This window comes from Nycticebus coucang, chromosome 21 (assembly GCF_027406575.1).
Source record: "Nycticebus coucang isolate mNycCou1 chromosome 21, mNycCou1.pri, whole genome shotgun sequence".
Lineage (NCBI taxonomy): Eukaryota > Metazoa > Chordata > Mammalia > Primates > Lorisidae > Nycticebus > Nycticebus coucang.
In genome coordinates this window covers 33329351-33599613 of record NC_069800.1, presented here as the reverse complement: position 1 = coordinate 33599613, position 270263 = coordinate 33329351, and the positions used below count along the sequence as shown (strand labels likewise).

The window sequence follows — 270263 nt, the reverse complement described above, 5'->3', positions numbered from 1 at the left end:
CTCGGCTTGCCCAGCGCTGTGTGACAGCCACCCCCAGGGAGCAGTCGCGCTGCCCCGGCGGGCACACCTCCAGCGCCCCGGACTCCCCAAGCAGATGATGTGGGATTTGTTTCTAATGCCCCAGTTCACTCCCAAAAGGATTTGAGCTGGACAGGGGACAAGCAGGCCCCTTGGACTTGGCGGGCTGGCAGACGTGACAGCAATGTGAAGGAGGCCAAGTTTCTTTGTCCATCTCTCACCTCCTCCCCCTTCTCCATCCCAGACCTCCGGAGCTCCCGTGCACTGGAGGCCCTTGAGCTGTCTGGCAGTTTCCTATCTGTTCCCTTCCTCTTATCAGAGTTCTCCCCCTCCCTCCCTTCCCAACCCCCCACCCTGCAGACTCGGTCCCCAGCCAAAAGGGGAAGAGAGCCTAAGGGTTAACTGGTGGCCAGCCCCTGAGGTACAGCCAGACCAGCTCATCCAGCCTGGGAGGCAAACATTCTTTACTAAGTTCATCGTTTGAATCGTGCAATGTATCTCCCTTAGAAACAATGTTATAAATGGTGATCTGCTTCCCAGGCCAGCCACAAGGCTGTTTAACCCAAAATGCAGCTGTAGGGTGGTGCTGAAAATTGCCTCAGCTACCCTAGAACGAAGAGGCCACTGATCAGCTGTTAAGTTAAGCTTTTCTCCTTTGCAGGTAAGGGGAATACTTTTGTTTTGCAGTTTTTGGCGGGGGTTGGGTTTGAACCCGCCACCTCTGGCATATGAGGCCGGCGCCCTAATCCTTTGCGCCACTGGCACCTCCCAGGGAATACATTTTGAGGACAGAGGGGTTTCTAGATAACCTCAGTGTCAGAACCGCAAGAAATGCTCAGTAAGAGGCAAATCCAGAGCCCGAAGAGCTGCCAGTAACCCAGGAAGTCTTTGCTGAGAAGCTCTTTCTCCTCCTTTGTTATACACTGGACTTTCCTGCACTCTAGGCACCTGACAAAGGGTGGACATGACTTCCACACTGGGTTTGGAGCTCTACTGTCCCAGAAAGCAGCCAGATGCTGCTAGAATCCTTAGTCTCTAGCTCTGTCTCCTAGATGAGCAGTTCATTGGCTCATATTGGGTCAGGTGACCATCCTAGACCAATCATCTGGGGCCAGGCGTGGGCTCAGGTTGTGCAACCTGACTGCCAGAAACCCTGACTCTAGGCCTGATTTCAAATCAAATCTGTTTCTGACTACTTATATTCTTCATCTAGTGAACTGATTGATTGATCTATTAGTTAAAAGTAACCAGAAAACATTTTTCCATTTATCAGTTTCCTCATACTGAAGCTACAAAAAAGAAATAGCCCCTCATCCTTAATCCTTCAAGGCAGAATAGAAGCAACACATCTGTAACAGGGACAAGATTTTGCATATATAAAACTAAGGCACCAAAGTTTCCTTATAAGCTTCTGTGGCGGGACCAGGAAGCTCAGGGTCTAGCAAGCAACAGGTGAGCATTGTCTAGAATTGTCTAAAATTCCTCAGTTGAAAGACAACTGAAGCCACAGTGCTATTTTATTTTATTTTATTTTACTATGTTTAAGACAGAGTCTCATTTTGTCCACCTTGGTAGAGTGCTCTACTGTCATAGCTCACAGCAACCTCAAACTCTTGGGGTCAAGTGATCCTCTTGCCTCAGCCTCCCAAGTAGTTGAGACTATAGGCGCCCGACACAACCAATCCCTGGCTTTCTCTTTTTTTTTTTTAGCAAGACAGCGTCTTACTCTTACTCCAACTGGTCTTGAACTCCTCAGCTCAAGCAATCCACCTGCCTCAGCCTCCCAGAGTACTAGGATTACAGGTGTGAGCCACCACACCCAGCCCACAGTGCAATTTTAAACTTTCTAGTACCTACATTAAAAATGGTAAAAAGAAACAGGCAAGATTAATTTTAATAATGTTTTATTAACTATATCTAAAATTCTCTCATTTCAGTATGTAACCAATATAAGGATTATTCATAAGATATGTTACATTTTACTTTCATCCTAAAGCTGAAATTTGGTGTGTTTTATGCTTCAGCTCATCTCAATTTAGTCATTAAATTTTCATCAAAAATACTTAATCCTGGGCGGTGCCTGTGGCTCAAAGGGGTAGGGCGCCGGCCCCATATGCCAGAGGTGGTGGGTTCAAACCCAGCCCTGGCCAAAAAAAAATACTTAATCCTTGCGGTGCCTGTAGCTCAGTGTGTAGGGTGTCGGCCACATACACCTAAGCTGGACAGTTTGAACCCTGCCTGGGCCAGGTAAAACAAGAATGACTACTGCAACAACAACAAAAAATAGCCGGGTGTTGTGGCAGGCACCTGTAATCCCAGCTACTTGGGAGGCTGAGACAAAAGAATCACTTAAGTCCAAGAATTTGAGGTTGCTGTGAGCTGTGACGCCATGGCACTCTACCTAGGGTGACAGCTTGAGACTCTGTCTCAAAAAAAAAAAAAAAATTCTTGATCTACATTTAGGTTTTATAAAACTTGAAAAGTTGACTGGGTCTGGTGGCTCACACCTGTAACCTTAGCACTCTAGGAGGCCAAGCCAGAAAATCAATTGAGCTCAAGAGTTCAAGACCAACCTGAGCAAGAGCAAGAACTCATCTCTATTAAAAATAGAAAACCTAGGCTCAGCACTTGTAGCTCAGGAAGCTAAGGCACCAACCACATACACCAGAGCTGGTGGGTTCGAATCCAGCCTGGGCCTACCAAACAACAATGACAACTACAACCAAAAATAGCTAGGCATTGTGGCAGGCACCTGTAGTCCCAGCTACTTGGGAGGCTGAGGCAAGAGAATCCCTTAAACCCAGGAGTTGGAGGTTGCTGTGAGCTGTGATGCAACGGCATTCTACCCAGGGTGACAGCTTGAGGCTCTGTATAAAAAAAAAAATTGAAAAACTAGTCAGGTGCCATGGCAAGTGCCTGTAGTCCCAGCTACTTGGAAAGCTGAGGCAAGAAGATTGCTCAAGCCCAAGCGTTTGAGGTTGCTGTGAGCTGCAATGATGCCAGGGCATTCTACCCAGGGCAACTCTGCCTCAAAAAATAAAAGAACAAACAAAAAACTTGAAAAGTTTAAAAAGTGGATTTATATACTCAAGTTATTCCAAACATCCTTAAAAACTTACTGATAACTGAATTAAGAATCAAGGTGTAAATTTTAATTTTGATTAATTATGAGTACATAAACTTTACATTTAGTTCCTCAGGGCTACTAGTCACATTGCAAGTACTCAGCAGCCACTTGTGATTACTGGCTACCAGATTGCGATGGCTCAAGTTTAGAGCACAGGGGAGCCACTGGGTCTGAAAGTTGACTTCCTTTTTTTCTTTAGCAAAACAGTGGTGGGAAAACAAGCATGGCCAAAGAAAGCAATTTTCTACATTTCTTTATCTCCTCTTGTAATATCTCAAGAGGCAGGCCTTGATATTAGGTTAAGAGTTCTACTTTGTGCCTGGGAAGGAGGCCAGGCAGAGCAGGGAGGCCCCAAGCCCACTCCTCAGTTCTCAAAGGATTCGGGGAAGTGGGTGGGGGGAGGAGATGAGGAGTCTGGGATGCTGCCTCTTGGCTACTTGTGACCTTTGACCAGAGAGTGGAGATTTGTTGATGGGACACTGACACACTGGCTGCCTGCTCCCTTCTCCTCTATTTTGGACACTAACCTAGCCAAGGGGATAGATAGCTTCATTGAAGTCACCTTAGTGGGTCACCATGGCTACACAGAGGGAGAACCCAAGTGGCAAAGGGATGATGCTAAAGTCCTCACCTGCTCCCAAGGAGTGGAACTTTCAAGGGAAGCGTCACTGCGTGAGCCGCAGGCCTTCCACAGGGACTGCTTGGGTTTGCGTTCCCTCAGAAGCGGAACCTGAGAGAAGGACTTTGGGCACAGGTTGTTTACTGAGGATCCAGGAAGCAGGAATGAGAGAGGCAGCAAGGGGGAGAGGGAGCAGGGAAGGAGGAGGAACTAATATACATTACTGGGCAGGTGACGGCCCTGGACAACCGGGACTCAATTCCTCTGGGCACCCTGCTAGGAGCTGTGTAAAATATGCCCCAAAATTGTCTTATCTAAAGTGGGGGCTGGGGCATTTACCTGCTGACTCTCATCCCCCGCTAGTTGAGGGTTATTCCTGGGAAATCTTGCCTCCTCGCACTTCCTGGTGTGTGTGAACTTGTTGGTCTGAAGGAAACATCTGAGGCAGAAAAACAGCAGCCACTGCCATCATCCCCCCTTGAGATGGGATGGCTGTGCTGGGCCAAGGAGCCTGAGATGGTGCAACACAGAACACACAAATCATCTTCTCTAAGCCCCATCATAGAAACAGGTCAGGGACTGGCAGGGGACAGGTGAGGCGATGGAGATCCAGAGGGAGTGCTGGTGAAGGCCAAGCTAAGGTCAGGGATGCAAAAGGATCCTGGAACATCCAGACCTTGAGTTACACAAGCTGCAGGCATCCGCAAAACTCAGGGATGGGACCACTGCCCCTCAGCATTCTGCCTTCTAGGGAAGATCCAGAGCAAGCCCTCTGCAGGGGTCTCTCTGCGACTCTGAGCACCAGTCTTACATGCCTCTGCAAGAGAAGACACAGCCTCTCCCAAAGACGTATCTCAGAAAGATGCTAGGAAGGAGGGAAGGAAGAACTCTGAGCTTTTACATAAAGAGACTGTTTGTTTATAGAGATAGGGTCTCACTCTGCTGCCCAGGCTGGAGCACAGTAGTCTGATCATAGCACACTGCAGCCTTAAATAAACCCCTGCCTTCAAGTGATCGTCCCACCTCAGCCTCCCTAGTAGATGAGACTATAAGAACACACCACCACACAGGTGGTGGTGTTTTTAAATTTTTATAGAGATGAGGTCTCTCTGTTTTGCAGGGTGATCTCAAACTCTTAGCCTCAAGTGAGTCTCCTGTCCTGGCCTCCCAAGGCGCTGGGATTACAGGCATGAGCCACCATGCCCAGCAGACATGGGCTATTTAAATTATCACATCAAACTCCACTTACCAGACTGTCATTAGGGTTTTTTTTTTTTTTTTCTGCTGCTGTTCAGAAAGAGAGAAATTTCAGAGGAAAATCCAATGAGATATAGAGACACAAGCAAGCCTAACTGATCTCTGCCCCTGGGATGCCACCACTCCTGGACATGTCTGGCACGCTAGTGTAGATGTTGGGTGGATGCTCCACCCACTGATGGAATTCTGTGTGCTTGAGAGGTGAAAAAAGACCCTCTTAGGAGATAATTTTCATTCTAAGGAAAGAAGAAAGGAAGTTTGGCTTAGTACAAAGCTTTAGTTGACAGAAAGGTGATAAGACTGTCACTCCATTCTACCTCCACTCTGGTCCACTGACATATGGGAGGGGGTTCCTGGGAAGACAGAAAGGGCTATGTGTTACAATTCAGCTTACAATTACAATTCGAAGGGCCTACTTTGGGGAACCTCCTGCTGAGTCATTTTTAGGGAACCAATACTCCCCTGCTCAGTTTTCTATTTCAAGGGCTTGGTGTGTAGACTGATTATTCAAAATGGTCAGAGTCACATCCCTCCAGCACACAGGCCCATTGCAATGTGACTGCAGTTCCTCCACTACAGAAGTGGAGACTTCTTCTCCACCTTGAACCTGGGTTGAAATCATGACAATGTTTATTGAATAGAATGTGACAGAAGTGATGCTTTGCCTTTTTGGAGCCAGGACCTCTGGGAGCCTTGCTTTATTCCCCTCTCTCTATTGGAGCAAGGCCTCATCATGTGAACAAGCCTGAGCTAGCTCACTGGTGTGTAAGTAACAACCTGGCCCAGAGTCAAATCATCCCAGCTGTCCCAGCCAAAACCCCAGGCAGGTGAGAAAGCCCAGCAAAGATCAGTAAACGTCCACACCCAACCCAGACCTGACCACCAATGCATGTGGGAGTCCAGCGGAATCCAGACCAAATAGCCAGCCAATAACAGTACAAGCTAAATTGATGGTTCTCATTTTAAACCACTAAGGTTTGGGTTGGTTTGTTTCATAGCAATAGCTAACAGTTAAAGAACATAACAGGATACTGCAGTCACGGCTGACATGACCAGGGGTGCCCTGGATGTGTTGATGAGCTTGTGGGAGGTACCTTTGGGAACTCTTCCTCTACTGCCTGCCCTATCCCCCACTCTCCTCCACCGAAGCAGCACAGAGGTGTTTTCAAATGGCTCCAGTCTGATTGAGCCGGTGAAATGTAGATTTATGGCTGTTAATGCGACCCCATTTGTTCTCACAAGTGGGAGAACCCTAGGGAAATTTGAGTAACAAAGATTTTGTCACTGAACTCTACAAGTTTATCTTTACCGGGCAAGGGCTACTTTAATTAAAAGAGTCCATGTAATCAACCACTAAGAAGTTTCCATAGCTTCTAAAATATTTATATGAGACAGTGTCTGGATTCATCCTTACAGACAGGAGGGTGGATTAAAACCCTCACACAGCTGGTATCTAAGTAAGCTCAGGTGCATAAGTCTGGGGACAGGAGACCTATCTTACTAGATTTTCCTTCCTCCAGTCAAAATGCAGATAAGGGGCTGACAAGAGGGAAAAAAGTAAGCAAAGGATGCAAAGCATGTGACCTAGAATTATTCATTCCCACCAAATATGTCTCTTTTCACAAAAAGAATATGGTAGAGAGCCTCAAGGTCTAAACTCTCTCTCAGCAGCCTTCCTGCTGAACAAAGTACCTATAAACAGTTTGGTAACTGACCTGTTTCAAATTAGATGGAGGATTTCATATACTTTTCCTAGGAATCCATTCAAGTTTTATTAACCCCAGGGTTACATTCCACCCAAGTTTTCCTTCCATGTTTGGAAGGAAATACCAATTACTTAGTGTGAAAATGTTACCCTGTCATAATACAAATTGAAAGCACATTCAACATATTATCAGTAGATATTTCGTGGATACCTGTGGTGTGCAAGGCGCCATTCTAGGCATGGTATATTAGCCAAAAGCACCTTGTTCAACAATATATTTAGTGGGCTTAGAAATTGGGACTTAGAGAAATCAAATCATCACACCATTTTGTTGCAAGAAAAATAAGCCACTTGAGCCAGCTTCAGTAAAGAGAGATTAATTTTAAAGAATTAAAATTATGAGCTATGACTGACCTCCAGAATCTTCTCTCCTCCCCCACACCCTTCAACATATTATCAGTAGATATTTCGTGGATACCTGTGGTGTGCAAGGCGCCATTCTAGGCATGGTATATTAGCCAAAAGCATCTTGTTCAACAATATATTTAGTGGGCTTAGAAATTGGGACTTAGAGAAATCAAATCATCACACCATTTTGTTGCAAGAAAAATAAGCCACTTGAGCCAGCTTCAGTGAAGAGAGATTAATTTTAAAGAATTAAAATTATGAGCTATGACTGACCTCCAGAATCTTCTCTCCTCCCCCACACCCTTCCTGCTTGTTATATTACCTTTCTCTTATCTGCTCTAGTTTCTGCCCAGATGCCAGGCTTGTTCCATACACTTAAGAGATGCTACACCAACTAACCACTCATTCAGTCTCTGGGTACCATCAGCTGTGGCCAGCAAGAGACTAGGGGCCAGGACACGTGATGGGTTAGCATTCTCAGAAGACCAAGGGGTGGGCAGGAGGGAAAGGATTGGGGGTCTTTATCTGAGTGCTCATATGGCCTGTTCATCTCCTACCTGTTGGACCCAGGTTCATGGCCAGGCTTGAGGGACCCTCTCTACTTCCTCTGCCCCCTGAGTATCTTTGACAGATTCTGTACAATGAGTTCCCTGAAAGGACCATGTTTCTGTGTATTTGTCCTGGTACTTTCCTTCCCCTGGGATGCCCTTCCCTCCCCTCTCTGCTGCGCTGTTTCTTCCATGGCGGTGCCAAGGGTAATAATAAGGGAAGGCTTTACCCATTGATGTAACTTCCATCAATGCCCCTGCCCTTCAGCTTCTTGATTTAAATGTAAAATCCGACTAAAAGATCCATTCAAATGTAGCATCCTGTGCATCCCCTGAGCTCCCTGGTCCAGCAAGAACGCTACTAAAAGTTTTTGTCACATGCTAGAGCTGCTGTTCATGCCCACTCATCCTCTGAAGCTTAACTCAAGTGTCATTTCTGCTGGGGAGCCGTCCCTGCCAGCCTGCCCTACCCATCCCTCCACTTTCTCAGTGTTCTCACAGCACTGTTTTTAAAGGTATCTGCACTGTTTTTAAAGGTATCTTCCTCAGGTCAACAGGCCCAAGGGCCAGGAAGGGTCTTATTTACCAGTTCATCTCCTTCTCCATCTGCCATTCTGTAACTGTTCAACATACTGACAAATGGCTTCCCTGGTGGTCTAGTGGTCAGGATTCAGTGCTATCATACTGAAAAATGAAAGAAATGGAAGAAGTGAATCAGTTATGTGTTGAGTACACACAATGTAGCATATGTGAGTACTCGTGGGATTGTAACATGTTATACAACAGTGTATAATTGGTATTCAAATCCCACCACATTGCAAGCATCAACTCATTTAATCTTCATACAACCCTAGGAGGTAGTAGAATTAGAATTCTCACCTTCACTGATGATGAAACTAAAGCACAGAATGGTTAGCTAACTTGCCTAAGATCACAGCCAGAAGGTGCCAGAGCGGGGATGTGAACCCAGGTAGTCTCTCTCAAGTCCCTCTCTCAACCCCTGTGTTTCTTGAGTAGCCAGGTCTGGTTGGGGAATGATGCCTGCTGCCCCTCACTCAAACTGCCAGCTTCAAATATCACATGAAACTAGATGGGGAGCCTAATGCTGGAGCCTAACGCTGGAGTCCTAGGGAAAAGGGAGACGGAGTCAGGGTTGTTACTTCTTTGCAGTTTCCACAGGCCAGGCTTGGAAACAGCAGAGCATCACCTCAGAACACCTGGGGTGAGAGTGGAGTGTTCACCCACCCTGGGCAAGGCTGAGGTCAACTGAAGTTGGCCTTGGTTTCCTGCCCTCACTCTTTTGTCTTCCCTTCCTATCCCACACCCCCATTTTTTCTTTGATTATGATGTGGAAGCCTCTTGCATTCACTGATTCAACAAACACTTAATGAATATCTACCGTGCCAGGGTTGTTCTAGGCATTCTGGAGATAAAGCCCGGTCAAGTTATTATAGTCTAATGAAATAAGTCAACATATATTCCTATGATAAGATATATGTTTAAGTATTAACAAATGTCTCTCTCTCTCTCCCTCAATACTTAAGAATTTATCTTACTACAGTAATATGTGTTGACACATACACACATAAACACACGCGCACATTCTGGCTTCAGGAGAGAAGCATTTCAGAACCCAGTATTATACCAGGGACTGTCAGGGAGATGGTTACTGAATAAAAAACAAATTGCATAAAGGTAAGATGCTAAAACAAAGTTACAGAATGGAGGTAAGTCTAGGAGAGGTTAGTGGCTCTGCAGTCTATGTTTGGCAAAGGGAAGGCCAAATTATCACCACCCCCAACACACACACACACAACTTTGCCATTCAGAGCTCTCCAATGAGCCAGAAAAAAGGCTTCTTAGTCATTTTTTTTTTTTGGAGACAGAGTCTCACTCTGTTGCCCAGGCTAGAGTGTTCTGGCATCATCCTAGATTACAGAAACCTCAAACTCCTGGGTCCAAGCGATCTTTCTGCCTCAGCCTCTCCAGTAGCCGGGAATACAGGCACCTGCCACAATGCCTGGTTAATTTTCTATTTTTAGTAAAGATAGGGTTTCACTCTTGCTCAGGCTGGTGTCAAACTCCTGAGCTAAAGCAATTCTCCCGCCTCGGCCTTCCAGAGTGCTAGGATTACAGATGTGAGCCGCTATGCTTGGCCTAAGACTTCATCTTAGATAAATAAAAATAGAGACCAAAGATTCCTCATTAATTCAATAACTTAATGAAAAAAAAACCTATCAACAATAACTCAAAGAAAAGTTACAAGTACACAAGAAAAAATGTAACACAAGGGAAAAAGAGGAAATGTAATCTGACAGCACTCAGGGAAAAATAATGAAAGAGAAAAAGAAAACCATCACAAAGTGAAAGACCCACAGAAAGAACAAAACCCTCGAAAATTCAGCTTGGATTCAGGTAGAGAGACTTTGGAAAAATGAACACAATTACTCTCATATGGAGAGTAACAGTGAATTCTGAAAGACAAGAGAAAAAATAATAGATGTGCAAGAAATACAAAGGAGGGCGGCGCCTGTGGCTCAAGGAGTAGGGCGCCGGTCCCATATGCCGGAGGTGGCGGGTTCAAACCTAGCCCAGGCCAAAAACCAAAAAAAAAAAAAAAAAAAAGAAATACAAAGGAAATCTAACGTATGTATAATTGGTGTTCAAATATACTGCATAAATTTAAAAAAGTTTCCTAAACCAAAAAATTTGAATGTATAGATTGGAAGTCTACACCATATTCTAAGAAAATGGATATAAGGGACTTTGCCCTCCTTTTTAGTTTTACATGAGGTATGAGGATGGGGATTTTTGCCCTTTTTATGTTTACCGCTATGTCCTCCACGCTTAGATAATGCCCCCAGTATCTATTCATTGAATGAACTGCTGAATGAACAAACCAACCAGCACCAACAAATCATATCAATGCTACCATATTTCAAAGATAAAGATTCCTTGATTACCCAGCAGAAAGTTCAAATCATCAACATTCAAAGCTAAAATCAATGAAACAATCTTGTACCTCACATGTAATCACGATGTCCTCAGAGAAAGAAAACATGACCCAGGAACTTCGTATCAACACAAACTGTGGTCCAAATACAAAATATGCACATATTGTCAAAACTCCAAAACTCAGCCATCTTGAAGAAAATACTAAAAGACCAAGTTTGGTAAACAGATGAGTTGGGAAACAGAAGCTTACGCACAGAATGCATTTACATTTAGTATGAAAGTTAAAACGGCTGTTGGAATTACGGTTACAAAACAAAACACAATGTTATAGACCACAGGAATGTAGAAAATGTAAAAGCCAATGGGGGTAAGAATTCATTAAGTATCCCAATTTCCTCATTTTTTAATAGCAAGAGAATAAAGATGTATTTGAAGTAGATAGCCCAGCTATTAGAGACATAAAAAATTTGAAGCTGTACAAGTATCCACCAGGGAGAGGCTTTTGGCCAGGGGTGGCATCTACATCTTTGGTGGTCTTGGAGCTTGAGCAATGTTGATGTCATTTAGTGTGTGGGATCAAAGATAATATGCAAACTACAAAGTGCTTGACTGTCTTGGACAAAAAGATTTGTCTCATACAAACACTCCCCGTGTCCTTATAGAGACAGAGAGCTAGAAGTAGTAACAGCCATAACCAAGCCAAACTGAGTGAAGGAGAGAAGATTAGAGTTGGGAAAAAGTGGAAGCCAATGGGTTTTGCCATCATTCGTGGTGGAGATTCAACTGATTATGTCCTAAGAAATAAAGGATTAAATAAATTTCATAAAAACATGAATGCTGGGCGGCGCCTGTGGCTCAAAGGGGTAGAGCGCCAGTCCCATATGCCGAAGGTGGTGGGTTCAAACTCAGCCCCGGCCAAAAAAAAAAAAAAAACATGAATGCTCTCTTGTACTATTTGACTTACTTTTTTTTCCATGTGCATACATTAACTAGTCAAAAACAATTTTAAAAAGCCGGGCTCAGGTGGCTCATGTCTGTAATCCTAGCACTCTGGGAAGCCAAGGCAGGTGGAATGCCTGAGCTCAGAAGTTTGAGACCTGCTTCAGCAAGAGCAAGACCTGGTCTCTACTAAAACAGAGAAACTAGCTGGGCATTATGGCAGGCACCTGAAGTCTCAGCTACTTGAGAGGCTGAGGCAAGAGGATCACATGAACCCAAAAGACTGAGGTTGCTCAGTGAGCTATATAATGACACAGCACTCTACCTAGGGTGACAGTGAGACTCTGTATCATAAAATGAAAAAAAAGAAAAACAATTAAAAAGCAAAGAAGAGGGCGGCGCCTGTGGCTCAAGGAGTAGGGCGCTGGTCCCATATGCCGGAGGTGGCAGGTTCAAACCCAGTCACGGCCAAAAACCACAAAAAAAAAAGCAAAGAAGAGGCCGGTGCCTGTGGCTCAGTGAGTAGGGCGCCGGCCCCATATACCAAGAGTGGCGGGTTCAAACCCGGCCCCGGCCAAACTGCAACCAAAACATAGCCGGGCATTGTGGTGGGCGCCTGTAGTCCCAGCTACTCGGGAGGCTGAGGCAGGAGAATCGCTTAAGCCCAGGAGTTGGAGGTTGCTGTGAGCTGTGTGAGGCCACAGCACTCTACCGAGGGCCATAGAGTGAGACTCTGTCTCTACAAAAAAAAAAAAAAAGCAAAGAAGAGGGCAGTGCCTGTGGCTCAGTGAGTAGGGTACTGGCCCCATATACTGAGGGTGGTGGGTTCAAACCTGGCCCCGGCCAAACTGCAACAACAACAACAACAAAAAAAAAAAAAAAAATAGCCAGGTGTTGTGGTGGACTCCCGTAATCCCAGCACTTGGGAGGCTGATGCAAAAGAATCGCCTAAGCCCAAGAGCTGGAGGTTGCTGTGAGCTGTGATACTATAGTACTCTACTGAGGGCGACAAAATGAGGCTCTGTCTCTTAAAAAAAAAAAAGAAGGCAAAGAAGAGGGGAAAGGGGAAGACAGATAGAGGAGAACTGGGGTAGAAGCAGGTCACTGAGATACTGGATAGGGTCCTGAGAAGGTGCCCAGTATGCTGCCTTCACTCCAGAGTTGCATCCAGAAAGGATGGGTGTGGACAATAAGACTTTCAGGTTTGCAGATATTGTGGGATCTGAAAATAGAGAACTGTGCATCAGTCAGCTGCAGTAACATGGTCCCCATGGTGGGCAACTCTGGCAGCAGAGGGACCTAGGCAGACCCAGAAAGCTTCAAGAGCTGCAGGGGACTATGGGACAGAAGGCCTGGTCTCCCATTCCCCAGAGAAGGGCTTGGAAGTCAGATGGGGAAAAGCTGGGGGACCCAGGAGTATCTGAGTATCTGAGTATCTCACAGTTGGAACACGAGGACCCATGAGAAGACACCAATCTAGGCCATGCCAGGGACCACATAGAAGCACACATCTTGCAAGGAGCCCAGAGGAACCACCATGACACCTCCTAGGAACCAGCTGCTCCTTCCACCTCCCTAACTGCTGAGATGTCTCATAAGTCCCCCCCCCCCGCATAAGCCCCACCCCACTGTCCCAAACACAGATGAAACTCTACAGAGAAATGGGGGCAGGACAAGCAGAAAGGAAATTTCAGAATTAACTGAATTTTAACCTAAAATGATCAAGTTTATTGAGAATTGACCAGCATGTTTTTTGCTACGATCCAAAAGGGATTTCAATGCAGAGATTAAATTGTTTGTTTTTTTAAGTTGGATGTGTAGTACATCAGAGCATTTGGCCTGAAAATTCAAGTGAGAACATAAGATATATGTTTTAGGTCTTCGTGGCTCAGAATGTGGTCTTATGGACAGCAGCCTCACCATCACCTGCGAGTTGCTTATAAATTCTGAACCAGGCCTAGGGCCATACCAAATTGTAGTGAGATGGCCAGGTCTCTGCACACCTCTAGGAAGACAGGACTAGAAAACCTCACACAGGAAGTGACATCTGGGTCAAGTCTTAAGGGGGAGTTGTGAAAGGACATCCAGACAAAGGCAGCAGCAAGTTGAGGCCATGAAAACCTTAGCTCAGCCAGAGAACAGCATGTGGTCCAGTGTAGCTGGAACAGAAGGTGGGAAGTTAGGGATGTTTTATGTTCAATCTATGCAGCCAAGAAACAAAATTGAAGATGAGTGAAGTTCCCTGTTTCCTGTGGTGCTTCAGGGATAGAGCTCCCCTTGCCCTGTGTGTATACGTGGTCCAACTGCAGGGCCGGATGGGGAGCCAGTACCACCTCTACTGAACATGCAGAACCGACCGAGAGGAGCCAGCTGGGAAGTTTCTTGGAGGACAGACACACTTCCCGGGCCAAGAACCCTCAGCAAGAAGCCAAGGAGGGGAGGGCGGGACAGCACAGCCTGTGGGACTGGCCCAATGACCTTGTCCAGCTCATCATGAGACGCCTGAAACACAGACCTTCTGCCCAGAACTGGCCAACTCTCTGCCATTGCAAAGCCAACTTTCAGGACTTTGCCACTTTGAGACCTTGCCTGTCCCTCCACCCTGGCCCAGGCACAGGCCACCCTCTTCTGCACGCAGAGATGAACAAGAGAGCGGCATGTTCTCTCCCACGCTTTACCTAATCACTCTGCTATGGAGCAGCCCCACGCCTTCCTGCTGGGCCCTGATTGAGAACAGGCCCAAGCTATCCAGGCTTTCCAACAACATTAACCTCTTCTTCCCCAACCCAGGCAACCAGGGAAGGGATGAGAAGGAGGGTCTTGAAGCAGATACACAATTCTACAGAGAATGTAATCACCAAGGCCCAGTCCACTGGCTCTTGCTCTGAGGAATGATGAAACAGCACCCAGACAGGCACAAGGGCTTGAAGACATGGGCACAGGATGAGGTAGGAGAGGCCAGGTCATGTGTGGCGTGTGTGGCAGCCCATGATGAAGAGTTTGGCATTTTATTCATATGGCAATTTGATGCCCTTGAATAATGGATTTATTATTATTATTATTATTTGAAACAGAGTCTCACTATGTCACCCTGGGTAGAGGGCGGAGGCATCATTGTAGCTCACAGCAACCTCATACTCCTGGGCTCAAGTGATAACATTCCTTCTGCTTCAGCCTTCCAAGTAACTGGAACTACAGGTACCTGGCTACTTTCATATATATGTATATATATACACACACACACACACACACACACACATATATACATATATATATGTACACACACACACATATATATATATATTTTTTTTTTTTTTTCTTAGTAGAGATGGGGTCTTGCTCTTCCTCAGGCTGGTCTTGAACTCCTGAGCTCAAGCAACCCACCTGTCTCAGCCTCCCAGAATGCTAGGATTACAGGAGTGAGTTACCAAGCCCAGCCCCAATAATAGATTTATTAGAGGCGTTAGACTTTACATCCTCATGAGAGAAGATGGCGAGGTAACACCTGTATGAAGACCACTGGGATATCAGAAAAAAGTCATCAGGGAAGTGATGAAGAAAACTAAGGACGGCTGTCACCTCCAGGAGTGGTGGTAAACCTAGGTTAGCTGTGGCAGCCTGTGATGAAACACTGAAAACAAATAGGAAAGGGAAAGATAAATGGGAACCCGTGAAGTCACACCAGTACCCAGTGAGGACAAACTGGACATGTGTCTGTCCTTCACATAATTGGAGGTGACCTGCAGAGGATGGTGGTGCACAGGCTCAGAGCTATACATGTAGGGACCCAGTGCAAGGAGGAGGACCTGCCGGTATGACTGGCCTCATCCAGCAGATAGGGGACAGGGACAGGTGCAGCTTCAGTGGCACCTGGACTGTGCCCCCATCTTCCAAATGTAACAGCTGCTGCTGCTGCTGCTTTATGCCTCTTTCTAAATCTTGCACAAGTCCCTCTCATGGCCAGCCCTGCCCTGGACTCACACAGAGAAGGGTCTTTGGGGAGCTATGACTCCAGCTTAGGTTGTTGACCCAGTACAAGATATCACGGAGTCCAAAACAGAGACAATGTGTAGCATAAATTGAGAGCTTTAATTATGGTTTTGTTTAATATTACAAAAGCACTTGTATAAATTGCATTGCTTTTGAATGCTGTTTTGAGAAATTATATTTTCAGGAGTGATGGCATAAGATTTCTGTGCTCTCAATTTTTTGGCTTTTTTTTTTTTGAGACAGAGTGTCACTATGTCACCCTCAGTAGGATGCCATGGCATTACAGCTCACAGCAACCTCAAACTCTTGGGCTTAAGCCATTCTCTTGCCTCAGTCTCCCAAGTAGCTGGGACTACAGGTGCCACAACACTCTACTTTTTTGTTGTTGTTGTTGCAGTTGTCATTGTTCTTTAGCTGGCCCAGGCTGGACTCAAACCCGCCAGCCTTGGTGTATGTGGCTGGCGCCATAACCACTGTGCTATGGATGCCAAGCCAGCATTTATCTTCTATTTTTCGTTTTGAGAGCTATACAATTAAACCCTTTAATGTCTGCATCACTAAAAGTGCTTGATCTTAAAAAAATTTTTTTTCTTTAAAAGAAATTGCAATGGGATGCCATTGACAGTCTTTAAACTAGGAGAAGATGTGATTTTATTTACAATTAAAAATATCACCCTGGCTAGTTTAAACTATGAACTAGCAAGGTGCAATATTAAAACATGTAAACTGGGTAAGAGGTTATTATGGAAGTTAGGAAATAAAATTGTTGTCACAGGATCACAGAGGTGTATCAGTCAGCTAATGCCACAGTACTGCTGCATAGCAAACATCCCCCAAAACCCCAGGGCTTAAAACATTGATGATTTATGGGGGCAGATAGGATAGCTCTGCTTCCTGCTACAGGACTATAGCTCTGCCCTGAATCTCTCATCTTCCAGAGACCAGACAGCTAGCCAGCGCATGTTCTCTCGTGGTGCAAGGGAGCAAACCCCACCTCACAAGCACTTTCCAAGTCTTTGTAACATCTCATTGGCTGAGATAAGTCCTGTGGCCAAAGCCAAAATTAAGGTATGTGGATGTATACCCCACCTCTAGTGGGAAAAACTACAAAGTCATATGGCAAAGGGTGTGAATTTAGGGTGGGTGAAAAATTGAGAAGTGTGATGCAGTCTACTACCAGAGATAACCATGGGTGTGCAGAGATGACAATAGATTCAGGTGGTCTCAAAGGCAGAAACCACAGGGGGTGGTGATAGCTTGGATATACAAGGTAACAGAGAAGGAGGGACCACCAGTGACAGCCGGGCTTCCGGGGAGGGTTATGAGGCTGAAGGAGAAGCGTCTTTGGTGGCGACAGAAGGCAATGGTTCTGCTTTGAGAAGCATTCCATGGTGATTTTGGTAAGCAATTGGTTCTAGGTTCTGCAATTTGGACATAGGTCTGGGTAAAGGTTTAAAATAGTCTGTCATTGGCTTATCAAAGCCCACCTGAGTGTTTTGTGACGTATTTGCTTGTGGCAATAACTCATGAAACCACAGGACATCTGTGGTCCTTTCCCCAACCCCACACCCAGACATAGACCCCAGAAGATACCAGTTCCCATGTCCCTCAGTCTAATGGGTACCATTAGAAGATGATTCTCACTCAGGTTCAGAGACTGAAAGGAAGAGATAAATTGCATTTGGCTGAAGAGAGAGCTTTTGCTGTCTGTTTTGTTTTGAGAAAATTATTTGCAGGAGCTTTGGAGTAATGTGCAGTCTTCCTATCACCAGCCCTAGGAAGAGGCACCTGTGAAATCTGGTGATAACTATGGGTGAATGCTATAGTTTGTTTCCTCGAATGTAGACACCAAGACACAGACTCAGGTGTAAGTTTGTTTTTTTTTTTTCAGGTGCAAGTTTTTAAGCTTCAGTGTGGTAGGGCTAAGTGACAGCTCCAATTCAGGGGGTGTATGCAGCAGGTTACCTCTGGGGGTCATGGGGCCTCAGTCCCTGCAAGAACTCCGGGAGAGCATGGAACATGTCTCTCCCATCTGCCCAAGGGACAAGGGAGCTGGACACTGATCTTTCAGTCAGTGGTTGAGGAATGTGCCTGTGGATGTTATCCCTTGGTGCTTCCTATTTGTTCAAAAGGTTTTGAGTGAGCAGCTTTAGTCAGGCAAGTGGCCAGAGGAGGCAGGGGACACTGGTAGAATGGCCCACTACAGGGAAGGCTATTGTCCTGTCCATCACAGAGAGGCCATGAAAACGCTGTCCCCTCCCTGCAACATGGCCAGACCTACAGTTGTTGGGAGGAGGGACAATAGTGACAACTTCCAGGGTCTTTGGGAGCCACAGACACTACTTGGGATGGCAGAATGGATGTGCTCATCTCAGCAGATCATTCCAAGAATGCATGTGGATAGTTTGCTAAGGACTGAGGGGCAGAAGGGATATGACTTCAGTTTTGAGGACAAGCCCCACTCAGGGATGCAGTTTCTTTGCTCATTGCAGATGGGAGAGGCAGCTTCAGAAGTCCCCACATGAAAGAAAAGGCCACATGGATATTAGCCATCATGCATAAGAGCATCCAGGAGTCTAAACTCAGAGACAGGGCTGGGGAACCCTGGGGCTCCACATAGTGTGAAGCTGGTGAGTAGCCTGAAGTGATGGGGAAGAATCTGGGTGCGGGGAACTGTGCCAAACAGATCCTGAGTGGGACTGAAAATCCCCTACTGCTCTAGCCACCTGCACTGGGGAGGACCAAAGGGAAATTCCAATGGGTTCTCAGTGTTAAGAAAATAACAGTCGGGCGGCACCTGTGACTCAGTGAGTAGGGTGCCGACCCCATATACCAAGGGTGGTGGGTTCAAACCCGATCCCTGCCAAACTGCAACAAAAAATAGCTGGGCGTTGTGGCAGGTGCCTGTGGTCCCAGCTACTGGGGAGGCTGAGGCAAGAGAATCGCTTAAGCCCGGGAGCTGGAGGTTGTTGTGAGCTGTGATGGCACAGCACTCTACCAAGGGCAATAAAGTGAGACTCTGTCTCTACAAAAAAAAAAAAAAAAGAAAAGAAAATAACAGTCAATCATAAAACAAACACACTCATTATTTTATTTCATATAGCTACTATGCGTTAGGGATTTGGGAGAAGTGCAGGTGACTGCCTGTGGCTGAGGGTTGTCATCAGAATGTCAGCTGAGGCTGTGGTCAGTCATCTGAAGGCTTGACTGGGGCTGACCAAATCCACTTCTAAGATAGGTTGGGCACGTGGCTGTTGTCAAAAGGCCTCAGTTCTGTCCTGCATGGACAGTCTCACCCTGTCACCCTTGGTAGAGTGCCGTAGCATCACAGCTCATGGCAACCTACAACTCTTGGGCTTAGTCGATTCTCTTGCCTCAGCTTCCCCAGTAGCTGAGACTACAGGCGCCACCACAATGCCTGGCTATTTTTTGTTGCAGTTTGGCTGGGGCCAGGTTCGAATCCGCCACCCTCAGAATATGGGCCAGCACCCTATTCACAGCCATAGGCACTGCCCCCTACATGGAACTTTTAACAGGTGTGCTTGTCTTCCTTCATGACATGATTTAAAAGAACAAGGAGAAAGTTGTAATATCTTTTATGATCTAGCCTTGAAAGACACTCATTGCCATGGCTATTGGAGTCTATGCCTTAGAAGCGGTCACCACATCTACCCACACTCAAGGGGAGGAAAAATTAACTCCACCTTTTGAAGGGAAGTGTGTCAAAGAATTTGTGAACATATTTTGGAATCACCACACCCTGAGGCAAGAGTCTGGGTGCATATGGCTTATTTGGGGGATAATCCCAGGAAGCACCAGTGAAGGAATGGGGAAGTGATGAAGGGAGGGAGGCCAGTAAACAGTAGGGTAGGAGCAGGTTACCCCTGTGGGCAGCTGGAGTTCATTCCTGTGTCCTCTGAGGGCATGTCCATCTGAGCATGTCTTGGATCATCCATTGGAAGGTAGAGGGAGGACATTTCCCCTTGACTCCTGTCTTGCATTGGTTGAGGTTAAGTTCCTGCATCCCCCCCCTTCCCCCAGGGTACACCTGCCTTCAGTTGAGCAAACTTCCATGGTTTGAAAACATAATAACAGCCACAGGTACAGATGCTTGATGCTGGAAGCTGTCATTAGGCTGGAAACTGCCTTCCTCTTGCAGCTGCAGGTAAACACAGCCAAGAGAGGGGGGTAGAGAATAGAGTGTGGACATCGCCAGCTGTGGCCTAGGAGGCAGCCCACTGGCTTGCCCCTTGCTTGAGGCTCCATTTCCATTTCTCACTTCTAGCTGGGTCACACCTTATGTCCGACAAGACTGCTTGCTGCTCCCTGCACCGGAACTGCTATTTGACACTTCCTAGACTTTGCTCAAGCAGCTGTCAGACCCCAACATGAGCAAAAAATTAAAAAGATACCTGGAAAAAGTTTAGAACAGCACCAAAAAATGTTTTTGACACTAACATATTGGGTTTTATCATGAATATTTACATGCATGCGGTAATAATAAATATAATGAACCTCCATATGCCATCTTCTCTACTTAGCATTTTTTCCCATTTTTATTGTGCTAAAATACACATAAATTTACCATCTTAACCACTGTTAAGTTTATAATCCAATAATATTCACAAGTATTAAATACTTTCATAATGTTGTGCAACCATCACTACCACCCATCTCTAAAACACTTTTCATCTTGCAAAACAAATCCTATTCCCATTAAAGAATAGCCCTCTTGAACATTCCTTGGGTAGCTATTTAAAAAAATAGCTTTCCATTCCCCTCTGTTCCCAGCCCTTGGCAACTACCATTCTACTTTCTGTCTCTATGTTCATGACTACTCTACCTAACTCAGATAAGTGAAATCATTTAGCATTTGTCTTTTTGTGACTGGCTTATTTCACTTAACATAATGTCCTTGAGATCCATACATGTTGTTCTATATGTCAGAATTTCCTTTCTTTTTTTTTTTTCTTTTAGACACTGTCTCACCCCATCCCCCTGGGTAGAGTGCTGTGACATCATAGCTCACAGCAACCTCAAACTCTTGGGCTCAAGAATTACAGGTGGAAGCCACTGAGCCTGGCCCAAAGAACACATGTATTTTTAAGGAAGTGTGTGGGGTGATAGGGCATGGTGTCTGAAACTGGCTTTAAAATACCTAGTAGAACAAAGCTACAGTAATCAAAACACTGTGGTATTGGCATAAAGGCAATATAGACAAATAGACCAGTGGAATAGAATGGAGAGACCAGTTTTTCTATTTTTGTCTCAGTTTTTCTTTAGTAGAGGCAGTCACACTCTGAAACTCCTGAGTTTAAGCAATCTGCCCACCTCAGGCTCCCAGAGTGCAAGCTAGGATTACAGGCATGAGCCACTGCACCTGGCCCAGAATTTCCTTTCTTTCTAAGGCTGAGTAATTAATATTTTATTGTGTATATATATATAGAAAGAGACCACAATTTGCTTCCCATTCATCTGTCAATGAACACTTGGGCTGCTTTCATGTTTTAGCTTGTGAATCATGTTGTTAAAACCTGAGTATACAAATGTCTTTGGTATTCTACTTTAGTTCCTTCAGGTATGTACCCAGAAGAGTTTTATAGTTGTAGGTCTTAGTCTTTTGGCCCATATAGAGTTAATGTTTGTATATGGTGTTAGGTAAGGGTCCAACTTCATTCCAATGTTCTTAGCACCATAAAGGATCATATACTAGTCCTATTTTGTAAAACAAACAAAGAAAAAAAACACCACCACATTGTTTAGCACAATGATGTACCACTTTACATGCTAACCAACAGAATACGAGGGTTCCAATTTCTCCACATATTCACCAATGTTTGGTATTTTCTGTTTTTCCTAATAGTAGTCATCCTCATGGATGTGAAGTGATAGCTCATTATAGTTTTAATTTGTAATTCTCTAACGTTAATTGACCATCTTTTCATGTACTTACTGGCCAACTGCATATCTGCATATCTCCTTTACCCATTTTTGAATTGGATTGTTAGAGTTTTTGTTGTTGTGGAGTTTTAGGAATTCTCTGTATATTCTAGATATTAATTCCTTATTAGATATATGACTTGCAAACATTTTCTGCCATTTTGTGGGTTACCTTTTTACTCTGTTGATAATATTTTAGTGCACAAATTTTTAGTTTTTTATATAGCCTGATTTATATACTTTTTCTTTTGTTATCTTGAAGTTTTGTCGTATGTTTTCTTCTTTTTCTTTTTCTCACCACTATACTATGTTTTACTCTTAAGAGTTTTATAGTTGTAGGTCTTAGTCTTTGGCCCATATTGAGTTAATGTTTGTATATGGTATTAGGTAAGAGTCCAACTACATTCCTTTGTGTATGGATATCCAATTTTCTTTTTTTTTATTTTTTATTTTTTATATTTTTATTGTTGGGGATTCATTGAGGGTACAATAAGCCAGGTTACACTGATTGCATTTGTTAGGTAAAGTCCCTCTTGCAATCATGTCTTGCCCCCAGAAGGTGTGGCACACACCAAGGCCCCACCCCTCTCCCTCCTTCCCTCTCTCTGCTTTTCCTTCCCTGCCCCCATAACCTTAATTGTCATTAATTGTCCTCATATCAAAATTGAGTACATAGGATTCATGCTTCTCCATTTTTGTGATGCTTTAGTACGAATAATGTCTTCCACTTCCATCCAGGTTAACACGAAGGATGTAAAGTCTCCATTTTTTTTAATAGCTGAATAGTATTCCATGGTATACATATACCACAGCTTGTTAATTCATTCCTGGGTTGGTGGACATTTAGGCTGTTTCCACATTTTGGTGATTGTAAATTGAGCTGCAATAAACAGTCTAGTACAAGTGTCCTTATGATAAAAGGATTTCTTTCCTTCTGGGTAGATGCCCAGTAATGGGATTGCAGGATCAAATGGGAGGTCTAGCTTGAGTGCTTTGAGGTTTCTCCATACTTCCTCCCAGAAAGGTTGTACTAGTTTGCAGTCCCACCAGCAGTGTAAAAGTGTTCCCTTCTCTCCACATCCACGCCAGCACCTGCAGTTTTGAGATTTTGTGATGTGGGCCATTCTCACTGGGGTTAGATGGTATCTCAGGGTGGTTTTGATTTGCATTTCTGTAATATATAGAGATGATGAACAATTTTTCATATGTTTGTTAGCCATTCGTCTGTCTTCTTTAGAGAAAGTTCTATTCATGTCTCTTGCCCATTGATAAATGGGATTGTTGGCTTTTTTCACGTGGATTAATTTGAGTTCTCTATAGATCCTAGTTATCGAGCTTTTGTCTGATTCAAAATATGTAAATATCCTTTCCCATTGTGTAGGTTGTCTATTTGCTTTGGTTGTTGTCTCCTTAGCTGTACAGAAGCTTTTCAGTTTAATGAAGTCCCATTTGTTTATTTTTGTTGTTGTTGCAATTGCCATGGCAGTCTTCTTCATGAAGTCTTTCCCCAGGCCAATATCTTCCAGTGTTTTTCCTATGCTTTCTTTGAGGATTTTTATTGTTTCATGCCTTAAATTTAAGTCCTTTATCCATCTCGAATCAATTTTTGTGAGTGGGGAAAGGTGTGAGCCCAGTTTCAGTCTTTTACATGTAGATATCCAGTTCTCCCAACATCATTTATTGAATAGGGAGTCTTTCCCCCAAGGTATGTTCTTGTTTAGTTTATCGAAGATTAGGTGGTTGTAAGATGTTAATTTCATTTCTTGGTTTTCTATTCGATTCCAAGTGTCTATATCTCTATTTTTGTGCCAGTACTATGCTGTCTTGACCACTATGGCTTTGCAGTATAGACTAAAATCTGGTATGCTGATGCCCCCAGCTTTATTTTTATTACTAAGAACTGCCTTAGCTATATAGGGTTTTTCTCGGGTTCCATACAAATGCAGAATCATTTTTTCCAAATCTTGAAAGTACGATGTTGGTACTTTGATAGGAATGGCATTGAATAGGTAGATTGCTTTGGGAAGTATAGACATTTTAACAATGTTGATTCTTCCCATCCATGAGCATGGTGTGTTCTTCCATTTGTTAATATCCTCTGCTATTTCCTTTCTGAGGATTTCATAATTTTCTTTATAGAGGTCCTTCACCTCCTTCGTTAGGTATATTCATAGGTATTTCATTTTCTTTGAAACTATGGTGAAGGGAGTTGTGTCCTTAATTAGCTTCTCATCTTCACTGTTATTGGCGTATACAAAGGCTACTGACCTTGTGGACATTGATTTTATATTCTGAAACATTACTGTATTTTTTGATGACTTCTAGGAGTCTTGTGGTTGAGTCTTTGGGATTCTCTAAGTATAGGATCATGTCGTCAGCAAAGAGGGAGAGTGTGACCTCCTCTTCTCCCATTTGGATTCCCTTTATTTCCTTGTCTTGCCTAATTGTATTGGCTAGAACTTCCAGCACTATGCTGAATAGTAAAGGTGACAGAGGGCAACCTTGTCTCATTCCAGTTCTAAGAGGAAAAGCTTTCAGTTTTACTCCATTCAGTAAAATATTAGCTGTGGGTTTGTCATAGATAACTTCAGTCAGTTTTAGAAATGTGCCACCTATGCCTATACTCTTCAGTGTTCTAATCAGAAAAGGATGCTGGATTTTATCAAATGCTGCATCTATTGAGAGGATCTATTTTCTGCATCTATTGAGAGGATCATGTGATCTTTATTTTTGCCTCTGTTAATACGGTGGATAACATTTGTGGACTTGCGTATGTTAAACCAGCCTTGCATCCCTGGGATGAAACCTACTTGATCATGATGTATGACTTTTTTGATGATAAGCTATAATCTTTGGCTAGGAATTTTTTTGAGAATTTTTGCATCTATATTCATGAGTGAGATTGGTCTGAAATTCTCCTTTTTTGTTGGGTCTTTTCCTGGTTTTGGTATCAGGGTGATGTTTGCTTCATAGAATTTGTTGGGGAAGATTCCTTCTCCCTCGATTTTTTGGAATAATTTCTGCAGTACGGAAATAAGCTCTTCCTTGAAGGTTTGATAGAATTCTGGTGTGAAGCCATCTGGACCAGGGCATTTTTTGGTTGGAAGCTTTTTTATTGTTTCTTTAATCTCAGTGCTTGAAATTGGTCTGTTCAGGAGCTCTATTTCTTCCTGGCTAAGTCTAGGGAGAGGGTGTGATTCCAAATATTAATACATTTCCTTCACATTGTCAAAATTCGGGGCATAGAGTTTCTGGTAATATTCAGAGATGATCTCTTATATCTCTGTGGGATCAGTTGTTATTTTCCCTTTATCATTTATGATTGAGGTTACTAGAGATTTTATTTTTCTATTTCTCGTTAGTCTGGCCAATGGTTTATCTATTTTATTTATTTATTTCAAAAAACCAACTCCCGTTTCATTAATTTTTTGAATGATTCTTTTGTTTTCAATTTCATTGATCTTTAATTTGATTTTGGAGATTTCTTTTTTTCTATTGACATTAGGCTTAGATTGTTATTCTTTTTCCAAGTCCATAAGATGGCTTGTGAGTTTGTTAATGCGCTCTCTTTCTGTTTTTCGAATGTAGGCATCTAAAGCGATAAATTTTCCTCTCAAAACTGCTTTTGCAGTATCCCACAGGTTTCAGTAGCTTGTGTCTTCATTGTTGTTATGCTCAAGGAAGTTGATTTCCTGTTTTAGTTTTTCCTGCACCCATCTGTTATTCAACAGAAGGTTGTTAATTTCCATGCCTTGCTGTGGGATCGAATGTTTTTGTTAGAGTTGAGTTCCACCTTTAGTGCCTTATGGGCTGAGAAGATACAAGGTAAAATTTCAGTTCTTTTCATTCTGTTGATAATTATTTTGTGTCCCAGGATATGATCAATTTTGGAGAATGTTCCATGGGGTTATAAGAAGAATGTATATTCTTTATCTTTGGGATGGAGTGTTCTATATGCATCTATCAAGCACAGTTGTTTTAGGGTCTCATTTAAATCTCTTATATCTTTGTTTAATTTCTGTTTAGAGGATCTGTCCAGCTAGCTAAGAGGAGTATTAAAGTCCCCTGTTATTATGGTATTATCGGATATCATATTGCTCAGACTGAGTAAGGTCTGTTTCAAAAATCTGGGAGCATTTAAATTGGGTGCATAAATATTTAGAATTGAAATGTCTTCTTGTTGTATTTTTCCCTTGACCAATATAAAGTGACCATCTTTGTCTTTTTTGACTTTAGTTGCTTTAAATCCACATGTATCTGAAAATAAGATTGCAACTCCTCTTTTCTTCTGAATTCCATTTGCCTGAAAAATTGTCTTCCAACCCTTGACTCAGAGCTTTAATTTGTCTTTTGAAGCCAGGTGTGTTTCTTGCAGACAGCAAATGGATGGCTTGCATTTTTTAATCCAGTCAGCCAATCTATGTCTCTTCAGTGGGGAATTCAAGCCATTAACATTTATTGAGATAATTGATAAGTGTGGTAGTGTTCTATTCATCTTATTTTGTGAGAGTCCATTGCTTAGTTTTATCTTTTGCATCAGTGTGGAGGTTAGGTTCTGTCCTTTAATTTCTGAGTTCTTACTTTGCAGCTGATCTATTGTGGTGGTCAGCGTGTAGAACAGGTTGAAGTATTTCCTGTAGAGCTGGTCTTGGTTGTGGCAAATTTCCTCAATGTTTGTATACCCATAAATGATTTGATTTCTCCGTCAATTTTGAAGCTTAGCTTAGCAGGGTACAGAATTCTGGGCTGGAAATTGTTTTGTTTAAGTAGATTAAAGGTGACCATTGTCTTCTTGCTTGGAAAGTTTCCTTAGAGAAGTCTGCGGTCACTCTGATGGATTTGCCCCTGTAGGTCAACTGGTGCTTACTCCTGGCAGCTTGCAGAATCTTTTCTTTTGTCTTGACTTTGGACAGGTTCATCACAATGTGTCTTGGAGAAGCTCGGTTAGAGTTGAGGCGACCTGCGGTCCGATATCCCTCTGGAAGCAGTGTGTCAGAATCTTTGGTGATATTTGGGAAATTTTCTTTTATAATAAATATTCTCTAGTATGGCTTCCATTCCTCTGGGGCATTCTTCTTCCCCTTCTGGGATTCCTATAACTCGTATGTTGGAACACTCATAATGTCCCATAATTCTGACAGTGAATATTCTGCTTTCTCTCTCTTCTTCTCTACCTGTTTTACTATCTGAGTTATCTCAAGGACTTTGTCTTCTACCTCTGAAATTCTTTCTTCTGCATGGTCTAACCTGTTGCTGATACTTTCCATTGCATCTTTAAGTTCCCTAATTGACTGCTTCAGTTCCTTCAGCTCTGCTTTATCCTTTCTATATTCTTTATATTGTTCATCTCTTATTTGATTCTTTTTTTGAATTTCCTTTTGGTTATTTTCCACTTTATTAGCAGTTTCCTTCATTGTTTTCATCATTTCCTTCATTGTTTTCATCATGTGTATTCTATATTCCCTTTCTGTCATTCCTAACATTTCTTTATTGGTGGAATCCTCTGTAGTAGCTACCTCATGGTCCCTTGGAGGGGTTGTTCTGGACTGGTTCTTCATGTTTCCTGGAGTTTTCTGCTGATTCTTCCTCATGGTGATTTCTTTTATCTGTTTCCTTGCCCTAATTTTCCTTTCACTTCCTCTTGCTCTTTAAGTTCCCATGCCTGTGGACTAAGGTTTTGATGAGTCCTTTTGGTACAGGACCAGAAGGATAAGAAGGTTGAAGAGCAAGAAGGGATGAAAGAAAGAAGGAAGGAACAAAAGGAAAATAGAGATAGGAAAGGGGATGGGTAAAAGGAATATTGACAAAAAGAAGAGAGGCACAGAAAGAGGGAGACAGAGCAATATAGGTGTACAGTAGCATACTTTGACACAACCTTAAAAAAACCCCAATCTCTGGGGGTGCCCGGTTGGGTGGTTCCCTTGAGGTCAGCAGCTCTTTGCTAACCTGATCATACACAGTATCCTACCCCACCAAGTAGAGAGGAAAGACAAAAATGCTATAAATCAAACCAAAACAAGCAAACAGAAAACTTTACAGGATAAAATTGGGTAAAAACCAAATAATAGGGGTAGAAACACTAGCAAAAATGAAGTTCTAGTTATTGGAAAAGGCAGCAATGGGAAATTGTATTTAAACTAGAAAAATTGAGAAAGAAAAAAATCTGTATGGAAAGGGTTGAAATTAAAAAACAAAACAACAACAATATCAAAATAAACAAAAAACAAACAAACAAAAAGAAAAAAACAACCAAAAACAAAGCAGTATATATATCTTGTTGAATATTGTCTGGGCAACAGGTGGTCTTCTGGGGTATGAGATGTTAATCACAATGCTGATTCTACTGGAGGCCTCTGCTGATTTCTCAAACCCCACAGGGTAGACACCCTAAATATCTCTTCTGCCCTCTTAAAAGGCACTTTAAACTTCTAAACTTGCTAAGTAGAATCTTTCCCAGGAAAGTGCTTGTTGCTGGAATCACTGCTGAAGTGGCTATCCACTTACCCAGTGTGCCAAAACCGGTCTCACTCTGCCCCTGAGGGTTAGGGCTGTAAGGCAGCTCAGTCCCCACCTTTAGGCTGCTCAGTCACTAGGTTACTAGCTCCCGCCAGATCCTTGCTCTGCAAGCCTGAGGGCGGACCTTCCTGGGGCACTTCTCTCCCAACGGCTCCTTGCGGCCCACAGCCAACCATTATTAGCTCCGTGTGGCTCAGCGGCTCAGTTTGGTGCCCAAGACAATGCCCAAAGTTCTCTGCACTCCTGCTCAAGCTCTCCCCAAGGCAGTTCAACTGAGTGCCAAGTCCAAAAACACCAAAACAGTTCACAGGTAAGGCCTTTCCGGTTTGTAGTCTCACTGCTACTGTACTTACAGCTGTTGGCAGGATTAGGCCAATTGAATACACGCAACCACTTGCCAGTTTTCCACTGTTTTTGCCCTTCTCTTGGGGTCCAGAAGTCTCTCGCTGACTCCCTGTATCTTCAAAGGGATGATTATAGGCAGATCCCACCAGCCACAGATGCCTGGAGTCTTATCTCCCCAGACTCACGGTGCCTAGATGCAAGGAAGCTGTTACTCGGCTGCCATCTTGCTCTCTCTCCTGGATATCCAATTTTCTTAGCTTTTTGTTGTCAACATTTGTTGACAATACTGTCTTATTACCTTTTGAATGATCTCAACCTCCTTGTCAAAAATCACTGGTCTCTCCATTCTATTCCACTGGTCTATTTGTCTATATTGCCTTTATGCCAACACAGTATTTTGATTACTGTAGCTTTGTTCTACTAGGTATTTTAAAGCCAGTTTCAGACACCATGCCCTATCACCCCACACACTTCCTTAAAAATACATGTGTTCTTTGGGCCAGGTACAGTGGCTTCCACCTGTAATTCTAGCACTCTAGGAGGCCATGGTGGGTGGATTGCTTGAGTTCAGGAGTTCCAGACCAGCCTGAGCAAGAGTGAAAAAAAATAGCCAGACATTGTGGCAGGTGTGTGTAGTCCTAGCTACTGGGGAGGCTGAGGCAAGAGGATCACTAGAGCCCAAGAGGTTGAGGTTGCTGTGAGCTATAACACCATGGCACTCTACCAAGAGCAACAAAGTGAGACTCTGTTTCAAAAAAAAAAAATACATGTGTTCTCATCTAACCACAATTTGACACATCCATTAACTATGCATTTTTAGACTTTGTAAAAATATTTTAAAGCCAAATCTCTTTCTAAAAATGGTCATTTTATCATTTAAAAATGACTTTTAAATGGAATTTTTAAATTAAAATATATAGTAGAGAGATTAAAGGAAAGGATGGACAACATTAAGACTTGAAAGAAATAACCAGGCCCTTACATAAGAAAAATTATGGGGTTGATGGCTCGGCACCTGTAGCTCAAGTGGCTAAGGCGCCAGCCACATACACCTGAGCTGGCAGGGTTGAATCCAGGCCTGGCCTGCCAAACAACAATGACGGCTACAACCAAAAAATAGCCGGGTGTTGTGGTGGGCACCTGTAGTCCCAGCTACTTGGGAGGTGGAGACAGGAGAATTGCTTGAGCCCAGGAGTTGGAGGTTGCTGTGAGCTGTGATGCCATAGCACTCTATCCAGGGTGACAGCTTGAGGCTCCGTCTCAAAAAAAAAAAAAAATGGGATTGATATCAGCCTTTCAATCTGCAATTCAGTAAGCCAACAACAAGCAGTGTAATAATACAAAAAGGAAGCAACCTAAGAATCTTCTACCAAAATAGGATATTACTGACATGTCAAAGTAAAAGAAAGACAGGTGTGGATACGAGAGGCATCAGGATGGACTGTACCTTAGGAAGTCTCTTAACTTGCTCCCCAAAAAAGAAGGCTTGGGGTGGTGCCTGTGGCTCGAAGGGGTAGCGCGCCGACCCCATATGCTGGAGGTGGCGGGTTCAAACCAAGCCCCGGCCAGGGACTGCAAAAAAAAAAAAGAAAGAAAAATAAAAGCTTTCTAAATGTCTCATCTGGGAACATGAAGAAATGAAAGTATTGTGTTTGTTTCAACTTATTCACAGGAGGAGACAAAAGTAGTGAGGATGAATGATTGGTATCTTCTTTCATAACAGAATTATATTTATCTTATCATGAATTCTGGAAATGTTCAATGATGTTCCCTAGCTGACTGGGCTGAGAGGGGGAGAAAGAAGGAAATAATACAATTTCATAAAATTAATATGAATTTTTTCCCTGAAAACTTTATTGTTGGGGATTCATTGAGGGTACAAGATGTGTCACACACGGAGACCCCACCCCCCCTTCCCTCTCACTTCTCTTCCCTTCCCCCACCCTTTCCCTCCTTCTTTCTCTCTCTCCACTCTCCGCTTTCCCCCAAATTAATATGATTTTTTAAAGAAAAGGTAAGTAGATACAACAAAGTAAGTAATAAGTAAAAGAATATGTATAGAATCAAGAATATCAAGGCCTGGTGAGATGGCTCATGCCTGTACTAGCACTCTGGTGGGGGGCAAGGTGGGAGGATTGCCTGAAGTCAGGAGTTTGAGGTCAGCCTATACTAAAAATATAAAATCTGGCTGGGCATTGTGGTGGGTGTCTGTAGTCCTAGGTACTTGGGAAGCTGAGGCAAGAGGATTGTTTGAGTCCAGAGTTTGAGGCTGCTGTGAGCTATGACATCATAGCACTCTCCCCTGGGTGACAGAGTAAGACTCTGTCTTGGACAAAAGAAAGAAAGAAAGGAAGAAAGGAAAGAAGGAAGGAGGGAAAGAGGGAGGGGAAGAGGGAGGAGAAGAGGGAGGAAGGAAGGAGGAAAACAATGATCAGTTTTCAGAAATTAGAAAAAGAGCAAAAGAAACTAAGAGGAAGAAATTAATAAAGAAAAGTTGATTAAGAAGAAGGAAGACACAGAAGATCAAAAAATGTATATAGATGTATCAAATCATATTTACTCCACTGTATATAACTACATTTAAAAACTTAGAGAAAAGCCCAGGAGTTGGAGGTTGCTGTGAGCTGTGATGCCATAGCACTCTACCGAGGGTGATAAAGTGAGACTCTGTCTCTAAAAAAAAAAAAGAGAGAGAGAGAGAGAGAAAAGGGATAATTTTCTAGCAAAACTGACTCCCGAAGTAAAAATTTGAATACAGTACAATTTTCAAAAAGTGATTAAAAGCTGGGCGCAGTGACTCAAGCCTGTAATCCTAGCACTCTGGGAGGATGAGGCGAGTGGATTGCCTGACCTCAAGGGTTCAAGACCAGCCTGAGCAAGAGCAAGATCCCATCTCTAAAAATAAAGCCAGGCGTTGTGGCGGGCACCTGTAGTCCCAGCTACTTGGGAGGCTGAGGCAAGAGGATCATTTGAGCCCAAGAGTTTGAGATTGCTGTGAGTGATGATGCCAGGGCGTTCTACTGGAGGTGAGACAAAGTGAGACGTCATCTCAAAAAAAAAAAGCAACAAAGTGATGAAAGATCTACCACTGAAAAAAAAGATTGCTTGTTAGATTGCTTGACAGCCAAGTTCTATTTGCCTTCAAAGAAGGACTCAATGTTGTTAAAAATTATTTTAGAGCATGGATAAGTGATTTAAAGCTTCCTAATTTATTTTATAAAGCCACAGTAACTTGAATATTCAAATTTGATATGGCAGCATAAAAATTAAAAATCTATGAACAATTTGTATAAATATGGCTGTAAAAATGCTTAATGACTGTTAGAAAATATAACCTGCACAGATATGGAGAGTATAATAATACTCTGACCATGTGTGCTGTATTCCAGGAACACAAATTTGGTTCACAATCAGGAACTCTAGCAATGTAATTCATTATAACAAATTAAAGAACAAAATCATATAATAAAATCAATATCATTAGGTGTTAAGTCAGATATAAAAGAAATCGTTGTGATAGGGACAGAGAGGTTGACAGAGTAGTGGAAAAATCAATCAAAAATATAAATTCCAGAAGTACTAATCATTTAAATGTAACAAATTAAATAATTAAAATCAAGAGTGAAATCTTGTGCTACTCATATGACCTCGAGGATAGAGAGAGGTCTTAACCAAAACAGGAAACCCACTCATTCTGCAGATACAGATAGACACAATTGACTATATAAACATTTATAAAAGCTCTTTATGAATTATGGATAATCAAGTCTTTACCTGTATTGCAAATATTTTTTCACAAATTTATTTGTCTATTGACTTTGTTTTTGGTATTTCTTGCCAAAAAATAGCAAAAGACAAATAAATTAGCAAAAAAAATGCAATACAGATTAAGAGTTCAATATCCTTTAAAAAAATAACTCTCACAAGATAAAAGATAACCTCAAAGAAAAACCTGCAAAGAATATGAATAGAAAATCCATGGAAGGGGCTTGGTGCCCATAGCGCAGTGGTTATGGTGCCACCCACATACACTGAGGGGGGTGGGTTTGAACCTGGCCCAGGCCAGCTAAACAACGACGACAGTTTCACAAAAAAATAGCCAGGCATTGTGGGGGGCACCTGTAGTCTCAGCTACTTGTGAGACTGAGGCAAGAGAATCGCTTAAGCCTAAGAGTTTGAGGTTTCTGTGAGCTGTGACGCCATGGCACTTTCCAAAGGGCGACATAGTGAGACTTGGTCTCAAAAAATAAAAAAGAAAAGAAAATCCATAGAAGGGCCAATGTAATGACTGAGAAATGTAAGAGTTGCTTGAACATATTAGTGGTCAAGCAAACTCAATTTACAGTGAGATACTATGTTATACTTACCAGACTGAATAAAAATTAAAAGATAATAGCACTGTTGGCAGAGAGGCAAGGTGAAGGAAGGAGGAAGGTACTTACATACTTTCTGATGGAAATGTGAATGTTATAGTTTTTTGGAAAGCAATCTGACACCATCCCTTATAATTTAAAACTCCCATACCCTTTAGTCCAGCAGTCCCACTCCTGGGAATGTATTTTGTACAACAATATTTACATGTGATGGCTAAAAACTGGGAAGACAGATATCCTCAACTCAGAATAAACTATGGTGAATCCACACCAATGAAGATTATGAAATCATCAGGAAAAAAAATGAATCAGAGAGAAGCCAGCTAATCGGTAGGGATTTCCACTAGGTATTGCTGAGCAAACAATGAAAGATACAGAAAATCGAATATAAGATGATCCATTTTCTTTCTAGTAGAGCAAGTAATGACAAAACATAAAGGAATCTGTAAGCGTGCGGTGTAATACGTGTGTATGTGTATGGAGAACAGCTAGCCAGGTGTTCACAGGGGTACATGATCATGGAGGAAAGTACGGCTGACACCGAGCACGTTGCTCACATGGGTTACTGGAGGGGCCCAAGGAGGCGGGGATGGAAGAAAGGCTGCACTAAAAGAAAACCCATGTGCGTAGGAACTTCTTTATATTAAGTTGTATCTTGATGCATAAAATATTAGAAAAAGATAGGCTTGAATCTTCATCTTGGTAGGAATGTCCACATTGTATTACCGTCAGGTGAAAAAAGCAAGTCACATAGTATGCTACTATTCCGTGTCAGTAAAAATAAACAGGCCAGACTAACCCTTGTACATCCATGTGCATTTAGACCTGTATAAGGTGTTGAATGAGAACTTCAGGAAAGGATACACTGGTGGGTAACAGTGGTTACTGCATGGGATGGGGTTGATTGTTTTCACTTTTCACACCTCTACATTGATTGCATTGTTTCAGTTGTCACAAAAAGCACATATTCCTTTGATAGTTTTATAGTGAAAAAAATCTGAAAATAACGGTTTCTTTCCCGCTCCTTTGTTCCTTCCTGAATATCAAGCTCTGAATGTGGCCCAGCACCCCACTCCCCACATACCACCCCCCTGCTGATAGACATCTGAGTCTGCTTTGTGGAGGGAGTTCAGGTTACAAACATCCCGGATGCTGGTCAAATTCAGGGACTACATGTGGGAGTCTACGTGGCTCTCTGAAAATTCTGGGCATATTGGCAAGGATATGGCTGGTCCAGAAAACACAGATGAAGTAGGATGGAACTCACCCTTTCTCAAATTGACATACCCAAGTCTCAGGTCTGGCCTGGCCAGTTCTTCCAGTTAAAGCACAAACACCGTGATGATTGTGGCTCTGTAATAATATTTGTGTGTGTGGCTACAAGACCTAGAAAGGAAATGAGCAGGAATGGAAACTTACTTGTCAAGAGTCTATTCCTTAACCCTTGTAATCTTTTCTATACTTCTAGATAAGCATTATTTCCATTTTATAGAGAAGAAAACAAAAGAACCAGAGTTTAAGTTACATGCTCAAGGCAACACAGCTGGTCAGTCTTTAGGTTGAGCTCCATAAATTGCTGTCTAATTTTAGATTATTTTTTATCTACAAAATGGCCAAGAGTTAGTACATAATTTTGGCTGCTATGCCAGAGACCTGAGTAATAATGGCTTAAATGAGTATATTTCTCTCATGGCAAAGTTTGAGGCTACATTCTGTCATCAGAAGATGCTGTCAGGAGTTCAGGATCCTTCTTTTGTATTTTCCTGCCCTCCCAAGTGTTATCCTCGTCTGAATGGACCAAAATGGTTGGCCACCACCTCTACTTTTCAGTAGTGGAGGAAAAAGCAAACATGAAGGTAACTATCTACCTTTTAAGAACATGACATAGAATTTGAAACTGCAGCCTTGATGACGCCTCACTGGCAGAGCATGGGCACAGTTAGCAACAAGCCAGACTGGGGGTATGGTCTTGTACCTTTCTGAAATTCCACAACTATGGAAGAATGGGAAAATAGATGCTGGGGGACACTTGACAGTCTCTGCCATAGCCAGGAAGAGGACTTCCTGAGATCTCAGCATGGATCTGTCTAGTTGCAAAGCTCCATATCTGATCATTGAACCACAATCAAAATGGTTATGGTCCACTTGAGGTGAAATTGTTTTACTTTTTTAAAAGTCTTCTGTAAAGCAAGAATCTCATTCTTAGGGAACATTCCAAAGGTCATTCCTCCTGTTTCAAATGCATTCCCATAATTTTCCTGAGGTCACAGTCGGTCACCTCTTACTTCCCAAGAGGTAAAAACAGTAAAAGATAAAGTATGTATAAAAATCTATTAAATGGCTAGGTGCTGTGGCTCATGCCTATAATCTTAGCTTTGTGGGAAGCAGAGGTGGGTGGATCCCTTGAGCTCAGGAATTTGAAACCAGCCTGAGAAAGGGTGAGACCCCCATCTCTACTAAAAATAGAAAAACGAGCCAGGTGCTGTGGCAGGAGTCTATGGTCCCAGCTCCTTAGAAGGCTGAGATAAGAGAATGGCTTGAGCCCAAGAGTTTGAGGTTGCTGTGAGCTATGAAGCCATGGCACTCTACCCAGGGTGACAGAGTGAGATTTGGTCTCAAAAGAAAAAAAATTAAAAAATATATGTATATGAACACACACACACACTGCCCACTGGCATCTTTGAGTCTCCAAAGACCGTTGCTTCATAAGCGATAAGAATTGAGGTTTTGAGGCTCAGGGCTTCTCCACGGGGTGGGAAGGCTGATGCTATAAAGGAAGAAGAGACTATAAAGGAATGTGTCTGGGGACACTGACCCAGTTAAGGACTGCCTGGGTGTATCAGGAGGAGGAAAGGATCATGAGACTGGTCACTAGGCTCCTGGGCACAGCTTTGGGGCAGATGCCTAAATCATACCATGTGACAGTCATTCCTCCAGTTTGAGCCTATGGTTCTAAGCCTCATTGTTTTCTTTCCCTAAGAATGGAGTATTCTGGAAGACTATCCACCAAGCCATATCATTTATTAGGTAAAACCTTCTGAGGCAGGTCAAAAGGCAGTAAGTACATAGGAGGTAGTTTTAGCACTTTTATATTTTTACTAAGATATATTTGGCTACAACTGTTATTTCCATGCCAAGCGCAATTTCAGGAAGTACAAGGTTTTATATTAGTTTTAAGAGAAGTACAGAGGCTTTCTTATTTCTTACCTTGTCATATAGGCTGAGTATTACTTATCTGAAATGCTTGGAAACAGAAATGTTTTGAATTTCATTTTTGTTGTTTTTTCTTATTTTGAAATATTTGCATTATACTTACCAGATGAGTACTTCTCATCTGAAAATCCAAAATGCCCCAACAAGCATTTTCTTCCAGCATCACATTGGTGCTTAAAATGTTTTGGACATTTTGGAGCACTTCGGATTTTCAGATTAAGAAGACTCCAGCTGTTATTAGAAAATATGTGCACAGGCCTGCGTGGCTTAATGACGGGGAGACATTCTGAAAAATTCATCGTTAAGCAATTTCATAGAAGGTACTTAGACAGATCTAGATGGTACAGCCTGCTACGCACCTGGGCTAGGTGGTCTAGTCTTTGCTGCCAGGCTATAAACCTGTACAGCAGCAGTTCTCAACCTTCCGAATGCTACGGCCCTTTAATACAGCTCCTGTGGGTCACGACCCCCAAGTTGAGAACTGCTGCTGTACAGCATGTTACTGTGAATACTGCAGACAACTGTAACACAATGGCAATAGTATATATTGTAAATATAATGTAAAAATACCTAAACATGGAAAAGGTACAGTAAAAATATCCAAAAAACCTTTGGAACCACCGTCATATACGCAGTCTATAGTTGACTGAAATGTCATTATGTGGCACATGACTGCATTTATAACACAATTTATACTTGCTATTGGCTTTACAATAGCCAACTGGCTTTACCCTCAGAAAGGAAAAACTCAATCTTTGAAAAAAAAATCTTACACGTGTAATTTATATTTAAAATAGTTATGAAATACAGAAAAAGATAGAAAAAAAAAAAGAAGAAGAAGAAGAAAAATAACCTGTAACCCTACCTCCCAGAGATAGTAACAAAAGATTTCGAGGTACATCCTCATTACTTTTTTTTTTTTTTTGGCCAGGGCTGGGCTTGAACCCCTACTCCTTTGAGCCACAGGCGCCATCCTTCATTACTTTCTTTTAAGCACATATTCACATAAATGCAAAGGTAGCTGTAATAAAACTGAAATATGAGAAGAATATCTAGTGCAAGTTATTGCTGAATAAACCAGAATCTGTTAAGTGGATGCAGATGGAATCAAATGGAAGCAAGGACAGGACAACTCAAAAGTTGTAAAGGATTTTATTTTCAAGCTCATGAGATGAGTTTTGGGGATAAAATGATCAAACAAATTCAGCACAAATCCTGTTGCAGCCAGCTGCCACTTGTTCCCAATACCCTATGAACCTCTGCAGTGGGGGGTGGGGTGGGGGTGCATCATAAGGTGGTCGGTTTTACCTATTGAAATAAAGAATTCTCATGTTCCCACCCCCAGGTTTGACCACTGCACATCACTAGAACTGCAGCCTCTCTGCATCCAGGGGCCCTGATCCTAGGGTATCTCTGTCCCCAGCAAGAGAGAGCCACTGCCCTGAATTTGGGATTATTCCTTTCTTTGCATTTCTTCGCAAGTTTGCCACATATCTGCACCTCTAAACAGTTTACTACTTAGTTTTGTGTGTTTTTGAACATTATGTAAATGAATAATAAACGAGGTAAGATAAGTTCTCAAACTCATCCAAGACAAAGTGCTATGCATCTCATTGCTTAATTTTACTTAATTGTGTGTGGTTAAGGAACATGTTCTCTAAAACACGTTGGTCACTTTTATTTTTTGACAAGAGTATCACTCTGTCGCCCAGGCTACATCAAACAAACAGCAACCTCAAACACCTGGGCTCAAGTGATCCCACCTAACTCAGCCTCCCAAGAAGCTGGGATTAGTGGCACCTGCCACAACACCTGGCTAATTTTTAGGACTGGGGTCTTGCTTTTGCTCAGGCTGGTCTCAAACTTTTGAGCTCAGGCGATCCATCTGCCTCGGCCTCCCAGAGTGCTAGGATTATGGGAGTGAGCCACTATGCCAGCCAGTTTAGAGCTCTTTTCCTTCAGTCCTTAAAATAATGGAGAAACCAACGTCCCTGGATCCTGGCTCGTGAACTTCTGGTTCTGCTTGCTCTCTCTGGAAGCTTTCAGAATGCTCTTTGTCAATATTACTCTTAAATTTTACTACCCAGCAGTAAAACGCTCCTGAGCTTGAAAATAAAATGAGCAAACTACATTAAAGAGATGTATCAACATGAAAGAATCTCACAACACTGAGTAAAAAACATGAGGTCAGACAATTAAGTTCACGAACTCGTGCTAAAAAAAGTGCTAAATACCTCACTGCTGAACATCACTACAGTCACTTTTGAAGTACTCCCCCTAGGAAGCTATGTGCCAGCGCCAGTGCCTACTCTACCCTTCAAAGCAATTTTGGCCCTGAAGATCTGACAATGAAGTTTGCAAACTCATCCCAGAAAAAGAGCGACATTTCTCATGGCTGGTATCAATCACTATGGTCGCCAGATGGCCAAGAGGAGTATTTCAAAGGTGACGGTAGTGATATTCAGCAAGGAGGTGTGTAGCACTTTGTCTTGGATGAGTTTGAGAACTTGTCTTACCTTGTTTGGTAATGAATGTAAATTATTCATTTACATAATGTTCAAAAACACACAAAACTAAGCAGTAAACTGTTTAGAGGTGCAGATATGTGGCAAACTTGTGAAGAAATGCAAAGAAAGGAATAATCCCAAATTCAGGGCAGTGGCTCTCTCTTGCTGGGGCCAGAGATGCCCTGAGGAGCAGGACCTCTTGGTGCAGAGGAGGCTGCAGTACTGGAGATGTGCTGTGGTCCAAGCCCGGAGTGGGAACATGGGGCTCTGTTATTACAATGGGTAAGACCAACCACCTTGCAAATGGCTCCCCCAGCAGCAGTTCATAGGACACTGGCAACTCATGGCAACTGGTTGCACATCCTTTAGGAGTGGCTATGATGGGTGCACAAGCCTCAAGTGGCCAGCAAACCATGAATAAAGAGACAAGAATGGGGTAGTTCTGAGCTTGCTTTAAATGGGAAAACACATCTAAGCACCTCTGGACCCACTTTATCCGCCATCTGTGAGCCAGGCCCTGGACTAACTACAGCCCTGTCATGCTCAGGAGCTGCTCTCAGCCTTTTTTTTTTTTTTTTTTTTTTTTATTGTTGGGGATTCATTGAGGATACAATAAGCCAGGTTACACTGATTGCATTTGTTAGGTAAAGTCTCTCTTGCCATCGTGTCTTGCCTCCAAAAGGTGTGGTACACACCAAGGCCCAATCCCCCTCCCTCCTTCCCTCTCTCTGCTCTTCCTTTCCCCACCCCTCCCTCCTTCTCTCTCTGCTCTCCCCTTCCCCCACCCCATCGTGACCTTAAATGCCATTAATTGTCCTCATATCAAAATTGAGTACATAGGATTCATGCTTCTCCATTCTTGTGATGCTTTACTAAGAACGTCTTCCACTTCCATCAGGTTAATACGAAGAACGTAGTCTCCATTTCTTTTAATGGCTGAATAGTATTCCATGGTATACATATACCACAGCTTGTTAATCCATTCCTGGGTTGGTGGGCATTTAGGCTGTTTCCACATTTTGTCTCAGCCCTTTTCTGTCACCTGCAATTCAGCATTTCCTGGCCCACTGTGACTCAGCCTGACAGTGGCCATGACTGCTCTAGGTCCCAGAGATCCCACCACGTGAACATGCAGCCCTTCTGGTCACCTCCCAACAGGTCTTCAGTCTCCAGATGTGGTGCTGTAATAACAGACTCAAAATTTGACACCCAGATGGGCACAGTGGCTCATGCCTGTAATCCTAGCACTCTGAGAGGCTGAAGTCCTTGAGGTCTGCCTGAGCTCCCAGGTTTGAGACCAGCCTGAGCCAGTGCCAGACCCTGTCTCTAAAAAAAATGGCTGGGTGTTGTGCCGGGCGCCTGTAGTCCCAGCTATTTGGGAGGCTGAGGCAAAAGAATTGCTTGAGCCCAAGAGTTTGAGGTTGCTGTGAACTCTGACGCCACAGTACTCTACTAAAGGTGATAAAGTGAGACTTTGTCTCAAAAAAAAAAAAAAAAAGAAAATTTCACACCCAAAGGCCAACATGGGTGTATTCTCTTAACTTACTGACATGTCTGAGATTTCATTTTAACCTTCCACATCCTCCCAGGAATCCTGCCCACGCCGCAGTGCTCTGGGAGGGAGGACAGATTGTACTATTGCTCCAGCTTTCACTGCTTGGTCTTCCAGGTACCTGATGACAATGCCCGTGAACTTACTGAGTTTCTGACAAGGTGATGACTTATAATTAATCAGTCAGCCTCTAAAATCCAAAGGTCTTGCATTCTCGAATTCAACCAACCCAGGATCAAAAATATTAAAAAATATATAAATTTTTAAAAATGGGGTTCTTTCTTCTCCATTCTTGTGATGCTTCACTAAGAATGCGTTCCACCTCCATCCAGGTTATTGTTATGCACAGACAAGTCTAGAAATTATTTAGTACACGGGAGGATATGTGTAAATTATAATCCACACATTACACCAGTTTATGCCAGGGACTTGAGCACCCTCAGATGTTTGTATCTGAGGGGGTCTTAGAACCAATACCCTGCCGATACTGATAGACAATGGCACAGTTTTCTTACAGATCAGCCCAAGAAGAAGGCATGTGGATAGCAAAACTGTGTCCAGGAGAGCTTTTTATTTGTACGGAACAGTTTTAAAAATACAGAATAAAATAGCTTTATCTCTACTATTATTCACAACATCTGGTCCAAATATTACATATTTTTAAAATACTTAAACATTTAATGAAGCCATGTTAGAAAAACAATATGAAAATTCTTTTTATAAACTCCATAAAAGAATTACACATCTCAAAAAACAATCCCACCCCAAATATCCTTGGTATGTAAAATAAAAATAAACAAACAAAATCCCAGAAAGGTATATAGCCAAAGTCAGTCAGTCACAAAAACTCAAGGAAAATATAGGCATCCCCACTATTTTAAGAACAGTCAGAAATGTATTAACGTGTCAAACAAAGGTTGTTACTAATGAACAAAAAAGATGTTGATTTAACTGTCAGTTAAGATGGCAAGGCTGGTTAAGGGTGTCCTAAGTGCCTAGAAACACACACAGCAATGCTACGGACGCTGGATGACAGGGTGATGGTGAAGCACAGTCAACAACCACCTGAAAGGACGGGAATGCTCATGAGGCTGCTGAAAAGGGACCTGCTTTATGGGTCTGTGGGCGGAAGCTGAACAGTGGCAACAACCGGGGGCCTTCCTGCACTACTCGGGTCTGACTGGAGGAGGGGCAGAGGGTAGGAGAAGTCCTATTCTCTGTCCCCAAAACATGAGGAGCAGAGTACAACAGGCAGCACAGGACTCCCTGGCCTTTTCTCTAAAGCTAAGGGCTGGCTCCTTGGAGAAGTGAGCTCTGAGAATGGTTAGGCACTGGGGCCACCACTAACAGGGTGCACAGCTGGCGTCCATAGACAGGGAGTCAAGAAGGCCTTCCTGCCCGCCATGCCACGCTAGTACCTGCACTGAGTGTACACCCCGAGCACAGGTGCCTGTAGAAGGCTGCCTCTTCTCCAGCCAGACCAGCTCTGGAATGAGGCTTCCACTCCAGCTCCTCCTTCTCCTTCTGTCTGGCCTGGCCACTCTTACGGCATTGATATCACTAAAGATCGACAGCTTGACATCTAAGTTGCTAAGTTACCAATAGTTCAGCAGGGACATGAGTGAAAGAAATAACAACTTAGCTCATGGTCATAAAATACGTATATGGGTAAATAAAGTATACACACATACTAGAGATTCATCAATGGAGAAATTCTATCATCACATGACATTGTCATGAAAATTATATCATTCCCTCCCTGGAAAACTGTGACTATTATCCTGGGTAGAAATGTTATTTTACTATATGGAAATACTGCAATATTCATGCATAAACCAAGTTGTCATCATGAAAGTCAGTATTCTACAGTATAAAGCAAAACTTGTGTGTGAATTTGTTACCATGAAAATGGGAAACTACCAGGACCCATGATGCTGCCCTCTGGATGGCATGGTTCAGCCCCCCCAAGAAACTAAAAGTTAACATCTGAAATCTCCTTAAGAAATATTCTGAAAGTAAAACGTATCAGTGAACCTACATTAAATTTCCTAATGAGAATGAAGATTGCTTACACAGACTGCAGCCTTCCCATTACTCTGTGAACCAGTCCCCCATCTGCACTTGAAGAGGGCATCATCTCCTGTCCTTATGTAGGTGTTTTCTTTCAGGGACCAGGCAGGTGACATACGAAGGTGGGTAAGTAGTCACTATGGAAACTGGAGTCTAAATGGCCTGTGAGGACATTCACATCCAAAATATTTTAGAACAATCTACCGGCAAAACAAAGCACGATGGTCCTAAGCCTCAGCATTGCAGGCCAACAGTGTGAATGGGAAGTGTTACAAAACTTGTGGCCGCTGAGTCCCTAAAAACCTCCCTTTGGACGTTCAACCCAAGAAGCAGATATAGTCTTTCTCTCTCAATTACGGACTTTCACTCTATAGCATACGTGCCTCCAAGAGGGCGCCTTCCTAAAGTGGTGTGTGTGTGAGTTGTAGGGGACTGCAACCACTCCAGGCTGTGCACCAAGTACCAGATCCAAGGGAGGCATGCAAGCAGGCTGTCCTCTTTTCTCCATATGTCTGATCCCCCTAACCCCCCACCTCCTTAGACAGAGTATCAAAAGATGGCCCCAGTGGAATGAGAAGGGTGGAAACCCTCTTTGAACAGGAGCTACAGAAGCGGAGGATATGAGCGCTTGCAGAAGACATCCCCCAGAAGAGCAGGGTGGAAGCCTCCCAATAAAACCTGGCCCAAGGAGAGGCTTCAGAAGGGTGTGAGTTTCTGGACATCTAAAGTATACACCTTGAGCATTATTCAGAGGAGGGAAGATGCCCAGTTAGATGCTCCTGAATTATTAATGGTGCCCATGCTTTTATTTGTCTATTTGGTCCTTCTGCTCACCTAGAAAGCTGGATTACTGCAAACCTCTGGAACGTTTAGCAGTTTCCCCCAACTTTTTCAGAGCAAAGAAACTGGCGATGTTCGGTAAAATACAAATAGGAGGAACTGAGAGCAACTCAGGGTAAGAGGGCGTCAGCCTCGGGGGCTTACTACCTTAAGAGGTATGGAAATAGTGAACCAGTGTGCTTCTAAACTATGCATTAGAATACACATTTTAAAAAATATACAAAATTAAATGTAATTTAGAATCTAAGTTCTTTACTTCATCTGCAGTAAGGTTTTGGCAAAACAATGTAGTGGCTCTGAGGTGATCTTCCAGAATAAATCCTGAAGCCCTGAACTTCCAGGAGGCCAGGGGGCTACAGAGACAGAATAGTCAGGGCAAGTCAGCCTTGCATTGCGGAAAGCCGCACCAGCCTGGGGCTGAGGGGGACAGGAAATGCACTGTGTGGACACCAGGCCACTGAGAACCACACCCTGCTGCAGGCGACAGGAGTCAGGAGAGCCTGCCGCCCACCAAAGCATGGGCAGCTCAATGACCCAAGATGTACAACCTCATGAAGCAGGGTCACTACTTCGTATCTCTGGCTTTTTTCCTTGGACTGAAAAACTTCAAACCAAACTTTTGCTTCAAGCAGAAATCACTTTTTATATTTAGTGTTAATTAGAATTCTCTTAACAGAGGGAACCCGTTGGCTGCTTTTCTCACTACCTTCTGCAACAACTTCCAAGAAAGGCAGTATTTGGCTGAGGGATCTAACCCTACCCTCTGCAAGATCAAGATCTAAAGGGCATGCAGCATGGCAACTGACAGAAAGTCTCCTTAGGCCCTGGCTGCCAGAAATGGCCTGCTACATCAGAGCTGGAGGACTGAATACACCGGATAATTGAACCACCATTCCATGGGGTGGCCCTGTCTGGTACCTGCCCTGTTTCCATTCTTTACAAAACAAATTCACATATAACTTGACCCATGGTTTCTGGGCTCTGGTCCAGTAGTCAGTTTTGATAAATAGATTAGGCATTACAGTATTTACACTTTCATGGTATCAAGCAATACAAAACACAACCACAACAATGGTTACTGGCCTTCAAAAGCCATTACAACAAGTTTCCTTGACGGTGTCCACAGCTTTACAAATGCTGGTTCTTTTCTTAATTAGGGGAATGGGGGAGACAAGTAAAGAGGGTCATATGGGAAAACACTGATTGCAAAAATCTGCTATAGTCAAGAACATTAAATAGGAATAAAACCTTGTAATTACAGACACACGTGACAATAGCATCCCACATGACAGCCGAGCCAAGACTCCGGTGAGCTTGTCTGATTGGTGCCCTGGGGTGGCACTCTGCAGCAGGCACGCCAGCCAGCAGTGATCATGCCAGATACGGTGTCTCAGTCACGCATGAAGAGAGGCCAGCCGGGTCCAGGGCGGCAGGGGAAGGAGCGGCTGAGAATCAGACACTGGCTTCAGTGTCTTTTCCGTCTACTCCAATCACCCAAACAGAGTTTCATTCAGTAATATCTGTATGGGCCTGACCCCTGCCTAGACCTGGGCACAGAGCAGTTATGCCACTGTCTCTAATTGGGGCAACAGCCTCCTGCCACAGGAGTTATCACATTGGGGCAGTCAGTCATGACACTGCGAGGACACTGGTGCCTCTTGGTCAAAGGAGATCTCTGTAGGCTCAGGCTGAGGCCAAACAAAGGGGAAGTGGGTCCAGGGGCTCTGGAAACAGAAAGCACCGGACCCCACGGGCAGCCTACAGGAAAGCCAGCAGTGGGTGGTGGAAGGGGGGGAAAAGCAAGGAATCGCTGAGGATTGCAACCCACAGGAGGGCCTGGAATTTCAAGTTCAGTGACCACGGCCAGCAATGGACACTCTCGAAGGGCAAGGGGTCAAGGGCTTAAATAAGGAGACAGGTGAGACACTGTATTAGACACAATCACCACCCACAACGGAAAAGCTATTTGCAATCTGTCTTAGCTCTGGGGTGCAGAATGTAAATGTAAATATATAAACATGTATTTCACTTCTTGTTACCCAGCAAGAACTACAGGTGCACACCTCCCTGCTGCCGGGCACGGGCGAGGCTATACCGTGGCCTGGGAGTCCTCATCTGAACCCCGACCGCCATCGCTCTTCCTGAGGCCTTTCCAAGTGTAGCCCACGAAGGTGGGGCTGATGGGCAAGTAGCTGAAGCATCTGTATTTTTTAATAAAGTCCATGCCAAATGGCAAGTTATAGGATTCCATGCCGTCGAGTGACTTGTTCCCTTTGCCCACGCCCTTCTTCCACTTCCTAATTCCTCTTTCCTCTGGGGTACCTGTCACACAAACCCCAAAACAAAAGAACGCTTAGTTTAATAGTTCTGCTAAGAATGTAACTCTTGTTCCATATATATCTAGTCTCCTAAATGGATATCCCATCCTTCCAGCTCACCAACCCCTCCCCCAAATCTGTTCTCAAATTCTGTATAAGAAATACCTCTGTAAAATACATATTTGAGCCTACAAAATAGGGCTTAGAGCAGTGGTTCTCAACCTTCCTAATGTCGCGACCCTTTAATACAGTTCCTGTGGGTCGTGCCCCACAGGTTGAGAACCGCTGGCTAGAGCCTTTATCATAACATACAATGCCTCCACCAACCAGTTCTTGCACACTGACTCATCATCTAGACAGACCTAAGTTTCATGTTGTTTTACTCCATTTTGTTGTGGGAGGATGGGGGGGATTTGAACAGGGCATGTACCTGTGCTCCTGTGAGCATGAAACTTCCACTGGTGTAACACTCCTGGCCACTGTGAACCCTGACAGATTAGTCAGGGAGAAAGAACTAGGCACCCAGGGCTTAGCAACTCCCGGATTCTATGGTGCAATATTTAGGAAGGTTATGACTTTTTTAAATATCTAAGCTATACACTCCCATCAGCAATTCAGTAATAATGGAGACTTTGATTTTCATCTAAATTCTGAGCCCCTCTCTCAATTAGTTCTACCTTAGGAGAGAAGAGGGTACTTGTCATTTGCCTCCTTAAATCTAACACTTTCCACCTGTTTGATTCCTTTTGCCTGATTTCCCCAGCAACCTCGTGGCTGAGGCTTTTTGGAGGTATGTTGTTTTGAGAGGAAAATCTCAATGAATCTTTCAAGCCCAAGGATAAGAATGACACTTCCTTGAAGGCAGAGGCAGGTAAATCTACCAGTATGTCCAAGCAGCATTTCACAGTGGTCCATAGCATCTGCCTCCAGGAAACTACAAGGGCTCCAAGGTAGGGCCCAAATCTCACCCTGGTCTGTAACTTAGAGGATGACACAGCACATACTGCAGTACGCAGGGATCATGGGTGTTGCAGAGTCAATGCCTCTGCACGTTTCTGGTCAGTGATCCTGGTCACACTGATCCCAGCTTATGCCCGCTGTCACCCACTGCCTTTTGGTCTTAGCTTGCTGGGAACTTGCCTGAGGAAGGACTCATTTACAGGACAAGCTCCCCAAGTAGAAGTAGGCTGTTCCCAACTGGCTCAGGAATGGTAAGCTGTTGATGAAAGTGACACCTGACGATCCCGGGCACAGGCAGTGTAGGGAGGCAGGCAGAAGCCCAGGGTGGCCCCAACCTGCTGCCATCAAATCACATGCAGAGAGCTCATCTGCTGGTGGTCTGAATGGTCATTCATCAAAAGAACTGGCAAAAAACCTGATTCATACCCAGAAGCGGGGTGGGGTGTTATTTCAACTATTTTAGAAGATAGTGTTAACCAGCGATGGCTTTGAATTGATTCACTCTTCCTGTTTCCACTTCCATTTGGCAAAAAAGTAACTCACATATGTAACAAAGCATGTTTAATATACACCACATACCTGGGATGGTATTATCCAAAATAAAAGCCACGCAGCCTCCCACAAACATAGCAGTCGTGAGAAGGACGTTCAATACTTGATCGATTCCCGATATCCCTAAAGATAGAACATATACACAAGGGTCACTGCTGCAGTCAGCACAGGCCTGGCCTCAACTCAGGAAGGAGCACACCACCAGTCAGTGCAGCGTGAAAGTGGGGGTTTCTCAGTTGTGCATCTGTAGATGAATATTTGCCAGTAATGTCTTAAACTGCTACTATGAATACTTTCACCAGTAATCCAAGGGACCTCCATAAGGAAAAGTGCTAACAGTGGAGCATAGATGATGAATCTAATAGAGTGATAATCATCTGTCATGAACTAGGAAGCCTGGAGGCACAGTCTATAGATAAAAAAACTCAAAATAGGGTGGCGCCTGTGGCTCAGAGAGTAGAGCACTGGCCTCATATACCGAGGGTGGCAGGTTCAAACCCGGCCCCGGCCAAACTGCAACAAACAAACAAAAAAATAGCCGGGCATTGTGGCAGGCGCCTGTAGTCCCAGCTACTTGGGAGGCTGAGGCAAGAGAATTGCCTAAGCCCAGGAGTTGGAGGTTGCCGTGAGCAGTGTGACACCCTGGCACTCTACTGACGGCAATAAAGTGAGACTCTGTTTCTATCCCTCCCCCCCAAAAAAAATCCTCAAAATAAAAAATGATTGTCTTAAGGCTGAAAAAAATAAAGTGAATAAGACAACAAAAATACTTGTACAGGCAATCAAACAAAGGTTTTCAGTATCCTGGGTTACCAATTACTGCTTAGCTGCTTTCAATCAGGAGCAACTGAATTTATAAAGATGTACTCCCATGAATGGGACATGCCTATTAAAATGTAAAAAGCAGTAAGAATCTCTAACCCTAATCCTAATGAGTATAATCTCATTTCACACTTTGTAAACTTAAAATATAATGATCCTCAACAGAAAATAACAAGTATTGGTGAGGATACAGACATAGAACCCTCGTTCATAATGATGGGCTAGTAAAATGGTATAGCCACCATGGAAAGCAGCTAGGCAGTTCCTCACAAAGTTAAACACAGAATTACCATGAGACACAGCAATACATATAAACTTATGTATATACCCAGGAGAAGTGAAAACAGGTACTCAAACAAATACAGTCTGTGCTATTTGTGAATTTGCCAACTAAAATACTCTTAGCACTTTCAGTCATTCACGAGCACGCACAAGGAAGAGAAAAATCTGAGTCAAACAGCAAAGCTCTGTCCGTCCGTTTTGGCTCTCACACTGCAAACAAGTGGCCTTTCGGCTGTCTGCTTAGTACCACGTGTGTCACATTTTGTGCTCTGTTGGTAATTTCACTTTTTTTGTTTTGGGGGTGGGGGATTTTGAGACAGAGTCTTATTATGTTGCCCTCGGTAGAGTACTGTGGCGTCACAGCTCAGACTCTTGGCTTCAACTCTCAGAGTTCCAACTCTTGGGCTTAAGTGATTCTCTTGCCTCAGCCTCCCAAGTAGCTGGGACTACAGGTGCCCGCCACAACGCCCAGCTATTTTCTTGTTGCAGTTGTTTAGTTGGCCCAGGCTGAGTTCAAACCTGCCACCCTCGGTGTATGTGGCTCACGCCGTAACCACTGTGCTATGGGCGCTGAGCTGGTAATTTCACTGTTAAAATGGCACCATGTGGATTTGGTGCCTGTAGCACAGTGGTTACGACACCAGCCACATACACCAAGGCAGGTGGGTTTGAACCCAGTTCAGGCCAGCTAAACAACAATGACAACTGCAACCAAAAATAGCCGGGCATTGTGTTGGGCACCTGTAGTCCCAGCTACTTGGGAGGCTGAGACAAGAGAATCGCTTAAGCCCAAAGAGTTTGAGGTTGCTGTAAACTGTGACACCACGCCAAGGCACTCTACTGACGGTGACAAAAAAAAGAAAAGGCACCATGTGTAGTGCTCAAATGCTGCCTAGTATTCCTAAGAGCCAGAAGGCTTTGGTGTGTATTAGCTAAGGCAGAGAAGACTCTTCCAGACACGAGCTATAGTACTATTGGTCACAATTCCTCCAGGGAACAATGGTTTGGTATTTGCTAATTCTGCTTGCAGCAATTTACAGAGCATTAACTATCATGGACAAGCGGACTGCATGTGTAAACCAATATTCGCAACAGCCAAAAGATGGAAACAACCCAAATGTCCATCAATGGATGCATGAATAGACAAATTACAGGGTATATTTGTGTACACACTGTAGTATCTAGTCATAAAAAAAAATCATGAAATACTTATACATTCTACATGTAGCAGTCTTGAAAACCTGCAAAGTGAAAACATGCAGACACAAAATCCCACATTCTGTATGAGTCCATAAAACAGAAGGCAGAGGGATGGCGATCAGGGGCTGGGGCAGGCTGACGAGGGTGAACTTCTGCTTACTGAATATGGAGTTTGATTCGAGGTGATGAAATGTTTTGGAAGCTGGACAGAAGTGATGGTTACACACTGTAAATGTACTAAATGCCACTTAACTATTCCCTTTAAAGTAGTTAATTTTATGTTTTATGATTCTCAATTCTGCATTTGCTAAAATATTATCCATTGCAGTAGCTATTAACTAAGATGCTTTCTCCTCTGTTCATTCTTCATGACATTGGAGATTAAAATAAAAAGTAGAAGTTTAAAAGGTTAATCTTAAATTTAAAGTAGCTAAACTCCCAGTAGAAAACCATACGATTCAAAACATACAAAGCTGAGTTTCAAGAAATTATATAACTTAAGATAGCCATTATTTTGAAAAATCAAAAGGTTTTACAGAGGCATCCTCCCAAAGAGATTTTAGCATCTACACCAGTGGGAAGGACGCCAGCCTCGGGGCTTCCAAGTAACTGCTGCAAAGTGACACTCAAAGAGCCAAATGGACACATGTCCACCGACTGTCCACCAAAATAATATCTGAAGTTCCAAAGTCCATTCCAACTGGCGAAAATCTATATAGATCCAGCTCCCTGCCCCAGGATTCGAGGCCTATCTTTCTTACCTGTAACGAGCGGGTTCTGTCTGAGGTAACTTGGAAGGACAAGCCCAAAGAAGATTGAAAATCCAAGCACAAAGAGGTTCCGGGAAGAATTTAAATCAATGAACTGCAGGTTAGAGAGGCCAACAGCTGTGATCATTCCTGTAGAGAAAAACACAGCAGACCACGAGTTCCAGTGAGTCCACCAGCAGAGTGGATGGCAGACTGCCCACAGCAGGCTCCCAAATGTCCTCCCTCTGTCCAGCAGAAACCAGCTGGACAACAGTGCAGTGGCAGGAAGGGGGAAGCTGAAGGGTCAGATGTGATAACACTGGCCTCTGATCCTCAGGGACCCTCTGCCTAAGCACTATTTGAGCTTAGAAAAGGGCATGAGCATCACATGAAGTTTTCATTACACTGAGTTGAAAACTAAGGACATTAGTTTCCTCTCTGAACATTTACATTAAATTGGGAAACCAACCCAAATAACTAGAAAATGTATCTGATTATTACAAATGAATGCCATAGAGATCAAATCCAGAGTCCCTTTGCAAAAAGGGTCAGTTTTAAATGACCCATTCAGAGGCAAAGGTACTTGAGTTAAATCGATTAGAAATGCTAATTAAAGAGACTAAATTTAGTCTGATTGTTCTTATTGTTGGTTCTACCTTTTAACATAATTCATTCAACTCAGGGAGATACAAGTTTTTATTTTTTGAAGACATAAGTTAGGTATCCCAAAGGATTTGTTCTGTAAAATTTGGATTCTGTCAAAAGCCCCACTCAAGGGTCCTGAGGGCCACGGCCGGGTGATGCCCCTGCACTCAGGCCCTGGGGTCACATGTGGCTTTCTGGATCATGGAGCGTGACCTTTGGACTGAATCCAAATTTTATAGAACAAATCCTTTTAATAAAGGGGTTTTGTTCTATGAAGTTTGGATTTGGTCGAGGGGCCACACTTGGGAATCTAGAGGGCCACGTGGCCTTAAGGCCACAGGTTCCTCATACCTGACATACCCTTTTGTATTGTAAAACAAAAATATATTGTTACCTCGTTACTGAAGGTAGTCAGCAAAAACCTCATGATCCCTATTAATAATTAGCAAATGTAAAGAAAGAAACCAGAGAGGGGGATTTTACCAAAAAGCGTGCAGAAGAGGGCTCCAAGAACAGGATCCGGAAGAGACGCAAAAAGGGCACTGAACTTGCCGATCATGCCCAAGGCAAGCATGAGGGCTGCTCCGCATTGGATCACACGGCGGCTGCCAACCTGTGGGTGCACCAGAAGCAAGACAGACTCACCTGCTGCCCTCCAGAGGCCTGGATCCCACCCAGGCCTCCCCAAGCCCAGCACAAGTGTGACAGAGTCCTCAGACAAAACCAAGATTAGTCTATAAACTTTCAGTTAACAGGGACTGATCTCAGGACATACCACTCTAAGTTACTCTAGAAAAACGCAGAGCAGACAGCTGCCACCTTCCCTTGCCACCTTCAACTCTTCCCAGCTGACTCCTCTTGCCTGACTGTGGGTAGCCCCCAGGATCATCCTTGGCTTTTCCAGGCCCGATGATGCCCTGGGTCTCCATTGCCCTCATGTGATCACCAGCTGGGATGACCCTGTGTGTCTCGGTGCAATAGCCACACTTTGCCCCTGCCCCTCCCCAGGGTTCCCTGTACCACCCTTCAACAAGTCAGACCTCCCTGAAGCCTGTCAGCTGCAACTCCAATTCCCCACGCCCTAAATCAGACCAAACCCCAGACACCTAGGCACCTTCTCCGTTCCCAGCATCTCGCCCATGAGAAGAGCCACAACAGAGGACAAGGCTGAGGGCTGAGCCCTGCTGCTCTCTCGCATCCCTGCTGCACTCCTGCCTGTGTGATTGGACAAGGGACCTAGGCTCTTGGGCTCTTAGGATCCTCATCTCTGTCACAGGCAGGCTACATGGTTTGCTTTGAGGATTAAATGAGACGTGTGTAAAACAGTCTGAATGGTAGCTGGCAGGCACTGAGCCATCCCACCTGGGCCGGCTGCCTCTGACCCTTCCTGTACCCACTTGTCCTGTACATTGCTATGGAGTGACCTAACACGTGGGTTTGGGTGAGGTCAGTGCCCTGCTTACATCCTCTGGTGCTCATGCAATAAGACCCACTTCTCAGGCTCTTCCCAGCAAAGCCTCACCTGCTGGCCTCCCTCCTGTGTCCCAGCCCCAGCTGTACCGGAGCTCATAGCCAGGCCTACTTCCCTTCCCAAGAGCCCCTTCCTGGCCAGTTCCCAGACACATCCTTTGAACATGACCCAAATGCTACCTGCTACCTCCTCTGAAAGCCTTCGCCCTCCACTTCTGGCCTCTACAGCACCCTGCGTGGCTTTCCCCACATGCTCTCATCCTGTTCAACCTGAGCTCTGCCTTCCATCTAGCCAGCAGGAGGTGGCACCAGAACCTGACTCAAGAGCCCTGTACTGTTGTTGGCCCTGGTCTGTGCTGCCTCTTCTAGCAAAACATCTGAAGACGTAAACTGGGGCAAGGAGGCTCCAGAAGCCTTTGGGGCAGTGTCCACAGGGCTTTATGCAGGACTTGGGCCGGTGAGGAGAAGATGACTGCCTAAATTAAAATGAAGTGAAACTGTAAATGCAGTTCCCTGCTCTCTAGGCGACATGACTGGTGGAGCCAAGTGGGATGGCACAAAGCTCTCAGAAGACCCCAGGGTCAGCGGGTCACACTTCAGAGCCTGGCTCTTTTACTGTGCGCATGAAAGACAGCCACCAGCTGGGCTGAGTCACTGAGTCTGGCCCCGCCCCACACCACAGAAGGGAGGGGGTGGGCAGTGGCAAGGGTCACACAAACTGATGGATCAAGCAGAGGTGACTTATCCTTGGTAACTACCACAAGACAAGCAAGGCTTTCGTTTACAAATGGTGTGACAGTCAACCAGCATTTCCAGGACCTACTAAGCAAACAGCACTTGCCAGCCTGGGACAGCTGAATACAAAGATAAGTCACAGCTTGTGATCAAGTAACTGCAAGTTGTGCTGCCCCTCTGTGGGGGCACCGTGGGGAGGGCTGCTGGAGATGGGTCAGTGGACTAAGGAAGGGTCCCCTGAAGGAGGAGCATCCGGGTAGAGGGAGCAGCCTCTGCAAAGATTCCTAAGAATCATATTAAGTGTGCAGTGAGAGGGGCCAGGGTGCTCTAAACAATAAATCTGAGGTGAAAACCATGCCTGGAAGAGCTGATCTGCCTCTCATGCTGCCAAAAATACAAGCACCAGCTAAGCCGTCATTTCATTCAACAAATATGAACACAGTACCTTGTATGTGCTTTTCTTCTAAACACCAGAGATACAGCCCTAAAATCTCTGCTCTCCTGGTACTTACCCAGAGGACCTGTGTGTCTCCCTGAACTCAACCCATCCCCTGGCATCTCCACTGCACCTCCCTTCTGACCTTCCTGGACAGTGACCCTGCCTCTGGTCTCTGACTTTCCAAAGTCTACAACAGTGTGGAATGCAGCAAAGAGAAATGACATCACCAAAACCAGGGCCATAGTATTTACTCTGTGTCTAGACTAAACCAACAGGCCTAAAGAGCTACAATGAACACACATGTCTCTCACTGTTGCCTCCATGTGACAGGACTGCTACAACACCCTGTAGGGTAGCTTTATAAAATAAGAGTACAAGGCTGGGCATGGTGGCTGAGTCCTGTAATCCTAGCACGCTTGGGAGGCTGAGGTGGGAGGATCCCTCAAGCTTAGGAGTTTGAGGCCAGCCTAAATAAGAGTGAGACCGTGTCTCTACTAAAAATAGAAAAATCAGCTGGGCACGGCAGCACCTGCCTATAGTCCCAGCTCCTTGGAAGCTGAGGCAAGAGGATCACTTAAGCTGCGAAGTTGCTGTGAGATAGGCTGAGGCCATGGCCTTCTAGCAAGGGTGACAGACTTTGTCTTTGGAAAAAAAAAAAAAACCCCAAACAAAAAAACAAACGAATAACAACAACAACAACAAAAAAAACAAAATAAAAAGCAAGGGTACAGACACTCAGAGGGGCCATAACTTGCCCGTCATCACAATGCAGCGAAGAGCCTTAGCAGTAACCCCTACCCCGTGTCATGCTGTTCCTCTCTGTAGGACAGACATTGGAACAAATTCAGCAGTTAAGTCCCACAAGCAGAATCCAACTCCACAGAAGTTCAGAACCAACCATGGGGTAGGTGACCACAACTTGTGAAAAAGTAGCAAATATGAGAGCTGCTGGGAAATGGGGGGACAGACTCTTGGTAACAGATGACTCATCCACTTTCTACATGCCCTGAAAATCTGGTGCAGTGGCCCAGACCAGTGCTGCCCACAGAACTTTCCAAGATATTGGAAATGTTCTTTATCTGTGAGTCCACTGGCAGCAGTCAGCCATATGTGACCACCGAGCCTTTGAAATGTGGCTAGGGTCACTGAGGAATGGAATTCTTAATTTTAATGAATTTAAACTGAAAGAGCCACATGTGACGATTATACTGGATAGTACAGACCTGTAATCATAGGATTTCAGAGCTAGTTCTGTTCAGAAAAGTGACTTCTCCTGAGTTTTTCACCTGGACAAGGGGCTGGATGCAACCTAGAACTCCTGCCTCCTTTCCCTGAGGCAGGGTTCTGCCCACACCAGCAGCAGGGCTCAGGCCACAGAGGAAACTCTGCTGTAAGTCCACTTTTCCACCCCAGGGCCACTGTGTAAACTGACAGGTCTCAGAGACTTTTCTTGTGGAATCAAGTCTGGTGATTCAGAGAGATGCACAACTGACTCCAGGGCAGACACCGGCTGAGGTAAAAATGACAAGAAAAAACTCTACCCATGTTTAGTACAGAAGTGATGACTTTCCAAATAATTTCTATCCCAAGTTGGTAGAATCCATGGACGCAGGATCCATGGCTAAAGACCTCAGGGACACAAAGGTCTAACGCAAAGTTATCTTCTTTGGGATTAGCTATTATATATGCCCACAGGCTCCGGGCAGCAAACTGCCTAAAGAGTAGACTATTTAGTCTATGCCCATACCACTCTGAACACGCCCGATCTCGGAAGACTGGACTATTTTAAGTCCTATTCTGTGCCCAAGAGACCTGACCCTAATCTCTGTGTGTGGCACCTGCTTCTCACCATGGCTGAGTGTGGCTGGAGGAGGGGCTCATAGGGCAGCCTTCCTTTGCATGCCCTATAGCAGGGGCAACAGACAGATGGGGCTATCTGCACACCTGAAGCTGGGCACTGCATGACCCTGCCCACTTAGAGAAAACCAATGAACACACCAGGCATATGCCTGTGGGAATGTGCTGTTCCCCTCTCACCTGGATTTGCAATCAGGCTTATCAATCTGATTTTATTTTATCTGGTTATAAAACTCACGTGGGGGATGGAGGGGTCATCAAAAAGTCCTCAGGTGGGGGAAGCCTGTGGGCTGTCGGGAATGGTGAACCAGTTCAGACAGCTATAGCTGCCTAACACACCACAGCCAGTGGTAGGCTGAGCTGTATCCCTCAATCCCCTGGCAAGCAGTAATCTCTAGCCTAAGGCAAGTGGGATAATAAAGTTTATGTAAATATAAACTGGAATATAAAGTAATAAACCCGAAAGGCCTGGGAGCAGGCCTTCTGGAAGTTGGATCTTGGGGTGGGGCAGCCCAGGTTTATGTATCTGGGTGTGGGTGGGGTGGGGAGACAAGTGTGCTGGGCTCATCAAAAAATTTTAAAAATCAGATTAAGCTGCACCCTCTGGGACCCCTTTGCACCCAGGCCCTGTGGGACATGGTCCTTGGTCACCTGGCAGACATACTTGTTCTTACTCCCTGCTAGCTTTCCACTTGCAGGACAGAACTATTACATCCCCGCCTGTGTCCTGCCTGGAATGGTTTTCCCTAGGTCATCTACAGGCTGCCCCCTTCCACCCTTTAGATCTTTGTTCAAGGTTGCCCGGTTCTCTAATTTAACACCCCCCACCCTGCCCCATGTCTTCCTCAGTATTGACCACTGGCTGACATACTATAGTGTTTACTGACTTAGCTTGCTGAATGTTGTCTTCTCTTGCTAGAATGTAAGCTCCATAATTTCATTCACTGATAGATCCCAAGTGTCTACCCAGTATCCTGGCACAGAGTTGGTGTATAATAAATATTTGCGGACTACATGAAGGAGTGATAGCAACTGATTGCCTCCCTTCCCAGGCCAGCCAAGAGAGGGGAGACCTCCAAATAACCATCCTAAAAATTCAAAGACCAAAAAAAGAGGAGAGAGAAGATTATCTCAGAATTGGAGGCTCTTCCTTTTGAAACTTGCGGTGGTCAGACCCTACAGTAGTAAAATGAACGTTTTGGTGGCCCAACCAAAATTTAATTAGAAAAATATGTGTACCTTTGTAATTCCCAAAACTCCAATATTGGGGCTGGATGATGTAGAGCCATTCCCAGTACCAAATATGCCATCGAGAACACAGGAGAGACCTTCCACAAAAATCCCCCTAAAATGTAAAGGAATGGGGGAAAGAAGAATAAGTCACTGAATGGGGAAACACTCGGAAATAGCCTCTAAACATTTGCAACTTAAAGAAGCTTGATCCCCCGACCTGAAGCTTTCACACCCCATAGGAAAGAGTAGAAATGCAGAAATGCAGGCCCCACCCAGACCTGCTGAGGCAGAACCTTAACAGAATCCTTCAGGCTCAGGGGCGCCCATAGTTTAGTGGTTAAAGTGCCAGCCCCATGTACCAGGGGTGGTGGATTCAAACCCAGCCTGGGCTGCTAAACAAAAATAATAAATAAAAAATTAAAGTAAAACAAACAAACAAACAAAGACTCCTCCATGCTCACTCGATTTTGAGATGCCCCTCTCTAAACCACACATTAGATACAGGCGGTTGAAAATAATCCCACATGAAAACAAAAGATTTTAGCCTGAAAGTAAAGCATTTGTCATGATATATGAGTAAAGCATGAGCTATAGGTTGAAATAAAACATGCCAATTTGACCCTTTATGTTAAAATGCAGTTTTAGCCAGTACGGTGGCTCACGCCTATAATCCTAGCACTCTGGGAGACCAAGGTGAGAAGATCCCTTGAACTCAGGGGTTCAAGACCAACCTGAACAAAAATAAGACCCTGTCTAAAGAGAAAAACTAACCAGGTGTGGTGCTGTGCCTGGCCTATAATGCCAGCCACTCAGGAGGTTGGGACAGAAAGATCACTTGAGCCCATCAGTTTGAGGCTGCAGTGAGCTATGACCATGCCCTTGCACTCTACCTGGGCAATAGAGCAAAATTCTGTCTCAAAAAATAAGTGAAAATTAAAATAAAAAATTCTAGTTTCATCAGGAAGGAAATATTTTGTGATTTCATAAGCACTGAATTTTTTTTTAGGTATTTATAAATGGGTTTTGGATCACGTGGAAAAGCTCTATTAGAGAAAGACAGAGAAACCAGGACTGAAAACCTCAACAGAACCGGTGGAGGACCTGCCAACACCAGCCCACTGACCGCACCACACACCACCATCCCCTTTGCAGATGCAGCAGCTGGCTGGAATCTGGGGGTGGTCTGGGCTATTTGCTTTTCTCTGCAGCCTCCTCAGGGTCAGTTCCCTACCAACTTCCTCTAGATCGGTGGTTCTCATCCTTCCTAATGCCGCGATGTATTTTCATTGTTACAAAGGGGTCACAACCCACAGGTTGAGAACCACTGCTCTAGATCCTAGAGATTTCACTTATTCCTCTTTTTCCTATTCCTATTTGTATGCATTGTAACCGTGAACAGCTTCCACAGTGCCCACCCTTGGGAACAGCCGGAACAGTCTACATGATGGACTGGAAGCAGTTATTGTCTGCTGCTAAGGCTTCCACTACAGATATGAGGGAAAGGTATTCTTGTGCTTTCTGACTGTGGCAGTCAAAATGGAATGGTAGAATACAAAAGAAAAATAGGGATTTGCAACTCAAAAATAACCTTGGATAGCTGGATGTGGTGGCTCAAGCCTATAGTTCTACTCAGAAGGCTGAGGAGGGAGGATTGATGAAGCCCAGGAGTTCGGGCTGCAGTGCCCTACGATGGTGACTGTCCACAGCTGCTGCACTCTAGCCTGGGTAACACAGAGAGACCTTCATCTTTTTACAAAAAAGAAGACAAAAAGAAACAACCCTACAGTGAACAGCCAAGAATCTAAAATTTTAGTTTATTTGGAAAAACAATAGAAAATCAAAGTAGAGAGGGCGGCGCCTGTGGCTCAGTGAGTAGGGCGCCGGCCCCATATGCCGAAGGTGGCGGGTTCAAACCCAGCCCCGGCCAAACTGCAACAACAACAAAAAAAAAAAAATAGCCGGGCGTTGTGGCGGGCGCCTGTAGTCCCAGCTACTCGGGAGGCTGAGGCAAGAGAATCACGTAAGCCCAAGAGTTAGAGGTTGCTGTGAGCCATGTGACGCCACGGCACGCTACCCGAGGGCGGTACAGTGAGACTCTGTCTCCACAAAAAAAAAAAAAAAAGAAAATCAAAGTAGAGATAATATACATAATTTTATACATACATACATATAAAAATAAATAACATATGTAAAAATCATCTCTCTCTCTCTCCAACGGCACAGAACCAAGCAAAGAATAAACATAAGGCCTGGTATTTGTTTTGAGGAGTTGAGGTGAGGGATACAAAGAGGATCTTACTTCACTGTCACCGTGAGTGAAGAAGGAAGAGTAGGAATTCTATTCTGTGTCAGAACAAGGACAATGAAAGTGAACAATGGCAATGGCGTGTCCAAAGACAGACAGCCACGAAATAGTCCTGCTGTGCAACTGCCTTCATGCTAAAACTGTTGGTTTTGTCTGCGGGGTACACTGAAACCTAGAGCCAAGTAACAAGGCGCTGGGCCCAGGACACGTACCTGTTTATTGCATGGATGGGAGGCGGAGGGGCACAGGACAGCCTTGCACAGGCGTAGTAGTCACCAATGGACTCAATGATGCTAGCCACGACCGCGCTGAGCATGCCAATGACACCGGCCGCGGACACGGTGGGCAGTCCCCACTGAACTGAGGGAGGAAAACCACTGTGAATGCTCCCAGAGGGGCAGGCAAAAGCTACCAGTAACGGGAAGTGATTTCGGAACACAGGAGGACTCTACAAGACCCACTCAGATTTTGAGGCTTGTGGAAATTGTTTATTTTTAAATGTGAATCATTAATGTACTGAATCCCCAGGATAATTAACTGCATCAGGTGAAGATGGCTCATAACAAGGACAGATCTGCTCTGCGACCTTACTTAAAAGCAGCAGCCTCTTGGCTAGAAGAGGTGGCTGCTGTTCTTCATGCTTCAGAGTCCCGCTCAGTATCTCCTAGAGAGGCCTGCTGGGTAACATGGCCTGCTGGGCCGGAATAAACATTTATATTAGAGGAATTTACAGCATTGCTATGCAGAGTGTGGTACAAAATCACCAGCTAAATTTAAACTGCCCACAGTTAAGCATCCACAAACAGGGACAGACAGCCCTTCTCTAATACCAGAACTTTACTTTTAAAGTAAATCATAAACCATGTTACATGAAATTAAATAGTTTCATTAAAGAAAACTAAGAGACACCCCACTGTAATTTCATTTTGAGTATCTGGATTTATTTAATCTTCATTACATATTGTTTTCTTTAAAAATACATCGATTTGGACTTCAGAGCCACAGATCTTATTTAATAAAAAAAGCATGGGTCTTTTTGAGCATTAGGATGAGCCTCCTTTGATAAAGTAGGCAGCCCTTCTTCCCTTGAACCACCAAGTATAATACACCAACTAAGTATAAAGCACGGTGGAAAACAAAGATGGGAAAAACACAGTCTGTCATGCAGAAGCCAGCAGTGTAGCCTGGCAAACAAGATAGTCAAAGTCACCCAGGGTGACTTCAAATGAACACTGGGTCAGCAGGTGCATAAATGAAAAAGTCAGTCAGGAAAGGAGGACAGCTGGAGGAGGAGATGAGGATGGTGGTCTGGCTGAGGATGGGGTGGATCTGAGAGAGGAATGAAAGGGGAGGGCTCGCACCAGGTGGGAGGCAAGTTTAGAAAGGGCTCAACCTGTAGCTGAGCTACCAAAGGGAATTGTGTCTTTAGATAATGGGGAAGGGAAAAGGACATGTAAAGTGAGATAAGCAGAACTGGCCTGGAGTGTATTTGAGGGAAGAGCTGCTCACACTTGGGTCTGTTTCACCCTGTAGGAGTAGTGAGGGGACACAGGGGCAGCCCTTGGTCAGAGGTGCACAGTAAACAGGCCCCAGACAGGGCACAGCACAGTCGACACCCACCAGCAACAGGCTTCGCCAACATCTCACCTCTGGGCTGGTCAGAGATGGATTTTCCTCACCCAGAGGCCTTCTTTACCAGGCAACATTTTGTCTTTTATGAATAATCTTTATATTGTTACCTTGAAAACTATTGTAGAATTGTGGATTTCTTTTAGTGTCTTGATTTTGAGGAGGGGATTCTTATTTTGATCTCTTTACATTTAGATATATATTTATTTATATATATATATATATATATATATTTTTTTTTTTTTCCCAGTTTTTGGCCGGGGCTGGGTTTGAACCCACCACCTCCGGCATATGGGGCTGGCACCCTACCCCTTTGAGCCACAGGCACTGCCCTAGATACCTTATTGGCTTCTAGCCTTCTATCTTTTTTTTTTTTTTTTGTAGACACAGAGTCTCACTGTACCGCCCTTGGGTAGAGTGCCATGGCGTCACACGGCTCACAGCAACCTCTAACTCTTGGGCTTACGCGATTCTCTTGCCTCAGCCTCCCGAGTAGCTGGGACTACAGGCGCCCGCCACAACGCCCGGTTATTTTTTTGTTGTTGTTGTTGCAGTTTGGCCGGGGCTGGGTTTGAACCCGCCACCCTCGGTATATGGGGCCGGCACTCTACTCACTGAGCCACAAGCGCCGATCTGTTATTCTGTTTCTATTTTGTTACTTTTCAGGGAGGTTTCTCAACCTTCGCACTGTTGACATTTTGGAACAGAAATCTGTATATTACCAATTCAGATAATTCTCAGCACTTCAAAGACTGAGAAACACTGCTCTAGATACCTGAAAGCTATCTCCAGATTAAGTCAAACAATTAGTGAGTACAGAGGACTACCTCTCTGGGGGTGGCCTGTTATTTAGTAGAGTTTCAGCAATACAACCAGCTCTTGGCAGTCAAGGAACATCACTAACAGGAGCCCTGCACACTCACTCACTGTCAGCTGCTGCCATGATCCCAAGGGCTCTGCCCACTAAATTGCATCTGGTTATGCCTGGGACCCATGAGGTCCCTAGGGGAAATCTGTCTGGTCTCAGCACACGAGTAGCTGTACCTGCTGGACAGCCCAGGTGTGTTCCTACTGATGCTTACCTGAGGAACCATTGCACAGAGAGGACCACTCCACACATGCCCTGGGGCCTCCTCCTGACTGCCTCACCAATGCTAATAAATTCGTTTATCTCGGATTATAGGTATTATTACAAACTATGCACATTTTTTTTTTTTTGAGAAAAGGATAGATACATACCTAGACCATATGATCTGATCAGAATGCTATTTTAGAAACTCAAAACTTTCTGAAGCTTTCCTAAAGGTATTGCAAACAAAAAGAACCATCACCAAGGTCTTTATCAGTCAACGTGCTAAGAGCAGTCATCTCTGATCCAATATTTAAACGTTTTTTTTTTTGTTTTTCTTCCTTGCCATTATAAAATATGAAAATAAGATAAATAAGGAAATAGACTGGTTAAACCTGACTAAGCACAGGTTCCAATTCTAATGAAAACCAAAGGCTGGGAGCAGAGTCTCCCCCAAAGAACAACCAAGCACATAATAACCACTGGGATTAGGGGCTAGAAAGTGCACCATGAATCCAGGTGACACCTCTGCTGGGATAGTCTCTTCCTGCTAGAGTTAACTCAACATTTGAATTATAACTTAACATCCGGCTTCCAGCCATTTGTGACTATTAATTTACCTCTGTAGCTGTGACCAAATGAAAAGGATTACTGCTCCCCATTAAAAGATTACACAGATTCCACCACGGTTGAACAGCCTGCTCGCTAATCTTCAGGCCCTCCCACCAGTTGAGCCTTTGCACTCTGGCAGCTCTGGTACCAAGCAGCTCTGTACTTGCCTTTCTAAACAGCTGCTCTCAAATCCTAGGCACCGGATCTCACACCTGGCAAGAGTCCTTTTGCCATGGACTTCCTCCTAGTGGACCCAAGAGCCAACTGGTTAAGGTGAGAAGGGAACTGATCTCTGTGTAATGGTGGCCCCCTGGGATTAGGGCCTGCCTTTTTTGCTATCTAATCCTCTAATGACCAGAATGGTGAGAACTTCAGGAGACATTCTGGGACAAAGAAAGCTTTTCTGCCTGGGATCCTGACCTCTCCGGCCACCAGAATACTTACACGGGTATGGAACCTTGAACCACGGGGCTACCAGAAGCACGCCCTGCCTGGCATCTGTGCGAGCGTAGAAGCCGTACTTCGTGCTGTCAGGAGGGAAGACATCTGTCATCGTGAAGATAAAGCACAGCAGCCAGGACACCAGGATGGCCAGGATTATCTGAAATGATCGAAGGGAAAATCCAGTAGAGTTCATGGTTGTTAGCCTAACACACACCTTCCCACAGTCTGAATATCATAATCCAGAACCCACCGTGGATGGTCCAGCACTTTGCAGACCTACTTCCTGAATGGACTCAAATTAAAAGAGCAGAGCAGTTTACTGGGGTTAATTCACCGTAACCCTTCCAAAGTCTGGCTAGAGAAGTGAGACAGACATCATGCCTGCAAAGGATATGGAGTTAAACCTTGCTCAGCCCCAAGGGCAAGGTCCTCCCTTGGCACTGCTAAAAGGAAGTGCTCTCACATCAAAATCAGAACCTTTGTCACTTCTCAAAAACATTATGTTTGTAATGATTTGGGCAGTCATTATTACCCTATGTCACCAGACACAGACCCTCCCAGGAGGTCTGTTTAAACCCTCCCTTCACATAAACATCTTACATGTAAACCAAAGGCAATGTCATCAGGGGTGGGGGATGGGACTCAGCTACTCACAGGGAACATTTTGAAAAGCTGTAGCTTGTATGCAGTCCATCCTTTCTTGGATTTATAAATTGGGAGAGGAAATTTAACATTTCTGGCATATTGAGAAAACAGTAATACTAGGAAAATGGTCCTGAGGAAAGAAAGAAAATAAACTAGGTTAAAGGCTGTTATGTCTGTGTTGCAAAATAAGACCCAGTGCCTCAATGGCAAAATTGACTACATGTGCCCAATTTATCTACTTAGAAAGCGATTAGTCCTTTTAACCACTACTTGGGAAATTGTATCTTTTGGAAATACCATTTAGGGGAAGATGATACAATTAATTCGCCTAGCTTTGTTGATATGGAAATTAAATTGTAATAAAAATGCCTTTGGCTAACATTTCCTAAGTAGAATAAGAAAATTCAAAGAATTTACCCATTGATGGAAAGCGCTCACAATATGGAAGGGAAAAGTTGCCACACCCAACATAATGCACAGTAGTGGGGAGTGGTGTTTAAAATCCTACTTCACAGGTACTATGAACACTATTTGGGTGATGGGCACACTTACAGCACTGACTAAAGCATTATAAAAGCTTTAAAAGCTTATCCATGTAACAGAATCATTTGTCCCCTCTTAATATTTTGAAATTAAAAAAATAATATGCAGTAAAATTACAACCATGGATTAACTATAAAGCAAACCAAGAAACCGTTTACATATGCAAATAGGAGAAAGGATATGACCCACAATGTTCACAGGGATTAGCTCTGGGAGGTTATATGATCTGCAACTGGTCTTTCTACTTTTGTACTTTTTGATTTACTTATAATGAGCATAAATCATTTTTAAAAGAGCAAAATAGGCCAGGTGTGGTGGCTCACGCCTATAATCCTAGCACTCTGGGAGGTCAGGAGAGTTCCAGACCAACCTGAGCAAGAGTGAGACCCTATCTCTACTAAAAATAGAAAAATTAGGCAGGCATGTGGCAGGCACCTGTAGTCCGAGGTACTTGGGAGGCTGAGGCAAAGGGGACCACTTGAGCCCAAGAGTTTGAGGTGGCTGTGAGCTATGATGCCATAGCACTCTACCCAGGGCAACAGAGTGAGACTCTGTCTCAAAAAATAAAAAATTAAAAAAAAAAGAACAAAATAAAATTCAGCATTAATAACATTTCTGAGAAGGTTCTATGTGCCAGATATCACACTAAGGTCTTCAGGGCATCCCCTCATCCTTATGTAATCATCCCCTTTACACAGAGGGACAAAGCCAGTGGTCCAAAATCACACAGTGAGAAGCTGTCAGCTGTTGGGGCAGGGGGTCTAACTCGACAGTCTGAGCTCTTCACTACTGCCATTCTGGTCACCAGGCAGGTGCCTGGGCTGGCTGGCAGCAAAGTCCCTCTCCCCTGAGCCTCAGTCCTGAGCAAGCTGCCCTGAGTATCACAGGAGACAGCAACAGGCAGTGACCTCCTTGCAGTAGGACCACAACACACATCCACGTGGCTGGTGGGTGTGAGACCACTTCCCACACCTGGATAGGTTAACTCATCCTTGAAGCAATGCAGGTCCGTAAACAGCATGTCAGACCCTCAACGGGGACTCACACTTGCACTTAACCTGAGGTACAGTTGGCAGGAAGGCTGGGTTCTCAGTCAAAGCTAAGCTTAATTCTTCCTGGGCACTGTTCCAACTGCTGAGACGGAATCACTAGCTCCATCCATAGCCGGTCACGTATGGTTTCATGGTCACATTGCTAATGAGGTGTGGACTGCAATCTGGCAGGAAAACAGCATGTGCTGCCCTGCGCATCTCCCCCCCTGCGCAGGCACCTTGCTGAACTGGTGATCCCGCAGGGTGGGGTGTCTGCCAGTACCAACTCCAGGCTGAAAACACGCGATGCCCAAGTTACTTCAATTCCTCTGGGATAGTGAAATTTAACAAAAAACAATGGTGATGAGGGATACTAAAATTGGCTTATTTTAAATTTAGGCACACACAGATTTTGCATGTAAAAAATAAGTGCTACTCAATTTGTTTCAAAGTGAATACTACACTAGCCTCAAGTCTGCTGTTATTCACTGCAGGCACACCCACCTCCACGATGGTGCTGACTTTTCAAAGCATGGAGGGGAGAGGGATGCTGATACATCACAGATCTCAGGCCCGAATCTAGCAACTCAATTAAAAAGGCGGATTAGGCAAACACTGTTTTCTAGTTTATTTTTATCCTCAAACACCCCTGGAGGAAGGCACCCGCATGGCAGGCAGAGGTAGAAGCACGTCTACACTCTCAAACCTTGACAGCGCAGGGAAGGGATGAGGGCTTTAGCCCAGCTCCTCAGGCTGGGGTCCTGTCTCCTATGCAAAGCACCTTCTACCTCATCTTTACATTTTGCTTCTTTATTGACTTTTGATTCAAAATATTATGCAAGTAATACACATGAAATTGTAGAAAAAAATTAAAATGAAGATGAGAAAAAAGAAAGACAAAACTTAGAAGCTGAAGATCACTCGTAATCTTTCTTTTGAGTGATAAAACCATGCAACATTCTTGTCTATTCTGAATGGCTTTTATTTCCTAGAGAATTGCTGGATGCCAGGCACTGAGGTCAGAAAAACACAGACTTTCATCGCCCTTGACTTCAGGACACGGACAGCAGACAGGTCATTTTCTTTTCCTTTTTTTTTTTTTCTTTTTCTTTTTGGGGATTCATTGAGGGTACACTGGGATCATACTGTTTCCTAACCTGCCTTTAGCACCTACAAATGCCAAGAATACTTTTCCACTTCACCAGATGGAGATCTCCATCAACACCTTTCTGATGATCAGCAATCCATTTTATGGACATACTACATCTTGTGTAACAACCCCCATACTGCATGACACTGGAAGTAACGTAAATTTAAATTAAAAAGTTGTATCATCACTTATTTTAATATTCATTCTTTGTGCATAAGCATACATATTTTAGCATCATTTGAAATACCAAAGTCTTAAATGACATGTATGAGCATCAAGTGGGAAATAGCTGAATGAATTACGGACTATTATCCCCAAATCAACAAAGGAAAGGATCCAACAAAGAAAGAAAATTATAGACCAATATCATTAATGAATATCAATGCAAAAATATTCAAGAAGATCTTAGCAAACAGAATTCAACAACACATAAAAAAAATTGTATATTATGATCAAGCTGGTTTTATTCCAGGGTTACAGGGTTGGTTCAACATATGCACATCTATAAATATAATACATCACATCAATAAAATAAAAAACAAAGACCATATGATTCTCTCAATTGATGCAGAAAAAGCCTTTGATAATATCCAGCATCCTTTCATGATCAGAATTCTTAAGAAAATAGGCATAGAAGGGACATTTCTTAAACTGATAGAGGCCATCTACAGCAAAATCACAGCCAATATCATATTGAATGGTGTAAAATTGAAAACATTTTCACTCAGATCAGGAACAAGGCAAGGATGCCCACTGTCTCCACTTCTATTCAACATAATAATGGAAGTCTGAGCCATTGCAATCAGGCAAGAGAAGGTGATCAAGGGTATCCAAATAGGGTCAGAGGAGATCAAACTCACTCTTCACTGATGATATGATCCTATAATACCTGGAAAATCCCAGGGACTCAACTTTAAAACTCTTAGAAGTGATCAAGGAATACAGCAGTATCTCAGGATACAAAATCAATACTTACAAGTCAGTAGCTTTTATATACACCAACAATAGTCAAGCTAAAAAAACAATCAAGGATTCTATTCCTTTTACAATAGTGCCAAAGAAGATGAAATATCTGGGAATTTAACTAACAAAGGATGTGAAAGATCTCTATAAGGAGAACTATGAAACTCTGAGAAAAGAAATAGCTGAAGATGTTAATAAATGGAAAAACATACCATGCTTATGGCTGGGAAGAATCAACATTGTTAAAATGTCCATACTACTGAAAGCAATCTACAGATTTAATGCAATCCCTATTAAAGCACCATTGTCATACTTTAAAGAACTTAAAAAAAATAGTACTTCGTTTTTGTATGGAATCAGAAAAAACCTCTAATAGCAAATACATTACTCAGAAATAAGAACAAATCAGGATGTATCACATTACCAGACCAGGCTTCAGTACTATAAATCTATAGTGATCAAAGCAGCATGGTACTGGCACAAAAACAGAGCAGTAGATTTATGGAGCAGAATAGAGAACCAAGAGATGAACCCAGCTACTTATTGCCATTTGATCTTTGATAAGCCTATCAAAAATATTCAGTGGGGGAAAGACTCCCTATTTAACAAATGGTGCTGGGTGAACTGGCTGGCGACCTGTAGAAGAATGAAACCGGATCCCCACCTTTCACCATTAACAAAAATTGATTCTCACTGGATAAAAGATTTAAACTTAAGACATGCAACTATAAAAATACTAGGAGAGTGCAGGAAAAACACTCAAAGAAATTGGCCTGGGAGAATATTTTATGAGAAGGACGCCCCCGGGCAATTGAAGCAACATCAAAAATACATTACTGGGATCTGATCAAACTAAAAAGCTTTTGCACAGCCAAGAGCACAGTAAGTGAAGCAAACAGACAACCTTAAGAATGGGAGAAGATTTTTGCAGGTTATGCTTCCAACAAAGGTATGATAACTAGAATCCACAGAGAACTCAAACTAATCAGTAAGAAAAGAACAAATAACCCCATGTCTATGTGGGCAAGAAACTTGAACAGAAACTTCTCTGATGAAGACAGGCGCATGGCCTACAAACACATGAAAAAATGCTAATCATCCTTAATCATCAGAGAAATGTAAATCAAAACCACTTTGGGATATCATATAACTCCAGTAAGATTAGCCCACATCACAAAATCCCAAAACTACAGATGTTGGTGTGGATGTGGAGAAAAGGGAACACTTCTGCACTGCTGGTGGGAATGCAAGCTAATACGGCCTTTTTAGAAAGAAGTGTGGAGAACACTCAAGGATCTAAAAGTACACATACCGTTTGATCCTGCAGTTCCTCTACTAGGTATAATCCCAAATGATCAAAAATCATTTTACAACAAAGACATTTGCACCGGAATGTTTATTGCAGCCCAATTCATAATAGCCAAGACATAGAAACAGCTCAAGCGCCCACTGACCCATATAAAAAAGATGGAGACTTCACATCTTTTATGTTTACCTGGATGGAGCTGGAACATATTCTTAGTAAAGTATCTCAAAAATGGAATAAAAAGTATCCAATGTACTCAATACTACTATGAAATCAATATATAACCACCTACACACTCATACGAATGGCAAAACATAACTATAGTCTAGAAAAGAAGAGGGGCGGTGCCTGTGGCTCAAGGAGTAGGGCGCCAGTCCCATATGCCAGAGGTGGCGGGTTCAAACCCAGCCCTGGCCAAAAACCACATTAAAAAAAAAAAAAATAGAAAGTAGAAGAGAGGGGAGGGGTGGGGAGGGGGAATATGGAGGGACCTCACCTAATGTGCATGATGCAATGGTACATTTCACAACTATTTAGAAATGAGTATAATTGTGATGGATGTGTTAGTTCAATGTAAGCATTTCACATTGTATATTGAAGCAGTACCCTGAACCCCATAAATGCATCAATGTACAAAGTTATGAGTTAATAAAAATTAAAAAAAAATTATGGACTATTCATGCTATTAACAATTGTACAGCTTTACAAAGAATGAGATCAATCTAAACAATTGAATTGGAAAGATGAGCTCAACAAATCATAAGATAATAAGCTGTTAGATATGCATGTTTGAATTCATTTGCATATAAAATGTGGAAGGATAAACACTTGATTTGTTTGCTACTTAACAATCATGAAATCTTTTATTTGAGAGAAAGGGGGAGAGGGGAATCTTCTGTAAGTCAACAAAAAATAAGTTTTCTCAGGAAAAACACAGTCCCTACCAAGGACTCAAACCCTGTTCTACAAATAGTAGTCACTTGATTTGCTGCACTCACCCTCCCCTGAGATCTGTCTTTAAATTCCATCTCTACAGGAAGGACTGAAGAACCCATGTTTGTGCAGCCTGATCCACTCCCAGCTCTAACAGAATCACGTGGATAATACACATGTTGTGTTGATAACTATCAAGGATAATACTTTTTAAACATTAACTACCTATCTGTATTCCCTTTCTGCTACTTGGCTTCTCATTATCGTATCCTTCATCCATCACTGCATTGGGATTCTGTCTCTTTTAATTAGTGAAACTTTTTTTTAATCCCCTCCTAGGCCTCCCTGACCTCCTCTTATAAAACTCTTTATAAATAAGGACATTAGTCTTTCTAATGCAATTTTTATAAATATGTTCCCAGATTCATTTTTAATTCAGTGATTTTTGGTATGTGTTTTAAATGCACTAATAGTCAAACCTTTATAGTCAAACCTTAATAGTCAAATCTTTCTCTTTTCAGTATCTACTTTAAGAAAGTTCTTCTATCCTTCATGACTAAATATTTATGTAGGTCTTTCTCTAATACTTTAATGGTTTTATTTTCTATATTTAAGTCTTGACCACGGTATTACTGATGAAGCTCTGTAATGTGTCCCTATAAAGGGAAGTCGCTGTTCCCTTCTCCCTGACCATTCTGGTATTGATCCATGTGATTTTATTTCTTGCCTTACACGTGTACACTGGCCAGCATATCCAGAACTGTAAATAGTAACACTGATGGTAAGCAGGCTATCTTGTATCCTGATTTCAATAGGCAGGCCTGATTTGAGTCTCTCACCACTACAATAAGAGATTTAAAAAAAAAAAAAATACATTTGTTTCCTGACTGCGAGGACTCAGCCAGAAGGGCTTGGGGCCCCAGCAGCCAGTATGAGGCATTTAAAAATCTTATTCAAGAAAGATCACTCTATTCCCAAACTGCTAACAGTATGTAGCAAGCAAATAAGATGATCAAAAATAAACTTTTTAAAAATGGTCACCATGGTTTTTATTAATAAGAACTTACTAATAAAATCCACTATGCAGGCTTGGCGCCTGTAGCTCAAGTGGCAAAGGTGCCAGCCACATACACCAGAGCTGGCAGGTTCAAATCCAGCCCAGGCCTGCCAAACAAAAATGACAACTACAACCAAAAAACGGCCGGGTGTTGTGATGGGTGCCTGTGGTCCCAGCTACTTGGGAGTTTGAGGCAAGAGAATTGCTTAAGCCCAGGAGTTAGAGGTTGCTGTGAGCTGTGATGCCTTGGCACTCTACCCAGGGTGACAGCTTAAGGCTCTGTCTCAAAAAACAAAACAAAAAAAAAAAAAATCCACTACGCAGCCCTGATAAATTTGCAAGGAGCCCTACGGTAAAGCATGATTCTGAATTTCTGCAAGCTACCTGAACATATTTGATCTGAGAACTCAATGCTTGGAAACTGCCCAGAAAACACTGATCAGCTTGGGTATTTTCATGTGTGTGTTTAAACACAACCTCAGGAAGGAAATGATGGCCTATGGTTCTGTTCCTATATGACTGGTTCAGTCAGGATTTGCCACTAAGATAAGATTGGCTGCAAAGTTTTCTCAAAGCTCTAGAATAAACAGTGCAGAAATTTTCTCTTCTTGAAGATTCAATATACTGTCTAACCACTTGGGCTCAGGGCTTCCATTAGGAATCAAAGTCCTTCACTAACATTCTTAGCTGTTCCTGTGGTCATGGGTTTACTCAGCTTCCTAAACTTTACTGCCTTATCACAACCTGCTTACTGAGTACCTGCTCTGCATGACAGTGGGGGTGGCAGAGGGGGAGGGGGGATGCCAGGTCCTGGGGGTGCCATGATGACTGGTCCAGAGGGAGGGTCTGCCCTCACAGACCTGACAGCCCTGAGACAAAGAGCTCTTGGAAAGTTTTATGTCTTATATGTATTTTATATATGTGTGTTTTACACACACACACACACACACACACACACGTGCACAGAAATAAAAAGCCTAACTAAAGGAGAATTCCCACAACTTGAGACAAAAGATGAAGAGGTGGAAAACAGGTGAGAAAGAACAGTAGAGCCCAGGAGGTCCAACATCACTAAAGTTCCAGAAACACATAAGCAAGGGTGGAGTGGAAGACACATCTGCACGCTTGGGTTTCCACAGGGAAAGGGACCCACATGCCCAGCCCAAGAACCATAAACACACCCACCTACACAGCTGCAGACTTCTAGTTTGTGTCTAATTGGGAGTTAATGAGACTTAATGAGGAGGAGACACTAATGGCTAAATACTTCGTAAGACTAAGAACAGAGAGGAAGAGGGCAAAAGAGAGGCCGGGGACCAAGAAGGAATCAGTGGCTGAGGGGAAGGCTTGCCTGCCAAGGGTGCAGTAGAGAAAAGCAAACTCAGAATTTGCTCTGGAGGAAGAAGAGAAGGATGTGCAGTATTGGGGGAGGGGGGGGAAGATCAAGAGAGCTCCAGGGTTTTCAGCTTCAACAACTGGGAGCCTGAACATGCTGCTTATTGAGAGGAGGAAGGCAGGAGAAAGCCTGTGATATGTGATATGAATAGAGAAGGAAAGTTGGGGGTTGGACCTGGAGTCTGGAGTTCTCAGATCAGAGCTCCTGATCCATGTGCATCTCCAATAGAAAAGATGTTTGCTGGTGCCATGGCCAAGGTAAGATCACCAGGGCTAGGGGGAACAAACATAGAAGGGAAGAGGCCAGACTAGAGGGAAGAGTGAGCAGAAGTCAATTCTAGTTATACAGTAGAACCTTCATAGTTGACCACCTCGAGCTAACCTAATTTTCATAAACCATATATGCACCACATATGCGTATTAGTACGGTAGGCCTAGTTCCTATGGTGACCATCTCTGTTACAATCCCGTGGGCAGTCAACTTACAGTCCTACTGTACTTAGGCTTTTCTGGAAAACCACCATTTCATTACTATTTTCTTTTTCTCAATTTAAAGGCAGGAGGCATAGCGTTCACTCCTTCTGCCTAGATTGCAATTTTACCCCTCTAGATGGACGTGCACTCTCTCCCTACCTCCATTAGCCTTGCCAGAAGTTTGTCTACATTGCTTTCTTTTCCCAAAGAACCAGACTTTAGATTTATCACTGTTTCATATTTTCTGAAGCTTTAACTCTTCCCCCCTCCTCCACTTACTTCAATTAAGTTCATTTTTGCCCCATTTTCCTAGCTACTGAAATTCATGTACTTTGCCTCAAAAGTGATGAATTTTCTTGAGAACTCTCTAAGCATGATTATTGCTGTTACTGTCATCATTTGCTAAATTATCACTAATTGGGAAGCTTCAACTTTCTCCCTAAGAGTTATTTATAACAATTTTTTCTTTAGCTTCTAAGCAGTTTGGATTTTTGTTCATGCATTTGTTGTTGATTTTTAATTATACCGTATTATAATTGTATTTGCCTTTTTGGCATTAATCACCATTTCACTAAGTGAATATTTTTACACGCCCTCTTTATACCTGCACTGGTGCTGAGATGAAGAAATTAAGAACAATCTTGGATAAGTATGATGATTGGGTTTTCACACTCTGTGAGATGTGCTTCCTTGATGCCTTTTTTTAAAGACCTGGGATATTTTTTGCACATCATAATTTGTAATGATGTATAAGCCGGACGCAGTGGCTCACGCCTGTAATCCCAGCACTGTAGGAGGCTGAGGAGGGAGGATTGCTTGAGCTCAGGAGTTCGAGGCTTGTCTGAGCGAGAGTTAGACCCCGACTCATGGAAAAACCCAGCCGGGCGCCGCGGCGAGCGCCTATAATCCCAGTGGCTTCGGAGGCTGAGGCAGCAGGATGCCCACAGCCGGAGTCTGAGGTTGCAGTGAGCTACGATGCCATTGCCCTCTGCAGGGCATAGGGTAGAACTCTGTCTCGACAAAAAAAAAAAAAAAAAAAAAAAAAAAAAAAACAAGGCAACTGTAATGATGTATAGATCACATTTCTGCTATGATCCATTTTATTTGTGCATCACGCTCTAATACACAGAAGCAGAACTGAGTGTAGTATGTTAAGTCCTAATCAGACCTTGTGGGTTTAGCAACCCATCTTAGCCACTCAGGAGCTGAATGACACTGGGCAAATCATACTCAGCCTTTGTGTCTCAGTCTCTTCAGCTTCTGGATAAGGATAACACAGACATTCATCTCATCTCACACTAGATACAAGTGTTATGTAAAGCCCTGCTGCACAGTAAAAGATCAATAATCAAATAATTACAGGGCAGTGTCTGTAGCTCAGTGGGTAGGGCGCTGGCCATATACACCCAGGCTGGTGGGTTCAACCCAGCCTTGGCCACCTAAATAACAATGACAACTGCAACAACAAAAAAAAATAGTTGAGCATTGTGGTGGGCTCCTGTAATCCTAGCAACTTGGGAGGCTGAGGCAAGAGAATCGAATCGCTTAAGCCCAAAAGTTTGAGGTTGCTGTGAGCTGTGACGCCACAGCACTCTACCCAGGGCGACATAGTGACACTCTGTCTGAAAAAAAAATTAAATAATTGCAGAGTATTTCACAAAGCAAAAGAACTGGAAATCCCCTTACATCAGTGGTTCTCAACCTTCCTAATGCCGCGGCCCTTTAATACAGTTCCTGTGGGTTGCAACCCACAGGTTAAGAACCGCTGCCTTATGTTATTACTTTGTTTTATGAAATTTTACTGCTTGGTAAAATTTCATAGTCCCGAAATCATTCACCTATGAGATATCCAATTCTTACTTATGCTCTGCAGACACACACAAAGAGAATGTGGGCTCAATTTATGATATATGGAATTCTCTGGCTCTCATCAACAATCTTATCAAAGTCCCATAAGACTTCACTAACACAAAATTCGGCATTACTTAAAGGGCAAAAGACATCTCTAATGGACTTGAAGTTCTATGCAAAAGGACTGGCACTGACCAGCAGAATCCTGGAAGAAACCACATCTCCCACGCGCCATAGGAGAGCAGAGCTCTGCTTGGCCTGGAGACCAGAGTCGTGCTCTCAATGCCAGCACAGTCTCTGGTGATCTCTGTCTCCTGCCAACCTGGCAGTATTTTTGAGACTAAAGATGTGGGTTTTCAGTATTTCAACTCTTACACACTTTGGCGTGATCTCAAAAGTCACGAGTTAACAGTGCTGCCATCTCTCTCAGTGCCACCCTCTACCCATCACTGCCACATCTGTCTTCTGAAATATCTTGAGTGAATGCCACTTTCAAACTTCTGGTTCTAAAAATCCCTTCAACTATTCCCCAGCATGAAGCAAATATAAATTTAAACTGTCAGACCATTCTTATTTAAAAAAAAAAAAAAAAAAAAAAATTTTTTTTTTCCTCCTCAAGTGTAACTATTACAAATGTTCCAAAATGGTGTTCCACATATGGGGAGATTATTACACTTACAGCATGGCAATGCCCCAGTGCTTTCCAGCCCTCTCTCCTGCTGCCTGAAAACCCGAGAGGCCGATGAGGGCCACCGTGGGTGTGATGGTCAGGGGACCGATGTATTTCAGCAGAGCACCCGGCAGGCCTAGGAGGCCAATGACCACTTCTATCAGTGAGGACATGATGATGGCCCCCTGGATCTGGAACAAGAGATGGCACAGATGTGAGAGGGAGTTGCCTGTATATTGAACACTCTGAATGTCACCTGCAACCACCACTAATAACTCCGTAAGGCAACATGGTACTATGTTATCTAACAGGTATGACATAGCTGGAAAATCCCCTGGGACCCCACAAGAAACTGCAGTGGGGTTCATCAGGGCTTAGCAATCATAAAGTACAATATCACTGATGCAGACATATTCCAGAAATGGGGTCTGAACTCAAAGCCCACCTTGCCTTACCCACGGATAAATGATAACAGACAGACTTTAGAATTCCCATTTAAGAACACAACATTTCAATACCAGCCCTCAAAGAACCCTCCAGCACAAAGACTTTGAAGAGTGATCCCTGTAGGACATTTACAAGATAGTGTTATTGAAATAATTCTAACAAAACATTTCTAGTATGCAGAATGGCCATATCTGTGCTCCTTCTGAAGGAGAATTATCTCATGGAGCTTGGAAAATATGAATAAACGATCACTGTTCTCCATGCCTGGGAACTTACACACCCTGTTCTGTGTAAGTGCACTTTGGGAGAAAAATAGCTCTAGTTCTTTCAATAAATCAGGTAGACACTGAGGCCAAAATGAACAACTTTGCTGTTTGTTCACAAGCCTCTGTGGCTCCTTGTAGTGAGCTGTAAGCCTTGCTGGCTGTGCTGGAGGGTGTTAGCGGACAGGTCTGTGGGTCTGCAGCAGGAGGGAAACAATTCCTCCTAGTTGCACAAAGTATTTCCACATGCTTCAGTTTAGAATGATGCTTAACTAAATTTAGTTTAACAACAGAAATAAATGTGTCTGTAATTGAAAAAGAAGGGTTTATTGAGAGCAACTGTGGTTTCTTGGGTACAACCAACGTGGAAGCTAAGAAGAAACACAAGCCACAAGCAGACAATGTTCAGCTTTACCTCTCGGATCCGGGGGTACCAGATGTGTTCTGTGTGCAGCAGTTCGGCTGTTCCGTTGACAACTGAAACATCTTGAAAACAAAAACAAAAATCAAGTTTTTCTTGGAGTGACACTGATGTTTCACAGGACACACTCATTTTTTTCATTTTACCCCTTAAAAAGAATTTCCTCCCTATTTTAATTATATGTCAGGACCCATCCCTAAAATTCAACCTACAACATTACAGCTTGTTACGTTAAAAGGTGGATTCCCCAATGCTAATCTAACCAAATGTATTCATCCACTGACTAAGAGGTTCCCCAACTCATCAAAAGCTGATTGACGTGGTGATACTCTTACTAGTACCAGCCTCACACAAAAAAACAACCTCTGCAAGCAGCTAATTGAAATGTCCAACAGCAAGGTTGCTGGACTGAGGGCTTAAAAACAGAAATAAAACAGAGGGCCTCTACCAGTTCGAAATCAAATCAATGGTAACCCCTAGGAGCAAGGAAGGAAATGAAGGCTGGAAAATTTTGCTCCTAGAACCTCAAAATATAACCCTATTTTGAGAGTACAGCAGGTCTGACTCTGATTTTCTCAAATTCCCTACCTTTTCCTGACCTTATCGGGTTCCTTAAGGATCTTTGCAATCACTAAGGAAGGGGAATGAAAGTCATTTGCAGAAAACCACAGTAGCCAGATCCTTAAAAAGCAAAGATGTTTCAGAGAAGGGATGCTGATGCAGCAAAGAGAGTGATTACTGATGGGCCACAACATCCACTGAAAGAGAGAGGCAGAAAAATAGCACAAATATTTTTCTATTCTTTCCCCATATTTGTCAATCTCATTAGCATAGAGAAATGAGGTCATTTGTGGTCCTTTCCTGCTCTGGGGTCAGGGATGAACAAGTGGGTAGAAAGAGAGAGAGAGACACGATCCACAGATTGGAGTGTTCTGAGCTGTTTGTGGGCTTGTGTGTTTCGTGCCTAATTCCAGAAAGGATTTCAATGCTGCTGAGGGCAGCTTCTCCAGGCCTCCCTTTTATCACCTGCATTAAAGGACCCCAATGACATATGTGGAAATAACTGCAATTACCTGTGGTGTTACATTTCCATTTATCTAAAGACAGGATGGCTCGAGCAGGGGCCAAAAATGCAAAAGCACTGGCCTGAAACAGGGGTAACCTAAAAGAAACGAGACCAAAACCATGATCACGGCATCGGGAACTACCGAGGTAGTTCACTATTTGACAGCTTAACAGTCTTTTCCATAGACATACAGCACAAGAGTTAATGCAAGTGCACCTGAAAGACAGAGTCCCAGTCTGCAAAGGTTTCCTACGCCACGCAGTGGGGGCCACTGGCTTCCCCCCTCCACTGCTTTCCCTCAGGCAGTTCCAGGGTGGGCCCTGGGGGAGCCCTGTGGTTAATGCCAGCACCCCAACACCAGCCCCTGCTATCACCACCTTTCCTCTGCAGGGTGGTGGGTGGGGTTTCCAGCATCTGGGTTTCCCACTTTCCCGCTGAGCTTATAAATTCCTTTTTAAACCTCGGTGTATTTCTGCTACTCTGTATCTTCCTCCTCCTTCATTTCAAATTCTTATCCGTTATCATGGAAAAAAAGAAACTAATCTTCCTCTGTTGTTCCATTTTGTTGAGTCAAAAACCAGCTTAATCACAGAGGATAAGTACTAAAAGCATGTTAGTGGTCCAGATCTATCAAAGCTGTTGAGTTATAAAGTGACAGCAGATGTAATATTCTGCTTAAGTATAAACATACTTCTAAGTTTTCCAACATATCTTTAAAGGGCCCAGAAACGATCCTGACACTTTATCGGAAATGTTCAGCATTTCAGCTCAGTTATATTAAAGCTACTTTACGGGTTAGCATGAGAACGTAATCATTTTTATCATTATGTTGGAGGTAAATATAAAACTGGCTCCTTCTGTCTGGAGGGCTGGGGACTCTCAGACATCCAAATCCTTAAATGTCCCCGGCAGCCTGGCCAGTAAGAGAAGCACCCAGCATCCTCCCCTCTGAGCTGTCTGGCAGCAAGTACTGTCCCCAGTGAAATAGGAACTGGACCAAGAAACAGAAGTGGCTCTGGCTGAAGGACAAGCAGCCACGCTGCAAGGCCAGAACCCAGCACACACCATTCTGAGCCAGATGAAGTTAAGACTCCCTTGTCTTGGCCATTTTAATCCTGCAATAAAATTAATTGAGAGCATGTAGAATGCTGGCTCTGAGGCAGAGGCAAGCCACACCATTCACACCAGATGCACTGCTGACAGCTCCTCCATGGGCACACCCTCCACCCATTATGGTTATGACTACGTGCTAGAGGGGGCTGGAGCATAATGCTAAAAAAAAGGTGCAAGTAAAGGTCACCTGAAGCAGCAATATACATTACAGGTAAAACATGGTTTGACTTATAAAATGTACAAATTGTGAGGAATATACTGCAAGGGTAAAGGGAGGTCAGCATGTAATTACAAATGGACGCTGCCTCAAAATGTCCCAAAGATATGTGGTTTCCTGGTTCAGATTTCAGGTTTCTGGCCATGCCTGCTCAGGCAATGTACTAGGAATGGCAAAATGCACCTAGACATCTGTGTCCTCAGGAACATGGCCAATGGCCTGGTGATCCCCAGGAAGTGGATCCAGGTTCCACTCCTCAGTCTGTGCCTGACCTCAGCACCTTTCAGAGGTGACCAGTTTATGGCTCAGCCAGAGCTACAGACCCTATGGGAGCACAGCTGCAAAGCAGTGGCCTCATCAAGCAACCAGGGCCGAGTTCTTTCGAAAGTGGGCAGTAACGGAATCTCCGAGGACAATCTGAAGAGTGCTGTCTGTGCCAGCATTACGTGTGCACCATTCCGCCACATATACCACCTGCCACGAGCTGTTAATACCCCAGCAGCAAGTCGGGGCTCCGTCACCAGCAGCACATTATCAGTGGCCTGACCCAATAATTTACAGGAAAAGTTGCAACACGAACGCATGAACCCGTCAAACAAATCAGGGCTCCTCCAGACCACAACGAACACCAATTTTCTGAGAATTTTAGCATGAGTGGCAAAGTGGGTTTTTAGGAGCTTCTCTGGTGTGACGCCAGTCAGCCCTTGGCTCCTGTCTCTGGTCACACAGCAGGGCTCCTGTCCCCAGGCCTCGTCCTCTCAGGACCAGCACTGTCTAGACCTCAAGTGTGAGAGTGGATCTTCCCCAGGCAGACCACGGAGACTGGACAAGAAACAAAGTGGGCCTGTCTTTACACCAGGGACTGCCAAAGTTGGCCAAAGCTAGCACGCCACCTATTTTTGTGAATAAAGTTTTGCCTGAACACAGCCACACTCCTGGGTTTACTGTCTTTGGCTACTTTCCTGTCACAAAGGTGGGGGGCAGGGGCGGGTGCTGAGTAGTCACAACAGAGTCCTGGCAAAGCCTAAGACATTTACTACTACAGAAACGGTTTTCTGATCACCTATACAGAAAATAACTCTTAAATATGTAAAGCAACAGTGGTTTTTGCAGACCTGTTTTTACAGTTAATAGTATCACTAGATGTTAGTTTTTAAAAAGTGGAAACTTGAGCAGGCAGAAAACCATGCCACTGTCCCAGGTTGGTTCCAGCCCTGGGAGGACATAAGAACCTTAGCAGCCCCAGACAAGTCCTTACTTTATTCAAAACCCTGCCAGGCGAGGCTCAGCATCTCCAACTCTGTACCCAGATGACCTGAGCCTCATTCTTGGCCCCCTTTCCCACCTACGCCTTCTCTGCCCTGCACCATAGTTGGGATTCTCTTCTATCAGACACGTTTCTAACTCACATTCAACTTTTATCCATCACTCAAGACACAGAGAAGATATCACCTCTCCAGGAAACATTCCAGGGTCTCTTTTGAACGTGTGATAGTGCCCCACCACTTAGGATTTTCTAGTCAAGATTGCTGCAAGTAACTGCCTCCCTCCCTACAAGGCTACCAGGAATAGCTTTAGGATTCCCTTGAGTTGCTGGTTAAAAATGGAGATTTCTGCAGCTCACTCAGTCGTGGTGGTGGAGAACCAGAATCTAGGCGTGGAAGCACTGAATGTGCATTTCCAACAATCACTAGTAAGTGAGGCAGAGACTGCAGGCCCCTGTGCTGGGTGAAAGGAGTCATTATCATTTGAGAAATACTTCCTGGGTCTCTGCTTGACCCAGGCACAATTACAACCACCCAAGCGAGTGAGGGGGGTCTCTACCGTGTGAAGACTACACTCGGTCACATGTGAGGGGCCATGATGTGATGGTGAGAGATGCTGTGGGGCTTAGAGGGAATAGTCGCCCAGTCTGGTGGAGGGTCACAAGCATCCCAGGCAGAAAGAGGTGGGTGCAAGATGAGAGCCACACGCAGACCAAGAACCCTGGGGGACTGCAGGTGCTTTACTGTGGGAGCAAGCACAGGAGCTGATGTGGTGACAGTTGGTGGGACAGGGCAAGATGCCCTATGCTCTTCTTGAACCATGAGTAGGAAAACTCCTGAAGGGCTTAGCACTGAAAGCACCACTTTAAGTAATAGCTTGCCTGAAAAAACCAAACCAGAGGGCTGTGGCAGAGCCCAGATGAGCAGCCAACCTGGGCCAGGTCTCCACACACAGCTGGGCCTGTGCTCCCGCCACAGAGTGGCTGCTGTATGCACTGACATGCCCCCCCTCCCCCCAACAAAACTGCCCTGTCCACCTCACCTGGGGCTGAGATCCCCCCACAGCGGGTCTACAACCTCCACCATGGTATCCCCAGCACTTAATGAATTAAAGGTGCTACTTACAAATATTCTCTGAAAGGAATTTTATTAGACTAGAAATAAGAGATTGAGTCTTTCTGGCACATTTTAAACGCAAATTTGGAAGAGGACATTGTTTAGATTAAGAACACCCAGTAGAACAGATAGTAAAATGTGCGTGAATTTTCATAACAAATCCAGATACTCTTCCAGATTCTTGGTTTGGAGTCCCCTGTGATGTTGCTAGAGAAAGGTCTTTAAAAGATAATAGTTTGTACAGGAAGCACCATGAAGGTGCAAAAAGTATCTGCCCAGAACTAAACTGTTGAATGAGAATGAACAAAATCTATGCCAGCCTTCCTCAGCCTCCCAAGACAACCACCAAAGTAGATATGAAACCTTGCAATGCCAAAGGAATGGGGACTTGAGTCTAAACTAAGGACAATTTTAAGACAATAATCTCTAGGATACAAGAGGGTTTGGCTTTGAGGAGACATAGTTTCATTGTTGAATCTACCACTAGGAATGTGGGTCCCAAGAATTTTTAAAGAGAAACTAACACTTTTTAACTGATGACATTACCCAAATTGTTGGAAAACAGCTTATAGACCTAGTATGTGTACTTTACCAAAACACTTGAGTAGGCATATTCTGGCCAGGTGCAATGTTTCACACCTATAATCCTAATAGTATTTCGGGAGGCAGGAGGATTGCTTGAGCCCAGGAGTTCAAGTTCAAACTCAGCCTAAATAGGAGCAAGACCCTATCTCTAACAAAAAATATCAAAAGTTAGCTGGGCACAGTGGCGTGTACCTGGAAACCCAGCTAATGGGGAGGCTGAGGCAGGAATATGGCTTGAGCCCAGGAGTTTATGAGGTTGCAGTGAGCTATGACTGTGCCACTGTTTTCCAACCTGGATGACAGAGAAAGACCCTGTATCAAAAAAGGGCAGGGGACACATTTTCTCATTAACACCACCCCTTCCTCATCATACCCTCAAAAAGGTAACATTTAATAATATAATCTAATAGTCAGTCCATATTTAAATTGATCTTGTTTAAAAAAGTACTTACAGGTATTCCCCCCAACCACCCAATGTGAGTTTCTATATGGCATTCGTTCATCAGTGTGTCGTGATTAGGGCCAGGAAAGCATTCCTGGCAAGGAGAGTGACTACTGCTTCACATCAGGAGGCCTGACACATGGGATGTTCCACCACGTGGGAACGCTTGCGTAGGGTTGTGGCCGACATGTCTCTCCATTGTAAAACTATCTTTTTCCTGTTTGTAGTTAATAAATAATCTGTAGGGTGGTAATTCTTAGATTATGTGAATATTATGTTACCAGTAACTTTACATTCTAAGACAGTGAGTTTAAACATTAGTTTTCACTTTTATCCTTCCTTCTGTATTTTATTGGTATCCTTTCATAAAGAGCTTTCCTTTTTGAATAGTTTTATCTCCTCTCTCTCTCTTTTCTGATTATTACTGTAGACACATGGATTCCTTTTTAATTCAAAGTTCTGTAATTCATTACCATGCCTGCTCTTAGTAACTGCCCCAAACCTGCCCAAAGCAGTCTGCTTGAGCTGGTTCCTGCTCCTTTGGACATGGCCTACCCCACGTGCCATCTGTCTCAGAGTGAGCAGCTAGCTTTCTGGCACAAGACGCCAGGCTAAACTTATACTCTTCTCAGCCCCAGCCTGGACCTCTGGTCCATCTTAATGAAGGATGAAGAACCAGGTGGAGATCTGGGCATCAGGTGGGTTCACTGTCACTGAGGCTGTCATCAGTGCCATCGTTTCTGGGCCCTTGCAGTCAGTGAACAGAGATTTTAAAAAAATACATTTTTTGGATCATGAAATTAAAATACCTCCAATTCACTGTGTCACTTTATTTCCTTCCGTACTTGTAGCTCTCCTTTTCCTATCTGAGCATCTCGGCTCCTATCCTCATCAATATACTTACTCATTTCTTCTATCCTGTTAACGTTAGGCGTTAACAGTTCCGAAATCACACCAATGATCCTACGATGAGACTGCTCTAAGTTTCAGAACACTATTTCTCTGTGGTTTGCATTTCTTTTCCCCTCCCTTACAACATATCTCATTTAGGATGAACAAAGTACTGTGTTCTAAAGTCTGAATTAATTTCTTTCTCTATATGGTCAGCGATTTGACATACACTTAGGTTTACCTATTCTGTTTGCATTCAATTTTAAAGTTTGCTTTTCTTCATCCTTTTAAATAGGCTTTGAATATGTTGAACATTTTATACAGTTTAAACATCAAATCATATAAAAAGATATAGCAGGAAAGGCTTGCTGCCGTCCCTATCCCCTCACCCTATTCCCACCTTCCCACTGTCACTATCATTTTCATTATCTTACCTTTTTCATTTCCCCTTTCTCATCACTGCATATATATATATATATGTACATATAAATATATGCCTTTTTTTTTTGCAGCTTGCTTTTTCAATATATCCCAGAGCTCCCTCTATACCAGCAGCACACAGAGATCTTCCTCATTCTTTTTCAGGGTTGTATAAGACCCCATTGTGTGATATACCACAGGGGGCTGGGCTTGGCCAGGCCAGTCTCCCACAGGCAGTCATTTTGACTACGTTAAATATTTTGCTACTGTAAGTTACCTAGCAATAAATAACTTTTCATATATTATTTTCCATTTGTGAGTGCTTTTCTTGAGGGTAAATTTCTAGAAGTGAGGCTGCTGGATCAAACAGCAGAGTAATCTGGATACTGCAACATCCCAGGGTTTGGACCACTTTGAACCCTGGCCAGTAGTGTGGCAGACCTTCCTTCTTCCCCCCAGGCTTGCCATCAGAGTGGCTTGTCAGTTTTATTTTACTCTGACAAAGGTGAGAAATACACCCTGGGGATAGCTGTAATTTACATTTCTTTAATTATAAGTCAATGTGACAATCCTCTGGTATGGTTAAGCATCATCACTCTGTAGCTTTCTAATGAACTATCTTTTGTCTTTCTATAGGACTCTTTTATTTTTAAACTTTGACTTTTATGTATTCTTTCTATATTAAACTGTATCTGTGATAAGTTACCAATATTTCTGTAGTGTATCATTTATGGTATATTTTTAAAGTGTGAAAGTTAAAAAGTTTTCTTAAAAAAATATATATAGTTAATATCATCAAATTTACCATCCTTTAATTGCTCCTGGAATATAAATCCTAGTTTTTTTTTTGTTTGTGTTTGTTTTCAAATAGAGCCTCAAGCTTTCGCCCTGGGTAGAGTGGCTTGGCGTCATAGCCCACAGCAACCTCCAACTCCTGGGCTTAAGCGATTCTCTTGCCTCAGCCCCCCAAGTAGCCGGAACCACAGGTGCCCGCCACAACGCCCAGCTATTTTTTGGTTGTAGTTGTCACTGTTTGGCAGGTCTAGGCGGGATTCAAACCCACCAGCTCTAGTGTATATGGCTGGTATCCTAGCCACTTGAGCTGCACGCTCCTAACCTTAAATCTTAGTTTTAAAGTCTTTTCCCTGGCTCGGCACCCATAGCTCAGTGAGTAGGGTGTCAGCTACATACCCCTGAAGCTGACAGGTTCGAGCCTGGCCCAGGCCTGCTAAACAACAATGACAACTGCAACCAAAAAATAGCCAGGCATTGTGGCGGGCGCCTGTAGTCCCAGCTACTTGGGAGGCTGAGCCAAAAGAATGGCTTTAAGCCAAAGAGTCTGAGGTTGCTGTGAGCTGTAACATCACAGCACTCTACTGAGGGTGACATAGTGAGACTTTCTCAAAAAAATAATGTCTTTTTCTCACTTCTGAATTATAAAGAAATTCAACCTTGTTTTTATTCTAATACTGATATAATTTCATGCTTCTTGTATTTGGATCTCTAAACCATTTTAAGTTGATTAATTAGAGGCAAGTGCAACCTTTATCTTTTGAGTTTGGGTTATCTTGGTTTTAAAAATAAATATCAGTATCCTACAAGTGATTCTGATGAGTGCTTCCAATTAGAGACTTGGGAGTGGCAAGCTGATGAACGCCTGCCCCCTTGACCCACAACTCCCCCAAACAGGAAGCTGTTTTAGGAAAGCACAGAACTCCAGGGGGCTAGTTGGACAAAATTTTGGTAACCCCCTGTTTATACATGATAGTATCAACTATTTCAGGTAAAGGATTTGCTAGCATCAAATACTTTTCTACTTAAAGACCCGGCTGCTTACAAAGAGGCAGGAGGATCTCTTTTGGGGGTTGCAATGTTCCTTCTGCAGACTGACGACGAGGTGACTACACATGCTAACAGAGGTGAGCTTCACTGCATGTCAATTACCCCTTAATAGAGAAGATGTCAAAAAATTATGTCTATCAATCTATCAGTAACAGGGGTGGTGGTAGAAAAACATATTCCTTAAAACAACAGAGTCATGCCAAATACTCACAAAACTCCCACATTTATTTTTTTATTTTTTATTTGTTTTGCAATTTGTTTTGCCACCCTCGGTATATGGGGCCGGCGCCCTACTCACTGAGCCACAGGTGCCACCCCAAAACTCCCAAATTTAAAAGAGGAAAAGAGTTTCCCCTCCCAGTATTTGATGACAAGCGCTGTCCTCTATTCCCATGTTGTGCTGCTTTTGCCAGGACAGTCATCTGTCTAAAAAGGAAAGAATTGGGGGCGCTGGGGCATGAGGAAGAAAAGGAAGAGCAATTCAGGAGACATGGCAAAGTCTGGGGCAAGCAGGACCTGACGGGCAAGGGAAGAAGGTCATAAAGAACAAAACTCACTGAACCCACATATGACAAGAGGACTCATTCTCAGAGGCCTCTGCAGCATCAGAAATACCAGCCAACAGAGAAAGGGTGTATTAACTGAACAGGAGACCACCGGAAAGCTAGAGTTGAAGGAGCAAATGCAGGCAGTTCCGCCCTAGAGAACACACTCAGTTGAGAAGCAGAAGGGACTCAGGAGAGACTGGAACTAGTACCTTCATGGCTTTCTGATGGCCTCTGCCACAGAAGGACATGTTGCTCCCTGAGGCTTCCCACCTCATGGCTGGCTGCATCCCTCTCTGACCCCCACACTCTTCCTTCCCTTCCAGGGGGCCTCAAACAATGAGAGCCAATGGGGGGTGGGGGGCAGGCATCATTTGTTTGGTGCTCACTTACAATCTCAGTATTAGCTTATATCCTAAGGAACAGGGCTTGCCCAAAGCCCCAGTACAGCTGGCTGGGAGAGTGAGGCAAAGTCACACCTCCAAGGTCATTCATTACCTCTGGGTTCTCAGTGGCCTCCCAATTTATAGTATTATTTTAAATTCTCTTTGAGATAAATGGATGGTCAATTTCTTACTGGGCAAAACCTCCTACAACTTACTGTTATATGCCTGGTTCAAATGACAGAATACAAAGGGGCTGACATCACTTACACAGTAATCTTAGGGGAAACATTCGCCCTGAATCCACTGTGCCTCTGGCCCCAGCTTCCAGTTCACAATAAACAGGGGGGATTGTAGGACCAAACCAAACCACGCAGCAAGGACACGAGCAGGACACTGTGGGGCAGTGACGAGACAACTGGCCTGTATTCTTTAAAAAGACATGATGCAGGAGGAAAAAGGTAGAGACTCTATTATTGCGAGACCAGAGAGACAATAAACAATGTACCACATAAACTTGACTCGAGGTTGAAGAGAACAGCTAAAAAAGGCATTTTAGGGATGAGTCAGGAAACTAAATGTGGGCTGCATATTAGACAGTAAGACAGAATGTTCACTTTCTCAGGTGTGCTGAATGGTATCGAGGTTACACAGAAAACCCTTGGTCCCAAGAGAACATTTAGGGAGCGGTAAGCCATCATGCTGTCTGCAACTTTACCTTCAAGAAGGTTCGAGAACCCAAAAAACTGTACATGTGCCCACACATGAACATACATAGGAAGAGAATATGGGACGAAATCTGTCACCCCCACTCCAATCTAACCGCTGCATCCCTCCATTTTTCTAGTCTTTATCGGTAGTCATGAGTTCAAAGCCCCCAGATTTAAGACTTAAAAGTGTCCTGAACCTACCTCCCCCACTCCCCAGCCCCCGTACTCAGTGAGCACACAAGGCAGGCCAGGCCTGCCTACAGGCCCCCAAACCTGCTAAGATAAAAGACTGGACACTCTCTCTCCCAGTGTAGAAAATACAGTTAAGGACAGGCGCCTGAATCAGCTACAATGACTCTCTAGGCCAAAACCCTACCTTCTGTCAGCACAAGACCACATCCTGTGCCCAAGGCAGGCTGGAAAAGGCCAGGAAAGGCTCCTCCTAAAGTCTTTGACTTTAATAAAGAGGTCAAGAGCGATGCCTCCAAGAGGAACCTGGAGCAAAAGGCTGAGTAGAGGGCAAGGAGGTGGGGGAGGAGCAGGAGTGGCCACAGACGTGAGACTGCTGCAGCCTGGCAATCACTAGGTTTAGGGGCCACTCTAAACAACCCTGCCTGATTGCTCAGGATTTTAAAGGCTTTGTACTAATTCCAGAACAAGGTGTAGAATCAACATTACACAAATGAACCAGAATGAGGATTGCTAAAAGCTCACTCAAGAAAACTGAGTAATGAAGACCTCCTTGAAGCAAAGAGCAAGGGATCAAGGGCAAAGCACAGGGGAAGAAGGAAAAGGCAGAGACAGGGAAGTGGAGGCAGAGGGAAGATGCTGCCCCTTCCCCAGAAGACAAAGGCTCTGGGAAGGGCAAAAGCCCTCAAAATCACACAACTGGGGCTGAGATGGAAGACTTCTAATGCAGAAAGATGTCCCTGGAGGAAACACTCTTGTGCCAGAGGAGATGTGCAGCGAAGGAAGGAGGGTCCCCTGCACACCCGTGACACTCATGTCCTGTGGCCTCAGTTGTCAGCCCACAGAGAATATGGCCCCAGGAGTGTGTGCACTATGGCACTTAAGACTGGCATTCTGTGCTTTGAGGTCTGCCAAGGCACATGCCTGTTTCACCCTCATGGGTTTCCCCTCAACTCTGGGTATTTTTGCAGAATTAAACAGGCTTCTAGGACAGCACTCCCCTCTTAACCACAGAGCCTGTGTGAAAAGAGGCAAGACCCCACCACAGCACTTTGTTCCCTCCTCTGCTGTCGACATTTCCTCAGAATCAAGACCCCAGCCCCCAGGTTTGTACTCAGACCCTATCCCTACCATCCAGTGCAGTGGAAGTGCTGGGCACTCAGCAACAAGTGGACAAATACACAAAGAAACACACCCAACTTAGACAACTGGAGAACTAGCTTGAGGTTGGAAAAGTCTGAATATCTGTCTTAGAAATCACAAAAGCTGGCTGGGCGTGGTGGCTCACACCTGTAATCCTAGCACTCTAGAGGAGGAGGTGGGAGGACCCCTTCAGGGCATCAGTTTTTGACCAGCCTGAGAGCAAGACCCTGTCTCCACTAAAAAGAAAAGAAAAATTAGCCAGGCAGCTGCCCACAGTTTCTGGTACTCAAGGGGCTGACACAGGAGGATCACTTGAGCCCAAGAGTTTAAGGCTGCTGTGAGTTACACTGACACCACTGCACTCTAGCTGGGGTGACAGAGTGAGACTGTCTCAAAAAAAAAAAAAAAAAAAAAAAAAAAAAGAACCTTGCCTAGGGTGCCTGCAGTCCTTATGGCAGCGATGCTGGGAAAAGACCCCCACACTCGCAGCCACATGCGCCTTTCACTCCATGCTGCCCCACCCTGTACCCACTCTGCCCCAACTGCTTTATCTATTTATTCAGTCCTACTTGGAGCAGTAAATAAACATACAAGTCTAAAAAAAAAATGACTCACAGCCTATGCTAGGTCTATCTTAACATCTACAGTGGTTCTCAACCTTCCTAATGCCTTGACCCTTTAATACAGCTCATGTTGGGGTGACCCCTTTCTAGCAATGAAAATAATTTTATGGTTGGGGGTCACCCCAAAATGAGGAACTGTATTAAAGGGTCGCGGCATTCGGAAGGTTGAGAACCACTGAGCAGAACTAAAAGGCTCTTCATATTATTCACATCAAGACTTCTCTAAAGTGTTTTAGGAAACTTACAACAATCTACAAAGACACTACAGTAGCACACAGAGCCTCCTTCTCTGTTTTCATAAAGGAAACAGCAACAGAGGTCACCTGTCCAAGGACATAATGCCACGCTGGCATTAGAAATCACAAAAGCTGGCTGGGCGTGATTTTGTGATTTCTAATTTTCCTGTGCCACATGCTAACACCTCATGCTTTACCCTGAGAAATGTAGGGTCTGACTGCCCAAGGGATTAGAATTTCATAAAGTTACTCAAAAACTTGGCATTCACCAGCACAGGCCTTGTGACCAGTTCTGACAACACTGACATTGGTGAGCCCCCTGGAACAGATACCGTCCTGGGTAATGGCAAGGTGTCTGATTATGGGGGTGTAGGGGAAGCATCTCCCACCCTCCTGAGATCTGGTTGCCAACCCTGCTCTGCTGCAAAGGCTATAGAGATAGGAGTGGGGCAGAAGGAGGCTATGGGATATCTAGCCACTCTTGGGAACGAGGGTGTAAGAGGCAGCTCAGCTGATGGGGTAGCCTTGTATTATCTGGCACAGTGGAAGGAGGGGAAGATGTGGGGTGGAAGAGCAAAGGTCCTAACAGAAAGAGATGAAGGAGGGAGAGGTGCAGGGGGATGAGAGGCGGGACACAGACAGACATGGTAAACACCCCCTTAACTGGTGACTGGCGGGGCAGAGAAAGAAATGACCATCTGTCTCACCACTTCAGCACACCTTCAGTGCCTCAGACACTTGGCCTCTTGCACAGCAGGCCCCCAGGTACACCCTGGACTACATTGTAAAGAACCTATCAACAGGGTCTGAGGCTATGCTGAGCGGGAGAGCCTGCCTTTGAACCCCCACTCACTGCCCACTTGCAGGACAGGGTGGAAGCAAGGATTCCAGGAAGGAAGAAGTACTGCTGGCACAGAGAACTGGAAAGAAAGCATCACTCAGTGCCAGGGAGGCCAGGAATACAAGCAGGGTTACAGTACAAGGCTGAGGCACTCCTTCTTCGCCATCCCCAAAGGGCTCTTTAATCTATAAAGCTTCTTCTGTCAAAACAAATGAGGACCAGACCTCCAGCACTCAGGCTGGGACTGAACTCAGGGCACACTCTCCCTGCCTCCCACCAGGAATCCCTCTCCTGCCCCTCTGCTGCTCCTCATGGTCCCCCTCCCATCCCCACCTTCAAAGTGCCTAGGCCCACAATGCTGCTCTGGCAGGTAGCACAGATCCCCTGGGATGCCCTCATCTTGCTCTTCCTCCCAGGCACAGCCCCATTGCTGAGTCCTCTGCTCTCTGCTGACAAAGCCACAGCTGGATCTCATGTCCTGTCTGCCTCCGATGTGGGTGGGGGAGCTCCTGCCAGCCCACACTGTCTCTTCACTCCTACCCTCCCAGATGAAGGTGCTCCCTCACCCTCCCACATCCTCTGTGACTCCCTGTGCCTCTCCTGGAGGGTGCTGCCCTTGTCATCACCTCTGCTCACCACCATGACCAGACCCCAGCCACTCAATCTGTGGGACAGAGCCAGGACTCATTCTCTCTGCTCACGTTAAGAATATGGGCACCACCCACACCCCCATAGCCATATAGAAAACCCACCTCCCAAGCCTAACACCACACCAAAGGCTCTCCAAACACCCCTACCCAGCAGCACACATTCACTGCTGTGGGGGCTTGACACCACCTTCTGACCTACAGCTAAGCAAATGGACACAACAAAGCACTGGGAGGGGCTCTGCCATCTTGCCAAGCACAGCAAGGAAGGCAGCCTGCACAATGTCCCACGGGCACAGGGTGCACACCCACCCCCTAAAGGCCAAAGCTCTACACTGAGCTGTCTTGGCAGGGTGTCAAATCCCTTCCTTCCTCAGCTCATTCAAAGGGGCTAAGGGATGTAAATGGATTGTACCATTTAGTTCTAGTGCCCCAAAGGGAAGCAACAGGATACCTTCAATAACCCAAAGAACCACCCAAAGCCCTCCAGGCCCTTCCTATGCCACCATCACACAAAGACACCCACTGGGCTTAGCTGCTGGCCAAGACTCGCCTCCTTGGCAGGAGATGGGGCGGAGTTGCACATAGTCCATGCTTTAGCACAATAAAGACATCTCTCACTCCCTCTTCAGACTGACCAACAATTCTCAGTTAGAGGCACTGCCCAAATTTACAGATGGACTATGCCTAAGATTAGGTGATACATCAGCTATCTAGAAAAAGATTTCCCCAGAGAAACAGCACCTGCATGCGAGGTAAGGCTCCCAACACGGCCAATAAAAGCTTGGTCATCCACTCTGGATATGAAGCAAAGAACCATAGATGCCAGGCCCTGTATTTTCTTGGGAGGCCCAGACCACACCTCTATGCCAAGGACCCCGTGGCCCTCACCCTCCAGGCACCCTTCCTTCTGCTCAGCATGGTGCATGCAGGCTAACAGCGCCTGGGGAATCTGAGAACCCACAAGCTGGCCAGTCCCGCCACCTTTAGCCCACACAGCTTCCTTCTATCAATAGACCTGCCACCTGCCCTCCCACACTGTCAACTGGAAAACACTAACCCTCTTGTGGCTCTCCCAAATGAGGGCAACCCTCTTGAGGACCTGAGGATTCTGACCCTGAGCTGTATCCCTCTCCCACTTCCCCCAGCAGGAAAGGCCAGGCCTTACTTAGACTCTCTCTGATGAAGCCATAGACTCAACTCGTAGGTATGCTCTAGGACAGTCAAGGACAGTCCCACCAGAGGAGGCTGCAGCCCTTGAGCAGCACACTGGGGTTAAAGCATGAGGACAGAAGATGGAGAAGGAGAGGAAAGGCAAGTTGATAGAAGGAGATAGGCAAGGACATTCCTATTCCCTCCTGGCCAGCTCACACCCACCTACACAGGGACTGGGAGTGCACAAAAGTGAACACCAGAGCCCTGGCATCAAGGAGAGAAGCACAATCCAGGGGGGGAAAAAGACATAAAAACAAAGGGGCAAACTGTAGTAAGAGCCACATTAGAAGGATGAACACAAGAGGCATGTGTGGGAACTCAGAGAACAATGAAGGCTTCCAGACACTGGGGCATGTGTCACAGGAGGAAAGGACAAGCCAGGACTGGAGGATGAGCGGGTGTGTGCCAGGTGGGTGGGGAGCAGACGCACAGGAGGGTGAGAGTGGAGAAGGTAGGAGGAGGGGTCAGAGGCAAGATGTGGGTATCAGAAAGATAGGACTGGGGCCAGACAAAGAGTAGGTCAAAGAGGCCCCCTGGAGACAGGAAAAAACCGAGAGCCTAGTGGAACACTCTGCGTCTGAACTGAAGGAACATGCCAGACAGCCAATGTGCCTGGCCAGGGGATAAGAAGAGGGGAAAGTGGAACTGAGTTTCCAGCTTGCATAACTGGTATGGGAGAGTCATGTTATTCACTAAGATGGGAAATGCTGTAGGGTGGGGGGTAAGGGCCACAGACACTCCTCCCACTCCAGTGGGTCCTAAGCGAATGGTGCAGCTCGGTGCCTCACTGGGGCCTTGGCATCCCACTTCAGTACCCCAATCTCACCTGCATCCAAACGTTGTCTGCAGCAAAGTTGTGATTCCCACGCAGAAGAAAATGGTCCCAATGAGCTGGCTGGTGGCCCACTGGTCATAACCCACACACATGGCATCGGCCAGCAGGAAGGGCACCGCGATCGTGCCGCTGAAGCATGTCAAGTAGTGCTGCAGGGCAGGAGGAGACCAGGGGAAAGGTGAGCCCTTCCTCCTTTCTTCCTGATTTTATCCTAACTTTGCTCCCCTACTATCTTTAAGAAATAGCCCAAGTGAAGATTTCTAGGTATGCATTCTTATCATGTACCAAATCAAGGTCTGTTCCTCTTTTTCATCATTTCTCCTTTTCATTAGTTTTCTTTTCTTATTACTCACTGGTAGTATTCTATTACTTGCACGAATCCATGCCAGCCCCCCTCCACCCCCCCCAAAAAATATCCAACATGAACACTGGTGGTATTTTACTTATATAATTCTTATTAGAGGACTTTTTATTTATCCATGCTTTTCTGGCTTTGATTGCTAAAACTATATGCCTTTCTCCTCTAATCTGTTGACACGAATGGTGGGGTACTAAACCATTCTTGCAACAAACCCTAGTCATGTTGTATTTTCATTTAGGGATTTGATTTACTAATGTTTTATGTAAATTTTTACAATCTACATTCCTAAGATAATTAGTTCACTTAAAAAACAAATCTTTCAGGTCTGAGGATAAAAGTCACAAAAGCTTCATTGCATGGGGTGTTTCTATCCTTTTTTTGTGGTTGTCACTGTTTTGCCAGCATAGAATTTATCTGTTCCAGTCAGGGCAGGGATAAGGGCATACAGTGGCTGTGGGAATCTTCTAGAAAGAACCCTGTCCCACTCTTCACTCGGGGACTTCCTTGCCCAGAGTTGTTTGTGACCCTGTGAGGAGAGTCCCAGCACTCAAGGCTTGCTTCCCCCGCCTTTCCCTAGCTGACGAGTTATTTCTGTTCCTCAAGCTTCCTACTTTTCATCCCAATAGCTTCCCATTTCTGCCTATGTTTGTCAAACATGTCACTTGCAGCCCATAAAGGCCCACTGTACAGGGGCTTCCCGGGGAAGACAAACATTCCTATTGAGGACTTTTCAGAGCTGCTCTCAAGTCTGGGTATATGGTCAAAAAGGACATGACACAGGCAGGGTTTCCCCACTCCTATCTGACCAGGGAAGATTTCCAGAAACCTCTATCATATAAACATTTCAAAAAGGATGTTCCCTGAACCTAGTTTGGAATGCTCAGCCCAAGGTAGATTATTTGCCAAGCCCACTCAGCTCCTCTGTCCCTGACTCCTCCCTTACTGGACACCTTCCAGCCCAGGTTGCCATGTGTTTTGAGGGGTGGAAAATAAACTTGTCTGGGCAAGGAGACTGACTTTCCCAACATCTGAGATACCTTTGGTTGAATTGATCATACGAATTTGAGAAAGAATGGAAAGTTAGACCTCATAGCAGGGGTCAAGCTTAAACCAAAGCAAACACAGGCTGAGGTGTGCATCTAGGAGAAGAGTCTCCCACCTAGTCCCCTTTAAAAAGCCCTACTTTAATCCTGCAGAGGAAAGAGGGTGCTGAGAGGAGGGAAAAGTTGCCAAGGATGCAACAGGTCTCAGGTCTCCATGGGAGAGTGTATCACTGTCACCCTGACCCCAGCCCAGCCTGCCTGCCCTCCCCTCCCACTGGAGGCTGCAGCAGATTAAGTGGCCATTGCAACACCACATTTTCCCTTCCTTTAAAAAATAAATAAGACTGAAACCTCTCATTGAGGTCCTGGCCAACATGCACTCTTCAGGGTCACCAATATCTCATGGCAGAGTTTATAATGACTATGGCTGGGTTAGCCAGGCCAGGGCTGGGAAATGAAGGTTAATTCCCCTTCTTCTCTACTCTTCTACTTTTCTCCTCCCTCTACTCTCCCTTCTTTCTATAACTTATTATCTTTGTTCTTTCCCTTCACATCAATTCTCTTGCTTGTCTCCCACACGTCTTCCTTCTTTTCCCTGGTAAAGTGTAATCTACACTTCCTGTTTTTTTTTCTTCCTCCCAAAAAGACAAAGCTGATGTTAACAATTCCAATTCATCATTCTTTTCTTTTCTTTTTTTTTGTAGAGACAGAGTCTCACTTTATGGCCCTCGGTAGAGTGCCGTGGCCTCACACAGCTCACAGCAACCTCCAACTCCTGGGCTTAAGCGATTCTCTTACCTCAGCCTCCCGAGTAGCTGGGACTACAGGCGCCCACCACAATGCCCAGCTATTTTTTGGTTGCAGTTCAGCCGGGGCTGGGTTTGAACCCTCTGCCCTCGGTATATGGGGCCAGCGCCTTACTGACTGAGCCATAGGCGCCGCCCCTCATCATTCTTTTTTTGTTGTTGTTGTAGAGACAGAGTTTCACTTTATCGCCCTGGGTAGAGTGCCGAGGCATCACACAGCTCACAGCAACTTCCAACTCCTGGGCTTAAGTGATTCTCTTGCCTCAGCCTCCCGAGTAGCTGGGACCACAGGTGCCTGCCACAATGCCCGGCTACCATTCATCATTCTTAAAAGAGTATTTTATAATAAAGTCTTTAATAAATAAAAATCAAAGTAGAATTTAAACATTTTTTAAATCTGGAAAGATAATTCAAGTACCTGCTGGAACTATCGTACCTGCAACCCCAGAAATATACAGAGGTACCAAGGAGGAACATCTTCTATGGTGTAAATCATGTCTGATCTCTGGGGATCCAGACTGCCAGTGCTATCCAGGGTCTCCGCGAGGGAGCTCTGTGGGTAAGAGGGAGAAGAGGTATTCAGTAAACCCAAGCACTAACATTAACTCAGCTCAGTCCAGACCACCGTTACAGAAGAACAGCTTTATCAAGGGGCTACCAATCTCCTATAATTTTAAGCCTTTGCTCCTTTGATACAAGGCTGAAATACACTTGCTCAGTGGAACAGTCAATCCTCAGAACGTGGAGGTTCAGTGTTCCCTGGCATCAACTCATTCCTGAGAGCAACCAGCGTGCTCAGAGTTTCTCCCTAAGCATCCTCCTGCATGGACAGAGAAACTCCCAAGTTGAGACTACATAGTGATATGAGCAGTCTTTCAACCAGACACCACAAGAAGAAATGTTAAAATTAACCACTTCCAAATAGTGAACTCTGATCTGGCCCTCCCCACCCGACTCCACCTCATACCTGCAAAGAGAATAGATCTTTATACCTAAATATTAAGGCCTATACACTCCTATCAAAACACTGCTGTTTTGACAATGTTAGATGAGAAGAGCAACGCTCAGAAGTATACAAACATGATGATTCAAACTGTGTTTAAAAAATAAGAGACAGTGGCTCACATCTGTAATCCCAGCACTTGGGAGGCCAAGGCAAGTGGATTGCCCTGAGCTTAGAGGTTCGAGACCAGCCTGAGCAAGAACAAGACCCTGTCTCTAAAAATAAAAATAGCCAGGCATTATGGCAGGCTCCTGGAGTCCCAGCTACTTGGGAAGCTGAGGCAAGAGAATCACTTAAACCCAGGAGTTTGAAGTTGCTGTGAGCTGTGATGCCACTGCACTCTACAGAGGATGAGAAAGTGAGACTGTCTCAAAGACGAAAAACAAGAGACTAAAAATTTATTTACAGTTTACAGGTGACAATTTTTTCTTCTTCTTTCCCCATCATTAGTAAAGACGTTTTTTCATTTTAAATCATTTTTATTTATTGACTTATTTATTTTTTGAGATCATGTCTCAGTTTTTCATCCTTGGTAGAGTGCTGTGGTGTCATAGCTCATAGAAACCTCAAACTCTTGGGCTCAAGCAATCCACCCGCCTTGGCCTCCCAGGGTGCTAGGATTACAGGTGTGAGCTACCATGCCCAGGCCATTAGTGAAGATTTTTTTAAAACATTAAGTGTCACATGCTGTTTAAGCCAAGATGGTACCACCAGACACTTTAGGTTACAGTCTAAAAATTTTCGGTCAGCTTTGGCATCACTTCTGAACTTAGACAGTACCTGGGCCAAAGCAGAGAACTCAAGGCAGCCCTGACTTTCCCAACGCTACCTCAAAACTATTCTGTTTCTAAAACCCTACAAATAATTTCTTGCATTTCTTGGGATTCAAGATATGTACCTAGAGAAAAATGCTGATTACATGTGTTTGACACAATTTTCCACACAGAAGGGGACAGAAATTTGGGGGTCAAACATCTTTAAGTGATACAGTTCAGCCTCACCTCCTACAGCCTAAAAGAAAATGTCTAGTGTAAACTGGCATCTGATCTAATCCAAATGTAATTGATCGTGACCTTTCAGACAGAACTTTTTCTTCAGTTTTAACGGTGGTTATTGGTAAATTTACATTCTTGAATGGGTGAAAATGGATTACGCATGTCTTTAAAAACTTGTTATAGAAACGATAGAGATAGCACACGTTTGTATGTGAGGTGTTTGATATATAGTAACACAGTGTAAAGGATTAAGTCAGCAGCTCTGGACGGTCCAAACTCTGCACATTTCAAAGAAAGGTTTGACTCGTGCTTGCCCTCTGAGCTTTTGAAATATTTTGGCCCTTAAGGGTCCCTTCTGTTACCTGACAACGTGGGCCACACAGTACCAGCCTGACTTCTGGAGTGGCCTGGAAATCAAGCCAGCTGCATAGGTGATTGGCCACATCTATGCAACTGATAGCCAATAAAAACCCTGGACACCAAGGCTGGGTGCCCTTCCTTGGTTGGGAAAACTCCACGAGTGTCGTCACGCATCACTGCTGGGAAAAGTAAGCAGTGCCTGCTTGACCCCACTGGAGATGAGGATGGAAGCTTGTGCATGTTGTCTCCTAGACTCTGCTTATGTCCTTTTTTCCATCACTGATTTTCATCTGTATCCTTTCACAATAATAAACTGTGACTGTGAGGAGAACAGCATTGTTGAATTTTGTTGAGTGCTTAGAGGAAATCATTGAACCTGATGGAGAAACTCCCTGAAGTGAACGTTTTTTTTTTGAGACACAGTCTCATTATGTTGCCCTCGGTAGAGTGCCGTGGTATCATAGCTCACAGCAACCTCAAACTCTTGGGCTCAAGGCTCAAGCAATTCTATTACCTCAGCCTCCAAAGTAGCTGGGACTACAGGTGCCCGCCACAACGTCCGGCTACTTTTTATTGCAGTTGTCATTGTTGTTTAGCTGGCCTGGGCCAGGTTTGAACCCAGCACCTTCAGTGTACGTAACGCGTAACGACTGTGCTATGGGCGTCAAGCCTGTAGTGACCATTTTGCTTACAAGATGCAACTATGGATATTGGGCTCACTACAGAAAGGTCAGTTCAACACTGTCACTTTACCTACAGTCTCCCGGGTAAGGACTGTTACTGCTCACAAAGCAACAAAGAGAAATATCTGAAAATAGAGTTTAGCAACAGTACAGTTAATAGATTAGTAGAACCTGTTATAATAATGTTGGAAGCAATATTTTTCTAACAATTCCTAAGCAAATAGTTCTAACTATAAAGCAGAAAGAAAAGACTTTGGGCATCTGTCCTTTTCCAAGCATGGACAAAGATTAAAGTGTGTGTACAGATGTACATGTGTACACACACACACACTTTTATAAAAGAGGGTAGTTCTACACATCAGAAATGGACTAAGTAAATGTCACACTGGCAATGATGTGGCAGAGCACGGACCGCGTGGTGGAGGAGATCAAACAGCATGGTCAGGCAGAGGCTGCACAGCCCTCCTTGAGTCATAAGGGCGTGTGTGGGTTTTGTACTCTATGGTACCACTTGGTGATCACGACATGAATGTGAGCCATGTGAAAACTGCAAAAACAAAAACTTCCAACAGAAAGGTTTCTTTAAGAGATGACTACATGACGTACACTACTGAGGAGAAGCCCAGACTTCACCACTATGCAATATACACACACCCACATGACAAATCCAAATTGCACCCCATAAACTTATTGAACTAGTTTTAAGGATGACTACATGTTAAAGAAGACTTTCTATCTTATTCTGTAGTGGGAAGTAATCTAAAGAGCAAGGAAACTACTTGTCTTCCAAAGATTGAAGTCAGAACTCAGCTCTCTGCTTAGAACCTTAAGATCGTTAATAACCTTTCCAACTGTAGTCTTTTTTTCCCCCACCAGGAAATCATTTCCTCTAGAGCACAATAGGCAAATGTTTTTTGTAAAGTAAATATTTCAGGCTTTGTGGGCCACATAGTTTTGTCACCACAGTGTGGAAGCAAAACAGCCTCAGACAATATGTAACGAGTGTGGCTGTGTCCAGTAAAACGTTATTGATGAGAACAAGTACTAGACCAAATCTGACTTACAGGACATAGTTTGTCAGCCCCTGCTGTAGAAGGTTCAAACATTATCATGTAATATTCTCTTACATATTTTTGCTTTCTAATTTTTTCCCTTACTCAGGTCCAAAGATCAATTTCATTGGCCTTAGAGGAAGCTTTTATGTTCCACTTAAACATGGCAGAATGACTGTGTGTTGTCCCATAGAAGGAACAGGTAACGGTATAAAATCACAAGGACAAAGAAAATAAGACGACGACAAATGAGATTAACACAATTTTTGGAATATAGAAAGCAACTGGATGAGTTGTGACCCCATTGAAGGAATTATCAACCTAGGTACTTAAAGGACCCTGTGAAGAAGTGGGCTGCTTGACCCACAGAACCCCAAAGAGGGTCTACACTTGGAGGGACAGTTCAGAGTGGAGATGGGGAGAGGCTATGTCTCACCTCCATATATCAATCAGATACCTGATGGCCCGCTGCTATCCTCTCCTTCAAGACCTAAAAATGTGGCTCAGCACCCGTCGCACAGTGGTTACGGCACCAGCCACATGCACCGAGGCTGGCAGGTTCAAGCCCAGCCTGGGCCAGTAAGCAACAATGACAACTGCAACAACAAAAAAATAGCTGGGCGTTGTGGCGGGTGCCTGTAGTCCCAGCTACCTGGGAGGCTTAGGCAGGACAATCGCTTAAGCCCAAGAATTTGAGGTTGCTGTGAGCTGTGACACCACAGCACTCCACCGAGGGTGACATAGTGAGACTTTGTCTCAAAACAGGAAAGGGGAGGGGGATGGGAAGGAGGAGAGGAGAGGAGAGGAGAAAGAAAGAAAAAGAAAACCACCACCACCAACAACAAAATGTATGATTTGAAGAATATTAGTTGGGAAGACTAGCTGATTTCTTCACAGTCACTTTCACAGTCACTTTTGGTAACAAAGTATGATTCAATTATTCTCTTCACTTTGTATTCAGTAATTTTATGAACATAGGCAAAGGTAAAAAAAAAAAAAGGATCTCCTGTCCCACATGAGACAAGAATTTTCAGCATCATGTTCTTATTCAATCTGTTTGTTATCTATTTCCCATCTTCCAGAATTTTATTGAGAAGATGAATTATTTTAAAGCAAATACTATGTAGTTTTTCACCCAAAATATAATGTCTCTTTTTTTTTTTTGTAGAGACAGAGTCTCACTTTATGGCCCTCGGTAGAGTGCCGTGGCCTCACACAGCTCACAGCAACCTCCAACTCCTGGGCTTAAGCGATTCTCTTGCCTCAGCCTCCCGAGTAGCTGGGACTACAGGCGCCCGCCACAACGCCCGGCTATTTTTTGGTTTGCAGTTCAGCAGGGGCCAGGTTTGAACCTGCCACCCTCGGTATATGGGGCCGGCGCCTTGCCGACTGAACCACAGGCGCCGCCCAATATAATGTCTGTTTAGTAGATAGTTATAAAAATAAACAACAACACATTTACATGAATAATCAAATTATCAATGTCTTAGTATCAGCTAATACCTGGTGCTTGAATTTTTTGTGTCAAAACTGTCTTATTACAATTTCTAATTTTACTTACATTTTCATAACAATGCAAATAAAACTAGAAATCAATAATCAAAAATTCTCCTCCTCTTGGAAATTTTTAAATGCTCCTTAAAAGGCACAGAAGAAATACCCTCCAAAATAGACTATCCAGAAAACAAGCACAATAAAAAAAGTTACATCTAAAAATCCATTACAACTAAAACAATGTTTGAAGGAAAATTCATAGTCTTGGCACAGAAATAAAAAGACAGAAACAAAACTTATGTGTCTCAAAACACTGGAGGAAAAAGGAAAACTCAATAATGAAAAAAAAAAAAAGAGGAAATCTATTACATTAGAAAACAAAAAAGCAGTTGCACTAAATAAATCTAAAAATGCAGGTTTTTTAAAAAAAATTTAACCTAGCTAATCCAATCTAGGAAAACTAAAATGGGGTGGAGGAGGAAAAGGATAAACATACAAAGTAAGAAACAAGACAGTGGAAATAATCACAGAAATTTAAAGAGCTAAAAATAAGCATCTATTTTTATGAGTTCTGTGCAAATAAACTAGAAAACCAGAATTAAAAAGTCATTTAAAAAAAAATTTACCAAAGCTGACTGCAGAAAAAAATAAAATCCAAACTGACTTATTTCCAAAGTAGAAATAAAGTACATAAAAAAACACTAGGTTGAGAGGGTTTTAAAGGGATTTTTACCAAACATTTATATATTTATATACTTTATACACAGACATGAATTCTCATGTTACTTCAACTGTTTCTAAGAAAAAGAAAGAACACTACCAAAAATCTTTTATTAAGCAAATAAGATACTGATATCAAAACCTCACAAAGATGATACCATCCCCTGGCAGAAAAATACTTTGGACCAACCTCTCTTGTGTACATTGATCCTCAAATTCTAAATAAATATTAATGAAATCTTGCAGCACACTAAAAATTAATGTGCACATATATCATTTCACCTTGTGACAAACAAGTAGAAAAATTATTTAAAAGTTAATATATCATGGCCATATGCTATTTCAAGAATGCACTGATGGTTCGACATTAATATAATTCATCACATTGATAGGTATTTGGAAAACATGTATTTACCTTTACAGATGCTTAAAAAGCATTATGCCAAAATTCAAGAGCCATACTAGAATTTTTAAAATTCAACAAATTAGAAAGAAGACTATTTCCTTCATAGTGAAATGCGTCTTTTTAAGTCCACGCTCACTGTAATAATTAACAGAGAAGCTACAACCACTAACATCAAGAATGTCTATTACTATCTCCATTACTTGTACTAAAAGTACTAGCCAATGCATTTAAAAAAAATTAAAAATATAATAAAAATTAGATAAGAGAGAGGTAAACTTTGACTATTAGCGAATGATACGAAAGTATACTCAGAAACCCAAGTGACCAAATGAAAATGACAAGTAGAATATTCAGTAAAGTATTAGGGTACAAAATTAATGCAAAGAAATCAGTCAGCTTATAAGATGTGTAAACATAATAGACATAAAAATTCAATAATCAATGGTCCCAGAAAGAGGACTTTCAGGTCCCTACACAGAATGGGGCAGGGGCTCATGTGGGGTTGTGGGCAAGGTACCTTTTCTGCAATGCCATTTTCCGTAGTGTAGATTGCCATGAGCTCAGTGTCTTCATTGTCCTGCTCACCGCTGGACGTGGCACCTCCATTTATCACCACCTGAAAGGAAAGCACTCCACTTAGAGCCATTTCAGCATATACCACTCCAATGTATGGAAACTTTTTTCCCCTAAAAAAGTGTTTTGTAATTCTGCTATGAGCCCGACATTATGTATTTTTTCACCTATTGAAATAAGTGGCAAAGTTTTGTGTTTTCTTAGATCAGTGACCAGGTGTTTGTTTCTGATGGAAGAGAAGTGTACCTACATCCCTCACTGTGTGAAGCTGCCCAAGCAAGAGGCTCAGCTGGGGCAGCAGGAATGGGACTTCCCAGGGAGGACTTCAGTGGTGGGGACCCACACGCCTCCAGAACAAGGGAGGCACTGCTGTGTTTCTGTGACCAGGCCCTTGCTGAGCTGACAAAAGGGCCAAAAGCTGCCTCGGTTAAGATCCCTCCCCAGATAACCACCAGAAAATGACTTCCCACCAGGCATCCCTAGAGGGGGAAATCAGCTTGTTAGAGGAACAAGCACTGCTGTTCACCCAATTCAGTAACTTTTCATTATTTATTCCTTTCTCACTGGGCTTAAGTAAACCAGCCCACTGGTGTGTGACCCTCTTTGAGCAACATTATCATCTTGGGTTCTGCCAACCTGAACAACAACATTGAAATATTTTTACTTTTTAGCCAAATGGCTCCATTGCCAGGAATCTACCCAGAGGAAGCAATACTGAAAACAAGAAAGGCTTTAACTCAAATTATATATCATTTATGCCCAGAATGCTACAAGGGAAATAATCCTTAGAGTTTGTAACATCAAGGGAAAATGTATATTAATAATATCAAGGTAACTGTACATATGGTAACAGCACAACTATATTTTAAAATTATAAATGAAAAAGTATTTTAAAAGTTCACATTCTGGGGGCGGCGCCTGTGGCTCAGTCGGTAAGGCGCCGGCCTCATAAACCGAGGGTGGCGGGTTCAAACCCGGCCCCAGCTGAACTGCAACCAAAAAATAGCCGGGGGTTGTGGCGGGCGCCTGTAGTCCCAGCTACTCGGGAGGCTGAGGCAAGAGAATCGCTTAAGCCCAGGAGTTGGAGGTTGCTGTGAGCTGTGTGAGGCCACGGCACTCTACCGAGGGCCATAAAGTGAAACTCTGTCTCTACCAAAAAAAAAAGTTCACATTCTGGCACTGTGAAATACACTAATAAGAAGTTAAAAGTCAATGATGGGAAGAAAAAAAAAAAAAAGGTAATGATGGCCTAGGAGAAAATACAGCATGACATGTAGGGAAAGGTTTATTAGTGCCAAGTTTACAAAGAACACCTTCAATAAGTAATAAACAATCCAAAGGAAATGGGCAAAGCCTGGGAATACGTAATTCACAGAAGAAAAATTAAAATATACAATAAAACACATTTCACCTAATTTAAAATTTTAGAAATTACATTAAAATGTCATTTTTAACACAAACTGGGTAGAAATAAAAACTGAACCTGATAATAACCAGGTCAAGAGCAGAAAGCTCCTCTCTGTTCTGGCAGGGAATATGTTCCTGGTAAAATGGCCAATGTGCTGGGTAATTTGGCAGTGAGGTTTAAGACAGGCATTTTCTTAGATCTAGAAGTTATACTCACAGACGTTTATCCTCCAGAAATACCCATGCCAGTGCTATGTTTGTTTAAGGCTGGCCACTGCTGCATTGTTTGAAATACTGAATACTTGAAGACAACCTAAATGTTCATCAAAAAGACGAACACTTAAATTACGGCACATCCACTTAGAGAATACACGCTCGACCATTAAAAGAATAAAGCTGCTGCACTGACAAGGAAACAATTCCAATAAATAGTGTTTTTTTAAAAAGTCACAAAACAGTAAACTTAGATTTATCTCAATTGTGCTTAAAGAATAAAAATAAAACTCTAATAACCTGTCTAAATGCTTGGTAAAGGATCCAGAAAAAAAATATCACAACCCAGGAGAAGGGTGCTGCCCTAGGGACAGACAGCAACAGCAGACACCGTTCGGTTTTCATTCCCAACCCTTCCTGAGTGTTTGGATCTTTTACAACAACAATTGTGTTTAATCAGTAGGGCTACTTTTGCCTTCTTCCCTTTCTATATTCTCTAAATAAGCACAATTTATTTCTACAACAGGGAAGAAATTTAAAAGACTGAAGATCCTGGCAGCACAGATTAGATTGAAGAGGTCCAGAGAGATTTCCAATTCATGTATTTCTGTAATCGAGGTGAAAAATTAAATTTCATATTCAAGGCCATACAGACCATAACGTAAATCTGAAGCTGGTTATAAAGTACACTAGAGATCTCAGTTAACCAGTACATAATCTCATAGGGCCAAATTTTCTAATATTATTTCAAAAAAAGACCTAGTTGGCTCAACGCCTGTGACTCAAGCGTCTAAGGCGCCAGCCACATACACCTAAGCTGGCGGGTTCAAACCCAGCCCAGGCCTGCTAAACAACAATGACGGCTGCAACCAAAAAATTGCTGGGCATTGTGGCGTGCACCTGTAGTCCCAACTACTTGGGAGGCGGAGGTAGGAAAATCGCTTGAGCCCAGGAGCTGGAGGTTGTTGTGAGCTGTGATGCCACGGCATTCTACCCAGGGCGACAGCTTGAGGCTCTGTCTCAGGAAAAAAAAAGACCTAGTTTAAAAATTATTTCTAAATCATACTATTGCCTTTGGCTTGGCACCTGTAGCACAGTGGTTATGGCGCTGACCACATACACAGAGGATGGCTGGTTCAAACCCAGTCTGGGCCAGCTAAGCAACAATGATAACTGCAACAGAAAAACAGTTGGGTGCTCTGGCAGGCACCTGCAGTCCCAGTTACTTGGAAGGCTGAGGCAACAGAATCGCTTAAGCCCAAGAGTTTGAGGTTGCTGTGAGCTGTGACACTACGGCACTCTACCTAGGGTGACATAGTGAGACTCAAAACAAACAAAAAAATCAGACTATTGCCTTTTACACAAACCAACTGGATACACATTCTCAGCTGAGTTCAGGTCCACAACACAAAACTCGTAACTTACAATGAGAACCATGCTCCAAGTCACACAGCACAGGCCCTCTGGATGAACTCTCTCAAAACAAGCTAGTGATTAAATCATAATAGAAGCCCAAATCTGATTATACCTGCGGTGCATCTCACAAGGGTATATGTGAAACTTGGTAAAAGTGGAATGTAAGTGTCTTGGCACAGTAACTGAGAGAATGCCAGGAAGGCTATGTTAACCAGTATGATGAAAGTGTGTCAAACGGTCTGTGAAGCTAGTGTATGATGCCTCATGATCATACCAATGTACACAGCTATGATTTAATAACAAAACAAAAAAAAAGCCCAGATCTGATTTAAACTCCTTTCAAGCCAAACTAACCTTCTCCTACACGCATCTCAGGTTACTGCAGGTATGGGTTTTCCTTTTGGGGGCATGAAAATGTTTCAGAACTAAATGGAGGAGGTAGTTGCACAATGGCATAAATGTGTTAAATGTCACTGAATACTTTAAAATGGTTAATTTTATGTTATGTGAAATTCACCTCATAAATCTTTTTCCTTCTACATACATAGCATCAAAGAGGTCATATTTTGGAAGGAGTTACCCACTGCTTCCCTGACTCATTCCATTCCTATACATATGCGCAGACATTCTTAAATAAGGAAGTCCCCAACCTACGTTGGTTCGATGTTATGATGGTGCAAAAGCAATATGCCCTCAGTAGAAAGCAATAATGTGATGTTTAAGAAGGGTCTCACGACTCTCATGATGCTGGGCAGCATCAGAGAACCACGGCTTCCAGGCGGCCAGTCAACTGGGACTCTGCAGTTCACTGAGCTGCCGGTAAGAGGAGGGGTGCACACAGGGCCTGCTCGTCTCACCTCTGTCTCTGACGTGCCGTGTGCAGGAACCGGCCTAAGTAGTGCCACAGGTGAAGAGTTCCACTCAAAGCACCAGTCTATTTTGCCAATATTTTTCTTTTGTAATGGTCTATTTTCTAAAAGTGCAAAGTTTAATTTAAAAAATGTTAAATATTAAAATCAGCTAAACAGGTAAACATGATTTTAAACATGTTAAAAATCAGTTATTCAGGAAAGGAACTGAGCTTTTTCTAGGGAAAAGGAATAATCAAAGCTTCAAATTTTTGAACCTCTAAATATTATTTTAACTGTGAAGTAAAGCATGTCTTAGAAAGCTTTCTATATTAACAAAGTCTAGTTTTCTTGTGTGTTATGAAGAGCATCACAGATAATGGAAGAATCTTGGCATCTTCTAACTAAACTGGTCAAGTTTTAAAAAAGAATATATCAACAGATTGTTATAACCCTTTTGGGAAAAAGATGTCCTTTCACCCCCAAAACTATTTGAAACGAACAATGTAGCTTTAAATTTTATCTCCTAAACTAATACTGTATGATCAATCAGCTATAAAAGCAGGTTTTTTCTGCCTAACCAGATGATTTTTGTCTGCCTCCAATATGCAGGGCTATTCTGACTCCAGGTGTGCAAGTGTGTCCACTATCCAAGAAATACAATGTCTTTTTTGCTCAAGAGTTTTATTTATCTCTACTAAACTGAAATGATGGTGCTAACATGCTCAGTTTCTTTTTTGTTTTTATTGGAGACAGAGTCCCACTTTGTCGCCCTAGGTAGAGTGCCGTGATGTCACAGCTCACAGCAACCTCCAGCTCTTGGGCTTAGGCGATTCTCTCGCCTCAGCCTCCCAAGTAGCTGGGACTACAGGTGCCTGCCACCCTCGGTATATGGGGCCGGAGCCCTACCCACTGAGCCACATGCTCAGTTTTAAACAGTCCTCCTAACACGGTCAGGGATGCAGGGAGCAGGAGTGCCCAGGTTGTCATGCCAAGTGTCAGTATCACAGCAGTGCCAGTGTGCCTGTGTTAGAAATCACAGCGAATCACCAGCTTACCAACACCTGTCAGGGAGAGGACCTGGGCGCTCAAGTAGAAACTCTGCACTTCCAATGAGCATTCAGAACTCAACTTCTCACCTATTCAGGATCAGGTGTAATTTGTCTGCCACTGTAATGTGTCTGTCTGGCAGGTGAGTAAGCCATTTTATACTAAACCAATCACTTTCAGATTGGTAAGTAAGAGTCCTCAACTTAAGTACTTTCACTTCTTTTGATAAAAATTAATAGACACGCAACTCCAACATACACACACGCACACGCACACACGAGTATTTCCTCTGGTATCTAGTCTACAATTAAAATGTGTTTTAGAATAAGGAACAAAGATGGCCAGGTGTGGTGGCTCATGCCTGTAATGCTAGCACTCTGGGAGGCTGAGGTGGGTGGATTGCTTGAGCTCAGGAGTTCGAGACCAGCCTAAGCAAGAGTGAGATCCCTGTCTCTACTGAACAGAGAAAAATAGTTGGGTATTGAAGCAGATGCCTATAGTCCTAGCTACTTGGGAGGCTGAGGCAAGAGGACCACTTGAATCTAAGAGTTGGAAGTTGCTGTGAGCTATGATGCTACAGTATTCTACTGAGGGTGACAGAGACTCTGTCTCCATAAAATAAAATAAAAAAAAGATGATAGATATCAAGATTAGTGTTTTCCAGCCTTTACACAAAGCCCCTTTTTAACAAACATAAAAATATCCCACCTATCTTCCCTATTAATAGAAATTTCAAAATTCAATACCAGGAGAAATAAATCAAAGTGAGCATAGTACAACATAGGCTAAACATCTATAGCTTGTCAATCTTATTTAGATGACGACATCCCAAAAGATGCAGCTGATGAATCTGAAGCTGGCTGAGGCGGCAAGGCTCTAATCTTGCTCTTTTTGCCTCTTCAAATGAGACAGCCGCCTACGACTCTGTGGCCACACACAAGCAAAACCATCGGGAGCAGCCAATGCCACAGCCAAAAGTGGGCCCTGCCCAGCCCTGGTCTCTGGCAACCTTCTGCAGAGGGCAGAAGGCACAGCAGCCAGAAGCACCCTCAGGGCTCCAGCTATGTCTGCCCTTCGCACAGTCCTCCAGCACCACTTGCCTTCAAGAGGAGCCCCGGGGTGCTTCACTGCTATCCAGTCCCACCCTACGGCCCTGAGCCCTGGGTGGGGCGACGTATCTGTTTCTGGCACACACCGAGACCCCTGCAGTCTGCTCCTACTCACTAAAAATAGGTGGGGGTGGTGACTGCCAACGTCTGCCTGTCACGTGCTCATGCCAAGCACTGGGCTAAGCTTGTCATCAAACATCTTCCCTTCCAGGTGAACCTCATATGAACTTAAAAATCTAGAGATATCTACAACAGATGCTGAGGACATCCAGCAGGTTACAGCATTCCTCCCATAGCCGGGGCTGTCCTCACCCATTCTTTACGGGTGGTAACACATTACAGAGAAGAAGCCAAAATCCAATATGCAAAAATACGAAAGGGATGTGAACCCAATTTTAAAAAGGCCAACATCAGCTAGGCACCTGTGGCTCAAGTGGCTAAGGCACTAGCCACATACACCTGAGCTGGCGGGTTCGAATCCATACCTGGCTCACCAAACAACGACAACTGCAACCAAAAAAAAAAAAAAAATAGCCAGGCATTGTGGTGGACGCCCGTAGTCCCAGCTACTTGGGAGGCAGAGGCAGGAGAATCACTTGAGCCCAGGAGTTGGAGGTTGCTGTGAGCTGTGATGCCACAGCACTCTACCCAGGGCGACAGCTTGAGGCTCTGTCTCAAAAAAAAAAAAAAAAAAAAAAAGGAAAAAAAAAGCCAACATCCTAATAGCAAAATAAGGAAACATATACAGCTCCTGAACACTTGAAAAGATGCTTAATCTCACTCATAAGACAATGGAAGTTCCACCTCTAATAAGAAAGCTTTATCCGCCTACTAAAGGATAAAGCTTTATCCACCTACTAAAGGATACTAAGAGCCCAGTCTAACCACACATTCTGCGGCCAGATATGCAGGAAAACAGGCATGTACACACTGCTGACAAAATGACCTCAACAGAGGCCAGTGTGGGGGCACTCATCAATTTACCAAGACATATTCCCTCAGACACAAAATCCCTCTCATACAAATTTGTCCTTCAAGTTCAACTAAGTGAAATGACTTGTGTGCATTGCTATTTGTAATAACAAAATATTAGAAGCAATCTAGATGTCTACCTATAAGAATTAAATCGTTATGGTACACCCACACCACAGATTTCCAGTTATGCCTTCCAGTTATGAAAAGGAGGACACGCCCAGCCAGGCCCAATGGCTCACACCTGTAATCTTAGCACTTAAGAGAGGCTAGGGCAGGAGTCTGAGACCAACCTAACCAAGAGTGAATGAAACGAGACCCTGACTCTACTTAAAATAGAAAAACTAGCTGGGTGTTGGGGTGGGCACCTGGAGTTCTAGCTACTTCCTTGAGCTCAGGAGTCTGAGGTTGCTGTGAGCTCATACTGATACAGGTACATACATCATCCACAATTTATTAATAAGTAAAAACAGCAAGAGCTACAAACACAGATCTGCAGATATTCCCACAGCCTCCTATAGGGTGTCCCAATGGTCACCATACATAGAGGAAATGGGATATTGTAGTTAAATGTACTTTTATTTACAAAATATTCACTAGGAAATCTTACAAAATATTATAAATTGCTTCTCTATTTGTTGATATATAAACATAAAAATATTAACAATGTAAACTATTAGTGGCGCCCATGCTCAGTGGGTAGGGCACCGGCCACATACACCAAGGCTGGCGGTTCAAACCAGGCCCAGGCCAGCTAACCAAACATGACAACTGCAACAAAAAAATAGCCAGGCATTGTGGTAGGCACCTGTTGTCCCAGCTACTTGAGAAGCTGAGACTAGAGAATTGCTTAAGCCCAAGAGTTTGAGATTACGGTGAGCTGTGACACTATGGCACTCTACCCAGGGCAACAGCTTGAGACTATCTCAAAAAATACAAACTATTATGAGTTTGTTAATTTTTCTCTGTATGGCAACCTTTGGGACATGCTGCACAACAAGAAGCTGCTTTCCACACATGAAGCCAGACAAAATTAGGGTCCATTTCTTTTTCCATTCCTTCAAAGTGCCATCTAATGGAGGGATTTTTCTCCGCAATTATAACTTCTCATAGTTCTGTGTGCTACTCTAAGATAACCATTGGAGTATCTTTGATCATCAGTGTTGCTCAACAGAAATAAGTAGGCTGGAAGGAGAAGAGATGTTCAAAAAGGAAGGACTATAAATGGCCCAGGAACATTGGTGGAAAAATGTTTCCACTTCACCAAAATTCAAAATTAAAGCAATCAGATATAATAAGGTTAACATATGCTAGGCTATCATTTATTACAGCATAGAATTAGAAACAATCCAAGGTCCAAATCAAAGTAGAAAAGTTAGAGCCACGATTCGTTATTATGTCACAATTACATTTTTAGTAACACGGAGATGCCATGATATAAAGTCAAAGGGCTTTATAAAACAGACTATGTATGTGTTGATCAAAATTTTATAAAAGAACACACAAATATTTGCTTCAAATCTCTGGGAAGAAATACATCAAAGTATTAGCAAGCTGTTTTTCTGGCTAATGAGATTTTAAATGATTTATGTTTTCCTCATTGTACCATTCTATATTTTCTACTTATTTCTCTTATAAATGAAGTTCCACAAAAAAATGAAACAAGGACAGAAAATAAACATCTGCAAACTATAACAAGAAACAATAAAAGAACGTTACCAGTTTTATTGCTCCTTTCATTTCAACTGACAACACATTTTGTACCGTGATGCTTAGGGAGAAATAGGAATGCTTTGAAACCTGTACAATTTAAAGGGGGAGTGGGAACAACCAGGTAATTACTGCCTTGCAACCTCCAGTATCATACTATCCTCCTCAGGACTTTATCAAATCCTAATAGGAATGCATTTTTTTTTTTTCCAACAAAATTGTAGGCTTAGAGCACGGCAAAGAAATCCATCTGAAATATCTCACCTTTAACCATGAAAACTCAGAAGTGTGCCTGCCAACCTAGCTTAGGCAAATACGAGTTAGGAGTGAATGAGGAATTTAGGGGTAGGGGGTTCACCCAGAAGAAAGAATTCTGCAGTAGCCCAGGAAATGCAAAGGGAACAGGCAGGACTGGCAATCAGAGGCTAAAGGGAAACGAGGCTGTGAGGCAGGAGATCACCTGGAAGTTGCTGGGACGATGCAGGCAAGTGGCAGCAGGAATGGAGACAGGTGGGCCACATGGGGCTAGGAAGGCAGGAAGCTCCACCAATACTTCTGTGGCATCCCTATTGCAGCGATAGGCAAGAGGGTCTTCCAGGCTCTTTCCAAGACCAAGATTCTGTAAATCTGGCCTCACACAAGAGCAAGAGATAATCAGCCAAAACACTGATCAACTTTGTAAACTTGCTGTCGTAAGAGATTGTGCAAGTCTGTTATTTCCTCATTCATACCAAACTGTATGTCTCTCAACTATTAGATGTGTATTTTGTATCACTAAAACCTCTCATTTCATTTAAAACTACCAAAACTCTATTAAGTGCACTGCAATATAATGCCATCTAAAACCTCAAAACCAAAGCAAAAATGTTAATTTTTAAGTACATTAAAAACTCAGAAAGAGGGCAAGAATCTCTCACTATGCATAAAAATCTTTATTTGCATCCCATCACTTTGATGTTTTTATTTCAAAGCATACATTGGCCTGTGGTTTCTAACACATTTTTTCCCAACCTGTACATCTTAAAACAGAAAGCGTTGCTCATCTTTATTGTTCCATTATGACCTGTTAAGAGCCTCTAGTTATTATACCTACATGTGACTTTTTCCAACCTCTTCCTAACTGGTAAATCAGGACACTCTGTTTTCTTTGCTAGAAGATGCCAAGGTAAACAATGTTCAATCTGATATCAGCCCTTCAGGGTGGTGCCTGTGGCTCACTGATATCAGCCCTTCAAACACCTACTCCCTGATGATCCTGGATGTGGTCTTTGGCTGACAGAGAAAAGGAGAAAGACTTCTTAGATGCAACGCAATCAGCACTGTTCTAACTGTAAGTGAACACATAGCATCACAAAAGAGTCTTTAATTTTATGTTCTATCAATTCATTACTTCCCCACATCATTGCAAAACAGAAGTTTTTTTATTTGTGGGTTTTGCGATTCATCAGTGGGTGCCACCAATACACCCAGTGGCCCAACTCCAATACTTCCAGTCATCCCTGGTTCTCCTACTACCTCACTGCCCACATCCAACACAACACCCGATCTGGTCAGATCTACCTCCTGACCACCCCTCTAAACTGTCCGCTCCTCACGTGCTTATTTTTCCTCTGATCCCCTGAGGACTCCAACTCCCTGCGAAACCCTTGCTCCAGAATCTTTTCCCTAGCAAAAGCCTGCACTACCCTCGCTTCCTTCCTGCCCCACCTAGAGGCCGTGGCAATCTTCACAGAAGCTCTCACTTGAACCCAGGACTGAGCTGCCCCTTTTTGGTAAGGCAGAGACCAAACCTGGATAAATCCAAGGGTTCTCGCATGCTTTCTTCAGGGGCTTCCAAAACAGAGCTTTCCTGGGCCCTCTCCTCTGCCCTCACCACCTGCTCCTTGCCTATCCCCTTTGCTGGCCCTTTCCTTACCCCTTCCTTCCTTGCTAGCATCCAGCCCTGGAGCTGCCGACAGGTTCCCTGGCATTGCCTTGGCTACCTCCTGCTGCAAAACTCCAGCCCACACTTCTTCCCTGACCACCACAATCTCAAATTCAATTTTCTAACCGTGTCTTCTCCTTCCCAAACAGACATCTCCATAGACTACACCACCCTCTTGATTCCTTCCACCCCAACTATCCCTCATCTCCATACCTGCCCAACCCAGCCTTCAAGATGCTTGAGAAAAACACCTCAAGTCACCCTTACCTGCTCTCTTGCTCTTGCCCCACCTGCTCCAGTCCAGTCCATCAGCACACTGGCCAGCTCTTCTGGTGGCGTGGCCTGGCCTCCGCATGGCTCCTGCCTGGCTTCCTGCTCCCCTCTCTCCAGCCAAGCAGGTCCTTCTAAAACCAGCACATCTCTGCTCAAAGCCCTCCTACAGCCTTTCCCTAACTCAGATCAGGACTGTGAGGCCTGGTCTCCACAGCCCTCCTGCTCCAGCACCCAGTGCAGGACTCTGTCCTAAAAGTGGGGAGATTTTACTACAAGCTCCCTCGGCATCCCCATCTCTTGGTCCCCACTCTGCCATGTTCATTTGTACTAAACTTGTGCCCCAGGACTGGGCTGTGCCACCCCATAGGCTATACCTGGATGTTTTTTAGGAGTTCCCTGTCACTCCCTGGGAGCTTATAACCAAATGGGCAGGCCATCCAACAGCATGAATGGGCAAGGGTCCCATTTGGGCACCCTCGCAGCACCCCATTCTGAATTCAAACCCTAACACGGTTTGCTTGTTGACCTATCCTATCTCCCCAACTGAACTGCAAGCGGCTGGTTACCTGGTCTGTGTGGTGCCGACCACCATATTTATTTAGTCAGTTAGTGAGCGCCCATTTATTTATTTAGTCAATGCAAGAGTGCATGCCTGTGGGCCCCTAACTTCATGTGGTTCTGAAGAACACACCCCAAGGAACGCTGAGACAAGTGATGGTTTTTTGAACTAATGAGCGTTTCCTCAATTCTCTGATGAGATGAGACCTAATAAAGCTACTTCTCAGTGCATACCATGCAAGACTCCAGACAAAAGGATCTACTCTTACCACCCAAAAGAAAAGCCCCAAATATTTTCACAGAGGCTGTAAAGAGAAATAAAAGCTCAAGGAACCTCAAACACTCTCCCCAACTCTGAATGAAGATGGACTAAAAGAAAGCTGGCCGTGTTAGAGATGAGCCGGTGCCAATAGGAAGTCCGGGCTATTACCTTGGTTTCCAGGTTCAGGCAATGCTGCACAACAAACATGGCCTCTTCCTACTATGCCTCCCTGCCCCTGTGGGCCAATGATCACAGGCTATACTAGTTCATCAAAACTTTCTAGAGGTAGCTCAGTGTCTGTAGCTAAAGCAGCTAAGGCACCAGCCACATACAGCAGAGCTGGCAGGTTTGAATCTAGCCCAGGCCTGCCCAACAGCAATGACAACTACAACCAAAAAACAGCCGGGTACTGTGGTGGCCCCTGTAGTCCCAGCTCCTTGGGAGGCTGAGGCAAGAGAGTCACTTAAGCCCAGGAGTTGGAGGTTGCTGTGAACTGTGACGCCATGGAACTCTACCCAGGGTAATAGCTTGAAGCTCTGTCTCAAAAAAAAAAAAAAAAGAAACTTTCTGGAGGCCAGACGCATTGGCTCATGCCTATAATCCCAGCACTCTGGGAGGCCGAGGTGGGTAGACAGCTTGAGCTCACAAGTTCCAGACCAGCCTGAGGAAGAATAAGACCCTGTCCCTAAAAAATAGCTCGGCGTTGTGGCAGGTGCCTACAGTCCCAGCTACTTGGGAAGCTGAGGCAAGAGGATCTCTTGAGCCCAAGAGTTCGAGGTTGCTGTGACGCCACAGCACTCTACTGGGGGCAAGAAAGTGAAATTCTGTCTCAAAAAAAAAAAAAAAAAAAGACTTTCTGTTCCATTTTTCTGGTTCTAGTTCCTGGCCATGCTGTATTCAGCTCATTACCCATTTCCTAGCTGCCATTAAAAACACACAAATCTGGCTCAAGTGGCTAAGACACCAGCCATATACACCAGAGCTGGCAGGTTCAAATCCAGCCCAGGCCCACCAAACAACAATTTGACAACTATAACCAAAAAATAGCCAGGCGTTGCAGCGGGCACCTGTAGTCGCAGTTACTTGGGAGGCAGAGGCAAGAGGATTGCTTAAGTCCAAGAGTTTGAGGTTGCTGTAAGCTGTAACACCACGGCACTCTACCCAGGGCAACAGCTTGAGTCTCTGGCTCCAAAAAAAAAGCACAAATCTGCCTAATGAGATTCCTGTGGGATAAGATCTTCTGCTATGTTTTCCCTATTTAATATTTTAATATCAACTCTGGTCATGTGGGCTAATCTCCATGAACCCTGGGACTTTCCCTGTCTCTTGTTCTTTCTGTGAGCTAGTCAGTCTTCTTCTTCTATGGACTTAATCTTTTTCTTTTTAAATTGACATGGGACTGGCTCACGCCTGTAATCCTAGCACTCTGGGAGGCTGAGGCAGGTGATTTCCTGAGCTCAGAAGTTTGAGACCAGCCTGAGCAAGAGCAAAACTTCATGTCTACTAAAAATCGAAAAATTAGTTAGGCATTCTGGTGGTACCTGTAGTCCCAGCTACTAGGGAGGCTGAGGCAAGAGGATCTCTTGAGCCCAAGAGTTTGAGGTTGCTGTGAGCTATGACACACAGCACTCTACTGAGGGTGACAAAGTAAAACTCTGTCTCAAAAAAAAAAAAAAAGTGTATATATATATATATATAATTGTTGTGGGTATCTGTTTTGTTTTCTTTAAAGAAATGCTGATTCCCTTCAATATGAATTTAAAAAAAATAGCATTTAAGCTCGGCACCTGTAGTTCAGTGGTTAGGGCAACAGCCACATATACTGGAGCTGGTTGGTGGGTCTGAATCCAGCCTGGGTTTGCCGAACAATGACAACTACAACAACATCAACAAAAAAAAATAGCTGGGCATTGTGATGTGCGCCTGTAGTCCCTACTACTTGGGAGGCTGAGGCAAGAGAATCTTGCTTAAGCCCAAGAGTTTGAGGTTGTTGTGAGCTGTGACACCACGCACCCTACTGAGGGCAACACAGTGAGACTCTGTCTCAAAAAAAAAAAATTAGCATTAATTGTAGAAAATACTTATCTAACAGGATCCTTAACACCCTTGTCCCAACCACCTACTCCAAGAGCCCCTTCCCCCAACCAATCCTGACTCTGAAGACTAGCTAGATTTAGTTCCTGCTGCCCAAGGTCTCTGCATTCTAGCACACCCACTCTACAGTCCTCAGGCCTCAGCCTAGTGTTAGACTACAAAGCAAATAAGGATTTTAGTCCTGCCCTAACCAGCAAGCAGAGATGGGCTAACTGCCAGGCTTATGTGGCTACTGAGCACCTGATTAATACAACCAAGGAAGTGAACTTCTGATTTTATTTAATTCTAATTAATTTGAATTTCAATAGCCACATGACCTGAGCAGTGATAGGACTGGACAGCACAGTTCTAGTCAAAAAGACAAAACCCAGAGCTGCTGTGCTGATTACCCTTCAATATTTACACATTTTCAAAAGCTAGAGTGAAATAAGGCACTAGCAGCCATCGACATCCTGGCATGATCCTGAGTCACCCACATGTGGGCATATCCAGCAGTGAAACCCTCAGTGCTCTTTCTGTGCCAGCTCTGCCCAGCAGCCACATCCTCTCCCACGGGTCAGCTGCCACCCACTCAAGCCTTTACAGTCAAGTCTTCATAGCTCTCCTGCTGCGCCCGCCACATTCCAAGTCCCACATCACAATGCCTGCAGGCTCGAGGAACACATAAGAATTGCAAATAAAACCCACCATTTATCTTCTCCACCCTCCAAACTTATGGTTTTCCTTAGACTCCGTATTTTTTGCAAAGCCACCATCTGCCCAACAGTTTCCCATGTATAAAATCTCTGCGGGCCATCCTGAACAACCCCCTCTCTGGGTCCTCAACAGCAGCCTCGTCTCTGTTCTTAGTGTCCCCACCCAAGTTCAGGCCTTCGGTACTTCTTGGGCTCACTGACTCTCCCTGATCGATCCAGCCCAGACTTTAACCAGTCACCCCAAATAAAGAGTCCAGGGACCTTCTAACAGGATCCAGCAGCACTCCACAGGAACTCTACTGCAGCCTGTGCTCTGCTGTGCTGGGATTACCCACTCACCACTATGGACTCCCTTGCTACCTGAAGGCAGGGTGTTATCTGTAGACTATTACGCATAGATATGGGCCACCTCTTATGTGGACTATGGTTAGTAAGTATTTGCTAAATGATTATTACAACAGATACCATTCTTTCTTCTAACTGTGCCCTACACCAGCTCACTCTCATTTCCAAATTCCTCTACAAAATTCCTAAAGCACAACTATCAAGTTATTTTCCTAGTCAAAAATCCATGGAGAGCTTTTCATTGATAGATTAGAAACCTCTAAACTTTTTAGGCAATCATTCAAAAGCCACCCAGAATCCAGGCTCTCAGCTCCATTCTAAAGCCCTTCCCTCCCTTTCCCCTTCTGCCCTGTCCTGGCCCAGGGTGAACAACCTTTCCTGTGTAAAGCCCTACCCACCTTTGACAAATCCATGACAGGGGCCACTCTAGATCCCAGTACACTGAGGACCCTCACCCCACACTCAGTTCCCCCTGCCTCTCTCCCCATCTTTCTTTTCTATCACAGAATCATTCATATTTTCCATGGGAGACATGCTTTCTGGTCCTCAAGACCACCTACATTTAAAAATACTCTCAGAAAATCTATTAGGTACAAAGTCTGAGACTGTAACCATCCACAGACCTTCAGCATATTTCAAGTGAAAAACTGAAGAGAAAGGATGCAAGAAACAACAGGGAAGGAGAAACAGATAACATATGCTAGTGAATTTAAGGGCTAACTGTAAAATATCCCAAGTTTAATACTAAAATAAGTAAACTTAAAGCTCAAGCCTATAATGATGAGACAGGTGAGTGTTTAAGACATGCTCAAGTTCTTGTCTCTGAAGTGGAGGGGAATGAAAGTGAACAATCTGCTGAGGCAAACGAAAGCCACAGGAGGCAAGCCAGCCCACATGAGTCTTGCCTTTTCACTCTCCAAAGCCGATCTAATTTTAACTCCAGCAGCTGACTAATGAATGAGCTCTACCAGCTTTTCCTTTGGAAAACCTGTGTCAACCTTAAGCCTTCAACATTGAAGGAAATCCAGTTTCAAAATTTCACCTTATAGGAAAAAAGAAAATGGTAATGCCAGTTATCAAATCAGCTCAACATTTCTCTGTGAATTACTGTGGTGAAAAACTGTGAATGTGAGTGGTTGGCCAACATGGTTAAAGATGCGGTATTTACATCTTACTGCAGAATGCCACAGTGAGGCTAATCTCAGAACCATGGTTTAAGGAATCCTAGAACAATATTCTTGCCGTTAATCACATTTCAAACATTAAGAGAAAAACAGCTCAAGGAAAGATGTCTCTAAAAAGCTTTTTCGTTAAAAAAAAAAAAAAAACAATATTTTGTAGGTAATTTTATATAAATCAAGTCATTATCATACATATGGAGAAATATCAATATTGAATATAATAAGTGTGTATAATCAATCTTATCTGACTGTATCACTTAATTCAGATTTAAGAAAAAAACTACCTCTATCTTGGATACCGCTGCCTAAATACCATACATGGCATCTAGATTCCAAACAATAAGTCATTCATTCTCCCAGTTTGCAATATGAACATGAAGTTGGCTTACATGTTATTTCATAAGAGCATTTATTTTCTTTTTGTAAGTGGGTCGTGTTCTGTCACGCAGGCTAGAGTGCAGTGGCAAATAGCCACCACCTCCTAGGCTCAAGTGATCCTGCTGCCTCAGACTCCCGAGCAGCTAGGACTACAGGCACATGCCACTGTGCTTAGCTGATTTCTATTTTACCTTTTGGTAGAGATAGGGTCTCACTATGTGGCCCAGGCTGGTCTCAAACTCTTAGACTCAAGTGATACTCCTGCCCTGGCCTTTTAAAGTGTCAGCATTACAGGTGTGAGCCATCATACCTGGTGCAAGAGTGTATTTTTAAAGATAAAACAAAGCCTTCAACTTCCTTTAGTATATAGTAAGCACTGGGCCAGATTCAAAGTATTACAGCAATGCATGCTTCCTTCCTGGAGTAGATCCTAGCAAGCCCAGAGCAGGGCTAAAACCCACGAGTCAGCCCAAAGACTATCTCACGCGAAAAGCATCTGGTTTGTAAATGGCCTTAACCTTCACTGAAAACACGAATATAAAGCCAATCTATGTTGATTCCATACAGAAACTACTACAGACTGACTTAAGAAGAAAGGAAGGCAGGGAATACTATTACCGGAAGAGTAAAGAAAGTGGGGTGCTTTGTTTCGTCCTCATATTTGCCTTCTGTTGAGCTTCCAGCCTCCATCGGTTTGGATGTGGTGTTCTTACCAATGCCCATCATCAAGACAACGTGAGTAGTTCTGCACAGCTATTGGATGAGAGCCACTGGAAGAGAAGGCTTATTCAAGCAAGGAGTCCAGGCTCAGAGCTGCCTCTTCCGGTGTCTGGAGCACCTGATTCTCAGGCAAAGATGAGATCCACAAATAGCATCTCTTAGCACCTAGAAAAAAAGAGTGACGCCAAATCACCTCAAAGCAAACAACACAGGACACATGATCAGCGAGTTCCCTGCAACAGAAAAAAAAGTCACATTACATATTATACCCAAGCATCCAAGATTACCTAATTATACTTTTCAAGTACCCACCTCCTCTTCATTTATACAAACCACTGATTCTAAATTGCCCCCTTGAGAGGGGGACCCACTAAACTGGAATACCAAAATATCACTATCCAAGGAAGAAAAAAACAGCTAAGGTATTTCTTCGACATGCATTATGGCATATATCTTATAACCCAGTCTTAACAAATAGAACTTTCTGCAAAAAGGGAAATGTTTTATACCTGCCCTATCCAACTGAGTCATCACTAGTCACATGTGGCTAAAGAGCACTCCAAATCTGGCTAGTACAAATACAGAACTGAATTTTTTCTTTTCACATTACATGTGTTCATTAGGCTTCCACTTTTTACCTTCACAAAATCAAAAAGGTTTAAAATTTAATAATAACAATGTTTAAGATAGGGATCAGAAACAAAAACCTCGCAAAGAACGAACAAAGACAAATACATTCAGAAAAGAAATCAGACAATTGCTGCAACGAAGTATTAAGCAATAATAATAATAGTAATGCAAAGAAAGTAACATTCACATTGTCAAATAAGAGTATGTCTCTTATAGAATGCTTTGACTCTGAGGTTCAGTATAGAGTTGTCAATTAACTACTTCTTATTATTTTTTCCCCAAAGTATCAAAGTATAGACAACTAATATTTATAAATAAAGATAAAAGATAATTTAAAAAATAGATCATGCCAAATCTTACAGACAATAGAAAAAGAATACTTCAAAATAATTCTACTTAATCTGGATACATTTGATATTAAAATTAGAAAAAATATATTATAAAGGGGAAAGTACAAACATAATTCACTTATAAATGAGGATGCAGTATCCTGTATCCTAAACATATTAACAAGTCGAAGTAAAAATTAATGTTTAAGTGATGTACTTTAGTCAAAATCGAATCCAATTTATGTGAGAATTAGTCACTATTTTCTTTCTTCTTTTTTTCTTCCTTTCCTTACCCTCACCCCCTCCCTCTTTCTGTCTGCTCTCCCTTCCCCCATGCCCCATGTCATTAATTGTCCTCATATCAAAGTTGAATACATAGGATGCATGCTTCTCCATTCTTGTGACATTTCACTAAGGATAATGTGTTCCACCTCCAGCCAGGTTAGTACGAATGCTGCAAAATCTTCATTTTTTAAAATAGCTGAATAGCATTCCATGGTATACATATACCACAGCTTGTCAATCCATTCCTGGGTTGAAGGGCATGTAGGCTGTTTCCACATTTTAGCGATTGTAAATTGGGCTGCAATCAATGGCCTAGTACAAGTATCTTTATAATAAAAGGTTTTTTTTCCTTCTGGATAGATGCCCAATAATGGGATTGCAGGATCAAATGGGAGGTCTAGGTTGAGTTCTTTAAGGTTTCTCCACACTTCCTTCCAAAAAGGTTGTATTAGTTTGCAGTCCCACCAGCAGTGTAAAAGTGTTCCTTTCCACATCCACACCAGCATCTGCTGTTTTGAGATTTTGTGACATAGGCCATTCTTGCTGGGGTTAGATGGTATCTCAGGGTGGTTTTAATTTGCATTTCTCTAATAAATAGGGATGATGAGCATTTTTTCATGTGTTTGCTGGCCATTAGTCTATCTTCTTTAGAGAAGGTTCTATTCATCTCTCTTCCCCACTGATGTATAGGATTGTTTTTTTTTTCTTGTGGATTAATTGAAGTTCTTTATAGATCCTAGTTACTAAGCTTTTGTCTGATTCAAAATATGCAAATATCCTTTCCCATTAAGTTGTCCATTTGCTTTGGTTGTTGTCTCCTTGGCTGTACAGAAGCTTTTCAATTTAATTAAATCCCATTTGTTTATTGTTGCTGTTGTTGCTATTGCCGTGGCAGTCTTCTTCATGAAGTCTTTCCCTTCCCCAGGCCAATATCTTCCAGTGTTTTTCCTATTCTTTCTTTGAGGAATTTTATTGTTTCATGCCTTAAATTTAAGTCCTTTATCCATCTTGAATCAATTTTTGTGAGTGGAGAAAGGTGCGGGTCCAGTTTCAGTCTTTTACATGTGGATATCCAATTCTCCCAGCACCATCTATTGAATAGGGAGTCTTTCCCCCCAGTGGACATTCTTGTTAGGTTTATCAAAGATTAGGTGGCTATAAGTTCCTGGTTTCATTTCCTGGTTTTCTGTTCGATTCCAAATGTCTATGTCTCTATTTTTGTGCCAGTACCATGCTGTCTTGACCACTATGGCCTTGTAGTACAGCCTAAAATCTGGTATGGTGATAACCCAGGCTTTGTTTTCATTACTAAGAACTGCCTTAGCTATATGGGGGTTTTTCTGTTCCATACAAAACGCAGAATCATTTTTTCCAAGTCTTGAAATTAGGATGGCGTTGAATCGGTAAATTGCTCTGGGAAGTACAGACATTTTAACAATGTAGATTCTTCCCAACCATGAGCATGGTATATTCTTCCATTTGTTAAAATCCTCTGCTACTTTCTTTCTTAAGGTTTCATAATTTTATAGAGGTCTTTCACCTCTTTTGTTAGATATATTCCTAAGTATTTCATTTTCTTTGGGGCTATGGTGAAGGGAGTTGTGTCTTTAATTAACCTTTCATCTTGGCTGTTGTTGTCATATACAAAAGCAACTGACTTGTGGACATTGATTTTATATCCTGAAACATTACTGTCTTTTTCAATGACTTCCAAGAGTCTTGTGGTTGAGTCTTTAGGGTTCTCTAAGTATAAGATCATGTCATCAGCAAAGAGGCCTCCTCCTCCAATTATGACCTCCTCTGCTCCAATTTAGATGCCCTTTATTTTCTTGTCTTGTCTAATTGGCTAGAACTTCCAGCACTATGTTGAATAGTAAAGGTGACAGAGGACAACCTTGTCTGGTTCTAGTTCTAAGAGGAAAAGCTTTCAGTTTTACTCCATTCAGTAAAGTATTAGCTGTGGGTTTGTCATTGATAGCTTCAATCAGTTTAAGAAATGTGCCACCTATGCCTATATTCTTCAGTGTTCTAATTAGAAAGGGATGCTGGATTTTATTGAACGCTTTTTCTGCATCTTTTGAGAGGATCATGTAGTCTTTGGTTTTACTTCTGTTGATATGGTAAATAACATTTATAGACTCGCATATTAAACCAGCCTTGCATCCCTGGGATGAAACCTACGTGATCATGATGTGTGATTTTTTTGATGATAAGTTGTAATCGATTGGCTAAGATTTTGTTGAAAATTTTTGCATCTATATTCATTAGTGAAATTGGTCTGAAATTCTCCTTTTTAGATGGGTCTTTTCCTGGTTTTGGTATCAGGGTGATGTTTGCTTCATAAAATGTGTTGGGGAAGATTCCTTCTTCCTCAATCTTTTGGAATAATTTCTGCAGTATAGAAATAAGCTCTTCTTTGAAGGTTTGATAAAATTCTGGTGTCAAGCCACCCGGACCAGGGCATTTTTTTGTTGGGAGACTTTTTATTGTTTCCTTGATCTCAGTGCTTGAAATTGGTCTGTTCAGGAGCTCTATTTCATCTGGGCTAAGTCTAGGGAGAGGATGCGATTCCAAATATTGATCCATTTCCTTCACATTGTCCAATTTCTGGGCATAGAGTTTCTGGTAGTATTTAGAGATGATCTCTTGTACCTCTGTGGCATCTATTATTTCCCCTGTATCATTTCTGATTGAGGTAACTAGAGGTTTTACTTTTTTTTTTTTTTTGTGGTTTTTGGCTGGGGCTAGGTTTGAACCCACCACCTCCGGCATATGGGACTGGTGCCCTACTCCTTGAGCCACAGGTGCCGCCCGAGGTTTTACTTCCTTATTTCTAGTTAGACTGTCCAAAGGTTTAACTACTTTATTTTTTCAGAAAACCACCTCCTGGTTTCATTAATTCGCTGAATGATTCTTTTGTTTTCAATTTCATTAATCGCTGATTTAATTTTGGATATTTCTTTTTTTCTGCTGGATTTAGGCTTAGAGTTTTCTTCTTTTTCCAGTTCCATTGGATGGCTTGTGAGTTTGTTGACATGCTCTCTTTCTGTTTTTCGAACGTAGGCTTCTAAAGCATTAAGTTTTCCTCTCAGGACTGCTTTTGCTGTATCCCATCGGTTTTAGTAGCTTGTGTCTTCATTGTTGTTATGCTTAAGGAAGTTAATGATTTCCTTTTTTATTTCTTCCTGCACCCATCTGTCATTCAGCATAAGGTTGTTTAACTTCCATGCCTTTGTGTGAGATTGAATGTTTTTGTTGGAGTTCCACTTTTAGTGCCTTGTGATCTGAGAAGATGCAAGGTGGAATTTCAATTCTATTGATTCTGTTGAGGTTTGTTGTGTGTCCTGGGATATGATCAATTTTGGAGAAAGTTCCATGAGACGATGAGAAGAATGCATATTCTTTATCTTTAGGATGGAGTGTTCTATATACGTCTATCAAACACAGTTGTTCTAGAGTCTCATTTAAATCTTTAATTTCTGTTTAGAGGACCTGTCCAGCTCTGAGAGAGGGGTGTTAAAGTCCCCTGTTATTATGGTGCTATAGAATATCATATTGCTCAGACTAAGCAAGGTCTGTTTCAAGAATCTGGGAGGATTTAAATTGGGTACATAAATATTTAAAACTGAAACGTCTTCATGTTGTAATTTTCCCTTGACCAATATGAAGTGACCATCATTGTCTTTTTTGACTTTGGTTGCTTTAAATCCACACGTATCTGAAAATAAGATTGCAACCCCTCTTCTGAATTCCATTTGCCTAAAAAATTGACTGCCAACCCTTAAATCTGAGTTTTAATTTGTCTTTTGATGTGAGGTGTGTTTCCTGCAGACAGCAAATAGATGGCTTGTGTTTTTTAATCCAATCAGCCAATCTATACCTCTTCAGTGGGGAATTCAAGCCATTGACATTTATTGAGATAATTGATAAGTGTGGTAGTGATCTATTCAGCTTATTTTGTGAAAGTCCATTGCTTAGCTGTGTCTTTTGTATCATTGTGGAAACTAGGTTCTGTCCTTAATTTCTGAATGTTTACTTTGCTGAAGGTCCATTGTGATGGTCAGTATACAGCTGGTCTTCTTGTGGCAAATTTCCTCAATGTTTGCATATCAATAAAAGATTTGCTTTCTCTGTCAATTTTATAGCTGCGGGATTTAGAATTCTGGGCTGGAAATTGTTCTGTTTAAGGAAATTAAAGATAGATGAACATTGTCTTCCGGCTTGAAAAGTTTCATTAGAGAAGTCCGTGGTCACCCTGATGGATTTGCCCCTGAAGTCAGTTGGCGCTTACTCCTGACAGCTAGCAAAATCTTTTCTTTTGTCCTGACTTTAGATAGTTTCATCACAATGTGCCTTGGAGAAACCCTATTTGAGGTGAGGCGACCAGGGGACCGATATCCCTCTGAAAGGAGTATGTCAAAATCTTTGGTGATATTTGGTTAAGTTTTCATTTATAATATTCTCTAGAATGGCTTCCATTCTTCTGGGGCATTCTTCTTCCCCCTCAGGGATATCTATAACTTGTATGTTTGAACACTTCATAGAGTCCCATAATTCTGTCAGTGAACATTCTGCTTTCTTCTTTTTTGCCTCTTTAACTATCTGAGTAATCTCAAGAGCTTTATTCTCTACCTCTGAGATTCTTTCTTCTGTATGATCTAATCTGTTGTTGATACTTTCTACTGCATCCTTAATTCCCTAATTGACTGCTTCAGTTCCTTCAGCTGTGCTATATTCTTTCTATATTCCTCATATCGTTCATCTCTTATTTGATTCTGTTTTTGGATTTTCTTTTGGTTATTTTCCACTTGCTTAACGATTTCCTTCATTGTTTTCATCATCTGTATTTTAAATTACCCTTCTGTCGGCTCGAGGTCTGTGGCTCAAGCAGCTAAGGTGCCAGCCACATACACCTGAGCTGGCGGGTTCAAATCCAGCCTGGGCTTGCCAAACAACAATGACGGCTGCAACCAAAAAAAATAGCCAGGCATTGTGGCGGGTGCCTGCAGTCCCAGCTACTTGGGAGGTGGAGGCAGGAGACTCGCTTGAGCCCAGGAGTTGGAGGTTGCTGTGAGCTGTGATGCCACAGCACTCTACCCAGGGCAACAGCTTGAGGTTATGTCTAAAAAAAAAAAAAAAAAAAAGAAAGAAAAAAGAAAATCATAAAGGCTCTAGTGGTAGCCTGACAGAGACGGTTGTAGTGTATGTTACCTATAATTAACCTTCTTCCTACATCCTTACTTAAAATCTTTTACAATAATCCAAGAAACCCAATCCCTAGCAGAGGCAAAGTTTGCGAAGAGGCAAGAGTGTTCAGACAAACACTTCTGTTCACCTGCCAAAGATACCATTGTTCACCTACTATGATTGTTACTCTGTGTGGCTGGTCGGGTTCCTATGACTAGAGACTTTTTCTTGACTGGTCCTTTGCTTTAAATACATATTTCAGTGTCACCATCAGCCTTCCTGAAGGCCTTGAATATGCCCTTTAGTGATTCTGTCTGTCTCCGAATGTGCTCTTCACCTGGATTCCAGAAGCAGTGCTCAGCTTGCTGATCTGCCTCCAAGGACGCCACCAGCAGGTAAGCCTAACAATGCCAACTACCTGTCACTGCCAGACTGCCCGGATCCATACAGTTGAGGGGACCAAACCCCAGTCATGTGCCAAGATGTCTCAGAGACAAGGTAATGGGTAAATAAGCAGTTGACTCCACAGGAGCGGCTGGTACATTAAGCTAGGACCAGCCAGTCCCTGGATGGTACCAAGATAAAGGAGTTATACTCAATTCACCAGGAAAAAGAGGAGCATCTAAGACAGTGGTTCTCACCCTGTGGGTCGCGACCCACAGGAACTGTATTAAAGAGTTGCAGCATTAGGAAGGGTGAGAACCACTGATTTAAGGGGATCCAAAAGAGGTAAATATCAGATTTGTGCCAAGGGAAGGATGGACGGAGAAGGTGAAGTAAAGGCAGAAAGATCAGAAGCCTAGGCTGCCAATGCAGACGAGAAACAGAAGCTGTAGGGCAGCAGTGTGAACAACTAAGGGAGGAAGGCGGGGAGAGAGATGGCAGAGCAGCACCAGTCAGCACCACTCGTGCACACACACAGGCAAGGCACTGGGGTCTCTCTAACCCTGACTCTAAAGATGGCGACAGTTTACATGATAACAATGTTTATTTTATTTTTGGTTATGGAAACACTGCAGACATTTCTTGGAATATGAAAACATAAGTCACGTTCAAAACCTCCCTCTGCAATCCCCACCAAAATGAACCAAAACTACCAGAGGAAAAGAACAGCACTACCACTTGGCAAGTAAGAAAGGTCCCCTAAGAGCGTACAGCACACTCCATGGGTGAAGGGCTCAACTACAACTTGAACTTTACCTACCAAATGTCAACAATGTAACCTAATCATATTAATATGAAATTTTAAAAAAAGAAAGGTCTCAATCTCAAAAGACTGCACCATCATATTAATATGAAATTTATAAAAAAGAAAAGGAAAAAAAGACCTCCATCTCAAAAGGCTCAGAAGTAAGGAACCCTGCCCCAGCCTCGCACACACAAGAATTGGCCCCAGCCTTGCACCCAGGTCCCATGTGGTGGGGCAGGGGGGTGTTGGTCAGTGGACATCAGAGGGGAGTGAACAAACAGAAAGCAGACCAAACTGAGCATTCAAGTGGAGTTAATACCCAATGGGGCAAAATGAATACAAGGATAAAGATAGGGACAGGTGCAGTGGTGCAACCTGTAATTCCAGCCCAGGTTGGGATGATCATTTGAACTGGAGTTCAAAACCAGCCTGAACAAGAAATAAGACCCTATTCTCCACTAAAGAAAAGTTAGCTATGTGTTGTGATGGGTGCCTGTAGTCCCAGCTACTCGGAAGTCTAAGGCAGGAGGATCACTTAAACCCAGGCTTTTGAGCTTACTGTGAGCTAGGCTGACACCATTAACCTAATACTCTGTTTCAAAAAAAAGAAAAAAAAGAGGCTCAGTGCCTGTAGCTCAGCGGGTAGGGCACCAGCCACATTCACCAGAGCTGGTGGGCTTGAATTCAGCCCAGGCTTCCCAAACAACAATGACAACTACAACAAAAAAAATAGCTGGGCCTTGTGGCAGGCGCCTATAATCCCAGCTACTTGGGAGGCTTGAGGCAAAAGAATCACTTAAGCCCAAAAGTTGGAGATTGCTGTGAGCTGTGATGCCACAGCACTTCTGAGGGCAACATAGTGAGACTGTCTCAACAAAAAAAACAAAAAAAAGAAAGAGAAAGAAAATAAAAGAAAAGAAGAAAGAGTGCGCCTTTAAAATAACTCATATCCTCAAGTAAATATAAAAACCAGAGGACAAAAAAACCTCCTGGAAATTAAACATGATTGCCGAAATCAATCTCTTGGTAGATGCACAAGTGAGAACCACCCTTGTGAATTACTGGAATGATTGCACAAACCATCACTGCAGCCAGAAGAACCAGTATCAGTATAGGAGGAAATCCACAGACAAAATACATCGAAGAAACAGCAGGAAAAAATTCCTCACACTGAGGAAAAAACATGAATCTTCAGACACACTGAACATCTCAATTGCTGGGGAAGACACTTCCTAGGGAAATGCCTGAACTCTAAAGATAAAATTTTGAAGCTTCTTGGCAAAAAAAAAAAAGAAACCCAAAAAGGTACAAACAGAAATATTATTTACAAAGAAAAAGTAGTTATATTAATACGACTTCCCATTTTTAATGTCAAAAACTGAAAGAAAAAGTGATGTTTACACATTGTGACAGGAAAGAACACAGACCCTAAAATGCCACATCCAGGCCACCCTTCCAGGCCACTCCCCCCACCTACACTATCGTTTACACATTCAAACAAAATCATCAAAACTATACTGTTTAATAATGACAGGATGTTTAACTGCTCTGCAGCCCTGCTTACAGTCATACAGGAGCTGCATTTATTACAATTATAAAATGCTGTCATGCACCAAGCCCTCTGCACACCTCTGGTTCTTGGAACAGACCCCCTGAAGAGGAATTACTAGATTAAAGGATTAGAAGATTTTTAAGGCTCTTACAACATAAAACAAAATTCCCTTCCAAAAAGGCTTTCTAAATCCTTAATCCCACCAGCAACGAATCTATCCATCTCAAAGTTTGATAGCCCTTAATGTAACATCTGTGTCAGTGAATAATTTTTCAGAGATCTTGTAGCACATTGATTTGAGAGTCTCCCACGTCTGTTGGCAAACCCCCTTCTTCTGGATTTATCTCCTTCAGCCTTCTGCCTATTTTTCTGTAGTGCTTACAGAGCTTTAAGGACATTAATCCTTTAATGCTTTGTTGTATTTGATGCAAACATTTTATCTAGCTGTTCAAGAATTTTGTGGATGACATTTTGTACTATCAGAGCCGTTTTCATGTGTATGTCATCAAATTTATCAACCTTACACTTTAACCACTGACGCCCAGTATCTTCCCAAAATTTGAAAAAATAGTTCGAAAAGGAGCATACCTAAAAATAATTTGCCTGAAGAAGCTATAACCTTGACCACCAGGAGCTTATATTTTTAGAAGATAAAATAGGGGCCGGGTGCGGTGGCTCACGCCTACAATCCCAGTACTTGGGAGGCCGAGGCAGGTGGATTGCCTGAGCTCACGGGTTCAAGACCAGCCTGAGCAAGAGCAAGGGCATTGTGGCAGGTGTCTGTAGTACCAACTACTTGGGAAGCTGAGGCAAGAGAATCGCTTAAGCCCAAGAGTTTGAGGCTGCTGTAAGCTATGACGCGACAGTACTCTACCAAGGGTGACCAAAAAAAAAAAAAAAGATAGAACAGGGAAGAAGAGAGTGAAATATTGGCAGGCTTTTAGAAAGCCACATGCTGTATTCCAAGGAACCTACACAGAATAAACTCTTTGTTCCACATCTGGCCCTGGGGCTATTAGCAGGTCAACAGAGCTTTCAAATCTGACACTTACCCATATCAACCCCAGGGAAAATGATGAGAGTTTTTAATGCAAACTAATAATTACCCTCTTAGGGAAACTTTCCCCTCAGTGTTCAGATACGCATATCCACTGCTTCAGCCAACCCCTCCCCACCAACTCTGTGCAACAAAGTGGGACAGCTCTGTCCAGACAAGAACGCTTTCCAGCAGGTACTCTGTACTATATTTCCCCATTTATCTGACCCTCACAAGCTGTACAGGGGAACCACCGACTCCTTTCTCTGACCTGACAGAGCAGCACTCTTTGGAGTAGGCCCAAAGCTCAACAGAGGATGAGGACAAAGCAAGTACAGGGCAGTGACATTCTGAAAACAGCTATAGGAGCAAGGGCTGCAGAGCCTGGGCAGAGGGCAGCACCCTTTGTCAGGGATGGCAACAAGGGGAGAAGGAAGCAGAAGAAGGAGGCTGCTGAATAAAGAAATACAGCCTTGGAAACTGCTGGACCAAATCCCAGAATGACAGAGCATTCCATACCCTAAAACAGGAGGGTGATGAAGATGACATGGTCAGAAACCATGCACAACCCACGATCAGAGAGCTCATCCACACGGATGAATCTGTGTGGATAAATGCCAAGGCCCGGGGGCACAACCCAACAGACACAGGGGAGCAGTGAGGGCAGAGTGCAGTTTAGGGTCTGTGTTAGAATTTGCGTTAAACCAAACAGCAAAATCTTCCAGGGTATCTGACCAACCCACGGTCCCTCATTAGAGTCCCTCCCTCACTCTAACCCCTGCAAGAGGGAGAAAGAGAGGAAATAAGTCCACCTGCTGTCTTCCCTGGTGTATGATAGGGAGGGCCTAAGAAATTAGATTGTAACAATGGCTTAGCACCCATAGCTTAGTGAATAGGGCGTGGGCCACATACACCAAAGCTGGCCAGTTTGAGCCTCGCCCAGGCCTTTTAAACAACGACAACTACAACCAAACAATAGCAGGGCGTTGTGGCAGGCGCCTGTAGTCCCAGATACTTAGGAGGCTGAGGCAAGAGAATTGCTTAAGCCCAGGAGTTGGAGGTTGCTGTGAGTTCTGATGCCATAGCACTCTACTAAGGGTGACATAGTGAGAGTTTGTCTCCAAATAAATAAATAAATAAATGTCATAATGACAACAATGGTAGTAAGAACAGCAGTTTTCCAGGTGCTAAGTGTCTTTCAGTGCCAGGCACATCTCTGACTTCTCATTAAATAAATGGCAAAGAAAATATTTCTGTCAAATAAATATAGTATTACTTGATTGGCACATTAACTGTACAAAAGGTAGAGATTAGGCTTCAGAGAACAGACTTGCCAAAAGATATACAGCTCTAAGCAGCAGAACAGGATTCACACTGTCAGCAGCCATTCCAACCTGCCCTAACGCTTTTTTTTTTTTTTTTTGGCTGGGGCCAGGTTTGAACCCACCACCTCAGTATATGGGACTGGCGCCCTACTCCTCTGAGCCACAGGTGCCACCCTATTTTTTTTTTTTAAATAAACAAACATCAGTGTTGTGGCTAGCCTTTATTTTATTTATTTATTTATTTTATTTTTTAGAGACAGAGTCTCACTTTATCGCCCTTGGTAGAGTGCCGTGGCATCACAGCTCATAGCAACTGCCAACTCCTGGGCTTAAGCGATTCTCCTGCCTAAGCCTCCGGAGCAGCTGGGACCACAGGCACCTGCCACAATGCCCAGCTATTTTTTGTTTACAGTTTGGCCATGGCCAGGTTTGAACCCACCACATTCAGTACATGGGGCCGGCGCCCTACCCACTGAGCCATAGGCGCCTCCCAGCTACCCAAACGCTATTTATACAAGCCAAACATAACGATGTTCTTTAAGTGCTCAGCTTATAACTGACCTCCCTGGCTGAACATATTCCAGGCCAAAAAATTAACCAGCTGTTGTATCAGTCAGGCACCTGTAATCCCAGCTACTATGGAGGCTGAGGCAGGAAGATCACTTGACCTCAGGAGTTTGAGGTTGCTATCAGCAAACCTGATGCCATGGCACTCTAGCCTGGGGCAACAGAGTGAGACACTGTATCAAAAAAAAAAAAAAATCAATGGCTTATGTGCATTACGACTCACTTGGGAAATGTATATGAAATGAACTTGTAGACAAAAGCTTTTACATTCATTATGGACCACAACTGGAAGCATCCAAAGGTCCACCTGCAGAGGAATGAACACACACCCCATGGTGGGTCCATCCCAAGGAACGCCACTCAGCAATAAAAAGGGAAGCAACTATGCCCATAACAACATGGATAAACCTTAGACCCCACACTGAATGTAAGACGCCAGACTCAAGACTTGCTTGTCTGATTCTCAAAAGGTAAAAATTATCTTCAGTGTAGGAAGCAGACAGTAGAAATAAGGCAGGAACAGAGGAAGGCAGGGAGTGAGGGACTCCTGAGCAGAGAGCTTTGGGAGTGGCAGACATGTGCTACATTTTGATTCTGGTGCCTCTGTGTGAATGCATACCTACTTACCACATGTAAACTCCACCTCAATAATGTTAGGAGGAGCAAAATAATTAAAAACTCCTGTAATACCACCAACTTAAAAAATGTCCCCTCTTCAAATTCTGATTCCAAAGATCTGTGTTGGGGCCTAGGAACAAATACACAAATGTTCTCATGCTGGTGGTCCTCACATCACCCACATGTTAAGGATGTGCAACCCAGGCTGGAACAAATCTCCCCTTGTCTAAGCCTATCTAGACGGGAAAGTATGACTAAGAAGGAAGACTCTGCCATAAAGACACTCAAAACCTCCACCTGCAGACTGGTACTTTGGTCCTTACCACTATACAAACACAAACTTTCAGAGGCTGCCAGCTTCAATGATAAAGCATATTTTAAAAGCCAATGCACAGCTTAAATCCTATCATTAGGGGATTATAGTTCAAATGTGGCTGCTCCATTCTGCAAAATGCTGACATTTGACCCAAACCCTTTTAATCCAAGTCAAAAAGATTGTCAGAACAAATATCCTCAACTTGTATATGACCAACTCCCTTTGAATGAAATCGCTTAACTAGTTACCTAATACAAAGTTCTGCTTTAAGGAGTTGGTAGTTCTGTTGCTGATCCTAGCTCTAATTATTGCATTTAAAGCTCTAAACAGTAATGAATGAACTTATTAAAAATGGTGATCATTTAATTTTTGTGATGACAACTATGTTAACAGGTGTGACTGAAAAAAATCATCTTACAGTCTTCCCCAAACCCTTCAAGAAGTTTTGCTCTTATTTTTCAAACTCAAGTCGGTATCTACTAGAACAGCGGTTCTCAACCTGTGGGTCGCAACCCACAGGAACTGTATTAAAGGGTCACGGCATTAGGAAGGTTCAGAACCACTGCACTAGAGGGTCATGAAATTAACTTAATCAATCTCAACTAGAATTGTTTTGTTTTGTTTTTTTTTTGTAGAGACAGAGCCTCACTGTACCACCCTCGGTAGAGTGCCGTGGCGTCACACGGCTCACAGCAACCTCTAACTCTGGGGCTTACGCGATTCTCTTGCCTCAGCCTCCCAAGCAGCTGGGACTAAAGGAGCCCGCCACAACGCCCGGCTATTTTTTTGTTGCAGTTTGGCCGGGGCTGGGTTTGAACCCGCCACCCTAGGCATACAGGGCCAGCGCCCTACTCACTAAGCCACAGGCACCGCCACAACTAGAATTGTTTTTAAGGTGGAGTATCCATATATGCCTGGACTAAAGTGCCATGGCATCATTATAGCACACTGTAGCTTCTAACTCTCGGGTTCTCCTCCTGCCTCAGCCTCCCAAGTCGCTGGAACTACAGGTGTGTTCCACCATACCTGGCATATTTTTCTTTAATTTGTAGAGACAGAATTTCACTATGTTGCTTAGGCTGATCTCAAACTCCTGGCCTCAAGCAATTCTCTACCCTTGGCCTCCTAAAATGCTGAGATTATAGGTATGAGCCACTGTGCAAACTTCAGAGCACACCTCAGGGTAACCCAGAGTGTCAAGGAAAAATGCTATGCACTGTGGGTCTGTCAAAGAGTCTGAAAGTCAATGGTGTAACTAAATCTCTGCACAGTGACATGAAAGGCATGTTCCAAGGGCCTGATTTAAATCAGGTTATTTGCTGAGAAAGTGGTACAAGATGATGGCACTGGGCCAGGCGTGATGGCTAACATCTATAATCCTAACACTCTGGGAGGCTGAGGCGGGTAGTTTGCCTGAGCTCATGAGTTCAAGACCAGCCTGAGCCAAAGCAAGAACCTCATCTCTAAAAAAATAAAATAAAATAGCTGGGCGTTGTGGCGGGAGCCTGTAGTCCCAGCTCCTTGGGAGGCTGATACAAGAGAATCGCCTAAGCCCAAGAGTTTGAGGTTGCTGTGAGCTGTGACGCCACACCCATTCTATTGTGGGTGAGAAAGTGAGACTTGGTCTCTTAAAAAAAAAAAAAAAAAAAGATGATATGGCAATGATGACAAAATATTGCCGGACCACACTATACTTGCAGAGAAAAGCTTTTATGACCATTATGGCCCCAAACTGGAAGCATCCACAGGTCCACTGACAGGTAAATGAACACTCTGAACCCAGCAGAGTGGCCCTCCTTTATAATTAGTTATGATGACCCCCCCCACCAAGCCCTAAACCAATGACTGCAATCAAAAGAATCTCCTTTGCAGCCAAATGAGCTTTAACTGTCTTGGTTGGTGGGCTTACTTGCTCTCTTAGGAGGAAGAAAATTTAATCAAGAAGCTGGATAAAACCTGGATTTCAGGAAGGGAACCTAGGTTCCATCACCAACTTCCATCTGTAGAGAACCCCAGAAGGAATGATCTCTTAGAGGCCAAACTTCCATGGCTCAAAAGCCGCCCTGATGGCACTAACCTGCTCTGAAGATGGAGAAGGGCCCCGGGGTGAACACCGCTGGGCAATTTAGGAATCATCTAAAAATGGATCCTCAAGTCCTCACCAGTGGGCTAGACCCAAGGTAAAACTTCTGGATAAACAAGGCAAATTTTCCTGCAACAGTAGAGTATGTGGGGAGGATTATCCTTAACCAAAAGCGAGTAGGCTATGAGCACTGAACAAAATGCAGGACTGGTAGGATGAAGACAAGGAAGAACAGGCTTGCCTGCGGAAAGCCCTGTCTGTCTGTCCCAAAGACTCGGTTGGAGAAGCCCTGGTACAGAACAAGCTCTTGTCCCAATCTCAACTCCAAATCCTAAGAAAGCTCTTAAATCCAACCTCAGACGGGCTTCTTGCTGACACCAGTTTGTGTTTAAGCCGTGATAAATGACGACCATGTTCTCCAGATGACAAGACAGTGACTCACTGACTGCTCGGTTAGGGAAGAGATGGAGTCTGCGTACATAAAGTATCAGAGCAGTGGATGCTTTGCGTGGGGGCTTTAAAATACAAAATCATAGCCAATATTTATTTTTATAACCTAATGCTGTAGGTAACAGATGCTACAGTGCCTACTGTGCCTGGATTTTCCAGCAAAAACTTCTTCCCCAAACTTTATTTACATATGTATAAAATTGTAGCACTGAGGCTCGGCGCCTGTGGCTCAAGCAGCTAAGGTGCCAGCCACATATACCTGAGCTGGCGGGTTGGAATCCAGCTTGGCCCGCCAAACAACAATGATGGCTGCAACCATAAAATAGCCAAGCATTGTGGGAGAGAGAGGCAGGAGACTCACTTGAGCCCAGGAGTTGGAGGTTGCTATCAGCTGTGATGCCACCGCACTCTACCTAGGGTGACAGCTTGAGGCTGTCTCAAAAAAAAAAAAAAAAAAAAAAAAAAAGAGAGAGAGAGAGAGAATCCCTTGAGCCCAAGAGTTTGAGGTTGCTGTGAGCTATGACGCCACAGCATTCTACTGAGGGGGACAAAGTGAGACTCTGTCTCAGAATAAAAAAGAAAAAAGACACAAAGGATAAAAGTGTAGCACCTTTCTAATTAAGCCTCATTGTCCTGGCCATTTCTCCCAGATGTTGTTTCCTGCAACAGTAGAGGAGGATCTATCCTTAACCGAAAGTGAGTAGGCTATGGAGCATTGAACATTGAGCATTATCCACCTCCCAGACTCAGGTGCCCCCACAGTGAGCACACAGAGCTCTAGTTCCCAGGTCTGAGTTCGAGAGGCACTCCCTGGGTCTGTTGTCCTGCCTCCATGATTTCACGTCATGTGGCTTCTTGGTCCAGCTCCCCACCACAATGGGATGGGGGCAGCGACACAGTGCCTGGTGTGTAAAAGGTATTCAAATATTCCACTAGCCGATACACACCCAGACATAAAGCCTAATCCCATCCCTGTCCTCCTGATTCATCCACAGAAATCTTGTGGCTGGAACACAAAAGAGGAAAGAGATAAGTACAGCAAAAGGTGCATCCTGAAGGCCAGGATTAAAGTATGAACATCAGGGAAAAAAATTTATGAACATCATATTTTTAAGGATACCAAAGCAGAACTCAAGATGGATTTTACGAAATTCATGGCTACTATGTGATTTAACACACTTTTTGCACTTAAGTTTACTTAAACATTATTTAAAATGTATTGATCAGGCTCGGTGTCCCACATACAATGAGGCTGGGGCGTTCAAATCCGACCCAAGCCAGCTAAAACAATGATGATAACTATAACAAAAATGAGCTGGGCGTTCTGGCAGGCGCCTGTAGTCCCAGCTACTTGGGAGGCTGAGGCAAAAGAATCTCTCAAGCCCAAGAGTTTGAGGTTGGTGTGAGCTGTGACGTCACAGCACTCTACTGAGGGTGACACAGTGAGACTCTGTCTCAAATAAATAAATAAAATGTATTGATCAGTTATCACAAAAGCCATTGAAAAGCTCATTTTGTATGGGATTTTAACAAGATAAAAAGATGTACATAGTGAAATGACTATCAAGTCCAAGATAGGGACCATGATCTCATTCAACCCCTGCAAAATTTCCAGGAAGGGTTGTTAGTACCTCCATGTCACGGATGAGAAACTGAAGTACAGAGAGTGTGATTTACCCCTGGACAAAAGCCCAAGGTAATAGTGGCAGATGTGGCGATCTTCATTCACAACGCCTTCCAGACGTACAGAACAAGACTCTCAAAGAAAGAGCTGAGGCGGCAACCATAGCTCAGTGGGTAGGGTGCCAGCCATATACACAGAGACTGGCAGGTTCGAATCTGGCTAAACAATGACAATTGCAACAAAAAAAATAGCTGGATGTTGAGACGGGTGCCTATAATCCCAGTTACTTGGGAGGTTGAGGCAAGAGAATCACTTAAGCCCAAGAGTTTCAGGTTGCTGTGAGCTGCAACGCCACAGCACTCTACCCCAGACAGCTTGAGACTCTGTCTCAAAAAAATACATAAAAAATAAAAGGAAAGAGCTGAGAGATCATGTCTGAAGGTCAGTTTGGAGGAAGCCCGGGAAAGCCCCCAGTTGCTGTGAGGAAATGGAAAGAAAGCACTTTCCTCTTCCAGGGCTCCAGATGCCCTCAATGACAACTGTAGGGTTAAGGTAACTTCCAAGAGATAGTCCTGCCCCACAATGCCTGGGCTGCCCTGCTCCATCCTCTCCTCCCAGCACAGTTGGTAACTCCTGCCTTTTCACCTCCTGAAGAGGAAGCCCCCACAGAGCACTTGGTCCCTTGCCAGCCACTGTTGCCACCCGTCCCAACTGAGAGAAGCCACTGGTGTTGGCAGAAACATCTCAAATGGCCCCTCACTTCCTCACCTCAAGCTCCATGGACTCACCAGCCCTCTCTGAACTGCTCTTCAGACCACACCATTTCTTATTGGGATGTTCTCATTCTTTTCATGGCCCACAACAGCCAAAGCCGAATTCCTTCTCTCACCTGCACAGAGAGGTCTAGCTCTGCTGTCCCTTATGTCCTAACTCCCTCATTACACCTGCTCAGTTCTGCTGTACCTTGACAGAGAGGTCTGACTCTACTTTCCCTTAGTCCTAATTCCCTCAATTTTACCTGCTCAGTTTTGCTGCACCTTGGCACAGCCGCATAGTTCTTTCAACCACCTGCTTTCTTCCTATCCTCTGGGAGACATTTCACTTGCAAGTCTCCTTTGTGATATTCCCTTTCTCCCGGTCCCCACCACCCACCCCTGCCCTCTAGCTAGTCCAGATTAACAAGAGCTCTGTCTCCTCCCTACAGACTCTCCCAAGATAAGAAAAAGAAAACTCTGAAATTTCACCTGACCTGATTACCCCATGGCTGAAGAGTGGATTTGCCTAAACTGCCCTGCAATTACCCAGGGCTGGGATACTGCAATTCTTCTCCTGGCCAACACCAAGTACACTGTGATCAAAGTAATAGTAAAGCCCTGACCTTCAGTGGTAGCCTTTAAACAATCCACATCTGTATTTTTTACTTTTTTCCTGAAAAGGAGGTTGTTCTTCCTATGTAGTTCATATAAAATATATCTGTTAAATACACACACTGCAATCACTTATGTCTTGCTTTTTCTCTGGTATCTGAACTTGACATTTTTGTAACCCAAAGACTTTAAAAGAATTAAATACACACACACACACACACTCAGCTGCAGAGGAGATTCCAGCTCTCCACAAAACTTTTTGCAGGTATATTCCTTTCCATGTGTGTATTACTTATCATTGGACACCTGAAATTCTAAAAGAAAACATATAAGAACACATGGAGCTTTGGCAGTCCTGTGACTCGACTTGGCTCCAAAAATAAATTAAAAAGCATCTGAGGGACCGGGAGCAGTGGCTCACACCTGTAATCTCAGCCCTCTGGGAGGCCAAGGTGGGCAGATCGCCTAAGCTCACGAGTTTGAGAGCAGGCTGAACTAGAGTAAGGGCCCATCTCTAAAAAAAAAAAAAATAGCCAGGCTGGGGTGGCGCCTGTAGCTCAGGGGGCAGGTGCCAGCCCCATATACCAAGGATGGTGGGTTCCAACTCGGCCCCGGCCAAACTGCAAACAAAAAATAGCCGGGCGTTGTGGTGGAGCTCCTCGGGAGGCTGAGACAAGAGAATCACCTAAGCCCAGAAGTTGGAGGTTGCTATGAGCTGTGATGCCACGGCCCTCTACCAAGGGTGACAAAGCGAGACTGTCTCTTAAAAAAAAAAAATAGTCAGGCATTATGGCCAGTGCCTGTCCAGGTACTTGGGAGGCTGAGACAAAAGCATCGCTTTAGGCCAAGAGTCTGAGGTTGCTGTGAGCTATGACACCACGGCACTCTACCAGGTGTGACAAAGTAAGACTCTGTCACAAAAAAAAAATAAATAAAAAATAAAAAGCATCCAAAAAACAGAATCAGACATTTTGATTGCTACAGATCAAGTTTTTATTGTTACCCTTGCTGACACAGTTAATGAAGGACATAAATAAATGTTCATGCTCAAGTACTAATATTTAAATAGTGTCTGACAGCACTGAGAAACTCTTTGGAGAACTTCTGATAACCCAGCTGGGCAAACGTGAACCTTAGGCTCCTTGCTCACCCACACTGACACAGTCCCAGGCACATGCAGAAAAATCAGAGACACAGAGATGCTAATCAATCTATACAGCCTCAGAACTCATTCCCCAAAGCAGAGATTCCCCAAAGTACTAAAAATGATCTTACCTTCAGAGTGAAACTTCACCCTATCCCCAGAAAGGTCCTTTAATCAGTGCCCCACCCACTGCTTCCGTGCTGGCGTCCCCGCAACCCTGCGATTGTCCTGGTGCTCGGCATGAGTCGCTTTCAGGCGCTGAGGGAATTTCAGCTTTTATAACCTACATGGGCTGGACAGAATTGTGTAACTGCACCACCTCATCAGAAGTGCTATTTGTGTTATACAACAGCCACCACCTGGTTATAAACAGTTACTGCAAGCCTGTGACCATCTCCTTAACATCCATCTGCAGCCAGTCTCCACACAGCGGGCTGGACAGCCTATTGTAGAAACCAAGCAGCTGCAGGGATTATACTTCTCAAACCTGCACTAACAAGGGAAATTAAAGCTCATGTTTCTAAACCCTGCAGTTCAGATGAACAAGTCCACCCACGATGTTTCCAGCTCAGTGAAAAGGGGGATTGATGCTACCTCACTAGTAATTTTTCATTTCCCCAATCAGGGATCCAAAGACAATTGTTTTCAAAGCTCAAAGAATTTCAGAGATCTCAAGGTAGGAGCTCTTCTTTAAATGGCAGGCAAAGCCAAGAAATAACTCACACTGAAGGGCTGATGACAGGAGTTCACCTCAATGTGGCATCCAGTGTGCAGGGCCCCAGTACAGAGGCTCCACTGGACAAATGAAAATACCCCCTGAAGGCACAAAGAAGGTGCGCACGCGCGCGCACACACACACACACACACACAAAACCATAACATCTGACGTCACAGTCATACCTGAACCAGACTCTGACTCCAGGCCAGGGCCTGCCAGGAACCCAGGCAGTGGGCACCTCTGTTGGGATGTGCAACAATATCGGCCTCCATCTCCCCAACACCAGACTGCATTTCACAAACCGGGACAGGGACCACAGGCTTAGAAGACAGCCAGCCAGGCAGAAGGGGCGCCTACCAGCAGCAAAGCACATCACAGAAAATGGGGCCCCCAAGATAAAGGCAGGAGAAGCAGCAGGACAATTCTTAGAGAAGAACAGCTATAAGCTCATGGGAATCTCGGGGAGCTCAGCAGCAGGGACAAGAAGAAGCCGCCACTGAATCAGATCCATCACAGAAACTGGGGAGAAGGTTGGGAGCTACGTGCTTCAACTGCCGGAACAGAGGTCCACATGTGGCATGACGTACCTGACCCATCAGGTCAACACGCCTTGGAAAGCCAAGTCCAAATTCGGGACATTCTGTGAAGAACCTAACCTCAGAGGCAATTAACTGCAGGAGCCACAAGAAAATCTCAAAGAACAACTGGAGTAAAGAAGTAAAAAAATAATTTAAGTTACTACTTAAAATCTTTAAAAAGAGGAAACAAGATTGGACAATTACATGAAGAAAATGGACTGCACCCAAATAACACCAGGCTGGGGTGTGAAAAATTCCCTTAGAGGCATAAACAGGAGTGGCGCAGCGGATGCCCAGAGGGAACAAGGTGGAGGGCACCACAAAGCCACAAGACGGAAAAGCACGGAGAGGAAGCGCTCCCAGATGAGCCCTGTGCAGGGAAAGCAAAGAGCAGAGCTACCACAGGACTCTGCTCTTCTCAAGTGGACTTAGAAACAAAAAAAAGCACGAAAGCCAGTCATGCTGTATAATTCCATTTACACGACATCCTGAAGAGGCAACTCAGTGGAGACAGAATCTTACAGTCGCCAGGGTCTGGGGTGGGGTGGAGGAGGGGGGGTGACTTGTTCAAGAGTTTGGGGTTTCTTCCTGGGATGCAGTAAATATCGTAAAATTAGGCTGTGTTAATGGCTGCACAGCTTTGTAAATAACCATATCTTAAAAATCACCAAACTGACCAGCAATAACCAAGTTGAAAAAACAGTCAAGGACTCTATTCCTTTCACAATAGTGCCAAAGAAGATGAAATATTTGAGAGTATACCTAACAAAGGACGTGAAAGATCTCTACAAAAGAGAACTATGAAACTTTAAGAAAAGAAATAGCTGAAGATGTTAACAAATGGAAAAACATACCATGCTCATGGCTGGGAAGAATCAACATTGTTAAAATGTCTATACTACCCAAAGCAATATATAATTTTAATGCATTAAAGCTCCATTGCCATATTGAAAAAATAATACTTTATTTTATATGGAATCAGAAAAAAACTCGAATAGCCAAAACATTACTCAGAAATAAAAACAAAGCAGGAAGAATCACGCTACCAGACCTGAGACTATACTATAAATCGATAGTGATCAAAACAGCATGGTACTGGCACAAAAGCAGAGAAGTAGATGTCTGGAACAGAATAGAGAACCAAGAGATGAATCCAGCTACTTACCGTTATTTGATCTTTGACAAGCCAATTAAAAACATTCGGTGGGGAAAAGATTCCCTATTTAACAAATGGAGCTGGGTGAACTGGCTGGCGATCTGTAGAAGACTGAAACTGGACCCACACCGTTCACCATTAACTAAGATAGACTCTCACTGGATAAAAGATTTAAACTTAAGACATAAACTATAAAAATACTTGAAGAAAGTGCAGGGAAAACTCTTGAAGGAATCGGCCTGGGTGAATATTTTATGAGGAGGACTCCCCAGGCAATTGAAGCAGTATCAAAAATACACTACTGGGACCTGATCAAACTAAAAAGCTCCTGCACAGCCAAGAACATAGTAAGTAAAGCAAGCAGACAGCCCTCAGAATGGGAGAAAATATTTGCAGGTTATACCTCCAATAAAGGTATAACCTGAATCCACAGAGAACTCAAATGTACTACCAAGAAAAGAACAAGTGATCCCATCTCAGGGTGGGCAAGGGACTTGAAGAGAAACTCCTCTAAAGAAGACAGACACACAATCTACAAACACATGAAAAAAAGCTCATCATCCTTAATCATCAGAGAAATGCAAATCAAAACCTCTTTGAGATATCACCTAACCCCAGATAAGAGTAGCCCACATAACAAAATCCCAAAACCAGAGATGTTGGCGTGGATGTGGAGAAAAGGGCACACTTCTACACTGCTGGTGGGAATGCACACTAATACATTCCTTCTGGAAGGATGTTTGGAGAATACTTAGAGACCTAACAATAGGCCTGCCATTTGATCCTATAATTCCTTTACTAGGTTTATACCCAGAAGACTAAAAATCACAATATAACAAAGACATCTGTACCAGAATGTTTACTGCAGCCCAATTCATAATTGCTAAGTCATGAAAGACACCCAAGTGCCCATTGACCCACGAATGGACTAGCAAATTGTGGTACATGTATACTATGGAATATTATGCAGCCTTAAAGAAAGATGGAGACTTTACCTCTTTCATGTTTACACGGATGGAGCTGGAACATATTCTTCTTAGCAAAGTATCTCAGGAATGGAAGAAAAAGTCTCCAATGTACTCAGCCCTACTATGAAGCTAATTTATAACTTTCATATAAAGGCTATAACCCAACTATAGCACAAGAATATGGGGAAAGGGCCAAGGAAGGGGAAGGGGGTGAGGTTAGGGTGGAGGGAGGGTAATAGGTGGGGCCTCATCTATGGTGCATCTTAGAATGGGTACAGGCGAAACTTACTAAAGGCAGAATACAAATGTCTACCTACAATAACTAAGAAAATGCCATGAAGGCTACGTTGAACAGTTTGATGAGAATATTTCAGATTGTATATGAAACCAGCACATTGTACCCCTTGATTGCACTAATGTACACAGCTATGAGTTAACAATAAAAAAAAAAAAAAAAATCACCAAACTTGGCCAGGCCGAGTGGCTCACACCAGTAATCCTAGCACTCTGGGAGGCCGAGGCAGGAGAAAGGCTTGAACTCAGGAGTTTCAGACCAGCCTGAGCAAAAGTGAGACCCTGTCTCTATTAAAAATAGAAAAAAATAAGCCGGGCAAGGTGGCAAGCACCTGTAGTCACAGCTACTCAGGAAGCTGAGGCAAGAGAATCACTTAAGACCCAGAGTTTCAGGTTGATGTGAGCTATGATGCCACTACCCAGAGCGACAGAGTGAGACTTTGTGTCCAAAAAAAAAAAAAAACCAAATTGTATACTTTACAATGGTGACTATGCTATGTAAGTTATATTCCCATAAAACTTTTTTTTAAAAGAACAAATGGAACAGAGTTAAAGCCATAAACAAAATAGCAAATAAAAAACTATTCTGAGATGAAGAAAAATTGAGTACAGAGACTATAAAAGCACTCCAGGCTCATGTAAAATTGGACAGAAGAAAGCTATACTTGGACACATCCTGGCAAAATAACTGTAAGGATGAAAGAATTGTCGACACACCAAGGGTGAAGGAAAAAATGTTTGGTTTACTTAAGCAGTAGCACAGATTAAAATTAGCCTCAAGATTGTCCTTGGCAATATGAAATGCCAGAAGACCCTAAATCATGAACGTAGGAAAAGGGTTTTCTCCAAGAATTGTATACCAGGTAAGGTGCCCTTCACGTCTGAAAGCCAAACAAGGCAATTTCAGACAGGCAGATTCAGAAACAAAGAGGGGAAAACGCTGGAGGCATGAGAGGCAAAATTCAGAGAGGTTATCAATAGACAAGATTGCTCAGCGCATACCCCCAAACTATCAAGATAAGGAAACAATAAATAAATGATGATTATAAACCCGGTTACAAAACTGAATCCAAAATGTAATGTAGGCAGCGCCTGTGGTTCAAAGGAGTAGGGCGCTGGCCCCTATGCCGGAGATGGCAGGTTCAAAGCCAGCCCCAGCCAAAAAAATAAATAAATAAACCAAAATATAAAATGTAATGTAAAAATTGTAATTAAAAAACAAAACAGACCAAACAAGATTACACAAAGAAAAGATTAAGAACCAGAAGTAAGAAGATGCTATAGCCCTTCTTCCAGACTGACAGGGATCAAAAACAATACCATTAGGTCCTAACTGTGACAGCTGGAGAAATTTAAAAAATGGTTTTCCTCATTTGTACAGTGGTGATAAAAATAAAAACATGAGTAAAAAAATGAAAATAAAATTTATATTTTTCACTTAAAAGAAACTACAATTAATGCGAGAACTAAAAGCAGAAGTCTAAAACACAAATTAAACCTGCAAATGAGTTAAATTCATTTAACTAAGAATTTTCTCAAATTATATCAAAAAATAAAATGCTAGTCCTCCAAAGATAGACCTTAAAGTGAAAAAAAAAAAAAAATTATAATAATTCTGACTTTTTTTTTTGTTAAACATCAAACACATTGGCATCCATGTTAGAAAATATTAAGTGGTAGGCGAGGGAGGTGGCTCATATTTGTAATCCTAGCACTCTGGGAGGCTGAGGTAGGTAACGATCCCTTGAGTTCAAGAATTTGAGACTAGCCAGAGCAAGAGCAGGATATGCACACTCCACTGCAGGTCTTTTCTAAATATAGAAAATTAGCCAAGCGTTGTGTTGGGTGCCTGTAGTACTAGCTACTCAGGAGGCTGAAGCAGGAAGACCCCTTGAGCCAGTGAGTTGGAGGTTGCTGTGAGCTAGGCTGATATCATGGTGCTCTAGCCTGGGCAAGAGAGCGAGAGTCTCAAAACAAAAGAATTAAATGGGAAAAAGAGGGTCATTTCACATTACTAAAGTATAAAATTCACGAAAAATATGATGTTAACCTTTATGTTCTGAATGTCCATTTGCTGAGATAAAGCCCATAATGTTTACAAAGAGAGAAGAAATGACCAATTCTTCATGTATATCTGTCTCCAAGAAGATAAGGGCAGGGAAATACATGGGCATGGGCTCTACCTCTATATTTATTTTATTTTGTATTATTTTGTATTATTATAATCTGACCAATATAACAAATACAGCTAATTAGGTATCAAACTTTGTACCCCACAGAAAATAAGAGTCTGAGCTTAGCCCAGTGGCTCACTCCTATAATCCCAGCACTCTGGGAGGCAGAAGTAGGAAGACTGCTTGAGGTTTGGAGTTCAAACCTAGACCAACCTAGGCAACACAGCAAAACCTCATCGCTACAAATGTTTCTTTTATTTTGAGACAAAGTTTCACTATGTCACCCTCGGTAGAATGCCGTGGCATCACAGCTCACAGCAATCTCAAATCTTGGGCTTAAATAGTTCTCTTGCCTCAGCCTCCCAAGTACCTGGGACTACAGGCGCCCACCACAATGCCCAGCTATTTTTGTGTTGCAGTTGGCATTGTTGTTATAGCAGGCCCGGGCTGGGTTTGAACCCGCCAGCCTTGTTGTATGTGGCCGATGCCCTACTCACTGAGCTAGAGGCACCGCCCCCACAAATTTTAAATTAGCCAGTTGTCGTAGTCCCAGCTACCTGAGAGACAGAAGCAGGAGTACCCCTGGAACCCACACCTCTGCACTTAGTCTAGGCAACTGAGAATGTCTCAAACAAACAACAAAAGCCACACACAAACCACAGAAAGAGCGAGAGTTTCATCTCCAATAGCTAAAGAGTAGTTGTGAAAACCGAATTATCATGCCATAAGGATAATTTCAACCCCCACACAAAAGAAACATACATATTTTTCATTGCCTGCTGTGATGCTAGAAAGATAAAAATAATTATTATCAAGAAAGAAAGTCAACTTGGCGCCTGCACCTTAGTGGCTAGAGAGCCAGTCACATACACTGGTGCTGGCAGGTTCGAATCTAACCCGGCCAGGCCTGCCAAACAACGACAACTACAACCAAAAAAAAAAAAAATTCTGTTGATTATTTTCTAACTATTTTCTAACACTGCCGGTGTTGTGGTGGGCACCTGTAGTCACAGATACTTGGGAGGCTGAGGGAAGACAATCGCTTAAGCCCAAGAGTTGGAGGTTGCTGTGAGCTGTGATGCCACAGCAGTCTACCCATGGTGACAGCTTGAGACTCTGTCTCAAACAAAAAAAAAAAAAGAAAGAAAGAAAGTCTAGACCAGGTGTGGTGGCTCATGCCTATAATCCCAGCACACTGGGAGGGCAAAGGGGGGAGGATCACTTGGAGTTTGAGGCTGCAGTGAGCTGTGATCAGGCCACTGCATGCTAACCTCAGTGACAGAGTGAGGATTTGTCTCCAAAAAAAAAAAAAAAAAAAAATCCCACCCACCAGGTACAATGCACGGTATATTGCACACTTCCTGGATGAAGGGCACAATTACAGCCAGTCTTTAACCTTACAAATGCAAACTATGTAACCTAATCGTACATATCCCCATATTAATCTGAAATTTTTAAAAATTAAGGAAAAACTAGTAAACCTAATAACTTCAAAATCTTAAATTTTCTCCCAAATAACCATTGGATCAGTGGTGAAATTTTCACACACACACAAAAAAAAACTCTAACATTAAACAAGAAAAAAATAAGGAACAAAATATACTAAGGTTAAAAAGAGAGAGGGAGGGAATGAGAAAAGTTAGTTAGAAAATAATCAACAGAATTGATAAATTTGATAAATACATCTGAAAGGGCACTTAAGCCTCTGGAGTCCAAGAACAAAGATCTTCCACTATATCTCTACACATCAAGGTAGAGTCACTTTCCATGCTTCAAAGTATTGGAAAAGGATGAGGAGTTTCTCAGTTAGTTTAGAAATGAAGCAACACCCTGATACCAAACTTGACAAAGCACCAGAAAGAGATCAATGCTAACGGCCAGGCACCCAGGTTCAAACCCAACTCTCTCGGTGTATATGGCTGGCACCATAACCACTGTGCTATGGGCGCTGAGCCAATATATTTTCCTTTATGGACAATGTCTGAAGTGTGTTTTTATTCAAATTCCACCAGCACCATCCATGTAGGTGGCTCACACCTATAATCCTAGCCCTCTGGGAGGCTGAGGCAGGAGGACTGCTTAACTTCAGGAGTTTGAGACCAGCCTGAGCAAGAGTGAGACCCTGTCGCTACTGAAGATAGAAAAACTAGCCAAGCCTCATGGTGGGTGCCAGCTACTTGAGAGGCTGAGGCAGGAGGATTGCTTGAGCTCAAGAGTTTGAGGTTGCTGTGAGCTCATACTGATATAGGTACATACATCATCCACAATTTATTAATAAGTAAAAAGAGCAAGAGTAAGACATAGTAAGACACTGTCTCAAAAAATAAATAGATAAAATGCTAAACTTGAACAAGAATTAGGGGGGGTTAATTCTTCAGAAATAATTATGCATCTAAAAGTATCTAACTTTACTAATGTAATCTCTCATTTTCTTTTTCTTTTTTTTTTTGGAGACAGAGTCTCACTATGTCACCCTCGGTAGAGTGCCGTGGTGTCATAACTCACAGCAACCTCCAACCCTTGGGCTTAAGCGATTCTCTTGCCTCAGTCTCCCAGGTAGCTGGGACTACAGGCGCCCGCCACAACACCCGGCTATTTTTTGTTGCAGTTGTCATTGTTGTTTAGCTGGCGTGGTCCAGGTTCAAACCCAACTCTCTCAGTGTATGTGGCCGGCACCACAACCACTGTGCTATAAGAACCAAGACAATATATTTTCCTTTTATGGACAACGTCTAAAGTGTGTTTTTATTCAAATTTCACACTTGGTATCTAACTCTGCCTTTCCAATTAAATGTTAGATATTGACATTCAGTGCCCCAACTGATATAAAACTGGGAAAAACAACAAAAGAGATTTAGGACAAAAATTTCCTGATTTTATAATAAGACAATCGAGGAAGGAGAGTCTAAAATTCTTAAAAGCAAATGAATTAACTAACAGCACCCTCTAGTGTTATATCATGTAATTGATCCTAAAATATAAAACTTCAAAAACGTATTTTGGAAAATTTCAAACATACATAAAACTAGACAATTAAAACTTTTTTTTTTTTTTTTTTTTTGAGACAGAGCCTCAAGCTGTCACCCTGGGTAGACTGCTGCGGCATCACAGCAACCTCCAACTCTTGGGCTTAAGCAATTCTCTTCCCTCAGCCTCCCAAGTAACCGGGACTACAGGCATCTGCCACAACGCCCAGCTATTTTGTTGTTGTTGTTGTTGTTGTTGTAGTTGTTATTGTTTGGCAGGCCCGGCCAAGCTGGATTCGAACCAGCCAGTTCTCGTGTATGTGGCTGATGCCTTAGCAGCTTGAGCTACAGGCACAGAACCTACATTTTCACTTCATATCCAACTAAGGATTACTGATTGTTTTTATCATGTGGCAACTTCTACATTTCATCAACAGAAACATTAGCGACCACTAGGCATCTCCTAGGGCCATTCTCTGTGGATAAATAATTCAAGTAATAAAATCCTTGGTTTTAACATGGGCATACAACCAATGAAATTAAGGCAAAAGACTCAGAGCCCGTAGCTCAGTGGCTAGGGCGCCAGCCACATACACAGGAGCTGGTGGGTTCAAATTTAGCCCAGGCCTACCAAACAACAATGACAACTACAACCAAAAAAATAGCTGGGTATTGTGGCAGGTGCCTGTAGTCCCAGCTACTTGAGAGGCTGAGGCAAAAGAATCGCTTAAGCACAAGAGTTTGAGGTTGCTGTGAGCTGTGACACCATGTCATTCTACTGAGGGCGACATAGTGAGATTCTATCTAAAAAAGAAAAGAAAAAGAAATTAAGGCAACAGTTCCCAACCTCCCTTGAGGCTAGATGCAACCAATCTGGACCAATGGGATGGGGGTGGAAGTAGGCCCTCCCTTCTCACTTCCTTCTTCCCACTGGCTCCAGGAACTATCTTGAAATAAATCAATATCCTAGAAATGAAGGAAAAAGGGCCAGATTACATAAGAAGGAAACTTCTGTTGTATTATTTAGGTATGTTAGAATAGCCAAAAATATACCCTTTAAAGAAAAACCCACAAAAAAAATTTTCTATTTAACTATAATGCATACATTTTAAGAATAAAGAAATAGGATTTAAAAAAAACCACACATGTAGAGAGAATCAGAAAAAAAGCACTGCAAGGTAACACATTTGGAGTAACCCCAGTCACCAAAATTTTTAGAGGAAAGACTAGATCAATACATATTTTAATCCTAGGGGTGTAGTGGAGTTGGGGGAAGAGCTGAAGTTATTTTCCTTCATAAGGACCAAATCAAAGGTTCATGATACAGGGTAAGTGCCTGGGTGAGATGAATAAATTCGTTGTTCACCAAAAATTATTAAATTGGCTTCTTTGGTAAGAAGAAGCCTCTCTTACTGTAAGACTGGCCTCTCACCCATAATTTCAAGGCATGATTCAGAATGTGTGCTGACAAGCACACAGCAGAATTTAAGCAAAACGGTAAAAACAGTTCATCCAACTATCAGTAAATCCACCATGAGAACTGCACCCTTCAAACTCAAGACTCATATTACAATGTGTCCTGGTTAGAGCCCTGCAGTAGGACATGAGGGTTAATGGGAAAACAGCACTGAACCGGGGAGTCTGGAACCTTCACCATAGACCACAGTGATAAGTGCAGTGGGCCATAAATGTCTCTGTAAAATAAAAGTATTACCCTATACCTGTGGTTTTTGCATTTCTGTTTTTTTTGTTTTGTTTTGTTTTGTTTTTGAGACAGAGCCTCAAGCTGTCACCCTGAGTAGAGCGCCGCATCAAAGCTCACAGCAACCTCCAACTCCTGGACTCAAGAATTCTCCTGCCTCCGCCTCCCAAGTAGCTGGGACTACAGGTGCCCGCCACAACACCCGGCTATTTTTTGGTTGCAGCCGTCATTGTTTGGCAGGCCGGAGCTGGATTCGAACCCGCCAGCTCAGGTGTATGTGGCTGGCACTTTAGCCACTTGAGCCACAGGCGTCGAGCCTGCATTTCTCTTTTTTTTTTTTTTTGTAGAGACAGAGTCTCACTTTATAGCCCTTGGTAGAGTGCCGTGGCCTCACACAGCTCACAGCAACCTCCAACTCCTGGGCTTAAGCGATTCTCTTGCCTCAGCCTCCCGAGTAGCTGGGACTACAGGCACCCGCCACAACGCCCGGCTATTTTTTGGTTGCAGTTTGGCCAGGGCTGGGTCTGAACCCGCCACCCTCAGTATATGGGACCGGCGCCTTACCGACTGAGCCACAGGCGCCACCCGAGCCTGCATTTCTGTTTTTAGAAATGGAACAAGCATCCTCAAATTAACCCTCATTCAACTACACGAAGCAAGAGGAATCAAAAGTACATGGACTGTGTCACTCACATGGAGAACTAACATGCTTCACAGCTCACAGCATCCTACAGCTCTTTGGGATTAGGCGATTCTCTGCCTCAGCCTCCCAAATAGCTGGGACTACAGGTGCCTGCCACAATGCCCAGCTATTTTTTTGTTGCAATTTGGCTGGGGCCAGGTTTGAACCCACCACCCTCAGTATATGGGGCCAGCGCCCTACTGTAAAATAGTAACAAGTACTTTGGAGAACTATGGGTCACTTCTTATCAAGTTAAACATAGATTTAACCTAAGAATCAGCAATACTACTCCTGGGTATCTGCCCAGTTAAATGAAAATTTATGTTCAGACAAGAACCTATGAATATTTTTTGTTGTTAAGCAGGCCTGGGCTGGGTTGGAACCTGCTACCCTGGTGCACAGGGCCGGTGCTTTAACTACTGAGCTATGGGCACCCAGCCTGTGGCTTTATTTCTATTAACTATGGAACAGAACATACTCCATATGAGATATTTTATGTAAAATTTTAAATCATGCAGTCTATACTACATTTTGATTTATAGATATAGAAACATGTAATGCATTCCTTTATAGATGTGAATTTTAAAAAAAAAAATGGACAAGCATGTAACACAAAAGTAAAAACACGGACTGCAGGGCGGCGCCTGTGGCTCAGTTGGTAGGGCGCCGGCCCCATATACTGAGGGTGGCGGGTTCAAACCCGGCCCCGGCTGAACTGCAACCAAAAAATAGCTGGGCGTTGTGGCGGGCGCCTGTAGTCCCAGCTGCTTGGGAGGCTGAGGCAGGAGAATCGCTTAAGCCCAGGAGTTGGAGGCTGCTATGAGCTGTGTGATGCCATGGCACTCTACCGAGGGCCATAAAGTGAGACTCTGTCTCTACAAAAAAAAAAAAAAAAAAACATGGACTGCAAAATTAGCTGGGCATCATGGCAAGAACCTATAGTCCCTGCTACAGGAGGCTGAGGCAGAAGGATCTCTTGAGCCCACGAGTTAGAAGTTGCTGTGAGTTATGACACCACAGCACTCTACCCTGGGACCACAGAGCGAGACTATGTCTTTAAAAAAATTTTTAAATAGGGCAGCACCTGTGGCTCAAAGGAGTAGGGCGCCAGCCCCATATACTGCAGGTGGTGGGTTCAAACCCAGCCCCGGCCAGAAACTGCAAAAACAAACAAACAAACAAAAAATTCTAACCAAGACCATCTCCAGGAGGACCCACAATGTGAACATAGCAACAATGTATGGCTGCCTCAGAGAAGGCAGCTCTCTAGACCTGTCCTCATGCACCTTTGGATTGTACCATGTAAACAATTTTTTTTTTAATTACAAATAAATTTCATCCCATCATTACCTCCAATTACACCTTCCTCTGGCAGAAGGAGGGTCTATCATATTTAAAGTACTTTTATTTCAGATAAGGAAAGGCCACTGAAGACGCAACTATGCAACTAATGAGTTCTCCTACCTTGGGAGGTGACTTAACCTACCTGCTTTCGAGGGTCACCTCCAAAATCCTATCTTCCATGAAAACACAACATAACTATCAGGCAAAAATGAGTTCCAACTATGCCACAGGGAGTGATAAGCATTTTCACATAACCCTAGTAGGAAAACTTTCAGAATGTCTCAGGACAGCTCCTTGCAGACCATGTATAGTGACTGCCTCACAGCCTCCATGGAGTACAGTGGACAATTACCATAACGCAATGCAACACACCACGGGGCCGGGGGAGTACTTATCTAATGACTTCTTTTCTTGTTCTAATGAACAAAGGTCAAGGTTGAGAGTAAAAAGTCTGGGCATGGGCAGTTACCTCTGGGAGGAAGAGAATAATAAGATTAGCAAGGTAGCTCAAATATTTTCTTAAATAAGAAAAATCTGAAGAAAAAATAACAGGTTTTGATTTATTAGATCTGGGCATCTATGGCAGAGATCTGGACAGAGATGGCCATGGGCAAAGGAGTAAGATAAATAAAAGGACATTGCAAGAAAAATTTTTTTTCTTTTTTTTTTTTTAGAAAATTTTTTTAAATTAAAAAAAAAAAAAAAAACCAAGGTCCAGCTCTGAGCCCATAACCATAAATGTGAAACGGAAATGCAGAAAGTCTCCTTGTTATCTGGTTTATCTCCAGTGGAGTTCAACTGATTAAAAAGAAAACAGAAAAATTAAATAGCAGGATGGTAGGGCTGGGCCACTGAGAGAGTTTGACAAGTTACAAGGACAGCTCAGATTGTGAGAACACAACACTGGTAAAGTGTTAGTCACAGTGATTACCTGTGTGATCGCAGCAGTAAGAAGGGCGAGGAAGCCAGGAGACATCGAAGGGCCAGAATGACCCTGGAGAAGAGGAACCAGAGCTAAGGAAGGACAGAGACGAAGCTCTCCAAGCTCATGATCCCAGAGAGCCATCTAAGAGATGACAGAGCTCAGGAGAGTTACAGTGAACTGAGTAAAGCTTCCTGCAAAGATGAAGATGATGGCACAGTGAAGTCCAATGGCCAGATGAGTCAACAACTCAAGTGGAAAAAAAGACAGCAACACAGGAGCCAATATCCAAGCAGCACAAAGCGTGACCAAGAAGTTGGTAAAGGTGGCAGACAGGTAAAAGGGAGGGAGGAATCTCAGACTTACGTAGACCTCAAAATTAACAGGTGTTGCTGAAGTAAGGCTGCAGAACTAGTCTTACATCAGATATGTTGAAGTATCAATTCCTCAGCAAATCCTTTCCAGACCTGCGAGAATATAAACTGTTCAATGCACCCCTTTGCTGTTCCCAATATAGGAGCTTAATTCATGCAAGCACCCTTCCTTATGCAAATTTATACTTTTATCAAATTCATGCAGGGAGGGATCTTTTTCTAGATCCTTCTCCTTCTTAAACTGTGGCTAGCAAAAACTAAGTGTTCAAAGAGTGAAAGACGTATCTAAAAATGCATCCAGCAAGCTGCTGGGTCAGAAAGGCAAGCTCTCTGGCATGCTGGTTGCAGGACCCCTCAGCCACACACACCTAAAAGCAATCTGCCTGGCAGTGAGTATTTCTGCCACTGTCAAGATTCTTTTGTTTTATCTTTTTCTTTCTTTTTTTTTGAGACAGGGTCTCACCTCCCTCTGTAACCCTGGGCTCTCTGCAACCTCAAGCTCCTGGGCTCAAGTGATCCTCCTGCCTCAGACTTCTGAGTGGCTGGGGCTACAGGCACAAGCCACTGCAACCAGCTAATATTTTCCACTTTTGGTAAAGATAGTAAAGATACTCTTCCTCAGGCTGAATTTACTTATTTTAAGACACAGGGTCTCTTTCTCTGTTGCTGAAGCTGCAGTACAGTGGCACAGTCAAGTGATCATAGCTTATTATAACTCTGAACTCCAGATCGGTCGCAAGCAATCCTCCTACATGATCCTCCTGCATCAGACTCCTGAGTAGCTGGGTTTGCAGGTGTACGCTATCACACATGGCTAATTCTTTCTTTTTTATTTTAGAGACAGGGTCTCACTCCATTACCCTTAGTAGAGTGCCTTGATGTCATCGTAACACATAGCAATCTAAAACTCTTGGACCTAAGTGATCCTCTTGCCTCAGCCTCCCTAGTAGGTAGGACTACAGGCATTTACCACCACACTCGGCTGGTTTTTGTATTTTTTTTTTTTTTTTTTTTGAGACAGAGTCTCAAGCTGTCGCCCTGGGTAGAGTGCTATAGTGTTACAGCTCACAGCAACCTCAAACTCCTGGGCTTAAGCTATTCTCTTGCCTCAGCCTCCCAATAAGCTGGGACTACAGGCGCCCGCCACAACGCCCAGCTATTTCTTTTGTTGTCGTTGCAACTGTCATTGTTTTTACCAGCCTCAGTGTATGTGCCTGGTGCTCTACCCAACTGAGCTAGGGGCACCGCCTAGTTTTTCTGTTTTTAGTAGAAATGTGGTCTTGCTCTTGCTCAGGCTGGTCCCGAACTCCTGAGCTCAAGCAACCCTCTACCACAGCCTCCCAGAGTGCTAGGATTACAGGCATGAGCCACTGCACCTGGCCTAATTTTTTTAAGAAATTAGGTCTCCCTATGTAGCTCAGGCTAGTGTCCCAGCCAAGATTCCTTTATTTTGAGTCTGTTTTACTGAACGGAATATATGATCATGTGTAAATGTTCCTACCAAATAAAAGATCCCCAAAAGAATAAAACATGTAATTTATAACTCATTCAGTTCACTCAACAAGTTATAAATTTACTAATTTTTTTTTGTAGTTTCACTTTATGGCCCTAGTAGAGTGCTATGGCATCACACAGCTCACAGCAACCTCCAACTCCTGGGCTTAAGCGATTCTCTTGCCTCAGCCAAGTAGCTGGGACTACAGGCGCCCACCACAACACCCGGCTATTTTTTTGTTGCAGTTCGGCCGGGGCCGGGTTTGAACCCGCCACCCTTGGTATATGGGGCCGGCACCTTACTGACTGAGCCACAGGTGCCACCCAAATTTACTAATTTTTTTTTTGTTTGTTTTTTGTTTTTTTTTGTAGAGACAGAGTCTCACTGTACCGCCCTCGGGTAGAGTGCCGTGGTGTCACACGGCTCACAGCAACCTCTAACTCTTGGGCTTACGCGATACTCCCGCCTCAGCCTCCCAAGCAACTGGGACTACAGGCGCCCGCCAGAACGCCCAGCTATTTTTTTGTTGCAGTTTGGCCGGGGCTGGGTTTGAACCCGCCACCCTCGGCATATGGGGCCGGCGCCCTACTCACTGAGCCACAGGCGCCGCCCAATTTACTAATTTTTTAATGTCCCTTTAGCAGACTGAATATACCTGAATCTAATGCTAGTGGGAGGAGTACTTAGCGTAACATGTATAGACAGTCATTTATGGTCAATCAAAAGTTCTAATAATACACATAACTTTTGGGCTTGACCCAACAATTTTACTCTTGAGGAATTTATCCTATTAAAATAAGCTCGATTTTTTTCATTATGAGAGTGTTCATTAAAATAGTGCCTAGCATAACTTGAAACTAGAAAATATTAATGCCTAAAAATAGAGACTTGGTTGGTTTAAACTTAGGTACAGTCTAATAATAGAATATTGTAGGGATTAAAATATCAGTTACTAAAGGGGTACAGTGGCTCACGCCTGTAATCCTACAACCCTGGGAAGCCCAGGAGGAGGATCCCTTGAGCTCAGGAGTTCAAGACCAGCCTGAGCAAGAACGAGACCACATCTCTACTAAAAACAGAAAAACTAACTGGAAGTGGTGTGGTGCAAGCCTGTAGTCCAAACTACCTGGGAGAGTAGGCAAGAAGATTGCTTGAGCCTAGGAGTTTAAGGTTGCTGTGAGCTATGATACCAAGGTACTCTACCCAGGGTGACAGAGTGAGACTCTTGTCTTAAAAAAAAAAAAAAATCAGTAACTGGGCAACATGGTGAGCATTATCAATTATCACTGAGTGGGAAAAAGGGCAAGTCACAAAACACACCTGATAATCCTATTTCAGTGTGAACCTCAAAAAGAAGAGGGTGACACCAAAATGGTGATTATTTCCAGATTTGTCTTTATTTTTCTATAATGCATATGTATCTCATTGTCTAAGAACAATACTAAAATAAAAATACAAGACAAACTAGAAAAGAAACTGAGACACTCAAAGCTAGAGCTGGGAAAGCAGCCCCCATTGACAATTAATATGCCCCTTGTGACAGCAGCAGCGGCCAGCGTTTCCTAGTAACCAGACGCTTAAGTCTCTCATTTCCAAGACCTTGCTGGCAGTACCTAAGTAACTAAGAAAACAAAAGGTGCAGTCAGAGGTATGCACTTCGTGTTCTGCAGACCCACAGGATTCAAGGATGTTTTTGTATCTCCTCTAATTCCTTTATCCTTAGATCTCAACTCTTCCAAAGGTCATTTTTATCTAACTTTAGTTACTATACTGCTTCACAATTACCTGTCTTCAATTCTTTATTTGAAAAAACATGAGACTCATTTACTGGATACTAAACTTTAACCTGTCTAAACTTATAAGAACATATCTGTGATTTGGGAGTAAACAAAATTACTAAAATATATGTATTGATTTAAAATATGTTAAGATGTTTTTTCTTGGGTGGTACCCGTGGCTCAGTGGGTAGGGCACTGGCCCCATATACCAAGGGTGGCAAGTTTGAACCCAGCCCCAGCCAAACTGCAACAAAAATAGCTGGGCATTGTGGTGGGTGCCTATAGTCCCAGCTATTTGGGAGGCTGAGGCAAGAGAATTGCCTAAACCCAGGAGTTGGAGGTTGCTGTGAGCTATGATGTAACGACACTCTACCGAGGGCAATAAAGTAAACTCTGTCTCTAAAAAAAAAGATGTTTTTCGGGCGGCATCTGTGGCTCAGGAGAGTGGGGTGCTGGTCCTATATGCTGGAGGTGGTGGGTTCAAACCCAGCCCCAGCCAAAACTGCAAAATATAAATAAATAAATAAAAAGGTGTACGTTTAAAAAAAAAAAAAAAAGATGTTTTTCTTCTTGGGGTGGGGAGAAGATCAATGTACTTGTTGAAATGGTTCAGAAGCACTTACCAAGCAGTAGAAAACCTCTAAATTTGACAGGAAAAAGGTGAAAAGAGGGAAGCTATAGGTACATCGTCTAACTATGACTTCATCTTGTTCCACAGTCGCTGAAGCAGAAGTGACCTGTTACGAAATACCTAAAAATCCAAAAGCTTAGAAGTTGAAAACAGATTACTCTGTGGCAAATAAAGCACTGTGGGTCTACCCAAAGTGTGCCACCCAAAACAGAAGCACCAGCCCCAGGGCTCTATTGAACACCCGGCATGTGTCAGTGCAACTGATATGTATCATGGGTGCAAAATACACATTTTTTTTAAAGTGTTACTACGAAAAATAAGCATGTAAAATATTTCATTAACAATTTTTATACCAATTACATGTTGAAATACTATTTTCACATACTAGCTTACAAAATATATTAATAACATTAATTTGACCTATTTCTTTTTGCTTTAATGTAGCTACTAGAAAATTACAATTTAATTGTATTAGAAGGCACTGGCCTAAAGAAAATGGATACTATGGAAAGAGAAAAGAAAATGCCATTTCAAAAAGCATCTGTAGTCCCAGCTACTGGGGAGGATGAAGCAGGAGGACCATTTGAGCTCAGGTGTTCAAGGCTGCAGTGAGCTATGATCATGACACAGCACCCCAGCCCAGGAGACAAGGAGAGACCCTGTATCTCAAAAGAAATGGCTATTTCAGAGCACACAACCATGGTAATCATGATTAGACTACATCTCCAGTGTGTGAACTTCTAATCCTTTGATTTTATACACACACATACACACACAAGGCCATTAGCTCAGTCCAAACATTAAAACAAACCATGTAATGAATAATGGTGGGGAGCAGATGCCATACCCTAATTTTTCACACACACACAACTGGGAAGAGAGAAGGAACCCTATGGAAGGGAGGCCAAAGCAGAAATCTACATGCTAACGACAAGCACATGCTAACAACAAGTACAAACTGAGAGGTCAAAGGGGCCGGAGTCAGGGCCCAGAACCAGTACACAAAATGTAAATAAAACACAATGCACATCCAAGGGTAAACACTACTCAAATCCAGCAGGGCTTTGTAACCACTGAATTGCAGGTTCCAGCTTTGTATGGCAAACTTAAAACAAAATAATACTTGTATTTAAAAAGGATTACCATTAAATGTCATGGGACTAGTTTATTGATGAGATTTTTTTCCATACTATATAGAAAGTCAGCAAACAACTCAGACATTTTATAAACATCTGGTCTTAATCCAATGCTAATAAAATATCTGATTGAAAAGGCCAGAGTTGTTCTAATCTGCTTGGAATCTCTTTCATAGTAACCGTTATACAACTGTTCCATCTTCTTTCCTTACCTTCTTACATAAGCTCTGTAATGACTATCAGTGTTTACATAGGTTTTTGAAACTAACTGATCTCTCCAGTAAATATTTAATTCTCTTGTTGCTATTGATCAAACCATAAGGAACACAACATTTTTATAAAACATGTTTGGTAATGAGAAAGCGAGACACTGACGTCAATAGCATACACAGTCTGTAAAACAAAAACACTAGAACTTCCAGATACAGCAAGGCTTCTTGGAAATCAGGCACCAATAAAACAGAAATTTCTCTTTACTGACTTAAGTTTTTGATTCAATTTATGCCCCAAGTCCCACTGCAGCTGTGGTAGCTTTTAGCAGCTTCTAACATGTACCTGAACCAGAATGAGGCACCCAGTCTGCAGGCTCCAGGCACTAGGCAAAGCAGGTGTTCTCAACTCTGAAAACCAGGCACCCACCTGTCACCTGTATGTTCTTAATAACAAAAATGTAAGGTACAAGCAAGCTTTCTCTTTTCTTAGTTTAGTGACAGCTTGATATTTTAAGATTTGAACCAATAATCTCAAAGCAAATGGAATGACACCAACCATTCAACTAGTTTCCTGACCACTGACAATGGTCTAAGCCAATATTTTTCAACCTTTTTTTTTTTTAATCAAACAGCACACTTGAACCTACAGATAAACTTTCGCGGCACACTTAAATTACGTTGACAAAAAAAAAAGTAAAAAAGGGCGGCGCCTGTGGCTCAGTCGGCGCCGGCCCCATATACCGAGGGTGACGGGTTCAAACCGGGCCCCGGCTGAACTGCAACCAAAAAGTAGCCGGGCGTTGTGGCGGGCGCCTGTCGTCCCAGCTACTCGGGAGGCTGAGGAAAGAGAATCGCTTAAGCCCAGGAGTTGGAGGTTGCTGTGAGCTGTGTGATGCCATGGCACTCTACCGAGGGCCATAAAGTGAGACTCTGTCTCTACAAAAAAAAAAAAAAAGTAAAAAAAAAGAATATACTTACTGTGCTTTGAACATTTTTCAAAAATAATTAATGATCTTTAAAATTTTTCGTGGTACCCCTAAGATCCTCTCATAGCTCATGGGTAGAAAATCATTGGTCTAGGCAGTAGATAAAAAAGACACACCTGAAGCAATGTGACACCTACCCAACTGGGACAACTGGTAAATAAGAGAAGAAATGCCTAACAACACTGAATTGTACATGAGCTGAGGGAAACAAGAACTTCAGGCTCAAAATTGCCAGAAATGACTTTTAGGAAGTGGGATTAGGGTCGGTACTTGGAAGACGGTGAAAGTGCTGAGACAGGCCAGACGAAGGTCTGGAGGTGGGGGGCACACAGTGAGTCTCGCAGGCACTGACCACACCAGCCTGACCACAGCACCCCTGCCAGGACCAAAGTCAGCTTGGACAGCAAATGTAAATGTGACATAGCTTCATGAAACCTGAGTTTCTGGGTAGGTGAGGAGAGCAGCACTCCATGAAGGATAATTTCAAAACAGAAGAGCAAGAAGCTGTGATTTAATCCAAGGAGAAGAAGATTGGCAATGGGGATGAAGGACGCGGCAATGAGAAGAAAGGATGAATAAAGGGAGTGATTTCAAAAAAACAAAGGGATGACATAGCTGGGCACAGTGGTTCACACAGTAATCCTAGCACCCTGGGGAGACTGAGGCGGAGAATCACTGGAGCCCAGGAGTGTGAGGTAGCAGTGAGCTATAATGATGTCACTATACTCTATTCCAAAAAATAAAGTGAGTCCCTGTCTCCAAAAGACCCCCTCACCAAAAATCAACCCAAACATGCCAATTGATGATGATGGCTTAAAGGAAAAAAACCTATACACAGAAAGCAAAAAGTGGGAAAAATAGTCCAAAAATGTCCCTGGTGGTATCATTAGGTAGTAGGATCAAGGATATTTTCTTCTTCTTAACTTTTGTGATTTCCCAAGTGTTTTGCTATTTTTTAAAAATATTATTAGTGACTGGGAGCAGTGGCTCACGCCTGTAACCCTACCACTCTGGGGGGCCAAGCAGGTAGATTGCTTGAACTCACGAGTTTGAGACCAGCCTGAGCAAGAGTGAGACCCTGTCTCTACTAAAAATAAAAAACTAAGGCAAAAGGATTACTTTAGCTCAAAAATTTGAGGATGCTATAAGCTATGACACCACGGCACTCTACAAAGGGCAACAAAATGATACTGTCTCAAATATATATATATATACACACACACATATACATAGGTATATGTGTGTGTGTATATATATATTATTAGTAATTGCACTTTGTTTTATTAGAAAACAAAAATAGGGTGGCACCCATAGTTCAGTGGGTAAGGTGCCAGCCATATACACCGAGGCTGCTGGGTTCAAACCTGGCCCAGGTCTGCTAAACAACAATGACAACTGCAACAAAAAGACAGCCGGGAGTTGTGGCCAGTGCCTATACTCCCAGCTACTTGGGAGGCTGAGGCAAGAGAATCGCTTAAATCCAAGAGTTTGAGGTTGTCGTGAGCTGTGACGCCAAGGCACTCTAAGGGCAACACAGTGAGGATCTGTCTAAATAAATAAATAAAACAAAAACAAAATATATGCTCCCCTTTACATACTGGTAAAACTTCTTATAAGTATACTCATAAATGTGATTATATAAAAGTAAATAAAATAATATTGACATAACACAGTACATCTACCATACTGAACAAATTCAGTTTTGACAAGACAAAGCATCTGAGAGAACATATCAGTAGGAGTGCAAATTCTTACAACTTCTCTGTAGGACAATGTGCCAATATCCATCAAAATTTTACAAATGTGGCTCATCACCCGTAGTTCAAGCGGTCCCAGCCGCATACACCAGAGTTGGCGGGCTTCAATCCAGCCTGGGTCTGCCAAACAACGAGGGCTGCAACCAAACAACAGCCGGGCGTTGTGGCGGGCACCTGTAGTCCCAGCTACTCGAGAGGCTGAGGCAAGAGAATCACTTAAGCCCAGAAGTTGGAGGTTACTATGAGCTGTGACACCACGGCACTCTAACCAGGGCAACAGCCTGAGGCTGTGTCTTAAAAAAAAAAAAATTTTTTTTAAATACATAAATCTCGGGCGGTGCCTGTGGCTCTAAGGAGTAGGGCGCCAGCCCCATATGCCAGAGGTGGTGGGTTCAAACCCAGCCCTGGCCAAAAACTGCAAAAAAAAATACATAAATCTCATGCACTAAGCCCAAAAGTCTTACCACTAAGGCTATTATCCTGAGAAGTTTCACAGAAATAACAAAAAAGTCCTTCAAGCTTTGTGATGAGAAAGAGGGTACAGAAAGAAAAAAGCTTAGTCTCACTAAACTGCAAAGTACGCCTGGAAAACGGTTAGGGAATGAATTTTTTTTTTTTTTTTTGAGACAGAGTCTCACTTTCTCTCCCTTGGTAGAGTGCTGTGGCATCATAGCTAACAGCAACCTCAAACTCCTGGGCTCAAGTGATCTTCTTGCCTCAGCCTCCCAAATAGCTGGGACTATAGGTGCCCACCACAATGCTCAGCTATTTTTAGAGATGGAGTATCATTCTTACTCAGGCCAGGCTCTTGCTCAGGCTGGTCTCCAACTCCTGAGCTCAGGCAATCCACTCTCCTCGGCCTCGCAGAGTCCTAGGATTACAGGCGTGAGCCACCGTACCCCTCCGAATGAATATTTCTTAAATCTCTCTACCCTCAGGGTCCTCACGTGTAAGCCTATGGGCCCCAAGGGTATTAAGTACTCAATTAATGCTTGCTGATGATAAAAAGGTCAAAAGCCTGGAAAGAAAACTTAAAATATTTACTTCCTACTTTGCAATTAACAAGTGGCAAGACTATGCCTGTTTATTTTCTAGTTTAAGCTACTAACATGGAATTTGGCCTAAAGAAGTTCATTACCTTATCATTAACATTAACCTAACAATTTATTATTCCTAGGTTGCACATTTAAGACTGTTCCTGACATGCACAAATGTACAAAGCAAGAGGTCAAACACAAAACGGTTCTAACCGTTAAGGGCTGTCAGTACTATTCTACCACGAAACAACTGATGATTGTGTTTTAGACGCACCTAAATGACGTTGCGTAGACCTGTCCATATGCTTTCCGTTACAAGTTGCTGAGCTATATTTGCTTCGGCACTGAGGTCCAAGCTCAAAGCCACATGAGGAATCCCGATTAGTGGAGTCAAGACCTAGCTAGAGAAAAACAAATGGTAAATTAATATTAAATATAATAATAAAACTAACAGGAGTGCTCTCCATGAATGGAGTCTATTTTTCACTCAACTACACCCAATTCTAAGAACTCACTCTATGACTTCTTCACTCTTATGGGATGCCTCTGAGGCCTCAGCACATCCCTGGCAGGCTCACAAACTACACCCTTACTTCCTTAAGAACACACACTCCGTTTGCATAAAATATTTTGGAAGACAGCATATTAGAATGCCTGTAAAAAAAGCAATTTTGCACTCAGGCTTTCTTCACTGATTAAAAAAAAAAAAAAAAAGAAAGAAAAGGAAAAAATATTGAGACAAAGTCTCACTTTGTTGCCAGGGCTAGAGAGCCATGGTGTCAGTCTAGCTCACAGCAACCTCAAACTCCTTAGTTCAAGAGATCCTCCTGACATAGGCTCTTGAGAGCTGAGACTACAGGTGCCCACCACAATGCCTGGTTAATTTTTCTATTTTTAGTAGAGACAGGGTCTCATTCTTGCTTAGGCTGGTGTCAAACTCCTAAGCTCAAGGCATCCAGCCCCTTCTGCCTCCCAAAAAGCTGAGATTACAGTTGTGAGCCACTGCGCCTGGCCCTTCATTGATAATTTTTTATCTCCATGTTTCCTACCTAACGTAGGGCCTTGACTTTAAAAAAACTTCTAAAGACTAAAATAGTCAACATGCCAAGCACTGTGCTATGTGTCTCAGCCTCATCATTTCTCCTTCACAGGAACCCTCAAGGAACTACTTGGTCCACACATTACAAGTAAGAAAATTCAAGAGGTATGAGGCCTCCTGGTCAAGGTTCCAGAGCTTATCAGAGGGACACTGGACAGGGTCAGAGCCTTCGCCTTTAATTACCACTCTATATTGCCCCAAATGCCAGCACTAACTAGAATAACCTGAAAAGTGCTGTTGGGGGTGAAGGGTCAGGGCAGAAGGAAAGACTACTCAAAAATCACCTTCTTCTAAAACCTCTTAAAAAGATATTAATATATGGGGAAGATGCATCTCAGAAGGCTAACTATGTTTTACTTCTTATGCTGTGATATCAGAGGCACATAGATGTTCCTTTCATTATTTATGAAATGAACATGTTTTATACACTCCTGTATTGGGCATGCCCAGAGCTGAGTCAGGGGCTGTCTCAGGAACAGCCAGTGAAGCCCTAGCCATAAGCCTGGCCCTCCACTGTGAGGAAAAACACAGGCAGCAACTACAGTGTGGCCAGATTCTGGCTGGAAAATACTTTCAACTCTTCCATTTGCTCTTGGGCAAGTTAGCATCAGCATTCACCAATGGCCCTGAAGTAAATAAGCCCCAGTTGCCATCAGACATGAACCAGTACAGGTTTCAATGAGCCATTGGTGTGCCTGTACTTTGTTTTACTTCAGAAAACTAAACACTGATCTTTTGCTGTTTGGCACAAAAAGAAAAAAATTACTCATTTTAAAGATTATAATAATATAAATGGAGAAACTGATGTTTTTCCCCTTCTAAACAGTATTTCACTTATAAGACAAAAAACAAAAAGTAACTTATGTCTCAACATCTTCATAATCACAAATTTTAAACTATATTTACTAAGAATTTACACAGTCAGGCCAGGCATGATGGCTCATACCCACAATCCCAGCACTTTGGGAGGCTGAGGTGGGAGGATCATTTGAGGCCAGGAGTTTGAGATCACTCTGGGCAGCCCACCAAAAAAAACCCCACAAAAAAAATTAAAAATTAGCCAGGTGTGGGAGGCTGAGGCAGGAGAACTGCTTGACCCCAGAGAGTCCAGGTTACAAAAAGCTGTGACTATGCCACTGCATTCCACCCTGGGCTTTTAAGACCCTGTCTCTTAAAAGAATAATAACAAAATTAAATTAAATTAAAATTTACAAAGTCAAAAGACACAAAGGTGACATCCATCACTGCAGATTAGTCAAGAAAAATAATGCAAAGAACATGGAAAAAAAACACTTTAAGAGAATGGTTTATTTTCAGTTAAATAAACTATAATAATGTATGTTGTTCTTTGAAAAATGCAGGTTGCACAATACATGTAGTATGAGTCCTCTTTTATTAAAAAGATAATTATATAGTGCATATTTGTGTACAGAAAAAAGAGCTGGCAAGAATACACACAAAGCTGCTTTGAAAGGTGGGTGGTACAAGAGATTGTGTGACTTTCTCAATTTATGCAATTCTGACAAGCTGAATTATTTTCCAACATGCATATGCTTCTTTTGTAAACCACAGAAACTAATAAACATTAATTACAAAAGGTTCCATGAGGGCAAAGTTGCAAATTAACAGAATACCATTTTAGCTACAAACCACTGAAAAATTATGAAAGAGCGAAGGAAGGTACTGTGACTCTTAAAAGATTTATTTTTGGAAAGAATTTTTCTAAGTTGATTGGTAAAATGAGTGTTAGGAATGACTTGGCTTTCTGCTCTCCTAAATAAGTATTCCTCTAGAACAAACCACAGAACTGGGTCAGAAGGTCTAATATAGGGAAAATGTGAATGCAATTTTGAGAAAGGAATCTTTGAGGAAAGAGTTAAGGGAGGAGAAACCACCACTCAGCAAGGACAAGTTTTCGGTAAGCATCCTTGAACTTTTAGCAGAATGCCCACACTCTGGAAATATGAAAACTGCCCTTGGCAGACAAGGCCACAGGGCTAAGATCGAAGTCTGGCCCATGGAGTAGGTCAGGGGAAACAGCACACAGATAGCCACCTGACCGTCCCCCATAAAGGCCATGATAACTCACAAAAACTGCTCAGTATTTAATGTTGCTTCTTAATTGGAATCTGCAAAAGTAAGGACTATGAGATGTAGATTCCAGATTTAGATTTCACATAGAAAAAAAAATTTCACCAAAAAGTTTGGGAAGAAATAACAACACTGTCATCTGTATTTTACCACGTTACTTAATATCAACCATTGACGCTCACCATCATTTCCTCAAAAAAGGATGTTACCTCTTCAAAAGCAGGACAGATAGAACCCCAGAGCCATTATCGTATATATACAGACCAGGACCTCTGAGCAGCAACGAAATCATTCTATCAATTCAATAGATGCCAAAAAGGCTGATAAAAACATCTCCTCCTGACTTAAAAAACAAAACTCATTTCAATGCAAATTAAAAAGATGTCTCCTGAATCTGACAAATAATTCTGAAAACGGGGGCCAACACAAAACACTATCCTCCACATGCTGTTACTTTCTGCTTGTACTTTAAAGGACTTACAAAAGAAGCACAGGTATGTACCTGAAACTCTTGAGGAAATGGGCAATTTTTGTTTAGGTATACTATTCTTTGAAAACTTGAGTAAATAACATAAACGAATGGAGAAAAATCACAAAAGCAATGAATTCTCCTCAAAAAAAGATGCTAGATTCAGACAAATTCACAGGCTGATTATTTCCCAACACTCCTGGTAAGAAATGGGAAATGGCAGTTTCTCAATTCCTTCTGGGAAAACTGACAAAAGCTCAAGGAAATAAAACTTAAATGTGTTAACCTCACTTGCCATTCCTAGGCTTTTAATTTTTGCAACTATAACATTTAAAGAATGACATCTGGTTTTCAATCTTGCTTTCTTTGACCCATGTGCCTATAGTTCTTTTATGAACTGTGTCTTTTGCCCAATTTTTTCAGTACGTATTTGGTTTTTCTTTTTTTTTTTTGCAGCTTTTGGCCAGGGCTAGGTTTGAACCCGCCACCACCGGCATATGGGGCCAGTGCCCTACCCACTTTGAGCCACAGCACCTCCAGTGTTTGGTTTTTCTTATTCATTTGCAAGAGCTCCTGATAAGTTCAGAACATCAACCTTTAGTTTACTACAAATATTTTCCCCTGAAAAAACAAATGACTGCTTTTTCCATTTTGTTTACACTACTTGAAATAAAAGGACATTTTTTAAATCTCTCTGAAGTCATTATCTAGCATCTTTTTGTGATTTCTTCTATCATTTTCATGCTAGAAAGCCCTCCCGCCATTACAAAAAAAATCGAAGAAATATTCACCATCATTTTCAGCTAGATTTTGGTCAAAATCACTATAAACTGTTTAACACTCATACTTTAAAAAATGCATATCCAACAAAATCACTGTTGTGAGAAAATTAACTAGATGAACGTAACTATATTCAGGCTCGGTGTCCATAGCTCAGTGGTTAGGGTGCCAGCCACATAGAACAAAGCTAGTGGATTTGAACCCGGCCTAGGCCTGCTAAACAACAACAACAAAAATAGCCAGGCATTGTGGTGGGCACCTGTTGTCCCAGCTACTACGGAGGATGAGGCAAGAGAATCGTTTAGCCCAAGAGTTTGAGGTTGCTGTGAGCTATAACATCACCGCACTCTACAGAGGGAAACAAAGTGAGACTTTGTATCAAAAAAAAAAAAAAATTACAGATAACCTTTCCTTCATTTAACATATTTAATTCCATATTATAAATGGGGCCAGGCATGGTGGCTCATGCCTTTAATCCCAGCACTTTAGAAGGCTGAGATGGGAGGGTCACTTGAGACCAGGAGTTAGAGAGTAACCTAGCCAACATGGTGAGACCCCTGTCTGTACAAAACATGAAGAAAGTTAGATGGGGGCATGGTGCCAGACACCTATAGTCCCCGCTACTCAGGAAACTGAGACAGGAGAATCACTTGAGCCCAGGGGTTCTAAGCTGCAGTGCTAGTTTGGAAAATGGTACACTAAAAGCCCTCACTTCAGCATTAATACATCCATGTAACAAACAAAAACACTTGTACCCTCTAAATCTAATGAAATTTTAAAATATTTCTAATTAAGTGCTCAAATTATTTATGAACACAAAAATGAATCAGTTTTCCAGGCAAAAAGACGTGCTGGAATGATTGTGTAATCAACTGAATAAACTGTATGACAAAAAATAAAAATTTAAATTTAAAATTTTTTTTAAATTTTTGGGATGGCGCCTGTGGCTCAAGGAGTAGGGCACCGGTCCCATATGCCAGAGGTGGTGGGTTCAAACCCAGCCCTGGCCAAAAAAAAAACCACCAAAAAAAAAAAATTTTTTTAAATTTTTAAAAACCAAAGATACAATAAATGGGATAATAAACTCTCAATTCACAAAAACCATAGACATTGCCTGTCCAAATTACATGAAGATGTAAGTATAATGCCCAGATTTATATTCTTGGCTAAATAACAAAGTTAAAAACAGAGTCCAGTGGCAAGTGGTAATGGGTGGTTGATAATAAGTGAAACTCTGCTAAAACAAATGGCTCTATTTTTCTCTTGTTAAACTGTGTCTTTGTATGTGAATAAGACTATAGACCTTCAACTAAGCTGAAAAACCTATTTTATGTACACTAGCTCCAAAACTTTCTAAGATTTCTCAAATGTCTAGTGATAACAATTAGATTAACCGGAATAAAATGATTGAAGGTCTAAATTTTTTTTTTTTGTTATTGTTGTTGTTGTTGCCATTGTTTGGCAGGCCGGGGCTGGGTTTGAACCCACCAGCCCCACTACATGTGGCCGGCACCCTGGCCACTGAGCTACAGGTGCCGAGCCTAAAGGTCTAAATTCTGAACTCAGAACATGGTCACGCCTAAGTCTCAGACAGGCTAGGCTGCTTCTGTGCTGTGTCCCAGCACCCTACCCAAAGATGATGATGAAGGAGAGGCCGAGCACAGTGGCTCACTCCTGCACTCCCAGCACCTAGGAGGCTGAGGTGGGTGGATTGCCTAAGCTCACAGGTTGGAGACCCCCCTGAGCCAGAGCAAGATCTCATCTCTAAAAATAGCCAGGCATTGTGGTGGAGCCAATAGTCAGTTACCTGGGAGGCTGAGGCAAGAGAATCAATCGCTTGAGCCCAAGAACGTGAGGTTGCTGTGAGCTATGACATTGTCTCTCCCCCGTCCCGCCCCCCCCCCCAAAAAAATGAAGGTTGGAAGGAATGAACAGAGGTTTAGAAATTGGCAGCTCCACCCTCTGTGGGCAGTGGAGGGCACAGAGGAGAAAAACTGAGACTTGCGCACCGCAGCATGAGAGCCAGAACACAAACCGTTCTCATTTCTCACAGAACTGTCAAGAGGAAAATGCCAGGACATGTACATATAGGGGCTTTGAAACCTGTTTTTTACTTAGCAATATATCTTAGAAATGTGACTAAATCATTAGATAGTCCTTTAAAACATGATTTTTAACAGCTCATTTGTGCTGAATGCATGTTTTATTTGATAAATCCTTCTATTGGCTTATGAGCCATTATTTTGCTGTGATGGACTTGAATGAATGCAGGATGAATCTGGCATCTATGTTATACATCAAAGCCTTAGAAATGCAAACGATGTCCCTTCCAAAAATGCAGTCTAAAAAAATAATCAGAAAAACGTAAATTTATCAACAAAGCTGTTCACCATTGAATTATGTCTATCACAGCATGAGGATCACTTGAGCTCAAGAGTTGGAAGTTGCTGTGAGATAGGCTAATGTCATGCCACCCTACCCACGGCATAAAGTAAGACTGTCTCAAAAAAAGAAAAATCGTCACATAAAATTTTTCAGTTAAAAATATGTAACTCGGCGCCGGTCCCATATGTCGGAGGTGGCGGGTTCAAACCTAGCCCCGGCCAAAAACCAAAAAAAAAAAAACAACGATTTTAACACAGAAGCAAATTCTGCCACCGTGTTGTAGCGCGATACAATGTGAACTCACTTTTTTTTTTTTTTTTAATAAATGATGTTCTTGTTCTGCCAAAAAAAAAAAAAATATGTAACTCGGAGGTGGCGCCTGTGGCTCAGTGGGTAGGGCACCTGTCCCATGTACTGAGGGTGGCAGGATTGAACCCAGCCCCAGCCAAAGTGCGATAAAAAAAATAGCCGGGCGTTGTGGCAGGCACCTGTAGTCCCAGCTACTCGGGAGGCTGAGGCAAGAGAATCGCCTAAGCCCAAGAGTTGGAGGTTACTGTGAGCTGTGACACCACAGCATTCTACCAAGGGCGACAGAGTGAGACTCTGACTCTAAAAAAAAATTTTTTTTTTAATTTTTTTTTTTTATTGTTGGGGATTCATTGAGGGTACAATAAGCCAGGTTACACTGATTGCAATTGTTAGGTAAAGTCCCTCTTGCAATCATGTCTTGCCCCCATAAAGTGTGACACACACCAAGAAAAAAAATTTTTTTTTTTAATGTAATTCGGCAGAGCCCATTCTCGTGGGTAGGGCGCCTGTCACATACACTGATGCTGGTGGGTTTGAACCCAGCCCAGACCAGCTAAAACAATGAACACAACCACAACAAAAAAATAGCCGGGCATTGTGGTGGGTGCCTGTAGTCCTAGCTACTTGGGAGACTGAGGCAAGAGAATCACTTAAGCCCAAGAGTTTGAGATTGCTGTGAGCTGGGATGCCAAGTGAGACTCTGTCTCAAAAAATAAAAATAAAAAATGTAACTCTTGGTAATACTACACAAACTGATCTACAGACTCAGTGCAGTCACTATCAAAATCCCATCCACCTTTCAGGAAAAACTGACAAACCAATCCTACAATTCATATAGACATACAAAGGACCCAGAATAGCCAAAATAATCTTAAAAAACAATAAAATTAGAAGACTCAGCTTTCCCAATTTCAAACTTAACACAAAACTAAAGTAATTAAGACGATGTGTGTAAGGATATACATAAGTACTGGGATAAGGAAAGGCATATCCGTATAGATGAATACAACTGAGAATCCAGAATAAATATAATTTTCAACATGAGTGTTATGACAATAACAGAAACCGTAGTCTTTTCAAGAAATGGTGCTGAGACAACTGGATGTCCTCATGTAAAAAAAAAAAAAAAATTTGGACTCCTATCTCACAACATATACAAAAATTAACTCAAAATGGACCACAGACCCAAGTCTAAGAGCTAAAACTATGAAACTCTTAGAAGAAGCCAAGCACAGTGGCTGAAGCCTGTAATCCCAGCACTTGAGGCTGAGGCAGGTGGAATGCCTGAGCTCAGAGGTTCAAGACCAGCCTGAGCAAGTGCCAGACCCCATCTCTAAAAAATAGTTGAGCACTGTGGCAGGTGCCTATAGTCCCAGCTACTTGGGAAGCTGAGGCAAGAGAATCACTTGAGCCCAAGAGTCTGGGGTTGCTGTGAGCTATGACACCACAGCACTCTACCGAGGGCACTCTATCAAGGGTGACAAAGTGAGACTCTGTCTCAAAAAAAAAAAAAAAAAGGAAGAAGAAAAAAAAGGCCAGATTACAGTACCTCATTCCAGTAATCCTAGCACTCTGGGAGGCCAAGACAGATGGATAGCTTGAACTCACGAGTTGGAGACCAGACTGAGCAAAAAGAGAGACCCCATCTCTACTAAAAAATAGAAAAACTGAGGCAAGAGAATCGCTTGAGCCCAAGAGTTGGAGGTTGCTGTCAGTTATGACACCACGTCACTCTACCCAGGGCCACAGCTTGAGACTCTGTCTCCAAAAAAAAAGTGTAAAGACAACCCACAGATAGCCGGGCGTTGTGGCAGGCGCCTGTAGTCCCAGCTACTCGGGAGGCTGAGGCAAGAGAATCGCTTAAGCCCAGGAGTTGGAGGTTGCTGTGAGCTGTACGAGGCTACGGCACTCTACTGAGGGCCATAAAGTGAGACTCTGTCTCTACAAAAAAAAAAAAAAAGACAACCCACAGAATAAAACAAAATATTTGCAAATTGCATATTAGATAAGAGACACGGGGAAAATATTAGGAACTTTTTTTTTTTTGGAGACAGAGTCTGACTATGTCACCCTCCCAGGTGTCACAGCTCCTAGCAACCTCCAACTCTTGGGGTTAAGCAATTCTCTTGCCTCAGCCTCCCAAGTAGCTGGGACTACAGGTGCCCACCACAATGCCTGGCCATTTTTTGTTGCAGTTGTCATTGTTGTTTAGCTGGCCTGGGTCAGGTTCAAACCCTCCAGCCTTGGTGTACATGGCTGGTGCCATAACCACGGTGCTGAGGGCGCCAAGCCAATATTAGGAACTTTTGTAACTGAATAGTAAGAAGACAACCCAATTAAAATGTGCAAAAGAATGTGAAGACATTGTTTCAAAGATGGCATACAAATGGCGAATAAGCATATGAAAAGGTGTTCACGTCATTAATCAATGGAGAAATACAAATCAAAACCCCTACAAACCAGTCAGACAAGGTGGCTCAAGCCTGGCTCATGTCTGTAATCCTAGCACTTTGGGAGGCCTAGGCAAGAGGATCACTTGACATCATGAGTTTGGGACCAGCCCAGATAACAAGGGAGAACCCATCTCTAAAAAACAAAAATTAAGCAGGTGTGGTGGCATGTAGCACAGTCCCAGCTACTCAGGAGATTGAAGCAAGAGGATCACTTCAACCCAGGAGTTCAAGGTTACAGTGAGCCAAGATTACGCCATTGCATTCCAGCCAGGCTAACAGAATAAAACACTGTCTCCACAAAAGTAAAGGTTATGTAGTGTGAAACTTGTTTGACACACACACACACAAACACCCTGATGAGTTTATGTGTACGTATGAGTAAAGATGAAGAGTGGGTCAGTCGACACAAAAGGTCTGAAAAATATTTTAGGAGCTCACATCACCAATTCAAAAAATAAAACATTAAATGTGAGATCTTGGAGTCAAAAAACAGAAACTAAAATAATGCTGAGGTCACTTTGAAACATCATCCTAAGATGATGTTTGTTCTTTTCATTAAACTAAAAGATCAAAAAATGTAAACTTGACCCCATGTCTACTTTGATGGATCAGGTCAAGTAATGAAACAAAATTCCCTATCCCATCCATCTCACAGGCCTTCTGAGACTCTGAGAAAGGCTGAGGAACTTCCTACTCCCACTAAATCCCAGGCTCCTGCTGTAGAGTCTGCTGGAGCAGACCCCACTGGGAGCTCAGGAGGGAAGGGTACACAGATGAGCCGCAGGATGGGCAGCCTAGAAATGCAGGGCCCAAACTCTTGGGTGCCAAGAAGCAGGTGCACAAAGGAGAACCTCACCAGCAGCCAGGTGCCGTACCTGGAGAAATGATCACGTCAGCAGCATGTACACTAAAATTTAAATGATACAGAGATGTTTAGTATGGCCTCTGCCCAAGGATGACAAGCATATTTGTGACTTAACTGAAGGAACGAGAGGAGAAAAGAGCAAAATAGTGCTCACATGATGAGTTTATCTTCTCATGGATGAAAGAATAAAGGAAGAATAACAAGAGCCCATAAAACTTCTTTGAGAGATCATCATCTAACTCTGCGGGTCAGAATCTCTGACGCAAAAGACGCAAGCAGCTCAATAGATAGCCCAAGTGAAAAAATAGAAGCCCTTTGGGCAAAGCGGAGGAAAGATATCAAACTCATGTAATTCCTTATAGCAAGAAATTTGAGGTCATCTTCAAATCAGCAGGGAAATTAAACTTATTTGGAGAATTACCACAATAGTAAGGACAGATTCTACCAAGAATATCTATGAAGATACCAGGGCCAATGTCATCGTAAGGAGCTCTGTTCATTAAAAAAAACACTATGATATGGTAATTAGGACACTCTTTAACTACCATTAAAGATTATATACAATAGGCGGCGCCTGTGGCTCAGTCCGTAAGGCGCCGGCCCCATATACCGAGGGTGGCGGGTTCAAACCCGGCCCTGGCCAAACTGCAATCAAAAAATAGCCGGGCGTTGTGGCAGGTGCCTGTAGTCCCAGCTACTCGGGAGGCTGAGGCAAGAGAATTGCTTAAGCCCAGGAGTTAGAGGTTGCTGTGAGCTGTGTGACGCCACGGCACTCTACCGAGGGCCATAAAGTGAGACTCTGTCTCTACAAAAAAAAAAAAAAAAAAAAAAAAAAAGATTATATACAATATTGCATTCCAATAAAAATTGAGAATAAGAAAAGGACCACTATTCGCTCGGCGCCTGTGCCTCAAGTGGCTAAGGCGACAGCCACATACACCTGAGCCGACGGGTTCAAATCTAGCCGAGGCCCACCAAACAATGATGGCTACAACCAAAAAATAGCCAAGTGTTGTGGCGGGTGCCTGTAGTCCCAGCTACTTGGGAGGCAGAGCCCAGGAGCTGGAGGTTGCGGTGAGCTGTGATGCCATGGCACTTTACCCAGGGCGACAGCTTTAGGCTCTGTCTCAAAAACAAAAAAGAAAAGAAAAGGACCACTATCGATTAAGCCTGTTCTGCAAATACCCTATAGTGCCTTAAGAAAAAGAATTGTACTCTGGGAGGCTTAGGCAGGCGGACTGCTTGAACTCAGGAGTTTGAGACCAGCCTGAGCAAGAGTGAGACTACCCCCACCCCCATCTCTACTAAAAATAGAAAAAAACTATGCATGGTAGCACATGCCTGTGGTCCCAGCTGCTCCAGAGGTTGAGGCAAGAGAATCACTCAAGCCCAAGAGTTTGACAGCTATGATGCATTCTACACAGGACAAGATAGAGAGACTCTGTCTCCAAAAAAAAAAAAAGACTTGTAAAAAAGAAAAAAGAGAAAAAATATATGAATATAAGAATGGAGGGGGAAAAATAACAAAATCATCATTTGTAGCCACAACTTGAACATCTCTTATCTAAAATGCTTGGGAACAGAAGTATTTCAGATTTTTTTTTTTAATTTAATATTTGCATATAATGGGGGCACCCGGAGCTCAGTGGTTAGAGTGCTGGCCACATGCATGGGGGGCAGGTAGGTTCGAACCCAGCCCAGCACTGCTAAACCAAACCAAACCAAACAAACAAACAAATAAAAAAAAACTGGGTATCATGGCAGGTGCCTGTAGTCCCAGGTACTAGGGAAGCTGAGGCAAGAGAATCGCTTGAGCCCAAGAGTTTGAGGTTGCTGTGAGTTATGACGCCATAACACTCTACAGAGGGCGACAAAGTGAAGACTGTCTCAATTTAAAAAAAATTGCATATAATAAGATATCTTGGGGATGGGAGGCAAGTCTAAAACACAATATTCTCTTATATTTCATATATACCTTCTAAACATACCCTGAGAGTAATTTAGTATAATTTTTTTTTAATAATTTTGTGCATTAAACCCAGTTCTGACTCTTCTTTTTTTTTTTTTGAGGCCAGGTCTCACTCTATCCCCCATCCTGGAGAGGAGTATCATGATCATGGTTCACTGCAGCCTCAAACTCTTGGGCTCAAGCGATGCTCCCACCTCAGCCTCCCAGGTAGCTGGCCACCACACTCAGATAATTTTTTAATACACCAGGGTGTCCCTTTATTGCCCAGGCTGGTCTCAGAGCTCCTGGCCTCAAGCAATCCTCCCACCTCAGCCTCTCAAAGTGGTGAGATTACAGCTGGGATCACAGGCATGAACCACTGTGCCCAGCCGTGACTACATTTCCACTGCAACTCATCATATGAGATCAGCTGTGAAATTTTCTTCTTGTTGCATCATGTCAGTGATCAGAAAATTTCAGGTTTTGGAACATTTCGGATTTTGGATTTTCAGATTAGGGATGCTCAACCTATATCATGCCTGCCTATCTAAGAAACTCAAGCAAATCCACTAAAAAATAAAGACTAACAGTTTGTTTAGACAGGACAGCAGACTCGGTGCCATTTCACTTTCCTCACAGATATAGAAAAGGACACCACTTCCTAGCTCCCCTGCATCAAAAACAGAGGCCAACAGACTGTGGAAGAAAATACTACTACTTCCCAGCTTGACCCATAAAAGAAATCTTCCATGCACAAAAATTCCATGGTAAACTTAAGAAGCCATGTTCTGTAGTCAGTTGTATTTTAAGATGGAAGAAGCCTAGATCCCTAAATCGCCACTTAGAGAACAGTCTAAAAAATGTGAGCCGACCCCATATACCAGAGGTGGAGGGTTCAAACCTGGCCCCAGCCAAAAACTGCAACAACAACGACAAAAAATCTGAACAAGAAATAAAAACTTTGGCTCGGCACCTGTGGCTCCAGTGGCTAAGGCGCCAGCCACATACACCTGAACTGGAAGGTTTAAATCCAGCCCATCCCGCCGTTGTCATTGTTGCAGCAATGACAGCTGCAACCAAAAAATAGCCGGGCATTGTGGCAGGCACCTGTAGTCCCAGCTACTTGGGAGGCGGAGGCAGGAAAATTGCTTGAGCCCAGGAGTTGGAGGTTGCCGTGAGCTGTGATGCCACAGAGTTGGAGGTTGCAGTGAGCTGTGATGTCACAGCACTCTACCCAAGGCAACAGCTTGAGGCTCTGTCTCACAAAAAAAAAAAGAAAGAAAAATTTTGTTAGGCCACAGTCTTGGGCTAGCATTAACTACCCTAATACAAGTGGTCAGTTATAAGACACCTAGATTCCAAGCAATATATTGCTTGTATTTTATATACTGCTTCATATTTTCTCTGTAACAATTAGGAAATTGGAGATTAAGAGTGCCATGAGAAGAGATAATCTCAATCCAAATACTGGCACTGGCCCCACATACCAACGGTGGCGGGTTCGAACCTGGCCCCAGCCAAACTACAACAACAACAACAAAAAAAGCCAGGTGTTGTGGCAGGCACCTGTAGTCCCAGCTACTCGGGAGGCTGAGGTGGGAGAATCACCTAAGCCCAGGAATTGGAGGTTGCTGTGAGCTATGATGCCACAGCTCTCTACTGAGGGCAATAAAGTGACACTTTAATTAGTCAGGGAGGTGGCTGATGCCTATAATCCCAGCACTTCAGAAGGCTGAGGTGAAAGGATCACTTGAGACCAGGAGTTTAAGACCAACCTGGGCAACACAGGGAGACCCTGTCTTATAATAAACAAAAAAATAAACTGAAAAAATAAATCTTAAAACAGATTGATTGGTTGATTAAGCTGATCTTTTAAGTTAATAAATAGTGAGTAAATGATGCTAGGAAAAATGTAAACTAGGGGAAAAAAGTAATACTTCATATTGCACTCTAAAATCAGTTCTTCTTAATAAAGTCTATAATCTAAGAAAATGTCTGTGAACGTTTATAAAATCTTGGGTAGAGAAGGCATGGGACATAAAAATAGATTGACAGATTTGAATTCAAAGCATAGAAAAAATATTTGCAATATAGGACAAAATACAAATCTTTTTTTTTTTTTTTAGCCAGAGTCTCACTATGTGGCCCTAGATAGAGTTCTGTAGCGTCACAGCTCACAGTAACCTCAAATTCTTGGGCTTAACCGATTCTCTTGCTTCAGCCTCCCAAATAGCTGGGACTACAGGCACCCACCACAATGCCTGGCTAGTTTTTGGTTGCAGCTGTCATTGTTGTTTGGCAGGCCCGGGCGTTGGATTTGAACCCACCAGCTCCAATGTATGTGGCTGGAGCCCTAGCCACTGAGCTCCAGGCACCAAGCCCAAAATACAAATTTTAAATCCAAAAGTTTTTAAGTGCCAACATTACAAGCCCAAAGAAAATGCTCATGGAGCATTCTGGATTTCAGATTTTTAAATTATGGATGCTCAATACGTATAATGCAAATATGTAAAAATCCAAAGAAAAAATCCAAATTTCAAAACACTTGTCACAAGCACTTCAAATATGGGATATTAACCTGTACCATGTTTTTCAAGCAGGTTGCACCCAAAGATCAAATACAACATACCTAGTACATACTTCACTATTTTATTTAATTTTTTGTTGGTGATGGGGTTTTTTTTAAGACAGATTCTCACTCTTTCGCCCTCAGTAAAGTGCCATGGCATCAGAGCTCACAGCAACCTCAAACTCTTGGGCTCAAGCAATTCTCTTGCCTTAGCCTCCCAAGTAGCTGGGACCACAGATGCCTGCCACAATGACCAGCTATTTTTAAGGATGATGTCTCGCTCTGGTGCAGACTGGTCTCAAACTAGTGGACTCAGGCGATCCACCCACCTTGGCCTCCCAGAGTGCCAGGATTATAGACGTGAGCCACAGAGCCCAGCCCAACATGCATAGTATATACTTTACTCAAGATTGTAAGAGGCTCGGCGCCTATAGCTCAGTGGCTAGGGCGCCAGCCACATACACCAGAACAGGTAGGTTCGAATCCAGCCCAGGTCTGCCAAACAATGACAACTACGACCAAAAAATAGCCAGGCGTTGTGGTGGGCCCCTGTAGTCCCGGCTACTTGGGAGGCTCAGGCAAGAGAATTGCTTAAGCTCAAGAGTTTTGAGGTTGCTGTAAGCTGTGATGCCACAGCACTCTACCGAGGGCGACAAAGTAACACTCTATCTCAAAAAATAATAATAATAAATAAAAAAGTAAAGATTATAAAAGAAAGGCTCGGTGGGTCAGTGGTTAGGGCACTAGCCAATACACCAGGGCTGGCGGGTTTGAGGTTGACCTAGGCCTGCTAAACAATGACAACTACAACAAAAACAGTCGGTGTGGGTGGCACCTGTGGCTCAAAGGAATGGGGTACCAGCCCCACATACAGGAGGTGGTGGGTTCAGGCTCGCCCCAGCCAAAAACTACAAATAAAAAAAAAAAAAAAGCCGGTGTTGTGGTGGGCACTTTTAGTCCTAACTACTTGGGAGGCTGAGGCAAGAGAATCTCTTAAGCCCAAGAGTTTGAGGTTGCTATGAGCTGTGACGCCACAGCTATCTAAAAAAAAAAAAACAACAACAAGGCTCGGCACCTGTAGCACAGTGGTTACAGCGCCAGCTATAAAGGTGGCGGGTTCAAACCTGACCAGGGCCAGCTAAACAACTGCAATAACAACCAAAAATAGCCAGACATTGTGGTGGGCACCTATAGACCCAGCTACTTGGGAGGCTGAGGCAAGAGAATTGCTTAAACCCAAAAGTTGGAGGTTGCTGTGACGCCACGGCACTCTACTGAGGGCGACATAGTGAGACTCTGTCTCAAAAAAAAAAAAAAAAAAAAAACCAGGGCAGCGCCTGTGGCTCAGTGATTAGGCCCCCATATACCAAGGGTGGCGAGTGCGACCCCAGCCCCAGCCAAACTGAAACAAAAAAATAGCCGGGCATTGTGGCAGACACATGTAGTCTCAGGTACTTAGGAGGCTGAGGCAAGAGAATCACCTAAGCCCAAGAGCTGGCGGTTTGGAGGTTGCTGTGAGCTGTGGTACCACAGCACTCTACCGCAGGCAACGAAGTGAGACTCTGTCTCTAAAATACAAACAAACAAGATTATAAAGGAAAAATGTTGGGTGGTGCCTGTGGCTCAAGGAGTAGGGTGCCGGTCCCATATGCTGGAGGAGGTGGGTTCAAACCTCCAAAAACAAAAAAGGAAAAATGTTTCATATTAAAATAAGCATCGATGTTTCTGGAATAGAATAAAAAATTCACATTAATTTTAGATAAAACAGAAGACTGTAAATTAGTGCTGTGCTTTTTTTATATTCCTAAACACTTTGAATAGGCATATAATCCCACTATCATCTGTGGAATAAGTTGTGGAAAGTGCCTTAAAATATAGAGCTTTTTTCTTTTTTTGTGGTTTTTGGCCAGGGCTGGGTTTGAACCTGCCACCTCGGGCATATGGGACCAGCGCTCTACCCCTTTGAGCCACAGGCACCACCCAAGAGAGCTTTTTTTTTTTAGAGGCAGACTTTATTGCCCTCAGTAGAGTGCCGTGGCATCACACAGCTCATAGCAACCTCTAACTCCTGGGCTTAGGCGATTCTCTTGTCTTAGTCTCCCCAGTAGCTGGGACTACAGGTGCCTGCCACAACGCCCAGCTATTTTTTTGTTGTTACAATTTGGCTGGGGCCAAGTTTGAACCCACTACCCTCGGTATATGGGGCTGGTGCCCTACCCACTGAGCCACAGGCACTGCCCTATACAGAGCTCTTGATAAAAACATGTGAACTCAAGAGAAAATTGTTAGCACTGATCACATAAATGTAACTGTGAATCAGGGGTCAATAAACACTGTCCATAAAGGGCCAGACAGCAATTACTTCAGGCTTACAGGTTAATGCAGTCTCTTGAGACATCATGGCTGTATTGCAATACAACCTTTCTTGCTAGGACAGGTGCTGCTGGTTCCCCAAACAGAAGCATCCTAGTCACATGTGAACTTGTTACAAATGCAAATTTTCAGCCCCCCCGCCCCCCCAAAGCTTCTGAAGGATTAGCTCTTTTTGAGATTTACCAGGTTAGACAAGGAAGAGTTTGTAATAAACCCCCAACCAGGTGATTTGCCTTTGGAGAAAGCAAAGGATTTTTAGCCAGCTCTGCAGAGAAGTCAATAAAGCCAAACCAAATTTCAGGCTGAAATCCCAACTAAAAAGTAGAATACATGACAGGTGGCATTTCCTCCCTGAATGGCAAGGACACACAGCAGTGCTCTGACTTAGGAGCAGGGTGGAGAAGAACATCCTCAGAGACACAAGGCCAAGGCATATGAGCTGAAATGATGGTCCGGAATGAAAAGGCTTGTTCAAACATACTGGGATGAAGCTGGAGGTACGTATGTATGTATTTACTTGAACAAAGGGGAGCGGTGTAAAAAAATGAAGAAAGTGTGAGTGTTGCTCTTCCTCGGTGCTACCTACGGAGGTGGCCGCCATCTCTTATTCGGCATCATGGCCGCCCTCAGACCTCTTGTGAAGTCAAAGATCATCAAAAAGAGGACCAAGAAGTTTATCTGGCACCAGTCAGATCGATTTGTCAAAATTAAGCGTAACTGGCGGAAACCCAGAGGTATTGACAATAGGGTTCGGAGAAGATTCAAGGGCCAGATTTTGATGCCTAACATTGGTTACGGGAGCAACAAGAAAACAAAGCATATGCTGCCCAGTGGTTTCCGGAAGTTCCTCGTCCACAACGTCAAGGACCTGGAAGTGCTGCTGATGTGCAACAAATCTTATTGCGCACAGATTGCTCAAAACGTTTCCTCCAAGAACGCAAAGCCATTGTGGAAAGAGCAGCCCAGCTGGCCATCAGAGTCACCAATCCCAATGCCAGGCTGCGCAGTGAAGAAAATGAATAGACAGCTGATGTACACATGCTATTTGTGTTTAAATAAAACCATAAATACTGCCAAAAAAAAAAAAAAAAGAGGGCGGCGCCTGTGGCTCAGTGAGTAGGGCGCCAGCCCCATATGCCGAGGGTGGCAGGTTCAAACCCAGCCCCGGCCAAACTGCAACAAAAAAATAGCCGGACATTGTGGCAGGCGCCTGTAGTCCCAGCTGTTCGGGAGGCTGAGGCAAAAGAATCACGTAAGCCCAAGAGTTAGAGGTTGCTGTGAGCTGTGTGACGCCACGGCACTCTACCCGAGGGCGGTACAGTGAGACTCTGTCTCTACAAAAAAAAAAAAAAAGAAAGCGTGAGTGTTGAGGTGAGGGAGTGGGACAGAAGATTCCTACAGGAAAAAGAGGGAGAACTAACAAAAGGAATCCAGACAGTGTGGCTCAAGGAGTAGGGCACCAGCCCCATATATCAGAGGTGGTGGGTTCAAACCCAGCCCTGGCCAAAAACTAAAAAAAAAAAAAAAAAAAAAAAAGAATCTAGACAGGGTGCACAAAGGAAAACACTAGCCGGGAATAAAACACAGGCAGACAAGGCAGGGTAAAAGGGGAAGGGGCCTGCTGGCCTTCAGCCTCCCTCCACCCTGTCCCCGTTTTCTAAATGTACATCTAAACAAGACACTCTTCTCCTGGCAATCTTCCTCTGGCCTTCTAGACAAAACCAAGCCCCATGATGCAGTGTCAAAGGACCTTCCTACTTCATCGCCATCATGTCCTCAATGTCCCTCCAACTATCCAGACCCAGTCGCCCCCTCACAAGCCTCTTCACCTCTGCCCTTTGCTCATGCTGACCCCTCCACCTGGAACATCTTTCCGACGTTCTCAAGCCCAATCCTACCTTCAATCCCAAGTCCCTGAAAAGCATCCTGGAATACAAAGGTACAGCAGCATGAGCACAATCCAACGTGGAGGTTGGCAACCCACCAGCCTAGAGTCAAATCCTGACTCTGCTACCTGGTGGTACCATGACCTTGGGCATGGAGCTGCCTTCCGACACCTCAGCATCCTCTGCTATAAAATGGCAAGAATTGATAGTTGTCCCACAGAGCTCCTGTGATTGAACGACTTGAGTGAACACAGAAGTGCCGGGCAGAGCACCTAGCACCCAACTGATGCTGGCTTCTCTGCCCGAGGAACTTAGAAACCCAGAGCTTTAGACAAGATCTGGGGTGGCATTCTACAATTAAGGCCCCATGCTCTAATGGAGCATTAAGAGTAGAATTCAATAGCCGGGCGTTGTGGCGGGCGCCTGTAGTCCCAGCTACTCGGGAGGCTGAGGCAAGAGAATCGCTTAAGCCCAGGAGTTGGAGGTTGCTGTGAGCTGTGTGATGCCACGGCACTCTACCGAGGGCTATAAAGTAAGACTCTTTTTTTTTTTTTTTTTGTAGAGACAAAGAGTAGAATTCAAGGCTCGGCACCTGTGGCTCAAGCAGCTAAGGTGCCAGTCACATACACCTGAGCTGGCGGGTTCGAATCCAGCCTGGACCCGCCAAAAACAATGACGGCTGAGACCAAAAAATAGCCAGGCATTGTGGTGGGCATCTGTAATCCCAGCTACTTGGCGAGGCGGAGGCAGGAGAATCACTTGAGCCCAGGAGTTGGAGGTTGCTGTGAGCTGTTGATGCCACAGCACTCTACCCAGGGTGACAGCTTGAGACTGTGTCTCAAAAAAAAAAAGAGTAGAATTCAAGACCATGGAGTTCACCTAGAGAAATTAACCACCCTTCTTACTGGTGGTCAGAACTAGCAATAGTCCTGTACTCAAGTACCCAGTACACAAGTATCCATACTCAAGATGCCACCACTGTTTCACTGGGCTTATCACATGGAACTCACTGTCTTGTCTCTCTAGGGCCCCTTCTATTGCTCAGGGAAGCTCCAACAGCCTCACATTCACCTGAGAAGATGAGGAGACTGCATTCACATCTATGAGTCACACAACATAGAAAACAGGTGGGGGGTGGTGGATAGGTCAAGTGGCTCAAGCCTGTAATCCTAGCACTCTAGGAGGCCAAGGCAGAAGGATCCCTTGAGCTCAGGAGTTCAAGACCGGCCTGAGCAAGAGACCACATTTCTACTAAAAATAGAAAAATTAGCTGGGCATTGTGGCAGGCAACTGTAGTCCCACCTACTTGGGACTGAAGCAGGAAGACCCCTTGAACTCAAGAGTTTGAAGTTGCTGTGAGCTAAGTAGACACCATGGCACCTCCACCAGGCACTGGCTGATCTCCCTGCTCTGCTGCCTGCCATCCATTCTCACACAGCACCAGCCAGAGCATGATTGTCCAAAGCTACATCAGTGCACATCACTCTTCTACTCACAACCCTCCAAATGGTTCCCACCACCTCACCGCAGAGTAAAATCTATAAGCCTTATTTTCTTTCCCGCCTCAGGGCTTTTGCATCTGACGTTTCCTCCATTCATAATGTTCTTCAGGAATCCACATGCCTCCATTCCTTCACGATTTTAGTCAAAGATGTCATGCCCTCCCCTATGAATGGAATTGTGCCCCCCCCCCAAAAAATGATTTAGATCAGCCACAATACTAAAAAATTAGTTTTAGTCATTTAAGGCCCCCCAGTCTGAGGTATGTAGTATATCATTATGGCAGCCAAAGCAGACTAGCAGACCCTCCTTGCCTATCCTTCAAAAATTTTAGCTCCTGGGCTGAGCACAGTGATTCTCACCTGTAATCCTAGTACTTTGGGAGGCCAAGGCAGGTGGACTGCCTGAGCTCACAGGTTCAAGACCAGCCTGAGAAAAGAGCTGATCTCGAAAAATAGCCCAGCATTATTGTGGGTGCCTGTAGTCCCAGCTACTTGGGAGACTGAGGCAAGAGAATTGCTTGACCCTAAGAGTTTGAGGTTGCTATAAGCTGTGACACCATGATGCGCTCAATTAAGAAAAACAAAAAAAAATTCAGCTCCCATACCAACACTTAATGCCTCTTAGTCCTGCCAAACTTCTTCATGGCACTAAGTCCTATTACCTCATTGTCCAGTGGGAGATCCATGTGGGCAGAGAATCTCCCTGTGGCATCCCAAGCACCAACAATATACTGATGGGAACAAATTAGGCCCTCAACATATTATAAATGTGAAAGGCCTACAAAAGGGACAAGCTGACAGCAAACTTCAGTTACGGGAAAAACAACAACCTAGAACCTGTGACCAAATAACAGGCTCTAAACAGCAAAGCTAGGAAGAAAATCAGAGAACCGCAATAGAGCAGCACAAAGGGCTCGTTGAAATCCACAGGCAGTAATGCACAGCTTAACCTGGAGCAGGCAAGTCCCTTACCGAAAGAGTAAAACAATGTCCAGACGCCAGGCCCTGTGAGAAGAGAACTGGAATAACAGCAGGGTGTGAAAAGGAATTAATGAAGTTACCCTGCATTGGGAACCAACAGACTGGTATGCAGAATTTTATAGGCAAGGCCTAGAAACAGGTCAGGGAGATGTAAGATGTTTAAATTAAAAAAGCCTAAGAGGATTAAATAAAAATACGTTTTGTAAAAGCTTTCATTTACAAGCACAAAGCACCATAAAATTTCAAATTATTACTGCCGACTTAATCTCTTAACCAAAATGGGAAAATTCCTTAAGCTACCAGTAGTACCAGAAATGGGTCCCCAAATCCATCCCAGGTTTGCCTTCAGGCTTCTGAAGAGAATGCCAATAGGCAACTCTGGATTTCCAACGCCCAACAAACTTGACCTGTAGCTCTGGGAGGGGAAAAGACTGTTTTATTCAACAATGATTTGTTCAACAGCACAAGTCAAAGTCAGCACCCACAGGCACATGGACAGAAGGATCAATGGATGGCTGCATGAGCTTGCCCTGGGCCACATAACTCACTTCTATAATGCTAGGTCCACTAGACTTTACTATAACAATGAGATAGGTAGGGCGACGCCTGTGGCTCAGTCCTTAAGGCGCCGGCCCCATATACCGAGGGTGGCGGGTTCAAACCCGGCCCCGGCCAAACTGCAACCAAAAAATAGCCGGGCGTTGTGGCGGGCGCCTGTAGTCCCAGCTACTCGGGAGGCTGAGGCAAGAGAATCGCTTAAGCCCAAGAGTTGGAGGTTGCTGTGAGCTGTGTGAGGCCACAGCACTCTACCGAGGGTGGTACAGTGAGACTCTGTCTCTACAAAAAAAAAAATGAGATAGGTAGTGTGTCATGAAGACTAGCAAAACCCTCTACAAATTCTAGCCAACTACTTTCATAACCACTTTTTAAAGATCCTGAAGATGTTTAAATACAGCTTAATTGACTGTGTCACAGAGAACACAACTGCATTCTACAAAAACTGTCAACACAAAAGGTTCCTGACAGCTAAGGCGCCAGCCACATACACCTGAGCTGGTGGGTTCGAATCCAGCCCAGGCCCGCCAAACAACAGTGTTGGGTGCAACCAAAAAAAAAAGAAAAAAGAAAAAATAGCCGGGCATTGTGGCAGGCACCTGTAGTCCCAGCTACTTGGGAGGCAGAGGCAGGAGAATCGCTTGAGCCCAGGAGTTGGAAGTTGCTGTAAGCTGTGATGCCATGGCACTCTACCCATGGTGACAGCTTGAGGCTCTGTCTCAAAGAAAAAAAAAGTTCCTGAAATACCTATTTTTCTTAAAAAAAAGAAAATAAAAGAAAAAAAAGAAAGAGAGAGCGAAGAAAAAGAAAAAAGTCATTCTCCAAGCAAAGAAACCAAAAAAAGAATTGACTTTTAGAAAAAAGAAGCTGGTCGCCATTTTGGCAAAAGAAATAGTCTAGAAAGCAGATACCTCATGCTCAGATGTCATGTGGAACAGGTAGCGGCTGGACATACCCACCACCTCCTTTTGACTAACAGGTGTGCTGAAAGGGTTTACACTGCATACAAGTGCCCAAAAGCTATCTAATTTTAGATGAGTAAAAAGAACAGTAGTAGTACAATCACAAGTGACCCTAAGAGAGCCAACCATAACCCAGTACAGAATTCTGAATTTTGGAGCTGAAAAGGCCCTTTATGAATCTCACCAGAGTCAAACACCTTTAGGGAAAGCAGGCAAAGTCATATGCAAAAGCGAAAAGGCAGGTGTAGACAAATGGAAATGGTGAGGCCTGAACCCAAGAATTCTCAAATACAAAAACATAATAAGGAAAATGGTCCAGCCATCCTGATTCCAGCCTTTAGCTTCAGAGAGGAGGAAACTGGCTGGGGGAGGTCACATGGCCAATTAATGACAGCTCAAACCAGACTGTCTCGGGATGCCCGTCCCAAGTCCTGGCACATCCCAGGCCTTCTCTGCACACAGATGACCCAAATGTCAAGGACAGCATCACCTCAGGTCTCCCAGCAGTGCAAGAACAAAAGTAGCACTACTCCAAATGGCCCAGGGGCATAAAGCCTTTATTAGGTGACTTTCTTCCACCTGCAGTTGCCCTCATTTACCCTTTGCCCTGACAAATGATGACTTCCTATCAGTCACGCTTAAAACCCTACAGCCTGAAGGCCGAGTTCTTATCAGCCACCCATCCAAGGAGACGCCCAGGGCCAAACGAAGGAGAAAATTATGCGCTCTTACAAGTAATCACACTGGAAACGTCAATTTCTTCCCCTCCACCCCCCGAAAGGGGTCAACAGGGGGCCCTGAGATCCCGGGGGTGGGGGGGCAGGCCAGAAAGAAAGGCCCTGGGTTGGAGCAGAAGCTTCTAAAATTACTTGGCGCAGCCTCTGTAGGAAGGAAGAAAGCAAGAATGTAAAAGGCAACCCTCCCCGCCGCCTCTCTTGATGACCCTGAATTCCAGGGGGCGCGGGGATTCCGTATCACTACCTGGGGAGGAGCGGGGCGAGCACTCCAGGACTCGCGGGCGCCAAGCCTAAGAAGAGACGGCGGTGGCCACTGGGACCCCGGGGGGACCCCGTTTGCCTCCCGGCAGCACGGCCTGAGGCCCCGAGCGCGTTGCGGTTCCCGAGGCAGACAGGGGTGGGCGCCCCGGGGCTGGGCCAGGAGGGGCGGCAGAAGCCACCGGCGGCTGGACATCGCGATCCCCGGGGCCAAAGTGGCCAGCAGACGCGGGGCCTCGGGAGGCGAGTCGGGGTGGGGGCGCAAAGGCCGCGGCGCAGGGCCGGTGACAGCGCGTGGGGGCCGTGCCAGGCCGGCCTCGTGGGTGCGGCGGTCACCTCACGGCCCGGCCGGCAGGTGCGTCCCGCGGACCGGGTGTGGGGCGCGGCGGTCGAGCTCTCACCTGGCTGTTCCTCTCTGGGTCCGGGTCCCGGCCCCGCCGCCTCGCCCCGGCGCCGCAGTGCCAGCTGCCGCCGCCGCCGCCTCCGGTCCCAGCGACAGCCGCCTGCAAAATGGCGCCGCGGAGGGGCGGGCCGGGGGCGGGGAGCCGCGGAGCCGCCCGCCCCCGCGCCGGCCTGGGGCCCACCCCCGCCCCGCCCCCGACCCCTGCCCTCCGGCCTACCGGCCCCTAGCCCCCGCGTCCCAGCGCCCCTGGGACCGCTCCCGCGAGTTCTCTGGGCCTCGCACTCAGGGCTCCCTGCCCCTTCCTTTCCTGTCCCTCCCAACGCAGAAAGCGCGCCCCCCTTCTGGACCCTTCCGGCCAGTCACACCTGCTCCCTGGGCCCACCTGAAAGGCACGGCGCTAATCCCCGAGTTTTCTCCTCCAGATCCCCCCTCTCCTCTTTACCCTGCGTGAAACAGAGCACAGTCATCGTTCCCGGTGATAATCAGGCAGTTAGCCGTGCGTCCGGCTCCAGGGGTTGGGTGTTTTAAAACAATTTCATCGCTTCTCCGGCTAGGCTGTCAGGTTATTTTAACTTACTGACGAGGAGGTCCCGGTTACGTTAAGCAGACGCAGCAATGTAGACCAAGGCTTCTCACACTCGAAACCCTGGGCACGGGTTAGGGGGCAGGTTCTGAGTTACTGAACGTGGGGTGCCGCCCGAGATTCCGCGCTCTCAAATGCCTCCAGGTGATGCCAAGGAGAAAGTCCTCACGCCGCCGAGCGAAAAGGCCTTATGTAAATCTGTGGCCCTCACTTTTGAGCGCCCCGCCGCCTCACCTGGAGGGCTTATTAAGATGCAGATTGTGGGCCCCACCCCCAGAGTTGCTGAGGCTGTAGGTCCAGAGTGTAGCTCCAGAATTTGCATTTCTGACCGGTTCCCGGTTGAGGCCGATGATATCGGTCCAGGGACCGCACTTTTTGAGCCACAGCTGAAATAATTTGAATACATAGGGGAAAAAATAAAATCTAATTAGCTCACTCTTACCTTCCATCTTGAAACCAATGTCATGGTTGCCTTACTAATCTAACCGAATAATGTTTCAATATTTTCTAGAGCAACTCTTGAAAGACATAAATGGTGGACATTGACCTCACATGGTGAGAAGCAGCTTTGATTATCGGAATTGCGTGTTTTACACAGTTTTAGGAAGTGACATCACACATATCGATGGGGGAGGGGGATTTTATAACTAGGCAAGTGTGGTTGGTGCCTTTGACAAACCATAATGTGTCATCTCACTTCTCTAATAACTTTGTATTTTTTAAATATAGACATTGGCTTGCAAAATACAGTGGAAAGCTAGGTGTTTTTTATCCTCACTGAGATGTAGAAAATGAGACACAAAGATTCTGTGACCAGCACCCAGAGAAAAACACACTGCCCGGGAGCTATCTCTGTACACGGGAGAGAGCATGAGAGCGTTTCTCAGTCTTTCTTTATTTTTCTTTTTCTTCCTTTCATAGTATATGTTCTGTTTAGTAAGGAAGGTGGAGTCTTCTGGAATAGATGAAGGGCAGTTCAAGGTCAAGATCCCCTGAGCTTTTAAGTCTATCCTCTCCCCCATTGTTATTCCATTAACTGTGGCATCTTCAAAGTCTCCCTTTCCCTGGTCAGACAGTTTTTCTCAAGTCTAAAAAACCGTCCTGGGTCCCAGTCTTTCCCAGCATCCTCAACTCTCTTCTTCCCCTACGAATTCCCCAATACCCCTCAGGCAATGTCACTCTCTGTTTTATCAGATTCATCTGTGACCTTCAAATTACCAAATATGTTAACAATCCTTTTCTTCTTTGATGGCTCTGTAACATTGCATTGACCTCTATGATAATATCAGTGTCTTGCTAACTGTCCTATACTTCTTTCCCTCCCAGTGATGTTAAGAGTGGCTCTGGCTCAACACTAGAAATGTTAGTCTTCCCTAGCATCTGCTTTCTCTCTATCTGTCCCACTTTTCTCTTCTTCTCCAAGGTCAGCCATCTCCTCTTGCTTTCCAAACCTCTCCCTCCAGACCAAACAGTTGTCTTTCTGAACTTCTAGACACATATTTTCAATGTGCAGTAGACAACCTTTCCCATATTTTCTCCAGGAATTGTATATAGGACATCACCACTACTAGACTCATTGTTCTCCTCCCACAAACTCATTTCTTATTTGAGTTCTCTCATTTTGCCACCAGAAACTTTGAAGTAGTTTTTGACTCCTTCTCCCCCCACCCGCATGTGCACTCTGTCACCTGTGATCAACCAGAGAAGTATCTCTAGATTTCTCTTTTCATCCAGCATAGGTACAGACCCTCATTTGTTCTTTCCTGGACTATTGAAAAAGCTTCTCTCTGGCCTGTTGGCCTCAAGAGTTATCTCCCAAAGCCATCCTTATTACCACCCCAAAACATAGAACTGACCACTGCACACCCCTTCTGAAAATCTCTCAGGGCCTCCCCATCTAAAGAATAACCTGATTGTGCTTGATTCAGCAGGATGTTTACTAAAATTGGACCGATACAAAGAAGATTAACATGGTCCCTGCAAGGATGACATGCAAATTCACGAAGCATTCCATATTTTAAAAAATAAATAAATAGGGCAGCGCCTGTGGCTCGAAGGGGTAGGGCGCTGGTCCCATATGCCGGAGGTGGAGGGTTCAAACCCAGCCCTGGCCAAAAACCACAAAATAAATAAATAAATAAAAAGAATAACCTGGTAAAAGAAACAGAATATAGGCTCTTCACCAATATTGGCATTTAAGGCCCATAACTCTCTAATCTCAAGCTTCTTTTTTTCTAGGCAAAGTACTACTTTCTACTGCTGGCAGACTAGAGTTGATATCAGGGGCAGTCCTGACTTCAGCTTCTCAGGGTTCATACAAGAACTAAATATAAGCGTTGCCTGTGGCTCAATGAGTAAGGTGCCGGCCCCATATACCAAGGGTGGTGGGTTTGAACCCGGCCCCAGCCAAACTGCAACAAAAGAATAATTGGGCGTTAACACAATAACTAAGAAAATGCCGTGAAGGCAGTGTTAACCAGTTTGATGAAAACATTTCAAATTGTATATAAAACCAGTACATTGTACCCCATGATTGCATTAAAGTACACAGCTATGATTTAATAATAAAAAAAACATACTGTTTGGTATATCAAATGTAGAAGGTAAAACTAGAAGAAAGAGCAAAAGAAATTACTATCACAAACATCAGAATATGTTTATCTTTGGTTGGAAAAAGGAAAAAGCGTTTGGGAAAACGAACGAAGAACTGGGGAGATAGTAGTGCTGTTTCCTAAGCCTGATGAGCAAATTTCTGTTCCTATGTTATTATTATCAGTATTATTATATGTGCTAGGTGCTATCTACTTTCTTTTTTTTTTTTTTTTTTGTAGAGACAGAGTCTCACTGTACTGCCCTTGGGTAGAGTGCCGTGGCGACACACAGCTCACAGCAACCTCTAACTCTTGGGCTTACGCGATTCTCTTGCCTCAGCCTCCCGAGCAGCTGGGACTACAGGCGCCCGCCACAATGCCCAGCTATTTTTTTGTTGCAGTGTAGCCGGGGCTGGGTTTGAACCCGCCACCCTCGGCATATGGGGCCGGCACCCTACTCACTGAGCCACAGGCGCCGCCACTATCTACTTTCTTATACAAGAATATTTCAAAATTTAAAAATTCACAATAAAAGAACAGGATATACTAAAAAAAAAAAAAAACATTGCCAGGCATAGTGGTGGGCACCTGTAGTCCCAGTTAGTCAGGAGGCTGAGGCAAGAGAATCGCCTAAGCCCAAGAGCTGGAGCTTGCTGTGAGCTGTGACGCCACAGCACTCTACTGAGGGTGACAAAGTCAGACTCTGTCTCTTGAAAAAAAAATTAAATATATGTAATGAAGTGCTCATTCAGTACTTGGATATATAGGTGTTCAAAGTCATTTTGTTCATATGATTATTTTTATCATCATTATCAATTCACAAAACATACGAACATTTTCCTATTCATTTATTTTTCCTTTTCTTTTCCATTCCTTTTTCTTCCTATTACAGCTGATATAAACCAGGTTTTCTCTCTCCTTAACTTCTCTAAACTTAATCATCAGAATATATCAAGAACATTTGTGACCTGGTTAATTTGATTGAAATTTCAGTCATTTCCAGGCTGTGTTATTTTTGAGAGGTAATTGTAGCTTAGGCTATTTCATCTTCATACAGTACTTTTCAACATTTTTTTTTGTTTGTTTGTTTTGTAGAGACAGAGTCTCACTTTATGGCCCTCTGTAGAGTGCCATGGCCTCACACAGCTCACAGCAGCCTCCAACTCCTGGGCTTAAGCGATTCTCTTGCCTCAGCCTCCCGAGCAGCTGGGACTACAGGCGCCCGCCACAACGCCCGGCTATTTTTTGGTTGCAGTTTGGCTGGGGCCAGGTTTGAACCCACCACCCTTGGTATATGGGGCCGGCGCCTTACCTACTGAGCCACAGGCGCTGCCCTTCAACATTATTTTTGACATCTCTCTGGAGTCTAGAACAGGAGTACACTTTCTGGAAAGGACCAGATAGTAAATGTTTCAGGCTTTGTGCATCAAGAGGCAAAAATCCATAATATTATATAGATAGAGTACTTATATAATGCTAAAGAATTAATTCCCACAGATTTTTAATTAATGAAATTCAAAATATAATAATAATAATTGAGGGTGGCACCTGTGGCTCAGTGGATAGGGCGCCGGCCCCATATACTGGGGGTGGCGGGTTCAAACCTGGCCCGGCCAAACTGCAACAAAAAAGTAGCTGGGCGTGGGCGGCACCTGTGGCTCAAAGGGGTGGGGTGGCGGGTTCAAACCCAGCCCCAGCCAGAAACTGCAAAAAAACCCAAAAAAGTAGCTGGGCATTGTGGTGGGTACCCATAGTCCCAGCTACTCAGGAGGCTAAGGCAAGGGAATCACCTATGCCCAGGAGGTGGAGTTTGCTGTGAGCTGTGACACCGTGGCACTCTACCGAGGGCGATAAAGTGAGACTCTGTCTCAAGAAAAAAATAAAAGAATACTTGTTATAGATAAACATTGTGATCAATATGATAGGACACATTGACTTTGATTGAACCCCAGTTAAGCAAAGCCTTATTTTCTTTCTTTTTTTTTTTTTTTGGGAGACAGAGCCTCAAGCTGTAGCCTTGGGCAGAGTGCCGTGGCATCACAGGTCACAGCAACCTCCAACTTCTGGGCTCAAGCGAGTCTCCTGCCTCTACCTCCCAAGTACCCTGCTTCCCCGAAAATAAGACAGTGTCTTATTTTAAGGTGTGCTCCCAAAGATGCGCTAGGTCTTATTTTTAGGGAACGTCTTATCTTTCCTGTAAGTAGGTCTTATTTTCGGAGGATGTCTTATTTTCGGGGAAACAGGGTAGCTAGGACTACAGGCACCCGCCACAATGCCTGGCTATCTTTTGGTTGCATCATTGTTGTTTGGCAGGCCCAGGCTGGATTTGAACCCGCCACCTCAGGTGCATGTGGCTGGCACCTTAGCCACTTGAGCCACAGGTGCCGAGCCAGCAAAGTCCTATTTTCTTCATCCCCTGAATTCTATTCTTCTTATTAGTAGACCTGCATATAAAAATATAATACTCAATTATTATTTATTTATTGATTGATTGATTTTAGAGATAGAGTCTTACTTTGTTGCCCTCAGTAGAGTGCTATGGTGTCATAGCTCACAGCAACCTCAAACTCTTGGGCTCAAGCAATTCTCTTGCCTCAGCCTCCCAAGTAGCTGGGACTACAGGTGCCTGCCACAACGCCCATCTATTTTTATATTATTTTTCTTTTTTTTTTTTAGACAGAGTCTCACTTTGTTACTCTTGGTAAAGTGGTGTGGCGTCACAGCTCACAGCAACCTCAAAGTCTTGGGCTAAAGTGATCCTCTTGCCTCTAGCCTCCCAAGTAGCTGGGACTCCAGGAGCCTGCCACAACTCCCAGCTATTTTAAGAGATGAGGTCTTGCCCTGGTTCAGGCTGATCTCGAACCTGTGAGCTCAGGCAATCCACCCTCCCAAGTGCTGGTTTTATAGGTGTGAGCCACCGCAACCAGCCAGCCTGGCTATTTTTAGAAACAAAGGTCTCTCTCTGGCTCAGGCTGGTCTGGAACCCATTAGTTCAGGCAATCCACCCACCTTGGCCTCACATGTGCTAGAATTACAGGCGTGAGCCACTGCACCTGGCCCTATAAAGAGTATTCTTAGCTGGTACAAAAATAGGCAATAGGACTTAGTTCGCTAGCCCCCCCAATCTAGATCATAACTCCTCTTACTTTGTTGTCTCTCTCTCTTTTTTTTTTTTTGTAGAGACAGAGTCTCACTTTATGGCCGTTGGTAGAGTGCCGTGACCTCACACAGCTCACAGCAACCTCCAACTCCTGGGCTTAAGCGATTCTCTTGCCTCAGCCTCCGGAGTATCTGGGACTACAGGCGCCCGCCACACGCCCAGCTATTTTTTGTTGAATTTTGGCTGGGGCTGGGTTTGAACCCGCCACCCTCGGCATATGGGGCAGGTGCCCTACTCACTGAGCCACAGGCGCCGCCCTGTTTCTTTGTCTTTTGTTTTTTGGGGTTTTTGTGGGTTTTTTTTTTTTTTTTTTTGAGACAAAGTCTCACCACGTGGGCGGCGCCTGTGGCTCAGTGAGTAGGGCGCCGGCCCCATATGCTGAGGGTGGCGGGTTCAAACCCAGTCCTGGCCAAACTGCAACAAAAAAATAGCTGGGCGTTGTGGCAGGCGCCTGTAGTCCCAGCTGCTCGGGAGGCTGAGACAAGAGAATCGCGTAAGCCCAGGAGTTAGAGGTTGCTGTGAGCCGTGTGATGCCACGGCACTCTACCCGAGGGCGGTACGGTGAGACTCTGTCTCTACCAAAAGAAAAAAAAAAACAAAAACAAAGTCTCACTACGTCACCCTCAGTAGAGTACCGTATCGTCACAGCTCACAGCAACCTCCAACTCTTGGGCTTAAGTGATTCTCTTGTCTCAGCCTCCCAAGTAGCTGGGACTACAGGCGCCTGCCACAATGCCCGCTATTTTTTGGTTGTAGTTGTCATTGTTGTTTGGCAGGCCCAGGCTGGATTCGAAGCCGCCAGCTCCAGTGTATGTGGCTGGTGCCCTAGCTGCTGAGCTACAGGTGCCAAGCCATGTGTCGCTATATTTGCTCAGGCTTGTCTCAAACCTGTGAGCAAAAGCTATCCACCTACCTCAGCCTCCCAGAGTGCTAGGATTGCAAGCCCCATCCAGCTTTCTACACCCTGGCTGGTTCAGCAGCCCCAGGAGTTCTGAAGCCAGTTATGGAAGTGACCTCTCTCACCCTCAAATGACCTCAAATTCCCTGCCTAGCTATTTCCACCTACTCCCAGCAAATGACATTGCTTCCTGCTTCTGGGCAACTGGTCATGAGAGAGGCATTCACTCATCCCCACATCCCCTTATCCACAAGCCCACTTTCCCCTGGGAGACCCCCATTCCCAACCTTGAGAACTAAAGACCCCTCTGAGAACCCCTGTTAGGTTCCTTCTCTGCATCTCATTGCTGACCACCCTTTCTTTCTAACACCTGCATCCTCCCAGGTCCTGAAACCCTCTCCTTTTCTTATCTTACCTTCTCAAAAGAACCACCTCCAGCCCCTGTTTCCTCATCCTCACTTCTCTCCTCCCTTTACCTTCTAGCAATCTGGCTTCTGTACCTGTATTCCTCCAAAGCTACCCAGGTAAATTAGCCATGTTCTCTCAGTTGCACAATCTGGGGGATCTTTTGTGTATGCCTCTTACTGAACTCTCTCAAGGCAATTGGCACAGCTGGTGCCTTGTTCTCACAAAAATCTTGCCTGACCTGGGTCCTACTAGTTCTTCTACTTCTCTGCGTTTCCTCTTCTTCCTGCCCCCTTCAAATACTACTGTTGGGGCAAGGAGAGCTCGTCTATGTCCATTTCTGTTTTTCTCTAAAAAGTTCTTCAGAGGCATCACCATTTCTACTGCCTGGATGACCTCAACCTCTCCTCTGGAGCGTTCTTGCTCATTAAATCTTAACCTGGTCTCTCCTGGCAATCTCCCAAGTGCCTAGGTTAGCAAAAACATATTCCCTTCTTTCCCCCTGGCATGTATGAAATTATAGAGAAATGATTTGTTTTTTCTTTTCTTTCCCTCCCAAATTGTCAACTCCTCCAGGGCAGAGATCTTGGTTTACACAACCCCATATACCAACTCTTCACATAGTAAGTCTTCAAATGACCTCAGCTGTCAAACTGAACCAGGGGCTGAGAATAGGTGACATGTGAAGGGAGAGAGCCACTCAGGATTAAACCCTGTATTCCTGAAGAACAGGAAACTGAGTTAAGGACAGAGAGGCAGAACCAATAAGAGAGAGGGAGAGAGAAAAGCAGACAAAAGGAAATTAATTATGGGAGTCAGCTCCTGCAATTATGGAGGCCAACAAGTCCTACAATATGCTGCCTGCAAGCTGCAGAACCAGGAAAGCAGGTGGTTGTCATTCAGTCTGAGTCTGAAGGCCTGAGAGTCTGGAGCTCTGATGTCCAAGGGGGAGAGAAAGGAATGTCTCCACATCAGAAGGGAGTGTGAATTTGCCTTTGCTCTGCCTTTTTGTTCTACCTGGATCCTCAGTAGATTGGATGATGCCAACTCATGTTGGTGACAGCAAATCTTCACTCAGTCTACTGATTTAACTGCTAATTTCTTCTGTAAACACCTTTCCAGACAGACCCAGAAATAATGTTTTACCAAATATCTAGGCATCTCTTTTTTTTTTTGGGAAAGTCTCACTATGGTGCCCTTGATAGAGTGCTATGGCATCACAGCTCACAGCAACCTTAAAACTCTTGGGCTCAAGTGATTCTCTTGCCTCAGCCTCCCAAGTAGCTGGGACTATAGGTGCCTGCCACAATGCCTAACTATTTTTTTGTTGTTGTTGTTGTTGTAGTTGTCATTTAGCAGGCCCAGACTGGGTTCGAACCCACCAGCCCTGGTGTATGTGGCCGGCACCCTAACCACTGAGCTATGGGTGCCGAGCCTATCTAGGCATCTCTTAGCCTTGTCAAGTTGACCCCTAAAATTGACCATCCCATAAGCCAACTGGGAAATGGAGATTAGAGACTAAACACAAAGGTGCTGATGCCACGGAAAAATAACTGTACGTTCTTCAGTAAGGAGAATCGTTTAAACCCAGAACCTTATGCCCACATTTAGTCATTGGGGTAAGCGGTCAGACACAGGCAAAAAGCAAAGATCTAGGGTGGTGCCTGTGGCTCAGTCGGTAAGGCACCGGCCCCGTATGCTGAGGGTGGCGGGTTCAAACCCAGCCCCGGCCAAACTGCAACCAAAAAAAAAAAAAAAAAGCAAAGATCTATCAGTCATTATATAAAGATGGAAGGAGGCAAAACTAATTTAAGCTGTTGGAATTTAGGATTCTGTCACCCTGTGGGGGGATAGTGACTAAGAGGAGGCACTGTGGTCTTCTGAGAAGCTGGCCATGTTCTATGTCTCCACATGGGTGCTAAATACATGGGCATATTCATTTTGCGAAATATCATTAAGCGCACATTTATATGCATTTATCTGTATGTGTACTACAAAAAGCTTTTATTAAGCAAATGCAGCAACAAAACTTAAGGGGAAAATTTCAGCAAGCAATCTTATATTCAGTGAGTTGGGTATTTCCTGTTTTAAATAGCATGGTCCTTCTCTGGGCACTGGGGCAGAAATTCAGGCTCTGAGAGAGGAACTGGTCCAAGGTATTGTCTCCAAGAACATGTGTCGTAGGGAAAGAGGTTACATAATGCAGGATGTAAAGGTTTAAGTTCACATGTTCCTTTGATCCTAGAATAAATGAGTCGTATAACTCATACAGCCATGGGGAGAAAAGGCACTGAGAACCTTGCTGGGTGACTTTGAAGAAATCACGTAGGCAAAACACTCATACGTTTGCTAATATGCAAGCGACAGATAATTCCATCTGCCCTATCTACCACCTGGATTAATATGAAGATTAGATGAGATAATTGGTGTGAATGTGTTCTCTGCAAATTTTTAAAAACTTTTTACAGATAGACGGTAATAGCATAAGAGGCCTAATCTAGCTGTGGAACTAAGCCCATAACTGGTTTTGAGCCATAACATCAAACATTTGGTCTTTCCCTAGATGATATTTGCACTCCAACACTATTAAATTCCATTATCTTTGTTTTTGATAAGGTCCCAGTTTGTAAGGTCACTTGGAATTCAGGTCCTTTGTGCCCAGACTGTTGGCTGCACCACTACATCTCATCTCGTTTGTTACAACCACTCCTCATTGATCACATGTCCCCTGGCAAGCACTGACCTAGACAGAATTGACAAACTGCTGGAGAAGAAGCTAACCTCACCTGTCCCCAGTGGGCCTACATGCTGGCAAGTATGAGAAGAAGGAAGAGAAATCATTGTAACCTGGCATCTGGCTGGGCTCCTTGTACTTGGTGGACTTGTGTTCTAGGACATGAGATGGCAACCAAGAAACAAACAAATAAAAAATATTATGTTGCCTGGCATGGTGGTTCACACCTACAATCCTAGCACTTAGCAAGGCCAAAATGGGTAGATTGCTAGAGCTAAGGGGTTAGAGACTTGCCTGAGCAAGAATGAGACCCCACCTCTTCTAAAAATAGAAAAATTAGGCCAGACTCGGTGGCTCACACCTGTAATCCCAGCACTTGGGAGGCCAAGGCAGGTGGATTGCCTGAGCTCATAGGTTTGAGACCAGCCTGAGCTAGAGAGAAACTCTGTCTCTAAAACTAGCTGGGTTTTGTCACAGGCACCTGTAGTCCCAGCCAGCTACTTGGGAGGCTGAGGCAAGAGGATTGCTTGTGCCCAAGAGTTTGAAGTTGCTGTGAGCTATGACACCAGGGCACTCTACCAAGGGTGACAAAGTGAAACTCTGTCTAAACAAACAAACAAACAAACAAAAATACTATTGAAGTATTTGAAGCTATTGATTAGAATTGAGATCAAAATTATCAGAAAGCTATCTGGACCTGGCATCCTGTCTTAGATTAAGAAATAGTGGGAGTCCTACAGTCCTAGCTACTAGGGAGGATGAGACAAGAGAATCGCTCAACTGTTTGAGGTTGCTGTGAGTTATGATGTCACAGCACTTAATCCCAGGGCAACTGCTTGAGACTTGTCTCAAAAAAAAAAAAAAAAGTAGTATACTGCCAAATGGTAAAAGACAAAAATACTACTACTACAGGATGCTTTGAAATATTTTGCTCGGCACCCATAACACAGTGGTTATGGTGCCTGCCACATACACCGGAGGCTGATGGGTTCAAACCTGGCCCCGGCCAGCTAAACAACAATAACAACTGCAACAAAAAAATAGCCGGGTGTTGTGGAGGGTGCCTGTAGTTCCAGCTACTTGGGTGGCTGAGGCAAGAGAATTGCTTAAGTCCAAGAGTTAGAGAGCAGTAATGTCATGGCACTCTACTGAGGGCAACATAATGAGACTCTGTCCCAAAAACAAACAAACAAACAAAAAGAAATAGTGGGAGTGTGGTGGAACTCTTTCTTCCTTTTTTTTGAGACAGAGCCTTAAGCTGTCACCCTGGGTAGAGTGCAGTGGCATCACAGCTCACAGCAACCTCCAACTCCCGGGCTCAAGTGAGTCTCCTGCCTCCGCCTCCCAAGTAGCTGGGACTACAGGTGCCTGCCACAATGCCCAGTATTTTTTGGTTGCGCCGTCATTGTTGTTTGGCGGGCCCAGGCTGGATTCGAACCTGCCAGCTCAGGTGTATGTGGCTGGTGACTTAGCCACTTAAGCCATTTTTTAAATTTTTTATTTATTTATTTTTTGCAGTTTTGGCCAGGGCCGGGCTTGAACCGCCACCCCCAGTATATGGGGCTGGTGACCTACTCCTTGAGCCACAGGCGCCGCCCTAATGTTTCTTTTTTCTTTTTTTTTTTTGAGATGGAGTCTCATTTTGTCATCCTCAGTTAAGTGCTATGGCATCATAGCTCACAGCAACCTCAAACTCTTCAGCTTAAGCGATTCTCTTGCCTCAGCCTCCTGATTAGCTGGGACTATAGGCACCCACCACAATGCCCGGCCATTTTTTTTTTGTTTAGCAGGCCCGGGCTGGGTTCGAACCCACCAGTGCCCTAACCAGTGAGCTACGGATGCTTCCAAATTTTTCTATATTTTTTAGTAGAGATGAGGTCTTGCTTTTGCTTAGGCTGGTCTGGAACTACTGAGCTCTAGTAATCCTCCTACCTTGGCTTACCAGAGTTCTATGATTATAGGCATTAGCTTCCTCACCTAGTCTGTCTTACTCTGTCACTGGGCTAGAATGTCATGGCCCCTAGCTCTCTGCAACCTCAAACTCCTGGGCTTAAGCCATCCTCCTGTCTCAGATTCCCAAGTAGCTGAGACTACTGGCACATCACACCACCATGCCCAGCTAATTTTTCTATTTTTAGTAGAGACAGGGGTCTCCTTGCTCAGGCTGGTCTTGAACTCCTGAGCTTAAGGAATCCTCCTGCCTCAGCCTCTTGGAGTGCTAGGATTACAAGTATGAGCCACTGTGCCCAGCCCTTGCTCTCTTTTGGATCACTCAGTTTGAGGGAGGCTTTCAACCATGTCACAAAGACACTCGAGCAGCCCTGCAGAGGGCTCCACAGCTCATAGCTGTAATCCCAGCACTCTGGGAGGCGGAGGTGGGCAGATCGCCTGAGCTCATGGGTTCAAGACCAGCCTGAGCCAGAGCAAGATCCCGTCTCTAAAAATAGCTGGGTATTGTGTTGGGCTTCTATAGTCTCAGCTATTTGGGAGGCTAGGCAAGAGGATCGCTTGAGCCCAAGAGTTTGAGGTTGCTGTGAGCTATAACACCATGGCACTCTACCAAGGGAAACAAAATGAGACTCTGTCTCATTAAAAAAAAAAGAAACTAAGGCCTCTTGTCTGTAGCCATGGTACTACACCGTCTCAGAAGAGGATGGTTCAGGCCCAGAGAAATTTTCAGCTGCCCACAGGCCCAGCCAATTCTTAAGCTGCACCTTTATGAGCACCTGAGCCTGAAACACCCAGCTTAACTGCTCCTGGTTCCCTGATCCACAGAAACTGTGTGAGATAATAAATGTTTGGGCCGGGCAAGGTGACTCACACCTCAAATCCTAGCACTCTGGGAGGCCAGGGGAGATGGATTGCCTGAGCTCAAGGGTTGGGGACCAGCCTGAGTAAAGGCAGGAGCCTGTCTACTAAAAACAAAAAAATTAGCTGTGGGCAGCGCCTGTGGCTCAGTCCGTAAGGCGCCGGCCCCATATACCGAGGGTGGCGGGTTCAAACCCTGCCCCAGCTGAACTGCAACCAAAAAATAGCTGGGCACTGTGGCGGGCGCCTGTAGTCCCAGCTACTTGGGAGGCTGAGGCAAGAGAATCGCTTAAGCCCAGGAGTTGGAGGTTGCTGTGAGCTGTGTCATGCCACGGCACTCTACCGAGGGCCATAAAGTGAAACTCTGTCTCTACAAAAATAAAAAAAAATTAGCTGTGCATGGTGGTCTGGTGTGCCTGTAGTCTTAGCTGCTTGGGAATCTGAGACAGAAGGATTGCTTGAGCCCAAGGGTTTTTTTTTTTCTTGTTGTTGTTGTTTTTTGTCACCCTCAGTAGAGTGCCGTCGCCTCACAGCTCACAGCAACCTCTAGCTCTTAGGCTAGGGTGATTCTCTTGCCTCAGCTTCCGGAATACCTGGGAATACAGGTGCCCGTGACAATACCTGGCTATTTTTGTTGCAGTTGCCACTGCTGTTTTAGCTGGCCGGGGCCGGGTTTGAACCTGTCACCCTCGGTATATGGGGTCAGCGCCCTACCCACTGAGCCACAAGCGCCGCCCGAGCCCAAGGGTTTGAGGTTGCTGTGAGACATAATGCCACGGCACTCTACCAAGGGTGACAAAGTGAGACAGTCTAGAAAAAAAAGAGGGAGAGAGAGAGAGAGAGAATTGCTTGAGACCAAGGGTTTGAAGTTGCTATGAGCTTTGCTGACAGCATGGCACTCTACCCAGGGCAACAGAGTGAGACACTGTCTAAAAATAAAACACACACACACAACACTAATGGCTTTGGTGGTGACTGGTACGGATGGTCTCTGCCTGAGTTAGCCCTTTCTAATTCACCCATCTTGGGGCCATGGCCCTCAGATTCACTTTCCAAAAGAAAAGCTATTTTCTGACAGTCCTCTCCACTAGAAATGGCCAATGTGCTTTTCTGACAGTCCTCTCCGCTAGAAATGGTCAATGTGCTTTCATCAGTATGGCCTGATGAATCTATGGGACCATTTGGACCTCAGCATCAGAGATTCCAGCTTCCTGGGAATATAGGTTTCAATTGTCACCTCAATGGGACCACTTCATAGAAGAAAAGACTGGTTCATAAAACTTTGCCTGATGTTCTAACAGAACCTTTATGAAATGAAAGACATGAGTTTGTGATGGCACAATATGTAAATGAATTTCAGGGTAATGACTCCCCGTGGAACAAGAAATTAACAGTGAAGAAACTTACGTTGAAAGTGCCAGAGTAGAGTGCGCAATCCAAACATGTCCAGAATTGCTGCGAAGAGATTTTGAATCACTATTTCCAGAAGTAATTAATAACAAACTAATGATTCTGACTGTAACAGAGAAGACTAAGAATGACGTGACTGTTTGGAGTGAAGAGGTAGAAACCGAAAGAGAAATGCTCTTAGAAAAGTTCATCAATGGTGCTAAGGAAATTTTCTGTGCTCTTTGAGCTGAAGGATACTGGGCTGACTTTATTGACCCATCATCAGGTTTGGCATTTTATGGACCCTATACAAACAATACTCTTTCTGAAACAGATGAACGCTACTGACGTCTAGGATTCTCTGTTGATGATCTTGGATGCTTTAAAGTGATTCATCATATTCTCTGGGGTACCCATGTATTTGTAGGAAGTATCTTCACTAATGCAACACCAGAAAGTCATATTATGAAGAAAGTAAGTGGAAACTTGCAGTAATGTCAATTTATTTGTTGAACTGTTTGTAGGTAACATTTGGGTTGATCTATAAACACTGTCAAAGGCTTCAATTTTTAAAAGATACTTATTTCTAAGTATTTATTTCAATATTTGTGAATTTGCAACATTCTCAAGTGATTTGTGATTTTAAAATTGCAAATGCTTATTATTTATAATATCTTTGAATACATGAGCACATCCACATCGTATAGAATGTAGCCAATTAGCATGTAACCAGGATATAATCTCTTATTGTTATTGAAAAGAAAATTCAGTTTTGTTTTGCTCCAAAATAAATCACACATTTGGTTATGAAAACACACTCACACACGCACACAAGTAAATGTTTGTTTATGTTTTCAAATGATTTGTATAGCAGTAGGTTATTAATATGGATAAAATAAAATATCATTTATAATGATAGTAATTATCTGTGGATGGTAGGATTAAAGGGACTTTTCATCTCTTTATTGTAATTGAAATTCTGAAGTTTCTGCACTGAACATGTACTACAATCTTCATATTACCCTTCTCTCTGGTCAATTCTTCCAACTGCTTTTCCATAGCACTCAGGTGAGTTTCCTATCTCATGCCTTAAGTTTCTTGTCTGGTCTACACTATGATGTCTCACTTGAGACACTTTGTTGCAGTTATCCGATTCCTACTTCTATATGTGATCCATAAGGCTAACACATGCATAGTTCACTCACAGAGGTCAAGCACCATGGCACTAAAGAAAGAGACCAGGCCAGACTCCGAAGAGCCTTAGATAGCGTTCTTAGAATGTTCTAAGACTTAATATCTTCTATCAGGTTTCCCAGAAGCAGACCTCAGATAAGGGTTTGTTTGCAGGTGGTTAACAAAGGAAAGGTGCCCAGGAAACTGGTAAGAGTGATTTTAAGTAAAGTTCCAGACTCAGCCTGATCCTAGATGGGAGTTCGGGAATATAAATTATGTCTCCAAGTTTGTTCCCACTCAAGGCAAAGGAGATGGGCCTCATATTCCAGCAGTTATCAGTCAAAACATACACCTCTGTGTTTTTCAGCACAGCAGTTTCAGTAATCTGAAGACAATTCTCTAAAGAGTATAAAGATGTCAGTCCCTGGAAGCAAAAGTACAAAGAAGCAAGGAGAGTGGCGCACAGATATGGCCACAGGGCCCTGGACACCTACACGGTGCTCCGAGAGCGTCCCTTAACATTCCATGTAGGCATTTAATTTTTTTTTTTTTGGAGACAGAGTCTCACTATGTCACCATGGTGTTACAGCTCACAGCAACCTCTAATTCTTGGGCTTAAATGATTCCCTGACCTCAGCTCCCATAGCTGGGACTATAGGTGCCCACCACAACACCCAACTAATTTGTGTGTGTGTGTGTGGTAAGATAGGATTTTATTAGACAGGAGGAATACAGAAGCACCTGAGCCCCTTGCAAAGAGGAAGACCCAAGTCAGAAATCTCTCTGGCATTCTTTGTCTAGGGGTATATACTGTCTGGAGAATTACATTTTGGCTAGGATTTGGCAGGTGGGTTAGAAAAATACCCTTTCAAAGTTGAAGTCAGTCCCTCCCTTGGGACAAAGTTTTTAGGTCTTTGCACTTTTTAGGGAAGGGATTAGAGTACATGTTCCCTACTTAAGATGGAACCACCCCCAAAACGTCTCAGTTTGCTTTTTTTTTTTTTCTTTTTGAGACAGAGTTTCACTTTGTTGCCCTCGGTAGAGCGCTGTGACATCACAGCTCACAGCAACCTCCAATTCTTGGGCTTAGGTGATTCTCTTGCCTCAGCCTCTTGAGCAGCTGGGATTACAGGTGCCCACCACAGCACCCAGCTATTTTTTTGTTGTTGTTGCAGTTTAGCTGGGGCCGGGTTTGAACCTGCCACCCTTGGTATATGGGGCCGGTGCCCTACTCACTGAGCCACAGGCGCCGCCCCTCAGGCTGCTTTCGATCCTAATCTTGTTAGAGCCTAGAAAGTGTAGCCTGGAAGAGCCAGACTGTTTGTGCTTGGAAATGGGGGTCTAAGTTCGGCTGCTTTCGATCCTAATCTTGTTAGAGCCTAGAAAGTGTAGCCTGGAAGAGCCAGACTGTTTGTGCTTGGAAATGGGGGTCTAAGTTCTTTTTTTTTTTTTTTGAGACAGTGTCTCACTTTGTCCCCCTTGGTAAAATGCCGTGGTATCGGGCGGCGCCTGTGGCTCAACGGGTAGGGCGCCGGTCCCATATGCCGGAGGTGGCGGGTTCAAGCCCAGCCCCGGCCAAAAATAAAAAAAATAAAAAAAAAAAAAAAAAAAATGCCGTGGTATCATAGCTCACAGCCACTCCAACCCTTGGGCTTAGGCAATTCTCTTGCCTCAGCCTCCTGAGTAGCTGGACTACAGGCGCCCGCCACAATGCCAGGCTATTTTTTGTTGCAGTTGTCACTGCTGTTTTAGCTGGCCAGGCCTGAGTTCGAACCCAACCACCCTCAGTATATGGGGCCAGCGCCTACCCACTGAGCCACAGGCGCCGCCTAGGGGTCTGATTTCTGAGCTCACCTGTTCCTAACGAATGGGGAATCCCTGTCCAGTCTTGAGTGGGTGAATCCTCCTTCTCCGAATAGAAGCTCTAACTGCTGTTAGGAAGAAGGGGCTCTGACTTCTCCAAACTGCTTCCTGCTGAAGATGGACGGTGATATACGTGGGCAGTTAGAGGTTCCTCAGAAGAGAGTGATCCAGGGTTAATTGGAAGTCCAGGTTAATTCCTCTAGCTCAGGGCGTTCTGTTCATGAAATTGCCCAAGGTATTCTCTTTATGAAATTTTCCAGGCCCAGGGAACTGGGGTCCTTTGTCCAGGCTTAAATGGAGGAACCCTATATCAATAGAAGTAGACAGGCTGGGCACCCATAGCTCAGTGGTTAGGGCACCAGCCACCTGCTCCATGGCTGGTGGGTTCGAACCCAGCCTGGACCTGCTAAACAACAGCAACAAAAAAAATAGCCAGGCTTTGTGGTGGGTGCCTGTAGTCCCAGCTACTAGGGAGCCTGAGGCAAGAGATTCGCTTGAGCCTAGAAGTTTGAGGTTGCTGTGATTCCACAGCACTCTACTGATGTGGACAAAGTGAGACCCTGTCTCAGTTAAAAAAAAAAAAAAAATAGAAGGGACAGTTAGGATCCAAGGGTCCACATGAAGGGTGATCCAAGGGTCTACAACAGAGTCAGGTCTTAGGCTGGAACCCTTTTCACTGTAGCCTGATGATATCATCTCTTACAGGCTTCTAAATAATAACTTCAAATCTTCTCTAGGCTCACAAGTGTAGGTGGACTGTGGCTGATTCTCTTCATGGTCTACTTTTGTAGGTGGTGGGTTCTAGGATTTTATGCACAAATGATGTATCCAGGAATCTATTCCCATAACTTTAACCACTGTGGAAACTGTGGGAGATTTCAGCTTCACTCAGTCTGGGAGGGTCTTCTTTTTTTTTTAGACAGAGTCTTGTCACCCTGGGTAGAGTGCTGTGGCATCACAGCTCACAGCAACCTCCAGCTCTTATGCCCAACTATTTTTTTGTTACAGTTTGGCAGGGGCCAGTTTCGAACCAGCCACCCTTGATATTTGGGGCTAGTGCTCTACTCACAGAGCCAGAGGCACCGCCCTGGGAGGGTCTTCTTAAGGAGAGCTGAGGAGATCTTTTCTTGGTCAGCCATGGACTGCACCTCCCATATTCTTTTTTTTGTTTGTTTTTTTGTAGAAACAGAGTCTCACTGTACGGCCCTCGGTAGGGTGCCATGGCGTCACACGGCTCACAGCAACCTCTAACTCTTGGGCTTACGCAATTCTCTTGCCTCAGCCTCCCCAGCAGCTGGGACTACAGGCGCCCGCCACAATGCCCAGCTATTTTTTTGTTGCAGTTTGGCTGGGGCTGGGTTTGAACCCGCCACCCTCAGCATATGGGGCCGGCGCCCTACTCACTGAGCCACAGGCGCTGCCCACCTCCCATGTTCTGATACAGGAGGCCTCAACTGCATTGATGAGCAGAGAGTGGAAGCCCCCACTGTCTAGAAAGTACAGGGTATGGATGGTTGGCCCTGCCAGGGGAACCGACATTGCCCTTGAACTGGTCTGGCTACTGCTCCGAGTCTAGCAGCATCTTGGCAGCACCCAATAAGGCTTGGGCCCCCAATCAGACTGCCAGGTGCTGCGGCAAGCCCATTTTCACCCCACTGTCAGCCAACACATCCAGGGCCATGAACACATAGGGGGGTCCACTGCCACTGAGCCCTGTGATAGCATCAATCTGGTCCTCTTCCACCTCAGTGCAAAAGCCAACACTGCTCATGAGCTGCTCCAAGAGCTGCCCATCCTCCACCAGGGCATAGGTACCTATGGCATATACTGTGGCACCCTTCCGGAAAACCACAGGTATGTTGGTCATGCAGCGAATCACTTTGGGAACTGACTGGAATACCATCAGCTTTTTTTCCACAGAGCTGATGGTGACACTGTTGCAGGAAGACAAGGCCCAACGGAGAGAAAGAACACCCAAACACCATGTTTATAAGAGGAAGGGTTTTATTCACCAGCCGGGAGCTTACAGCATAGAAGAATTCCAAATTGCCGCACTCCCCAACTGCCTTGGTCTGTCCCTTTTTATTGACAGTCAAAAAGTTCCACCCCACAGGTACCCTTCTCATTGGCCAGTTTGAATCAAGCGGGAGATGCTATTCCTGCCCCTACAGAACTACAGGATTTCACAGAACTTGGAAATTTCCAAGTTTCAGGAAGCTAAGTTTACAAATTCACAAGAGCTGAGTCACCGTGGAGAGGACCCTGCATGTGTATCCTTGTGGTCTCTGTGAGAAGACCTGTTCCTCTAGACCTCAGCCTCTCTCAACACCAGCTGCACAGGAGACCACAATGGGCCTGGCTTACACGTCAGCCCCAATCTCATCCATGGTGAAGGGGACATGTGGCTTCACAGTCAGGAACAGGATGTCACTATGTGTCACTGTCTCCTTGTTGCTTCGAGTCAGGTTCGCACCCATCTTCCTGAGGGCAGACAACATTTCTGGGGAGCTGGCCGTTATTTTGTGAGCCAACAGGATGCCTGTGGCCGTGAAGTCTTGAGCCAGCCCACAGGCCAGCTAGCCAGGACCGATGAAGCCCACGCTCATGGTTCTCAGCTCACATCTCTTGGCACCCGCAGGAGATACCACTAGCGGCAGGCAGATGGTGCAGGGGCCCACCAGCACCTCATCAATGACCCGGGAGTTGCCAGCCGCTCTCTCTATATATATTTTTAATTGCAGTTGTCATTGTTATTTAGCTGGCCTGGGCCAGGTTCAAACCCACCAGCCTGGGTGTATGTGGCTGGGGTCCTACTCACTAAGCTATGGGCGCCGCCCCATGTAGGCATTTAAGCTGTTTCTTAGGAGCCGGGCCTGGTGGTTTTGAGAGAGGATACCCGGGAAGTGTGAGGTCTAGGAGAACAGATGTCTTCTCAATGAGACCCCAAGGATACACCTGCAGGGTCCTCTCCATGGTCACTCAGCTCTTAGGAATTTGTAGACTTAACTTCCTGGGACCTGGAAATTTCCATATCTGTGAAATCCTGTAGTTCTGTGGGGGCTGGAACAGCTTCTGTCACTTGATTCAAACTGATCAATGAGAAAGGTACCTGTGGGTTGGAACTTTTTTTTTTAGGACAGCCTCTCAAGCTGTCACCTGGGTAGAGTGCCTTGGCATCATAGCTCACAGCAACTTCCAACTCTTGAGCCCAAGCGATCCTCCTGCCTCAGTTTTTCTTTCCTTTCTTTCTTTTTTTTAGGTAATTTAAAAAAATTTTTTATTGATATATTTTTTGTCACCCTGGTAGAGTGTTGTGGCATCACAGTTCACAGCAACCTCAAACTCTTAGGCTTATGCAATTCTCTTGCCTCAGCCTCCCAAGTAGCTAGGATTACGGGCATCCACCATAACTCCCGGCTATTTTCTTTTCTTTTTTTTTTTTTGTAGTTGTCATTGTTGTTTGGCAGGCCCAGGCTGGTTTGGGACTTACCAGTCCTGGTGTACGTGGCTGGTGCCCTAGCCGCTGAGCTACAGGTGCTGAACCTTGCCTCAGTTTTTCTATTTTTAGTAGAGCCGGAGTCTTACTTTTGCTCAGGCTGGTCTTGAACACATCAACTCAAGCAATCCACCTGCCTTGGCCTCCCAGAGTGCTAGAATTATAGGCGTTAGCCACCTCGCCTGGCTGGGTTGAAACTTTTTGACTGGAAATAAAAAGAGAAAGACCTAGCCAGTCAGGGAGCGTGGCTGTTTTGAATTCATCTATGCTGTTAGCTCTACTGGCTGAAATAAAGCCATTCCTCTTATAAACATGGTATTTGGGTGCTCTTTCTCACCATTGGGCCTCATCTTCCTGCAACAGTTTACGCCTGTAATCCTAGAACTCTGGGAGGCCTAGATGGGAGGATCCCTTGAGATCAGGAGTTGGAGACCAGCCTGAGTAAGACAGAAATCCTGTCTCTACTAAAAAAAGAAAAATCAGCCAAGTATTATGATGGGTACCTGTAGTCCCAGCTACTTAGAGACTAAGACAGGAGGATCCTTTGAGCCCAGGAGTTTGAGGTTGCTGTGAGCTAGGCTGACACCATCGCCCTCTAGCCTAAGTAACAGTGAGACATGAGACTCTTTAAAAAAAAAAAAAGAAAGAAAGAAAGAAAGAAAAATAGATGTTTCTTGGGAAGCTCACTGAAGCTAAGTGTGGAGGATGAAGAAATATGGGAGAAGAAGATGGAAAGAAGGTTATTTAGAAGGTGAAAAAGGTTAAGAAGCAATGAATTAATGCTGTGGCAATGGGAACATACAGCAAGAATCAGGCAGGAAAAACCCAGCTATGTGAGCGTGGAGGAGTATCTGGGCATCAGATTCCTCTCCCGTAAAATGGGTCAATGACAACAATAGCAAAAAAGCAATAGGCCGGGTGTGGTGGCTCACACCTGTAATCCTAGCACTCTGGGAAACTGAGGCTTATGAATTGTTTGAGACTAGCCTGACCAAGAGTGAGACTGCATCTCCACCTACTGAAAATAGAAAAACTAGCCAGGCATGTGGCGGGCTACTCAGAGGGCTGAGGCAAGAGGATCACTTGAGCCCAAGAGATTGAGGTTGCTATAAGCTATGATCTCACCATGGCACTCTACCCAGGATAACAAAGTGAGACTCTGTCTAAAAATAAATAAATAAATAATCATAGTGGTAATAATGTTTATTGAGCACTTGACCGTGATGAAGGCACTGACTATTCCAAAGACTTTACAGTTGTCATTTATTTCTCGGTTAACTCTCACAACACCATGAGACAGGCACGTTTATCATTCTGGTCTGACAGATAGAGCCACTGAGGCTCAGAGAGGTTAGGTGACTTGCTTGGGGTTCCACAGCTAGTTCCTCCCTCAAATGATTGTGGAAAAGATTAAATGGCAGCCTGAAATAATAGTCATCATTACTTCTATTATTACTGCTAGTAGAAATTACAGGATTAGACTCAGAGCAAAAGGCCATGGATGAAGATCACCTAAGAGCCCAATTTGGTGGCTGCTTGGCTGTTGTCCTCCAGATGGTTCCTCGTACTGGAGACACGGGAGTGAGTGCGAGTGGAGATTTGAGGTGCTGGAGACCAGAGGAGGGGAAAGACTTCATGCTCATTAAGATCTGCATGACTGTGGGACACCAAACTAGGGATTCCTGATGACATTTGGACAGATGGGTCAGGAGCTTGGGGCTGAAAATAAAGACTTGACCACCATTTCCACAAATCCACGGGAGGGAGTTGGGGGGGGGCCATAAGAGCAGCAGGTCTCTAGCACAGAGCCTGGCCCCCACTTGGAAAGGTAGGAGGAGGAAGAGCCAGGGCAGGTCTGACCTGGGCACATGGGCCTCAAAACTTTCTGATTCCTGTTTCTGTTGATCTGAAACTCTTAGTTACCACTGAGTTCTGAGATTTCTCATCGGCTCCAGTCAACTAATCTTGCTGACTGTTCTCATTATCGAGAGACCTTGCACTTCCCATGTTCCCATGTCCCCTTCTGCCACCCCTCAGCCTCATCTAAGCTCTTTCATAAAACTGGCCTCTTCCTTTTTTTTTTTTTTTTTTTTTTAAAGAGATGAGGCCTCACTTTGTTGCCCAGGCTGGAGTGCAGTGGTGTAATCATAGCTCATTACAGCCTTGAACTCCTGGGTTCGAGTGATCCTTCTTCTGCCTCAGCCTCCTGAGTAGCTGGGAGTACAAGCTCACATCAGCACCCCTGGCTTATCCTCTCCTCCTTTGATTCAACAACAATGACATCAATAATAGACCCCATTTTATTAACAGCTGCTATTTACTGATGCCATCAATATTGATGGAAGGCTTGCTGCAGGTTGGGGACTGCGCTAATCCCAGGGTTGTTGCAGGACTCAGGACAGACATAGTCCTGGCCCTTCAGGAGGTTGCAACTAATAGAGTCAAGGACAAGTCAGCATATACAAGGGGGAGGTCATTCCAGGTCAGAACTTGGCAATCAAATGGAGCAGAATGAAAGTGAGTAGGGGTGGGTGCTAGGTTGGGCAAGGCATCCAGGAAAGGACTCTCTAAGGAGTCACCACTGGCCCTGCGTCCAAGAGGAGGCAGGTGTGCAAAGACCTTGGAACAGGGCAGAAGGAAACATGAGTCAGAAAGCCCTCAGGAGTGAGTGCAAGATCCCCAGCCCAGTGCCAGGTTCTTTATACACAAATTTTCCTTTTCATCTTGTAAATCCCTTCCTTCCTATAAATCAAAACTCCTCTTAAATCTTCCTGTGTATAGGGCATCACCGAGTAGCTGCCCAGAGCCCCAAAGGGCCAGCTGTAGCCCAACTTTGAAGGCAGAATAGCCACCTTTTTTTGACTGTGCTGCACATAAATGCAGAGTATGGGGTCTTAGCCCAATAAGAAGTTGTCAGCAGGCCAAAGCCCAATATTATTGAAATTTTTGTTGAGGTACAATTCACATATAGTAAAATGTATAGATCTTAAGGCTAAGTGGGGTGGCACATACCTGTATTCCCAGTACTTTAGAAGGCTGAAGTGGGAGGATCACTTGAGGCCAGGAGTTCAAGACCAGTCTGAGCAACATAACAAAATTCTATCTCTACAAAAATATAAGAAAAATCAGTGCATGCATGGTGACACACACCTGTTGTCCTAGCTACTCAGGAGGCTGAGGCAGGAGGAACATTTGAACCCAAAAGTTCAAGGTTGCAAAGAGCTGTGACCATGTCATCATGCCACTGTACTCTAGCCTGGCTAACTGAGCAAGACCCTACCTCCAAAAAAAAACAGTACAGGGCGGCGCCTGTGGCTCAGTCAGTAAGGCGCCGGCCCCATATACCGAGGGTGGCGGGTTCAAACCCGGCCCCAGCTGAACTGCAATCAAAAAATAGCCGGGCGTTATGGCAGGCGCCTGTAGTCCCAGCTGCTCGGGAGGCTGAGGCAAGAGAATCACTAAAGCCCAGGAGTTGGAGATTGCTGTGAGCTGTGTGACGCCACGGCACTCTACCGAGGGCCATAAAGTGAGACTTTGTCTCTACAAAAAAACCCCAAAAAACAGTACAAATCTTAGGTATACATCTAGATGAATTTCAGTCCATGTATACACCCAGGTTAACCACCACCTCATTCAAGATATAGAATGTTTGCTTCACCCTAGAAATTCGCCTCAGTCCTTTACCATCCATCAGTTTTGCATATAAATGAAACCATACGGTCTTCTGTGTCTGGCTTATTTTACTCAGTATATGGCTTTGAGGTTTAGCTTTTCTGTTGCATGCATCAATAGTTCATCCTTTTTACTGCTGAGAGATATTTATCATATGGATCTATTACAGTTGGTTCATTCTTGAGCTAAAACTAACTCTTTGGAGTTATTTTGGGGTTATTTTTCCAATTTTTGGCTCTTAAAAATGACTACTATGAATATTCATTTAAAAGTCTTTTTACAGGGGCTCCTGCCCATAGTACAGTGGTTACAGCACCAGCCACATGCATCATGGCTGGCGGGATTGAACCAGACCCGGGCCTACTAAACAACAATGACAAATGCAACTAACAAAACAAAACAAAAATAGCTGGGCTCTGTGGCCAGTGCTTGTAGTCCCATCTACTTGGGAGGCTGAGGCAAGAGAATCACTTAAGCCCAAGAGTTGGAGGTTGCTGTGAGCTGTGACACCATAGCACTCTACCAAGGGCGACACAGCGAGACTCTGTCTCAAAATAATAAATAAATAAAAGTATTTTTACAGATAAATATTTTCTTTTCTCATGGATAAATACCAAAAAGTATAATTTCTGGCTATGGGGTAGGTATATATTTTACTATATTAGAAACTGTCAATTAAATTTCCAAAGTGGGGTGGTGCCTGTGGCTCATTGGGTAGGGCGCCAGCCCCATATACTGAGGGTGACAGGTTCGAACCCGACTCCAGCCAGCAAAAACAGCAGTGTCACCTACTGAGGGCGACAAAATAAATAAATAAATAAATTTCCAAAGTGGTTGCACCATTCTAGACTCCCAGTAGCAGTAAGGGAGTATTCTATTTGCTGCTTTTTAAAAAATTTTTAACTATTCTAATAAGTGTAAAGTGGTACTCATGGTGATTTTTTTTTTTTTTTTGAGACGGAGTCTCACTATGTCGCCCTCGGTATAGTGCTGTGGCATCACAGCTCACAGCAACCTCAAACTCTTGGGCTTAAGTGATTCTCTTGCCTCAGCCTCCCAAGTAGCTGGGACTACAGGTGCCCCCGCAACACCTGGGTATTTTTTGGTTGTATTTGTCATTGTTGTTTGGCAGGCCTGGGCTGGATTCAAACCTACCAGCTCCAGTGTATGTGGCTAGCACCCTAGCCACTGAGCTACAGGTGCCAAGTCTTTTTTTTTTTTTTTTTTTTTTTGAGATAGAGTCTCGCTATGTTACCTCAATAGAGTACAGTGGCATCACAGCTCACAGCAAGCTCAAATGCTTGGGCTCAAGAGATTCTCTTGCCTCAGCCTTCCTGGTAGCTGGGACTATAGGTGCCTATCACAACACCCAGCTGTTTTTTTGTTTGTTTGTTTAGCAGGCTGGGGCCAGAATCAAATCAACCAGCCCTGGTGCATGTGGCCAGTACCCTAACCACTGAGCTATGGGCACCAAGCTAGTGTGTTTTGTTTTTGAGACAGAGTCTCACTATGTTGCCCTTGGTAGAGTGCTGTGGCATCCTAGCTCACAGCAACCTCAAACTCTTGGGCTTAAGTGATTCTCTTGCCTCAGCTTCCCAGGTAGCTGAGACTACAGGTGCCTGCCTGTTTTTTTTTTTTTTTGTTATTGTTGCAGTTGTCATTGTTGTTTAACTGGTCTGGGCCAGGTTCAAACCCACCAGGCTCAGTGTATGTGGCTGGCACTGGTACTATGGGCGCTGAGCCTGTATTTTTGTTTTTAAAGACAAGGTCTTGCTCTACTGCCAAGGCTGGAGTAGAGTGGTGCAATCATAGCTCACTGAAGCTTCTTACTCCTGAACTTCAGCAATCCTCCTGTCTTAGCCTCCTGGGTAGCTAGGATTACAGGCACGTGCCACCAAACTTAGCTAATTTTTTAAAATTTTTGTGTAGAGGCTAGGCACAGTGGCTCATGCCTGTAATTCTAGTACTCTGTGGTAGGCCAAGGTGGATGGACTGCTTGAGCTTGGGAGTTGGGGACCAGCCTGAGCAAGAGCCAAACCCCATCTCTACTGAAAAAAAAAAAAGAATTTTTTGTAGAAATAGGGTCTCACTTTGTGACTCAGGCTGTCGTGGCCATTTTAACCTGACTTTCCTTGATGACAGAGATGATCAGCACATTCTCATGGGTTTATTGGCCATTTTGAGATAGACCTTTGTGAATTGTTCCAGACTTTGGCATATTTAAAATAATGATTTGTCCTAATTTATGAGTACTTCCAAAATATCAATAAACTTTGTAAACATTATGCTAAATGAAAGGAACAAATCACAAAAGATCACATACTGGGAAAATCCACAAAAATATAGGTAGATTGGCGGCTGACAGGGGTTGGCAGAGTTGGAGGAAAATGGGAAGAGACTGTGAAGGGTGGGGGGTGATGAAAATGACCAAAAATTGATTGTGGTGGTGCTTACCCTACTCTGTGAAATACTAAAAATCATTAAATTGTATACTCAAGGGTTTTTTCTTTTTTTTGCGCAGTTTTTGGCCAGGGCTGGGTTTGAACCCACCACCTCTGGCATATGGGGCTGGCGCCCTACTTCTTTGAGCCACAGGCACAATATGGCTTTTTTTTTTTATTGTTGGGGATTCATTGAGGGTACAATAAGCCAGGTTACACTGATTGCAATTGTTAGGTAAAGTCCCTCTTGCAATCATGTCTTGCCCCCATAAAGTGTGACACACACCAAGGCCCCACCCACCTCCCTCCTTCCCTCTTTCTGTTTCCCCCCCCATAACCATAATTGTCATTAATTGTCCTCATATCAAAATTGAGTACATAGGATTCATGCTTCTCCATTCTTGTGATGCTTTACTAAGAATAATATCTTCCACGTCCATCCAGGTTAATACGAAGGATGTAAAGTCTCCATTTTTTTTAATGGCTGAATAGTATTCCATGGTATACATATACCACAGCTTGTTAATCCATTCCTGGGTTGGTGGGCATTTAGGCTGTTTCCACATTTTGGCGACTGTAAATTGAGCTGCAATAAACAGTCTAGTACAAGTGTCCTTATGATAAAAGGATTTCTTTCCTTCTGGGTAGATGCCCAGTAATGGGATTGCAGGATCAAATGGGAGGTCTAGCTTGAGTGCTTTGAGGATTCTCCATACTTCCTTCCAGAAAGGTTGTACTAGTTTGCAGTCCCACCAGCAGTGTAAAAGTGTTCCCTTCTCTCCACATCCACGCCAGCATCTGCAGTTTTGAGATTTTGTGATGTGGGCCATTCTCACTGGGGTTAGATGATATCTCAGGGTTGTTTTGATTTGCATTTCTCTAATATATAGAGATGATGAACATTTTTTCATGTGTTTGTTAGCCATTCGTCTGTCGTCTTTAGAGAAAGTTCTATTCATGTCTCTTGCCCATTGATATAAGGGATTGTTGGCTTTTTTCATGTGGATTAATTTGAGTTCTCTATAGATCCTAGTTATCAAGCTTTTGTCTGATTGAAAATATGCAAATATCCTTTCCCATTGTGTAGGTTGTCTCTTTGCTTTGGTTATTGTCTCCTTAGCTGTACAGAAGCTTTTCAGTTTAATGAAGTCCCATTTGTTTATTTTTGTTGTTGTTGCAATTGCCATGGCAGTCTTCTTCATGAAGTCTTTCCCCAGGCCAATATCTTCCAGTGTTTTTCCTATGCTTTCTTGGAGGGTTTTTATTGTTTCATGCCTTAAGTTTAAGTCCTTTATCCATCTTGAATCAATTTTTGTGAGTGGGGAAAGGTGTGGGTCCAGTTTCAGTCTTTTACATGTAGACATCCAGTTCTCCCAACACCATTTATTGAATAGGGAGTCTTTCCCCCAAGGTATGTTCTTGTTTGGTTTATCAAAGATTAGGTGGTTGTAAGATGTTAGTTTCATTTCTTGGTTTTCCATTCGATTCCAAGTGTCTATGTCTCTGTTTTTGTGCCAGTACCATGCTGTCTTGAGCACTATGGCTTTGTAGTACAGACTAAAATCTGGTATGCTGATGCCCCCAGCTTTATTTTTATTACAGAGAACTGCCTTAGCTATACAGGGTTTTTTCCAGTTCCATACAAAACGCAGAATCATTTTTTCCAAATCTTGAAAGTATGATGTTGGTATTTTGATAGGAATGGCATTGAATAGGTAGATTGCTTTGGGAAGTATGGACATTTTAACAATGTTGATTCTTCCCATCCATGAGCATGGTATGTTCTTCCATTTATTAATATCCTCTGCTATTTCCTTTCTGAGGATTTCATAGTTTTCTTTATACAGGTCCTTCACCTCCTTCGTTAGGTATATTCCTAGGTATTTCATTTTCTTTGAGACTATGGTGAAGGGAGTTGTGTCCTTAATTAGCTTCTCATCTTGACTGTTATTGGTGTACACAAAGGCTACTGACTTGTGGACATTGATTTTATATCCTGAAACATTACTGTATTTTTTGATGACTTGTAGGAGTCTTGTGGTTGAGTCTTTGGGGTTCTCTAAGTATAAGATCATGTCGTCAGCAAAGAGGGAGAGTTTGACCTCCTCTGCTCCCATTTGGATTCCCTTTATTTCCTTGTCTTGCCTAATTGTATTGGCTAGAACTTCCAGCACTATGTTGAATAGTAAAGGTGACAGAGGACAACCTTGTCTGGTTCCAGTTCTAAGAGGAAAAGCTTTCAGTTTTACTCCATTCAGTAAAATATTGGCTGTGGGTTTGTCATAGATAGCTTCAATCAGTTTTAGAAATGTGCCACCTATGCCTATACTCTTCAGAGTTCTAATTAGAAAAGGATGCTGGATTTTATCAAATGCTTTTTCTGCATCTATTGAGAGGATCATGTGATCTTTATTTTTGCCTCTGTTAATATGGTGGATAACGTTTATAGACTTGCGTATGTTAAACCAGCCTTGCATCCCTGGGATGAAGCCTACTTGATCATGATGAATGACTTTTTTGATGATAAGCTGTAATCTATTGGCTAGGATTTTGTTGAGAATTTTTGCGTCTATGTTCATGAGTGAGATTGGTCTGAAATTCTCCTTTTTGTTTGGGTCTTTTCCTGGTTTTGGTATCAGGGTGATGTTTGCTTCATAGAATGTGTTGGGGAAGATTCCTTCTTCCTCAATTTTCTGGAATAATTTCTGCAGTACAGGAATAAGCTCTTCCTTGAAGGTTTGATAGAATTCTGGAGTGAAGCCATCTGGACCAGGGCATTTTTTGGTTGGAAGCTTTTTTATTGTTTCTTTGATCTCAGTGCTTGAAATTGGTCTGTTCAGGAGCTCTATTTCTTCCTGGCTGAGTCTAGGGAGAGGGTGTGATTCCAAATATTGATCCATTTCTTTCACATTGTCAAATTTCTGGGCATAGAGTTTCTGGTAGTATTCAGAGATGATCTCTTGTATCTCTGTGGGATCAGTTGTTATTTCCCCTTTATCATTTCTGATTGAGGTTACTAGAGATTTTACTTTTCTATTCCTCGTTAGTCTGGCCAATGGTTTATCTATTTTATTTATTTTTTCAAAAAACCAACTCCTTGTTTCATTAATTTTCTGAATGATTCTTTTGTTTTCAATTTCATTGATCTCTGATTTGATTTTGGAGATTTCTTTTCTTCTACTGAGTTTAGGCTTAGATTGTTCTTCTTTTTCCAATTCCATAAGATCTCTTGTGAGATTGTTGATGTGCTCTCTTTCAGTTTTTCGAATGTAGGCATCTAAAGCGATAAATTTTCCTCTCAAAACTGCTTTTGCAGTATCCCACAGGTTTTGGTAGCTTGTGTCTTCATTGTTGTTATGCTCAAGGAAGTTAATGATTTCCTGTTTTATTTCTTCCTGCACCCATCTGTTGTTCAACAGAAGATTGTTTAGTTTCCATGCCTTTGGGTGGGGTCGAGCATTTTTGTTAGAGTTGAGTTCCACCTTTAGTGCCTTATGGTCTGAGAAGATACAAGGTAAAATTTCAATTCTTTTGATTCTGTTGATATTTGTTTTGTGTCCCAGGATATGATCAATTTTGGAGAATGTTCCATGGGGTGATGTGAAGAATGTATATTCTTTATCTTTGGGGTGGAGTGTTCTATATGCGTCTATCAAGCACAGTTGTTCTAGAGTCTCATTTAAGTCTCTTATATCCTTGTTTAATTTCTGTTTAGAGGATCTGTCCAGCTCTGTAAGAGGAGTGTTAAAGTCCCCTGTTATGATGGTATTATCAGATATCATATTGCTCAGACTGAGTAAGGTCTGCTTCAAGAATCTGGGAGCATTTAAATTGGGTGCATAAATATTTAGAATTGAAATGTCTTCTTGTTGTATTTTTCCCTTGACCAATATAAAGTGACCATCTTTGTCTTTTTTGACTTTAGTTGCTTTAAATCCACATGTGTCTGAAAATACGATTGCAACTCCTCTTTTCTTCTGAATTCCATTTGCCTGAAAAATTGTCTTCCAACCCTTGACTCGGAGCTTTAATTTGTCTTTTGAAGCCAGGTGTGTTTCTTGCAGACAGCAAATGGATGGCTTGTGTTTTTTAATCCAGTCAACCAATCTATGTCTCTTCAGTGGGGAATTCAAGCCATTAACATTTATTGAGATAATTGACAAGTGTGGTAGTATTCTATTCGTCTTATTTTGTGAGAGTCCATTGCTTAGTTTTATCTTTTGCATCAGTGTGGAGGTTAGGTTCTGTCCTTTAATTTCTGAGTTCTTACTTTGCTGCTGATCCATTGTGGTGGTCAGTGTGCAGAACAGGTTGAAGTATTTCCTGTAGAGCTGGTCTTGTTGTGGTGAATTTCCTCAATGTTTGTATATCCGTAAATAATTTGATTTCTCCGTCAATTTTGAAGCTTAGCTTAGCAGGGTACAGAATTCTGGGCTGAAAATTGTTCTGTTTAAGTAGATTAAAGGTAGATGACCATTGTCTTCTTGCTTGGAAAGTTTCATTAGAGAAGTCTGCGGTCACTCTGATGGATTTGCCCCTGTAAGTCAACTGGCGCTTACTCCTGGCAGCTTGCAGAATCTTTTCTTTGGTCTTGACTTTGGACAGGTTCATCACAATGTGTCTTGGAGAAGCTCGGTTAGAGTTGAGGCGACCTGGGGTCCGATATCCCTCTGAAAGCAGTGTGTCAGAATCTTTGGTGATATTTGGGAAATTTTCTTTTATAATATTCTCTAGTATGGCTTCCATTCCTCTGGGGCATTCTTCTTCCCCTTCTGGAATTCCTATAACTCGTATGTTGGAACGCTTCATAAAGTCCCATAATTCTGACAGTGAACGTTCTGCTTTCTCTCTCTTCTTTTCTGCCTCTTTTACTATCTGAGTTATCTCAAAAACTTTGTCTTCTACCTCTGAAATTCTTTCTTCTGCATGGTCTAACCTGTTGCTGATACTTTCCATTGCATCTTTAAGTTCCCTGATTGACTGTTTCATTTCCTTCAGCTCTGCTATATCCTTTTTATATTCTTCATATCGTTCATCTCTTATTTGATTCTGTTTTTGAATTTCCTTTTGGTTATTTTCCACTTTATTAACAGTTTCCTTCATTGTTTCCATCATTTCCTTCATTGTTTTCAGCATGTGTATTCTAAATTCCCTTTCTGTCATTCCTAACATTTCTGTATAGGTGGAATCATCTGCAGTAGCTACCTCATGGTCCCTTGGCGGGGTAGTTCTGGACTGGTTCTTCATGTTGCCTGGAGTTTTCTGCTGATTCTTCCTCATGGGTGATTTCTTTTATCTGTTTACTTGCCTTAATTTTCCTTTCAATTCCTCTTGCTCTTTAAGTTCTTGTGCCTGTGGACTAAGGGTTACAGGACCAGAAGGGTGAGAAGGTTTAAGAGCAAAAAAGCGATGAAAGAAATGAGGACCGAGTGATAAGAAAAAAAAAAAAAATGAAAAAAAAGAAAAATAGAGAAAGGAGAGTGGTTGGGTGAAAGGAATATTGACAAAAAGAAGAGAGGCACAGAAAGAGGGAGACAGAGCAATATAGGTGTACAGTAGGGTACTTTGATACAACCTTAAAAAAAAAAAAAAACACCTTCTGGGGGTGCCAAGTGGGGTGGTTCCCTTGAGGTCAGCAGCTCTTTGCTAACCTGATCAGACACAGTACCCCACCTCCACCAAGTAGAGAGGAAAGACAAAAATGCTATAAATCAAACCAAAACAAGCAAACAGAAAACCTTACGGGATAAAATTGGCTGGAAAAACCAAATAATAGTGGTAGAAACACTAACAAAAATGAAGTTCTGATTATTGAAATAGGCAGCAATGGGAAATTATAATTAAACTAGAAAAATTGAGAAAGAAAAAGGATCTGTATGGAAAAGGTTGAACTTAAAAAACAAAACAACAATCTAGAACGTCAAAATAAACAAAAAAACAACCAAACCAAAAAAAACAAACAAACAAACAAACAAACAAAAAAAAAAAAACACACACGCAACCAAAAACAAAGCAGTATGTATATGGAATTGAATATTGTCTGGGCAACACGTGGTCTTCTGGGGTATGAGATGTTAATCACAGTTCTGATACGACTGGAGGCTGCTAGTTTCTCGAACCCCAGCAGGTAGACACCCTAAATCTCTCTTCAGCCCACTTAAAAGGCACTTTGAACTTGTTCACTTACTGAGCAGAAGCTTTCTCAGGGAAGTGCTTGTTGCTGGAATCACTGCTGAAGTGGCTATCCACTTACCCTGTGTGTCAAAACTGGTCTCCCTCTGCCCCCGAGGGTTAGGGCTGCAAGGCTGCTCAGACCCCGCCCTTAGGCTACTTGGTCACTGGGTTACCAGCTCCCACCCAATTCCAGCTCTGTGACCCTGAGGGCGGAGCTTGCCAGGGCAGATCGCTCACAATGTCTGCCTGTGACCCAGAGCCAAACTCTATTAGCTCCGTCTGGCTCAGCGGCTCAGACTGGGGCCCTAGACAAAGGCCAAAGTTCTCCGCACTCCCGCTCAGGCTCTCCCCAAGGCAGTTCAGCTGAGTGCCAAGTCCAAAGACACCAAAACAGTTCACAGGTAAGGCCTTTCTGGTTTGCAGTCTCGCTGCTACTGAACTTACAGTTGCGGGCGGGTTTAGGCGGATTGAACACACGCGACCACTTGCCGGTTTTCCACTGTTTTAGTCCTCCTCTTGGGGTCCAGAAGTCTCTCGCTGACTCCCTGTATCCTCTCAGGGGTGATAATAGGCAGATCCCACCAGCCAGAGATGCCTGGAGTCCTATATCCCCAGACTCACGGTGCCCAGATGCAAGGAAGCTGTTACTCGGCTGCCATCTTGCTCCACCCTCCACAATATGGCTTTTTTAAACATAAAGTATCCAACAGGTAATTTAACATACAGAAATCTGTGCTATGTGCCTACAGACAAGTAATAAGTGACCAATAATGATAATAAACAACATTTCATCATGGTGGGGAAAAAAAGGTTTTTGTATTTATTGGATGGTCTGGATACTGAGTCCTTTTCCGGATTGCGAGAGCTGGCCTAAGGCAAAAATTGTGAAATTGAAGTTCAGGTTCACATTTGTGTATGTGTATACCAGTTGCCAGGTACTCTTTGTGTAGTATTTTTCTCACCCTCAAACTGTAGGGAGGGCATTATTTTCTTCAGTTTTACTGTGAGATGCCAGAGCCCAGAGGTTCACTAACTTGCTCAATGCTGCACGGTGTTTAAGGAGAAGGCTGGGATTTGAAGAAATCTCTCTGAATTCTCTCCCTTGAAGAAAGCACTTAACCTAGTGGCTTCCCCTTTCCCGGTCTTATCACTTTTTTTTTTTTTTTTTTTTTTGAGACAGTGTCAAGCTGTTGCCCTGGGTAGAGTCCGTGACGTCACAGCTCACAGCAACCTCAAACTCTTGTGCTTAAGCAATTCTCCTGCCTCAGCAAGAATTCTCCCAAGTAGCTGGGACTATAGGGGCCCACCACAATGCCTGCTATTTTTTGGTTGTCGTTGTCATTGTTGTTTGGCGGGCCTGGGCTGAATTCAAACCCGCCAGCACCAGTGTATGTGGCTGGCGCCCTAGCTGCTTGAGCTACAGGCCCTGAGCCTTTTTTTTTTTTAATTTCTTTTTCTTTTTTTTTTTGGTAGAGACTGAGTCTCACTTTATCGCCCTCGGTAGCGTGCCATTGCGTCACAGTTCACAGCAACCTCTAACTCTTGGGCTTAAGAGATTCTCCTGTCTCAGCCTCCGAAGTAGCTGGGACTACAGGCGCCCCCCACAACACCCAGCTAGTTTTTTAAATTTCAGATTAGGGCGGCGCCTGTGGCTCAGTGAGTAGGGCGCCGGCCCCATATACCGCGGGTGGTCGGGTGGTGGGGTGGTGGGTTCAAACCCAGCCCTGGCCGAACTGCAACAAAAAAATAGCCAGGCGTTGTGGTGGGCGCCTGTAGTCCCAGCTGCTCGGGAGGCTGAGGCAAGAAAATCGCGGAAGCCCAAGAGTTAGAGGTTGCTGTGAGCCGTGTGACCCCACGGCACTCTACCGAGGGCAGTACAGTGAGACTCTGTCTCTACAAAAAAAAAAAAAAAAATTTTTTTTTCAGATTAACCACTTGTAATCCTAGCACTCTGGGAGGCCGAGGCAGGTAGATTGCTTGAGCTCATGAGTTCCAGAACAGCCTGAGCAAAAGCAAGATCCCGTCCCTACTAAAAATAGAAAAACTGAGGCAGGAGGATCAGTTAAGCCCAAGAGGGAGGTTTCTGTGAGCTATGAAGCCACAACACTCTATCCAGGGCAACAGTTTGAGGCTCTGTCTCAAAAAAAAAAAAAAAAAAAAAAAAGACATAAACAGAGTTTTTTTCAAAAGAAAATATAGTCCTTATTTTAAACATTGTTATTGTTATTAAAATTGAGGCCTTTTTAATTTTGTGAAGGCAAAAAAATGGAAACCTAATAAACACATGTATATGTAAAAATAAAAAAAAAGAAAGAAAATATACAAATGTCTGAAAAACATAAAAAAATGCTCAACAACATGGGTGACGCCTATGGCTCAGGGAGTAGGGTGCCGGCCCCATATACCGAGGGTGGTGGGTTCAAACCCGAACCCGGACAAACTGCAACAAAAAAATAGCCCGCATGTGCCGGGCACCTGTAGTCCCAGCTACCCGGGAGGCTGAGGCAAGAGAATCACCTAAGCCCAAGAGCTAGAGGTTGCTGTGAGCTGTGACGCCACAGCACTCTACTGAGGGCAACAAAGTGAGACTCTCTCTAAAAAAAAAAGAAAGAAAGAAAAGAAAAGAAATGTTCAACATTACTAATTATCAGGGAAATGCAATGAGATATAACATTGGGTGCAGTGGCTCACGCCTGTAATCCTAGCACTTTGGAAGGCTGAGGTAGGTGAATTGCCTGAGCTCATAGGTTCAAGACCAGCCTGAGGCAGAGCCAGAGCAAGACCTTGTGTCTAGAAATAGCTGACATTATGGGGGGCAGCTGTAGTTCCAGCTACTAGGGAGGCTGAGGCAGAAGAGTAGCTGAGTCCAAGAGTTTGAAGTTGCTGTGAGCTATGACCATGGCACTCTATTGAGGGTGACATAGACTCTGTCTCAAAAAAAAAAAAAAAAAGAAAAGAAAGAGAGAGAGATAGGACCTTATCCCTATCAGAATGGTTATTATCAAACAATAAAAAAAAATAGATGTTGGCATGGATGAACTGAAAAAATCAATGCTTATACACTGTTGCTGGGACTGTAATTAGTACAACCTCTATAAAAAACAATACGGATATTCCTAGAAGAAATAAAAATAGACATACCTTTTGATCCGGCAATCCTACTACTGAGTATCTACCCACAGAAAAGAAGTCATCCTATCAAAAAGACACTGTACTCAAGTGTCTATGGCAGCACAATTCACAACTGCAAAAACATGGAATTAACCTAAGTGCCCATCAATTGATGAGCAGATAAAGAAAATGTGGTCTATATACACTACAGAGTACTACTCAGCCATAGAAAGGGAGGAAATAACGTCATTTACAGAAACTTGGATGAAACTGGAGAACGTTATCCTAAGTGAAATTTTCTCAGGAATGGAAAAACAAATGCCACATGTTCTTACTAATAAGTGGGCGCTAAATGATGGATACACAAGGTAATAATATGGTGTAAAGGACATTGGAAACTAAGAAGGGGAGAGGTGTGAGAGGGGATGAGGGGTAAAAATTTACCTATTGGTTACAATGTACACTATTCTGATGCTGAACACCATAAAAGCCCTGACTTCAGCATTATATAATTCATTCATGTCACAAAAACAATGGTAGCTCCTTAATATTTTGAAATAAAAATTATTTTAAAAAGAAAGAGATAATAGAGTTAAAAAATTAAAAAGTTTATAAAGTAAAAAAAAAAATTACAGTCTGAGTCAGCAGATCTGGGATAGGACTTGAGATTCTGCATTTTTCCTTTTTTTTCTTTTTTCTTTGAGACAGTCTCACTATGTTGTCCTCAGCAGAGTGTTGTGGTGTCACAGCCCACAGCAATCTCCAACTCTTGGGCTTAAGCGATTCTCTTGCCTCAGCCTCCCAGGTAGCTGAGACTACAGGCAACCCGCCACAATGCCGCGCTATTTTTGTTGTTGTTGTTGTAGTTGTCATTGTCGTTTGGCAGGCCCGGGCTGGATTTGCAGCCACCAGCTCTAGTGTATGTGCCTGGTGCCCTAGCCACTGAGCTACAGGTGCTGAGCCAGTCCTTTTTTTTTTGAGACGGAGTCTTATTTTTTTGCCCTCGGTAGAGTACGTGGCGTCATAGCTCACGGCAACCTCCAGCTCTTGGGCTTAGGCGATTCTCTTGCCTCAGCCTCCCAAGTATCTGGGACTACAGGCACCCGCCAGAACGGGTTTGAACCTGCCACCCTTGGTATATGGGCCTGGTGCCCTACTCACTGAGCCACAGGCGCCGCTCCCCTGCACCCCCATTTTTGAAAGACAAATATTTTAAATTTCATTTTTAAATTTTTTTCTACTGTCTGCATTCCTTACAATATTCCCTGGGATGCTGATGTTACTGACCTGCAGATGGTATCTCGAGGAGCAAGGATTAGCCTTCCTCTGTCCCAGTCCATTTTGTACATCACTGGGGATTTATTTTTTGAGAACACTATGTTTCTAAAATCCTGGTGGTTGTTGAATATCCATGGCAGTTACAGTTCACTATTTTGTTTTGTAAACCACAGTATCCTTTGACTTCCCAAATGCAATGTTATTGCTCAAATCCTGTGTGCACGGTGTACAAATTAGATATAACAGGGGTGCTAACTGATGTCCACGAGGAGGCCTTGGGAAACATGACCCTGAAATCACCCCACTAAACACTCACTCACTGATCTCCAGGTCCCTGTGGCCAAGCCATAGGAATTTAAATCTGTGTGGAACTCAACTGAAAATCAGAGACCTCAATCTGGCATTCCAAGTCTTTGGAAGTTAAGTAACTGGCCTACGATCACACAGCTGCAAAAGCCTTGATTTTCCAAACTTAGGTGCAGTCTTGTCCCAAGGTCACATTCACAGGGTTTCCTTCCAAATCTCACTTTCGGGGTGGGTTTTCTTGCCCTATTCACACTTGAGAACCAACATCTTAGGAGGCAACTCCTGCTCCGATCACACCTCATCCTAATTTTCTCCTCCTCCTAAAATGTCTTTTAAAACAGGATTTAAAAGTAGTAAGAAAAGCAAATTTGTGTTTTTCTTCCTCTCCTATCCTGAAATCTCTCCAAAACGGTGCATTTGGCAAAAAGTTGAAGAGCAGGTGACTCCAGGATAAAGTTCTACCTCCTTGACTGTCCAGTTCTCCATCCTGTGGTCATAGCCTCTGCCAGGTAAGCGTTTTACCTAATCTCCAGGCCTATTCCAGGGAAGCCTTTCTGCCAAACTGTTGCTCACCTTCGTCTGAATTCACCTTTGCTTTCCTGCCTTTTGTGAGCCTTTGTTCACACTGCCTCTTACACACTCAGAATGTCCTGTAGATGTTTAAAGTTGCAATGAAAAGTCTTTAATGGAGGGGCGGCGCCTGTGGCTCAGTCAGTAAGGCGCCGGCCCCATATACCGAGGGTGGCGGGTTCAAACCCAGCCCCGGCCAAACTGCAACCAAAAAAATAGCCGGGCGTCGTGGCTGGGGCCTGTAGTCCCAGCTCGGGAGGCTGAGGCAAGAGAATCGCTTAAGCCCTGGAGTTGGAGGTTGCTGTGAGCTGTGTGATGCCATGGCACTCTACCGAGGGTGATAAAGTGAGACTCTGTCTCTTAAAAAAAAAAAAAAGAAAAGTCTTTAATGGATGTAACTGGGAGAATTTGAGAAATTAATGGTGCCTTTCCCATGTCTTTCTGAGGTTGTGACTTATCAAAAACAAATAAAAGCATCTTTTTTCTTGTTACCTTGCTCTGCCCAACCCTGACAAAGCAGCGGAGACCAGCAGCTCTCCTTCTGATGCTTTGAAGTCTGTATGGTAGACTGTGTGTTTGAAAAATCTGATAAAATGGGGCGGCGCCTGTGGCTCAAGGAGTAGGGCGCGGGTCCCATATGCCAGAGGTGGCGGGTTCAAACCCAGCCCCAGTCAAAAACCACCAAAAAAAAAAAAAAAGAAAAGAAAAATCTGATAAAGTAAACAATTATAAGGAAAAATATTAATTACCAAAAATTGTTCAAGAAGAAATAGAAAACATAAATAGGCTTATACATTAATAAAATTTAATCTGAATAAAATATTCTACCCCCATCCCACCGAAAACAAATTCTAGTCACAAAACACTTCACCAATCCCAGATGTCCTCACAGGCAATTTTTATAGCCTTTGGTAAACAGAAAACTCTCTTTACCAAACTGATATACAAGATTTAACAACCTACACAAGGCTGGTCACTATTGATAGTTCAGTTTTACTTATACAGATGCAAAAACTGTTAATAAAACACCAGTTAGCCAAATGAGAAAATGGTTCAAACAAACACTACCAAGTAATATTTATCCCAGGAAGACAAGAATGTTATTTTACTATTAGAAAGTAGCAATATAATTTATGTAGCTGTAGATTAAAGAAATTAAAACCTACTTGGGGTGTAGTGCTCATGTCTGTAATCCTAGCATGCTGGGAGGAGAGTTCAAGAGTTCAAGACTAGCTTGAGCAACAGCAAGATCCCATTTCTACTAAAAATAGAAAAATTAGCTGGGCATTGTGGTGGGTGTCTGGAGTCCTAGCTACTCGGGGGGCTAAGGCAGGAGGATTACTTGCGTCCAGGAGTTTGAGGTTGCTGTGAACTAGGCTAAGGCCATGGTACTCTAGCCTGGGCAACAGAGTGAGACTTTGTCAGGAAAGGAAGGGAAAGGGAAAGGGGAAGGGGAAGGGGAAGGAAAGGAAAGGGCCATATCATCTCAATAGATTCAGGAAAAAAAATGATGAACCATTTCATGAAAATACTAGTCTTCATTTGCATTCCTCTAAGGAGGCTCTGAGGTAGGATTCAAGTGGGAGTACAATAGTTACATTTGCGAAGTGAAGAATCCACCAATAGGATGATGAGGAAGTGAGAAAGGAAAGGGAGACAGTATGTAAAAGGTGTTACCAAGCCAGTTACCACCGTGGGCAACTGGAGCTTAATCCTGTGGGGATACCTGGGAAACTGCAAAATACATATCTCACTTGAGGGTTGAGGGAGCTGGGGGATTTATACTCTAGTTCCCAGGAGAAAGTCATTGTTTGATCCTGGGGCTGTTAATTAATTCCCCAACACATTCAGCTTTCCCTCCACTGGGCAAAGCAAGTTTTCGAGGAGCAGAGAAGGCCTTAGTGTCCACAGAAGGCTGATGCTGAGTTTTGAATGGGGACTTGGACATGACAGAAATTCCAAAATATGGAAGTCGGGGGGAGGCACAGGCAGCATTTGTCATACTTCAAACACTAGAAAACAAACAATTTTTTTTTTTTTTTGGAGAGAGAGTCTCACTATGTTGCCCTGGGTAGAGTGCCATGGTGTCACAGCTCACAGCAACCTCCCAACTCTTGGGCTTAAGTGATTCTCTTGCCTCAGCCTTCAAAGTAGCTGGGATTACAGGCACCTGCCATAACATCCGGCTGTTTTTGTTGTTGTTGTTGTTATTGTCATGTTGTTTAGCAGGCCCAGGTAGGGTTAAAACCCACCAGCCCTGGTTCATTCTTAATGGTGAACCCACTGAGTAGGCTTCAAACCCACCAGCCCAAACCTCATTCTTAATGGTGAAATATTAGTATTCCTTTTGTTGTTGTTGTTTTGAGACAGAGTCTTGCTGTATGGCCTAGGTTAGAGTACCATGGCCTCAGCCTACCTCAGAGCAACCTCAACTCCAGGGATTAAGTGATCCTCCTGCTTCAGCCTCCCAAAGTGAGCCTCCTCACTGGCCCTAAGAAGTATTCTGTTTAATGACAGAAACAAGGATGGCCTCTATCAGTACTTTTATTCACAGTGGAGAAAGATTCAAAGAAAAAGAAGAAAAGCGAAAGGATTAGAAAACAAACGGAAAAATAATTGTCATTATTTGTAGATATTACGACCATCTTCATGGAAAATCCAGGAGAATTTCACATAAATTAGCCATATTAGTTATGTAATGAGGTGTAACAAGTTATCTTAAAATTTAGAAGCTTTGAAAAAACATTATGTCTTGCTCTTCCTGAGGGTTAGGGGTCTGGAACTGACAGGGTAGTCCTGCCTTAAAGTCTCTCACAAGATCACAGGCAAAATGTTGGCCTCTTGGCTGAGGCTACAGGCACCTGCGGGGAGGAATGACCCACTTCCAAGCTTCCTGGCAGCGCCATTGCTGCAGATTTCAGTTCTTCATTATGTGGGCCTCTCTGTGGAGACACTCACTCAATGTGGCAGCTGGCTCGCCCCAGAGACGGTGCTCTGACAAAACCAGAGACAGAGAGAAAATCCAAGATGGAAACCACAATCTTCTTTTCTTCTTTTTTTCTCCCCCTAAGTTTGGCTCTGTCACCCGAGCTAGAGTATGGTGAGTGGCGTCATCGCAGCTCACTGCAAGTGATCCTCCTGCCTCACCCTCACAACGTGCTAGAACTACAAGCGTGAGCCACAGCACTTAGCCCATTATCTTCTTTTAATGATCTTTTTTTAAATTTATTTTTATTTTATTTATTTATTTTTGCGGTTTTTGGCCGGGGTTGGGTTTGAACCCGCCACCTACAGCATAGGGGGCCGGCGCCCTACCCCTTTGAGCCACAGACGCTGCTCTGATGATCTAATTATTATTATTTTTTTTTTTGTAGAGACAGAGTCTCACTGTACCACCCTTGGTAGAGTGCCGTGGCGTCACACGGCTCACAGCAACCTCTAACTCTTGGGCTTACGTGATTCTCTTGCCTCAGCCTCCTGAGTAGCTGGGACTACAGGTGCCCACCACAATGCCCAGCTATTTTTTTTGTTGCAGTTTGGCCGGGGCTGGGTTTGAACCCGCCACCCTTGGCATATGGGGCCGGCGCCCTACTCACTAAGCCACAGGCGCCGCCCCTAATGATCTAATTCTTAGCACTGCCTGTATTTCATTCATTTAAGTGAGCCACTATGTCCAGCCTACATTCAAGGGGAGGTGACTACATGGGTATACCATTGTAGAGACTGTCCCCATGGTAGGTAAGAGAGGTGGAGTTACAAAAACATAGGAAAAGAAGTGGATTCTTTCTGCCAGACCCGGTGGCTCATGCATGTAATCCTAGCACTCTGGGAGGCTGAGGTGGGTAGATAGCCTGAGCTCACGAGTTTGAGACCAGCCTGAGCTAGAGCAACACCTCTGTCTCCAAAAAAAAAAAAAGGCTCGGTGCCTATAGCACAGTGGTTACAGTGCCAGCCACATTCACTGAGGGTGGTAGATTCAAACTTGGCTTGGGCCAGCTGAACAACTGCAGCAAAGAAATAGCCGGGCGGGGCGCCTATGGCTCAAAGGAGTAGGGTGATGGCCCCATATACCAGAGGTGGCAGGTTCAAACCCAGCCCCAGTGAAAAACTGCAAAAAAAAAAAAAAAAAAAAGAAATAGCCAGGTGCTGTGGCAGGTGCCTGTAGTCCTGGCTACTTGGGAGGCTGAGGCAAGAGAATTGCTTAAGCCCAAGAGTTGGAGGTTGCTGTGAGCTGTGATGCCATGGTACTCTACCCAGGGCGATATAGTGAGACTCTGTCTCAAAAAATAAATAAATAAATAGCCAGGCATTGTGACGGGTGCCTGTAGTCCCAGCTACTTGGCAGGCTGAGGCAGGAGGGTTGCTTGGACAAAGAAGTTTGAGATTGCTGTGAGCTAGGCTGATACCACAGCACTCTAGCCTGGGGCAACAGAGTGAGAGTCTGTCTCAAAAGAAAAACACACACACACACACACATATATATGTATGTGTGTGCCATAGGTGCCACCCTATATTTAAAAAAAAATTTTTTTTAAAAAGACTCAGTCCATACTGAATAACCTCCCTTTATTTATTTATTTATTTGTTTTGCAGTTTTTGGCCAGGGTTGGGTTTGAACCTACTACCTCCGGCATATGGGGCTGGCGTCCTACTACTTTGAGCCACAGGAGCTGTCCCCCCTATATTTAAAAATTTTTAAAGACTTGGGAGGCTGAGGCAAGAGAATCACTTGGGCCCAGGAGTTTGAGGTTGCTGTGAGCTGTGATGCCACGGTACTCTACCCAGGGCAACAGCTTAAGACTCTTGTCACAAAAAAAAAAAAAAGTGTCCTCAAACTCACTTTAGGAGTTTGCTCAGAGGTATAAATTTCCAGAGATGTCTCCAGAAACCCCACATTAAATATTTATCTGTGGTTAAAAATAAATAAATAAAAAAAATTTTAAAAGACAGTGTCTCACTCTGTCACCCAGGCTGAAGTGTAATGGCATGATCATCGTTCACTGCCACCTGCAACTTATGGCCTCAATTGATCCTCCCTCCACCTCTCTGTCTTGAAGTGCTGGGATTACATATGTCAGCCACCATACCTGGCTCAAAGTCAAACTTTTGGAAGGAAGTATTACAGAATTATCTTTATGCCTCTAGGTAGGAAAAATTCAATATTGTCAAGTTCAACTACATTAAAATGCAAAGTTTTGGGGCGGCGCCTGTGGCTCAGTGAGTAGGGCGCCAGCCCCATATGCCGAGGGTGGCGGGTTCAAACACAGCCCCGGCCAAACTGCAACAAAAAAATAGCCGGGCATTGTGGCGGGCGCCTGTAGTCCCAGCTGCTCGGGAGGCTGAGGCAAGAGAATTGCATAAGCCCAAGAGTTAGAGGTTGCTGTGAGCCGTGTGACGCCACGGCACTCTACCCGAGGGCGGTAACAGTGAGACTCTGTCTCTACAAAAAATAAATAAATAAAATAAAATGCAAAGTTTTGTACAGAAACACTGAACACTCTTGTACGTTCATAGAAAGCCATAAACAAAATGAGAAGAAAGGCTACACATTAGGAGATAATATTTGTAATGTAATGCATATAACAGGAAGAATGGGTATCCAAGTTTTTTTGTTGTTCTTGTTTTTGTTTTTTTGAGATAGTCTCAAGCTATTGCCCTGGGTAGAGTGCATCATAGCTCACAGTAACCTCCAACTCGGGCTCAAGCAATCCTCTGGCCTCAGTTTTTCTTTTTTTTTTTTTTTGTAGAGACAGAGTCTCACTGTACCACCCTTGGGTAGAGTGCCGTGGCGAGACACGGCTCACAGCAACCTCTAACTCCTGGCTTACGTGATTCTCTTGCCTCAGCCTCCCGAGCAGCTGGGACTACAGGCACCCGCCACAACGCCCGGCTATTTTTTTTTTGGTTGCAGTTTTGGCCAGGGCTGGGTTTGAACCCGCCATCCTCGGCATATGGGGCCGGCGCCCTACTCACTGAGCCACAGGCACCACCCAAGGCCTCAGTTTTTCTATTTTTGGTAGAGACAGGTCTCGCTTTTTTGCTCAGGCTGGTCTTGAACTCATGAGCTCAAGCAATCCACCTACCTCGGCCTCCCAGAGTGCTAGGATTATAGACATGAGCCACTGTGCCCAGCTTTCAAGTTTTTTTTAGAAACCTACAAATATTGAGGAAAGGACAATCTAAGAGGAAAATGGACAAAGGTATAATTTCTATGACCCCAAAACATATGAAACACTTAAGAAGACAAAAAGAAGCTCAAGTTCTTCAGTAACCATGGACAGGCATATTAAACCAAACTGAGGTTGCCATCCTGCATCCTTCAGATTGGCAAAAATTAATAAGCCTGATTATATAAATCAGGAATGCATCTGGCTACAAGTAATACAAGAGCTAAGTAAAAATGACTCAAACAGGAGGTTCACGGGCAGCGCCTGTGGCTCAGTTGGTAAGGTGCTGGCCCCATATACCGAGGGTGGTGGGTTCAAACCCAGCCCTAGCTGAACTGCAACCAAAAAATAGCCGGGCGTTGTGGCGGGCGCCTGTAGTCCCCGCTGCTCGGGAGGCTGAGGCAAGAGAATCGCTTAAGCCCAGGAGTTGGAGGTTGCTGTGAGCTGTGTGATGCCATGGCACTCTACCGAGGGCCATAAAGTGAGACTCTGTCTCTACAAAAAAAAAAAAAAAAATGACTCAAACAGGAGGTTCATTTTCTCTAAATACAAGCGACATCCATTCTGTGGTTCAACCACACATTGACAAGGTAGCCGGTGTGTCTGTCTCCTACCCATTTTAAGCCATAGTTGGAGAACAAAAAGGAAAACATCGATATTCTTTGTCAAAAAAGCACAAGCTTCGAAAGACCCTTTGTCTATTTTGAAACAAATTTTGTGTGATCCCTGCCCTTTTGCGTTATGTGTGTAATACCAATTTAAGGAAATAAACTTTTGGAATTGTTGAAAAAAAAAAAAAAAGAAAAGCACAAGCTTTAAAAGCCTCTAGCCAACTGTGGCTGAACAAAATATTTCAAACATCCAGAAAAGAATCAAAAACAATATAACCAATATGTATGTACCCACAATCAGTTCTTAACCAACATTGACCTTTTTGCCAATTTTGTTGCTGTTGTTTTGTTTTTGAGACAATCTCACTGTGACAGTCTCACTCAGTAGAGTGCTGTAGTGTCATAGCTCACAGCAACCTCCAACTCTTGGGTTTACGCAATTCTCTTGCCTCAGCCTCCCAAGTAGCTGGAACTACAGGTGCCTGCCACAATGCCTGGATATTTTTTTTTGTTTAGCAGGCCTGGGCTGGGTTAGAACCCACCAGCCCCAGTGCATGTGGCCAGTGCCCTAATCACTTGGCTATGGGCGCCGAGCCTTTGCCAATTTTGCTTCTAATTTTTTGCCTTAATAAAATAAAATCTTGGGTGGCACCTGTGGCTCAAAGGAGTAGAGCGCCGGCCCCATATACCGGAGGTGGCGGGGTCAAACTCGACACCGGCCAAAAAAAAAAAAATCTTATGAGCAATACAGTGTCAAGAAGTGTATTTTATGGCCGTGCCAAGTGAAAGAGAGATAAGAATGTGGGTATTTAGCTTTCCACTCAGTACATGGCATCTATTATAGAGGCAGGCCAGGCAGAAAAGGCCAGATGGGTATTGGGTCAGACCATAGTGTCTAAAACACCAACAAAATCAAGTGTTGGTGAGGATTCAGATATAGAAGAGTGCTTACACATGGTTGGCAAAAGTATAAATTGCCTCAAACCATTTTGAAAAGCAACCTACCTGGGCTCGGTGGCTCACACCTATAATCCCAGCACCTGGGAAGCTGAGGCGGGTGGATTGCCTGAGCTCACAGGTTCAAGAGTGAGACCCCGAGACCCCGCCTGTAAAAACAGCCAGGCATTGTGGTGGGTGCCTGTAGTCCCAGCTACTTGGGAGGCTGAGGCAAGAGAATCGCTTTAGCCCAGGAGTTTGACGTTGCTGTGAGCATGTTTCAATGAGGCATGAGAAGGCAAGAGAAGAAGAAAACGCAGGATAATACTATAGCTTGACACCATGACACTCTACCAAGGGTGACAAAGTGAAACTCTGTCTCAAAAAAAAAAAGACAACAACAACAAAGAAAAGCAACTGCAACTATCCAGGTAATATACAGATCTAGATTTGGGCAATCCAGAACAGCCCCTCCTATAAAGAATCAGTTGTGATGCTCTCACCCATGTTCACAAAGACACCTACAAAGGCGGTGCCTGTGGCTCAAGGAGTAGGGCGCTGGTCCCATATGCCAGAGATGGTGGGTTCAAACTTAGCCCCTGCCAAAAACAAACAAACAAAAAAACAAACAAAAAAATGGCTCGGCACCTATGACTCAAGAGGCTAAGGAGCCAGCCACATAAACCTGAGCTGGCAGGTTCGAATCCAGCCTGGGCCCACCAAACAACAATGACGGCTGCAACCAAAAACTAGCCAGGCGTTGTGTCGGGCGCCTGTAGTCCCAGCTACTTGGGAGGTGGAGGCAGGAGAATCGCTTGAGCCCAGGAGTTGGAGGTTGCTGTGAGCTGTGATGCCACAGCACTCTACCCAAGGCGACAGCTTGAGGCTCTGTCTCAAAAACAAACAAATAAACAACAAAAAAAGACACCTACAAATGTTCATTTCAGCTTTTTTCTTTTGCAATAGCAAAAAATTGGGAACAGCCTATATGTACCCCCATATGTACATTTTAAAATATACAATCAAAGGAATACCCCACAACTATTAAAATGAGTGAACTTATCAACATGGATAAACCATTATAAGACATAATGCTGAATCAAAGCAGAAAGCTACCTAGGATATGCGACTACTTATATAAAGTTAAATGCTCACCAAATGATACCATGTTTACAGATTCTTGCATTTGTGATAAAGGTGTAAGCTGGGAAGGAAACACAAACTTCATAGCAGCAGCTATCTCCAAGAAAGGAAAGAGAAGTTCAAGGAAGTCTGGTGGAAAGATCAAGAAACTTATCGGCAAAAAAAAACAAACAAAAAAAACTTATGGGTGGGGGATAGATTTGAAGCAAATTTGTCAAAATGCTACGTTTGCTGTATCTGAATTGTAGATTTCTAAATGTTTGCCATATTAAGTCTTAATACTTCTTTGGATACTTAAAATAGTCCATAAATTAAAAGTAGAGGAAGGAAATGAGATATTTTTTCTAAAGCAGCACTTCTCACACTTTTGTGTACAAGGAATCCCCTGGGAATCTTGTTAAACTGCAGATGTTGATTCAGTGGTCCTGGGATGGGGCCTGAGAGTCTGCACTCCTAACGAGCTCAGTGAGGGGATGCTGCTGGTTTCAGGACAATCTTCTAGAAAACTCTGCCCCAAGCCTCCTGAGGTGAAAGTGAAGGGCCCAGCCCAGAAGGCCCCGGGTGAGGCGCAATGCATGGAGCCTGAAGATGCTGAAAGGGCCTACAGCGCTCCTGCCTATTTTAAGATGTGTTTTTGCTGTGTCCTAAAAACCCTCTTTCAGTCTCCCCCAGCTGCCTATAGTGGGAATTTTTTACTCTCCATCCTATTTAACCTCCTCACTGATTATGTTATTATGGTAGTAACTTTTTTTTTTTTTTTTTTTTTTTGTAGAGACTTGCTATTTATTGCCCAGGCTGGAGCTTTTGGAGTTTTTTTTTTTTTTTTTGTAGAGACAGAGTCTCACTTTATGACCCTCGGTAGAGTGCCGTGGCCTCACACAGCTCACAGCAACCTCCAACTCCTAGGCTCAAGCGATTCTCTTGCCTCAGCCTACCGAGTAGCTGGGACTACAGGCTCCCGCCACAATGCCCAGCTATTTTTTTGGTTGCAGTTCAGCTGGGGCCGGGTTTGAACCCGCCACCCTCGGTATATGGGGCTGGCGCCTTATCGACTGAGCCACAGGCGCCGCCATGTTAGTAACTTTTTATCACATAGGTTTGGTTTCAGCTTTAACCTTTTCCACCTTTGTAAACCCTCAGTTCATTGTGTGTGAGCTGTGTGTTTCCAGCTAGATTGTTCTCTTAAAACTCTTCACCTGACTTTGGGGACTTTTAAGCTATTGTATTACCCTGCGTTTTCTTCTTCTCTCGCCTTCTGTGCCTTCATTTTAAAACATACCGTTTTCATTGATTGATTTTCTTCCTTTGTTTTCACTGTTTCGCTATCTTCCCCTCCACCCTAGCGCTCCCCCCAACCCCCACCCCTGCTTTGGTTTTTCTGCTCTATTTTCCCTTAAATCCCTTCTGACTCTTTTGATTTAATCCTCATTGTTTTAATCTTCACTGATTTAATGCCTCATTGAAACAGTGGTGTATCCTTGGGTGACAGAAGGACTTTAGTACTGGGTCACATTCTGCCTCCATCCCTATTAGCTGAGGAGCCTTGGACCAGTAGCTAAACTTCTCTGCACCTCAGTTTCTTCATTTGAACATTCCTTAAGAACAATATGAGTAGGGTTGCAGGGAGAATTAAATGTGTTAATACATTAGGATTCTGCCTTGCTTAAAATCAGCACTATAGCCACTTTAGCTCTTTCTCTTTTTTAATAAGCCAATACCATGAATAGCTCATATTGTTACTTATATAGTGTGGTATCTTTTATTTTTGATGCAGAGTCTCACTCTGTTGCCCAGGCTAGAGTGCCATGGCCTCAGCCTAGCTCATAGCAACCTCAAACTCTGGGCTCAAGTGATCCTTTTGCCTCAGCCTCCCACGTATCCTGGACTGCAGGAGCCTGCCACAATACCCAGCTAATTCTTTTTTCTTTTTTGTAGCGACAGAGTCTCACTTTACCGCCCTTGGTAGAGTGCCGTGGCGTCACATGGTTCACAGCAACCTCCAACTCTTGGGCTTACATGATACTCTTGCCTCAGCCTCCCGAGTAGCTGGAACTACAGGCGCCCGCCACAATGCCCAGCTGCCCAGCTTATTTTTCTTTCTTTCTTTTTTTTTTGTTGAGACAGGGTCCCACCTATGCCCCTGAGCAGAGTGCAGTGGGCATGGTAGCTCACCGCAACCTCAGACTTGGGCTACGGGCACCCGGCTGCTTCAGCCTCTGGAAGCTGCTGGGATTACAGGCACTTGCCCGGCTGGGTTTTTCCATTTTTTTCATGAGTCGGGGTCTCACTGTCACTCAGGCGAGTCTCGAACTCCTGAGCTCAAGCAATTCTCCCTCCTCAGCCTCCCACAGTGCTGGGATTACAGGCGTGAGCCACCGTGCCCGGCACCCAGCTAATTTTTCTATTTTTATTTTCTTTCTTTTCTTTCACTTTTTAAAAATTTATTTTTATTTTATTTTATTTTTTTGAGACAGAGCCTTGCTTTGTCACTCCCAGGAGAGGGCCATGGCTCTCAGAGTTTCACTCTGTTACTCAGGCTGGAGTGTCGTGGCCTTAGCCTAGGTCACAGCAACCTCAAACTCTTGTGCTCAAGGAATTCTCTTGCCTCTGTCTCCCAAGTAGCTGGGACTACAGGCACCAGCTACAATGCCTGGGGTCTCGCTCTTGCTCAGGCTGGTCTGGAACTTGTGAGCTCAGGCAGTCTGTCCGCCTTGACCTCCCTTAGTGTTGGGATTACAGGTGTGTGCCACCACACCTGGCCAATTTTTCTATTTTTAGTAGAGTCAGGGTCCTCACTCTTACTCAGGCTGATCTCAAACTCCTGAGCTCAAATGGTCCTCCTACCTTGGACTCCCAGAGTGTTAGGATTACAGGTGTGAGCCACCATGCCAGGCCTGTACTGTGGTATCTTGTCTCCAAGATGGCCCACAGTGATCCTTGTCTTCTGGTATTTAAATCCCTGTGTAGTCTCTTCCCACATTGAATGGGCAGGTGGTGACCAGTAATGAATAGGATTTGCAGAAATGACAGATGGCTTCCATAGCTTGGCTTGTGTCAACTTGGATCACTCACTCTGAAGGAAGCCAGCTGCATGTCCTGGGAAGCCAAGGCCTGTGCCCATCCGTGCAGGCGAGCCATCTCCATCTTGGAAGTGGATTCTGAAGCCCCTCCAGTAGCTGCAGCCCCTGCTAACATCCTCCTTGCCAGCCACCTCCTGAGAGACTGAGGCAGAAATGCCTAGATAACCCACCCTCAAATTCCTGACCCACTCCCAGAAACTGTACCAGGTAATAATTGTTTGCTGTAATTTTAAACTGCTATATTTTGAGGTAATTTATTATACATTAATAGATGACTAATATATGTAGCATTTTAAGTCTCTCATTGGACTTTTCATAAAATAAAGGTTATTATTTTCTATTTTTCTTTTCTTTCTCTCTCTCTCTCTTTTTTTTTTGAGACAGAGCTTTAAGCTGTCACCTTGGGTAGAGTGTCATAGCATCACAGCAACCTCCAACTCCTGGGCTTAAGCAATCCTCTTACCTCAGCTTCCCAAGTAGCTGGGACTACAGGCACCCGCCACAATGCCCGGCTATTTTTTGGTTGTAGTTGTCATTGTTTGCAGGTCTGGGCTGGATTCAAACACGCCAGCTTTGGTGCGTGGGGCTGGTGCCTTAGCCACTTGAGCTACAGGGCCCAAGGCCCCCCCACCCTTTTTTTGTTATAGAATCTTACTCTGTTGCCCATGCTGGAGTCCCATGACCTCCAGCTGGCTCACAACAACGTCAAACTCCTGAGCTCAAGCAATTCTCTTGCCTCGACCTCCGAGTAACTGGGACTACAATTGCACACCGCAACACCTAGTTAATTTTTTCTATTTTTATTAAAGAAGGGGCTCTCACTATTGCTCAGGCTGGTCTCCAACTCCTGAGCTCAAGGTATTCTCCTGCCTCAGCTTCCCAGAGTTCTACAATTACAGTCACAAGCCACAGTGCCTAGTTGGATATTCTTTTCTTTCTTTTCTATTAGTTTTGTTGTTATTTGCTAAATACATGATGTACTTAGTTCTTTAAAAAAAAAGAAAGAAAGAAAACCTTTAAATTTCATCATGATTTTCATCCCTTTTCCTTTTTCTTTGAGACAGAGTCTCACTTTGTCACACTCAGTAGAGTGCCGTGATGTCACAGCTCATAGCAACCTCAAACTCTAACTCTGGGTTCAGGTGATTCTCTTGCCTCAGCCTCCCAAGTAGCTGGGACTATAGGTGCCCACCACAACACCCGGCTATTTTTTTTTTTTTTTTTGAGATAACGTCTCCCTCTGGCTTAGGGTTGTTTTGAACTCATGAGCTCAGGCAATCCACCTGTCTCAGCCTCCCAGAGTGCTAGGATTACAGGCATGAACTATTGTGCCCAGCCTTTTTCTTTTCGTTTAGAGATGGGAGTCTCACTATGTTTTGTTTAGCTTTGTTTTGGCAACGATACAAGGTCTGAAGGCTGGTCTCAAACTTATGGCCTCCCACCTCAGCCTCACAAAGTGCTGGGATTATAGGTGTGAGCCACTGCTCCCAGCCAACCCCCTTTTTCTTTTAGGACTTATTTTTATATCAGCTGGGAAGGGCTTGTGGGCATACATTTTTATTCCCAGCTTCCCTCTGACTTTACAAGACTTGGGTGAGGATGACACTGAAAGACCCTCATGCGTCCTAGGAGACTGGGAAAAATAATCACTTCAATGTTCCGAAAAATCACAGGCTCCAACTTGCATATTTGATTTGCTGGGACAAACATAGGCATCCCTACCCAACAAAACTCATGTAAAAAATTACCCATCATCAAACTTGTAGAATGGCTTCTGGCACAGAAGCTCTCAACCACCGTCAGCTCTCCATTACTCAACACTGGTGGAGTATTAGGAACATCCCTGGATGGCTAAAGCCCACACTGCAGGTAATTTCCATAAGAAACTATAAGATGAGGCCAGGCTTCAGTGGGGTTTGATTTTTAAGCTCCCTTGGTGATTCCATTATGTGGCTTGGGCTAAAAACTGCTGCCTTGGGGAGAATGGAGGCTGCAATTTCCCAAGAGCTAGAATACACAGACAATTTTTTTTTTTAATTAATTATTTATTTATTTATTTTGAGACAGAGCCTCAAGCTGTCACCCTGGGTAGAGTGCTGTGGCATCACAGCTCACAGCAACCTCCAGCTCCTGGGCTCAAGCAATTCTCCTGCCTCTGCCTTCCAAGTAGCTGGGACCACAGGTGCCCACCACAACACCCAGCTATTTTTTGGTTGCAGCCGTCATTGTTGTTTGGCGGGCCTGGGCTGGATTCAAACCTGCCAGCTCAGGTGTATGTGGCTGGCACCTTAGCCGCTTGAGCCACAGGTGCCGAGCCCACAGACAAATTCTTGATTTGATAAAATCTCTCTTGGGTCCTTTTGGAAGACTCCCTGAAGCAGAGTTTTCTTGTGTATGTCAGAACCCCATCAGGAGAAAAATAGCTTTGAGAGCTCTGTCTAGGTAGAAGAAAAGTTCTCACAGACTACCCTTACCCGCTTCCTCACTCCCTTCTGAGTGGAGGCCCTCTCCCGAAAAACATTCCAAAAAAATCCTCCTTGGGTGCCTCTAAGGAACTCAGGGCAAGTAACAACAATGTAAGAATTTGTCTGCTACTAAGCACTGAGTGTGTATGGTATGCGATGGAAAATTATTTAGGGCCCGGCACAGTGGCTCATGCCTGTAATCCAAGCACTTTGGAAGGTCAAAGTTCCTACTTGGTCACCTGAGTCAGGATTTTGAGGTTGTAGTGAGGGTTTTTTTTTGTTTTTGAGACAGAGGCTTACTATGTCACCCTCGGTAGAGTGCCATGGCATCACAACTCACAGCAACCTCAAACTCTTGGGCTTAAGTGATTCTCTTGGCTCAGTCTCCAGAGTAGCTGGGACTACAGGTGCCCACCACAACGCCTGGCTATTTTTGTTTGGTTGCAGTTGTCCTTGTTTTTTAGCAGGGCTGGGGGGCTTGAACCCACCAGCCTCGGTGTATGTGGCCCCTGTCTGGCCCACTGAGCTATGGACACCGAGCCTGTTGTCGTAGTGAGTTTTGATGACACCACCATGCTCCAGATGGGGCAACCGAGCAAGATCCTGTCTCAGAAAAGAAAAAGTAAAACAAGGCACGCAGGGCATGGGGTGGAGCATGGCGCTTATAGTGCCAGGCACTTGGGAGGCAGAGGTGGTAGGGTCATTTGAGCCCAGGAATTCTGAGCTGTAGTACACTGTGACAGTCAGGTGTCCTTGCTAAGTTCAACATTAATATGGTGACATCCAAAGAATGGAGAACCACCAGGTTGCCTAAGTGAGGAGAACCAGCTCATCTTGGAAACTGAGAAGATCAAAACTCCTATGCTGATCAGAGTGGGATTGCACCTGTAAATAGCCACTGCCCTGAGGTCTGGGTAACACAGGGAGATCCCAACTTTAAAAAAAGGAAAAAAAGAAAGAAAGAAAGAAAAGAAAAAGATTGGCGGCGCCTATGGCTCAAGGAGTAGGGCGCCTGTCCCATATGCCGGAGGTGGCGGGTTCTAAACCTAGCCCTGGCCAAAAAGAAAAAAGAAAAAGACAACATAACAAAATATAGTTTATACTAAACATGGTTTGATAATTGGGAAAATGTTCATATCATGTTTTTCCTAAACATATAGAGAGGTAAGAGGCCTAAAACTGTGAATATGGGACAAGGAAGGAACGCTTTAAAATTGGCCCCAGAGAGGTGGCGGGTTCAAACCCAAACCTGGCCAAAAACTGCAAAAAAAAAATTGGCCCTAGAGTATAGGCAAAAAGCTTATAAGTAAACCTTTAAATGGTTCCATTTTGTGAAGGCAAGTTTAAAGTCTTTTGTAAGTTAGAAAGGAAAAAATCCTGGAATAGAACTCCATATGTGCTTAGAACCTAATCATGTAAAAGTGATTTAGGGTGGAGCTTCGTGGAGGCAGGGCTGCAGACAGTCACCTGTATATCTCAGGATTTTCCAGACTACTCCCTAAAGATGATTAACAGCCTCCAGATGGTCAAGCATTCAAACCGCTTATTTCCCCAGAATCTTGTTTTGTGGTTTTGTTTTTGATTCCTTAGGGTAAGAATAACTTTAGTGAAGTAGTTATCAGTTAAACAGTTAAACCTTAGCCCATAAGGATAGTTTTAGATAATGTTAGTAAAATAGTTATCAGTTAATCTGATTTATCAGTAGGGCTGTAAGTACCAGGCAGTAAAAGGCCTGGGGCCAAGGTTTAAGTGTTTATTGATTAAGTTATGTGCCTATATAAGCTTTGGTGGAAGAAATAAAGATTGCTACTTGCCATAAGAGTGTAAGTGGTCCTCCTTATTACTCAGACTATTTCCTTGCAGGACTCATTTCTCTGCGTCACTGGTCAATTGGGAAACATTCACGCAACACTAGAGCCAATCAGTGTAACAGGATGAGGGGCAAAAACCACAGCATCATCTTAATGCAGAAAAAGCATATGACAAAATTCAATGCCTTTTCATGATAACAATATTCAGTAGGAATAGCAAAAAACTACCACAATATGGCTCAGCGCCTGTGGCACAAGCGGCTAAGGCGCCAGCCACATATACCTGAGCTGGCGGGTTCACATCCAGGCTGGGCCGCAGAACAACAATGACGGCTGCAACCAAAACATACTCAGGCTTTTTGGTGGGCGCCTGTAGTCCCAGCTACTTGGGAGACTGAGGCAAGAGAATCACTTGAGTGCGGCGCCTGTGGCTCAGTGAGTAGGGCGCCGGCCCCATATGCCGAGAGTGGTGGGTTCAAACCCAGCCCCGGCCAAACTGCAACAAAAAAATAGCCGGGCGTTGTGGCGGGCGCCTGTAGTCCCAGCTGCTCGGGAGGCTGAGGCAGGAGAATCATGTAAGCCCAAGAGCTGGAGGTTGCTGTGAGCCGTGTGACGCCACGGCACTCTACCGAGGGTGGTACAATGAGACTCTGTCTCTACAAAAAAAAAAAAAAGAGAATCGCTTGAGCCCAGGAGTTGGAGGTTGCTGTGATGCTATGGCACTCTACCCAGGGCGACAGCTTGAGGCTCTGTCTCAAAAAAAAAAAAATCCCCAAAACTACCACAACATCATAAAAGCCACATATGAAAACCTCACAGTGAACATCATACTCAGTGATGAAAGACTGAAAGTTTTTCCTCTAAGATGAAGAATAGGACAGCACCTGTAGCTCAGTCGTTAGGGCGCGGGCCACATCCATGGAGGCTGGTGAGTTTGAACCCTGCCTGGGCCAGCTAAAACAACATTGACAACTGCAACAAAAAAATAGCTAGGTGTTGTGGCAGGCGCCTGTGACGCTACAGCACTCCACCCAGGCAACAGCCTGAGACTCTTTCTCAAAATAAAATAAAATAAAATAAAGATGAGGAACAAAACAAGTATGTCCATTTTCACTGCTTCTATTCAACATAGTGATGGAATTTCTAGGCAGAGCACTTAGCCCCTCTGTTCCCCTCGCAAAAAAAAAAAAGAGAGAAAAAGAAAAGAAATAAAAATATTCAAGTTGGAAAGGAAGCAGGAAAACTATTCATTCACAGACGATGTGATCTTATATGTAGAAAATTCTAAAGATTCCAAGCCAAAAAATAAAACAAACAACAAACAACAAAAAAACAGCCTGTTGGAACTAATAAATTTAGCAAAGCAATAGGATTCAAAAATCAACAAAAATCTGTTGTGTTTCTATATGCTAAAAGCAATCTGAAAAGGACATTAAGGAAATAATTCCATATTTGGTAGCACAAAAATAATAAAATACTTAAAAAGTAACTGAGGCTGGCTTGGCGCCTGTGGCTCAAGCAGCTAAGGCACCAGCCACATACACCTGAGCGGGTGGGTTCGAATCCAGCCTGGGCCAGCCAAACAATGATGACTGTAACCAAAAAAAAAATAGCCGGGCATTGTGGCGGGCACCTGTAGTCCCAGCTACTTGGGAGACGGAAGCAGGAGAATCGCTTGAGCCCAGGAGTTGGAGGTTGCTGTGAGCTCTGATGCCATGGCACTCTACCCAAGGTGACAGCTTGAGGCTCTGTCTCAAAAAAAAAAGGTAACTGAGGAGGCCAAGCATAGTGGCTCATACCTGCAATACTAGCACTCTGGGAGGCCGAGGCTGGTGGATTGTTTGAGCTCAGGAGTTCAAGACCAGCCTGAGTAAGGGCAAAACAGAAAATGAGCCAGGCATCGTGGTGGACACCTGTAGTCCCAGCTACTTGGGAGGCTGAGGCAAGAGAATTGCTTGAGCCCAAGAGATTTTTTTTTTTTTAGCCCAAGAGTTTGAGATGGCTGTGAGCTATGATGCCATGGCACTCTACTAAGGGTGAAAAAGTGAAACTCTGTCTCAAAAAAGAAAAAATATATAAATGAGAAAGTGACAAACTTGTACAATGAAAACTATAAAACATTAGGGGAAGTAATTTTAAAAAACATAAATAAATGGAAAGTCATCCCATGTTTACAGATTGGAAGATTTAATATTAATAATATCTTTTTTTTTTTTTTTTGTAGAGACAGAGTTTCACTTTATTGCCCTCGGTAGAGTGCCGTGGCGTCACACAGCTCACAGCAACCTCCAAATCCTGGGCTTAGGCGATTCTCCCGCCTCAGCCTCCCAAGTAGCTGGGACTACAGGCGCCCTCCACAACGCCCGGCTATTTTTTTGTTGCAGTTTGGCCGGGGCTGGGTTTGAACCCGCCACCCTCGGTATATGGGGCCGGTGCCCTGCTCACTGAGCCACAGGCGCCACCCAATATTAATAATATCTTAATACTACCCAAAGTGATCTATAAATTCAGTGTAATCCCTATCAAAAATCCCAATGACTTTCTTTGAAGAAATAGAAAAATCCACTCTAAAATTCATGTGTAGATAGCCGAGTATTGTGGCAGGTACCTATAGTCCCAGCTACTTGGGAGGCTCAGGCAAGAGAATTGCTTGAGTCCAAGAATTCAAGGTTGCTGTAAGCTATAACACCACAGCACTCTACTGAGGGCAACAAAGTGAGATTCTGTCTCCCCTACCCCCCCAAAATAAAATTCATGTGTAGTTTTAAGGGACTCTGAATAGCCAAAACAACCTTTACAAAGAAGAATAAAGTTGAAGGACTCACATTTCTTGATTTTAAAACTTAGTACAAGAACATGGACATATTTTGGAGGAGGGAGAGATAAAAAAAAAAAAAAACTTATTACAAATCTGTAGTAATGGTCGGCCTGGTGCCTGTAATCCTAGCACTCTGGGAGGTCGAGTTGGGTGGATCTGTTGAGCTCAGGAGTTTGAGACCAGCCCGAGCAAGAGCAAGACCCTGTTTCTAAAAATAGCCAAATGTTGTAGTGGGCACCTATAGTCCTCTAGCTACTCGGGAGGCTGAGGCAAGAGGTTTGCTGGAATTCAAGAGCTTGAGGTTGTTGTGAGCTATGGCTACACAGCACTCTACCCGGGCAACAAAGTGAGACTCTGTCTTAAAAAAAAAAAAAAAAAAAATCAAAGCTGTAGTAATTAGGCTAGGGGTGGTGGGTGTAATTTTTTATTTGTAATTTGTTTTTGTCTTAAAAAAAAACAAAAACAAACAAAAAAACAAAGCTGTAGTAATTAGGCTAGGTAGGTGCCTGTAATCTGAACTAGTAGGGAGGCTGAGGTAGGAGGACTGCTTTAGCCAAGGAGTTCAAGACCAGCCTAGCCAACATATCTAGACTCCATCTCTCTTTAAAAAAAAGCTACAGTAATTAAAGCCATGTGGTACTGGCATAACAATAGACATATAGACAAATGGAATAGAACAGACAGCTCAGAAATAAACTCCCACATTTATAGTTAAAAGATTTTTTTTTTTTTGAGACAGAGTCTCAAGCTTTCACCCTGGATAGAGTGCTGTGGCAACATAGCTCACAGCAACCTCAAACTTCTGGCTAGTTTTTGGTTGCTTAAATGATTTTTTTTTTCTTTTGAGACAGAGTCTTACTCAGTCATCCTGGGTTGAGCGCCATGGCATTATCATAGCTCACAGCAACCTCAAACTCCTGGGCTCAAGTGATCCTCTTGCCTCAGCTTCCTGAGTAGGTAGGACTACAGATGCCCACCACCATGCTTGGCTAATTTTTCTATTTTTATTTTAATTAATTTATTTATTTTTGAGACAGAGTCTCGCTATGTTGCCTTCAGTAGAGCGCTGTGGCGCCTGCCACTACGCCCGGCTATTTTGTTGTTGTTGTTGCAGTTGTCATTGTTGTGTAGCAGGCCTGGGCCAGGTTTGAGCCCGCCAGCCCTGGTGTATGTGTCTGGTGCCCTAACCCCTGAGCTATAGGCGCCGAGCCTAATTTTTCTATTTTTAGCAGAGATGAGGTTCTGCTTTGGCTCAGGCAGGTCACAAACCCCTGAAGTCAAGCAATCCACCGACCTCGGCCTCCTGGAGTGCTAGGATTACAGGTGTGAGCCCCCCCTGGCCTGGTTAAACAATTTTTCACAAATGTGCCAAGATCATTAAGACCATTTAGTTTTATTGAAGAATGGATATTTCAACTGTGTCTTTGACACAGCTTTGTGTTCTCTGCCCTCTATAATCCTTTGTGTTCTTTTTAGTTGCATTCCAGGCAAACTTCTAAAGGCCATCCTCCAAAATGGATTTTCATTCTATTCTTGAATTTTAGTTTTCCTGCACTATTTTTGATCTCACCATCATTCTCCTAACTTATCCTGCTGTCTTTTCTTCTCAGCCATTTCTCTCTGTGTGACTTTTTGCTTGCTTTTAAAAGAAGTGTTTCTCTTTGCCTGCTGAATGTGCGATAGTAGACACTTTTTGAAATGTCTGCTCAATTTGTCATCCTTCCCACTTCTCTAAGAATAAGCATCCTGGCCTTGGAGAAAGATTTTTATACTGTGTAATCCTTCATCTTTGGTCCCAACTGATTGGACCAGGGGTAACCACTTAATTCATTCTGGCAGATTATCTCTCCTGGGAATACGAAATTGAACTTTACAGGCAATGTGCAAGAGAGAGACCCCATCCCTAGAAAAAATAGAGAAATCAGCCAAGCATGGTGGTGCACGTCTATAGTTTCAGCTACTCTTGGAAGTTGAGGCAGAAAGATCACTAGATTAATACTCTTTTTTTTTTTTTTTTTTTTTGAGACAGAGTCTCACTATGTCATCCTGGGTACAGTGCTGTGGCGTCACAGCTCACCGCAGCCTCTAACTCTTGGACTTAAGCGATTCTCTTGCCTCAGCCTCCCATGTAGCTGGGACCACAGGCACCCACCACAAGATCTGGCTATTTTTTAGTTGTAGTTGTCATTGTTGTTTGGCAGGCCCCACACTGGGTTCCGCCAGCCTCGGCGTATGTGGCTGGTGCCCATGCCACTGAGCTACAGGCACTGAGCCTATATAACACTCTTTATTCCACATAGCAAATTTTTTTCTAACAGAATGCTTTCACTAGATTTTGCTGATCTCCTGTAGCAAAACTATAGCTGCACTGGACAACAGAATGCAATACCAATATGAATGTTGTTTGATATTTATGTTGTCAAAGAAGACAGAAGTAAAACAGCAAAGATATGTTTCAGAACTTCATTTGTTAGTCATTGATGGGATAACTTTTTTGGTAAAAGGAATAGTATATGAACACTGGAAGAATATTTCCTACAATTTTTGTGCTATTCCAATGCAAATGCTAGCAATATGACACCATTTTAAGTCTACTTTGTATCATTAACCTTTTCACCATTACTTTTTTTTTTGAGACAGAATTTCACTATGTCACCCTTGGTAGAGTGCTATGGTGTCACAGCTCACAGCAACCTCAAACTCTTGGGCTTAAGCAATTCTCTTGCCTCACCCTCCCAAGTAGCTGGGACTACAGGCACCCACCACAACATCCAGCTACTTTTTGTTGTAGTTGTCATAGTTGTTTAGAGGCCCAGGCCTGGTTTGAACCCACCAGCCCTGGTGCATGTGGCTGGCGCCCTAACCCCTGAGCTATGGGTGCCAAGCCTCACCATTACTTTCTTAAATTTTTATGATCAACCAATTAATAAATAAGTCCTATTTATTTTATTTGTTGTTATTTTTTATTTTTTTGAGACAGTCTCACTCTGTGCCCTGGGCAGAGTGCTATGGAGTCATAGCTCACAGCAAGCTCTAACTCTTGGGCATGAGCAGTCCCTCTTGCCTGGGCCTCCTAAGTAGGTGGAACATCAGTGGGGGCTATGTGTAAATGTTTTCACCATGCTCAATTTCAAGCTACCGACATGAAGTTACTGAATGTAGAGTTAAAGAAAGAGGCACCATGATAAATCACTACACAGTATTTCTACCATCTAGATCAGGCATCCTCAAACTTTTTAAACAGGGACAATTCACTGTCCCTAAAACTGTTGGAGGGCTGAGGATAGTTAAAAAAAAAAAAACGATGAACAAATTCCTATGCACACTGCATGTATCTTATTTTGAAGTAAAGAAACAAAACGGTAACAAATACAATCACACCACCTCATGTGGCCTGTGGGCTGCAGTTTGAGGACCCCTGATCTAGATACAACAGATATAAATAACCTCAAAGCATAGGTAATAGAAAGATGTAGTAAAATGTATAATTAGGAATTGATGACTGGGCATGATGGCCTACTCCTGTAGTCCCAGCTACTCAGGAGGCTGAGGCAGGAGGATTGCTTGACCCCAGGAATTGGAGGCTGCAGTGAGGCATTGTACTCCAGCCTAGGAGACAAAGTTATAAAAAAAGAATTGGCTGGGCGCCCTTAGCTCAATGGTTAGAGCGCTGGTCACTTGCTCCAGGGCTGATGGGTTTAAACCCAGCCCAAGCCTGCTAAACAACAACAACAACAACAAAAAATAGCTGGGCACTGTGGCGGGTACCAGTAGTCCCAGCTACTAGGGATCCCGGCTGAGGCAAGACAACTGCTTGAGCCTAAGAGTTTGAGATTGCTGTGAGCTGCGATGCCACACATTCTACCACAGGTGACAAAGTGAGACTTTGTTTCAATTAAAAAAAAAAAAGAATGGATTTTTTTTGAAGATATAATTTATTTCACGTGAGTTCAGATAATTTAATTTTTAATAATTGGTATGCTTACTAACTGCCCTACAACATTCAGGAAAATAACAATGAGCTTTGCATTGTGGCGGGCGCCTGTAGTCTTACCTACTCAGGAGGCTGAGGCAAGAGAATTGCCTAGACCCAGGAGTTGGAGGTTGCCGTGAGCTGTGACACCACCGCACTCTACTGAGGGTGACAAAGTGAGACTCTGTCTCTACAAAAAAAAAAAAAAAATGAGCTTTGCCGAGTCTGTGAGAGCCAGCTCCAGCTTCCCCTTGTAGCCAACCTTCTTCTACAAGACCAAAGAAGCAGAGAAAGCAAATCTACAGAGACAGAAAGAAAGAGGGAGGAGGAGGAGGAAGACAAGGAACAGAAAGCAGAAAGAGAAAGAGCAGAGGGAAGCAAGAATGCAGAGGAAGGCAAAGACACCAGAGGCAGAGCGACGACTGCCTGCGTTTCTGACTTGTTCAACTTCTTGTTTTGACTTGTTCAACTCCTGCTACAGACTAACTGCATTTCTGCTTGGTGCTTTGTTTTTTTTTTTTTTTTTTTTTTTGTAGAGACAGAGTCTCACTTTATGCCCTTCGGGTAGAGTGCCGTGGCCTCACACAGCTCACAGCAACCTCTAACTCCTGGGCTTAAGCGATTCTCTTGCCTCAGCCTCCCGAGTAGCTGGGACTACAGGCGTCCACCACAACGCCCGGCTATTTTTTTGTTGTTGCAGTTTGGCCGGGGCCGGGTTTGAACCCGCCACCCTCGGTATATGGGGCCAGCGCCTTACCGACTGAGCCACAGGCGCCGCCCTCTGCTTGGTGCTTTGTAAGGATGGGCCCATATCCTTATCATGAATTCTGCCCCTTTCTTGTTTAAGCTGTTCAGATTGCAAGCAGAACTACTTACACAGATGCACTTCCCTTGTGAGGTGAGCCATTTCCACTTAGCTTCTTTTTTTTCTTTTGGAGACAGAGTTTCACTTTATGGCCCTCGGTAAAGTGTCATGGCATCATACAGCTCACAGCAACCTCCAACTCCTGGGCTTAAGTGATTCTCCTGCCTCAGCCTCCCAAGTAGCTGGGACTACAGGCGCCCGCCACAACGCCCGGCTATTTTTTGGTTGCAGTTCAGCCGGGGCGGGGCTTGAACCCGCCACCCTCGGTATATGGGGCCGGCGCCTTACAGACTGAGCCATAGGCGCCGCCCTCCACTTAGCTTCTTTCTGAATTTCTTGGAAGTCATTTTCTTTTCCCAGTTTTATTTTTTCTAAGGTCCAGTGATTTTGTTTTTTGGGTTTTTTTTGCAGTTTTTGGCCAGGGCTGGCCCACCACCTCCAGGATATGGGGCCAGCGCCCTACCCCTTTGACCCATAGGCACTGCCCTTTTTAAAATTTTTTAAATTAATTAATTAATTATTTTTTAGAGACAGAGTCTTACTTTATTGCCCTCGGTAGAGTGCTGTAGCATCACAGCTCACAGCAACCTCCAACTCCTGGGCTTAGGTGATTCTGTTGCTTCAGCCTCCTGCGTAGTTGGGACTACAGATGTCCGCCACAATGCCGGGTATATGGGGCCGGCACCCTACCCACTGAGCCACAGGCGCCTTATTTTTTGTTTTTCTTTGCTATTTTTGGAACACCAGATTCAGGGTAGTTTCTAGGAATCTGTAATTTTGATGACATCTGGGTAATTTAACATCTAGTGAGTTAGAAAAATACTGAGGTACAGGTGCAAGATCTTTAAGTCTCTAGATGGCTCAGACAAACCTTTTTTTTTTTTTTTTGAGACATAGTATCATTATGTTGCCCTTGGTAGAGTGCTGTGGCATCACGGCTCACAGCAACCTCAAATTCTTGGGCTTAAGAGATTCTCTTGGCTCAGCTCTGGAGTAACTGGGACTATAGGTGCCCGCCATAACGCCCAGCTATTTTTTGGTTGTTGTTGTCATTGTTGTTTAGCAGGCCTGGGCCAGGCTGGAACCCACCAGCTTCTGTGTATGTGGCTGGCGCCCCACTCACTGAGCTACGGGCACCGAGCCCCAGCCAGCTTTTTTTTTCCCCAGCCAGTTTTTTTTAAGACAGATTCTTACTCTGTTTCCCAGGCTAGAGTGCAGTGGCATCAACCTAGCTTGCAGCTACCTCAAACTCCTGGGCTTAAGTGATCCTCCTGCCTTAGTCTACCAAGTAGCTGGGATTAGAGGCATCCATCATGGCTCCTGGCTAATTTTTCTATTTTTAGTGGAGACTAGGTCTTGCTTTTGCTCAGGCTGGTCTTGAACTCCTGAGTTCAAGACATCCATCCATCTCAGCCTCCCAGAGTGCTAGGATTACCGGTGAGAAGTGCCATACCCAATGTGATGTGCTTATAAGAAGAGGAAAATTAAACACAGACTCATACAAAGGACAGATCAGGCTCAGTGCCTGTAGCTCAGTCGCTAGTGCGCCAGCTACATACACCAGAGCTGGCAGGTTTGAACCCAGCCCTGGCCTGCCAAACAACGACAACTATAACCAAAATAAAAAATAACAAAGCTGGGCTTGGGTGGCACCTGTGGCTCAAGGAATAGGGGGCCAGCTCCATATACCAGAGGTGGCAGGTTCAAACTTAGCCCCAGCCAAAAACTGCAAAAAAAAAAAAAAAAAAAAAAAAAAAAGCCAGGCTTGTGGTGGGCACCTGTAGTTCTAGCTACTTGGGAGGCTGAGGCAAGAGAATCACTTAAGTCCAAGAGTTTGAGGTTGCTGTGAGCTGTGACACCAGGGTACTCTACCCAGGGTGACAGCTTGAGACTCTGTCTCAGAAAAACAAACAAACAAACAAACAAAGGACAGATCACTTGCCATGGCAGGAAGAAGACAGGGAGTCATATACAAGCCAGAGCAAGAAGCCTGAGGGAAAAACAGCTCTACTGACACCTTGGTCTTGAACTTCCAGTCTCCACAATGGTGAGTATTCTGTGGCTTAAGCCCCACAGTCAGTGTTTTCAATGACAGCCCTAAAAAACTAAAACCTCCACTGATGGTTCCCAGTTCCACCCAGAAAAAAAGCCAAAGTTCTTACTCAAACCTACCAAGCCATAAATGATGAATTTACCAGATTTGGTGTTCAGTGTTTGGGAAACATTGTTTCAGCAAATCGGAAGACTGAAGAATTGTCCTTTTTCCCATGGAAATGGGATTAACAGAGTTAGCATTGCAACAGGAAAAAAATCTAGCATTGGAAAGAAAACTAGCCCTCAATTAATATTAACCTTAATGATTTAATAAATTAAAATCTCATCTCAGAAAGATTAGCCAACTCTCTTTCCTTCTCTCTGTGATTGCTCCGCCCTTTTCTGGAGATCATGGAAACAATCCTCAAGCTCTTTGTAGACTAGGCAGGACCACATAAATCCTCTAAGTTATTCCAACCATGTATCAATGGAGGGGTGAGGGCTGAGATACAGCAGCACGTGCAATTACCTGGTGTTTTATGGCTCATTTCAACTGAAGGACCATAAATTTCTAGCCTGGTTGCACCCTTTCCATTGAGATGTCAAAAGTGCTGATGGGAAGTTGAGAAAGCTGATCGGCTTCCATCTGGGGCAGGCAGCTGATAGTCCATCCAGGAAATTAGCTTGTTCCTGTAATTGGCACTGTCGTTCCAATGAAGAGAAGGCAGCCAGATTTAAATGATCTGTGTTTGGGAGGAGGCAGGAAGGCCAGGATGCAGACACAGTGGATGCTGGTGATAGCTCCACTCCACATCCTGCCTATTCGCTGTCTCCATGTCATGGGCTGTTATAACATGGCACCACAGACTACAGTCTTTTTTTTTTTTGTAGAGACAGAGTCTCACTTTATGGCCCTGGGTAGAGTGCCGTGGCCTCACACAGCTCACAGCAACCTCCAACTCCTGGGCTTAAGCGATTCTCTTGCCTCAGCCTCCCAAGTAGCTGGGACTACAGGCGCCCGCCACAACGCCCAGCTATTTTTGGTTTGAACCCACCACCCTCCGTATATGGGGCCGGCGCCCTACCGACTGAGCTGCAGGCGCCGCCCCAGACTACGGTCTTAAACAACAGAAATGCATTTTCTCATGGCTCTGGAGGTTATAAATCCAAGTTAAAGGCATCAGCAGGTTTCTCCTGAGGCCTTGCTCCTTGATGTACACATTGTTATCTTCTTGCGTGGCAGTCCTGATGGCTCATGGCTGTAATCCTAGCACTCTGAGAGGCTAAAGCCAGAGAATCCTTTGAGCTCAGGAGTTTGAGACCAGCCTGAGCAAGAGAAAAATCCTGTCTCTACCAAAAATAGAAAAATTAGCCAGGCATTGTTGTGGGCACCTGCAGTCCCAGATACTCTGGAAGCTGAAGCACGAAGATCATTTGAACCCATAGGCCGGACACCATGGCTCATGCCTAACACTGGGAGGCTGAGGCTGGTGGATTCCTTGAGCTCAGGAGTTTGAGACCAGCCTCTAAAAATAGCCGGGCACTGTGGTGGGCACCTGTAATCCCAGCTAGTTGGGAGGCTGAGGCAAGAGGATTGCTTGAGCCCAAGAGTTTGAGGTTGCAGTGACTCCAGGGCAACTCCATGGAGGGTGACATGTCTTAAAAGAAAAAAAAAAAAAAATATATATATATATATATATATCCATGTAACAAAATTCAACTTGTGTACCCCCTAAATCTATTAAAAAGAAAACAAACAGAAAAAAAAGAAGAATTAATAACAAAGAAGAAGAAAAAAATGAATAGACAAGATCACTCAAACCCAGGAGTATGAGGTTGCCATGAGCTAGGCTGAGGCCATGGCACTCTAGCCTGGACAACAGAGTGAGACTCTGACTCAGAAACAAAAAAACAAGTTGTCATCCTCTTGCTGTGTCCTTATGTGGTCTTTCCTCTCTGTGTGTGGACCCCTGATTTTCTCTATGTGTCATAATTTCCTCTTCTTACGAGTATATCAGTAAGGTTGGATTAGAGATCACCCTAATGACCTCATTTTAACTTGATTACCTCTGGAAAGGCCCTATCTCCAGATATAGTCACATTCTGTGTTACTGGGAGTTAGGACTTCAACATGTGCATTTTCCCTTTTTTTTGGTTGTAGTTGTCATTGTTTGGCAGACCTGGGCTGGATTCAAACTCGGCAGCTCCGGTATATGTGGCTGGCTCCCTAGCTGCTGAGCTACAGGCAACAAGCCAACATGTGAATTTTCGGGACACATAATTCAGCCCATACAGCTGCCTGGTACATCCCTCCCCAGCTGCTGGGAATGCTGGCTGCTAGTGACTCACAAACTATGCCCTTCTGCGGAGAATTATTCTTTTTTTTTTTTTGTAGAGACAGAGTTTCAGTTTATGGCCCTGGGTAGAGTGCCTTGGCATCACACAGCTCACAGCAACCTCCAACTCCTGGGCTTAAGCAATTCTCTTGCCTCAGTCTCCCAAGCAGCTGGGACTACAGGCGCCCGCCACAACGCCCGGCTATTTTTTTGTTGCCGTTTGGCCGGGGCCGGGTTTGAACCCGCCACCCTCGGTATATGGGGCCCGCGCCTTAACGACTGAGCCACAGGTGCCGCCCCAGAGAATTATTCTTGACCCAGCAGGGTCACCTTGCTTAGGGGGTTACCACCCCACCCCCGCTCCAGTGGCCCATAATCAGTGTTGCCTGACACTGTCACGTAAAGGTTGGTCTCCTTGTCCCAAGGCAAGCCCAACACTGTGGTGCTATTCATGCCCACGAGCTCTCCACGGGATCGTGCTAAGGCTAGATTCTAGATGAAAACTACATTTTTGCTCAGCTTCTTCCTCTGCCTCATCTGGATCCCCTCATTTCCCTTCCCCTGGGGGCACTACCCCAATAAACCATGTGCCCTGGAACCCTGTCTCCAGGTGCTAGGGAGCCTGGTGCTAGGGAGCCTGATCTACACCAGTAGTATCTTAGAACTCTGTTAAGAGTATTTGAATTTCTGGCTTGGCACCCATAGCACAGTGGTTATGGAGCCGGCCACATGCACTGAGGCTGGCAGGTTCAAATCCAGCCTGGGCCTGCTAAACAACAATGACAACTGCAACCAAAAAATAGCTGGGTGTTGTGGCAGGCATCTGTAGTCACAGCTCCTTGGGAGGCTGACGCAAGAGAATCACTTAAGCCCAAGAGTTGGAGGTTGCTGTGAGCTGTGATGCCATGGCACTCTACCAAGGGCGACATAGTAAGACTCTGTCTCAAAAAAAAGAAAATATAAAAAAAAAAGTATTCGAATTTCATTCCTAGAATCTAGGAATGGGAGAGGAGAAGTTGCTGTCCCATGTTGGCAGGTTGGTTTCTCTCCATATGGACTCCTGTATACAGCGACTTGAATGACCTCCTAGCCCAGAAGCTGGCTTCCCCCAGAGCAGGCAATTTGGGAGCCCAAGGCAGAAGCTAGAGTATCTTTTATGAGCTACCTATGGGAGAAACACCAACATTACCTCTGCCATATTATGGGTCACACAGGCCAGCCTGTGTCAAGATGAAGGGGACAACCCAAGGGCATAGATACCATAGGGTGATGATCATGGGGACCATCTTGAAGGCACACATTAGACTGAGACATCTCTTTTATATAACCACACAATAACAGAAATAAAAGAACACAACTGGCCAAGCATGGTGGCTCATGCTTGTAATCCTAGCACTCTGGGAGGCCAAGTTGGGTGGATTACTTGAGCTCAGGAGTTCAGAGAACAGTCTAAGCAAAAGCAAAACCCCAACTGTACTGAAAACAGAAAAACTACTCAGGCATTGTGTTGGGCGCCTATAGTCCCAGCTACTTGGGAGCTCACAGGAGATTCACTTGAGCCCAAGAGTTTGAAGTTGCTGCATGCTATGATGATGCCACAGCACTCTACCCAGATCGACAGAGTAATCCTTTGTCTCAAAAAAAACAAAAATAAATTAACTACAAAAGATTATAATTTATGAGATGACTTTCAAAGGTTGTTCCCAAACCCCTGAATATTGGAAAATTTAAATTCACACTCAAAAGGAGGAGAGAGAATTTCAGATCCTTCATCAGGAGTGATATAGTTGAATCAATAACATTATCATTTATTAAAAAATATTTTAGGATGGCACCTGTGGCTCAAGGAGTAGGATGCTGGCCCCATATATGGAGGTGGTAGGTTCAAACCCAGCCCCAGCCAAAAACCGCAAAAAAGAAACAAAAAAAAACAGTTTGGGAGTTCTTTTTGGCTCAGTGCTTGTGGCTCAAGCAGCTAAGGTGCTAGCCACATACACCTGAGCTGGTGGGTTCGAATCCAGCCCGGGCCTGCCAAACAACAATAGCGGCTGCAACCAAAAAATAGCCAGGCACCTGAGCTGGTGGGTTCGAATCCAGCCCGGGCCTGCCAAACAACAATAGCGGCTGCAACCAAAAAATAGCCAGGCATTGTGGTGGGTGCCTGTAGTCCCAGCTACTTGGGAGGGTGAGGCAGGAAAATTGCCTGAGCCCAGGAGTTGGAGGATGCTGTGAGCTGTGGTGCCACAGCACTCTATCCAGGGTGACAGCTTGAGGTTCTGTCTTAAAAAAAAAATTTTTAATATGTTCATGGATTCCAAAGGTAGAAGTCCATATCCTCACACAATGTCCCCTGATAAAAGCCAAATCCCAAGATCCTTGTATGGTAATAAATTATCTGAATTTGAGATATGCTTATGTACGTGATAAAGGAATTATGTGGATTTGTACTAATGGCCTCTTCTATACTTTTTAAAGTTCCCCATGGGGGGGTCTATACTTATCCTTACCCTAATCAAAGTGTTTATCAATGATTTAGAATAAAAAAATAATGGAAGAAATGTTATTCAAACTGTGAATGTCTCAAAACTTGACACGATAGTTAGTACCTGAGATGCTAGCACTAGGTTTTAGGGCAATCCTTGTAGGGCAGAATGAAGGACTGAACAAGTTAAATCAAATTTTTTTTTTTTTGTAGAGACAGAGTCTCACTTTATGGCCCTCAGTAGAGTGCCCTGGCATCACACAGCTCACAGCAACCTCCAACTCCTGGGCTTAAGCGATTCTCTTGCCTCAGCCTCCTGAGTAGCTGGGACTACAGGTGCCCGCCACAACGCCCAGCTATTTTTTGGTTGCAGTTCAGCTGGGGCCGGGTTTGAACCCGCCACCCTCGGTATATGGGGCCGGCGCCTTACCGACTGAGCCACAGGCGCCACCCCAAGTTAAATCAAATTTAACAGGGATATATGAAAAGGCCTATTTTCAGATCTGCTTAATCAATTACTTAAGGCTCAATACCCCTGACCCTTCTATTAGGAAACATGCATGGCCCAATCATTTTTTGGGGATGCTTTTACTTCCTTCTATCTGATCCCTCGTTCTGACAGGTACACACTCCTCCAGGGCCTCCATCCCCTCTCTAGGGCCAGACTAAGAGTGCTGTCAGGATTATAGGAGTAGAGAGGCAGAAGAACTAAGCAAGAAAAATCCCTGGGGCACCAGCCACATACACCAGAGCTGGCCGGTTCAAATCCAGCCAAAAAATAGCTGGGTGAGGTGGCAGGTGTTTATAGTCCCAGCTACTTGGGAGGCTGAGGCAAGAGAATCACTTGGCCCCAGGAGTTTGAGGTTGTTACGAGCTGTGATGTCATGGCACTCTACCCAGGGCGATAACTTGAGACACTGTCTCAAAAAAAAAAAAAAAAAAAAAAAAAAAGAAAAGAAAAAGAAAAATCCCTTTGTGAATGAGTAGACCTAATTGGCATCCTTTGTCCCTCTCCTAATCACCACCCTTTTCCTCATCACAAGAAGCCACAGTACTTCTCACCTGAGAGTCCACTGATGGGGAAATGTGCAAGGCAGTCATTTTCTTTCTTTATTTTTTTAAAGCCCCAGTCACTGCAACTTCTGCTGGCATATAGTCTGTTTGTGAGGTTGGAACAGAAGGCTGGCTCCAAAGAGTGCCTCTCAATTGTGGCCCCGCCTCTGGGACTTTAGTTCATGGGATCTGAGGAAAAAACAGTCCTCTTCTGCAGAGACCCATCAGTTTGGATTTTCCCTTAAGCTTTAGAAAAATCTGACTTCCACTCTTAGGCATCCAATGACCTACCATGGTCACTCATGGTCATTTATCTCTTCTTAGAGAGAATAGGTTAAAAATTGGTTATGTGAGCATAGTTAGCAAAGGGAAAATAAACTTGGAGCTCTAGCCATCATGAAACTATGTGCTTGGAAAAATAAGCATTATTTTAGTACGTATATGTTAGGTAATGCTGCAATAACAAACAACTCCAAAATCTAAGTGGCTCAAAACAACACACATTTATTTATTTATTTATTTTTGTAGAGACAGAGTCTCACTTTATGGCCCTCGGTAGAGTGCCGTGGCCTCACGCAGCTCACAGCAACCTCCAACTCCTGGGCTTAAGCGATTCTCTTGCCTCAGCCTCCCGAGTAGCTGGGACTACAGGCTCCTGCCACAACGCCCGGCTATTTTTTGGTTGCAGTTTGGCCGGGGGCGGGTTTGAACCTGCCACCCTCGGTATATGGGGATGGCACCCCACCGACTGAGCCACAGGCGCTGCCCAACACACATTTATTTTTAACTCATGTTACATGTATATTGCAATTCAGACACCAAGCTAACAGGGGCTTCACCAACTGGAGCACCCTGGTTGGCACTACAATGGAAAAAAGAGGATGGATAATTTGCACTATCAACTGCTTTTCTCCCCAGAAGTGATGCATGTCACCTCTGTTCCCATTTAATTAACCAGAGAAAGTCACGTGGTCATGCTTACCTTCAAGGAGACAAATGGGCTGGAGTCCTCCCCCATCCTCAAATAAGAAAAGACTCAGATATTGGTGAATAATGTTAGTCACCAGTTCTATGTACAAATGGAATGATGCTATTTTTTATTTATAGAGCTGGGGGAGTGATAGGAGATACTTTTTTTATTAACTATTTTAATAGAAAAAGCTGCTAAAAAATATTCTGACTGAACTAAAATAAAATGAAAAGTAAACCTTTTCCTTTATGGTAGTGACAACCTCCCCAGAAGAACATGCCAAGTCTTGTGAAGGATCTTCTTCATCACTCTCCAGAAGAGAAGAAAAAACAAGAAACCTAAGAAATGCCTGGTGCACAGCCCCGATCCCTACTCCATAGATGTGACATGCCCAAGATACTCTGCGGTCACCTTGGTATTTATTTATTTATTTATTTTCCTTGCAGTTTTTGGCCCGGGCTGGGTTTGAACCCACCACCTCCAGTATATGGAGCTGGCACCCTACTCCTTAAGCCACAGGTGCCGCCCTATTTATTTATTTTTTTGGTTTGGGTTTTTTTTTTTGTAGTTTTTGGCCGGGGCTGGGTTTGAACCCCACCACCTCCGGCATATGGGGCCGGCACCCTAATCCTTGAGCCACAGCCGTCGCCCTATTTATTTATTTTTTTATCAGTTAGCATACAGGCTTGGAGAAAGATCTTTATTTTATTTTATTTTATTTTTTGAGACAGAGTCTCACTATGTTGCCCTCGGTAGAGTGCTGTGGTATCACAGATCACAGCAACCTCGAACTCTTGGGCCTAAGCAATTCTCTTGTCTCAGCCTCCCAAGTAGCTGGAACTACAGGTGCCCCCCATAATGCCCAGCTATTTTTTTGGATGAGTTGTCATTGTTGTTTGACAGGTCCAGACTGGGTTCAAATCCGCCAGCTCCGATGTATGTGGCTGGTGCCCTAGCCGCTGAGCTACAGGTGGCTTTTTTTTTATTCATCAAGAAGAATCAGATAGAAGCAATCAGGGTGTTACAAATCCTGATTATTCAGAAAATATTTTTATTTCAAATTAATATGGAGCTACATATGATTAGGTTACATAGTTTGCTTTTGTAAGGTTAAAGACCAGTTTATAGTTGTGTCTTTCACTCAAGAAGTGTGCTATATACCCACACAATGTATCCGTTGAGTGGGAATTTACCTAACCCTTTCCTTCCTCCCCCTTACTTGAATTTAATTGAGATTTTTCCTCACATGAGCATGTAGTTATTAATCTACTATTTCTAATTAAGTGCTGAGTACGCATGGTGCTTGTTTTTCCATTACTGTGATACTTCACTTAGGAAAATATTTTCCAAATCCATTCAGTTTGTTATAAAAGATAAAAATCTCCATCTTTTTTTTTTTTTGGAGTTTTTGGCTGGGGCTGGGTTTGAACCTGCCACCTCTGGCATATGGGGCCAGCGCTCTACTCCTTTGAGCCACAGGCACCGCCCATCTCTATCTTTTTTTTTTTTTTTTTTTTTGAGACAGAGCCTCAAGCTGTTGCTCTGAGTAGAGTGTTGGGGCATCACAGCTCACAGCAACCTCAAACTCCTGGGCTCAAGAGATTCTCCTGCCTCCACCTCCCAAGTAGCTGGGACTACAGGCGCCTGCCGTAATGCCTGGCTATGTTTTGGTTGTAGCCTCATTGTTGTTTGGTGGGACCAGGCTGTATTAGAACCCGCCAGCTCATGTGTATGGGGCTGGCACCTTAGCAGCTTGAGCCACAGGTGCCGAGCCTTTTTTTTTTTTTTAAAGAAACAGTCTCACTTTTGTTGCCCTCGGTAGAGTGCTGTGGCGTCACAGCTCATAGCAACCACCAGCTTTTGGGCTTAGGCGATTCTCTTGCCTCAGCCTCCCCAGTAGCTGGGACTACAAGTGCTCACCACAATGCCCGGCTATTTTTTTGTTGCAGTTTGGCTGGGGCCGGGTTTAAACCTGACACCCTTGGTATATGGGGCCAGCACCCTACTCACTGAGCCACAGGCACCGCCCCATCTCTGTATTTTTTAATGGTTGAATAATATTGTATACTATGTTTTCCATGATATACATACACCACAGTCTATTCATCAGTTCATGTGTTGAAGGGAAGCTGGATTGTTTTCACATCTTTACAATTCTGAGTTGCACTGCTATGAACATTCAAGTGCAAATGTCCTTATTGTAAAATGACCTTTTTTTTTTTTGAGATAAGAGTCTCACACTCTGTTGCCCAGGCTAGAGTGCCTTGGCCTCAGCCTAGCTCACAGCAACCTCAAACTCCTGGATTCAAGTGATCCTCCTGCCTCAGCCTGCTGAGTAGCTAGGACTATAGGCATCCACCAAAACACCTGGCTAATTTTTTCTATTTTTAGTAGATTTGGGGGTCTCGCTATTGCTCAGGCTGATCTGGAACTCCCAAGTTCAAGGGATCCTCCTGCCTTGGCCTCCCAGAGTACTAGGATGACAGGCGTGAGCCACCATACCTGGACATGACTTTTTTCTTTTGGGTAGATACCAAGTAATGGGGTTGTGGGATCAAATGGGAAGTCTACTTTCCGTTCTTTGAGGAGTCTCCAGACTTCTTTCCACAGAGGCTATACCAGTTCCCAGCCCCACTGTGCAGAGATGTTAATCATATATCACCTGAACTCCAATCATCTGTTCTAATCTCCCCTCCAAGAGGAGGGCCAGCTAAGGATTATTCTGCCTGTCAGTCACCCTGGTCTCTAGCTATGCACAAGGATAGTTTGTGTGTTGGAAGCTTCACTGTCCTCTGCCAGCCTTCAGGAGGAAATGCAGGGCTTATAAAAGGGTGCTCCTCAGAGAGAGCAGCACAAAAGCACTCTGAATCAAGAGGAGTGGGAAATCATTCCAATACACACATTTTGGATGAAAAGAAAAAAAATAAACCTTCTATCAACCAGATACCCAACCCCGGTTTTCCTCTACTGAAGTAACCATGATTACCAATTTCCTGTGTTCCTTCCAGAAAAATTCTCAACAATAAGCACATGTTTATATACACCTGAATCTACTGTATATAGTCTATATTATATAAAGTACATAGAAAAATGCAAAATACTTGCATGTAGCATTTAAAAAATAACTCACTAACACCCATGTGAAGCATTGAAATGAAGCTCCTTCCCCAACACCCGCCATGTGCCCCTCTGACTTTTGTAGTAGTCATTTCTTGCCTTTAAAAAAGAATAGTTTTGGGTGGTGCCTGTGGCTTAGTGGGTAGGGCGCCAGCCCTATATAACAAGGGTGGTGGGTTTGAGCCTCCCAAGTAACTGGGACTACAGGTGCCCACAACAATGCCTGGCATTTTTTTTTTTTTTAGAGATTAATTCTCGCTCTGGCTCAGGCTGGTCTCCAACTCCTGAGCTCAGGCAAACCACCCACCTTGGCCTCCCAGAGTGCTAGGATTATAGGCTTGATTGTTTCTTTCAATCAATATTTCATTTCTGAGATTCACCTGCATACAGCTAGAGTTTTGTCCTTTCCATTATCTCATAGTGTTTCATTATGAATATATCATAATATATCCATTTTCCTTACAACAATATTTGAGTTTTCTTTTGGGGGCTATTACAGGCAATGCTGCTTGATGCATGGGTCTTGATGCACATGTGTATAAGTTTCCAGAAGAATTATTAGTGGGTTATAGAGTATAAATATCTTCAATATTAAGAACAATGCCAGACAGTTTTCCAAAGTCATTATACCAGTGTACATTTCCACCAGTAGTGTAAAAATGCTCCCATTCATTATAACTTTATCAGCTCTTGGCATTGTCACAGTATATGACTATTGATTATTTTACACAAATGAGAGAGTAGTATACAGCTTATTCGCCAAACTTGCCTTTATAAAACATAATATTTTTTGGAATTTATGTCACCTGGAATATATGGACATTCTTTTTTATGCTTGCATAACATTCTGTGGTGTAAAGATCTATTTTTTCCTCTACTGTTTTGAATGATACATCATTTCCAACATAGATTTATAGGGGAAAGATGGTACACATTCACAACTCACTTCTCTGCCTGTGGCAGACATCACTAATTGATCATGGCATTCTTTCCCAATGAGCACAGATGTAGTCTCAGATTTCTTCTCAACACAGTACTCTAATACCTTACTACTCAAAATAATAGTCCCAGGGTTGGCAGCATCCACATTACTTGGGAGCCTGTGAGAAATCGAGAATTTCAGACCCTACCCCAAACTCACTGAATCAGATCCTGCATTCCCAGGTGATTCACTTCCACAGGAAGTCTGGCGTATGCCTGCCAAGGCAGCAGCTACAATCAAAGTCATTCTATGGGGTGAAATGTACATCCTCTGTATTTCAGAGGCACACTGCGTCTGTCCTTGGTCCTGTCTTTTTCTAAGAGTTTATCTGTGTACTGAATGAGGAATGAGGACAAAGGTGGCAGGCTAATCTGATTTGCCCACGCTAAGAATCTCAGAGGGGTAGCTGCAACACTGGATTGCAGAATCAGGATGGGAATACACTGAGAGGATGGAGGGAAGGACTAAATAAAGTTTGATCAAGACAAACAAAAGGCTTCATAGGCAGCGCCTGTAGCTCAGTAGGTAGGGCACCAGCCAGATACACCCACGCTGGTGGGTTCGAACCCAGCCCCAGGCCAGCTACACAAAAAATGACAACCACATCAAAAAATAGCCAGGCGTTGTGGTGGGCGCCTGTAGTCCCAGCTACTTGGGAGGCTGAGGCAAGATAATCACTTAAGTCCAAGAGTTGGAGGTTGCTATGATCTGTGACACCACGGCACTCTACTGAGGGCGACATAGTGAGACTCTGTCTCAACAACAGCAACAAAAGGCTTCGTAGGGGATATACTTGAAAATAGGGTCTTGGGTAGCATGACACACAGTATTTCAGATTTGTTTTGGAAACCCTACTGTGCTTTTTCCTTCTAGACTTGGGAAGTCAATTTATGCACTAGAAAATACAGACGCTCTGAGATACTCATGGTAAAGAAATCAGTTTCTCGGGCGGCGCCTGTGGCTCAGTCAGTAAGGCGCCGGCCCCATATACTGAGGGTGGCAGGTTCAAACCCGGCCCCAGCTGAATTGCAACCAAAAAAATAGCCGGGCATTGTGGCGGGTGCCTGTAGTCCCAGCTGCTTGGGAGGCTGAGGCAAGAGAATCACTTAAGCACAGGAGTTGGAGGTTGCTGTGAGCTGTGTGATGCCACTGCACTCTACCCAGGGCCATAAGTGAGACTCTGTCTCTACAAAAAAAAAAAAAAAAAAGAAATCAGTTTCTCTTTGTTTAATTCAGCCATCCCCTAACAGAAATGTGTATTACCTGTAAGTATCCCATGGAAAACAAAGTGGGAAAGCCTGGCTTGGGATTTTAGCTTATGGTCTGGGCTATGAAAAAGACATTATTATTATTGATTTATTTGTTTTTGTTTTTGTTTCTGAGACAAGAGTCTCACTCTGTTGCCCTGGGTAGAATTCCGTGGTGTCATAGTTCACAGCAACCTCAACTCCTGGGCTTGAGCAATCCTCTTGCCTCAGTCACCCAAGTAGCTGGAACTTTAGTTGGCTATTTTTTTTTTCCTATTTTTAGTAGACACAGGGTTTCACTCTTGCTCAGGCTGGTTTCAAACTCCTGAGCTCAAGCAATCTATCTACCTCAGTCTCCCAGAGTGCTAGGATTACAGGTGTGAGCCACCATGACTGGCCAGACAATAGTAGCTTTAAAGCACTTTGAAAGTAGTACAATCTCCAAGGCCAGAGAGAAGAGGGACATTGCTCCCTGCATTCCAATGAGCACCACATTGACTTTACAGGTTACTAGGCTGGGCCACTGAGACAAACATCTTCAGAGACAGGTCCTAGGACAATGAGGGCACACCAGCTATCCCACTGTGAGTGTCTAACAGAGAGCTGTTCTTTCTTTCCCACCTCAACACATGATGGAAGTGGTGGAGGAGGAGGGAGGGTGGGGTATCCCGGGAGGGTGGGGTATCCCAATACTTAAAAAGCCTCCAGAGGACCAAAAAGTCTCCACTGGAAGATTACATACTTCCTCTGACTCCTTCCCCAGGAACCACAAAGTAACTTCTATATTTCACAGACATCCTGTGAAAGAGGAATTAAAATTTCTTCAAGGAGGATCAGAAAACAGACCTGAGATGGGTGGATAAAAGTCACAGAAAAGTAAAGTCACACAGGCTGTCTGTGTTGACATATGTGTGTACACATACACGTGTATTCTCTGCCCACAGTGCAATAGAATTAAAAGTTTGTAACAAAAACTTAGCCAAAAACTTAACCTGGATTTTTCTTTCTTTCTTTTCATTTTTTGAGACAGAGTCTCACTATGTCACCCTTGGTAGAGTGCCGTGGCATCACAGCTCACAACAACCTCAAACTCTTGGGCTTAAGTGATTCTTTTGCCTCAGTCTCCCAAGTAGCTGGGACTACAGACACCTGCCGCAATGCCCAGCTATTTTTTTTTTTTTTTCAGTTTTTGACTGGGGCTGGGTTTGAACTCGCCACCTCCAGCTTATGGGGCCGGTGCCCTATTCCTTTGAGCCACAGGCACTGCCCTTATTTTTTGATGCAGTTGTCATTGTTGTTTAGCTGGCCCAGGCTGGGTTCAAACCTGCCAGCCTTGGTGTATGTGGCTGGCAATGTAAGCACTGTGCTACAGGCGCGCCGATCCTAACTTGGAAATTTTTATTTTATTTATTTATTTATTTATTTAATTTTGGAGACAGAATCTCAAGCTGCCAGCCTGGATAGAATGCCATGGAATCATAGCTCACAGCAACCTCAAATTCTTGAGCTCAAGTGATCCTCTTGCCTCAGTTTTTCTTTACTTTTTTTTTTAGTAGAGATGGCTTGCTCAGGCTGGTCTCAAACTCGTGAGCTCAATAACTTGGAATTTTTTATAGAAGCTTTCTAAATGATTCTTGACTTTAAGGGAAACAAAACTACAAACTACAAACTATTTAGAAATAAACCAGAATCACAGAGCTACATATCAAAATCTGTGTTCAAAGCAGGTCACAGGAAAGTGAATATCTCCAGGGGTATACACAGCAAGATTGACATTAGGAGAATTAAGACACTAGCAAGTGAGTAGCAAAATAGATACAGAAGAAATGTAAGCATACATTACTAAAGATACAAGTAAAAATAAATGAAATCAAAACAAAACCCAATAATAAATGTTATCAGTCAAACCAAATGCTAATTCATTGAAGAAAAAGACAATGAAGTAGATATTTTTGGAAAAGATAATCAAAGGAAAAAAAGGCTTAAAAACAAAAATAACATGTGTAATAAGAAAGACAAAAACCAGATATTTGAAGGGTGGTGCCTGTGGCTGGAGGAGTAGGGCACCGGTCCCATATGCCAGAGGTGGAGGGTTCAAACCCAGCCCCGGCCAAAAAAAAAAAAAAACAAAACAGATATTTGAAAAGATTTTTTAAAATAGTAGGCACAATTTTATAGCAATAGGTTTGAAAATTTAGACAAAAAGTTATTTTTCATGAATATCCAATAAATACATGGAATATATAATAAATGTCCAATAAATACATGAAAAGATGAAAAATATTATAGGAAAGCAGGTTTAGTCTCATTATAGGGACTTATTTCCTAACATATTGGAATGATCCACAGATGGCAGGAACTCTGTCACTAGAGAAGAATAGGACAGGCCCAGTTGCTGGCTGAGAGGGGGACCAGTCATTAGGAGGAGGGTGGCTGGTGCTTTTGGGGGATCCAAATAGAGATTTTCTGTTTCTGTGATTTTCATGATCCATCTCCCTTAGCTGTTTGTTGATTCTACCAATGGCCCTTGCTATGGGCAACAAAGTTGCCATAATGATCTCTTGATGCTAACAAGCAGGAGAGAAGTGGCTCTGAGTGTCTCCCATTTTCCTGGCCCCAAGGAGGCCAGAGGGCAGAACATGCCTCATTCCTCACCATCACCAGCTTCCCAGGCCTCTTGGACACATATGGGGTTGTTTCTGACATGATTAGGTTAAGGTCAGGGCCTAATGAGTAGGCTCTGTGGCAGGGTTCCAGTCCTGGAGAAGCATGAAAGACAGGAAGTAACCAGTCCACAGAATGGACCAGGGGCCGACCGGACCTGATTCACTTGTTGTGTGGGGGCAGGACTCATTCTCCTGCCAAGTCAAATACCAGATTAGACGTGAACTGGAGTTGGGCAATGCCATCTTGGGGGTGTGTTGCACTGGAGACCCCCTTTACCTGTGACAAACAGGAAAGCAGGAGCCAATCTGAGAAAGAGGAAAGAGGGGCTGCCACATGTGCTAGAAGCCCACCCAGTTCCCAGCTCTGGCATTCTGCTCAGCCTCGCCCCTCCCCTCTTCTGCCCACACACCCACCTTGGCCCAGACTAAAACCTCATGGCCTCGCTCTGTCATGGTCAGCTTAGTAAAGGCCAGTGAACCAAGCAGATGATGTATCATTGCCACACTGGCAGGACTCCTTTCAGACCAGGCTGGGGCTAGCCAGCCAAGTGTCCGCTTTGCTGGTCAGTCAGCATGAGTCAGTGTTCTTTGGAGGACGCTGCCTTCCTCCTGATGAAGGATGTGAAATGCTGCTTTGTCCTCCTAGAGTTCTGGAGCATTCCAGAAAAGGAAAGACTGGGTAGGAGAGAAAAGAGAACATTTTTTTAAAAACAAAAATGTCAAAACCCCCAAATACAACCAAGGTGCCTCCTTTTGGTGTTACACTTGTGATTCATGAAGATATACCTTGAATGTCTCTGGGCTCAGATAGAATGTCACCAACTGAGCCAGACCTCATCTTGCCTTGCAGACAGGAGTGCGTTCATCTCCCCACTGACCCATTTGTTTCCAATCTCCTGCCCCCACCTCTAGGGTCTCAAGCTGCTAAGCCCCACACACTGAGCCCGTCTGAAGTTTCTCAGTGCTCCCACTGACTTCAAAATGAAGGTACTATTCCATCCTGTCTTAGCTTAGGTTTCTGCAAAAGTAGATTCTGGGTATGGGTAGTTTGTTTGATTTCAAGAAGTGGAGAAGTGAGACAAAGCAGGAAAGAAAGCTGAGGAAGTGCTCACTGAAGTGCAGTTTGTTTCTGTAGGCACCAGGCTCATCCTGCTGGGATCCCCCTGAGGAGACGTGTAGGAGATGCTTCAGAATTATTTCATGAGAGATGGAGAAACTGAGGAAGTTAACCACTGATTCCTGCACTCATTGGTTGAGGGCCGTCCGTGGGGTGCTAGAGCCCCAGTATGTCTAGATTACTGTACACAGGCTGAGCCAGCTTCCTGGGAGCTTGAGATCTGCTTGGTCTTGTCCTGTTGCTTATGACCTGTCACTCAGTGAGTGATTAAGGGAAACCTTTTCTTTTCTTTTTTTTTTTTTTTTGGAGACAGAGCCTCAAGCTGTCACCCTGGGTAGAGTGCCGTGGCATTACAGCTCATAGCAACCTCCAACTCCTGGGCTTAGGCGATTCTCCTGCCTCTGCCTCCCAAGTAGCTGGGACTACAGGCGCCCACCACAATGCCTGGCTATTTTTTGGTTGCAGCCGTCATTGTTGTTTGGCAGGCCCGGGCTGGATTTGAACCTGCCCGCTCAGGTGTATGTGGCTGGTGCCTTAGCCGCTTGAGCCACAGGTGCTGAGCCAAGGGAAACGCTTTCTAACAAGGGCAGCTGCCACCATTTCCTTCTCTCCCTGTACGTGAATGCTGTGACTCACTTTGAGAGGCAGAGCCTCATTCCCCTTTCTCTAAATCAAGGCTGGCCTTTTGACTGGAGAGTGGAAGGGACGTCTTAGGGCTTCAGGACTCAGTCTTGAGAAGCCTTGCAGTTCTCATCTGGTTACCGTGGAACATTTACTCTTGACATACTCCTCAGACCCCAGCCTCCAGGCTCCATGTATGCCCAAACCACCTGGAAAGCCATGTGTAGGTTCTTCAGGGACTGACCCAGCTGAGTTCTCTGCGATTAGCCTCACTTACCAGCCATGTAAAGGAGTTGTCTTGAATTTGGATCCAATTGAGTCTTCAGATAACCATACTCCTAACCAACATCTGACCACATCCATATGACAGATCCCAAGTGAGAACTGCTAAACTGAGCTCAGTCAAATTCATAGACTCATAAGACACAAAAAACAATTGCTTAGCAAAAAAGAGTTGAACCCTGAAGCTGTCTCGGTCATCCAGGAATCCCAATGGTGAGAAAGCACTGCCCTGCTTATTTACCTACTCTGCCACACTCCTGCTCCAGGTGAGCTAAGGGCAAGTGACAGGTGGCATCCTTCTGCCACAGTGGTTCCACTCATCCAGATGTAAGCAGAAAGAAGTATTTAATTATTGAGAAGGTAAAGACCCAACAAATATTTGCGTTAGGGGACTTTTGTTCACCCTGTGCAAACAATGTGGAGAAGTGCATTCATCTCCCCACTGACCCCTTTGTTTCCAATCTTTGTTGGTTGGTTCTTTTTGTTGTTACTGTTCTGGAGCAAAAGTGAGAGAAAAAAAGAAATAGTTTTCTTGGAAGGTGTATGGATTTTTTTTTCTTTAAGAGACAAGATGTCACTTTATCTCCCTTGGTAGAGTGCCGTGGCCTCACACAGCTCACAGCAACCTCCAACTCCTGGGCTTAGGCAATTCTCTTGCCTCAGCCTCCTGAGTAGCCGGGAATTTTTTTGTTGTTGTTGCAGTTCGACCGGAACCAGGTTTGAAATCACCACCCTCAGTATATGGGGCCGGCGCCCTACCCACTGAGCCACAGGCACCGCCCAGTGTATGGATTTTTTTTTTTTTATTTGTGTTGCTTTATTTTTCAGGAGCTGACAATGCCCTTTTTCCAGTGAATGGCAATTGTGTGGTTATCAGGAGATACTCAAAAGTTGGCTGATCATATCCCTAGATTCCCAGAAATGATGGCAACTTGGGAGTGAAGATATATTTGACTCCTTGGCTCAGGAAATATGCACCACTGGGCTATACATGGCCTCATGCATGCCAAGTGCAATCAAGAACTTAAAAAGACACAGACAGATGCAGAAAAGGTTGTGGGGATGTGAAAATGGGGAGCTGGAGAAGGTGGGGCATGAACATAATATAAGAACATAAAATTTATACTTATAGTGATATATACACGTAACAAGATGAATATATGCATCAATATATGGATTTAGAGACATAAATATTAAAAAAAAGAGGTTTTCTGACATATACACAAGAGGTCATTTACTCATATGTGGTAAATGCAGGTATTTGTGTGTTGGATAGATTTTTTCTTAGTGAGACAAGGCTGAGAGATAGAATGTTGAAAGGGATGGTAATTTCTTTTTTTCTTTTTTTTTGTAGAGACAGAGTCTCACTTTACGGCCCTAGGTAGAGTGCCGTGGCATCACACAGCTCACAGCAACCTCCAACTCCTGGGCTTAAGCGATTCTCTTGCCTCAGCTTCCCGAGTAGCTGGGACTACAGGCGCCCGCCACAACGCCCAGCTATTTTTTGGTTGGAGTTCAGCCGGGGCCGGGTTTGAACCCGCCACCCTCGGTATATGGGGCTGGTGCCTTACGGACTGAGCCACAGGCACCGCCCTGAAAGGGATGGTAATTTTAAAATTATTTCTTTGTTTTTTCTTTTTTAATTTTATTTATTTATTTATGACAGAGTCTTACTCTGTTGCCCAGGCTAGTGTGCCATGGTTTCAGCCTAGCTCATAGCAACCTCAAATTCCTGGGCTCAAGCAATCCTGCCTCAGCCTCCCAAGTAGCTGGGACTACGGGTGTCCACCACAACGCCAGGCTAACTTTTCTATTTTTAATAGAGAATGGGTTTTTCTCTTGCTCAGGCTTGTCTGCAACTCTTGAGCTCAAGGGATCCTCCCACTTTGGCCTCCCAGAGTGCTAGGATTACAGGTATGAGCCACCAAGTTTGGCCAAAAGTTTCTTACTGTTATTTTTTTAATAAAAATGATGGTTATAGAAACTGCCAAGTAACATGGAAATATTCTTAATGTCAAGTTTGAAAACTGGGATGCAGAACAGTGTGTGTACTATGAGCGTGATCGTATACAAAAATATGTTCAAATGATAAAACCTGGAACAAAGTATGTGAACTATGCAAAGATTGTGTTAGGGGAGTAGGCTGGGTGATTACTTTTTCTTATAATTTTCTTGCTGTTTTTGCCTTATTTTTCAATAAGCACAATTAAAAGGTGGAAGGTGGGTAGAAAAGAGAAAAGTAGTGAAGCAGCAAAAATTTTAAAATGTAGCTTGCCAGATTGGAGGCCGTGGCTCACCCTGACGCTGCTATACAATTAGTAGTCTTGAGACCCAGGAGGCCCTAAGTTTGGCCTCTACATTCACCACAGCAACTTACAGTATTGTGATGGGTAGATGCTGACACCGAGGTTTTCTGACTCTTTCTACAGGAAATCAGCCAGAAATTCAACACTAGAAAGGACTGACTCATTTATGTTCTTGCTTCCTCATTTAAGGAGGCCTGACAGCTCCGAATTAGGCTGCATGAGACCAAAAGACCTTGGCCCTTTATAGGTCTTTGTTGGAACCATCTATATGCCCAGAATAGCCCCAGGACCACCCAGCTTCATGTAGCTCTGTGATATTCTCAAAGGTAGGAGTCAGGGTGAGGGAGTCAGTAATCTAGACGTAACCCCTCCCCCCACCCCATAGAAGTATGAATAGGCGGCGCCTGTGGCTCAAGGAGTAGGGTGCTGGTCCCATATGCTGGAGGTGGCAGATTCAAACCTAGCCCTGGCCAAAAAAAAAAAAAAAAAAAAAAAGAAGTATGAATAGAAGCTAAGGCTGAGAAACAGTGAGAGAAAAATTCCTGAGATGTACCAGGCTATAGGGACCCTAGAGGTGGAGCCATCTTGATTATGGAGATAGAAGTTTATTGCCTGAGAATGTTCTTAAAGGGGCTCACTGCTGAGTTGCACCATCACCTGTCTTCAAGGTCTGCTAGAAGGCTTCTATGCAATTTGGTATTGGTCGGCTACTACAGTCACTTTCACTATTTCTGTACATCCTTTTCCACATCCCTAATTTTTCCTACCTACCACCAGGCTGCAATCTTGCTATAATCCAAATTTAACTTACATCACTTCCCTGCTCAAAAACCTTCAAGGCCTTGACAGTGCCTGTTGAATAGTTGAATTTGTTTTCTTAGGCCATCAGAATGCGACACTAGTCAACTTTCCAGCCTGTTGATGT

At 43.9% G+C, this 270263-nt stretch overlaps 1 protein-coding gene, 3 non-coding genes and 3 pseudogenes across 10 annotated transcripts; 4 read left to right on the top strand and 3 right to left on the bottom strand.

Annotated features, from left to right (window-relative positions):
- Positions 1 to 40563: 40563 nt before the first annotated feature.
- Positions 40564 to 186651, bottom strand: SLC23A2 (solute carrier family 23 member 2). 7 transcript variants are annotated; one of them, XM_053573852.1, is made up of 18 exons: positions 185603 to 185752; positions 161254 to 161380; positions 138201 to 138361; positions 118266 to 118532; positions 101157 to 101255; positions 94363 to 94479; positions 91708 to 91865; positions 76466 to 76554; positions 75387 to 75457; positions 74271 to 74452; positions 62898 to 63018; positions 62244 to 62400; positions 58702 to 58849; positions 56191 to 56296; positions 50934 to 51063; positions 49818 to 49955; positions 46780 to 46875; positions 40564 to 45244 (listed from the first exon to the last, which is right to left on the bottom strand). In XM_053573852.1, exons 4-18 carry the CDS (start codon positions 118371 to 118373, stop codon positions 45012 to 45014), a joined length of 1953 nt encoding a protein of 650 aa, XP_053429827.1. In that variant the 5' UTR covers positions 118374 to 118532; positions 138201 to 138361; positions 161254 to 161380; positions 185603 to 185752; the 3' UTR covers positions 40564 to 45011. The 7 variants fall into 7 exon arrangements, with proteins under 7 accessions (XP_053429827.1, XP_053429830.1, XP_053429825.1 ...); XM_053573855.1 differs by lacking the exons at positions 138201 to 138361; positions 185603 to 185752 and adding an exon at positions 186182 to 186329; XM_053573850.1 differs by lacking the exon at positions 138201 to 138361.
- Positions 171449 to 171555, top strand: LOC128574333 (U6 spliceosomal RNA). The gene has a single exon (XR_008376708.1). It is a non-coding gene; the product is annotated as a U6 spliceosomal RNA (small nuclear RNA).
- LOC128573586 (60S ribosomal protein L32-like) lies at positions 178725 to 179390 on the top strand (annotated as a pseudogene).
- A 1451-nt stretch (positions 186652 to 188102) lies between the features above and the next one.
- Positions 188103 to 188207, top strand: LOC128574318 (U6 spliceosomal RNA). The gene has a single exon (XR_008376695.1). It is a non-coding gene; the product is annotated as a U6 spliceosomal RNA (small nuclear RNA).
- An 11708-nt stretch (positions 188208 to 199915) lies between these two features.
- On the top strand, positions 199916 to 200667 carry LOC128573486 (cobalamin trafficking protein CblD-like; annotated as a pseudogene).
- A 715-nt stretch (positions 200668 to 201382) lies between these two features.
- On the bottom strand, positions 201383 to 205814 carry LOC128573485 (pyrroline-5-carboxylate reductase 2-like; annotated as a pseudogene).
- A 53777-nt stretch (positions 205815 to 259591) lies between these two features.
- On the bottom strand, positions 259592 to 259733 carry LOC128574346 (U8 small nucleolar RNA). Its single transcript, XR_008376719.1, has one exon. It is a non-coding gene; the product is annotated as a U8 small nucleolar RNA (small nucleolar RNA).
- Positions 259734 to 270263: the final 10530 nt, after the last annotated feature.

Coding starts and splice junctions, on each gene's coding strand:
- SLC23A2 (XM_053573857.1), bottom strand. CDS start 118,373: ATGATGGGCATTGGTAAGAACACCACATCCAAACCGATGGAGGCTGGA. Junction 63,019..74,270: donor CACTGGGGCATTGCCATGCT/GTAAGTGTAATA, acceptor TTCTTTCCTCAG/GACCATTTTCCTAGTATTAC. Junction 51,064..56,190: donor GAGTTTTGGGAATTACAAAG/GTACACATATTT, acceptor GTGCACCCACAG/GTTGGCAGCCGCCGTGTGAT.